A 288,358-nucleotide genomic window follows, 5' to 3' on the forward strand; every position below is an offset into this window, starting at 1 on the left:
TGCCAAAGAGCTCGATTTTGGTCTCGTCTGACCACAACACTTTCACCCAGTTCTCCTCTGAATCATTCAGATGTTCATTGGCAAATTTCAGACGGGCATGTATATGTGCTTTCTTGAGCAGGGGGACCTTGTGGGCGCTGCAGGATTTCAGTCCTTCACGGCGTATTGTGTTACCAATTGTTTTCTTGGTGACTATGATCCCAGCTGCCTTGAGATCATTGACAAGATCCTCCCGTGTAGTTCTGGGCTGATTCCTCACTGTTCTCATGATCATTGCAACTCCACGAGGTGAGATCTTGCATGGAGCCCCAGGCCGAGGGAGATTGACAGGTCTTGGCGATGGTCTTGTAGCCCATTCCAGCCTTGTGTAGGTCTACAATCTTGTCCCTGACATCCTTGGAGAGCTCTTTGGTCTTGGCCATAGTGGAGAGTTTGGAATCGGATTGATTGATTGCTTCTGTGGACAGGTGTCTTTTATACAGGTAACAAGCTGAGATCAGGAGCACTCCCTTTAAGAGTGTGCTCCTAATCTCAGCTCGTTACCTGTATAAAAGACACCTGGGAGCCATAAATCTTTCTGATTGAGAGGGGGTCAAATACTTATTTCCCTCATTAAAATGCAAATCAATTTATTACATTTTTGACATGCGTTTTTCTTAATTTTGTTGTTGTTATTCTGTCTCTCACTGTTCAAATAAACCTACCATTAAAATTATAGACTGATCATTTCTTTGTCAGTGGGCAAACGTACAAAATCAGCAGGGGATCAAATACTTTTTTCCCTCACTGTAAGTGTGTGAATTGGACCATTTTCCTGTCAAAATGTAACGAGTACTTTTGGATGTCAAAGTAAAAGTTGGCAAAATAGTTTAAATAGTAAAGTAAAGTACATATACCCCAAAAAACTACTTAAGTAGTACTATAAAGTATTTTTACTTAAGTACTTTACACCACTGACAGTACGGTTCGGACTGAATCGGGCATAAGATTTGGGCTCCAACACCTCTGAGAGTTAGCCTTAAATGAAACTATTTATTTCCCTTTGTTTTCTAAAGAACAGTACTTATCCAGCACCAACACGATAAAACACCAGGAATCCATAGGTTGATAAGCAGAGTTTCTCAAAGGCAGTAAGAGAAGCTGTAGCTAATATTGCGTTTTATCTTCCTTTCATGTGTCCAGACTTCAATTATGCAGTTTCCCCTTCCTTGGGACATTTAGCAAGATAACACTGTGTGAAGTTTATTATTTAAACTGATTGTTCTGATATGTCCCTTTATTGTAATCGATGGAATTTGGGTAGGTTACAACAAGGGTTGTGTGCTCATAATCGGCAAGAATACATTTTACCTTTTGAAAACAATGCCATTTGTAGATTAATGCACTTAAAATGGTACACAGCACAACAATATCCAGCCAAACAAAGTAAAACTACATTTTTGTTATTCCCTGTTTTTAAATCCACGTCAAAACAAATAGCTGTGTACCAAAAAGTGGCAATGAACTGCAATATTGAGTTTTACACTCATATCAGTGAATCTAAATGTTGGAAACAATTGCTCAGCAGATTATGTAGTAGAAAAGGCACATGTCAAATTCAAATAAAAAGTGAAAAGAACTTGGATGAGAAAAATATGTAAAAATATGTAAAACATGTAAGCACTACACATGTAAAAAAGTTCCAAACATTTGTATTCAAGGAGGTTTGAGAAATAAAACGTGGCAATCTTAATTAAATTATGTCAGAGTTGATTTAGAGAGGATTTTCCTATGACTGAAAATGCACTACTACCAAACTCTTGCAGTACACACAAGGAACCTGTAGTAAAACAAATGATGGCACTACAAAAGAGAAAGTTAAGTGCTGAAAGTTGAAGATGCACTTAAAACCCAAATGATTGCTAGGATATCCTGAGTATCTCCATCTTTACTAAACTAAAACATGTTGGTTTGGAGTCTTTTACTATTAACATTGACTTCCCAAGTAATAGTCCTAATTCAGAAAGCTTTGATATTGTACCTTTGAGGTATCAAAGTATGTCTGAGGTCACAAATAATATAAGACGTTTCCATCCCCAGTTTTTATGTGAGTAAAGTCATACCGCATAATAAATACGAAATCACGACATCTGTGATGGAAACAGGAAGTTTCGGTACAATTTTATAAATTGCCGAAAGATCATTTGTTCGTTCGACGTGGTGTGATCTTTCTGTGTTGGTAAAATAACAAATTATGCGAGGTAAATATTCATATAATAACCATCATATCGAAGTAAACCATGAGTCATGCGATGATATACAGTTTATTAGGCTACACATGAAATAGGCCTAATTTATGATGAACTTCACTGGGTGATGAAAGTGCACAGTGAGCTTGATGTTCCTTTCCAATAAATATTGAGGGTCTGATTCTGGTGACATGTTGATCGATGCTTGACTGCAATTTAAAATATATACATTTTCTCGCTCTTATCCATAATAATCTCATCATGTAGACTAGCCTACCCACACTGTATCTGCAAGCTGTTGGTTAGAGCGCACATGCCAATACCAGAGTAGGCAAATTTGGTAGAGTTGAAAATGCAATAGAAACACATTGAACTTTGATTTTTATTTGGTACATGAAAACTTAAGTGAAAAAGTACATTTTGTGTGCACTGTGTCAACACGCACTGATTTTTATCCGCAACAAATCCATTTGGTGGAAACACACCACTGGTGGGAAAATGCGCTTATTTCCTTTATGCAGATTTCAGAATATTTGCATGAAAATCTCTCACCAATTGGATGGAAACCTAGTCGTAGCATTACTTGTTTTGTTCTTTCCCCCGAGCACCCAAGCCCTTTTACTAAAACAGAGAGACAGTGACATGGATGATTAGACTTGCAGTTGGAGGATATGCACTGTACAGTTTACCATACTCAATTCTCTCAAGAAAGGGTCTGATAAAACAATGCATACAGTACATATAAAAAAAAAGTACAAACTACGAGATCTCAACTTCGACAAATCAAACACACAAAACAAATAGGAAAATATGTAGCACTGACTGAACATGCACACTTTACATGTTTATTATATGTTGCTTACATGACACATGTTAGAAACTTCCCTCATTATCCAGGATCTGATTTGGCAGGAATGCCGTAACAAGAGCAATCGGGTGCATTCCCTTGCATGTAATTCTAAATAGCCAGACGGTAGAGTAATAGGAGTGGGGCATGGCAATAGCAGATCAAGTCCTATTTGAAGGTCAATATACCAATCTACCATTCCATTAAACTGGATCACTCAACATCTTAACTCAGAAGCCAGAAAGAAATCTCTGTTAACGGTCCGTCACAAGAGACTACTCAAGATTAGCCTGGTCCCAGATCTGTTGTGCTCTTGCCTATTTCACATGATATGTATGTGACGCACGTGTAACATGTAACAATTTTAGCAGATTGTTAACTGTATTGTAAGCAAGCCAGTACGTTCTATAGAAACCACCTATTAGGAGGCCTACCTAGAGGCGTGCACTTCAAACCTCCACAACAGTAGCCTAACAACAGATTGCATTCCTGTAAAAGACTAGGAAGAGGTTATGGCACATGAACCAACCTGTGGTGCTAAAATGTAGCTTTATAGACTTGAAACACTAATGTGCAGTTGAAGTTAATTAATTATATGTTAAAGAGTTAGGGTCGAGTCCTAACTTAAACATTTTCACTTAGTCATGCATCGATGTCAATGGGAGACTATGACTTAAAACAGACTTAAGTGGGAGTTAGGATTCTGCCCTAATTTATATTACCAAGGTCTAGATGAGGGCTTAAGGCTGGTAAGACAGAGGTCCTTACTTTTAACCAGGGCCAGGAGAAAAGATACCACATCAGCAAGAGGGATTTCATTATTTCTTGATCACACTCCCGACCTTCTTAGTCATCCCACGGTTTCATCTGTTTCAGAATGACAACTTCCAGCCACCTCTCCACATGAGGCCGTGGACGGCAGTTATTACTGTAGTGTAGCGCACGAACACAAGCACACAGTCAGGCCTTCCGACTGATGTTCTAGATGTTGTTGTGGGTTTGTCTGAGAGCGTTGTGCGAGGCCTGTGCTTTTCTTAGACAATTTAAAGTGATTCACTGTGAAAAGACGACTCCATCTTGCTTCCCTTTGTAACCCATCATTCACTCTTCACTGTGGCATTCCTTATTGTGCTGATTCTTGTAAACTCCTTAACTACAGTAACAAAAACAATGTCATAGCTACACAGACCAAAGACAACTATAACAAACTGACAGAAACCAAGCTTTTGCCTTAAAATGTACATAAGGTTCACAGTTTTGTAGTATAGAAGTCTTTCCCAGTTTTCTTTTCCCTTTATGTTTCTTCCTCTTTCATTGTCCAGATCAGCTTGGTCTACACATTATTTTGTGCTAAAGGCACTTAATCAAAAAACATTACAAAAACAAAGGCAGGGAAAAAAAAGAAGAAAAAAACCACACCAAAAATAAAGACTAAAGATGTTAGTGAGAATCAAGTAGATCATGGGAGGCTATGGGTTTCTATAGCAACATAAGTTCATCTTCTTATTCACTCTTACTGTGATCCATACAGTGCCCACCAGAGACATCGGTTGTGTTCAGTGGGCATGAACCGGAAGAAAACAGACGTAGTATCTGAACTTGTTCAATAAGAAATGCTCATTTTCACTTCCAGTTGCAAGAAGTTTTACAAAAGGTGTGCCCTAATGAACATGACCCTGGAGAAGAATTGACAACAGAGGTGCCAGAAACTGGTTTCTTGCAGTCTGCCATTTTGGTGCTTCCTCCTGTATGCCTTCTCATCACATATGCTTGTTCCATAATAAGCTTAAACTGGCAGGAACGCAAGAAAGACCATACTTAAAGGGCTGAAGGCTAATGCAAAAAGCTATCGCAGACATAACAGTCTTAGAGTTTCGTTAGCTCGCCAATAATGTCATCATCGTCCTTCTCCACTTTCTCTTTTTTCACCTCCTTCCGTGACTCAGTTGCTGTGGCATTCTGAGGGGAGAGAGGCTGGAGGGAGGCAGGCGCCACAGGTTTTGGTTGTTGGAGGACGTTTGTTGGAGGAGCTCCAGCTAGACTAGTGACGGGCAGATTTGATTCTTGGACGTTGGTTGAAGGAGCTTCACCTTTATTAGTGATGGGAATAATTGGTTGTTGGACATTTGTCGATGTTTGAGGAGCACCTGCTAGACTAGTGATGGGCAGATTTGGTTGTTGGACTTTTGTGGAAGGAGATCCACCTAAACTAATGATGGGCAGAGTCGGTTGTTGGACTTTCAAAGTAGCTCCAGCTTGACTAGTGATAGGCAGGGAGGCTAGACCAACGTAGGACGAGGAGGAGGAGGAGCGTCTGGCTGTGATGGTCTCTGTAGTATTAGGGCTACAGTAGTATTGTTCCCGGCTGTCTGGCCTATCTCCAGCCTCCACCATCCCCCTCTCAGGCCGCAGCAGACCCGTGGACACCCTAGGGCTGAGCGAGGGACTGGTGGTACTGGGTACACCAGCCATGGAGCTAGGCACCATATTAGAGAGCTCATCCGTTGGCGAGCGCCCGATACTCCCGTCCACCTGCACCCGGATCTCTGGCGATACGGAGAGCAGGTACTGAGGCACGGGGGCACCGCTGTCCGCACTCTTGGGGAACAGAAAGGTCTTCATTTGACCTTTGCCCTTGACATTGACTGTGCCGCGGTAGTCGAAGTTGTAGTCCATGGCACTGAGCGCACAGTAGCTCTCCTCGCTCACCTGCACGCGGCACTCCACGCCCGTGGTGTCCATGCGACTGGCGATGTTCACTGTGTCGCCCCAGATGTCGTAGAGCAGCTTAGTGGTGCCGATCACCCCTGCGGTCAAAGGACCATGGTTGAACCCAATGCGCAACTTGAACTTGAAGCCCAGCATGTTCTTGTTGAAGTCGTCCACCACGCGCATCATCTCCAGTGCGAAGTCAAACAGCGCCCGCAGGTGGCCGTGCGGGTGCGGCGCCTCGGCGCACTGCTGCGCGTTCAGCCCGGCCGCCGCCATGTACGTGGCGCCGATGGTCTTGATCTTCTCAATGTTGTTGAAGGGCGGCTCGCGAAGCAGCTCATCAAAGTCACCGATGAGCTCATTGAGCACGCGGTAGCACTCCTTGCCGCCCTCGTAACTCTCCTCGTAGAACTCGCTAAAGTTCACGATACTGGCAAAAATCACGCCAACGTTACCATGGTTTTTTGAGTAACTCTGGGTCACTTTGAGCTGCTCTGCCACGTGGATGGGGATGATGTTCCTAAGCAACCAATCGGCTTGGTCCCTCATGTTCTGGATCTTGATGCGGTGTTGGTCGGCCTCCACGTTGCCGTGGTAATGGAGGCGGTAGCTGACCTCGAACTCGCGGTTGAGGAACCAGACGAGCAGCAGAAGCAGGAAGAAGGCCACTCCCACCTCGGGGCCCAGCAGGTCCTGGGGGCGGGGCAGGGGGTCAGTGGCGGGCTCAGGCTGACCATGCACAACACTGCTGTGGTTACTGTTGTTGGTGGCGTCACCAGACCTGGAGGAGAGAGAAAGGGAGGGAGAAACAAGGAAGGAGAGAAGAAAGGAGGGATGGAGAGATGGAAGGAGGGATGGTGAAAAAGAGAGGGAAGAAGTTAAGGAAGAGAGATATATTTAAAATCTGAGAATACAGCATGGCCATCCAATGATACATTGTGAATGCATCAATAGTTGTATAGATAACTTCATTCTACTCACCAAAATAACATACTCTTGGCAGAACTGGAAGACAGAGGAGACAAAAACATGGGACACGGTCGGATAAGATTAATTGAGTTCACAACAAATTAAATTACACAGTGTCAGCACAAAGGAAAAGTCATACTAAAGGATGACATTGTGGTAATATTGTATACAATATCCTATCGAACCTCAGTGAGTGCATTGGTAGTGGATTAAATGGGCAATATACAAATTTGAGGGTGGTTACATTTCTCCAGCCCCGTTCCTCAGTTGTTTACCAAAACAGTGACAGGGTGTCCGTGTTGTTATTGTTTGAACTGCAGATGCCCCTTTAAGGTCCTTTCTGACCAACAAAAAGGGCCATAAATGTGTTAAAAAAGATATCATTCATTATAATGTGTCTGACCTGCAGGGGGGGCTGAAGAGCAGGACGAGCAGCACCATTCCCACCACGGTAGCCATGGCCGAGCGCATCCAGCAGCTCAGCTGGCAGAAGTTACAGTACTGGATGATGGCAATGATCACTGCACAGCAGGTGAGCATGGTGAACTGGGAGACACAGATAGAGACACAGGAAGGAACAATCGTTAGCATTGTCATACTCTGGAGGAAATGACCGGGGAAAATTAACAGAATAGACACGCTCACCTGTATGGAGAGGTGCATGTCACAGGTGACGTGTGAGAAGACGGACACAGTGGGCAGGGACACCAGCACGGCCCCTATCAGGTGACGGGGGACCCAGCCAGAGATGGCCCTCAGCAGGGTCCTAGTGCAGCTCATCACGCTGTCCAGGTAGAAGGCCATCCTGGGAGAGGAGGAGAGGAGGTTAGCTCAGAGAGGGCTGATAGACAGTATGTGTACAGTAATCCAACCCCATTGAAAAACAGACTAATAGCCTCCCCTTTTCCCCCCCCATCTTCAAACCTCACCCCACTAAGTTCTCTCCCATTCAACATCCTCCCCCTCTTCCTCTCCTCCCCAGTTCCTCCCCACCTCTCATATCCCTCTCCCCACCCCCTTACCGTATAGACAGCACCAGCGCCAGGGCCTCCAGCAGGGCGGCCACGGCAACCAGGGCGAGGGCCGGGGCAGGCAGGGGGGCCTTAGGGAGGGAGAGCAGGGGCCGGAGGAGGCAGGCCAGGGAGAGGGCCAGGAACACAGAGCAGCACAGGACCATGTCCAGGAAAGAGCTGAAAGTAGGGCTGGCAAAGGTCTGCACCGCCGCTTGGGTCTCCACCTGGGGACGGGAGGGAATAGGAGAGAATAAATACTTTGTCATTTTTCAATGGAAATTGATTGATTTGCTGTCACAATAGCCAACCTCATACACACACAAAGACACACAAGGCTGGGAGCAGCACAGCGTTAGCCGCAGAGCACTGCCAGAGCAATTGTAGGAGTTAAGTGCCTTGCTAAAGGCACAATGGCAATGAATGGTACCTGGGTCCGGTTGCAGAGTAAAGAAATAAAGAGAGGGGAGGATTGGAAAGGGTAAAAGAGAGAGAGCAAAGGAAAGGAACAGATGATTTAAAAAATAACAAAGGTTGCGGGAGAGAATAGAGAAGCATGAGGAATGGAAGTCTTTAAAAAACTCTTGTTGTGATTAAGTCGTAAGTATGAAACTGAATTGGCCTTCTGTAGCTCAGTTGGTAGAGCATGGCGCTTGCAACGCCAGGGTTGTGGGTTCGATTCCCACGGGGGACCAGTATGAAAACTTTATGCACTCACTAACTGTAAGTCGCTCTGGATAAGAGCGTCTGCTAAATGACTAAAATGTAAATGTAAACTAAACATTATCCAGACGTGAAGTTGAACATGCAGTTCCCCCACTTTATCAGCAGAGGGCTTCACAAGCCAAGAGGACATTCCTATTGAGGTCCTGCAGTGATTTCCCTGCCTTTGCCGCAGTCCTGACAGGCCATACATAGTGCAGTGCTTACAGGTTACTCAGAGAACACACACACAGAGAGCTAGACAGACATGAAGAAAAGCAGGGTGAAACGGATAGGGAGTCAGAGGGACAGACAAGAAAAGACAAACCAGGTCTAGTCTAGTAGACAGAGAGAAGTAGTGAGACATTAGAAAGACAAATAAGAGGAACAGAGACAGACAGACAGGCAGAGTAATAGATAGGGGACAGACAGACCAAAGAGGGGGGGGGAATTGTTGACAGGGAGAGGCAGATAGCGAGAGAGACAGAAAAGAGGGATACACACCTCTTCCTGGTAGCTGGTCCTGTAGGCAGACTCCAGGGTTCTGTCCAGGAAGGTGTGGCTCAGCTTGTTGATGGGAGGCTTGAAGAAGTAGTCCTTCATCAGACTGGGAGATGGACAGATCAACAGACGTCAGTCAGTCAGTGTAGAGAAGACGGACTCGGGGGAGAGAGTTACACCAACCTATCATACCACCAGGGCCGTCCGTGTTCATTAGGCACCAAACGATTTGCAATGGAAAATGAAAATGAGCTTTTCTTATTGGACCAGATAGTCCGTCACCTGTATCATGTCTGTTTTCGTCCGTTTGGTGCTTAATGAACACGACCCAGGGGCTTATTCAGTGGGCAGAAGCGTAAGGATCACTTTAACAAAATAGCATGGAGCAGATCATACCGCAGTGTGTGTTCTATATAGGATTGCAAAATTCTGGTAACTTTGTCTAAATTCAATTTAAAAATATAAGCAGGAAATCCAGATCCTCCAACCACGATTTCTGGAAAATTGGGAATTTTAGGGAAAGCTACGGAATTTTTGGAACCTTAGTTCTATAGTGTACATTGTAAATAGACACACTGTACCAAAACAGACATTGATTCCACATTAAAGATACGTGTGGGTCTGCTTCTTACATAACAGTTCTACCTTCAGCGTTCAGAATCTTATCCTTGTATTTCCTGGTTTCAGATCTATTTGTGCAATCCTGCCAACTCCCCAAAAAGCTCCACCACATCCATCAAGCCCGGTTTCAGATCAGTTTGTGTGATCTGGGACCAGGCTAACATCCATCCACCCACCTGTCCTCCTTGATAACATCCACAAAGTGAGCGTCGCTCCTCTCTCTGAAGTTCTTGGAGCGCAGGGGGATGAGGGCAGAGTGGTCCATGCCCATCCCCATGGCCCCTCCACCCCACTTCTTCTCCTTCTCCTGTAGCATCTCACACAGGGACGTCTGGCTGTTGGTCAGGGGATCCTCCAGCCTGGGGCTCAGCAGACCGTTCAGGGCCTTGGGGCTGTGGCCAACGGGGCCTACGGGGGCCTGGGAGGGACATTTGAGAGATGAGGTGTCCTGGTGGAGTTGAGAGGAGAGAGGCTGGTGAGAAGCTGCGTGATGTTGATTGATTGTGTGTGTGTGTGCGTGCGTACGTATTGAAACGGAGAGAGGAGAGTGAGAAGTGTTAGACCTGAGGTCTTGGATAAGAGTGATTAATGACATAGTTAGTGAAGTCAAATTAATCAAAACATTTCCGTTTGGATAGGTTCTATAAAGTGATGTCAGGCTTGTTCTTGTCATTCCATTATGTACAGTATAGCGATATAAATATGACTTAAGAAATACAATGTGATAACACTAGCCTAGTTTGATAAACTGGGGTTAGATTTAAGTGAAGTCAGGTTGGGATTAGTAAAGGTCACGGCCAGGTTCAAAGGTCAAACGTTCACTAGAGTGAGGTAAGGTGAGGCAAACCTTGCTGCTATTGGTCGTGTGGTCGTCATGGCAACCGTTCTGCACCATGCCCTCCTCCAGAACCTGATCCTCCTCTGGTACTACAGCCACACTGCAGGAGAGACAGGGAGACTGGAGAGAAGGAGAGAGCGAAAGAGAGGGATTTGTCTATTTATATCATTTATATCGTTTTTCAATCCAAGTATTGACAAATTCTCATACTGTAGTTTACACACAGCCCATTCACTCTTGTGTTGTGTGTGGTTGGTGTGCTTAGCCTAAGTATTGATTGGGTGCATCAACCACACACACACACGCATCAAAAACACACAAAACCGTTTTATTTTTCTTAATTCACTAACATGCAAACATTATTTTTTTCACAGACGCCCACACACTCTTACACACTCTCTCTCTCTCTCTCACACACACACACACACTTGGATTTCTATATTTGCTTGTTAACCTCCACTCTACCCACATATATATATACACATTTATGATATGAGATCATTAACAATTCTTCCTGGAATATCCAGGGCTTGTACTCTTCTAGCTTAGGTCTTAAAACCACAAACCCAGATATTCTTAACAATACCAAAGTCTTGACATAATAATTATTCTAGAAACATGGTGTCATAGATACTCAATGTCCTCCAGGCTATAGGGAAATGTTACTTCCATCATTCAAACATAAAAACATAAAACAGAGCAGTAACTCGGGAGGATTGATCATATGGTATAAACGGGACCTTTCACTAAACCAGATCAAAAAGGGTAACACCCACATTTGGTTCAAACTCAACAAAAGCACAATCATTACTAAGAATTATATATACACACATATATATATATATACACATATATATATATATATATATATATATATATATATATATATACATACATACAGTGGGGGAAAAAAGTATTTAGTCAGCCACCAATTGTGCAAGTTCTCCCACTTAAAAAGATGAGAGAGGCCTGTAATTTTCATCATAGGTACACGTCAACTATGACAGACAAATTGAGAATTATTTTTCCAGAAAATCACATTGTAGGATTTTTTATGAATTTATTTGGTCACCTACAAACAAACAAGATTTCTGGCTCTCACAGACCTGTAACTTCTTCTTTAAGAGGCTCCTCTGTCCTCCACTCGTTACCTGTATTAATGGCACCTGTTTGAACTTGTTATCAGTATAAAAGACACCTGTCCACAACCTAAAACAGTCACACTCCAAACTCCACTATGGCCAAGACCAAAGAGCTGTCAAAGGACACCAGAAAAAAAATTGTAGACCAGCACCAGGCTGGGAAGACTGAATCTGCAATAGGTAAGCAGCTTGGTTTGAAGAAATCAACTGTGGGAGCAATTATTAGGAAATGGAAGACATACAAGACCACTGATAATCTCCCTCGATCTGGGGCTCCACGCAAGATCTCAACCGCGTGGGGTCAAAATGATCACTAGAACGGTGAGCAAAAATCCTAGAACCACACGGGGGGACCTAGTGAATGACCTGAAGAGAGCTGGGACCACAGTCTCAAAGAAAACCATTAGTAACACACTACGCCGTCATGGATTAAAATCCTGCAGCGCACGCAAGGTCCCCCTGCTCAAGCCAGCGCATGTCCAGGCACGTCTGAAGTTTGCCAATGACCATCTGGATGATCCAGAGGAGGAATGGGAGAAGGTCATGTGGTCTGATGAGACAAAAATAGAGCTTTTTGGTCTAAACTCCACTCGCCGTGTTTGGAGGAAGAAGAAGGATGAGTACAACCCCAAGAACACCATCCCAACCGTGAAGCATGGAGGTGGAAACATCATTCTTTGGGGATGCTTTTCTGCAAAGGGGACAAAACGACTGCACCGTATTGAGGGGAGGATGGATGGGGCCATGTATCGCGAGATCTTGGCCAAAAACCTCCTTCCCTCAGTAAGAGCATCGAAGATGGGTCATGGCTGGGTCTTCCAGCATGACAACGACCCGAAACACACAGCCAGGACAACTAAGGAGTGGCTCCGTAAGAAGCATTTCAAGGTCCTGGAGTGGCCTAGCCAGTCTCCAGACCTGAACCGAATAGAAGATCTTTGGAGGGAGCTGAAAGTCCGTATTGCCCAGCGACAGCCCCGAAACCTGAAGGATCTGAAGAAGGTCTGTATGGAGGAGTGGGCCAAAATCCCTGCTGCAGTGTGTGCAAACCTGGTCAAGACCTACAGGAAACGTATGATCTCTGTAATTTCAAACAAAGGTTTCTGTACCAAATATTAAGTTCTGCTTTTCTGATGTATCAAATACTTATGTCATGCAATAAAATGCAAATGAATTACTTAAAAATCATACAATGTGATTTTCTGGATTTTTGTTTTAGATTCTGTCTCTCACAGTTGAAGTGTACCTATGATAAAAATTACAGACCTCTACATGCTTTGTAAGTAGGAAAACCTGCAGAATCGGCAGTGTATCAAATACTTGTTCTCCCCACTGTATATATATACACAAATATATACATATATATATATATATATATATATATATATATATATATATATATATATATATATATATATATATATATATATATATATACACTACCAGTCAAAAGTTTGGACACACCAACTCATTCAAGGGGTTTTCATTATTTTTTAATATTTTCTATATTGTAGAATAATAGTGAAGACATCAAAACTATGAAATAACACATATGGAATCATGTAGTAACCAAAAAAAGTGTTAAACAAATCAAAATATACTTTATATTTGAGATTCTTCAAATAGTCACCCTTTGCCTTGATGACAGCTTTGCACACTCTTGGCATTCTCTCAACCAGCTTCATGAGGTAGTCACCTCGAACGCATTTCAATTAACAGGTGTGCCTTCTTAAAAGTTAATTTGTGGAATTTCTTTCCTTCTTAATGTGTTTGAGCCAATCAGTTATATAAAGCAAAGAGAAACGACAGTCCATCAGTACTTTAAGACATGAAGGTCAGTCAATACAGAACATTTCAAGAACTTTGAAAGTTTCGGAGAGTTTTGTTTCTTTGTGAGACGCAGTGTGGGTGAACGGATGATCTCTGCATGTGTAGTTCCCACTATAAAGCATGGAGGAGGAGGAGGTGTTATGGTGTGGGGATGCTTTGCTGGTGACACTGTCTGTGATTTATTTAGAATTCAAGGCACACTTAACCAGCATGGCTACCACAGCATTCTGCAGCGATACGCCATCCCATCTGGTTTGGGCTTAGTGGGACTATCATTTGTTTTTCAACAGGCTGTGTAAGGGCTATTTCACCAAGAAGGAGAGTGTTGGAGTGCTGCATCAGATGACCTGGCCTCCACAATCCCCCGACCTCAACCCAATTGAGGTGGTTTGGGATGAGTCGGACGGCACAGTGAAGGAAAAGCAGCCAACAAGTGCTCAGCATATGTGGGAACTCCTTCAAGACTTTTGGAAAAGCATTCCAGGTGAAGCTGGTTGAGAGAATGCCAAGAGTGTGCAAAGCTGTCATCAAGGCAAAGGGTGACTATTTGAAGAATCTCAAATATAAAATATATTTTGATTTGTTTAACACTTTTTTGGTTACTACATTCCAGATTCCTGATTCCATATGTGTTATTTCATAGTTGTGATGTCTTCACTATTCTTCTACAATGTAGAAAATAGTAAAAATAAAGAAAAACCTTTGAATGAGTAGGTGTGTGCAAACCTTGGACTGGTCCTGTATTATTATATCAAATAGCCACCCTTTGCCTTGATGACAGCTTTGCACACTCTTGGCATTCTCTCAACCAGCGTCACCTGAAATGCTTTTACAACAGTCTAATGTCCATTGCTCATGTTTCTTGGCCCAAGCAGGTCTCTTCTTCTTCTTATTGGTGTCCTTCAGTAGTGGTTTCTTTGCAGCAATTTGACCATGAAGGCCTGATTCACACAGTCCCCTCTGAACAGTTGATGTTGAGATGTGTCTGTGACTTGAACTCTGTGAAGCATTTATTTGGGCGGCAATTTCTGAGGCTGGTAATTCTAATGAACTTATCCTCTGCAGCAGAGGTAACTCTGGGTCTTCTATTCCTGTGGCGGTCCTCATGAGCGGCAGTTTCATCATAGCTCTTGATGGTTTTTGCGACTGCACTTGAAGAAACTTTCAAAGTTCTTGTCTTCTTGACATCATGTCTTAAAGTAATGATGGACTGTCATTTCTCTTTGCTTATTTGAGCTGTTCCACAAATTAACTTTTCAGAAGGCACCCCTGTTAATTGAAATGCATTCCAGGTGACTACCTCATGAAGCTGGTTGAGAGAATGCCAAGAGTGTGCAAAGCTGTCATGAAGGCTATTTGAAGAATCTCAAATATAAAATATATTTTGATTTGTTTAACTTTTTTTGGTTACTACATGATTCCATATGTGTTATTTCATAGTTTTGATGTCTTCACTATGTAAAAAAAAACAGTCAAAATAAAGAAAAACCCTTGAATGAGTAGGTGTGTCCAAACTTTGGACTGGTAGTGTATGTAATCTCACACTTGGACCCCTCCACCATTAGTGCTTTCACTGTCAGACCAGACACCATTGTCTGACCACTGCCAGATTCATGTATTTTTGAAAACACTTCCCCACCCAAAGACCACACAAACGGATTAATCGAAATACAAAGTACAGATGGGCACCTGGCAATGCAACACACTTCAACACAGTGTTGCACTCCCCAGAAATTACAACCTGTATCAATGATTTCCTTTCGAGTACATTTAGCCCAAACCTACCGGTTAAAATTTTGTAGTAAAAAAAAAGTGATCTATTATAAAGCATCAACAAAAGCAAATTTATGAAAAAGAAAAAAATAATTATAATTGGAAACCTCAAACAGAGAAATGGTTTCATGCCGAATGTAAACAAGGTTTTGTTTATATATATTTATCCAATAGAAAACATTACCAACCACAAGAAACAGACTTTCGGCAAGAATATTGTGACACATTGAAAGAGCACAAGCAAAACCTAAGATGTAAGAAATGGAAGCATTTTGAAAACACTCTGAAAGAGATTGAAGACTCCATTGATGGAAACCAGTTCTGGGATAAATGGAGAACAGAAGAATGATCTAGCCATTCAAAATGGCAACATTTGGAAAGATCATTTTGATAGTCTCTATACCATCAGAAGAACTTACTTTAACCCAAATAAATATCCAAGAAAAACTCAGCTCCCTAGAACACACAATTAAAAACAACCAGAACCCAACGGATTATCAAATTACACACGCTGAACATTCGAAGAAAATACAAAGCCTTAAATCTGGAAAGGCTTGTGGCACTGACAGGAATGAAATGCTTAAACACAGTACTCCTGAGCTACAGGATGCCTTTTTTTTCTTTTTTTACTATTCAACCTGGTTTTTGAGAGTGGCTGCTTCCCTGATACTTGGAATCAGGGGCTCATAACCACAAAATAGAAAAAAGTGATAAATTAGACCCTAATAATGATAGGGGAATGTGTTTGCTATTAACATGGGGGAACTGTTCTGCTGTATTCTAAATGACCAAACACAGACCTTACTTAAAAAACATAATGCTCTCAGCAAAAAACTAATTGTCTTTCTACCCAAATACAGAACAACAGACCACATACACACATTACACATGCTAATAAACCAGCATGTTCATCAGAAAAACAGAGGGAAGGTATTTGCATGTTTTGTTGATTTTAAGAATGCTTTTGATTCCATTTGGCATGATGGATTATATTAACAAACCCTCCAAAGTGGTGTTGGGGGTAAAGTATACAACGTCATTAAATCTATTTACGCGAATAACTAATGTAGTATTAAACAATACAATAAAATAAGAGTTTTTTGCACAAGAGAGGGGAGTGAGACAAGGAAGCAGTTTAAATCCAACCCTGTTCAATGTCTACTAGCGGTCTTCACGGATCCACCTGTACCCGAATACCCGAGACCCAGAATTCTAAATAATGTCACGGGTCTGGGTCGGATCTGATATGATTGTCACGGGTCTCGGGTATGTGTAATTTTAACTGTCTGGTCCGGAAGGGCCTGTACAGATCCGAACGCAAGAGAGAGAGAGCGAGAGAGACATTTGATAATTTATGCAACTGCTCTTGCTTTTCACGAGACTGGCGCATGGCGCATGTAGCTTGTTGTTGGCCAATCATAAGTCATCAATAGGCTACAGTCATTGAACCTCGCTATGTGTGTGGCAAAAGTTAGGAGATATCTAATCAAATTACGGAATTAAAAGTTAAAGGAGAAGGATAGGCTAAAACGACCAAGAGCCAACAGGTAGGCAGGCTGCTACTTAATATTCTGAATGGAGTTGTTGTTATTTGTAACTGTAGAATGAGAAAGTGCATGCACTGCAGCCTCAGTTAGCCTAGCTAGCTAACGTTTGCTAGCTTAACTAGCGTCTCCCGGTTTGATGCAGTCCAAGACAGGTACTACGTAATCATATTTGATGATAAATAACCTAGCTATGACAGCTGTTAGTCTACTATAGCGCGAGTCGGCTTGGTTGGTTGCAGTCTCTGATCTCTCCCTCCCTCCTCCCTGCTCCCCATGTTACTCGCTCACAGTACAGCCCCTACCCCACCTGCTAGAGCGGCACCTCTCTCCCTCTTTATAATTTCCTGTTAATAAAGTAGCTTAAAAATGAATTTTCTGCTGCTTCCCTTTGTTAGATCGGACCGGGTCTGGATCTGACTAGGTCTATACGAAATGGGTGTAGTTGTCCTCGGGTCCGTTTGGAACTGGTCTCTATATTTTGAAAATTAATGTATGCATATCGGGTCCGAGTGGGAAAGACTCAGGTCCATTTCGGAACGGGTCCAACTTGTTGAACCTGTGAAGACCTCTAACGTCTACATTGACAAACTCGCTGTGTTGTTGGACCGACCTGCAGCCCCTGGACTCACCCTCAAAGACGAGGAGGTCAGATTCCTGCTCTATGCAGATGACATATTCCTGCTGTCACCAACAGAGCAAGGTCTACAGGAGTAACTAGACATTCTATGGGAATACAGCACCAACTGGGCAATCAACCTTAACTTTCATAAAACCAAAGGTGTGATTTTCCAGAAAAAGGCCAGGAATCAGAGCCACACTCCTTAAAATTTGGAAAAAACATGGTTGAACATGGTACAACTACCTGGGACGAAAAATCTGTGCCTCTGTTGGATTTGGTCTGGCAGTGAATGCACTAAAAGAAAAAGGCTGCAATGGTTTTTACTCCATAAAAAGACAATTCTCCAAAATAAATATTCCAATCCAAATCTGGTACAAAATAATCAATAGTGTAATTTTACCATTACCCAATAGAACTTCTGCATACAGAATTCTGCAGAATTAACCTAAATATCCAAAAGAAACTACCAAATAATTAGTGTAGAGCGGAACTCGGAAGATTCCCTCTAATTGTTCATATAAAGAAACAGACACTTACATTTTGGCACCAATTCAAATTAAGCCCCAAAACATCCCTCCAATTCAAAGCACTGGAAACCCAAGAGCTGAACCCTATGTCAGCTGTTAAAAACACTAAGCAATCCTTTTATCCAAACACACACGGAAATAAATCAGTCAGATTGTTACAGAAATTAAAACATTCTATTTGAAAAATTGGGAAAATTAAACAAAAACACAGAATAAACTAAATTGCTATTTGGCCCTAAAAAGATGATAGAGATAGTCCGAATATCTCTTCGCTTTCAGAGATACAAAACAGAGGCAGATCCTGACTAAATACAGGCTCAGCCACCACCAATTGGCTATAGAAAAAGGGAGACAGGGCCAGGGCGATAGAGGTGGAGAGAGGGATGAGAGACAGGGCCAGGGCAATAGAGGAGGAGAGGTGGAGAGAGGGATGACATAGAAGAGGCAGGGGTAGGCTGAAGGAATGGACAGAGACAGATATACACTCATCTGATGATTAGGCGCTGGCCGTGAAAGGATTGTTCAAGGTACTCTGTAACATCGTGACGCAGACACATGCGTGTACGTGCGCACCCACACAACCTACAGAATTAAAACAGACAGCCAGACGATACTGTGAACACTGGCTCACTTTCAGGCGACACACACAGCCTGATACACATACAGATACACACTCAGCCAAGTCAGGCTCTGAGGACCAGTGAGTGTGTGAGAGGAGTGAGAAGCCCACAGAAAGGACACGGCTTCAGAGAGGCGTCATTAAACCTAGTGAAGTGTGTGTGAGTGAGTGAGTGAGAGAGAGAGAGAGAGAGCCAATGAAGTGAAGGTTTGTACCAGTGAAGTGTGTGCGCCCACGTGAAGGGCTTTCTAATGTCTCTCCACATGTGTTACCTCATTAATGCCCGGCAGTTTGCCCGCCAACCTCCTCTCCTCTCCCCTCTTCACTTCTCCTCTCATCCTTCTCATCCGCCTTCCCCTAACGAGACCCCCACGACCAGCACTGATAGATGTAGTGGTGGTACGGGACGCTTACAGTGGGGCTGTGGGGGGCTAATTGGTATCTATAAAGCAAGTGTGTGTGTACTGTATGACTGAGGAGAGTAGTGACTACTGGATATAGGAATAGCAGCAGAGTAAATATACAGTATCTTGTCTCTAAGGTCTTTGACCTATATGGCGCCTCATTACTCCATCATGACACTAGAACCAAATAGGATTTACACTAATGTCAACACATTCACCTGGGCCCGTATTCAGAGTAGGAGTGCTGATCTAGGATCAGGTTTGCCTTTTAGATCATAATGAATAAGACTCAGGGGGGACCTGATCCTAGGTCAGCACTCCTACACTTTATGAGTAACAGTAACAGAGTAGAGAATTGTCTCTGTTGGTGAATATTATATTATATGCGTTGTGGATAAGCAAGGGTCAGCCAGATGTAGATATCTTGTTAAGTTAGGGCGCTGTGTTTTGCACAATTATGTAACATGCCTGGATTTTAACCTTCATTTCAACTTTGATTAACTTTTTAGGTCAGATGGTCCAACACCATCCTCAGACAATTGCTTTCATTTTTGGTGTAATTCTCATTTCTGGATAAGGCTTAAAATACAGAATACAATCTCATGTCACATGACTGCTCAAAACACAGGGCCCTACAATTATGTTCTGAAGAGATGTCTACTGGGCTAAACATTTGATCCACTATGACCCGTCAAAGTACAGAATGTTAACAACCAAAGAATATGGCTATCCATCTTTCACAGTAGAAAACCACCAAAAAGGGGAATGAGCACACACCTGACCCTCATCTCCCCTTTACCCTGCAGGTATACCATGTCCTCACCTTGGCCCTGTCGGGAGCCCCTTCCTGGGGTAGGCCGCAGGCTGAGGGGGCTCTGGGGGGTCCATCTGGGGTGTGGGCACGGGGTGTGGGACAGCGGGTGTCCCCCCCAGGCTCCAGGCCAGCCAGGCCAAGCTGGGAACAGCTACAGTGGCACGGCTCCACCTTCCTCCCTGAGATCAGGTAGGTCTTCAATCCTGAAGGAGCCAGAACACAGAGATAGATGTCAGTGACAGAGACTCTTATCAACACACATACAGGCCGGCACGGGAGAGTTGAACAGAGGCAGCTGCTGTTAGTATGTGTTGCACTCTTTCTCCGAGTTGTACAAGCAAGTAGAGCAGAGACTGGCTACCAAAGGCGTTATGCACCCCAAACATCTGTGGGGACATAAAGTACGTGAGGATGGCTGGGGGGGTGGTTGGCGTAATTTTCATTTTTCAAACACCTGAAACAGCTTTTTCCTGCAATCTAGAGCCATAATCATTATTATTAAATTCTATGTCAAAACATGTTTATTTTTCTGCATATCTAAACATACCTCTTGAGCTGTCTGTTCTTTTTTTAAAGAAATGTAATATGCTTCTCTGCTAAAATCTGAGTAAAAGATTGAAAGGAATGTGAGTCTTATTCAGTACATTTAGTCATTGCTTGCTTTTCTAAAGTCTACCAACCTTACCAGCAGACATGCCAGCTAAGACAGTTAGACAAGCTAGCTACTCTAACTTGATTGGTAGCTAGTAATGAGGATGGGAGATTTGGAACCTACTGTATCTGGGCTAGCTAAAGCCAACTTCATAAAATTGTAGTATTACAGAGAAAAAATAAAACATTTAACCAAAAAATGTAATGTAGCCTCTGCTGGCTAGTCTTTAATTGACTGATGTAGCTGGCAAGGTAACTGCGGTTTGACTTAACAGAAGAAAAATAATTAAACTGGTGTTTATTCCCAGTGCTGAGCTAGTAGGATCATCTCTACAAGCAGACTATGACCAACTCTCCAACCCCATGTACACACAAACAGCATGGGCAGTTTGAACCCCACAGAAGGGTCACATCACATAAACCTGGTATACAGTTACGATCTGGTCGTTAGGTAGTTTTGCGACGGAAAACAAAAAATGAGCATTTCTTATTGGACAAGCTTAGGTAGTTCATGCCTGTTTCAGTCCGTTTTCTTCTGTTTGGTGCCTAATAAACAGAACCCAGTTGAACTCCCTTGGCCTCATGATTCTCTCTTGCTCTCCAAGCTTGGTTGAAACCAGCTGAGGCTGCCAAAATATTTGCTCATAACACTGCATGGTGATTGAGAGAGGAAACAACAGCGACCACAGTGTAGGGTATCCAATCAAAGCTCATCATTTGACCAATGGGTAAATAATATCTTAATTATGTAGATAATCCTCTAAGAAAACCAATGGTCCAAACCTCATGTCTCTATCATAATCCGTTCAAAATTTATTGGAGTTTTTACCTTTGTAGGACGGTCAAAATTAGGGCGACTAAATCAATGGAGGCCAGAGAAATAAAGTGGTCATAAATCAGGAAAATAGTGTCAGGTCAGCTAGGCTGGATGCTGTGCGAGTTTTAAGGCTACCGGACCGGCTTACCATTGAACTTGTCATCTTTCTTCTCAAATCCGGAGGACATAAAACAATATAGAGGTCAGATAGATATCGATTTTGAGACATAACATATACACTGAACAAAAATATAAACACAACATGTAAAGTGTTGGTCCCATGTTTCATGAGCTGAAATAAAAGATCTCAGACATTTTCCATACGCACAAAAAGCTTATTTCTCTCAAATTGGGCACAAATGTGTTTACATCCCTGTTAGTGAGCATTTCTCCTTTGCCAAGATAATCCACCTGACAGGTGTGGCATATCAAGATGCTGATCTTGTGCTGGTAACAATAAAAGGCCACTCTAAAATGTGCTGTCATCCGTCCAGAGTCTTGACCTGACTGCAGTTTGGCATCGTAACAGACTTCAGTGGGCAAATGTTCACCTTCGTTGGCCACTGGCATGCTGGAGAAGTGTGCTCTTCAGAGATTAATCCTGGTTTCAACTGTATCGGGTAGATGGCAGACAGCGTTTATGGTGTCTTGTGGGCGAGTGGTTTGCTGATGTAAATGTTGTGAACAGAGAGCCCCATGGTGGCGGTGGGGTTATGGTATGGGCAGGCATAAGCTACGGACAACAAACACAATTGCATTTTATCGATGGCAATTTGAATGCACAGAGATACCGTGACGAGATCCTGAGGCCCATTGTCGTGCCATTCATCCACCACCATCACCTCATGTTTCAGCATGATAATGCACGGCCCCATGTCGTAAGGATCTGTACACAATTCCTGGAAGCTGAAAATGTCCCAGTTCTTCCATGCATAGTCACCAGACACGTCACCCATTGAGCATGTTTGGGATGCTCTGGATCGACGTGTACGACAGCGTGTTCCAGTTCCCGCCAATATCCAGCAACTTCGCACAGCTATTGAAGAGGAGTGGAACAACATTCCACAGGCCACAATCAACAGCCTGCTCAACCTTATGTGAAGAAGATATGTCGTGCTGCATGAGGCAAATGGTGGTCACACCAGATACTGATTGGTTTTCTGATCCACGCCCCTACTTTTTTTTTAAGGTACCTGTGTCCAACAGATGCATATCTCTATTCCCAGTCATGGGAAATCCATAGATTAACGCCAAATTAATTTATTTCAATTGACTGATTTCCTTATATGAACTGTAACTCAGTAAAATCTTTGAAATTGTTGCGTTTATATTTGAGTTCAGTGTAGTATTTTAATATACGCTGTTCATATTACTGTGAAGTTCCTGTACTTTCTTGAAGACTTCTCACAAAAACAAGCGCATCTCTGTGAAATGTCAACGGAGCACTGTCGAATCCTTTTACATTTAATTCAACTCGTATCATGCTAATTTTGCTATTTACAACCAGCGGAAACAACTTGGAAGACGACCACAAAATGTAAAATCCTCAAAAGTTTAGGTGATAACGCTGCACCGCTCAGAGCGACAGAGCTCGGTGCTTATTATCAGATGTATTAGGTTACGAAATCTGACTTTTTGGATATAATGTTAATGATATGCTTGAGAAAGACCCCACTGAACGATTCAGAACATGAAGAGTCCCATTTGTCTTGGTAAAATGTATTTTATAACATAAGGAAGTGAAACGTCATCACCAAAGCGGGTTTCCACCCACTCTGGGCAGAGTAGGCTAACTGATATACAGAGATAACAAACAACGTATTAGTGAGGTGTGTGTGTGTGCGTGTGATCCAGCCAATGTCAGGCTATTTAAACACACCACCAATTTGAAAGGGAAATGAACAGCCTGTACCTCAAGGAAGTCTCCCCCCCCAACCACACCACATCCTCGTTTCTGCTCTCTCCATGTCTCCCTCTCCTCTCTGGCCTCAGGCCACCTCAGTAAGTGGTTTTGATGAGACACACAGGATATGAGTGCAGCGCCGAGCTTCATCCTAATAGCCTATCTATCCGCTCTAATGAGAAACACTATTTTTTCTCACCGGGCGGTAACTTTTCAATTTTAATTAAGTAGCACTCAAAATGGCTTTCATTTGTTTAAAGGGTGAAATTAAAAATGGTGAGCCTGTGTGTGTGTGTGTGTGTGTGTGTGTGTGTGTGTGTGTGTGTGTGTGTGTGTGTGTGTGTGTGTGTGTGTGTGTGTGTGTGTGTGTGTGTGAGCGAGCCTGTGTGTGTGTATGTGTGTGTGTGCACGCAAGTGTATGTGTGTTTTATAATTCCACAATGAAGCATAGAAACAGAGTGGATGGCAAATTGCATATCACAACATATCTGGGTAATTAGTGCATTTGCGTGTTGTGTTCAATAAAACTGATTTTACATGATGAAATGTACAGCCATTAATTTCACTATTTTTCATTGTCATGACAATTCTGAAATACAAAATCAACCTATACAAAGTTGGTAGAATGTTTGAAATTAGAATGTTTGGTTGATTAGAGCAACAGTGTTGATTTGAAACACATTCAATGTCTTTGCCATGGTGATCCTTCCATAAAAATAAAATTACTATTGAATATGATGTTATCAAAACTGAAAATTGCAACTTTAATAGAATTATAAATGTTAGAATGTTTGGTTGATAGGCACCAATGTTGATTTGGAACTCACTTTTGGTGGCAACAACCGCAAGACTAGACATGCAACTTGCTTCTGCTATCTAAAGTTGGCCAGTTTTAAACAATCAGCTTCTAAACCCAGCGATTTGATCAGTCTGGACCATTAATAGCACAGGGAGATCAGCATCTTCCTGCAAGACCATCAGATTCTATCGTCATCAATCTTAAGAGCCAAATACTGTGTTCTTACCAGGACTTGGTTCATTACTTATTTTTGTGTATTTCTCACATTCAATGTTTAGAATGCATTAAGGTACATCTAGAACTGGTTGTATGTCTGAATTTAGGTCAGGCCCAGTTTCTCAGAGATCTTGCATTGTGAGTGGTACTGGAAGTCCCGGTCCCTACACATGGCCAGCTTCCGCTGCCACCACCAGTGCCTGCCTGAACATGAGAAACACGGTCTGTTCCACCAGCACATGGAGTACAGGTGCAAGGTGGAATTGAGAGGAGGGCTGAGGAGGTCATTACATTTTGTCAGCCAGTGATTGTCAAGCAAATACAATGCCTTCGGAAAGTATTCAGACCCCTTGACTTTTTCCACATTTTGTTAGGTTACAACCTTATTCTAAAATGTATTAAGTTGTTTGTCTACACACATTACCCCATAATGACAAAGCAAAAACAGTTTTTTTGAAATGTATGCTAATTTATAAAAAACTGAAATATCACATTTACATAAGTATTCAGACCCTTTACTCAGTACTTTGTTGAAGCAGCTTTGGCAGCAATTACAGCCTCGATTCTTCTTGGGTATGACACTACAAGCTTGGCACACCTGTATTTGGGGGGTTTCTCCCATTCTTCTCTGCAGATCCTCTCAAGCTCTGTCAGGTTGGATGGGGAGCGTCGCTGCACAACTATTTTCAGGTCTCTCCAGAGATGTTCGATCGGGTTCAAGTCCGGGCTCTGGCTGGGCCACTCAAGGACATTCAGAGACTTGTCCCGAAGCCACTCCTGCATTGTCTTGGCTGTGTGCTTAGGGTCGTTGTTGTGTTGGAAGGTGAACCTTCGCCCCAGTCTGAGGTCCTGAGCGCTCTGGAGCAGGTTTTCATCAAGAATCTCTCTGTACTTTGCTCCGTTCATCTTTCCCTCAATCCTGACTAGTCTCCCAGTCCCTGCCACTGAAAAACATCCCCACAGCATGACGCTGCCACCACCATGCTTCACCTCCAGACGTGACGCTTGGCATTCAGGCCAAAGAGTTCAATAGGTTTCATCAGACCAGAGAATATTGTTTCTCATGTTCTGAGAGTCTTTGGGTGCCTTTTGGCAAACTCCAAGCGGGCTGTCATGTGCCTTTTACTGAGGAGTGGCTTCCGTCTGGCCACTCTACCATAAAGGCCTGATTGGTGGAGTGCTGCAGAGATGGTTGTCCTTCTGGAAGGTTCTCCCATCTCCACAGAGGAACTCTAGAGCTCTGTCAGAGTGACCATCAGGTTCTTGGTCACCTACCTGACCAAGGCCCTTCTCCCCCGATTGTTCAGTTTGGACAGGTGGCCAGCTCTAGGAATAGTCTTGGTGGTTCCAAACTTCTTCCATTTAAGAATAATGGAGGCCACTGTGTTCTTGGGGACCTTCAATGCTGCAGAAATGTTTTGGTACCCTTCCCCAGATCTTAGCCTCGACACAATCCTGTCTCGGATCTCTACGGACAATTCCTTCGACCTCATGGCTTGGTTTTTGCTCTGATATGCACTGTCAACTGTGAGACCTTATATAGACAGGTGTGTGCCTTTCCAAATCATGTCCAATCAATTGAATTTACCACAGGTGGACTCCAATCAAAGTTGTAAAAACATCTCAAGGATGATCAATGGAAACAGGATGCACCTGAGCGCAATTTCGAGTCTCATAGCAAAGGGTCTGAATACTTATGTAATTAAGGTATCTGTTTTTAATTTTTAATACATTTGCTAAAATTTCTAAAAACCTGTTTTCACTTTGTCATTATGGGGTATTGTGTGTAGATTGCTAAGGACCTTTTTTATTTAATCCATTTTAGAATAATGCTGTAACGTAACAAAATGTGGAAAAACTCAAGGGGTCTGAATACTTTCCGAAGGCACTGTAACTGCCGGTCTCACAAGTAATTGACCGTTAATTAACATAAAACACATTTAGCACCGCCACTGATGCAGACCTTTGGAACATCTACATTTGAAAAAGTCTAATAAATCCATGTAATATAGCCTACACCGTCACAATAAATCCATTATTTATTTTAGACGGGTCTAGAGAAACATGAATTAAGAAAATGTAGTCTATTTCAGAAGAACAGAATAGCATACTCTGAGTTGTCCTTTTGTTAGGCCCTGATCAGGATATACCATATGGCTGTGGGCTACACTAGTTCATTTAGCAGACAAGATTTGCTTAGAATTCCATGGCATTATTGTATATTATTTTATAGTATGAAGACTACAATTGAACATAGCTGAATAAAATAGAAAGGGTATTTTCTTAAGGCTGCATGATGCGACTCTAATGATGATTTGAAAAAAGTTGTATTTAAGGCATGAGCTCTTCTTTGTTATTTGCGCAGGCTGCACACACTTCATCAGTCTCTCATTAACAATTTGACAAGCACTTGATAATGCCTCGTATTTCCCGGCGGCATCCCCTTTATGTGGCCGTAATGCCCCCTAAAAAACGACATGCCTTTTGCGGCCAGTGGCCGTTGTGCCCTTGGGCTGTATATAATAATTATACTTCCCTTCTCCCGGCTGCGTGCTCCGAAGCACCTCTCACTCAAATGGCTCTCTCAGATAGCTCAATTCTTATTAGCCAATACCCGTCACGTGATCGGGTCTTTCTCACAGGCTACATGTGAAGACAGACACATCAGGGACGCAACTTATCCAATTCCGAGGCGCATATGGAAGATATTGGAATTACTGTCCACATGTACTTTTTGTCAGCCAACAAGATGAGTAGGCCTAACGAACAGCAAAAACACTAGCCTATGTCAATCTACTATCCCCCATAGTAAAAAAGTAGACCTGTTCTATTCTGTGCAAGAAATAAGTATTCCAAACATAGTCTGGGACAGTTGTGGGATGCGATAGATCCCAAATGAATACAACCACTAGCATCAAAAAACATTTCTTAAGCAATGACGCTGACGCAACAGATCATAAAGTTTAGCTTAAAATGTTGATAAACTATTAGGCTATTTCTTCACATTATAAGCGCAGCAATGCGCACATGGCAAAATGCAATCAATTAGCGGGAAAACACCATTCTCAAAAGTGACCGCAAATGCGATTATGCATGTAATGCTTTTATTATAAAGGTACATTTTTATGGTGAACATTTTCTTCCCCAAACTTGAAACTCACGCGCTGCTTATGTATGCCAGTTAGGCTCTACACCCTTGTAAAGCAGATTAATGTGCTTAATTTTAAGAAGTTATTTGGCCACTTTCGTTGTGATACAAACCTTATCAAAACATACAGGCCTATGGGCTAGGCTACATGAGGTGTGCGACTAAGATTTGAAAAAGTCGCAAAAAAAGGCATGCGTTGTTTCTTGCCTTACTGCACACAAGCTGGGCATCATTCACAAGTGATAATATATAATTCACAAGTGATAGGCTGATATTGTCACCCATCAGACTATTCTTGATTTAATCTTGTCTTTACATATACTAAATAATAAACTCAGCAAAAAAATAAATGTCCCTTTTTCAGGACTCTGTCTTTCAAAGATAATTTGTAAAAATCCAAATAACTTCACAGATCTTCATTGTAAAGGGTTTAAACACTGTTTCCCATGCTTGTTCAATGAACCATAAACAATTAATGAACATGCACGTGGAACGGTTGTTAAGACACTAACAGCTTACAGACGGTAGGCAATTAAGGTCACAGTTATGAAAACTTAGGACACTAAAGAGGCCTTTCTACTGACTCTGAAAAACACCAAAAGAAAGATGCCCAGGGTCCCTGCTCATCTGCGTGAACATGCCTTAGGCATGCTGCAAGGAGGCATGAGGACTGCAGATGTGGCCAGGGCAATAAATTGCAATGTCCATACTGTGAGACGCCTAAGACAGCACTACAGGGAGACAGGATGGACAGCTGATCGTCCTCGCAGTGGCAGACCACGTGTAACAACACCTGCACAGGATCGGTACATCCGAACATCACACCTGCGGGACAGGTACAGGATGGCAACAACAACTGCCCGAGTTACACCAGGAACGCACAATCCCTCCATCAGTGCTCAGACTGTCCGCAATAGGCTGAGAGAGGCTGGACTGAGGGCTTGTAGGCCTGTTGTAAGGCAGGTCCTCACCAGACATCACCGGCAACAATGTCGCCTATGGGCACAAACCCACCGTCGCTGGACCAGACAGGACTGTCAAAAAGTGCTCTTCACTGACGAGTTGCGGTTTTGTCTCACCAGGGGTGATGGTCGGATTCGCGTTTATCGTCGAAGGAATGAGCGTTACACCGAGGCCTGTACTCTGGAGCGGGATCAATTTGGAGGTGGAGGGTCCGTCATGGTCTGGGGCGGTGTGTCACAGCATCATCAGACTGAGCTTGTTGTCATTGCAGGCAATCTCAACGCTGTGCATTACAGGGAAGACATCCTCCTCCCTCATGTGGTACCCTTCCTGCAGGCTCATCCTGACATGACCCTCCAGCATGACTGCCACCAGCCAGTGGTGATTTCCTGCAAGACAGGAATGTCAGTGTTCTGCCATGGCCAGCGAAGAGCCCGGTTCTCAATCCCATTGAGCACATCTGGGACCTGTTGGATCGGAGGATGAGGGCTAGGGCCATTCCCCTAGAAATGTCCGGGAACTTGCAGGTGCCTTGGTGGAAGAGTGGGGTAACATCTCACAGCAAGAACTGGCAAATCTGGTGCAGTCCATGAGGAGGAGATGCACTGCAGTACTTAATGCAGCTGGTGGCCACACCAGATACTGACTGTTACTTTAGATTTGACCCCCCCTTTGTTCAGGGACACATTATTCCATTTATGTTAGTCACATGTCTGTGGAACTTGTTCAGTTTATGTCTCAGTTGTTGAATCTTGTTATGTTCATACAAATATTTACACATGTTAAGTTTGCTGAAAATAAACGCAGTTGACAGTGAGGACGTTTCTTTTTTTGCTGAGTTTATATGTGTGAAATTTGTTTTGATTTAGAATGGACCATTATCATGCACCTGTCTCGAAAATACATGTCATCTATACGCTTAAATAGCGAATGGAGGACGCTTTTCCCGTGGTTCATTTTCATGCCAGCCAGGTAGGCTATACTCCTGTTGTAAAGAGAAGCAATGTGCTTATATTAGGAAAGTTGAAAAGTAAATAGAATAGGCCTAGCCTATAGAAAGCTGATGGGATCCTCCTTTTTTTAATAGAGGCCATCACTCTGTTTTCTCACTCAATTGCATAGCCTATAGAAATGTTGCGCAACATGAGCTCATGGGCTCTCATGCGGTGTCTGATTAGATTTTCGATTACATTTGCATTGATGTCAGAGTGATTAGAGGGACAATAGAGTGCTGAGTACCAGGCAGTTAGCAAGTTTGGTAGGCTACCATCAGCAGCATCAGAGCTTGGAGAAGCCTAATTACCATGACTAAACGGTCACGTGGAATTTGACTGCCGTCATGACTCGTGACCGCCGCTGTGGAGGTAATACGGTCACCGTAACAGCCCAAGTTGAGAGTGAGGACGGAGTTATACCAGCAGCGTGTGAGCTCTGGCGACCAGTGGCTTTTTACTGATGAAGAAATGGAGAAGCTGGAAGCCATTCCGTGGGTGTTGGAGTTGGCTGCAGAGATGGGCTTCCTGTGAATCTCTGATTTATTTAGTAGAAGTCGTAGCAAGATAAGATAGGATAGCAAATTGGTAAGTATAGTAAGTTTGATAAGAGTATGTTGTCTATTTTATATAAATAAAAATAAATAAAAGTATACAAATTGTGCCGCGTCTTTTTTTTTTTTGTGCGTGTGTGTGTGTCTGCTTACAGTCATGTATACAGTGGGGGAAAAAAGTATTTAGTCAGCCACCAATTATGCAAGTTCTCCCACTTAAAAAGATGAGAGAGGCCTGTAATTTTCATCATAGGTACACGTCAAATATGACAGACAAATTGAGCATTTTTTTTCCAGAAAATCACATTGTAGGATTTTAAATGAATTTATTTGCAAATTATGGTGGAAAATAAGTATTTGGTCACCTACAAACAAGCAAGATTTCTGGCTCTCACAGACCTGTAACTTCTTCTAAGAGGCTCCTCTGTCCTCCACTCGTTACCTGTATTAATGGCACCTGTTTGAACTTGTTATCAGTATAAAAGACACCTGTCCACAACCTCAAACAGTCACACTCCAAACTCCACTATGGCCAAGACCAAAGAGCTGTCAAAGGACACCAGAAACAAAATTGTAGACCTGCACCAGGCTGGGAAGACTGAATCTGCAATAGGTAAGCAGCTTGGTTTGAAGAAATCAACTGTGGGAGCAATTATTAGGAAATGGAAGACATACAAGACCACTGATAATCTCCCTCGATCTGGGGCTCCACGCAAGATCTCACCCCGTGGGGTCAAAATTATCACAAGAACGGTGAGCAAAAATCCCAGAACCACACGGGGGGACCTAGTGAATGACCTGCAGAGAGCTGGGACCAAAGTAACAAAGCCTACCATCAGTAACACACTACGCCGCCAGGGACTCAAATCCTGCAGTGCCAGACGTGTCCCCCTGCTTAAGCCAGTACATGTCCAGGCCCGTCTGAAGTTTGCTAGAGTGCATTTGGATGATCCAGAAGAGGATTGGGAGAATGGCATATGGTCAGATGAAACCAAAATAGAACTTTTTGGTAAAAACTCAACTCGTCGTGTTTGGAGGACAAAGAATGCTGAGTTGCATCCAAATAACACCATACCTACTGTGAAGCATGGGGGTGGAAACATCATGCTTTGGGGCTGTTTTTCTGCAAAGGGATCAGGACGACTGATCCGTGTAAAGGAAAGAATGAATGGGGCCATGTATCGTGAGATTTTGAGTGAAAACCTCCTTCCATCAGCAAGGGCATTGAAGATGAAACGTGGCTGGGTCTTTCAGCATGACAATGATCCCAAACACCACCCGGGCAACGAAGGAGTGGCTTCGTAAGAAGCATTTCAAGGTCCTGGGGTGGCCTAGCCAGTCTCCAGATCTCAACCCCATAGAAAATCTTTGGAGGGAGTTGAAAGTCCGTGTTGCCCAGCGACAGCCCCAAAACATCACTGCTCTAGAGGAGATCTGCATGGAGGAATGGGCCAAAATACCAGCAACAGTGTGTGAAAACCTTGTGAAGACTTACAGAAAACGTTTGACCTGTGTCATTGCCAACAAAGGGTATATAACAAAGTATTGAGAAACTTTTGTTATTGACCAAATACTTATTTTCCACCATAATTTGCAAATAAATTCATTAAAAATCCAACAATGTGATTTTCTGGATTTTTTTTTCTCATTTTGTCTGTCATAGTTGACGTGTACCTATGATGAAAATTACAGGCCTCTCTCATCTTTTTAAGTGGGAGAACTTGCACAATTGGTGGCTGACTAAATACTTTTTTCCCCCACTGTATGTTCTGAGTTAAAAATCTATGTGAGCAGCCCTCAAGTCACTCGATGTCTCTTTCTCCAGTCACACAGAGATCTGACAACGACACAGTAAAAGGCTAGTGGTAATGTCAGTGGCTCAAGTAACTGCCGGTGGCCCTGTACTTAACCACATCATTCAGCTGTCAGTGAAACCCCAGCCTTGAGCCCCATCCATCCTGAGTGCTTCAGACAGTCCCTATGGGCCCTGGTGAAAAGTAGTGCACTACATACGGAATAGGGTGCCATTGTGTATGTGTGAGTGAGTGTGTGGGTGGGTGAGTGTGTGTGTGTGGGCATGTGTTTGTCAAGACAGGGGCTGTCATGGAGTACTATGGTGAGATAGATTGTAAGAGAGAAGGAACTTGGATCGATACAAAGGTTCATCAGGATACAAGGCTCAAAGATAAAGCTGCCAGCAGCAAGGTAACAGCCAGTAACAAATAAGTAATTCCCTGCACCACTGATGCAGAAGAAGCAGACAGGAGAGGAGGGGAGAGGAGGCAGGAGGAGAGAGGAGAGGAGGGGAGAGACGGGAGGAGGAAGAGACAGGAGAGAAGGGGAGAGGAGAGAAGGCAGGAGGAGAGAGGAGAGGAGGGGAGAGACGGGAGGAGGAAGAGACAGGAGAGAAGGGGAGAGGAGAGAAGGCAGGAGGAGAGAGGAGAGGAGGTGAGAGACAGGAGGAGAAGGAGAAGGAGAGGAGAGACAGCAGGAGGAAGAGACAGCAGAGAAGGGGAGAGGAGAGACGGCAGGAGGAGAGATGGCAGAAGAAGGACACAGGAGAGGGGAGAGGAGAGACGGCAGGAAGACAGGAGAGGAGAGGAGAGACGGCAGGAAGAGGAGACAGGAGGGGAGAGGAGAAACGGCAGGAGGAGGAGACAGGAGAGGAGGTGAATGAGGTGGGGGCAGGGTTGTGTGTGTGAGAGAGAGAGAGATACACTTTGAAACACGTAGCAATGTGGCTAATTTCATTACTATGCTAATCATATCGATCAGACACATTGACTCATCGACTTCCGCTTTGTCTCCTTGAGCTGTGAGATTGTTGGGTCAATAACTCCTCCGTTCTCTCCTCACTCTCTTGTTCACCAGTCAGACCCGGACAAGAGGAGGTGAAACATGATCTAATATGGATAACAAGACTATCAGACTGCTCTCATAACAAAGCACAACTACTATGGGAAACGCCTGCATGATGATGGGTTTAAACCAGGGCATGATGATGGGTTTAAACCAGGGCATGATGATGGGCTTGAACCAGGGCATGATGATGGGTTTAAACCAGGGCATGATGATGGGTTTAAACCAGGGCATGATGATGGGTTTAAACCAGGGCATAATGATGGGTTTAAACCAGGGCATGATGATGGGTTTAAACCAGGGCATGATGATGCGTTTAAACCAGAGTATGATGATGGGTTTAAACCAGGGCATGATGATGGGTTTAAACCAGGGCAGAATGATGGGTTTAAACCAGGGCATAATGATGAGTTTAAACCAGGGCAGAATGACATGACCCAGGACAGCTATATCCATCTGGAGAAAATCAATCTCTGCAAATCCTGCCTTTGAACTGTGGCAACAGACCAGTGAAATGGACCCAATGTTCTGCTATGTATTTAGAGACGTACTTCGAGGAGGCTGATGGGAACCAGACAGTGAGTCAGGATGGGATCCACTGATTCCAAACAAACAAAAACATCCGAACCAGGCAAACCAAATTAAGTGAAACCATCCAGTGGGCAAAACAAGGTACTTTCACACTAATTTATGGTAAATCATACAAGCGACTTCAATGGCTAATTTCTCTAAACAAGGGAGAAAAAAACATCACCAGATTCACAGGACATACATTACAAAGGATGAAGAAGCAATACTCCAAACCGCATCTTTATACTACTTGTCAAACATAGAGAACTGATACTGTATACTGGTTGGGTCAGTGGGTGGCTTTTGAAACTTTTATTGGATTCCTCATGTCTTACTCATTGTTAGGAAGAGTTATGTTCCAAATCGGATGTTAGGTACTATATTTATTGAAGATTACACAAATCCTATCAATTAAAATGGCCAATTTGGGTGCAATCAATTAGCTTAATTTCTCAGAGATCAAATTACATTTCAACAAAATAATGTTTCAGGAATGCTAATGTTATCCGTTTCTAACTACAGAAACGATTTCAGAACAATCTGCATTGGTGGGGGTCATGGCTTGCTGAAATGACATGAAATGACCCGAGAGAAAGTATACAAAAATATATATATATTTATTCAGGGGAGCCCAATTGAGACCAGGGTCTTATTAACAATGGTACCCTGAGAGCAAACAACTCACAACATGATAATTCAATAAATCAATACAACAGCAAAAATAAACTACAGGATACAGAAAATACAGACAACACATCTCAAAAACACTATTAACCCACCACAATCAACCACAACAATAATAACCCACCACAACACTAATATACAGACACCACATCTCAACAACACTAATAACCCACCACAATCAACCAAAACACTAATAACCCACCACAATCAACCACAACACTAATAACCCACCACAACACTAATAACCCACCACATCTCAACAACACTAATAACCCACCACAAAACCTCAGTGAATTCATCCCTCATCAGTGTTCTAAACTGTCCCAATTGGCACAATGGATTCAAGATTTAATTACGTTTTTAAATTATTCATAACATGGGGGGGCGTTAAAACTAAAGGCTGATTAGTTGGTAGAGACACAACCGACCTCAAGAGTTAACCAACCCTGTGAGCGGGGATTTGCCTAGCAGTGATTTATAGATGGCCTGGAGCCAGTGGGTTTGGCGACGAATATGTAGTGAGGACCAGCCAACAAGAGCGTACAGGTCACAGTGGTGGGTAGTATATGGGGCTTTGGTGACAAAACAGATGGCACTGTGATAGACTACATCCAATTTGCTGAGTAGAGTGTTGGAGGCTATTTTGTAAATGACTTCGCCGAAGTCAAGGATCGGTAGGATAGTCAGTTTTACGAGGGCATGTTTGGCAGCATAAGTGAAGGAGGCTTTGTTGCGAAATAAGAAGCTGATTCTAGATTTAACTTTGGATTGGAGATGCTTAATGTGAGTCTGGAAGGAGAGTTTACAGTCTAACCAGACACCTAGGTATTTGTAGTTGTCCACATACTCTAGGTTAGACCCGTCGAGAGTAGTGATTCTAGTCGGGTGGGCGGGTGCCAGCAGCGTTAGATTGAAGAGCATGCATTTAGTTTTACTTGTGTTTAAGAGCAGTTGGAGGCTATGCAAGGAGTGTTGTATGGCATTGAAGCTCATTTGGAGGTTTGTTAACACAGTGTCCAATGAAGGGCCAGATGTATACAAAATGGAGTCTATGAGTCTTCAGCCAAGATAGCTTTTTATTCATCTGCATTTCCTTTTCATACTGTCCTTCTAGCCCTCTCTCCACCCTCTTTTCAAAGGAAAAACTACCAACACTGGGGACATGGCATGACGACAACTTGATAAGACAGAAGACAGAGAGAAGAGCAACTGCAGTTAGCTAAACTGAGGCCAAAAACTACCTTTAGTTGGTCTTTCCCTTTTCAGACTGTCCTTCCTACTCTCTCAAAGAAAGACAGAGAGAGAGAGAGAGAGAGAGAGAGACAGAGAGAGACAGAGAGAGAGACATACAGAGAGAGAGAGACACACAGAGAGAGACACAGACAGAGAGAGAGACAGAGCGAGAGAGACAGAGCGAGAGAGGGGAGGAGAGAGAGAGACAGAGAGAGAGAGAGAGATACAGAGAGAGAGACACACAGAGAGAGAGACACAGAGAGAGAGCGACAGAGTGAGAGAGACGCAGAGACAGAGAGAGAGAGACACAGAGAGAGAGACACACACGGAGAGAGAGAGAGACACACAGAGAGAGAGAGACAGAGAGAGAGAGACACACACAGTGAGAGAGAGAGACACACACAGAGAGAGAGAGAGAGAGAGAGAGACACAGAGAGAGAGAGAGAGAGAGAGAGAGAGAGAGACACAGACAGAGAAATGGCAGGCATGAGGATGACAAGCAAGAGGACATTCAAAACACTACAATCTGTTGCCCAAACCTGCCCCTTTTCTGCAGCCTGCCTGTCTACCAGTCAGAAAAAGGGAAAACAAATGCATATCCCTGGCAACATAAAGGGACATCATTTGTCAGGCCTCTTAGTATCCGTGGCAGCCCATACTTTAATTTCAGTAAGAGTCCGCCCCATTGGACAGATTAACCACTAGCCCCAGGCTGTCATTCCTCTACTGAGCAGGGAGAAGACGGATGTCAGTGTGTCATTGTGTGTGTGTGTCGTGTGTGTGTGTGTCTGTGTGTGTCTGTGTGTGTGCATGTGTTGTTGGGAGGCGATACATCAATTGACATCTGTACAGTAACTTATTTATTTTTATTTATTTGTACCCATCCCCGTCTTTGGAGGACAAAAATAAATTTGTTTTTACAGCTTTTTTGTTACATATACTGTACATACATATTACGTACTACACTGAACAAAAATATAAACAAAACATGTAAAGTGTTGGTCTCATGTTTCATGAGCTAAAATAAAAGATCCCAGAAATGTTCCATACGCACAAAAAGCTTATTTCTCTCACACTTTGTCCACACATTTATTACCATCCCTGTAGTGAGCATTTCTCTTTTGACAAGACAATTCATCCATCTGACAGGTGTGGCATATCAAGAAGCTGATTAAACAGCATGATCATTACACATGTGCACCTTGTGCTGGGGACAATAAAAGGTCATTCTAAAATGTGCAGTTTTGTCACACAACACAATGCCACAGATGTCTCAAGTTGAGAGAGCGTGCAATTGGCCTGCTGACTGCAGGAATGTCCACCAGAACGTTTGCCAGATAATTTAATGTTAATTTCTCTACCATAAACCAATGTTGTTTTAGAGAATTTGGCAGTACGTCCAACTGGCCTCACAACCGCAGACCACGTGTAACCACGCCAGCCCAGGGCCTCCACATCCGGCTACTTCACCTGCGCGAAGCTGATCTGAGTGCTCGTCGTCCTCACCAGGGTCTTGACCTGACTGCAGTTCGGCATAGTTACCGACTTCACCTTCGATGACCACTGGCACGTTGGAGAAGTGTGCTCTTCACGGATGAATCCCGGTTTCATCTGTGCCGAGCAGATGTGGTCCTCTGTAGCTCAGCTGGTAGAGCACGGCGCTTGTAACGCTAAGGTAGTGGGTTCGATCCCCGGGACCACCCATACACAAAAAAAAAAATGTATGCACGCATGACTGTAAGTCGCTTTGGATAAAAGCGTCTGCTAAATGGCATATTAGATGGCAGACAGCATGTATGGCGTTGTGTGGGCGAGTGGTTTGTTGATGTCCCATGGTGGCGGTGGGGTTATGGTATGGGCAGGCATAAGCTACGGACAACGAACACAATTGCATTTTATCGTGACGAGATCCTAAGGGCCATTGTTGTGTCATTCATTCGCCCATAGCTGTGGGAAGTGCTGCATTACCCCCTGAAAAATCGGAATTAAAAACAAATATGAATTTAAAAACTTTTAAAATCTATACGTTGAAGTTAGGTTCAATTTAGGTTCTGAATGAAAGGTGAAAATACGTATTTTCCGGACATTGAAAATATGTTTTTCAGGACGTTGAAAATATGAATTTTCCAGACGTTGAAAATATGTATTTTCTGGACGTTGAAATCAGGTTAATTTTCGGTTCTGAATTAAAGTTGAAAATACGTAATTTATAGATGTCTATGTTTGCACCAAATCAAGGCCGGTCCGGACCACACCAATTCTGAACCAAACATAAACGTCTATGTTTGGGCCAAATCAAGACTGGTCCAGACCGGACCCAAAAACCAACATCTGTGAACGTGGAAATCAAGGCCGGTCTGGATGGCACCAGAAAAGACTGCTGGTCCAGGCAGGACCAAAAAAAGACGCCCAAAAGACGTCTGCGTAACCTACCATGTCGGCCTGCAATGGAATTCTATGAATGCCCATCCATGTGTTAGGCCCACCGTTTGTAAAACAGGCTGTTGCATTTGCTTTACTAGTCCTGATTCAAGTGACTAATCAATTAGGCTATTTAAGCTCTGAATATCAGCTACCTAACTTTATCAGGAGTTATCCTGAGCCCATTTGCAATGCGTTTACACAGTGGGAAATGCATAAGTATTTTCTTTTTTGCTATGATCAGCTCGTCAAAAATTGACTGATACAAACTTGAAACCTCTGATCATGACAATTTAGCTCACGTGGTTAAACTCCTGGACAGCAGTTGTGAGATATCCATATTGTCAATTTTACTTTGACTCACCTGTCCTGTTTTTAGGATATGTTGTTTGTTAACATGTCAGCACATCTTGTTTTTGATTGGGCACCATTTAGGTTAGCCTATTTGATCGGAGAAACCTGCATGATGTTAAAAGTCTGTCTCATTACATTGTCATACATTTTATATTCAGCCTGCCGGCTACATAAAAAGGCCACATACTCTTTCTATCATATACTATATCTGCTATATGATTTATGTTAGATGATTTTTGTGATGGAAAGCTGGTGGAGCTTGGCAGCGATGCATCTCTCCAACAGCAACCTGGAGAGGCGCGCTGGGAATGGACTTTGCAAAATGTTTTGACTAAGTGGGCACTGCTTATCAGGGTGGCATCAGCGCTCACCTACAGTGGCTTGCAAAAAGTATTCACCCCCCTTGGCATTTTTCCTATTTTGTTGACTTATAACCTGGAACTAAAATGGATATTTGGGGGGTTTGTATCATTTGATTTACACAACATGCCTACCACTTTGAAGATGCAAAATCTTTTTTATTGTGAAACAAACAAGAAATAAGACAAAAAAACAGAAAACTTAAGCATGCATAACTATTCACCCCCCCAAAGTCAATACTTTGTTGAGCCACTTTTTGCAGCAATTACAGCTGCAAGTCTCTTGGGGTATCTCTATAAGCTTGGCACATCTAGCCACTGGGATTTTTGTCATTTTCAAGGCAAAACTGCTCCAGCTTCTTCAAGTTGGATGGGTTCCGCTGGTGTACAGCAATCTTTAAGTCATACCACAGATTCTCAATTGGATTGAGGTCTGGGCTTTGACTAGGCCATTCCAAGACATTTAAATGTTTAAACCACTCAAGTGTTGCTTTAGCAGTATGCTTAGGATCATTGTACTGCTGGAAGGTGAACCTCTGTCCCAGTCTCAAATCTCTGGAAGACTGAAACAGGTTTCCCTCAAGAATTTCCCTGTATTTAGCGCCATCCATCATTCCTTCAATTCTGACCAGTTTCCCAGTCCCTGCCAATGAAAAACACCCCCACTACCATGCTTCACTGTGGGGATGGTGTTCCCGGCGTGATGAGAGGTGTTGGGTTTGCGCCAGACAAAGCGTTTTCCTTGATGGCCAAAAAGCTCAATTTTAGTCTCATCTGACCAGAGTACCTTCTTCCATACAGTGGGGAAAAAAAGTATTTAGTCAGCCACCAATTGTGCAAGTTCTCCCACTTAAAAAGATGAGAGAGGCCTGTAATTTTCATCATAGGTACACGTCAAATATGACAGACAAATTGAGGAAAAAAAATCCAGAAAATCACATTGTAGGATTTTAAATGAATTTATTTGCAAATTATGGTGGAAAATAAGTATTTGGTCACCTACAAACAAGCAAGATTTCTGGCTCTCACAGACCTGTAACTTCTTCTTTAAGAGGCTCCTCTGTCCTCCACTCGTTACCTGTATTAATGGCACCTGTTTGAACTTGTTATCAGTATAAAATACACCTGTCCACAACCTCAAACAGTCACACTCCAAACTCCACTATGGCCAAGACCAAAGAGCTGTCAAAGGACACCAGAAACAAAATTGTAGACCTGCACCAGGCTGGGAAGACTGAATCTGCAATAGGTAAGCAGCTTGGTTTGAAGAAATAAACTGTGGGAGCAATTATTAGGAAATAGAAGACATACAAGACCACTGATAATCTCCCTCGATCTGGGGCTCCACGCAAGATCTCACCCCATGGGGTCAAAATGATCACAAGAACGGTGAGCAAAAATCCCAGAACCACACGGGGGGACCTAGTGAATGACCTGCAGAGAGCTGGGACCAGAGTAACAAAGCCTACCATCAGTAACACACTATGCCGCCAGGGACTCAAATCCTGCAGTGCCAGACATGTCCCCCTGCTTAAGCCAGTACATGTCCAGGCCCGTCTGAAGTTTGCTAGAGTGCATTTGGATGATCCAGAAGAGGATTGGGAGAATGGCATATGGTCAGATGAAACCAAAATATAACTTTTTGGTAAAAACTCAACTCGTCATGTTTGGAGGACAAAGAATGCTGAGTTGCATCCAAAGAACACCATACCTACTGTGAAGCATGGGGGTGGAAACATCATGCTTTGGGGCTGTTTTTCTGCAAAGGGACCAGGACGACTGATCCGTGTAAAGGAAAGAATGAATGGGGCCATGTATCGTGAGATTTTGAGTGAAAACCTCCTTCCATCAGCAAGGGCATTGAAGATGAAACGTGGCTGGGTCTTTCAGCATGACAATGATCCCAAACACACCGCCCGGGCAACGAAGGAGTGGCTTCGTAAGAAGCATTTCAAGGTCCTGGAGTGGCCTAGCCAGTCTCCAGATCTCAACCCCATAGAAAATCTTTGGAGGGAGTTGAAAGTCCGTGTTGCCTAGCGACAGCCCCAAAACATCACTGCTCTAGAGGAGATCTGCATGGAGGAATGGGCCAAAATACCAGCAACAGTGTGTGAAAACCTTGTGAAGACTTACAGAAAACGTTTGACCTGTGTCATTGCCAACAAAGGGTATATAACAAAGTATTGAGAAACTTTTGTTATTGACCAAATACTTATTTTCCACCATAATTTGCAAATAAATTCATAAAAAATCCTACAATGTGATTTTCTGGAATTTCTTTTCTCATTTTGTCTGTCATATTTGACGTGTACCTATGATGAAAATTACAGGCCTCTCTCATATTTTTAAGTGGGAGAACTTGCACAATTGGTGGCTGACTAAATACTTTTTTCCCCCACTGTATGTTCTGAGTTAAAAATCTGGGGAGTCTCCCACATGACTTTTGGCGAACACCAAACGTGTTTGCTTATTTTTTTCTTTAAGCAAGGGCTTTTTCTGGCCACTTTTCCGTAAAGCCCAGCTCTGTGGAGTGTATGACTTAAAGTGGTCCTATGGACAGATACTCCAATCTCCGCTGTGGAGCTTTACAGCTCCTTCAGGGTCATCTTTGGTCTTTTTGTTGCCTCTCTGATTAATGCCCTCCTTGCCTGGTCCGTGAGTTTTGGTGGGCGGCCCTCTCTTGGCAGGTTTGTTGTGGTGCCATATTCTTTCAATTTTTTTTATAATGGATTTAAATGGTGCTCCGTGGGATGTTCAAAGTTTTTTTATAACCTAACCCTGATCTGTACTTCTCCACAACTCTGTCCCTGACCTGTTTGGAGAGCTCCTTGGTCTTCTTGTGCCGCTTGTTTGGTGGTGCCCCTTGCTTAGTGGTGTTGCAGACTCTGGGGCCTTTCAGAACAGGTATATAGATACTGAGATCATGTGACAGATCATGTGACATTTAGATTGCGCACAGGTGGACTTTATTTAACAAATTATGTGACTTCTGAAGGTAATTGGTTGCACCAGATCTTATTTAGGGGCTTCATAGCAAAGGGGGTGAATACATATGTCCGCACCACTCTTCCGTTATTTATTTTTTAGAATTTTCTTAAACAAGTTATTTTTTTCATTTCACTTCACCAATTTGGACTATTTTGTGTATGAAATCCAAATTAAATTACATTTAAATTACAGGTTGTAATGCAACAAAATAGGAAAAACGCCAAGAGGGATGAATACTTTTGCAAGGCACTGTAAAAAGCCGATATGCCACTTGTTGAGAGAAACTGTAATTGTTTTTGGGCAGATTTATGTGTGGTTATATGTGTTGTTGGAGGTGCATCTTGGTCAGTTTAGCTCAGAAAATGCCGCCCTCTTTAATCTGCCGCCATAGGCGACCGCCTAATCCTGCCTAATGAGCGGGCCGCCCCCCCGACAAAAAATGTAAACCCTGTCGGCAAAAAATTGCAGCACCCCCACCCCCAAACATCTTCTCGCAGCTATGCATCCGCTGGCATCACCTCATGTTTCAGCATGATAATGCCCTGTCCCATGTCGCAAGGATCTGTACACAATTCCTGGAAGCTGAAAGTGTCCCAGTTCTTCCATGGCCTGCATACTCACCAGACATGTCACCCATTGAGCATGTTTGGGATGCTCTGGATCAACGTGTACGACAGCGTGTTCCAGTTCCCACCAATATCCAGCAACTTCGTACAGCCATTGAAGAGGAGTGGGACAACATTCCACAGGCCACAATCAACTGCCTGATCAACCTTATACGAAGATGTGTCGCGCTGAATGAGGCAAATGGTGGTCACACCAGATACTGACAGATTTTCTGATCCACAACTTTTTTGTAAGGTATCTGTGACCAACAGTCATGTGAAATCCATAGATTATGGCCTAATGAATTTATTTCAATTGACTGATTTCCTTATATGAACTGTAACTCAGTAAAATCTTTGAAATTCTTGCGTTTATATTTTTGTTCAGTGTATACAACATTCTGTTGGTGGCAAGAATTCTGTATAATAATTTAAATTTGAAGTTTTGAATCAAGTGTTGTTTTTTGTATCAGTTTATACACCATGTGCCATGGAATCGGTAAATCAAAAATCTCTTCCCAGCTATTTTGCAACCTGTATGGTGCAGCTGTCAACATTTTTGTCCTCAAATTAAACTGGTATATTTTTCTATTCATGCCTTTTTATGCCTTTTTCAGACAATTTTTGTCTTATATGGCAGACAAACAAGTTTCCTACCTTCTCCCTTTTCCACTTGCCTCCTCCATTATTGCGGTAATGCTGCAATCAGTTGGTTGTACCATTTACATTACATTTTCGTCATTTAGACTTTGGATTGAGCAAACATTCCCATATATATTTGATAGCTGCATATGTGACATAACTCCAGCATTCCTATTCATAATATCATTAATAAATATAATACAAAAAATTGAATCCATTAATCATGTTGTTTTTTTATCAATCAGTATATTTGAGTTTAACCATATTTGTTTTAATATTTGTTCTGTCTTTTCTGGAGGATAAAATTGAAATTGTAACCAGCTTTGTATGGCTTGTTTAAGAAAGGGCGATACTTTGAACAAAGTTTAGTTTTCAATTAATCTGTATAGTAACTTAGTAGTTTACTATACGATACACAAAGTGATTTAACAAATCAATAGCATTCCAGTCACTGGTTTATGTCACCCCATTCTGACAGGGTCCTATTGGAAAACCCCTCTAGTGGTCTGACAGGGTCCTATTGGAAAACCCCTCTAGTGGTCTGACAGGGTCCTATTGGAAAACCCCTCTAGTGGTCTGACAGGGTCCTATTGGAAAACCCCTCTAGTGGTCTGACAGGGTCCTATTGGAAAACCCCTCTAGTGGTCTGACAGGGTCCTATTGGAAAACCCCTCTAGTGGTCTGACAGGGTCCTATTGGAAAACCCCTCTAGTGGTCTGACAGGGTCCTATAGAAAAACCCCTCTAGTGGTCTGACAGGGTCCTATAGAAAAAACACCCTCTAGTGGTCTGACATGGTCCTATTGGAAAACCCCTCTAGTGGTCTGACAGGGTCCTATTGGAAAACCCCTCTAGTGGTCTGACAGGGTCCTATTGGAAAACCCCTCTAGTGGTCTGACAGGGTCCTATTGGAAAACCCCTCTAGTGGTCTGACAGGGTCCTATTGGAAAACCCCTCTAGTGGTCTGACAGGGTCCTATTGGAAAACCCCTCTAGTGGTCTGACAGGGTCCTATAGAAAAACCCCTCTAGTGGTCTAACAGGGTCCTATAGAAAAAACACCCTCTAGTGGTCTGACATGGTCCTATAGGAAAACACTTCAGCATGGCAAAGCCCTGACAGCTATGTTAACAGTGCGATCAATCCTATCGACCAGGGACTTACACGGATGTCAGGTTGTGTGTGTGTATGTGTGTGTAAGTGTGTGTGTGTGTGTGTGTGTGTGTGTGTGTGTGTGTGTGTGTGTGTGTGTGTGTGTGTGTGTGTGTGTGTGTGTGTGTGTGTGTGTAGTGTGTGTGTTTTAAAGGGTCATTCCTGGACATCCCTCCTCTGTGCGTGAATGCATTTGTTTGTGTTTGTGTGTCCACAATGTTTCCTGGACATCCCCTGCCTTAACAGCCCAGCTCTTTTAGAACGTTATGATTGTGCTATTGGAGTAAGTAGTGGTGCTAGTGGTGTAAACTGTTCTCACTGCTAGGGATACATTGGCCAGTTCAACTGTTCTCACTGCTAGGGATACATTGGCCAGTTCAACTGTTCTCACTGCTAGGGATACATTGGCCAGTTCAACTGTTCTGACTGCTAGGGATACATTGGCCAGTTCAACTGTTCTGACTGCTAGGGATACATTGGCCAATTCAACTGTTCTCACTGCTAGGGATACATTGGCCAGTTCAACTGTTCTGACTGCTAGGGATACATTGGCCAGTTCAACTGTTCTGACTGCTAGGGATACATTGGCCAGTTCAACTGTTCTCACTGCTAGGGATACATTGGCCAGTTCAACTGTGCTGACTGCTAGGGATACATTGGCCAGTTCAACTGTTCTGACTGCTAGGGATACATTGGCCAGTTCAACTGTTCTGACTGCTAGGGATACATTGGCCAGTTCAACTGTTCTTACTGCTAATAAATACATTGACCAGTTCAACTGTTCTGACTGCTAGGGATACATCGGCCAGTTCAACTGTTCTGACTGCTAGGGATACATTTGCCAGTTCAACTGTTCTTACTACTAGGGATACATTGGCCAGTTTAACTGTTCTCACTGCTAGAGATACATTGGCCAGTTCAACTGTTCTTACTGCTAGGGATACATTGGCCAGTTCAACTGTTCTGACTGCTAGGGATACAATGGCCAGTTCAACTGTTCTGACTGCAAGGGATACATTGGCCAGTTCAACTGTTCTGACTGCTAGAGATAAATTGGCCAGTTCAACTGTTCTGACTGCTAGGGATACATTGGCCAGTTCAACTGTTCTGACTGCTAGGGATACATTGGCCAGATCAACTGTTCTCACTGCTAGGGATACATTGGCCAGTTCAACTGTTCTTACTGCTAGGGATACATTGGCCAGTTCAACTGTTCTGACTGCTAGGGATACAGTGGTCAGTTCAACAGGGCTGGTGGTTTAAACTGTTCTGACTGCTAGAGATAAATTGGCCAGTTCAACTCTTCTGACTGCTAGGGATACATTGGCCAGTTCAACTCTTCTGACTGCTAGGGATACATTGGCCAGTTCAACTCTTCTGACTGCTAGGGATACATTGGCCAGTTCAACTGTTCTGACTGCTAGGGATACATTGGCCAGTTTAACTTTTCTGACTGCTAGAGATAAATTGGCCAGTTCAACTGTTCTGACTGCTAGGGATACATTGGCCAGGTCAACTCTTCTGACTGCTAGGGATACATTGGCCAGTTCAACTCTTCTGACTGCTAGGGATACATTGGCCAGTTCAACTGTTCTGACTGCTAGGGATACATTGGCCAGTTTAACTTTTCTGACTGCTAGAGATAAATTGGCCAGTTCAACTGTTGTGACTGCTAGGGATACATTGGCCAATTCAACTGTTCTCACTGCTAGGGGTACATTGGCCAGTTCAACTGTTCTCACTGCTAGGGATACATTGGCCAGTTCAACTGTTCTCACTGCTAGGGATACATTGGCCAGTTCAACTGTTCTTACTGCTAATAAATACATTGACCAGTTCAACTGTTCTGACTGCTAGGGATACATCGGCCAGTTCAACTGTTCTGACTGCTAGGGATACATTTGCCAGTTCAACTGTTCTTACTACTAGGGATACATTGGCCAGTTTAACTGTTCTCACTGCTAGAGATACATTGGCCAGTTCAACTGTTCTTACTGCTAGGGATACATTGGCCAGTTCAACTGTTCTGACTGCTAGGGATACAATGGCCAGTTCAACTGTTCTGACTGCAAGGGATACATTGGCCAGTTTAACTGTTCTGACTGCTAGAGATAAATTGGCCAGTTCAACTGTTCTGACTGCTAGGGATACATTGGCCAGTTCAACTGTTCTGACTGCTAGGGATACATTGGCCAGATCAACTGTTCTCACTGCTAGGGATACATTGGCCAGTTCAACTGTTCTTACTGCTAGGGATACATTGGCCAGTTCAACTGTTCTGACTGCTAGGGATACAGTGGTCAGTTCAACAGGGCTGGTGGTTTAAACTGTTCTGACTGCTAGAGATAAATTGGCCAGTTCAACTCTTCTGACTGCTAGGGATACATTGGCCAGTTCAACTCTTCTGACTGCTAGGGATACATTGGCCAGTTCAACTCTTCTGACTGCTAGGGATACATTGGCCAGTTCAACTGTTCTGACTGCTAGGGATACATTGGCCAGTTTAACTTTTCTGACTGCTAGAGATAAATTGGCCAGTTCAACTGTTCTGACTGCTAGGGATACATTGGCCAGGTCAACTCTTCTGACTGCTAGGGATACATTGGCCAGTTCAACTCTTCTGACTGCTAGGGATACATTGGCCAGTTCAACTGTTCTGACTGCTAGGGATACATTGGCCAGTTTAACTTTTCTGACTGCTAGAGATAAATTGGCCAGTTCAACTGTTGTGACTGCTAGGGATACATTGGCCAATTCAACTGTTCTCACTGCTAGGGGTACATTGGCCAGTTCAACTGTTCTCACTGCTAGGGATACATTGGCCAGTTCAACTGTTCTGACTGCTAGGGATACAGTGGCCAGTTCAACTGTTCTGACTGCTAGGGATACAGTGGCCAGTTCAACAGGGCTGGTGGTTTAAACTGTTCTGACTGCTAGAGATAAATTGGCCAGTTCAACTCTTCTGACTGCTAGGGATACATTGGCCAGTTAAACTCTTCTGACTGCTAGGGATACATTGGCCAGTTCAACTCTTCTGACTGCTAGGGATACATTGGCCAGTTCAACTGTTCTGACTGCTAGGGATACATTGGCCAGTTTAACTTTTCTGACTGCTAGAGATAAATTGGCCAGTTCAACTGTTCTGACTGCTAGGGATACATTGGCCAGGTCAACTCTTCTGACTGCTAGGGATACATTGGCCAGTTCAACTCTTCTGACTGCTAGGGATACATTGGCCAGTTCAACTGTTCTGACTGCTAGGGATACATTGGCCAGTTCAACTGTTCTGACTGCTAGGGATACATTGGCCAGTTCAACTGTTCTGACTGCTAGGGATACATTGGCCAGTTCAACTGTTGTGACTGCTAGGGATACATTGGCCAATTCAACTGTTCTCACTGCTATGGGTACATTGGCCAGTTCAACTGTTCTGACTGCTAGGGATACATTGGCCAGTTCAACTGTTCTGACTGCTAGGGATACATTGGCCAGTTCAACTGTTCTCACTGCTAGGGATACATTGGCCAGTTCAACTGTGCTGACTGCTAGGGATACATTGGCCAGTTCAACTGTTCTTACTGCTAATAAATACATTGACCAGTTCAACTGTTCTGACTGCTAGGGATACATCGGCCAGTTCAACTGTTCTGACTGCTAGGGATACATTTGCCAGTTCAACTGTTCTTACTACTAGGGATACATTGGCCAGTTTAACTGTTCTCACTGCTAGAGATACATTGGCCAGTTCAACTGTTCTTACTGCTAGGGATACATTGGCCAGTTCAACTGTTCTGACTGCTAGGGATACATTGGCCAGTTTAACTTTTCTGACTGCTAGAGATAAATTGGCCAGTTCAACTGTTGTGACTGCTAGGGATACATTGGCCAATTCAACTGTTCTCACTGCTAGGGGTACATTGGCCAGTTCAACTGTTCTCACTGCTAGGGATACATTGGCCAGTTCAACTGTTCTGACTGCTAGGGATACAGTGGCCAGTTCAACTGTTCTGACTGCTAGGGATACAGTGGCCAGTTCAACAGGGCTGGTGGTTTAAACTGTTCTGACTGCTAGAGATAAATTGGCCAGTTCAACTCTTCTGACTGCTAGGGATACATTGGCCAGTTCAACTCTTCTGACTGCTAGGGATACATTGGCCAGTTCAACTCTTCTGACTGCTAGGGATACATTGGCCAGTTCAACTGTTCTGACTGCTAGGGATACATTGGCCAGTTTAACTTTTCTGACTGCTAGAGATAAATTGGCCAGTTCAACTGTTCTGACTGCTAGGGATACATTGGCCAGGTCAACTCTTCTGACTGCTAGGGATACATTGGCCAGTTCAACTCTTCTGACTGCTAGGGATACATTGGCCAGTTCAACTGTTCTGACTGCTAGGGATACATTGGCCAGTTCAACTGTTCTGACTGCTAGGGATACATTGGCCAGTTCAACTGTTCTGACTGCTAGGGATACATTGGCCAGTTCAACTGTTGTGACTGCTAGGGATACATTGGCCAATTCAACTGTTCTCACTGCTATGGGTACATTGGCCAGTTCAACTGTTCTGACTGCTAGGGATACATTGGCCAGTTCAACTGTTCTGACTGCTAGGGATACATTGGCCAGTTCAACTGTTCTCACTGCTAGGGATACATTGGCCAGTTCAACTGTGCTGACTGCTAGGGATACATTGGCCAGTTCAACTGTTCTTACTGCTAATAAATACATTGACCAGTTCAACTGTTCTGACTGCTAGGGATACATCGGCCAGTTCAACTGTTCTGACTGCTAGGGATACATTTGCCAGTTCAACTGTTCTTACTACTAGGGATACATTGGCCAGTTTAACTGTTCTCACTGCTAGAGATACATTGGCCAGTTCAACTGTTCTTACTGCTAGGGATACATTGGCCAGTTCAACTGTTCTGACTGCTAGGGATACAATGGCCAGTTCAACTGTTCTGACTGCAAGGGATACATTGGCCAGTTCAACTGTTCTGACTGCTAGAGATAAATTGGCCAGTTCAACTGTTCTGACTGCTAGGGATACATTGGCCAGATCAACTGTTCTCACTGCTAGGGATACATTGGCCAGTTCAACTGTTCTTACTGCTAGGGATACATTGGCCAGTTCAACTGTTCTGACTGCTAGGGATACAGTGGCCAGTTCAACTGTTCTGACTGCTAGGGATACAGTGGCCAGTTCAACAGGGCTGGTGGTTTAAACTGTTCTGACTGCTAGAGATAAATTGGCCAGTTCAACTCTTCTGACTGCTAGGGATACATTGGCCAGTTCAACTCTTCTGACTGCTAGGGATACATTGGCCAGTTCAACTCTTCTGACTGCTAGGGATACATTGGCCAGTTCAACTGTTCTGACTGCTAGGGATACATTGGCCAGTTTAACTTTTCTGACTGCTAGAGATAAATTGGCCAGTTCAACTGTTCTGACTGCTAGGGATACATTGGCCAGGTCAACTCTTCTGACTGCTAGGGATACATTGGCCAGTTCAACTCTTCTGACTGCTAGGGATACATTGGCCAGTTCAACTGTTCTGACTGCTAGGGATACATTGGCCAGTTCAACTGTTCTGACTGCTAGGGATACATTGGCCAGTTCAACTGTTCTGACTGCTAGGGATACATTGGCCAGTTCAACTGTTGTGACTGCTAGGGATACATTGGCCAATTCAACTGTTCTCACTGCTATGGGTACATTGGCCAGTTCAACTGTTCTGACTGCTAGGGATACATTGGCCAGTTCAACTGTTCTGACTGCTAGGGATACATTGGCCAGTTCAACTGTTCTCACTGCTAGGGATACATTGGCCAGTTCAACTGTGCTGACTGCTAGGGATACATTGGCCAGTTCAAATGTTCTTACTGCTAATAAATACATTGACCAGTTCAACTGTTCTGACTGCTAGGGATACATCGGCCAGTTCAACTGTTCTGACTGCTAGGGATACATTTGCCAGTTCAACTGTTCTTACTACTAGGGATACATTGGCCAGTTTAACTGTTCTCACTGCTAGAGATACATTGGCCAGTTCAACTGTTCTTACTGCTAGGGATACATTGGCCAGTTCAACTGTTCTGACTGCTAGGGATACAATGGCCAGTTCAACTGTTCTGACTGCAAGGGATACATTGGCCAGTTCAACTGTTCTGACTGCTAGAGATAAATTGGCCAGTTCAACTGTTCTGACTGCTAGGGATACATTGGCCAGATCAACTGTTCTCACTGCTAGGGATACATTGGCCAGTTCAACTGTTCTTACTGCTAGGGATACATTGGCCAGTTCAACTGTTCTGACTGCTAGGGATACAGTGGCCAGTTCAACAGGGCTGGTGGTTTAAACTGTTCTGACTGCTAGAGATAAATTGGCCAGTTCAACTCTTCTGACTGCTAGGGATACATTGGCCAGTTCAACTGTTCTGACTGCTAGGGATACATTGGCCAGGTCAACTCTTCTGACTGCTAGGGATACATTGGCCAGTTCAACTCTTCTGACTGCTAGGGATACATTGGCCAGTTCAACTGTTCTGACTGCTAGGGATACAATGGCCAGTTCAACTGTTCTGACTGCAAGGGATACATTGGCCAGTTCAACTGTTCTGACTGCTAGAGATAAATTGGCCAGTTCAACTGTTCTGACTGCTAGGGATACATTGGCCAGATCAACTGTTCTCACTGCTAGGGATACATTGGCCAGTTCAACTGTTCTTACTGCTAGGGATACATTGGCCAGTTCAACTGTTCTGACTGCTAGGGATACAGTGGCCAGTTCAACAGGGCTGGTGGTTTAAACTGTTCTGACTGCTAGAGATAAATTGGCCAGTTCAACTCTTCTGACTGCTAGGGATACATTGGCCAGTTCAACTCTTCTGACTGCTAGGGATACATTGGCCAGTTCAACTCTTCTGACTGCTAGGGATACATTGGCCAGTTCAACTGTTCTGACTGCTAGGGATACATTGGCCAGTTTAACTTTTCTGACTGCTAGAGATAAATTGGCCAGTTCAACTGTTCTGACTGCTAGGGATACATTGGCCAGGTCAACTCTTCTGACTGCTAGGGATACATTGGCCAGTTCAACTCTTCTGACTGCTAGGGATACATTGGCCAGTTCAACTGTTCTGACTGCTAGGGATACATTGGCCAGTTTAACTTTTCTGACTGCTAGAGATAAATTGGCCAGTTCAACTGTTCTGACTGCTAGGGATACATTGGCCAGGTCAACTGTTCTGACTGCTAGGGATACATTGGCCAGTTCAACTGTTCTCACTGCTAGGGATACATTGGCCAGTTCAACTGTTCTTACTGCTAGGGATTCATTGGCCAGTTCAACTGTTCTCACTGCTAGGGATACATTGGCCAGTTCAACAGGGCTGGTTGTGTAAACTGTTCTGACTGCTAGACATAAATTGGCCAGTTCAACAGGGCTGGTGGTGTAAACTGTTTTGACTGCTAGAGATAAATTGCCAGTTCAACAGGGCTGGTTGTGTAAACTGTTCTGACTGCTAGAGATAAATTGGCCAGTTCAACTGTTCTGACTGCTAGGGATACATTGGCCAGGTCAACTGTTCTGACTGCTAGGGATACATTGGCCAGTTCAACTGTTCTCACTGCTAGGGATACATTGGCCAGTTCAACTGTTCTTACTGCTAGGGATTCATTGGCCAGTTCAACTGTTCTCACTGCTAGGGATACATTGGCCAGTTCATGTAACACTCTGGCTCCGGGACTTTTGGATTTGAGCCAGGGTGTATTTGTTTTGTTGGGTATTTGTTGTGGGGTTGGTTGTAGGGTGTATTTGGTTGGTTGTGTTTTGGGTGTGTTAATTGTGGTGTCGTGTGACTCCCAATCGGAGGTAACGAGTGTCAGCTGTCGGCTCGTTATCTCTGATTGGGAGCCATATTTAATCTGAATGTTTTCCTGTGGGCATTGTGGGTTTTTGTTCCATGTTTCTGTCAGTGTTACAGAGGACTTCACTATCGTCATTTGTTGTTTTTCGTGGTTGCTTTATTAAATAAAGTCATCATGTTCACTCCACGCGCTGCGTATTGGTCCGCTTCTTCAGACGATCGTGACAGAAAAACCCACCATCAAAGGACCAAGCAGCGTGTCAAGCGGCAACAGGACCCAGCTCCAAAGGCTTCCTGGACATGGGAGGAGATTTTGGACGGAAAGGGGTCCTGGACTTGGGAGGAGATCCTGGATGGGATGGATCGCCGTCCATGGAGCGAAACGGTGGAGAGACGACGGCGAGAGGAGCAACGGCGTCAGCAGGGCCATCATCGTTGGAAGGACGAGAGGCAACCCCAAAACGTTTTTTGGGGGGGGCACATGGCTTGGACGACGGGGCTAACGGAGGCAGAGAAGGGGCGAATACAAGAGGCAACCAGGTTACGGGGGTCACTGGCCAAAGTAGGGAAAGGAGATGTAGAGGCACGGCGTGAGAGACTGAGGTGTGTATCCAGTCCGGTCCGGCCCGTTCCAGTTCCCGGGGTAGAGCCAGTGGTGTGTGCCTCCAGTACGGTCCGGCCTGTTACGACCCCTCGCACCAAGGATACGGTGCGCTTCGCCAGCCCGGCCCGGCCTGTTCCGGCCACTCGCACCAGGGATACGGTGCGCTTCGCCAGCCCGGCCCGGCCTGTTCCGGCCACTCGCACCAGGGATACGGTGCGCTTCGCCAGCCCAGCCCGGCCTGTTCCGGCCACTCGCACCAGGGATACGGTGCGCTTCGCCAGCCCAGCCCGGCCTGTTCCCGCCACTCGCACCAGGGATACGGTGCGCTTCGCCAGCCCAGCCCGGCCTGTTCCGGCCACTCGCACCAGGGATACGGTGCGCTTCGCCAGCCCGGCCCGGCCTGTTCCGGCCACTCGCACCAGGGATACGGTGCGCGTCGCCAGCCCTTTCCCACCAGTGCCTACACCACGCCCCAAGCCTCCTGTGTGTCTCCCGAGTCCTGTGCGTCCTGTTGCTGCTCTCCGCACTAGGCTTAATGTGAGTCCCCAGGGTCCAGCATGCCCTGTTCCGGCTCTCCGCACTAGCCCTTATGTGCGTTCCCAGGGTCCAGCATGCCCTGTTGCTTCTCCCCGCACTAGCCCTGAGATGCGTGTCCTCAGCCCGGTACCTCCAGTTCCGGCACCACGCATCAGGCCTACGGTGCGTCCCCAGGGCCAAGCATGCCCTGTTGCTGCTTCCCGCACTAGCCCTGAGATGCGTGTCCTCAGCCCGGTACCTCCAGTTCCGGCACCACGCATCAGGCCTACGGTGCGTCCCCAGGGTCCAGCATGCCCTGTTGCTTCTCCCCGCACTAGCCCTGAGATGCGTGTCCTCAGCCCGGTACCTCCTGTTCCGGCACCACGCACCAGGCCTACGATGCGCCTCAGACGGCCAGAGTCTGCCGTCTGCCCAACGGGGCCTGAACTGTCCGTCTGCCCAACGCCGTCTGAACTGCCCGTCTGCCCAACGGGGCCTGAACTGTCCGTCTGCCCAACGGGGCCTGAACTGTCCGTCTGCCCAACGCCGTCTGAACTGCCCGTCTGCCCAACGCCGTCTGAACTGTCCGTCTGCCAAGCGCCGCAGGAACTGCCCGTCTGTACTGAGCCTGCAAAGCCGCCCGTCTGCCATGAGCCTTCAGAGCCGTCCGCCAGACCGGAGCCGCTAGAGCTCTCCGCCAGACAGGAGCAGCCGGAGCCTTCCGCCAGACAGGATCAGCCAGAGCCTTCCGCCAGACAGGATCAGCCAGAGCCTTCCGCCAGACAGGATCAGCCAGAGCCTTCCGCCAGACAGGATCAGCCAGAGCCTTCCGCCAGACAGGATCAGCCAGAGCCTTCCGCCAGACAGGATCAGCCAGAGCCTTCCGCCAGACAGGATCAGCCAGAGCCTTCCGCCAGACAGGATCAGCCAGAGCCTTCCGCCAGACAGGATCAGCCAGAGCCTTCCGCCAGACAGGATCAGCCAGAGCCTTCCGCCAGACAGGATCAGCCAGAGCCTTCCGCCAGCCAGGATCCGCCAGAGCCGTCCAGCCAGGATCCGCCAGAGCCGTCCAGCCAGGATCCGCCAGAGCCAGCCAGCCAGGATCCGCCATTCAGTCCGGTGCTGCCCCTTAGTCAGGTACTGTCCCTTAGTCCGGTGCTGCCCCTTAGTCCGGTGCTGCCCGTTAGTCCGGTGCCGCCCCTTAATCCAGTGGGGTTTAGTTGGGGGGTGGTCATGTGGAGGAGGCTAGGGAAGCGGGTGGTGACTAAGGTGGGGTGGGGACCACGACCAGGGCCAGAACCGCCACCGTGGACAGACGCCCACCCAGACCCTCCCCGAGACTGTATGCTGGTGCGCCCGGAGTGCGCACCTTTAGGGGGGGGTACTGTAACACTCTGGCTCCGGGACTTTTGGATTTGAGCCAGGGTGTATTTGTTTTGTTGGGTATTTGTTGTGGGGTTGGTTGTAGGGTGTATTTGGTTGGTTGTGTTTTGGGTGTGTTAATTGTGGTGTCGTGTGACTCCCAATCGGAGGTAACGAGTGTCAGCTGTCGGCTCGTTATCTCTGATTGGGAGCCATATTTAATCTGAATGTTTTCCTGTGGGCATTGTGGGTTTTTGTTCCATGTTTCTGTCAGTGTTACAGAGGACTTCACTATCGTCATTTGTTGTTTTTCGTGGTTGCTTTATTAAATAAAGTCATCATGTTCACTCCACGCGCTGCGTATTGGTCCGCTTCTTCAGACGATCGTGACAGTTCAACAGGGCTGGTTGTGTAAACTGTTCTGACTGCTAGACATAAATTGGCCAGTTCAACAGGGCTGGTGGTGTAAACTGTTTTGACTGCTAGAGATAAATTGGCCAGTTCAACAGGGCTGGTTGTGTAAACTGTTCTGACTGCTAGAGATAAATTGGCCAGTTCAACAGGGCTGGTGGTGTAAACTGTTTTGACTGCTAGAGATAAATTGGCCAGTTCAACTGTTCTCACTGCTAGGGATACATTGGCCAGTTGAACGGGGCTGGTGGTGTAAACTGTTTTGACTGCTAGAGATAAATTGGCCAGTTCAACTGTTCTGACTGCTAGGGATACATTGGCCAGTTCAACTGTTCTGACTGCTAGGGATACAGTGGCCAGTTCAACAGGGCTGGTGGTTTAAACTGTTCTGACTGCTAGAGATAAATTGGCCAGTTCAACTCTTCTGACTGCTAGGGATACATTGGCCAGTTCAACTCTTCTGACTGCTAGGGATACATTGGCCAGTTCAACTCTTCTGACTGCTAGGGATACATTGGCCAGTTCAACTGTTCTGACTGCTAGGGATACATTGGCCAGTTTAACTTTTCTGACTGCTAGAGATAAATTGGCCAGTTCAACTGTTCTGACTAATAGGGATACATTGGCCAGGTCAACTCTTCTGACTGCTAGGGATACATTGGCCAGTTCAACTCTTCTGACTGCTAGGGATAAATTGGCCAGTTCAACTGTTCTTACTACTAGGGATACATTGGCCAGTTTAACTGTTCTCACTGCTAGGGATACATTGGCCAGTTCAACTGTTCTGACTGGTAGAGATAAATTGGCCAGTTCAACGGGGCTGGAGGTGTAAACTGTTTTGACTGCTAGAGATAAATTGGCCAGTTCAACAGGGCTGGTGGTGTAAACTGTTTTGACTGCTAGAGATAAATTGGCCAGTTCAACTGTTCTGACTGCTAGGGATACATTGGCCAGTTCAACTGTTCTCACTGCTAGGGATACATTGGCCAGTTCAACTGTTCTCACTGCTAGGGATACATTGGCCAGTTCAACTGTTCTCACTGCTAGGGATACAGTGGCCATTTCAACGGGGCTGGTGGTGTAAACTGTTCTGACTGCTAGAGATAAATTGGCCAGTTCAACAGGGCTGGTGGTGTAAACTGTTTTGACTGCTAGAGATAAATTGGCCAGTTCAACTGTTCTTACTGCTAGGGACACATTGGCCAGTTCAACTGTTCTCACTGCTAGGGATACATTGGCCAGTTCAACTGTTCTGACTGCTAGGGATACATTGGCCAGTTCAACTGTTCTGACTGCTAGAGATACATTGGCCAGTTCAACTGTTCTTACTGCTAGGGATACATTGGCCAGTTCAACTGTTCTCACTGCTAGGGATACATTGGCCAGTTCAACTGTTCTCACTGCTAGGGATACATTGGCCAGTTCAACAGGGCTGGTTGTGTAAACTGTTCTGACTGCTAGACATAAATTGGCCAGTTCAACAGGGCTGGTGGTGTAAACTGTTTTGACTGCTAGAGATAAATTGGCCAGTTCAACAGGGCTGGTTGTGTAAACTGTTCTGACTGCTAGAGATAAATTGGCCAGTTCAACAGGGCTGGTGGTGTAAACTGTTTTGACTGCTAGAGATAAATTGGCCAGTTCAACAGGGCTGGTGGTGTAAACTGTTTTGACTGCTAGAGATAAATTGGCCAGTTCAACTGTTCTCACTGCTAGGGATACATTGGCCAGTTGAACGGGGCTGGTGGTGTAAACTGTTTTGACTGCTAGAGATAAATTGTCCAGTTCAACAGGGCTGGTGGTGTAAACTGTTCTGACTGCTAGAGATAAATTGGCCAGTTCAACTGTTCTGACTGCTAGGGATACATTGGCCAGTTCAACTGTTCTCACTGCTAGGGATACATTGGCCAGTTCAACTGTTCTGACTGCTAGGGATACAGTGGCCAGTTCAACAGGGCTGGTGGTTTAAACTGTTCTGACTGCTAGAGATAAATTGGCCAGTTCAACTCTTCTGACTGCTAGGGATACATTGGCCAGTTCAACTCTTCTGACTGCTAGGGATACATTGGCCAGTTCAACTCTTCTGACTGCTAGGGATACATTGGCCAGTTCAACTGTTCTGACTGCTAGGGATACATTGGCCAGTTTAACTGTTCTGACTGCTAGGGATACATTGGCCAGTTTAACTGTTCTGACTGCTAGGGATACATTGGCCAGGTCAACTCTTCTGACTGCTAGGGATACATTGGCCAGTTCAACTCTTCTGACTGCTAGGGATACATTGGCCAGTTTAACTTTTCTGACTGCTAGAGATAAATTGGCCAGTTCAACTGTTCTGACTGCTAGGGATACATTGGCCAGGTCAACTGTTCTGACTGCTAGGGATACATTGGCCAGTTCAACTGTTCTCACTGCTAGGGATACATTGGCCAGTTCAACTGTTCTTACTGCTAGGGATTCATTGGCCAGTTCAACTGTTCTCACTGCTAGGGATACATTGGCCAGTTCAACAGGGCTGGTTGTGTAAACTGTTCTGACTGCTAGACATAAATTGGCCAGTTCAACAGGGCTGGTGGTGTAAACTGTTTTGACTGCTAGAGATAAATTGGCCAGTTCAACAAGGCTGGTTGTGTAAACTGTTCTGACTGCTAGAGATAAATTGGCCAGTTCAACAGGGCTGGTGGTGTAAACAGTTTTGACTGCTAGAGATAAATTGGCCAGTTCAACAGGGCTGGTGGTGTAAACTGTTTTGACTGCAAGAGATAAATTGGCCAGTTCAACTGTTCTCACTGCTAGGGATACATTGGCCAGTTGAACAGGGCTGGTGGTGTAAACTGTTCTGACTGCTAGAGATAAATTGGCCAGTTCAACTGTTCTGACTGCTAGGGATACATTGGCCTAGTTCAACTGTTCTCACTGCTAGGGATACATTGACCAGTTCAACTGTTCTGACTGCTAGGGATACAGTGGCCAGTTCAACAGGGCTGGTGGTGTAAACTGTTCTGACTGCTAGAGATAAATTGGCCAGTTCAACTCTTCTGACTGCTAGGGATACATTGGCCAGTTCAACTCTTCTGACTGCTAGGGATACATTGGCCAGTTCAACTCTTCTGACTGCTAGGGATACATTGGCCAGTTCAACTGTTCTGACTGCTAGGGATACATTGGCCAGTTTAACTTTTCTGACTGCTAGAGATAAATTGGCCAGTTCAACTGTTCTGACTGCTAGGGATACATTGGCCAGTTCAACTCTTCTGACTGCTAGGGATACATTGGCCAGTTCAACTGTTCTGACTGCTAGGGATACATTGGCCAGTTTAACTTTTCTGACTGCTAGAGATAAATTGGCCAGTTCAACTCTTCTGACTGCTAGGGATACATTGGCCAGTTCAACTCTTCTGACTGCTAGGGATACATTGGCCAGTTCAACTCTTCTGACTGCTAGGGATACATTGGCCAGTTCAACTGTTCTGACTGCTAGGGATACATTGGCCAGTTTAACTTTTCTGACTGCTAGAGATAAATTGGCCAGTTCAACTGTTCTGACTAATAGGGATACATTGGCCAGGTCAACTCTTCTGACTGCTAGGGATACATTGGCCAGTTCAACTCTTCTGACTGCTAGGGATAAATTGGCCAGTTCAACTGTTCTTACTACTAGGGATACATTGGCCAGTTTAACTGTTCTCACTGCTAGGGATACATTGGCCAGTTCAACTGTTCTGACTGGTAGAGATAAATTGGCCAGTTCAACGGGGCTGGAGGTGTAAACTGTTTTGACTGCTAGAGATAAATTGGCCAGTTCAACAGGGCTGGTGGTGTAAACTGTTTTGACTGCTAGAGATAAATTGGCCAGTTCAACTGTTCTGACTGCTAGGGATACATTGGCCAGTTCAACTGTTCTCACTGCTAGGGATACATTGGCCAGTTCAACTGTTCTCACTGCTAGGGATACATTGGCCAGTTCAACTGTTCTCACTGCTAGGGATACAGTGGCCATTTCAACGGGGCTGGTGGTGTAAACTGTTCTGACTGCTAGAGATAAATTGGCCAGTTCAACAGGGCTGGTGGTGTAAACTGTTTTGACTGCTAGAGATAAATTGGCCAGTTCAACTGTTCTTACTGCTAGGGACACATTGGCCAGTTCAACTGTTCTCACTGCTAGGGATACATTGGCCAGTTCAACTGTTCTGACTGCTAGGGATACATTGGCCAGTTCAACTGTTCTGACTGCTAGAGATACATTGGCCAGTTCAACTGTTCTTACTGCTAGGGATACATTGGCCAGTTCAACTGTTCTCACTGCTAGGGATACATTGGCCAGTTCAACTGTTCTCACTGCTAGGGATACATTGGCCAGTTCAACAGGGCTGGTTGTGTAAACTGTTCTGACTGCTAGACATAAATTGGCCAGTTCAACAGGGCTGGTGGTGTAAACTGTTTTGACTGCTAGAGATAAATTGGCCAGTTCAACAGGGCTGGTTGTGTAAACTGTTCTGACTGCTAGAGATAAATTGGCCAGTTCAACAGGGCTGGTGGTGTAAACTGTTTTGACTGCTAGAGATAAATTGGCCAGTTCAACAGGGCTGGTGGTGTAAACTGTTTTGACTGCTAGAGATAAATTGGCCAGTTCAACTGTTCTCACTGCTAGGGATACATTGGCCAGTTGAACGGGGCTGGTGGTGTAAACTGTTTTGACTGGTAGAGATAAATTGTCCAGTTCAACAGGGCTGGTGGTGTAAACTGTTCTGACTGCTAGAGATAAATTGGCCAGTTCAACTGTTCTGACTGCTAGGGATACATTGGCCAGTTCAACTGTTCTCACTGCTAGGGATACATTGGCCAGTTCAACTGTTCTGACTGCTAGGGATACAGTGGCCAGTTCAACAGGGCTGGTGGTTTAAACTGTTCTGACTGCTAGAGATAAATTGGCCAGTTCAACTCTTCTGACTGCTAGGGATACATTGGCCAGTTCAACTCTTCTGACTGCTAGGGATACATTGGCCAGTTCAACTCTTCTGACTGCTAGGGATACATTGGCCAGTTCAACTGTTCTGACTGCTAGGGATACATTGGCCAGTTTAACTGTTCTGACTGCTAGGGATACATTGGCCAGTTTAACTGTTCTGACTGCTAGGGATACATTGGCCAGGTCAACTCTTCTGACTGCTAGGGATACATTGGCCAGTTCAACTCTTCTGACTGCTAGGGATACATTGGCCAGTTTAACTTTTCTGACTGCTAGAGATAAATTGGCCAGTTCAACTGTTCTGACTGCTAGGGATACATTGGCCAGGTCAACTGTTCTGACTTCTAGGGATACATTGGCCAGTTCAACTGTTCTCACTGCTAGGGATACATTGGCCAGTTCAACTGTTCTTACTGCTAGGGATTCATTGGCCAGTTCAACTGTTCTCACTGCTAGGGATACATTGGCCAGTTCAACAGGGCTGGTTGTGTAAACTGTTCTGACTGCTAGACATAAATTGGCCAGTTCAACAGGGCTGGTGGTGTAAACTGTTTTGACTGCTAGAGATAAATTGGCCAGTTCAACAAGGCTGGTTGTGTAAACTGTTCTGACTGCTAGAGATAAATTGGCCAGTTCAACAGGGCTGGTGGTGTAAACAGTTTTGACTGCTAGAGATAAATTGGCCAGTTCAACAGGGCTGGTGGTGTAAACTGTTTTGACTGCAAGAGATAAATTGGCCAGTTCAACTGTTCTCACTGCTAGGGATACATTGGCCAGTTGAACAGGGCTGGTGGTGTAAACTGTTCTGACTGCTAGAGATAAATTGGCCAGTTCAACTGTTCTGACTGCTAGGGATACATTGGCCTAGTTCAACTGTTCTCACTGCTAGGGATACATTGACCAGTTCAACTGTTCTGACTGCTAGGGATACAGTGGCCAGTTCAACAGGGCTGGTGGTGTAAACTGTTCTGACTGCTAGAGATAAATTGGCCAGTTCAACTCTTCTGACTGCTAGGGATACATTGGCCAGTTCAACTCTTCTGACTGCTAGGGATACATTGGCCAGTTCAACTCTTCTGACTGCTAGGGATACATTGGCCAGTTCAACTGTTCTGACTGCTAGGGATACATTGGCCAGTTTAACTTTTCTGACTGCTAGAGATAAATTGGCCAGTTCAACTGTTCTGACTGCTAGGGATACATTGGCCAGTTCAACTCTTCTGACTGCTAGGGATACATTGGCCAGTTCAACTGTTCTGACTGCTAGGGATACATTGGCCAGTTTAACTTTTCTGACTGCTAGAGATAAATTGGCCAGTTCAACTGTTCTGACTGCTAGGGATACATTGGCCAGTTTAACTTTTCTGACTGCTAGAGATAAATTGGCCAGTTCAACTGTTCTGACTGCTAGGGATACATTGGCCAGGTCAACTCTTCTGACTGCTAGGGATACATTGGCCAGTTCAACTCTTCTGACTGCTAGGGATACATTGGCCAGTTCAACTGTTCTGACTGCTAGGGATACATTGGCCAGTTTAACTTTTCTGACTGCTAGAGATAAATTGGCCAGTTCAACTGTTCTGACTGCTAGGGATACATTGGCCAGGTCAACTGTTCTGACTGCTAGGGATACATTGGCCAGTTCAACTGTTCTCACTGCTAGGGATACATTGGCCAGTTCAACTGTTCTTACTGCTAGGGATTCATTGGCCAGTTCAACTGTTCTCACTGCTAGGGATACATTGGCCAGTTCAACAGGGCTGGTTGTGTAAACTGTTCTGACTGCTAGACATAAATTGGCCAGTTCAACAGGGCTGGTGGTGTAAACTGTTTTGACTGCTAAAAATAAATTGGCCAGTTCAACAAGGCTGGTTGTGTAAACTGTTCTGACTGCTAGAGATAAATTGGCCAGTTCAACAGGGCTGGTGGTGTAAACAGTTTTGACTGCTAGAGATAAATTGGCCAGTTCAACAGGGCTGGTGGTGTAAACTGTTTTGACTGCTAGAGATAAATTGGCCAGTTCAACTGTTCTCACTGCTAGGGATACATTGGCCAGTTGAACAGGGCTGGTGGTGTAAACTGTTCTGACTGCTAGAGATAAATTGGCCAGTTCAACTGTTCTGACTGCTAGGGATACATTGGCCTAGTTCAACTGTTCTCACTGCTAGGGATACATTGACCAGTTCAACTGTTCTGACTGCTAGGGATACAGTGGCCAGTTCAACAGGGCTGGTGGTGTAAACTGTTCTGACTGCTAGAGATAAATTGGCCAGTTCAACTCTTCTGACTGCTAGGGATACATTGGCCAGTTCAACTGTTCTGACTGCTAGGGATACATTGGCCAGTTTAACTGTTCTGACTGCTAGGGATACATTGGCCAGGTCAACTGTTCTGACTGCTAGGGATACATTGGCCAGTTCAACTGTTCTCACTGCTAGGGATACATTGGCCAGTTCAACTGTTCTTACTGCTAGGGATTCATTGGCCAGTTCAACTGTTCTCACTGCTAGGGATACATTGGCCAGTTCAACAGGGCTGGTTGTGTAAACTGTTCTGACTGCTAGACATAAATTGGCCAGTTCAACAGGGCTGGTGGTGTAAACTGTTTTGACTGCTAGAGATAAATTGGCCAGTTCAACAAGGCTGGTTGTGTAAACTGTTCTGACTGCTAGAGATAAATTGGCCAGTTCAACAGGGCTGGTGGTGTAAACAGTTTTGACTGCTAGAGATAAATTGGCCAGTTCAACAGGGCTGGTGGTGTAAACTGTTTTGACTGCAAGAGATAAATTGGCCAGTTCAACTGTTCTCACTGCTAGGGATACATTGGCCAGTTGAACAGGGCTGGTGGTGTAAACTGTTCTGACTGCTAGAGATAAATTGGCCAGTTCAACTGTTCTGACTGCTAGGGATACATTGGCCTAGTTCAACTGTTCTCACTGCTAGGGATACATTGACCAGTTCAACTGTTCTGACTGCTAGGGATACAGTGGCCAGTTCAACAGGGCTGGTGGTGTAAACTGTTCTGACTGCTAGAGATAAATTGGCCAGTTCAACTCTTCTGACTGCTAGGGATACATTGGCCAGTTCAACTCTTCTGACTGCTAGGGATACATTGGCCAGTTCAACTCTTCTGACTGCTAGGGATACATTGGCCAGTTCAACTGTTCTGACTGCTAGGGATACATTGGCCAGTTTAACTTTTCTGACTGCTAGAGATAAATTGGCCAGTTCAACTGTTCTGACTGCTAGGGATACATTGGCCAGTTCAACTCTTCTGACTGCTAGGGATACATTGGCCAGTTCAACTGTTCTGACTGCTAGGGATACATTGGCCAGTTTAACTTTTCTGACTGCTAGAGATAAATTGGCCAGTTCAACTCTTCTGACTGCTAGGGATACATTGGCCAGTTCAACTCTTCTGACTGCTAGGGATACATTGGCCAGTTCAACTCTTCTGACTGCTAGGGATACATTGGCCAGTTCAACTGTTCTGACTGCTAGGGATACATTGGCCAGTTTAACTTTTCTGACTGCTAGAGATAAATTGGCCAGTTCAACTGTTCTGACTGCTAGGGATACATTGGCCAGGTCAACTCTTCTGACTGCTAGGGATACATTGGCCAGTTCAACTCTTCTGACTGCTAGGGATACATTGGCCAGTTCAACTGTTCTGACTGCTAGGGATACATTGGCCAGTTTAACTTTTCTGACTGCTAGAGATAAATTGGCCAGTTCAACTGTTCTGACTGCTAGGGATACATTGGCCAGGTCAACTGTTCTGACTGCTAGGGATACATTGGCCAGTTCAACTGTTCTCACTGCTAGGGATACATTGGCCAGTTCAACTGTTCTTACTGCTAGGGATTCATTGGCCAGTTCAACTGTTCTCACTGCTAGGGATACATTGGCCAGTTCAACAGGGCTGGTTGTGTAAACTGTTCTGACTGCTAGACATAAATTGGCCAGTTCAACAGGGCTGGTGGTGTAAACTGTTTTGACTGCTAGAGATAAATTGGCCAGTTCAACAAGGCTGGTTGTGTAAACTGTTCTGACTGCTAGAGATAAATTGGCCAGTTCAACAGGGCTGGTGGTGTAAACAGTTTTGACTGCTAGAGATAAATTGGCCAGTTCAACAGGGCTGGTGGTGTAAACTGTTTTGACTGCTAGAGATAAATTGGCCAGTTCAACTGTTCTCACTGCTAGGGATACATTGGCCAGTTGAACAGGGCTGGTGGTGTAAACTGTTCTGACTGCTAGAGATAAATTGGCCAGTTCAACTGTTCTGACTGCTAGGGATACATTGGCCTAGTTCAACTGTTCTCACTGCTAGGGATACATTGACCAGTTCAACTGTTCTGACTGCTAGGGATACAGTGGCCAGTTCAACAGGGCTGGTGGTGTAAACTGTTCTGACTGCTAGAGATAAATTGGCCAGTTCAACTCTTCTGACTGCTAGGGATACATTGGCCAGTTCAACTCTTCTGACTGCTAGGGATACATTGGCCAGTTCAACTCTTCTGACTGCTAGGGATACATTGGCCAGTTCAACTGTTCTGACTGCTAGGGATACATTGGCCAGTTTAACTTTTCTGACTGCTAGAGATAAATTGGCCAGTTCAACTGTTCTGACTGCTAGGGATACATTGGCCAGTTCAACTCTTCTGACTGCTAGGGATACATTGGCCAGTTCAACTGTTCTGACTGCTAGGGATACATTGGCCAGTTTAACTTTTCTGACTGCTAGAGATAAATTGGCCAGTTCAACTCTTCTGACTGCTAGGGATACATTGGCCAGTTCAACTCTTCTGACTGCTAGGGATACATTGGCCAGTTCAACTCTTCTGACTGCTAGGGATACATTGGCCAGTTCAACTGTTCTGACTGCTAGGGATACATTGGCCAGTTTAACTTTTCTGACTGCTAGAGATAAATTGTCCAGTTCAACTGTTCTGACTGCTAGGGATACATTGGCCAGGTCAACTCTTCTGACTGCTAGGGATACATTGGCCAGTTCAACTCTTCTGACTGCTAGGGATACATTGGCCAGTTCAACTGTTCTGACTGCTAGGGATACATTGGCCAGTTTAACTTTTCTGACTGCTAGAGATAAATTGGCCAGTTCAACTGTTCTGACTGCTAGGGATACATTGGCCAGGTCAACTGTTTTGACTGCTAGAGATAAATTGGCCAGTTCAACAAGGCTGGTTGTGTAAACTGTTCTGACTGCTAGAGATAAATTGGCCAGTTCAACAGGGCTGGTGGTGTAAACAGTTTTGACTGCTAGAGATAAATTGGCCAGTTCAACAGGGCTGGTGGTGTAAACTGTTTTGACTGCTAGAGATAAATTGGCCAGTTCAACTGTTCTCACTGCTAGGGATACATTGGCCAGTTGAACAGGGCTGGTGGTGTAAACTGTTCTGACTGCTAGAGATAAATTGGCCAGTTCAACTGTTCTGACTGCTAGGGATACATTGGCCAGTTTAACTTTTCTGACTGCTAGAGATAAATTGGCCAGTTCAACTGTTCTGACTGCTAGGGATACATTGGCCAGGTCAACTGTTCTGACTGCTAGGGATACATTGGCCAGTTCAACTGTTCTCACTGCTAGGGATACATTGGCCAGTTCAACTCTTCTGACTGCTAGGGATACATTGGCCAGTTCAACTGTTCTGACTGCTAGGGATACATTGGCCAGTTTAACTTTTCTGACTGCTAGAGATAAATTGGCCAGTTCAACTGTTCTGACTGCTAGGGATACATTGGCCAGGTCAACTGTTCTGACTGCTAGGGATACATTGGCCAGTTCAACTGTTCTCACTGCTAGGGATACATTGGCCAGTTCAACTGTTCTTACTGCTAGGGATTCATTGGCCAGTTCAACTGTTCTCACTGCTAGGGATACATTGGCCAGTTCAACAGGGCTGGTTGTGTAAACTGTTCTGACTGCTAGACATAAATTGGCCAGTTCAACAGGGCTGGTGGTGTAAACTGTTTTGACTGCTAGAGATAAATTGGCCAGTTCAACAAGGCTGGTTGTGTAAACTGTTCTGACTGCTAGAGATAAATTGGCCAGTTCAACAGGGCTGGTGGTGTAAACAGTTTTGACTGCTAGAGATAAATTGGCCAGTTCAACAGGGCTGGTGGTGTAAACTGTTTTGACTGCTAGAGATAAATTGGCCAGTTCAACTGTTCTCACTGCTAGGGATACATTGGCCAGTTGAACAGGGCTGGTGGTGTAAACTGTTCTGACTGCTAGAGATAAATTGGCCAGTTCAACTGTTCTGACTGCTAGGGATACATTGGCCTAGTTCAACTGTTCTCACTGCTAGGGATACATTGACCAGTTCAACTGTTCTGACTGCTAGGGATACAGTGGCCAGTTCAACAGGGCTGGTGGTGTAAACTGTTCTGACTGCTAGAGATAAATTGGCCAGTTCAACTCTTCTGACTGCTAGGGATACATTGGCCAGTTCAACTCTTCTGACTGCTAGGGATACATTGGCCAGTTCAACTCTTCTGACTGCTAGGGATACATTGGCCAGTTCAACTGTTCTGACTGCTAGGGATACATTGGCCAGTTTAACTTTTCTGACTGCTAGAGATAAATTGGCCAGTTCAACTGTTCTGACTGCTAGGGATACATTGGCCAGTTCAACTCTTCTGACTGCTAGGGATACATTGGCCAGTTCAACTGTTCTGACTGCTAGGGATACATTGGCCAGTTTAACTTTTCTGACTGCTAGAGATAAATTGGCCAGTTCAACTCTTCTGACTGCTAGGGATACATTGGCCAGTTCAACTCTTCTGACTGCTAGGGATACATTGGCCAGTTCAACTCTTCTGACTGCTAGGGATACATTGGCCAGTTCAACTGTTCTGACTGCTAGGGATACATTGGCCAGTTTAACTTTTCTGACTGCTAGAGATAAATTGTCCAGTTCAACTGTTCTGACTGCTAGGGATACATTGGCCAGGTCAACTCTTCTGACTGCTAGGGATACATTGGCCAGTTCAACTCTTCTGACTGCTAGGGATACATTGGCCAGTTCAACTGTTCTGACTGCTAGGGATACATTGGCCAGTTTAACTTTTCTGACTGCTAGAGATAAATTGGCCAGTTCAACTGTTCTGACTGCTAGGGATACATTGGCCAGGTCAACTGTTTTGACTGCTAGAGATAAATTGGCCAGTTCAACAAGGCTGGTTGTGTAAACTGTTCTGACTGCTAGAGATAAATTGGCCAGTTCAACAGGGCTGGTGGTGTAAACAGTTTTGACTGCTAGAGATAAATTGGCCAGTTCAACAGGGCTGGTGGTGTAAACTGTTTTGACTGCTAGAGATAAATTGGCCAGTTCAACTGTTCTCACTGCTAGGGATACATTGGCCAGTTGAACAGGGCTGGTGGTGTAAACTGTTCTGACTGCTAGAGATAAATTGGCCAGTTCAACTGTTCTGACTGCTAGGGATACATTGGCCTAGTTCAACTGTTCTCACTGCTAGGGATACATTGACCAGTTCAACTGTTCTGACTGCTAGGGATACAGTGGCCAGTTCAACAGGGCTGGTGGTGTAAACTGTTCTGACTGCTAGAGATAAATTGGCCAGTTCAACTCTTCTGACTGCTAGGGATACATTGGCCAGTTCAACTCTTCTGACTGCTAGGGATACATTGGCCAGTTCAACTCTTCTGACTGCTAGGGATACATTGGCCAGTTCAACTGTTCTGACTGCTAGGGATACATTGGCCAGTTTAACTTTTCTGACTGCTAGAGATAAATTGGCCAGTTCAACTCTTCTGACTGCTAGGGATACATTGGCCAGTTCAACTCTTCTGACTGCTAGGGATACATTGGCCAGTTCAACTCTTCTGACTGCTAGGGATACATTGGCCAGTTCAACTGTTCTGACTGCTAGGGATACATTGGCCAGTTTAACTTTTCTGACTGCTAGAGATAAATTGGCCAGTTCAACTGTTCTGACTGCTAGGGATACATTGGCCAGGTCAACTCTTCTGACTGCTAGGGATACATTGGCCAGTTCAACTGTTCTCACTGCTAGGGATACATTGGCCAGTTCAACTGTTCTGACTGCTAGGGATACAGTGGCCAGTTCAACAGGGCTGGTGGTTTAAACTGTTCTGACTGCTAGAGATAAATTGGCCAGTTCAACTCTTCTGACTGCTAGGGATACATTGGCCAGTTCAACTGTTCTCACTGCTAGGGATACATTGGCCAGTTGAACAGGGCTGGTGGTGTAAACTGTTCTGACTGCTAGAGATAAATTGGCCAGTTCAACTGTTCTGACTGCTAGGGATACATTGGCCTAGTTCAACTGTTCTCACTGCTAGGGATACATTGACCAGTTCAACTGTTCTGACTGCTAGGGATACAGTGGCCAGTTCAACAGGGCTGGTGGTGTAAACTGTTCTGACTGCTAGAGATAAATTGGCCAGTTCAACTCTTCTGACTACTAGGGACACATTGGCCAGTTCAACTCTTCTGACTGCTAGGGATACATTGGCCAGTTCAACTCTTCTGACTGCTAGGGATACATTGGCCAGTTCAACTGTTCTGACTGCTAGGGATACATTGGCCAGTTTAACTTTTCTGACTGCTAGAGATAAATTGGCCAGTTCAACTGTTCTGACTGCTAGGGATACATTGGCCAGTTCAACTCTTCTGACTGCTAGGGATACATTGGCCAGTTCAACTGTTCTGACTGCTAGGGATACATTGGCCAGTTTAACTTTTCTGACTGCTAGAGATAAATTGGCCAGTTCAACTCTTCTGACTGCTAGGGATACATTGGCCAGTTCAACTCTTCTGACTGCTAGGGATACATTGGCCAGTTCAACTCTTCTGACTGCTAGGGATACATTGGCCAGTTCAACTGTTCTGACTGCTAGGGATACATTGGCCAGTTTAACTTTTCTGACTGCTAGAGATAAATTGTCCAGTTCAACTGTTCTGACTGCTAGGGATACATTGGCCAGGTCAACTCTTCTGACTGCTAGGGATACATTGGCCAGTTCAACTCTTCTGACTGCTAGGGATACATTGGCCAGTTCAACTGTTCTGACTGCTAGGGATACATTGGCCAGTTTAACTTTTCTGACTGCTAGAGATAAATTGGCCAGTTCAACTGTTCTGACTGCTAGGGATACATTGGCCAGGTCAACTGTTTTGACTGCTAGAGATAAATTGGCCAGTTCAACAAGGCTGGTTGTGTAAACTGTTCTGACTGCTAGAGATAAATTGGCCAGTTCAACAGGGCTGGTGGTGTAAACAGTTTTGACTGCTAGAGATAAATTGGCCAGTTCAACAGGGCTGGTGGTGTAAACTGTTTTGACTGCTAGAGATAAATTGGCCAGTTCAACTGTTCTCACTGCTAGGGATACATTGGCCAGTTGAACAGGGCTGGTGGTGTAAACTGTTCTGACTGCTAGAGATAAATTGGCCAGTTCAACTGTTCTGACTGCTAGGGATACATTGGCCTAGTTCAACTGTTCTCACTGCTAGGGATACATTGACCAGTTCAACTGTTCTGACTGCTAGGGATACAGTGGCCAGTTCAACAGGGCTGGTGGTGTAAACTGTTCTGACTGCTAGAGATAAATTGGCCAGTTCAACTCTTCTGACTGCTAGGGATACATTGGCCAGTTCAACTCTTCTGACTGCTAGGGATACATTGGCCAGTTCAACTCTTCTGACTGCTAGGGATACATTGGCCAGTTCAACTGTTCTGACTGCTAGGGATACATTGGCCAGTTTAACTTTTCTGACTGCTAGAGATAAATTGGCCAGTTCAACTGTTCTGACTGCTAGGGATACATTGGCCAGTTCAACTCTTCTGACTGCTAGGGATACATTGGCCAGTTCAACTCTTCTGACTGCTAGGGATACATTGGCCAGTTCAACTCTTCTGACTGCTAGGGATACATTGGCCAGTTCAACTGTTCTGACTGCTAGGGATACATTGGCCAGTTTAACTTTTCTGACTGCTAGAGATAAATTGGCCAGTTCAACTGTTCTGACTGCTAGGGATACATTGGCCAGTTCAACTCTTCTGACTGCTAGGGATACATTGGCCAGTTCAACTGTTCTGACTGCTAGGGATACATTGGCCAGTTTAACTTTTCTGACTGCTAGAGATAAATTGGCCAGTTCAACTCTTCTGACTGCTAGGGATACATTGGCCAGTTCAACTCTTCTGACTGCTAGGGATACATTGGCCAGTTCAACTCTTCTGACTGCTAGGGATACATTGGCCAGTTCAACTGTTCTGACTGCTAGGGATACATTGGCCAGTTTAACTTTTCTGACTGCTAGAGATAAATTGGCCAGTTCAACTGTTCTGACTGCTAGGGATACATTGGCCAGGTCAACTCTTCTGACTGCTAGGGATACATTGGCCAGTTCAACTGTTCTCACTGCTAGGGATACATTGGCCAGTTCAACTGTTCTGACTGCTAGGGATACAGTGGCCAGTTCAACAGGGCTGGTGGTTTAAACTGTTCTGACTGCTAGAGATAAATTGGCCAGTTCAACTCTTCTGACTGCTAGGGATACATTGGCCAGTTCAACTGTTCTCACTGCTAGGGATACATTGGCCAGTTGAACAGGGCTGGTGGTGTAAACTGTTCTGACTGCTAGAGATAAATTGGCCAGTTCAACTGTTCTGACTGCTAGGGATACATTGGCCTAGTTCAACTGTTCTCACTGCTAGGGATACATTGACCAGTTCAACTGTTCTGACTGCTAGGGATACAGTGGCCAGTTCAACAGGGCTGGTGGTGTAAACTGTTCTGACTGCTAGAGATAAATTGGCCAGTTCAACTCTTCTGACTGCTAGGGACACATTGGCCAGTTCAACTCTTCTGACTGCTAGGGATACATTGGCCAGTTCAACTCTTCTGACTGCTAGGGATACATTGGCCAGTTCAACTGTTCTGACTGCTAGGGATACATTGGCCAGTTTAACTTTTCTGACTGCTAGAGATAAATTGGCCAGTTCAACTGTTCTGACTGCTAGGGATACATTGGCCAGGTCAACTCTTCTGACTAATAGGGATACATTGGCCAGTTCAACTCTTCTGACTGCTAGGGATACATTGGCCTAGTTCAACTGTTCTCACTGCTAGGGATACATTGGCCAGTTTAACTTTTCTGACTGCTAGGGATACAGTGGCCAGTTCAACAGGGCTGGTGGTTTAAACTGTTCTGACTGCTAGAGATAAATTGGCCAGTTCAACTCTTCTGACTGCTAGGGATACATTGGCCAGTTGAACGGGGCTGGTGGTGTAAACTGTTTTGACTGCTAGAGATAAATTGGCCAGTTCAACTGTTCTGACTGCTAGGGATACATTGGCCAGTTCAACTCTTCTGACTGCTAGGGATACATTGGCCAGTTCAACTCTTCTGACTGCTAGGGATACATTGGCCAGGTCAACTCTTCTGACTGCTAGGGATACATTGGCCAGTTCAACTCTTCTGACTGCTAGGGATACATTGGCCAGTTCAACTCTTCTGACTGCTAGGGATACATTGGCCAGTTCAACTGTTCTGACTGCTAGGGATACATTGGCCAGTTCAACTGTTCTCACTGCTAGGGATACATTGACCAGTTCAACTGTTCTCACTGCTAGGGATACATTGGCCAGTTGAACGGGGCTGGTGGTGTAAACTGTTTTGACTGCTAGAGATAAATTGGCCAGTTCAACTGTTCTGACTGCTAGGGATACATTGGCCAGTTCAACTGTTCTCACTGCTAGGGATACATTGACCAGTTCAACTGTTCTCACTGCTAGGGATACATTGACCAGTTCAACTGTTCTGACTGCTAGGGATACAGTGGCCAGTTCAACTGTTCTGACTGCTAGGGATACATTGGCCAGGTCAACTGTTCTGACTGCTAGGGATACATTGGCCAGTTCAACTGTTCTCACTGCTAGGGATACATTGGCCAGTTCAACTGTTCTTACTGCTAGGGATTCATTGGCCAGTTCAACTGTTCTCACTGCTAGGGATACATTGGCCAGTTCAACAGGGCTGGTTGTGTAAACTGTTCTGACTGCTAGACATAAATTGGCCAGTTCAACAGGGCTGGTGGTGTAAACTGTTTTGACTGCTAGAGATAAATTGGCCAGTTCAACAGGGCTGGTTGTGTAAACTGTTCTGACTGCTAGAGATAAATTGGCCAGTTCAACAGGGCTGGTGGTGTAAACTGTTTTGACTGCTAGAGATAAATTGGCCAGTTCAACTGTTCTCACTGCTAGAGATACATTGGCCAGTTGAACGGGGCTGGTGGTGTAAACTGTTTTGACTGCTAGAGATAAATTGTCCAGTTCAACAGGGCTGGTGGTGTAAACTGTTCTGACTGCTAGGGATACATTGGCCAGTTCAACTGTTCTGACTGCTAGGGATACATTGGCCAGTTCAACTGTTCTCACTGCTAGGGATACATTGACCAGTTCAACTGTTCTCACTGCTAGGGATACATTGGCCAGTTGAACGGGGCTGGTGGTGTAAACTGTTTTGACTGCTAGAGATAAATTGGCCAGTTCAACTGTTCTGACTGCTAGGGATACATTGGCCAGTTCAACTGTTCTCACTGCTAGGGATACATTGACCAGTTCAACTGTTCTCACTGCTAGGGATACATTGACCAGTTCAACTGTTCTGACTGCTAGGGATACAGTGGCCAGTTCAACTGTTCTGACTGCTAGGGATACATTGGCCAGGTCAACTGTTCTGACTGCTAGGGATACATTGGCCAGTTCAACTGTTCTCACTGCTAGGGATACATTGGCCAGTTCAACTGTTCTTACTGCTAGGGATTCATTGGCCAGTTCAACTGTTCTCACTGCTAGGGATACATTGGCCAGTTCAACAGGGCTGGTTGTGTAAACTGTTCTGACTGCTAGACATAAATTGGCCAGTTCAACAGGGCTGGTGGTGTAAACTGTTTTGACTGCTAGAGATAAATTGGCCAGTTCAACAGGGCTGGTTGTGTAAACTGTTCTGACTGCTAGAGATAAATTGGCCAGTTCAACAGGGCTGGTGGTGTAAACTGTTTTCACTGCTAGAGATAAATTGGCCAGTTCAACTGTTCTCACTGCTAGAGATACATTGGCCAGTTGAACGGGGCTGGTGGTGTAAACTGTTTTGACTGCTAGAGATAAATTGTCCAGTTCAACAGGGCTGGTGGTGTAAACTGTTCTGACTGCTAGAGATAAATTGGCCAGTTCAACTGTTCTGACTGCTAGGGATACATTGGCCAGTTCAACTGTTCTCACTGCTAGGGATACATTGACCAGTTCAACTGTTCTGACTGCTAGGGATACAGTGGCCAGTTCAACAGGGCTGGTGGTGTAAACTGTTCTGACTGCTAGAGATAAATTGGCCAGTTCAACTATTCTGACTGCTAGGGATACATTGGCCAGTTCAACTCTTCTGACTGCTAGGGATACATTGGCCAGTTCAACTCTTCTGACTGCTAGGGATACATTGGCCAGTTCAACTGTTCTGACTGCTAGGGATACATTGGCCAGTTTAACTTTTCTGACTGCTAGAGATAAATTGGCCAGTTCAACTGTTCTGACTGCTAGGGATACATTGGCCAGGTCAACTCTTCTGACTGCAAGGGATACATTGGCCAGTTCAAATCTTCTGACTGCTAGGGATACATTGGCCAGTTCAACTGTTCTGACTGCTAGGGATACATTGGCCAGTTCAACTGTTCTCACTGCTAGGGATACATTGACCAGTTCAACTGTTCTCACTGCTAGGGATACATTGGCCAGTTGAACGGGGCTGGTGGTGTAAACTGTTTTGACTGCTAGAGATAAATTGGCCAGTTCAACTGTTCTGACTGCTAGGGATACATTGGCCAGTTCAACTGTTCTCACTGCTAGGGATACATTGACCAGTTCAACTGTTCTGACTGCTAGGGATACAGTGGCCAGTTCAACTGTTCTGACTGCTAGGGATACATTGGCCAGTTCAACTGTTCTGACTGCTAGGGATACATTGGCCAGTTTAACTTTTCTGACTGCTAGGGATACATTGGCCAGTTCAACTGTTCTGACTGCTAGGGATACATTGGCCAGTTTAACTTTTCTGACTGCTAGAGATAAATTGGCCAGTTCAACTGTTCTGACTGCTAGGGATACATTGACCAGTTCAACTGTTCTCACTGCTAGGGATACATTGGCCAGTTGAACGGGGCTGGTGGTGTAAACTGTTTTGACTGCTAGAGATAAATTGGCCAGTTCAACTGTTCTGACTGCTAGGGATACATTGGCCAGTTCAACTGTACTCACTGCTAGGGATACATTGACCAGTTCAACTGTTCTGACTGCTAGGGATACAGTGGCCAGTTCAACAGGGCTGGTGGTGTAAACTGTTCTGACTGCTAGAGATAAATTGGCCAGTTCAACTCTTCTGACTGCTAGGGATACATTGGCCAGGTCAACTCTTCTGACTGCTAGGGATACATTGGCCAGTTCAACTCTTCTGACTGCTAGGGATACATTGGCCAGTTCAACTGTTCTGACTGCTAGGGATACATTGGCCGGTTTAACTTTTCTGACTGCTAGGGATACATTGGTCAGTTCAACTGTTCTGACTGCTAGGGATACATTGGCCAGTTTAACTTTTCTGACTGCTAGAGATAAATTGGCCAGTTCAACTGTTCTGACTGCTAGGGATACATTGGCCAGGTCAACTGTTCTGACTGCTAGGGATACATTGGCCAGTTCAACTGTTCTCACTGCTAGGGATACATTGGCCAGTTCAACTGTTCTTACTGCTAGGGATTCATTGGCCAGTTCAACTGTTCTCACTGCTAGGGATACATTGGCCAGTTCAACAGGGCTGGTTGTGTAAACTGTTCTGACTGCTAGACATAAATTGGCCAGTTCAACAGGGCTGGTGGTGTAAACTGTTTTGACTGCTAGAGATAAATTGGCCAGTTCAACAGGGCTGGTTGTGTAAACTGTTCTGACTGCTAGAGATAAATTGGCCAGTTCAACAGGGCTGGTGGTGTAAACTGTTTTGACTGCTAGAGATAAATTGGCCAGTTCAACTGTTCTCACTGCTAGGGATACATTGGCCAGTTGAACGGGGCTGGTGGTGTAAACTGTTTTGACTGCTAGAGATAAATTGTCCAGTTCAACAGGGCTGGTGGTGTAAACTGTTCTGACTGCTAGAGATAAATTGGCCAGTTCAACTGTTCTGACTGCTAGGGATACATTGGCCAGTTCAACTGTTCTCACTGCTAGGGATACATTGACCAGTTCAACTGTTCTGACTGCTAGGGATACATTGGCCAGGTCAACTCTTCTGACTGCTAGGGATACATTGGCCAGTTCAACTCTTCTGACTGCTAGGGATACATTGGCCAGTTCAACTGTTCTGACTGCTAGGGATACATTGGCCAGTTTAATTTTTCTGACTGCTAGAGATAAATTGGCCAGTTCAACTGTTCTGACTGCGAGGGATACATTGGCCAGGTCAACTCTTCTGACTGCTAGGGATACATTGGCCAGTTCAACTCTTCTGACTGCTAGGGATACATTGGCCAGTTCAACTGTTCTGACTGCTAGGGATACATTGGCCAGTTCAACTGTTCTGACTGCTAGGGATACATTGGCCAGTTTAACTTTTCTGACTGCTAGAGATAAATTGGCCAGTTCAACTGTTCTGACTGCTAGGGATACATTGGCCAGGTCAACTGTTCTGACTGCTAGGGATACATTGGCCAGTTCAACTGTTCTCACTGCTAGGGATAAATTGGCCAGTTCAACTGTTCTGACTGCGAGGGATACATTGGCCAGGTCAACTCTTCTGACTGCTAGGGATACATTGGCCAGTTCAACTCTTCTGACTGCTAGGGATACATTGGCCAGTTCAACTGTTCTGACTGCTAGGGATACATTGGCCAGTTCAACTGTTCTGACTGCTAGGGATACATTGGCCAGTTTAACTTTTCTGACTGCTAGAGATAAATTGGCCAGTTCAACTGTTCTGACTGCTAGGGATACATTGGCCAGGTCAACTGTTCTGACTGCTAGGGATACATTGGCCAGTTCAACTGTTCTCACTGCTAGGGATACATTGGCCAGTTCAACTGTTCTTACTGCTAGGGATTCATTGGCCAGTTCAACTGTTCTCACTGCTAGGGATACATTGGCCAGTTCAACAGGGCTGGTTGTGTAAACTGTTCTGACTGCTAGACATAAATTGGCCAGTTCAACAGGGCTGGTGGTGTAAACTGTTTTGACTGCTAGAGATAAATTGGCCAGTTCAACAGGGCTGGTTGTGTAAACTGTTCTGACTGCTAGAGATAAATTGGCCAGTTCAACAGGGCTGGTGGTGTAAACTGTTTTGACTGCTAGAGATAAATTGGCCAGTTCAACAGGGCTGGTGGTGTAAACTGTTTTGACTGCTAGAGATAAATTGGCCAGTTCAACTGTTCTCACTGCTAGGCATACATTGGCCAGTTGAACGGGGCTGGTGGTGTAAACTGTTTTGACTGCTAGAGATAAATTGTCCAGTTCAACAGGGCTGGTGGTGTAAACTGTTCTGACTGCTAGAGATAAATTGGCCAGTTCAACTGTTCTGACTGCTAGGGATACATTGGCCAGTTCAACTGTTCTCACTGCTAGGGATACATTGGCCAGTTCAACAGGGCTGGTTGTGTAAACTGTTCTGACTGCTAGACATAAATTGGCCAGTTCAACAGGGCTGGTGGTGTAAACTGTTTTGACTGCTAGAGATAAATTGGCCAGTTCAACAGGGCTGGTTGTGTAAACTGTTCTGACTGCTAGAGATAAATTGGCCAGTTCAACAGGGCTGGTGGTGTAAACTGTTTTGACTGCTAGAGATAAATTGGCCAGTTCAACAGGGCTGGTGGTGTAAACTGTTTTGACTGCTAGAGATAAATTGGCCAGTTCAACTGTTCTCACTGCTAGGGATACATTGGCCAGGTCAACTGTTCTGACTGCTAGGGATACATTGGCCAGTTCAACTGTTCTCACTGCTAGGGATACATTGGCCAGTTCAACTGTTCTTACTGCTAGGGATTCATTGGCCAGTTCAACTGTTCTCACTGCTAGGGATACATTGGCCAGTTCAACAGGGCTGGTTGTGTAAACTGTTCTGACTGCTAGACATAAATTGGCCAGTTCAACAGGGCTGGTGGTGTAAACTGTTTTGACTGCTAGAGATAAATTGGCCAGTTCAACAGGGCTGGTTGTGTAAACTGTTCTGACTGCTAGAGATAAATTGGCCAGTTCAACAGGGCTGGTGGTGTAAACTGTTTTGACTGCTAGAGATAAATTGGCCAGTTCAACAGGGCTGGTGGTGTAAACTGTTTTGACTGCTAGAGATAAATTGGCCAGTTCAACTGTTCTCACTGCTAGGCATACATTGGCCAGTTGAACGGGGCTGGTGGTGTAAACTGTTTTGACTGCTAGAGATAAATTGTCCAGTTCAACAGGGCTGGTGGTGTAAACTGTTCTGACTGCTAGAGATAAATTGGCCAGTTCAACTGTTCTGACTGCTAGGGATACATTGGCCAGTTCAACTGTTCTCACTGCTAGGGATACATTGACCAGTTCAACTGTTCTGACTGCTAGGGATACATTGGCCAGTTGAACGGGGCTGGTGGTGTAAACTGTTTTGACTGCTAGAGATAAATTGGCCAGTTCAACTGTTCTGACTGCTAGGGATACATTGGCCAGTTCAACTGTTCTCACTGCTAGGGATACATTGACCAGTTCAACTGTTCTGACTGCTAGGGATACAGTGGCCAGTTCAACAGGGCTGGTGGTGTAAACTGTTCTGACTGCTAGAGATACATTGGCCAGTTCAACTCTTCTGACTGCTAGGGATACATTGGCCAGGTCAACTCTTCTGACTGCTAGGGATACATTGGCCAGTTCAACTCTTCTGACTGCTAGGGATACATTGGCCAGTTCAACTGTTCTGACTGCTAGGGATACATTGGCCAGTTTAACTTTTCTGACTGCTAGGGATACATTGGACAGTTCAACTGTTCTGACTGCTAGGGATACATTGGCCAGTTTAACTTTTCTGACTGCTAGAGATAAATTGGCCAGTTCAACTGTTCTTACTGCTAGGGATTCATTGGCCAGTTCAACTGTTCTCACTGCTAGGGATACATTGGCCAGTTCAACAGGGCTGGTTGTGTAAACTGTTCTGACTGCTAGACATAAATTGGCCAGTTCAACAGGGCTGGTGGTGTAAACTGTTTTGACTGCTAGAGATAAATTGGCCAGTTCAACAGGGCTGGTTGTGTAAACTGTTCTGACTGCTAGGGATACATTGGCCAGTTTAATTTTTCTGACTGCTAGAGATAAATTGGCCAGTTCAACTGTTCTGACTGCGAGGGATACATTGGCCAGGTCAACTCTTCTGACTGCTAGGGATACATTGGCCAGTTCAACTCTTCTGACTGCTAGGGATACATTGGCCAGTTCAACTGTTCTGACTGCTAGGGATACATTGGCCAGTTCAACTGTTCTGACTGCTAGGGATACATTGGCCAGTTTAACTTTTCTGACTGCTAGAGATAAATTGGCCAGTTCAACTGTTCTGACTGCTAGGGATACATTGGCCAGGTCAACTGTTCTGACTGCTAGGGATACATTGGCCAGTTCAACTGTTCTCACTGCTAGGGATAAATTGGCCAGTTCAACTGTTCTGACTGCGAGGGATACATTGGCCAGGTCAACTCTTCTGACTGCTAGGGATACATTGGCCAGTTCAACTCTTCTGACTGCTAGGGATACATTGGCCAGTTCAACTGTTCTGACTGCTAGGGATACATTGGCCAGTTCAACTGTTCTGACTGCTAGGGATACATTGGCCAGTTTAACTTTTCTGACTGCTAGAGATAAATTGGCCAGTTCAACTGTTCTGACTGCTAGGGATACATTGGCCAGGTCAACTGTTCTGACTGCTAGGGATACATTGGCCAGTTCAACTGTTCTCACTGCTAGGGATACATTGGCCAGTTCAACTGTTCTTACTGCTAGGGATTCATTGGCCAGTTCAACTGTTCTCACTGCTAGGGATACATTGGCCAGTTCAACAGGGCTGGTTGTGTAAACTGTTCTGACTGCTAGACATAAATTGGCCAGTTCAACAGGGCTGGTGGTGTAAACTGTTTTGACTGCTAGAGATAAATTGGCCAGTTCAACAGGGCTGGTTGTGTAAACTGTTCTGACTGCTAGAGATAAATTGGCCAGTTCAACAGGGCTGGTGGTGTAAACTGTTTTGACTGCTAGAGATAAATTGGCCAGTTCAACAGGGCTGGTGGTGTAAACTGTTTTGACTGCTAGAGATAAATTGGCCAGTTCAACTGTTCTCACTGCTAGGCATACATTGGCCAGTTGAACGGGGCTGGTGGTGTAAACTGTTTTGACTGCTAGAGATAAATTGTCCAGTTCAACAGGGCTGGTGGTGTAAACTGTTCTGACTGCTAGAGATAAATTGGCCAGTTCAACTGTTCTGACTGCTAGGGATACATTGGCCAGTTCAACTGTTCTCACTGCTAGGGATACATTGGCCAGTTCAACAGGGCTGGTTGTGTAAACTGTTCTGACTGCTAGACATAAATTGGCCAGTTCAACAGGGCTGGTGGTGTAAACTGTTTTGACTGCTAGAGATAAATTGGCCAGTTCAACAGGGCTGGTTGTGTAAACTGTTCTGACTGCTAGAGATAAATTGGCCAGTTCAACAGGGCTGGTGGTGTAAACTGTTTTGACTGCTAGAGATAAATTGGCCAGTTCAACAGGGCTGGTGGTGTAAACTGTTTTGACTGCTAGAGATAAATTGGCCAGTTCAACTGTTCTCACTGCTAGGGATACATTGGCCAGGTCAACTGTTCTGACTGCTAGGGATACATTGGCCAGTTCAACTGTTCTCACTGCTAGGGATACATTGGCCAGTTCAACTGTTCTTACTGCTAGGGATTCATTGGCCAGTTCAACTGTTCTCACTGCTAGGGATACATTGGCCAGTTCAACAGGGCTGGTTGTGTAAACTGTTCTGACTGCTAGACATAAATTGGCCAGTTCAACAGGGCTGGTGGTGTAAACTGTTTTGACTGCTAGAGATAAATTGGCCAGTTCAACAGGGCTGGTTGTGTAAACTGTTCTGACTGCTAGAGATAAATTGGCCAGTTCAACAGGGCTGGTGGTGTAAACTGTTTTGACTGCTAGAGATAAATTGGCCAGTTCAACAGGGCTGGTGGTGTAAACTGTTTTGACTGCTAGAGATAAATTGGCCAGTTCAACTGTTCTCACTGCTAGGCATACATTGGCCAGTTGAACGGGGCTGGTGGTGTAAACTGTTTTGACTGCTAGAGATAAATTGTCCAGTTCAACAGGGCTGGTGGTGTAAACTGTTCTGACTGCTAGAGATAAATTGGCCAGTTCAACTGTTCTGACTGCTAGGGATACATTGGCCAGTTCAACTGTTCTCACTGCTAGGGATACATTGACCAGTTCAACTGTTCTGACTGCTAGGGATACATTGGCCAGTTGAACGGGGCTGGTGGTGTAAACTGTTTTGACTGCTAGAGATAAATTGGCCAGTTCAACTGTTCTGACTGCTAGGGATACATTGGCCAGTTCAACTGTTCTCACTGCTAGGGATACATTGACCAGTTCAACTGTTCTGACTGCTAGGGATACAGTGGCCAGTTCAACAGGGCTGGTGGTGTAAACTGTTCTGACTGCTAGAGATACATTGGCCAGTTCAACTCTTCTGACTGCTAGGGATACATTGGCCAGGTCAACTCTTCTGACTGCTAGGGATACATTGGCCAGTTCAACTCTTCTGACTGCTAGGGATACATTGGCCAGTTCAACTGTTCTGACTGCTAGGGATACATTGGCCAGTTTAACTTTTCTGACTGCTAGGGATACATTGGACAGTTCAACTGTTCTGACTGCTAGGGATACATTGGCCAGTTTAACTTTTCTGACTGCTAGAGATAAATTGGCCAGTTCAACTGTTCTTACTGCTAGGGATTCATTGGCCAGTTCAACTGTTCTCACTGCTAGGGATACATTGGCCAGTTCAACAGGGCTGGTTGTGTAAACTGTTCTGACTGCTAGACATAAATTGGCCAGTTCAACAGGGCTGGTGGTGTAAACTGTTTTGACTGCTAGAGATAAATTGGCCAGTTCAACAGGGCTGGTTGTGTAAACTGTTCTGACTGCTAGAGATAAATTGGCCAGTTCAACAGGGCTGGTGGTGTAAACTGTTTTGACTGCTAGAGATAAATTGGCCAGTTCAACTGTTCTCACTGCTAGGGATACATTGGCCAGTTGAACGGGGCTGGTGGTGTAAACTGTTCTGACTGCTAGAGATAAATTGGCCAGTTCAACTGTTCTGACTGCTAGGGATACATTGGCCAGTTCAACTGTTCTCACTGCTAGGGATACATTGACCAGTTCAACTGTTCTGACTGCTAGGGATACATTGGCCAGGTCAACTCTTCTGACTGCTAGGGATACATTGGCCAGTTCAACTCTTCTGACTGCTAGGGATACATTGGCCAGTTCAACTGTTCTCACTGCTAGGGATACATTGACCAGTTCAACTGTTCTGACTGCTAGGGATACATTGGCCAGGTCAACTCTTCTGACTGCTAGGGATACATTGGCCAGTTCAACTCTTCTGACTGCTAGGGATACATTGGCCAGTTCAACTGTTCTGACTGCTAGGGATACATTGGCCAGTTTAATTTTTCTGACTGCTAGAGATAAATTGGCCAGTTCAACTGTTCTGACTGCGAGGGATACATTGGCCAGGTCAACTCTTCTGACTGCTAGGGATACATTGGCCAGTTCAACTCTTCTGACTGCTAGGGATACATTGGCCAGTTCAACTGTTCTGACTGCTAGGGATACATTGGCCAGTTCAACTGTTCTGACTGCTAGGGATACATTGGCCAGTTTAACTTTTCTGACTGCTAGAGATAAATTGGCCAGTTCAACTGTTCTGACTGCTAGGGATACATTGGCCAGGTCAACTGTTCTGACTGCTAGGGATACATTGGCCAGTTCAACTGTTCTCACTGCTAGGGATAAATTGGCCAGTTCAACTGTTCTGACTGCGAGGGATACATTGGCCAGGTCAACTCTTCTGACTGCTAGGGATACATTGGCCAGTTCAACTCTTCTGACTGCTAGGGATACATTGGCCAGTTCAACTGTTCTGACTGCTAGGGATACATTGGCCAGTTCAACTGTTCTGACTGCTAGGGATACATTGGCCAGTTTAACTTTTCTGACTGCTAGAGATAAATTGGCCAGTTCAACTGTTCTGACTGCTAGGGATACATTGGCCAGGTCAACTGTTCTGACTGCTAGGGATACATTGGCCAGTTCAACTGTTCTCACTGCTAGGGATACATTGGCCAGTTCAACTGTTCTTACTGCTAGGGATTCATTGGCCAGTTCAACTGTTCTCACTGCTAGGGATACATTGGCCAGTTCAACAGGGCTGGTTGTGTAAACTGTTCTGACTGCTAGACATAAATTGGCCAGTTCAACAGGGCTGGTGGTGTAAACTGTTTTGACTGCTAGAGATAAATTGGCCAGTTCAACAGGGCTGGTTGTGTAAACTGTTCTGACTGCTAGAGATAAATTGGCCAGTTCAACAGGGCTGGTGGTGTAAACTGTTTTGACTGCTAGAGATAAATTGGCCAGTTCAACAGGGCTGGTGGTGTAAACTGTTTTGACTGCTAGAGATAAATTGGCCAGTTCAACTGTTCTCACTGCTAGGCATACATTGGCCAGTTGAACGGGGCTGGTGGTGTAAACTGTTTTGACTGCTAGAGATAAATTGTCCAGTTCAACAGGGCTGGTGGTGTAAACTGTTCTGACTGCTAGAGATAAATTGGCCAGTTCAACTCTTCTGACTGCTAGGGATACATTGGCCAGTTCAACTGTTCTGACTGCTAGGGATACATTGGCCAGTTCAACTGTTCTCACTGCTAGGGATACATTGACCAGTTCAACTGTTCTGACTGCTAGGGATACATTGGCCAGTTGAACGGGGCTGGTGGTGTAAACTGTTTTGACTGCTAGAGATAAATTGGCCAGTTCAACTGTTCTGACTGCTAGGGATACATTGGCCAGTTCAACTGTTCTCACTGCTAGGGATACATTGACCAGTTCAACTGTTCTGACTGCTAGGGATACAGTGGCCAGTTCAACAGGGCTGGTGGTGTAAACTGTTCTGACTGCTAGAGATACATTGGCCAGTTCAACTCTTCTGACTGCTAGGGATACATTGGCCAGGTCAACTCTTCTGACTGCTAGGGATACATTGGCCAGTTCAACTCTTCTGACTGCTAGGGATACATTGGCCAGTTCAACTGTTCTGACTGCTAGGGATACATTGGCCAGTTTAACTTTTCTGACTGCTAGGGATACATTGGACAGTTCAACTGTTCTGACTGCTAGGGATACATTGGCCAGTTTAACTTTTCTGACTGCTAGAGATAAATTGGCCAGTTCAACTGTTCTTACTGCTAGGGATTCATTGGCCAGTTCAACTGTTCTCACTGCTAGGGATACATTGGCCAGTTCAACAGGGCTGGTTGTGTAAACTGTTCTGACTGCTAGACATAAATTGGCCAGTTCAACAGGGCTGGTGGTGTAAACTGTTTTGACTGCTAGAGATAAATTGGCCAGTTCAACAGGGCTGGTTGTGTAAACTGTTCTGACTGCTAGAGATAAATTGGCCAGTTCAACAGGGCTGGTGGTGTAAACTGTTTTGACTGCTAGAGATAAATTGGCCAGTTCAACTGTTCTCACTGCTAGGGATACATTGACCAGTTCAACTGTTCTGACTGCTAGGGATACAGTGGCCAGTTCAACAGGGCTGGTGGTGTAAACTGTTCTGACTGCTAGAGATAAATTGGCCAGTTCAACTCTTCTGACTGCTAGGGATACATTGGCCAGTTCAACTCTTCTGACTGCTAGGGATACATTGGCCAGTTCAACTCTTCTGACTGCTAGGGATACATTGGCCAGTTCAACTCTTCTGACTGCTAGGGATACATTGGCCAGTTCAACTGTTCTGACTGCTAGGGATACATTGGCCAGTTCAACTCTTCTGATTGCTAGGGATACATTGGCCAGTTCAACTGTTCTGACTGCTAGGGATACATTGGCCAGTTTAACTTTTCTGACTGCTAGAGATAAATTGGCCAGTTCAACTTTTCTGACTGCTAGGGATACATTGGCCAGGTCAACTCTTCTGACTGCTAGGGATACATTGGCCAGTTCAACTCTTCTGACTGCTAGGGATACATTGGCCAGTTCAACTGTTCTGACTGCTAGGGATACATTGGCCAGTTCAACTGTTCTGACTGCTAGGGATACATTGGCCAGTTTAACTTTTCTGACTGCTAGAGATAAATTGGACAGTTCAACTGTTCTGACTGCTAGGGATACATTGGCCAGGTCAACTGTTCTGACTGCTAGGGATACATTGGCCAGTTCAACTGTTCTCACTGCTAGGGATACATTGGCCAGTTCAACTGTTCTTACTGCTAGGGATTCATTGGCCAGTTCAACTGTTCTCACTGCTAGGGATACATTGGCCAGTTCAACAGGGCTGGTTGTGTAAACTGTTCTGACTGCTAGACATAAATTGGCCAGTTCAACAGGGCTGGTGGTGTAAACTGTTTTGACTGCTAGAGATAAATTGGCCAGTTCAACTGTTCTCACTGCTAGGCATACATTGGCCAGTTGAACGGGGCTGGTGGTGTAAACTGTTTTGACTGCTAGAGATAAATTGTCCAGTTCAACAGGGCTGGTGGTGTAAACTGTTCTGACTGCTAGAGATAAATTGGCCAGTTCAACTGTTCTGACTGCTAGGGATACATTGGCCAGTTCAACTGTTCTCACTGCTAGGGATACATTGACCAGTTCAACTGTTCTGACTGCTAGGGATACATTGGCCAGTTCAACAGGGCTGGTGGTGTAAACTGTTCTGACTGCTAGAGATAAATTGGCCAGTTCAACTCTTCTGACTGCTAGGGATACATTGGCCAGTTCAACTCTTCTGACTGCTAGGGATACATTGGCCAGTTCAACTGTTCTCACTGCTAGGGATACATTGGCCAGTTCAACTGTTCTTACTGCTAGGGATTCATTGGCCAGTTCAACTGTTCTCACTGCTAGGGATACATTGGCCAGTTCAACAGGGCTGGTTGTGTAAACTGTTCTGACTGCTAGACATAAATTGGCCAGTTCAACAGGGCTGGTGGTGTAAACTGTTTTGACTGCTAGAGATAAATTGGCCAGTTCAACAGGGCTGGTTGTGTAAACTGTTCTGACTGCTAGAGATAAATTGGCCAGTTCAACAGGGCTGGTGGTGTAAACTGTTTTGACTGCTAGAGATAAATTGGCCAGTTCAACTGTTCTCACTGCTAGGGATACATTGGCCAGTTGAACGGGGCTGGTGGTGTAAACTGTTTTGACTGCTAGAGATAAATTGTCCAGTTCAACAGGGCTGGTGGTGTAAACTGTTCTGACTGCTAGAGATAAATTGGCCAGTTCAACTGTTCTGACTGCTAGAGATACATTGGCCAGTTCAACTGTTCTCACTGCTAGGGATACATTGGCCAGTTCAACAGGGCTGGTGGTGTAAACTGTTCTGACTGCTAGGGATACATTGGCCAGGTCAACTGTTCTGACTGCTAGGGATACCTTGGCCAGTTCAACTCTTCTGACTGCTAGGGATACATTGGCCAGTTCAACTGTTCTCACTGCTAGGGATACATTGGCCAGTTCAACTGTTCTTACTGCTAGGGATTCATTGGCCAGTTCAACTGTTCTCACTGCTAGGGATACATTGGCCAGTTCAACAGGGCTGGTTGTGTAAACTGTTCTGACTGCTAGACATAAATTGGCCAGTTCAACAGGGCTGGTGGTGTAAACTGTTTTGACTGCTAGAGATAAATTGGCCAGTTCAACAGGGCTGGTTGTGTAAACTGTTCTGACTGCTAGAGATAAATTGGCCAGTTCAACAGGGCTGGTGGTGTAAACTGTTTTGACTGCTAGAGATAAATTGGCCAGTTCAACTGTTCTCACTGCTAGGGATACATTGGCCAGTTGAACGGGGCTGGTGGTGTAAACTGTTTTGACTGCTAGAGATAAATTGTCCAGTTCAACAGGGCTGGTGGTGTAAACTGTTCTGACTGCTAGAGATAAATTGGCCAGTTCAACTGTTCTGACTGCTAGAGATACATTGGCCAGTTCAACTGTTCTCACTGCTAGGGATACATTGGCCAGTTCAACAGGGCTGGTGGTGTAAACTGTTCTGACTGCTAGGGATACATTGGCCAGGTCAACTGTTCTGACTGCTAGGGATACCTTGGCCAGTTCAACTGTTCTCACTGCTAGGGATACATTGGCCAGTTCAACTGTTCTTACTGCTAGGGATTCATTGGCCAGTTCAACTGTTCTCACTGCTAGGGATACATTGGCCAGTTCAACAGGGCTGGTTGTGTAAACTGTTCTGACTGCTAGACATAAATTGGCCAGTTCAACAGGGCTGGTGGTGTAAACTGTTTTGACTGCTAGAGATAAATTGGCCAGTTCAACAGGGCTGGTTGTGTAAACTGTTCTGACTGCTAGAGATAAATTGGCCAGTTCAACAGGGCTGGTGGTGTAAACTGTTTTGACTGCTAGAGATAAATTGGCCAGTTCAACAGGGCTGGTGGTGTAAACTGTTTTGACTGCTAGAGATAAATTGGCCAGTTCAACTGTTCTCACTGCTAGGGATACATTGGCCAGTTGAACGGGGCTGGTGGTGTAAACTGTTTTGACTGCTAGAGATAAATTGGCCAGTTCAACTGTTCTCACTGCTAGGGATACATTGGCCAGTTCAACAGGGCTGGTGGTGTAAACTGTTCTGACTGCTAGGGATACATTGGCCAGGTCAACTGTTCTGACTGCTAGGGATACCTTGGCCAGTTCAACTCTTCTGACTGCTAGGGATACATTGGCCAGTTCAACTGTTCTCACTGCTAGGGATACATTGGCCAGTTCAACTGTTCTTACTGCTAGGGATTCATTGGCCAGTTCAACTGTTCTCACTGCTAGGGATACATTGGCCAGTTCAACAGGGCTGGTTGTGTAAACTGTTCTGACTGCTAGACATAAATTGGCCAGTTCAACAGGGCTGGTGGTGTAAACTGTTTTGACTGCTAGAGATAAATTGGCCAGTTCAACAGGGCTGGTTGTGTAAACTGTTCTGACTGCTAGAGATAAATTGGCCAGTTCAACAGGGCTGGTGGTGTAAACTGTTTTGACTGCTAGAGATAAATTGGCCAGTTCAACTGTTCTCACTGCTAGGGATACATTGGCCAGTTGAACGGGGCTGGTGGTGTAAACTGTTTTGACTGCTAGAGATAAATTGTCCAGTTCAACAGGGCTGGTGGTGTAAACTGTTCTGACTGCTAGAGATAAATTGGCCAGTTCAACTGTTCTGACTGCTAGAGATACATTGGCCAGTTCAACTGTTCTCACTGCTAGGGATACATTGGCCAGTTCAACAGGGCTGGTGGTGTAAACTGTTCTGACTGCTAGGGATACATTGGCCAGGTCAACTGTTCTGACTGCTAGGGATACCTTGGCCAGTTCAACTGTTCTCACTGCTAGGGATACATTGGCCAGTTCAACTGTTCTTACTGCTAGGGATTCATTGGCCAGTTCAACTGTTCTCACTGCTAGGGATACATTGGCCAGTTCAACAGGGCTGGTTGTGTAAACTGTTCTGACTGCTAGACATAAATTGGCCAGTTCAACAGGGCTGGTGGTGTAAACTGTTTTGACTGCTAGAGATAAATTGGCCAGTTCAACAGGGCTGGTTGTGTAAACTGTTCTGACTGCTAGAGATAAATTGGCCAGTTCAACAGGGCTGGTGGTGTAAACTGTTTTGACTGCTAGAGATAAATTGGCCAGTTCAACAGGGCTGGTGGTGTAAACTGTTTTGACTGCTAGAGATAAATTGGCCAGTTCAACTGTTCTCACTGCTAGGGATACATTGGCCAGTTGAACGGGGCTGGTGGTGTAAACTGTTTTGACTGCTAGAGATAAATTGGCCAGTTCAACTGTTCTGACTGCTAGGGATACATTGGCCAGTTCAACTGTTCTCACTGCTAGGGATACATTGACCAGTTCAACTGTTCTGACTGCTAGGGATACAGTGGCCAGTTCAACAGGGCTGGTGGTGTAAACTGTTCTGACTACTAGAGATAAATTGGCCAGGTCAACTCTTCTGACTGCTAGGGATACATTGGCCAGTTCAACTCTTCTGACTGCTAGGGATACATTGGCCAGTTCAACTCTTCTGACTGCTAGGGATACATTGGCCAGTTTAACTTTTCTGACTGCTAGGGATACATTGGCCAGTTCAACTGTTCTGACTGCTAGGGATACATTGGCCAGTTCAACTGTTCTCACTGCTAGGGATACATTGGCCAGTTCAACTGTTCTTACTGCTAGGGATTCATTGGCCAGTTCAACTGTTCTCACTGCTAGGGATACATTGGCCAGTTCAACAGGGCTGGTTGTGTAAACTGTTCTGACTGCTAGACATAAATTGGCCAGTTCAACTGTTCTGACTGCTAGGGATACATTGGCCAGTTCAACTGTTCTCACTGCTAGGGATACATTGACCAGTTCAACTGTTCTGACTGCTAGGGATACAGTGGCCAGTTCAACAGGGCTGGTGGTGTAAACTGTTCTGACTGCTAGAGATAAATTGGCCAGTTCAACTCTTCTGACTGCTAGGGATACATTGGCCAGTTCAACTCTTCTGACTGCTAGGGATACATTGGCCAGTTCAACTCTTCTGACTGCTAGGGATACATTGGCCAGTTCAACTCTTCTGACTGCTAGGGATACATTGGCCAGTTCAACTGTTCTGACTGCTAGGGATACATTGGCCAGTTTAACTTTTCTGACTGCTAGAGATAAATTGGCCAGTTCAACTGTTCTGACTGCTAGGGATACATTGGCCAGGTCAACTCTTCTGACTGCTAGGGATACATTGGCCAGTTCAACTCTTCTGACTGCTAGGGATACATTGGCCAGTTCAAATGTTCTGACTGCTAGGGATACATTGGCCAGTTCAACTGTTCTGACTGCTAGGGATACATTGGCCAGTTTAACTTTTCTGACTGCTAGAGATAAATTGGCCAGTTCAACTGTTCTGACTGCTAGGGATACATTGGCCAGGTCAACTCTTCTGACTGCTAGGGATACATTGGCCAGTTCAACTCTTCTGACTGCTAGGGATACATTGGCCAGTTCAACTGTTCTGACTGCTAGGGATACATTGGCCAGTTCAACTGTTCTGACTGCTAGGGATACATTGGCCAGTTTAACTTTTCTGATTGCTAGAGATAAATTGGACAGTTCAACTGTTCTGACTGCTAGGGATACATTGGCCAGGTCAACTGTTCTGACTGCTAGGGATACATTGGCCAGTTCAACTGTTCTCACTGCTAGGGATACATTGGCCAGTTCAACTGTTCTTACTGCTAGGGATTCATTGGCCAGTTCAACTGTTCTCACTGCTAGGGATACATTGGCCAGTTCAACAGGGCTGGTTGTGTAAACTGTTCTGACTGCTAGACATAAATTGGCCAGTTCAACAGGGCTGGTGGTGTAAACTGTTTTGACTGCTAGAGATAAATTGGCCAGTTCAACTGTTCTCACTGCTAGGCATACATTGGCCAGTTGAACGGGGCTGGTGGTGTAAACTGTTCTGACTGCTAGAGATAAATTGGCCAGTTCAACTCTTCTGACTGCTAGGGATACATTGGCCAGTTCAACTCTTCTGACTGCTAGGGATACATTGGCCAGTTCAACTCTTCTGACTGCTAGGGATACATTGGCCAGTTCAACTCTTCTGACTGCTAGGGATACATTGGCCAGTTCAACTGTTCTGACTGCTAGGGATACATTGGCCAGTTTAACTTTTCTGACTGCTAGAGATAAATTGGCCAGTTCAACTGTTCTGACTGCTAGGGATACAGTGGCCAGTTCAACAGGGCTGGTGGTGTAAACTGTTCTGACTGCTAGAGATAAATTGGCCAGTTCAACTGTTCTGACTGCTAGGGATACATTGGCCAGTTCAACTGTTCTCACTGCTAGGGATACATTGACCAGTTCAACTGTTCTGACTGCTAGGGATACATTGGCCAGTTCAACAGGGCTGGTGGTGTAAACTGTTCTGACTGCTAGAGATAAATTGGCCAGTTCAACTCTTCTGACTGCTAGGGATACATTGGCCAGTTCAACTCTTCTGACTGCTAGGGATACATTGGCCAGTTCAACTGTTCTCACTGCTAGGGATACATTGGCCAGTTCAACTGTTCTTACTGCTAGGGATTCATTGGCCAGTTCAACTGTTCTCACTGCTAGGGATACATTGGCCAGTTCAACAGGGCTGGTTGTGTAAACTGTTTCTTACTGCTAGACATAAATTGGCCAGTTCAACAGGGCTGGTGGTGTAAACTGTTTTGACTGCTAGAGATAAATTGGCCAGTTCAACAGGGCTGGTTGTGTAAACTGTTCTGACTGCTAGAGATAAATTGGCCAGTTCAACAGGGCTGGTGGTGTAAACTGTTTTGACTGCTAGAGATAAATTGGCCAGTTCAACTGTTCTCACTGCTAGGGATACATTGGCCAGTTGAACGGGGCTGGTGGTGTAAACTGTTTTGACTGCTAGAGATAAATTGTCCAGTTCAACAGGGCTGGTGGTGTAAACTGTTCTGACTGCTAGAGATAAATTGGCCAGTTCAACTGTTCTGACTGCTAGAGATACATTGGCCAGTTCAACTGTTCTCACTGCTAGGGATACATTGGCCAGTTCAACAGGGCTGGTGGTGTAAACTGTTCTGACTGCTAGGGATACATTGGCCAGGTCAACTGTTCTGACTGCTAGGGATACATTGGCCAGTTCAACTGTTCTCACTGCTAGGGATACATTGGCCAGTTCAACTGTTCTTACTGCTAGGGATTCATTGGCCAGTTCAACTGTTCTCACTGCTAGGGATACATTGGCCAGTTCAACTGTTCTCACTGCTAGGGATACATTGACCAGTTCAACTGTTCTGACTGCTAGGGATACAGTGGCCAGTTCAACAGGGCTGGTGGTGTAAACTGTTCTGACTGCTAGAGATAAATTGGCCAGTTCAACTCTTCTGACTGCTAGGGATACATTGGCCAGTTCAAACTCTTCTGACTGCTAGGGATACATTGGCCAGTTCAACTCTTCTGACTGCTAGGGATACATTGGCCAGTTCAACTCTTCTGACTGCTAGGGATACATTGGCCAGTTCAACTGTTCTGACTGCTAGGGATACATTGGCCAGTTTAACTTTTCTGACTGCTAGAGATAAATTGGCCAGTTCAACTGTTCTGACTGCTAGGGATACATTGGCCAGGTCAACTCTTCTGACTGCTAGGGATACATTGGCCAGTTCAACTGTTCTGACTGCTAGGGATACATTGGCCAGTTCAACTGTTCTGACTGCTAGGGATACATTGGCCAGTTCAACTGTTCTGACTGCTAGGGATACATTGGCCAGTTTAACTTTTCTGACTGCTAGAGATAAATTGGACAGTTCAACTGTTCTGACTGCTAGGGATACATTGGCCAGGTCAACTGTTCTGACTGCTAGGGATACATTGGCCAGTTCAACTGTTCTCACTGCTAGGGATACATTGGCCAGTTCAACTGTTCTTACTGCTAGGGATTCATTGGCCAGTTCAACTGTTCTCACTGCTAGGGATACATTGGCCAGTTCAACAGGGCTGGTTGTGTAAACTGTTCTGACTGCTAGACATAAATTGGCCAGTTCAACAGGGCTGGTGGTGTAAACTGTTTTGACTGCTAGAGATAAATTGGCCAGTTCAACTGTTCTGACTGCTAGAGATACATTGGCCAGTTCAACTGTTCTCACTGCTAGGGATACATTGGCCAGTTCAACAGGGCTGGTGGTGTAAACTGTTCTGACTGCTAGGGATACATTGGCCAGGTCAACTGTTCTGACTGCTAGGGATACATTGGCCAGTTCAACTGTTCTCACTGCTAGGGATACATTGGCCAGTTCAACTGTTCTTACTGCTAGGGATTCATTGGCCAGTTCAACTGTTCTCACTGCTAGGGATACATTGGCCAGTTCAACTGTTCTCACTGCTAGGGATACATTGACCAGTTCAACTGTTCTGACTGCTAGGCATACATTGGCCAGTTGAACGGGGCTGGTGGTGTAAACTGTTTTGACTGCTAGAGATAAATTGTCCAGTTCAACAGGGCTGGTGGTGTAAACTGTTCTCACTGCTAGGGATACATTGGCCAGTTCAACTGTTCTTACTGCTAGGGATTCATTGGCCAGTTCAACTGTTCTCACTGCTAGGGATACATTGGCCAGTTCAACAGGGCTGGTTGTGTAAACTGTTTCTTACTGCTAGACATAAATTGGCCAGTTCAACAGGGCTGGTGGTGTAAACTGTTTTGACTGCTAGAGATAAATTGGCCAGTTCAACAGGGCTGGTTGTGTAAACTGTTCTGACTGCTAGAGATAAATTGGCCAGTTCAACAGGGCTGGTGGTGTAAACTGTTTTGACTGCTAGAGATAAATTGGCCAGTTCAACTGTTCTCACTGCTAGGGATACATTGGCCAGTTGAACGGGGCTGGTGGTGTAAACTGTTTTGACTGCTAGAGATAAATTGTCCAGTTCAACAGGGCTGGTGGTGTAAACTGTTCTGACTGCTAGGGATACATTGGCCAGTTCAACTGTTCTCACTTCTAGGGATACATTGACCAGTTCAACTGTTCTCACTGCTAGGGATACATTGGCCAGTTCAACAGGGCTGGTGGTGTAAACTGTTCTGACTGCTAGGGATACATTGGCCAGGTCAACTGTTCTGACTGCTAGGGATACATTGGCCAGTTCAACTGTTCTCACTGCTAGGGATACATTGGCCAGTTCAACTGTTCTTACTGCTAGGGATTCATTGGCCAGTTCAACTGTTCTCACTGCTAGGGATACATTGGCCAGTTCAACAGGGCTGGTTGTGTAAACTGTTCTGACTGCTAGACATAAATTGGCCAGTTCAACAGGGCTGGTGGTGTAAACTGTTTTGACTGCTAGAGATTAATTGGCCAGTTCAACAGGGCTGGTTGTGTAAACTGTTCTGACTGCTAGAGATAAATTGGCCAGTTCAACAGTGCTGGTGGTGTAAACTGTTCTGACTGCTAGAGATAAATTGGCCAGTTCAACTGTTCTCACTGCTAGGGATACATTGACCAGTTCAACTGTTCTGACTGCTAGGGATACAGTGGCCAGTTCAACAGGGCTGGTGGTGTAAACTGTTCTGACCGCTAGAGATAAATTGGCCAGTTCAACTGTTCTGACTGCTAGGGATACATTGGCCAGGTCAACTCTTCTGACTGCTAGGGATACATTGGCCAGTTCAACTCTTCTGACTGCTAGGGATACATTGGCCAGTTCAACTGTTCTGACTGCTAGGGATACATTGGCCAGTTTAACTTTTCTGACTGCTAGAGATAAATTGGCCAGTTCAACTGTTCTTACTGCTAGGGATACATTGGCCAGGTCAACTGTTCTTACTGCTAGGGATACATTGGCCAGTTCAACTGTTCTGACTGCTAGGGATACAATGGCCAGGTCAACTGTTCTGACTGCTAGGGATACATTGGCCAAGTTAACTGTTCTCACTGCTAGGGATACATTGGCCAGTTCAACTGTTCTTACTGCTAGGGATACATTGGCCAGTTCAACTGTTCTGACTGCTAGGGATACATTGGCCAGGTCAACTCTTCTGACTGCTAGGGATACATTGGCCAGTTCAACTCTTCTGACTGCTAGGGATACATTGGCCAGTCAACTGTTCTGACTGCTAGGGATACATTGGCCAGTTTAACTTTTCTGACTGCTAGAGATAAATTGGCCAGTTCAACTGTTCTTACTGCTAGGGATACATTGGCCAGGTCAACTGTTCTGACTGCTAGGGATACATTGGCCAGTTCAACAGGGCTGGTGGTGTAAACTGTTCTGACTGCTAGGGATACATTGGCCAGTTCAACTCTTCTGACTGCTAGGGATACATTGGCCAGTTCAACTGTTCTCACTGCTAGGGATACATTGGCCAGTTCAACTGTTCTCACTGCTAGGGATACATTGGCCAGTTCAACTGTTCTTACTGCTAGGGATTCATTGGCCAGTTCAACTGTTCTCACTGCTAGGGATACATTGGCCAGTTCAACAGGGCTGGTTGTGTAAACTGTTTCTTACTGCTAGACATAAATTGGCCAGTTCAACAGGGCTGGTGGTGTAAACTGTTTTGACTGCTAGAGATAAATTGGCCAGTTCAACAGGGCTGGTTGTGTAAACTGTTCTGACTGCTAGAGATAAATTGGCCAGTTCAACAGGGCTGGTGGTGTAAACTGTTTTGACTGCTAGAGATAAATTGGCCAGTTCAACTGTTCTCACTGCTAGGGATACATTGGCCAGTTGAACGGGGCTGGTGGTGTAAACTGTTTTGACTGCTAGAGATAAATTGTCCAGTTCAACAGGGCTGGTGGTGTAAACTGTTCTGACTGCTAGAGATAAATTGGCCAGTTCAACTGTTCTGACTGCTAGAGATACATTGGCCAGTTCAACTGTTCTCACTGCTAGGGATACATTGGCCAGTTCAACAGGGCTGGTGGTGTAAACTGTTCTGACTGCTAGGGATACATTGGCCAGGTCAACTGTTCTGACTGCTAGGGATACATTGGCCAGTTCAACTGTTCTCACTGCTAGGGATACATTGGCCAGTTCAACTGTTCTTACTGCTAGGGATTCATTGGCCAGTTCAACTGTTCTCACTGCTAGGGATACATTGGCCAGTTCAACAGGGCTGGTTGTGTAAACTGTTCTGACTGCTAGACATAAATTGGCCAGTTCAACAGGGCTGGTGGTGTAAACTGTTTTGACTGCTAGAGATTAATTGGCCAGTTCAACAGGGCTGGTTGTGTAAACTGTTCTGACTGCTAGAGATAAATTGGCCAGTTCAACAGTGCTGGTGGTGTAAACTGTTCTGACTGCTAGAGATAAATTGGCCAGTTCAACTGTTCTCACTGCTAGGGATACATTGACCAGTTCAACTGTTCTGACTGCTAGGGATACAGTGGCCAGTTCAACAGGGCTGGTGGTGTAAACTGTTCTGACCGCTAGAGATAAATTGGCCAGTTCAACTGTTCTGACTGCTAGGGATACATTGGCCAGGTCAACTCTTCTGACTGCTAGGGATACATTGGCCAGTTCAACTCTTCTGACTGCTAGGGATACATTGGCCAGTTCAACTGTTCTGACTGCTAGGGATACATTGGCCAGTTTAACTTTTCTGACTGCTAGAGATAAATTGGCCAGTTCAACTGTTCTTACTGCTAGGGATACATTGGCCAGGTCAACTGTTCTTACTGCTAGGGATACATTGGCCAGTTCAACTGTTCTGACTGCTAGGGATACAATGGCCAGGTCAACTGTTCTGACTGCTAGGGATACATTGGCCAAGTTAACTGTTCTCACTGCTAGGGATACATTGGCCAGTTCAACTGTTCTTACTGCTAGGGATACATTGGCCAGTTCAACTGTTCTGACTGCTAGGGATACATTGGCCAGGTCAACTCTTCTGACTGCTAGGGATACATTGGCCAGTTCAACTCTTCTGACTGCTAGGGATACATTGGCCAGTCAACTGTTCTGACTGCTAGGGATACATTGGCCAGTTTAACTTTTCTGACTGCTAGAGATAAATTGGCCAGTTCAACTGTTCTTACTGCTAGGGATACATTGGCCAGGTCAACTGTTCTGACTGCTAGGGATACATTGGCCAGTTCAACAGGGCTGGTGGTGTAAACTGTTCTGACTGCTAGGGATACATTGGCCAGTTCAACTCTTCTGACTGCTAGGGATACATTGGCCAGTTCAACTGTTCTCACTGCTAGGGATACATTGGCCAGTTCAACTGTTCTGACTGCTAGGGATACAGTGGCCAGTTCAACAGGGCTGGTGGTGTAAACTGTTCTGACTGCTAGGGATACATTGGCCAGTTCAACTCTTCTGACTGCTAGGGATACATTGGCCAGTTCAACTCTTCTGACTGCTAGGGATACATTGGCCAGTTCAACTGTTCTGACTGCTAGGGATACATTGGCCAGTTTAACTTTTCTGACTGCTAGAGATAAATTGGCCAGTTCAACTGTTCTGACTGCTAGGGATACATTGGCCAGGTCAACTGTTCTTACTGCTAGGGATACATTGGCCAGTTCAACTGTTCTGACTGCTAGGGATACAATGGCCAATTCAACTGTTCTGACTGCTAGGGATACATTGGCCAAGTTAACTGTTCTCACTGCTAGGGATACATTGGCCAGTTCAACTGTTCTTACTGCTAGGGATACATTGGCCAGTTCAACTGTTCTTACTGCTAGGGATACATTGGCCAGTTCAACTCTTCTGACTGCTAGGGATACATTGGCCAGTTCAACTCTTCTGACTGCTAGGGATACATTGGCCAGTCAACTGTTCTGACTGCTAGGGATACAATGGCCAGTTTAACTTTTCTGACTGCTAGAGATAAATTGGCCAGTTCAACTGTTCTTACTGCTAGGGATACATTGGCCAGGTCAACTGTTCTGACTGCTAGGGATACATTGGCCAGTTCAACTGTTCTTACTACAAGGGATACATTGGCCAGTTTAACTGTTCTCACTGCTAGAGATACATTGGCCAGTTCAACTGTTCTTACTGCTAGGGATACATTGGCCAGTTCAACTGTTCTGACTGCTAGGGATACAATGGCCAGGTCAACTGTTCTGACTGCTAGGGATACATTGGCCAGTTCAACTGTTCTCACTGATAGGGATACATTGGCCAGTTCAACTGTTCTGACTGCTAGGGATACATTGGCCAGTTCAACTGTTCTCACTGCTAGGGATACATTGGCCAGTTCAACTGTTCTGACTGCTAGGGATACATTGGCCAGTTCAACAGGGCTGGTGGTGTAAACTGTTTTGACTGCTAGAGATAAATTGGCCAGTTCAACTGTTCTGACTGCTAGGGATACATTGGCCAGTTCAACTGTTCTCACTGCTAGGGATACATTGACCAGTTCAACTGTTCTCACTGCTAGGGATAAAGTGGCCAGTTCAACTGTTCTCACTGCTAGGGATTCATTGGCCAGTTCAACTGTTCTCACTGCTAGGGATACATTGGCCAGTTCAACAGGGCTGGTTGTGTAAACTGTTCTGACTGCTAGAGATAAATTGGCCAGTTCAACTGTTCTGACTGCTAGGGATACATTGGCCAAGTTAACTGTTCTCACTGCTAGGGATACATTGGCCAGTTCAAGTGTTCTTACTGCTAGGGATACATTGGCCAGTTCAACTGTTCTTACTGCTAGGGATACATTGGCCAGTTCAACTCTTCTGACTGCTAGGGATACATTGGCCAGTTCAACTCTTCTGACTGCTAGGGATACATTGGCCAGTCAACTGTTCTGACTGCTAGGGATACAATGGCCAGTTTAACTTTTCTGACTGCTAGAGATAAATTGGCCAGTTCAACTGTTCTTACTGCTAGGGATACATTGGCCAGGTCAACTGTTCTGACTGCTAGGGATACATTGGCCAGTTCAACTGTTCTTACTACAAGGGATACATTGGCCAGTTTAACTGTTCTCACTGCTAGAGATACATTGGCCAGTTCAACTGTTCTTACTGCTAGGGATACATTGGCCAGTTCAACTGTTCTGACTGCTAGGGATACAATGGCCAGGTCAACTGTTCTGACTGCTAGGGATACATTGGCCAGTTCAACTGTTCTCACTGATAGGGATAATGTGGCCAGTTCAACTGTTCTGACTGCTAGGGATACATTGGCCAGTTCAACTGTTCTCACTGCTAGGGATACATTGGCCAGTTCAACTGTTCTGACTGCTAGGGATACATTGGCCAGTTCAACAGGGCTGGTTGTGTAAACTGTTTTGACTGCTAGAGATAAATTGGCCAGTTCAACTGTTCTGACTGCTAGGGATACATTGGCCAGTTCAACTGTTCTCACTGCTAGGGATACATTGACCAGTTCAACTGTTCTCACTGCTAGGGATAAAGTGGCCAGTTCAACCGGGCTGGTGGTGTAAACTGTTCTGACTGCTAGAGATAAATTGGCCAGTTCAACTGTTCTTACTGCTAGGGACACATTGGCCAGTTCAACTGTTCTCACTGCTAGGGATACATTGACCAGTTCAACTGTTCTGACTGCTAGGGATACATTGGCCAGTTCAACTGTTCTCACTGCTAGGGATACATTAGCCAGTTCAACTGTTCTGACTGCTAGGGATACATTGGCCAGTTCAACTGTTCTTACTGCTAGGGACACATTGGCCAGTTCAACTGTTCTCACTGCTAGGGATACATTGACCAGTTCAACTGTTCTGACTGCTAGGGATACATTGGCCAGTTCAACTGTTCTCACTGCTATGGATACATTAGCCAGTTCAACTGTTCTGACTGCTAGGGATACATTGGCCAGTTCAACTGTTCTTACTGCTAGGGATACATTGGCCAGTTCAACTGTTCTCACTGCTAGGGATACATTGGCCAGTTCAACTGTTCTCACTGCTAGGGATACATTGGCCAGTTCAACTGTTCTCACTGCTAGGGATTCATTGGCCAGTTCAACTGTTCTCACTGCTAGGGATACATTGGCCAGTTCAACAGGGCTGGTTGTGTAAACTGTTCTGACTGCTAGACATAAATTGGCCAGTTCAACAGGGCTGGTGGTGTAAACTGTTTTGACTGCTAGAGATAAATTGGCCAGTTCAACAGGGCTGGTGGTGTAAACTGTTTTGACTGCTAGAGATAAATTGGCCAGTTCAACTGTTCTCACTGCTAGGGATACATTGGCCAGTTGAACGGGGCTGGTGGTGTAAACTGTTCTGACTGCTAGAGATAATTTGGCCAGTTCAACTGTTCTCACTGCTAGGGATACATTGGCCAGTTCAACTGTTCTGACTGCTAGGGATACATTGGCCAGTTCAACTGTTCTCACTGCTAGGGATACAGTGGCCAGTTCAACAGGGCTGGTGGTATAAACTGTTCTGACTGCTAGAGATAAATTGGCCAGTTCAACTCTTCTGACTGCTAGGGATACATTGGCCAGTTCAACTCTTCTGACTGCTAGGGATACATTGGCCAGTTCAACTCTTCTGACTGCTAGGGATACATTGGCCAGTTCAACTGTTCTGACTGCTAGGGATACATTGGCCAGTTCAACTGTTCTTACTACAAGGGATACATTGGCCAGTTTAACTGTTCTCACTGCTAGAGATACATTGGCCAGTTCAACTGTTCTTACTGCTAGGGATACATTGGCCAGTTCAACTGTTCTGACTGCTAGGGATACAATGGCCAGGTCAACTGTTCTGACTGCTAGGGATACATTGGCCAGTTCAACTGTTCTCACTGCTAGGGATACATTGGCCAGTTCAACTGTTCTCACTGCTAGGGATACATTGGCCAGTTCAACTGTTCTGACTGCTAGGGATACATTGGCCAGTTCAACTGTTCTCACTGCTAGGGATACATTGGCCAATTCAACTGTTCTGACTGCTAGGGATACATTGGCCAGTTCAACAAGGCTGGCGGTGTAAACTGTTCTGACTGCTAGGGATACATTGGCCAGTTCAACTGTTCTCACTGCTAGGGATACATTGGCCAGTTCAACTGTTCTCACTGCTAGGGATACATTGGCCAGTTCAACTGTTCTGACTGCTAGGGATACATTGGCCAGTTCAACTGTTCTTACTACAAGGGATACATTGGCCAGTTTAACTGTTCTCACTGCTAGAGATACATTGGCCAGTTCAACTGTTCTTACTGCTAGGGATACATTGGCCAGTTCAACTGTTCTGACTGCTAGGGATACATTGGCCAGTTCAACAAGGCTGGCGGTGTAAACTGTTCTGACTGCTAGAGATAAATTGGCCAGTTCAACTGTTCTGACTGCTAGGGATACATTGGCCAGTTCAACTGTTCTCACTGCTAGGGATACATTGGCCAGTTCAACTGTTCTCACTGCTAGGGATACATTGGCCAGTTCAACTGTTCTGACTGCTAGGGATACATTGGCCAGTTCAACTGTTCTTACTACAAGGGATACATTGGCCAGTTTAACTGTTCTCACTGCTAGAGATACATTGGCCAGTTCAACTGTTCTTACTGCTAGGGATACATTGGCCAGTTCAACTGTTCTGACTGCTAGGGATACAATGGCCAGGTCAACTGTTCTGACTGCTAGGGATACATTGGCCAGTTCAACTGTTCTCACTGCTAGGGATACATTGGCCAGTTCAACTGTTCTGACTGCTAGGGATACATTGGCCAGTTCAACTGTTCTCACTGCTAGGGATACATTGGCCAGTTCAACTGTTCTGACTGCTAGGGATACATTGGCCAGTTCAACTGTTCTCACTGCTAGGGATACATTGGCCAGTTCAACTGTTCTGACTGCTAGGGATACATTGGCCAGTTCAACTGTTCTGACTGCTAGGGATACATTGGCCAGTTCAACTGTTCTCACTGCTGGGGATACATTGACCAGTTCAACTGTTCTCACTGCTAGGGATAAAGTGGCCAGTTCAACCGGGCTGGTGGTGTAAACTGTTCTGACTGCTAGAGATAAATTGGCCAGTTCAACTGTTCTTACTGCTAGGGACACATTGGCCAGTTCAACTGTTCTCACTGCTAGGGATACATTGACCAGTTCAACTGTTCTGACTGCTAGGGATACATTGGCCAGTTCAACTGTTCTCACTGCTAGGGATACATTAGCCAGTTCAACTGTTCTGACTGCTAGGGATACATTGGCCAGTTCAACTGTTCTTACTGCTAGGGATACATTGGCCAGTTCAACTGTTCTCACTGCTAGGGATACATTGGCCAGTTCAACTGTTCTTACTGCTAGGGATACATTGGCCAGTTCAACTGTTCTCACTGCTAGGGATACATTGGCCAGTTCAACTGTTCTCACTGCTAGGGATTCATTGGCCAGTTCAACTGTTCTCACTGCTAGGGATACATTGGCCAGTTCAACAGGGCTGGTTGTGTAAACTGTTCTGACTGCTAGACATAAATTGGCCAGTTCAACAGGGCTGGTGGTGTAAACTGTTTTGACTGCTAGAGATAAATTGGCCAGTTCAACAGGGCTGGTGGTGTAAACTGTTTTGACTGCTAGAGATAAATTGGCCAGTTCAACTGTTCTCACTGCTAGGGATACATTGGCCAGTTGAACGGGGCTGGTGGTGTAAACTGTTCTGACTGCTAGAGATAAATTGGCCAGTTCAACTGTTCTCACTGCTAGGGATACATTGGCCAGTTCAACTGTTCTGACTGCTAGGGATACATTGGCCAGTTCAACTGTTCTCACTGCTAGGGATACAGTGGCCAGTTCAACAGGGCTGGTGGTATAAACTGTTCTGACTGCTAGAGATAAATTGGCCAGTTCAACTCTTCTGACTGCTAGGGATACATTGGCCAGTTCAACTCTTCTGACTGCTAGGGATACATTGGCCAGTTCAACTCTTCTGACTGCTAGGGATACATTGGCCAGTTCAACTGTTCTGACTGCTAGGGATACATTGGCCAGTTCAACTGTTCTTACTACAAGGGATACATTGGCCAGTTTAACTGTTCTCACTGCTAGAGATACATTGGCCAGTTCAACTGTTCTTACTGCTAGGGATACATTGGCCAGTTCAACTGTTCTGACTGCTAGGGATACAATGGCCAGGTCAACTGTTCTGACTGCTAGGGATACATTGGCCAGTTCAACTGTTCTCACTGCTAGGGATACATTGGCCAGTTCAACTGTTCTCACTGCTAGGGATACATTGGCCAGTTCAACTGTTCTGACTGCTAGGGATACATTGGCCAGTTCAACTGTTCTCACTGCTAGGGATACATTGGCCAATTCAACTGTTCTGACTGCTAGGGATACATTGGCCAGTTCAACAAGGCTGGCGGTGTAAACTGTTCTGACTGCTAGAGATACATTGGCCAGTTCAACTGTTCTCACTGCTAGGGATACATTGGCCAGTTCAACTGTTCTCACTGCTAGGGATACATTGGCCAGTTCAACTGTTCTGACTGCTAGGGATACATTGGCCAGTTCAACTGTTCTTACTACAAGGGATACATTGGCCAGTTTAACTGTTCTCACTGCTAGAGATACATTGGCCAGTTCAACTGTTCTTACTGCTAGGGATACATTGGCCAGTTCAACTGTTCTGACTGCTAGGGATACATTGGCCAGTTCAACAAGGCTGGCGGTGTAAACTGTTCTGACTGCTAGAGATAAATTGGCCAGTTCAACTGTTCTGACTGCTAGGGATACATTGGCCAGTTCAACTGTTCTCACTGCTAGGGATACATTGGCCAGTTCAACTGTTCTCACTGCTAGGGATACATTGGCCAGTTCAACTGTTCTGACTGCTAGGGATACATTGGCCAGTTCAACTGTTCTTACTACAAGGGATACATTGGCCAGTTTAACTGTTCTCACTGCTAGAGATACATTGGCCAGTTCAACTGTTCTTACTGCTAGGGATACATTGGCCAGTTCAACTGTTCTGACTGCTAGGGATACAATGGCCAGGTCAACTGTTCTGACTGCTAGGGATACATTGGCCAGTTCAACTGTTCTCACTGCTAGGGATACATTGGCCAGTTCAACTGTTCTGACTGCTAGGGATACATTGGCCAGTTCAACTGTTCTCACTGCTAGGGATACATTGGCCAGTTCAACTGTTCTGACTGCTAGGGATACATTGGCCAGTTCAACTGTTCTCACTGCTAGGGATACATTGGCCAGTTCAACAGGGCTGGTGGTGTAAACTGTTCTGACTGCTAGAGATAAATTGGCCAGTTCAACCGGGCTGGTGGTGTAAACTGTTTTGACTGCTAGAGATAAATTGGCCAGTTCAACAGGGCTGGTGGTGTAAACTGTTTTGACTGCTAGATATAAATTGGCCAGTTCAACTGTTCTTACTGCTAGGGACACATTGGCCAGTTCAACTGTTCTCACTGCTAGGGATACATTGGCCAGTTCAACTGTTCTGACTGCTAGGGATACATTGGCCAGTTCAACTGTTCTCACTGCTAGGGATACATTGGCCAGTTCAACTGTTCTGACTGCTAGGGATACATTGGCCAGTTCAACTGTTCTTACTGCTAGGGATACATTGGCCAGTTCAACTGTTCTCACTGCTAGGGATATATTGGCCAGTTCAACTGTTCTTACTGCTAGGGATACATTGGCCAGTTCAACTGTTCTCACTGCTAGGGATACATTGGCCAGTTCAACTGTTCTCACTGCTAGGGATTCATTGGCCAGTTCAACTGTTCTCACTGCTAGGGATACATTGGCCAGTTCAACAGGGCTGGTTGTGTAAACTGTTCTGACTGCTAGAGATAAATTGGCCAGTTCAACAGGGCTGGTGGTGTAAACTGTTTTGACTGCTAGAGATAAATTGGCCAGTTCAACAGGGCTGGTTGTGTAAACTGTTCTGACTGCTAGAGATAAATTGGCCAGTTCAACAGGGCTGGTGGTGTAAACTGTTTTGACTGCTAGAGATAAATTGGCCAGTTCAACAGGGCTGGTGGTGTAAACTGTTTTGACTGCTAGAGATAAATTGGCCAGTTCAACTGTTCTCACTGCTAGGCATACATTGGCCAGTTGAACGGGGCTGGTGGTGTAAACTGTTTTGACTGCTAGAGATAAATTGTCCAGTTCAACAGGGCTGGTGGTGTAAACTGTTCTGACTGCTAGAGATAAATTGGCCAGTTCAACTCTTCTGACTGCTAGGGATACATTGGCCAGTTCAACTGTTCTGACTGCTAGGGATACATTGGCCAGTTCAACTGTTCTCACTGCTAGGGATACATTGACCAGTTCAACTGTTCTGACTGCTAGGGATACATTGGCCAGTTGAATGGGGCTGGTGGTGTAAACTGTTTTGACTGCTAGAGATAAATTGGCCAGTTCAACTGTTCTGACTGCTAGGGATACATTGGCCAGTTCAACTGTTCTCACTGCTAGGGATACATTGACCAGTTCAACTGTTCTGACTGCTAGGGATACAGTGGCCAGTTCAACAGGGCTGGTGGTGTAAACTGTTCTGACTGCTAGAGATACATTGGCCAGTTCAACTCTTCTGACTGCTAGGGATACATTGGCCAGGTCAACTCTTCTGACTGCTAGGGATACATTGGCCATTTCAACTCTTCTGACTGCTAGGGATACATTGGCCAGTTCAACTGTTCTGACTGCTAGGGATACATTGGCCAGTTTAACTTTTCTGACTGCTAGGGATACATTGGCCAGTTCAACTCTTCTGATTGCTAGAGATAAATTGGCCAGTTCAACTGTTCTTACTGCTAGGGATTCATTGGCCAGTTCAACTGTTCTCACTGCTAGGGATACATTGGCCAGTTCAACAGGGCTGGTTGTGTAAACTGTTCTGACTGCTAGACATAAATTGGCCAGTTCAACAGGGCTGGTGGTGTAAACTGTTTTGACTGCTAGGGATACATTGGCCAGTTCAACTGTTCTGACTGCTAGGGATACATTGGCCAGTTCAACTCTTCTGATTGCTAGGGATACATTGGCCAGTTCAACTGTTCTGACTGCTAGGGATACATTGGCCAGTTTAACTTTTCTGACTGCTAGAGATAAATTGGCCAGTTCAACTGTTCTGACTGCTAGGGATACATTGGCCAGGTCAACTCTTCTGACTGCTAGGGATACATTGGCCAGTTCAACTCTTCTGACTGCTAGGGATACATTGGCCAGTTCAACTGTTCTGACTGCTAGGGATACATTGGCCAGTTCAACTGTTCTGACTGCTAGGGATACATTGGCCAGTTTAACTTTTCTGACTGCTAGAGATAAATTGGACAGTTCAACTGTTCTGACTGCTAGGGATACATTGGCCAGGTCAACTGTTCTGACTGCTAGGGATACATTGGCCAGTTCAACTGTTCTCACTGCTAGGGATACATTGGCCAGTTCAACTGTTCTTACTGCTAGGGATTCATTGGCCAGTTCAACTGTTCTCACTGCTAGGGATACATTGGCCAGTTCAACAGGGCTGGTTGTGTAAACTGTTCTGACTGCTAGACATAAATTGGCCAGTTCAACAGGGCTGGTGGTGTAAACTGTTTTGACTGCTAGAGATAAATTGGCCAGTTCAACTGTTCTCACTGCTAGGCATACATTGGCCAGTTGAACGGGGCTGGTGGTGTAAACTGTTTTGACTGCTAGAGATAAATTGTCCAGTTCAACAGGGCTGGTGGTGTAAACTGTTCTGACTGCTAGAGATAAATTGGCCAGTTCAACTGTTCTGACTGCTAGGGATACATTGGCCAGTTCAACTGTTCTCACTGCTAGGGATACATTGACCAGTTCAACTGTTCTGACTGCTAGGGATACATTGGCCAGTTCAACAGGGCTGGTGGTGTAAACTGTTCTGACTGCTAGAGATAAATTGGCCAGTTCAACTCTTCTGACTGCTAGGGATACATTGGCCAGTTCAACTCTTCTGACTGCTAGGGATACATTGGCCAGTTCAACTGTTCTCACTGCTAGGGATACATTGGCCAGTTCAACTGTTCTTACTGCTAGGGATTCATTGGCCAGTTCAACTGTTCTCACTGCTAGGGATACATTGGCCAGTTCAACAGGGCTGGTTGTGTAAACTGTTCTGACTGCTAGACATAAATTGGCCAGTTCAACAGGGCTGGTGGTGTAAACTGTTTTGACTGCTAGAGATAAATTGGCCAGTTCAACAGGGCTGGTTGTGTAAACTGTTCTGACTGCTAGAGATAAATTGGCCAGTTCAACAGGGCTGGTGGTGTAAACTGTTTTGACTGCTAGAGATAAATTGGCCAGTTCAACTGTTCTCACTGCTAGGGATACATTGGCCAGTTGAACGGGGCTGGTGGTGTAAACTGTTTTGACTGCTAGAGATAAATTGTCCAGTTCAACAGGGCTGGTGGTGTAAACTGTTCTGACTGCTAGAGATAAATTGGCCAGTTCAACTGTTCTGACTGCTAGAGATACATTGGCCAGTTCAACTGTTCTCACTGCTAGGGATACATTGGCCAGTTCAACAGGGCTGGTGGTGTAAACTGTTCTGACTGCTAGGGATACATTGGCCAGGTCAACTGTTCTGACTGCTAGGGATACCTTGGCCAGTTCAACTGTTCTCACTGCTAGGGATACATTGGCCAGTTCAACTGTTCTTACTGCTAGGGATTCATTGGCCAGTTCAACTGTTCTCACTGCTAGGGATACATTGGCCAGTTCAACAGGGCTGGTTGTGTAAACTGTTCTGACTGCTAGACATAAATTGGCCAGTTCAACAGGGCTGGTGGTGTAAACTGTTTTGACTGCTAGAGATAAATTGGCCAGTTCAACAGGGCTGGTTGTGTAAACTGTTCTGACTGCTAGAGATAAATTGGCCAGTTCAACAGGGCTGGTGGTGTAAACTGTTTTGACTGCTAGAGATAAATTGGCCAGTTCAACAGGGCTGGTGGTGTAAACTGTTTTGACTGCTAGAGATAAATTGGCCAGTTCAACTGTTCTCACTGCTAGGGATACATTGGCCAGTTGAACGGGGCTGGTGGTGTAAACTGTTTTGACTGCTAGAGATAAATTGGCCAGTTCAACTGTTCTGACTGCTAGGGATACATTGGCCAGTTCAACTGTTCTCACTGCTAGGGATACATTGACCAGTTCAACTGTTCTGACTGCTAGGGATACAGTGGCCAGTTCAACAGGGCTGGTGGTGTAAACTGTTCTGACTACTAGAGATAAATTGGCCAGGTCAACTCTTCTGACTGCTAGGGATACATTGGCCAGTTCAACTCTTCTGACTGCTAGGGATACATTGGCCAGTTCAACTCTTCTGACTGCTAGGGATACAGTGGCCAGTTTAACTTTTCTGACTGCTAGGGATACATTGGCCAGTTCAACTGTTCTGACTGCTAGGGATACATTGGCCAGTTCAACTGTTCTCACTGCTAGGGATACATTGGCCAGTTCAACTGTTCTTACTGCTAGGGATTCATTGGCCAGTTCAACTGTTCTCACTGCTAGGGATACATTGGCCAGTTCAACAGGGCTGGTTGTGTAAACTGTTCTGACTGCTAGACATAAATTGGCCAGTTCAACAGGGCTGGTGGTGTAAACTGTTTTGACTGCTAGAGATAAATTGGCCAGTTCAACTGTTCTGACTGCTAGGGATACATTGGCCAGTTCAACTGTTCTCACTGCTAGGGATACATTGACCAGTTCAACTGTTCTGACTGCTAGGGATACAGTGGCCAGTTCAACAGGGCTGGTGGTGTAAACTGTTCTGACTGCTAGAGATAAATTGGCCAGTTCAACTCTTCTGACTGCTAGGGATACATTGGCCAGTTCAACTCTTCTGACTGCTAGGGATACATTGGCCAGTTCAACTCTTCTGACTGCTAGGGATACATTGGCCAGTTCAACTCTTCTGACTGCTAGGGATACATTGGCCAGTTCAACTGTTCTGACTGCTAGGGATACATTGGCCAGTTTAACTTTTCTGACTGCTAGAGATAAATTGGCCAGTTCAACTGTTCTGACTGCTAGGGATACATTGGCCAGGTCAACTCTTCTGACTGCTAGGGATACATTGGCCAGTTCAACTCTTCCGACTGCTAGGGATACATTGGCCAGTTCAACTGTTCTGACTGCTAGGGATACATTGGCCAGTTCAACTGTTCTGACTGCTAGGGATACATTGGCCAGTTTAACTTTTCTGACTGCTAGAGATAAATTGGCCAGTTCAACTGTTCTGACTGCTAGGGATACATTGGCCAGGTCAACTCTTCTGACTGCTAGGGATACATTGGCCAGTTCAACTCTTCTGACTGCTAGGGATACATTGGCCAGTTCAACTGTTCTGACTGCTAGGGATACATTGGCCAGTTCAACTGTTCTGACTGCTAGGGATACATTGGCCAGTTTAACTTTTCTGATTGCTAGAGATAAATTGGACAGTTCAACTGTTCTGACTGCTAGGGATACATTGGCCAGGTCAACTGTTCTGACTGCTAGGGATACATTGGCCAGTTCAACTGTTCTCACTGCTAGGGATACATTGGCCAGTTCAACTGTTCTTACTGCTAGGGATTCATTGGCCAGTTCAACTGTTCTCACTGCTAGGGATACATTGGCCAGTTCAACAGGGCTGGTTGTGTAAACTGTTCTGACTGCTAGACATAAATTGGCCAGTTCAACAGGGCTGGTGGTGTAAACTGTTTTGACTGCTAGAGATAAATTGGCCAGTTCAACTGTTCTCACTGCTAGGCATACATTGGCCAGTTGAACGGGGCTGGTGGTGTAAACTGTTTTAACTGCTAGAGATAAATTGTCCAGTTCAACAGGGCTGGTGGTGTAAACTGTTCTGACTGCTAGAGATAAATTGGCCAGTTCAACTGTTCTGACTGCTAGGGATACATTGGCCAGTTCAACTGTTCTCACTGCTAGGGATACATTGACCAGTTCAACTGTTCTGACTGCTAGGGATACATTGGCCAGTTCAACAGGGCTGGTGGTGTAAACTGTTCTGACTGCTAGAGATAAATTGGCCAGTTCAACTCTTCTGACTGCTAGGGATACATTGGCCAGTTCAACTCTTCTGACTGCTAGGGATACATTGGCCAGTTCAACTGTTCTCACTGCTAGGGATACATTGGCCAGTTCAACTGTTCTTACTGCTAGGGATTCATTGGCCAGTTCAACTGTTCTCACTGCTAGGGATACATTGGCCAGTTCAACAGGGCTGGTTGTGTAAACTGTTTCTTACTGCTAGACATAAATTGGCCAGTTCAACAGGGCTGGTGGTGTAAACTGTTTTGACTGCTAGAGATAAATTGGCCAGTTCAACAGGGCTGGTTGTGTAAACTGTTCTGACTGCTAGAGATAAATTGGCCAGTTCAACAGGGCTGGTGGTGTAAACTGTTTTGACTGCTAGAGATAAATTGGCCAGTTCAACTGTTCTCACTGCTAGGGATACATTGGCCAGTTGAACGGGGCTGGTGGTGTAAACTGTTTTGACTGCTAGAGATAAATTGTCCAGTTCAACAGGGCTGGTGGTGTAAACTGTTCTGACTGCTAGAGATAAATTGGCCAGTTCAACTGTTCTGACTGCTAGAGATACATTGGCCAGTTCAACTGTTCTCACTGCTAGGGATACATTGGCCAGTTCAACAGGGCTGGTGGTGTAAACTGTTTTGACTGCTAGAGATAAATTGTCCAGTTCAACAGGGCTGGTGGTGTAAACTGTTCTGACTGCTAGAGATAAATTGGCCAGTTCAACTGTTCTGACTGCTAGAGATACATTGGCCAGGTCAACTCTTCTGACTGCTAGGGATACATTGGCCATTTCAACTCTTCTGACTGCTAGGGATACATTGGCCAGTTCAACTGTTCTGACTGCTAGGGATACATTGGCCAGTTTAACTTTTCTGACTGCTAGGGATACATTGGACAGTTCAACTGTTCTGACTGCTAGGGATACATTGGCCAGTTTAACTTTTCTGACTGCTAGAGATAAATTGGCCAGTTCAACTGTTCTTACTGCTAGGGATTCATTGGCCAGTTCAACTGTTCTCACTGCTAGGGATACATTGGCCAGTTCAACAGGGCTGGTTGTGTAAACTGTTCTGACTGCTAGACATAAATTGGCCAGTTCAACAGGGCTGGTGGTGTAAACTGTTTTGACTGCTAGGGATACATTGGCCAGTTCAACTGTTCTGACTGCTAGGGATACATTGGCCAGTTCAACTCTTCTGATTGCTAGGGATACATTGGCCAGTTCAACTGTTCTGACTGCTAGGGATACATTGGCCAGTTTAACTTTTCTGACTGCTAGAGATAAATTGGCCAGTTCAACTGTTCTGACTGCTAGGGATACATTGGCCAGGTCAACTCTTCTGACTGCTAGGGATACATTGGCCAGTTCAACTCTTCTGACTGCTAGGGATACATTGGCCAGTTCAACTGTTCTGACTGCTAGGGATACATTGGCCAGTTCAACTGTTCTGACTGCTAGGGATACATTGGCCAGTTTAACTTTTCTGACTGCTAGAGATAAATTGGACAGTTCAACTGTTCTGACTGCTAGGGATACATTGGCCAGGTCAACTGTTCTGACTGCTAGGGATACATTGGCCAGTTCAACTGTTCTCACTGCTAGGGATACATTGGCCAGTTCAACTGTTCTTACTGCTAGGGATTCATTGGCCAGTTCAACTGTTCTCACTGCTAGGGATACATTGGCCAGTTCAACAGGGCTGGTTGTGTAAACTGTTCTGACTGCTAGACATAAATTGGCCAGTTCAACAGGGCTGGTGGTGTAAACTGTTTTGACTGCTAGAGATAAATTGGCCAGTTCAACTGTTCTCACTGCTAGGCATACATTGGCCAGTTGAACGGGGCTGGTGGTGTAAACTGTTTTGACTGCTAGAGATAAATTGTCCAGTTCAACAGGGCTGGTGGTGTAAACTGTTCTGACTGCTAGAGATAAATTGGCCAGTTCAACTGTTCTGACTGCTAGGGATACATTGGCCAGTTCAACTGTTCTCACTGCTAGGGATACATTGACCAGTTCAACTGTTCTGACTGCTAGGGATACATTGGCCAGTTCAACAGGGCTGGTGGTGTAAACTGTTCTGACTGCTAGAGATAAATTGGCCAGTTCAACTCTTCTGACTGCTAGGGATACATTGGCCAGTTCAACTCTTCTGACTGCTAGGGATACATTGGCCAGTTCAACTGTTCTCACTGCTAGGGATACATTGGCCAGTTCAACTGTTCTTACTGCTAGGGATTCATTGGCCAGTTCAACTGTTCTCACTGCTAGGGATACATTGGCCAGTTCAACAGGGCTGGTTGTGTAAACTGTTCTGACTGCTAGACATAAATTGGCCAGTTCAACAGGGCTGGTGGTGTAAACTGTTTTGACTGCTAGAGATAAATTGGCCAGTTCAACAGGGCTGGTTGTGTAAACTGTTCTGACTGCTAGAGATAAATTGGCCAGTTCAACAGGGCTGGTGGTGTAAACTGTTTTGACTGCTAGAGATAAATTGGCCAGTTCAACTGTTCTCACTGCTAGGGATACATTGGCCAGTTGAACGGGGCTGGTGGTGTAAACTGTTTTGACTGCTAGAGATAAATTGTCCAGTTCAACAGGGCTGGTGGTGTAAACTGTTCTGACTGCTAGAGATAAATTGGCCAGTTCAACTGTTCTGACTGCTAGAGATACATTGGCCAGTTCAACTGTTCTCACTGCTAGGGATACATTGGCCAGTTCAACAGGGCTGGTGGTGTAAACTGTTCTGACTGCTAGGGATACATTGGCCAGGTCAACTGTTCTGACTGCTAGGGATACCTTGGCCAGTTCAACTGTTCTCACTGCTAGGGATACATTGGCCAGTTCAACTGTTCTTACTGCTAGGGATTCATTGGCCAGTTCAACTGTTCTCACTGCTAGGGATACATTGGCCAGTTCAACAGGGCTGGTTGTGTAAACTGTTCTGACTGCTAGACATAAATTGGCCAGTTCAACAGGGCTGGTGGTGTAAACTGTTTTGACTGCTAGAGATAAATTGGCCAGTTCAACAGGGCTGGTTGTGTAAACTGTTCTGACTGCTAGAGATAAATTGGCCAGTTCAACAGGGCTGGTGGTGTAAACTGTTTTGACTGCTAGAGATAAATTGGCCAGTTCAACAGGGCTGGTGGTGTAAACTGTTTTGACTGCTAGAGATAAATTGGCCAGTTCAACTGTTCTCACTGCTAGGGATACATTGGCCAGTTGAACGGGGCTGGTGGTGTAAACTGTTTTGACTGCTAGAGATAAATTGGCCAGTTCAACTGTTCTGACTGCTAGGGATACATTGGCCAGTTCAACTGTTCTCACTGCTAGGGATACATTGACCAGTTCAACTGTTCTGACTGCTAGGGATACAGTGGCCAGTTCAACAGGGCTGGTGGTGTAAACTGTTCTGACTACTAGAGATAAATTGGCCAGGTCAACTCTTCTGACTGCTAGGGATACATTGGCCAGTTCAACTCTTCTGACTGCTAGGGATACATTGGCCAGTTCAACTCTTCTGACTGCTAGGGATACAGTGGCCAGTTTAACTTTTCTGACTGCTAGGGATACATTGGCCAGTTCAACTGTTCTGACTGCTAGGGATACATTGGCCAGTTCAACTGTTCTCACTGCTAGGGATACATTGGCCAGTTCAACTGTTCTTACTGCTAGGGATTCATTGGCCAGTTCAACTGTTCTCACTGCTAGGGATACATTGGCCAGTTCAACAGGGCTGGTTGTGTAAACTGTTCTGACTGCTAGACATAAATTGGCCAGTTCAACAGGGCTGGTGGTGTAAACTGTTTTGACTGCTAGAGATAAATTGGCCAGTTCAACTGTTCTGACTGCTAGGGATACATTGGCCAGTTCAACTGTTCTCACTGCTAGGGATACATTGACCAGTTCAACTGTTCTGACTGCTAGGGATACAGTGGCCAGTTCAACAGGGCTGGTGGTGTAAACTGTTCTGACTGCTAGAGATAAATTGGCCAGTTCAACTCTTCTGACTGCTAGGGATACATTGGCCAGTTCAACTCTTCTGACTGCTAGGGATACATTGGCCAGTTCAACTCTTCTGACTGCTAGGGATACATTGGCCAGTTCAACTCTTCTGACTGCTAGGGATACATTGGCCAGTTCAACTGTTCTGACTGCTAGGGATACATTGGCCAGTTTAACTTTTCTGACTGCTAGAGATAAATTGGCCAGTTCAACTGTTCTGACTGCTAGGGATACATTGGCCAGTTCAACTCTTCTGACTGCTAGGGATACATTGGCCAGTTCAACTCTTCTGACTGCTAGGGATACAGTGGCCAGTTTAACTTTTCTGACTGCTAGGGATACATTGGCCAGTTCAACTGTTCTGACTGCTAGGGATACATTGGCCAGTTCAACTGTTCTCACTGCTAGGGATACATTGGCCAGTTCAACTGTTCTTACTGCTAGGGATTCATTGGCCAGTTCAACTGTTCTCACTGCTAGGGATACATTGGCCAGTTCAACAGGGCTGGTTGTGTAAACTGTTCTGACTGCTAGACATAAATTGGCCAGTTCAACAGGGCTGGTGGTGTAAACTGTTTTGACTGCTAGAGATAAATTGGCCAGTTCAACTGTTCTGACTGCTAGGGATACATTGGCCAGTTCAACTGTTCTCACTGCTAGGGATACATTGACCAGTTCAACTGTTCTGACTGCTAGGGATACAGTGGCCAGTTCAACAGGGCTGGTGGTGTAAACTGTTCTGACTGCTAGAGATAAATTGGCCAGTTCAACTCTTCTGACTGCTAGGGATACATTGGCCAGTTCAACTCTTCTGACTGCTAGGGATACATTGGCCAGTTCAACTCTTCTGACTGCTAGGGATACATTGGCCAGTTCAACTCTTCTGACTGCTAGGGATACATTGGCCAGTTCAACTGTTCTGACTGCTAGGGATACATTGGCCAGTTTAACTTTTCTGACTGCTAGAGATAAATTGGCCAGTTCAACTGTTCTGACTGCTAGGGATACATTGGCCAGGTCAACTCTTCTGACTGCTAGGGATACATTGGCCAGTTCAACTCTTCCGACTGCTAGGGATACATTGGCCAGTTCAACTGTTCTGACTGCTAGGGATACATTGGCCAGTTCAACTGTTCTGACTGCTAGGGATACATTGGCCAGTTTAACTTTTCTGACTGCTAGAGATAAATTGGCCAGTTCAACTGTTCTGACTGCTAGGGATACATTGGCCAGGTCAACTCTTCTGACTGCTAGGGATACATTGGCCAGTTCAACTCTTCTGACTGCTAGGGATACATTGGCCAGTTCAACTGTTCTGACTGCTAGGGATACATTGGCCAGTTCAACTGTTCTGACTGCTAGGGATACATTGGCCAGTTCAACTGTTCTGACTGCTAGGGATACATTGGCCAGTTTAACTTTTCTGATTGCTAGAGATAAATTGGACAGTTCAACTGTTCTGACTGCTAGGGATACATTGGCCAGGTCAACTGTTCTGACTGCTAGGGATACATTGGCCAGTTCAACTGTTCTCACTGCTAGGGATACATTGGCCAGTTCAACTGTTCTTACTGCTAGGGATTCATTGGCCAGTTCAACTGTTCTCACTGCTAGGGATACATTGGCCAGTTCAACAGGGCTGGTTGTGTAAACTGTTCTGACTGCTAGACATAAATTGGCCAGTTCAACAGGGCTGGTGGTGTAAACTGTTTTGACTGCTAGAGATAAATTGGCCAGTTCAACTGTTCTCACTGCTAGGCATACATTGGCCAGTTGAACGGGGCTGGTGGTGTAAACTGTTTTGACTGCTAGAGATAAATTGTCCAGTTCAACAGGGCTGGTGGTGTAAACTGTTCTGACTGCTAGAGATAAATTGGCCAGTTCAACTGTTCTGACTGCTAGGGATACATTGGCCAGTTCAACTGTTCTCACTGCTAGGGATACATTGACCAGTTCAACTGTTCTGACTGCTAGGGATACATTGGCCAGTTCAACAGGGCTGGTGGTGTAAACTGTTCTGACTGCTAGAGATAAATTGGCCAGTTCAACTCTTCTGACTGCTAGGGATACATTGGCCAGTTCAACTCTTCTGACTGCTAGGGATACATTGGCCAGTTCAACTGTTCTCACTGCTAGGGATACATTGGCCAGTTCAACTGTTCTTACTGCTAGGGATTCATTGGCCAGTTCAACTGTTCTCACTGCTAGGGATACATTGGCCAGTTCAACAGGGCTGGTTGTGTAAACTGTTTCTTACTGCTAGACATAAATTGGCCAGTTCAACAGGGCTGGTGGTGTAAACTGTTTTGACTGCTAGAGATAAATTGGCCAGTTCAACAGGGCTGGTTGTGTAAACTGTTCTGACTGCTAGAGATAAATTGGCCAGTTCAACAGGGCTGGTGGTGTAAACTGTTTTGACTGCTAGAGATAAATTGGCCAGTTCAACTGTTCTCACTGCTAGGGATACATTGGCCAGTTGAACGGGGCTGGTGGTGTAAACTGTTTTGACTGCTAGAGATAAATTGTCCAGTTCAACAGGGCTGGTGGTGTAAACTGTTCTGACTGCTAGAGATAAATTGGCCAGTTCAACTGTTCTGACTGCTAGAGATACATTGGCCAGTTCAACTGTTCTCACTGCTAGGGATACATTGGCCAGTTCAACAGGGCTGGTGGTGTAAACTGTTTTGACTGCTAGAGATAAATTGTCCAGTTCAACAGGGCTGGTGGTGTAAACTGTTCTGACTGCTAGAGATAAATTGGCCAGTTCAACTGTTCTGACTGCTAGAGATACATTGGCCAGTTCAACTGTTCTCACTGCTAGGGATACATTGGCCAGTTCAACAGGGCTGGTGGTGTAAACTGTTCTGACTGCTAGGGATACATTGGCCAGGTCAACTGTTCTGACTGCTAGGGATACCTTGGCCAGTTCAACTGTTCTCACTGCTAGGGATACATTGGCCAGTTCAACTGTTCTTACTGCTAGGGATTCATTGGCCAGTTCAACTGTTCTCACTGCTAGGGATACATTGGCCAGTTCAACAGGGCTGGTTGTGTAAACTGTTCTGACTGCTAGACATAAATTGGCCAGTTCAACAGGGCTGGTGGTGTAAACTGTTTTGACTGCTAGAGATAAATTGGCCAGTTCAACAGGGCTGGTTGTGTAAACTGTTCTGACTGCTAGAGATAAATTGGCCAGTTCAACAGGGCTGGTGGTGTAAACTGTTTTGACTGCTAGAGATAAATTGGCCAGTTCAACAGGGCTGGTGGTGTAAACTGTTTTGACTGCTAGAGATAAATTGGCCAGTTCAACTGTTCTCACTGCTAGGGATACATTGGCCAGTTGAACGGGGCTGGTGGTGTAAACTGTTTTGACTGCTAGAGATAAATTGGCCAGTTCAACTGTTCTGACTGCTAGGGATACATTGGCCAGTTCAACTGTTCTCACTGCTAGGGATACATTGACCAGTTCAACTGTTCTGACTGCTAGGGATACAGTGGCCAGTTCAACAGGGCTGGTGGTGTAAACTGTTCTGACTACTAGAGATAAATTGGCCAGGTCAACTCTTCTGACTGCTAGGGATACATTGGCCAGTTCAACTCTTCTGACTGCTAGGGATACATTGGCCAGTTCAACTCTTCTGACTGCTAGGGATACATTGGCCAGTTTAACTTTTCTGACTGCTAGGGATACATTGGCCAGTTCAACTGTTCTGACTGCTAGGGATACATTGGCCAGTTCAACTGTTCTCACTGCTAGGGATACATTGGCCAGTTCAACTGTTCTTACTGCTAGGGATTCATTGGCCAGTTCAACTGTTCTCACTGCTAGGGATACATTGGCCAGTTCAACAGGGCTGGTTGTGTAAACTGTTCTGACTGCTAGACATAAATTGGCCAGTTCAACAGGGCTGGTGGTGTAAACTGTTTTGACTGCTAGAGATAAATTGGCCAGTTCAACTGTTCTGACTGCTAGGGATACATTGGCCAGTTCAACTGTTCTCACTGCTAGGGATACATTGACCAGTTCAACTGTTCTGACTGCTAGGGATACAGTGGCCAGTTCAACAGGGCTGGTGGTGTAAACTGTTCTGACTGCTAGAGATAAATTGGCCAGTTCAACTCTTCTGACTGCTAGGGATACATTGGCCAGTTCAACTCTTCTGACTTCTAGGGATACATTGGCCAGTTCAACTCTTCTGACTGCTAGGGATACATTGGCCAGTTCAACTCTTCTGACTGCTAGGGATACATTGGCCAGTTCAACTGTTCTGACTGCTAGGGATACATTGGCCAGTTTAACTTTTCTGACTGCTAGAGATAAATTGGCCAGTTCAACTGTTCTGACTGCTAGGGATACATTGGCCAGGTCAACTCTTCTGACTGCTAGGGATACATTGGCCAGTTCAACTCTTCTGACTGCTAGGGATACATTGGCCAGTTCAACTGTTCTGACTGCTAGGGATACATTGGCCAGTTCAACTGTTCTGACTGCTAGGGATACATTGGCCAGTTTAACTTTTCTGACTGCTAGAGATAAATTGGCCAGTTCAACTGTTCTGACTGCTAGGGATACATTGGCCAGGTCAACTCTTCTGACTGCTAGGGATACATTGGCCAGTTCAACTCTTCTGACTGCTAGGGATACATTGGCCAGTTCAACTGTTCTGACTGCTAGGGATACATTGGCCAGTTCAACTGTTCTGACTGCTAGGGATACATTGGCCAGTTTAACTTTTCTGATTGCTAGAGATAAATTGGACAGTTCAACTGTTCTGACTGCTAGGGATACATTGGCCAGGTCAACTGTTCTGACTGCTAGGGATACATTGGCCAGTTCAACTGTTCTCACTGCTAGGGATACATTGGCCAGTTCAACTGTTCTTACTGCTAGGGATTCATTGGCCAGTTCAACTGTTCTCACTGCTAGGGATACATTGGCCAGTTCAACAGGGCTGGTTGTGTAAACTGTTCTGACTGCTAGACATAAATTGGCCAGTTCAACAGGGCTGGTGGTGTAAACTGTTTTGACTGCTAGAGATAAATTGGCCAGTTCAACTGTTCTCACTGCTAGGCATACATTGGCCAGTTGAACGGGGCTGGTGGTGTAAACTGTTTTGACTGCTAGAGATAAATTGTCCAGTTCAACAGGGCTGGTGGTGTAAACTTTTCTGACTGCTAGAGATAAATTGGCCAGTTCAACTGTTCTTACTGCTAGGGATACATTGACCAGTTCAACTGTTCTGACTGCTAGGGATACAGTGGCCAGTTCAACAGGGCTGGTGGTGTAAACTGTTCTGACTACTAGAGATAAATTGGCCAGGTCAACTCTTCTGACTGCTAGGGATACATTGGCCAGTTCAACTCTTCTGACTGCTAGGGATACATTGGCCAGTTCAACTCTTCTGACTGCTAGGGATACATTGGCCAGTTTAACTTTTCTGACTGCTAGGGATACATTGGCCAGTTCAACTGTTCTGACTGCTAGGGATACATTGGCCAGTTCAACTGTTCTCACTGCTAGGGATACATTGGCCAGTTCAACTGTTCTTACTGCTAGGGATTCATTGGCCAGTTCAACTGTTCTCACTGCTAGGGATACATTGGCCAGTTCAACAGGGCTGGTTGTGTAAACTGTTCTGACTGCTAGACATAAATTGGCCAGTTCAACAGGGCTGGTGGTGTAAACTGTTTTGACTGCTAGAGATAAATTGGCCAGTTCAACTGTTCTCACTGCTAGGCATACATTGGCCAGTTGAACGGGGCTGGTGGTGTAAACTGTTTTGACTGCTAGAGATAAATTGTCCAGTTCAACAGGGCTGGTGGTGTAAACTGTTCTGACTGCTAGAGATAAATTGGCCAGTTCAACTGTTCTGACTGCTAGGGATACATTGGCCAGTTCAACTGTTCTCACTGCTAGGGATACATTGACCAGTTCAACTGTTCTGACTGCTAGGGATACATTGGCCAGTTCAACAGGGCTGGTGGTGTAAACTGTTCTGACTGCTAGAGATAAATTGGCCAGTTCAACTCTTCTGACTGCTAGGGATACATTGGCCAGTTCAACTCTTCTGACTGCTAGGGATACATTGGCCAGTTCAACTGTTCTCACTGCTAGGGATACATTGGCCAGTTCAACTGTTCTTACTGCTAGGGATTCATTGGCCAGTTCAACTGTTCTCACTGCTAGGGATACATTGGCCAGTTCAACAGGGCTGGTTGTGTAAACTGTTTCTTACTGCTAGACATAAATTGGCCAGTTCAACAGGGCTGGTGGTGTAAACTGTTTTGACTGCTAGAGATAAATTGGCCAGTTCAACAGGGCTGGTTGTGTAAACTGTTCTGACTGCTAGAGATAAATTGGCCAGTTCAACAGGGCTGGTGGTGTAAACTGTTTTGACTGCTAGAGATAAATTGGCCAGTTCAACTGTTCTCACTGCTAGGGATACATTGGCCAGTTGAACGGGGCTGGTGGTGTAAACTGTTTTGACTGCTAGAGATAAATTGTCCAGTTCAACAGGGCTGGTGGTGTAAACTGTTCTGACTGCTAGAGATAAATTGGCCAGTTCAACTGTTCTGACTGCTAGAGATACATTGGCCAGTTCAACTGTTCTCACTGCTAGGGATACATTGGCCAGTTCAACAGGGCTGGTGGTGTAAACTGTTTTGACTGCTAGAGATAAATTGTCCAGTTCAACAGGGCTGGTGGTGTAAACTGTTCTGACTGCTAGAGATAAATTGGCCAGTTCAACTGTTCTGACTGCTAGAGATACATTGGCCAGTTCAACTGTTCTCACTGCTAGGGATACATTGGCCAGTTCAACAGGGCTGGTGGTGTAAACTGTTCTGACTGCTAGGGATACATTGGCCAGGTCAACTGTTCTGACTGCTAGGGATACCTTGGCCAGTTCAACTGTTCTCACTGCTAGGGATACATTGGCCAGTTCAACTGTTCTTACTGCTAGGGATTCATTGGCCAGTTCAACTGTTCTCACTGCTAGGGATACATTGGCCAGTTCAACAGGGCTGGTTGTGTAAACTGTTCTGACTGCTAGACATAAATTGGCCAGTTCAACAGGGCTGGTGGTGTAAACTGTTTTGACTGCTAGAGATAAATTGGCCAGTTCAACAGGGCTGGTTGTGTAAACTGTTCTGACTGCTAGAGATAAATTGGCCAGTTCAACAGGGCTGGTGGTGTAAACTGTTTTGACTGCTAGAGATAAATTGGCCAGTTCAACAGGGCTGGTGGTGTAAACTGTTTTGACTGCTAGAGATAAATTGGCCAGTTCAACTGTTCTCACTGCTAGGGATACATTGGCCAGTTGAACGGGGCTGGTGGTGTAAACTGTTTTGACTGCTAGAGATAAATTGGCCAGTTCAACTGTTCTGACTGCTAGGGATACATTGGCCAGTTCAACTGTTCTCACTGCTAGGGATACATTGACCAGTTCAACTGTTCTGACTGCTAGGGATACAGTGGCCAGTTCAACAGGGCTGGTGGTGTAAACTGTTCTGACTACTAGAGATAAATTGGCCAGGTCAACTCTTCTGACTGCTAGGGATACATTGGCCAGTTCAACTCTTCTGACTGCTAGGGATACATTGGCCAGTTCAACTCTTCTGACTGCTAGGGATACATTGGCCAGTTTAACTTTTCTGACTGCTAGGGATACATTGGCCAGTTCAACTGTTCTGACTGCTAGGGATACATTGGCCAGTTCAACTGTTCTCACTGCTAGGGATACATTGGCCAGTTCAACTGTTCTTACTGCTAGGGATTCATTGGCCAGTTCAACTGTTCTCACTGCTAGGGATACATTGGCCAGTTCAACTCTTCTGACTGCTAGGGATACATTGGCCAGTTCAACTCTTCTGACTGCTAGGGATACATTGGCCAGTTCAACTGTTCTGACTGCTAGGGATACATTGGCCAGTTTAACTTTTCTGACTGCTAGAGATAAATTGGCCAGTTCAACTGTTCTGACTGCTAGGGATACATTGGCCAGGTCAACTCTTCTGACTGCTAGGGATACATTGGCCAGTTCAACTCTTCTGACTGCTAGGGATACATTGGCCAGTTCAACTGTTCTGACTGCTAGGGATACATTGGCCAGTTCAACTGTTCTGACTGCTAGACATAAATTGGCCAGTTCAACAGGGCTGGTGGTGTAAACTGTTTTGACTGCTAGAGATAAATTGGCCAGTTCAACTGTTCTGACTGCTAGGGATACATTGGCCAGTTCAACTGTTCTCACTGCTAGGGATACATTGACCAGTTCAACTGTTCTGACTGCTAGGGATACAGTGGCCAGTTCAACAGGGCTGGTGGTGTAAACTGTTCTGACTGCTAGAGATAAATTGGCCAGTTCAACTCTTCTGACTGCTAGGGATACATTGGCCAGTTCAACTCTTCTGACTTCTAGGGATACATTGGCCAGTTCAACTCTTCTGACTGCTAGGGATACATTGGCCAGTTCAACTCTTCTGACTGCTAGGGATACATTGGCCAGTTCAACTGTTCTGACTGCTAGGGATACATTGGCCAGTTTAACTTTTCTGACTGCTAGAGATAAATTGGCCAGTTCAACTGTTCTGACTGCTAGGGATACATTGGCCAGGTCAACTCTTCTGACTGCTAGGGATACATTGGCCAGTTCAACTCTTCTGACTGCTAGGGATACATTGGCCAGTTCAACTGTTCTGACTGCTAGGGATACATTGGCCAGTTCAACTGTTCTGACTGCTAGGGATACATTGGCCAGTTTAACTTTTCTGACTGCTAGAGATAAATTGGCCAGTTCAACTGTTCTGACTGCTAGGGATACATTGGCCAGGTCAACTCTTCTGACTGCTAGGGATACATTGGCCAGTTCAACTCTTCTGACTGCTAGGGATACATTGGCCAGTTCAACTGTTCTGACTGCTAGGGATACATTGGCCAGTTCAACTGTTCTGACTGCTAGGGATACATTGGCCAGTTTAACTTTTCTGATTGCTAGAGATAAATTGGACAGTTCAACTGTTCTGACTGCTAGGGATACATTGGCCAGGTCAACTGTTCTGACTGCTAGGGATACATTGGCCAGTTCAACTGTTCTCACTGCTAGGGATACATTGGCCAGTTCAACTGTTCTTACTGCTAGGGATTCATTGGCCAGTTCAACTGTTCTCACTGCTAGGGATACATTGGCCAGTTCAACAGGGCTGGTTGTGTAAACTGTTCTGACTGCTAGACATAAATTGGCCAGTTCAACAGGGCTGGTGGTGTAAACTGTTTTGACTGCTAGAGATAAATTGGCCAGTTCAACTGTTCTCACTGCTAGGCATACATTGGCCAGTTGAACGGGGCTGGTGGTGTAAACTGTTTTGACTGCTAGAGATAAATTGTCCAGTTCAACAGGGCTGGTGGTGTAAACTTTTCTGACTGCTAGAGATAAATTGGCCAGTTCAACTGTTCTTACTGCTAGGGATACATTGACCAGTTCAACTGTTCTGACTGCTAGGGATACAGTGGCCAGTTCAACAGGGCTGGTGGTGTAAACTGTTCTGACTACTAGAGATAAATTGGCCAGGTCAACTCTTCTGACTGCTAGGGATACATTGGCCAGTTCAACTCTTCTGACTGCTAGGGATACATTGGCCAGTTCAACTCTTCTGACTGCTAGGGATACATTGGCCAGTTTAACTTTTCTGACTGCTAGGGATACATTGGCCAGTTCAACTGTTCTGACTGCTAGGGATACATTGGCCAGTTCAACTGTTCTCACTGCTAGGGATACATTGGCCAGTTCAACTGTTCTTACTGCTAGGGATTCATTGGCCAGTTCAACTGTTCTCACTGCTAGGGATACATTGGCCAGTTCAACAGGGCTGGTTGTGTAAACTGTTCTGACTGCTAGACATAAATTGGCCAGTTCAACAGGGCTGGTGGTGTAAACTGTTTTGACTGCTAGAGATTAATTGGCCAGTTCAACAGGGCTGGTTGTGTAAACTGTTCTGACTGCTAGAGATAAATTGGCCAGTTCAACTGTTCTCACTGCTAGGGATACATTGGCCAGTTGAACGGCGCTGGTGGTGTAAACTGTTTTGACTGCTAGAGATAAATTGTCCAGTTCAACAGGGCTGGTGGTGTAAACTGTTCTGACTGCTAGAGATAAATTGGCCAGTTCAACTGTTCTGACTGCTAGGGATACATTGGCCAGTTCAACTGTTCTCACTGCTAGGGATACATTGACCAGTTCAACTGTTCTGACTGCTAGGGATACATTGGCCAGGTCAACTCTTCTGACTGCTAGGGATACATTGGCCAGTTCAACTCTTCTGACTGCTAGGGATACATTGGCCAGTTCAACTGTTCTGACTGCTAGGGATACATTGGCCAGTTTAATTTTTCTGACTGCTAGAGATAAATTGGCCAGTTCAACTGTTCTGACTGCGAGGGATACATCGGCCAGGTCAACTCTTCTGACTGCTAGGGATACATTGGCCAGTTCAACTCTTCTGACTGCTAGGGATACATTGGCCAGTTCAACTGTTCTGACTACTAAGGATACATTGGCCAGTTCAACTGTTCTGACTGCTAGGGATACATTGGCCAGTTTAACTTTTCTGACTGCTAGAGATAAATTGGCCAGTTCAACTGTTCTGACTGCTAGGGATACATTGGCCAGGTCAACTGTTCTGACTGCTAGGGATACATTGGCCAGTTCAACTGTTCTCACTGCTAGGGATAAATTGGCCAGTTCAACTGTTCTGACTGCGAGGGATACATTGGCCAGGTCAACTCTTCTGACTGCTAGGGATACATCGGCCAGTTCAACTCTTCTGACTGCTAGGGATACATTGGCCAGTTCAACTGTTCTGACTGCTAGGGATACATTGGCCAGTTCAACTGTTCTGACTGCTAGGGATACATTGGCCAGTTTAACTTTTCTGACTGCTAGAGATAAATTGGCCAGTTCAACTGTTCTGACTGCTAGGGATACATTGGCCAGGTCAACTGTTCTGACTGCTAGGGATACATTGGCCAGTTCAACTGTTCTCACTGCTAGGGATACATTGGCCAGTTCAACTGTTCTTACTGCTAGGGATTCATTGGCCAGTTCAACTGTTCTCACTGCTAGGGATACATTGGCCAGTTCAACAGGGCTGGTTGTGTAAACTGTTCTGACTGCTAGACATAAATTGGCCAGTTCAACAGGGCTGGTGGTGTAAACTGTTTTGACTGCTAGAGATAAATTGGCCAGTTCAACAGGGCTGGTTGTGTAAACTGTTCTGACTGCTAGAGATAAATTGGCCAGTTCAACAGGGCTGGTGGTGTAAACTGTTTTGACTGCTAGAGATAAATTGGCCAGTTCAACAGGGCTGGTGGTGTAAACTGTTTTGACTGCTAGAGATAAATTGGCCAGTTCAACTGTTCTCACTGCTAGGCATACATTGGCCAGTTGAACGGGGCTGGTGGTGTAAACTGTTTTGACTGCTAGAGATAAATTGTCCAGTTCAACAGGGCTGGTGGTGTAAACTGTTCTGACTGCTAGAGATAAATTGGCCAGTTCAACTCTTCTGACTGCTAGGGATACATTGGCCAGTTCAACTGTTCTGACTGCTAGGGATACATTGACCAGTTCAACTGTTCTGACTGCTAGGGATACATTGGCCAGTTGAACGGGGCTGGTGGTGTAAACTGTTTTGACTGCTAGAGATAAATTGGCCAGTTCAACTGTTCTGACTGCTAGGGATACATTGGCCAGTTCAACTGTTCTCACTGCTAGGGATACATTGACCAGTTCAACTGTTCTGACTGCTAGGGATACAGTGGCCAGTTCAACAGGGCTGGTGGTGTAAACTGTTCTGACTGCTAGAGATACATTGGCCAGTTCAACTCTTCTGACTGCTAGGGATACATTGGCCAGGTCAACTCTTCTGACTGCTAGGGATACATTGGCCAGTTCAACTCTTCTGACTGCTAGGGATACATTGGCCAGTTCAACTGTTCTGACTGCTAGGGATACATTGGCCAGTTTAACTTTTCTGACTGCTAGGGATACATTGGACAGTTCAACTGTTCTGACTGCTAGGGATACATTGGCCAGTTTAACTTTTCTGACTGCTAGAGATAAATTGGCCAGTTCAACTGTTCTTACTGCTAGGGATTCATTGGCCAGTTCAACTGTTCTCACTGCTAGGGATACATTGGCCAGTTCAACAGGGCTGGTTGTGTAAACTGTTCTGACTGCTAGACATAAATTGGCCAGTTCAACAGGGCTGGTGGTGTAAACTGTTTTGACTGCTAGAGATAAATTGGCCAGTTCAACAGGGCTGGTTGTGTAAACTGTTCTGACTGCTAGAGATAAATTGGCCAGTTCAACAGGGCTGGTGGTGTAAACTGTTTTGACTGCTAGAGATAAATTGGCCAGTTCAACTGTTCTCACTGCTAGGGATACATTGGCCAGTTGAACGGGGCTGGTGGTGTAAACTGTTCTGACTGCTAGAGATAAATTGGCCAGTTCAACTGTTCTGACTGCTAGGGATACATTGGCCAGTTCAACTGTTCTCACTGCTAGGGATACATTGACCAGTTCAACTGTTCTGACTGCTAGGGATACATTGGCCAGGTCAACTCTTCTGACTGCTAGGGATACATTGGCCAGTTCAACTCTTCTGACTGCTAGGGATACATTGGCCAGTTCAACTGTTCTGACTGCTAGGGATACATTGGCCAGTTTAATTTTTCTGACTGCTAGAGATAAATTGGCCAGTTCAACTGTTCTGACTGCGAGGGATACATTGGCCAGGTCAACTCTTCTGACTGCTAGGGATACATTGGCCAGTTCAACTCTTCTGACTGCTAGGGATACATTGGCCAGTTCAACTGTTCTGACTGCTAGGGATACATTGGCCAGTTCAACTGTTCTGACTGCTAGGGATACATTGGCCAGTTTAACTTTTCTGACTGCTAGAGATAAATTGGCCAGTTCAACTGTTCTGACTGCTAGGGATACATTGGCCAGGTCAACTGTTCTGACTGCTAGGGATACATTGGCCAGTTCAACTGTTCTCACTGCTAGGGATAAATTGGCCAGTTCAACTGTTCGGACTGCGAGGGATACATTGGCCAGGTCAACTCTTCTGACTGCTAGGGATACATTGGCCAGTTCAACTCTTCTGACTGCAAGGGATACATTGGCCAGTTCAACTGTTCTGACTGCTAGGGATACATTGGCCAGTTCAACTGTTCTGACTGCTAGGGATACATTGGCCAGTTTAACTTTTCTGACTGCTAGAGATAAATTGGCCAGTTCAACTGTTCTGACTGCTAGGGATACATTGGCCAGGTCAACTGTTCTGACTGCTAGGGATACATTGGCCAGTTCAACTGTTCTCACTGCTAGGGATACATTGGCCAGTTCAACTGTTCTTACTGCTAGGGATTCATTGGCCAGTTCAACTGTTCTCACTGCTAGGGATACATTGGCCAGTTCAACAGGGCTGGTTGTGTAAACTGTTCTGACTGCTAGACATAAATTGGCCAGTTCAACAGGGCTGGTGGTGTAAACTGTTTTGACTGCTAGAGATAAATTGGCCAGTTCAACAGGGCTGGTTGTGTAAACTGTTCTGACTGCTAGAGATAAATTGGCCAGTTCAACAGGGCTGGTGGTGTAAACTGTTTTGACTGCTAGAGATAAATTGGCCAGTTCAACAGGGCTGGTGGTGTAAACTGTTTTGACTGCTAGAGATAAATTGGCCAGTTCAACTGTTCTCACTGCTAGGCATACATTGGCCAGTTGAACGGGGCTGGTGGTGTAAACTGTTTTGACTGCTAGAGATAAATTGTCCAGTTCAACAGGGCTGGTGGTGTAAACTGTTCTGACTGCTAGAGATAAATTGGCCAGTTCAACTCTTCTGACTGCTAGGGATACATTGGCCAGTTCAACTGTTCTGACTGCTAGGGATACATTGGCCAGTTCAACTGTTCTCACTGCTAGGGATACATTGACCAGTTCAACTGTTCTGACTGCTAGGGATACATTGGCCAGTTGAACGGGGCTGGTGGTGTAAACTGTTTTGACTGCTAGAGATAAATTGGCCAGTTCAACTGTTCTGACTGCTAGGGATACATTGGCCAGTTCAACTGTTCTCACTGCTAGGGATACATTGACCAGTTCAACTGTTCTGACTGCTAGGGATACAGTGGCCAGTTCAACAGGGCTGGTGGTGTAAACTGTTCTGACTGCTAGAGATACATTGGCCAGTTCAACTCTTCTGACTGCTAGGGATACATTGGCCAGGTCAACTCTTCTGACTGCTAGGGATACATTGGCCATTTCAACTCTTCTGACTGCTAGGGATACATTGGCCAGTTCAACTGTTCTGACTGCTAGGGATACATTGGCCAGTTTAACTTTTCTGACTGCTAGGGATACATTGGACAGTTCAACTGTTCTGACTGCTAGGGATACATTGGCCAGTTTAACTTTTCTGACTGCTAGAGATAAATTGGCCAGTTCAACTGTTCTTACTGCTAGGGATTCATTGGCCAGTTCAACTGTTCTCACTGCTAGGGATACATTGGCCAGTTCAACAGGGCTGGTTGTGTAAACTGTTCTGACTGCTAGACATAAATTGGCCAGTTCAACAGGGCTGGTGGTGTAAACTGTTTTGACTGCTAGGGATACATTGGCCAGTTCAACTGTTCTGACTGCTAGGGATACATTGGCCAGTTCAACTCTTCTGATTGCTAGGGATACATTGGCCAGTTCAACTGTTCTGACTGCTAGGGATACATTGGCCAGTTTAACTTTTCTGACTGCTAGAGATAAATTGGCCAGTTCAACTGTTCTGACTGCTAGGGATACATTGGCCAGGTCAACTCTTCTGACTGCTAGGGATACATTGGCCAGTTCAACTCTTCTGACTGCTAGGGATACATTGGCCAGTTCAACTGTTCTGACTGCTAGGGATACATTGGCCAGTTCAACTGTTCTGACTGCTAGGGATACATTGGCCAGTTTAACTTTTCTGACTGCTAGAGATAAATTGGACAGTTCAACTGTTCTGACTGCTAGGGATACATTGGCCAGGTCAACTGTTCTGACTGCTAGGGATACATTGGCCAGTTCAACTGTTCTCACTGCTAGGGATACATTGGCCAGTTCAACTGTTCTTACTGCTAGGGATTCATTGGCCAGTTCAACTGTTCTCACTGCTAGGGATACATTGGCCAGTTCAACAGGGCTGGTTGTGTAAACTGTTCTGACTGCTAGACATAAATTGGCCAGTTCAACAGGGCTGGTGGTGTAAACTGTTTTGACTGCTAGAGATAAATTGGCCAGTTCAACTGTTCTCACTGCTAGGCATACATTGGCCAGTTGAACGGGGCTGGTGGTGTAAACTGTTTTGACTGCTAGAGATAAATTGTCCAGTTCAACAGGGCTGGTGGTGTAAACTGTTCTGACTGCTAGAGATAAATTGGCCAGTTCAACTGTTCTGACTGCTAGGAATACATTGGCCAGTTCAACTGTTCTCACTGCTAGGGATACATTGACCAGTTCAACTGTTCTGACTGCTAGGGATACATTGGCCAGTTCAACAGGGCTGGTGGTGTAAACTGTTCTGACTGCTAGAGATAAATGGGCCAGTTCAACTCTTCTGACTGCTAGGGATACATTGGCCAGTTCAACTCTTCTGACTGCTAGGGATACATTGGCCAGTTCAACTGTTCTCACTGCTAGGGATACATTGGCCAGTTCAACTGTTCTTACTGCTAGGGATTCATTGGCCAGTTCAACTGTTCTCACTGCTAGGGATACATTGGCCAGTTCAACAGGGCTGGTTGTGTAAACTGTTCTGACTGCTAGACATAAATTGGCCAGTTCAACAGGGCTGGTGGTGTAAACTGTTTTGACTGCTAGAGATAAATTGGCCAGTTCAACAGGGCTGGTTGTGTAAACTGTTCTGACTGCTAGAGATAAATTGGCCAGTTCAACAGGGCTGGTGGTGTAAACTGTTTTGACTGCTAGAGATAAATTGGCCAGTTCAACTGTTCTCACTGCTAGGGATACATTGGCCAGTTGAACGGGGCTGGTGGTGTAAACTGTTTTGACTGCTAGAGATAAATTGTCCAGTTCAACAGGGCTGGTGGTGTAAACTGTTCTGACTGCTAGAGATAAATTGGCCAGTTCAACTGTTCTGACTGCTAGAGATACATTGGCCAGTTCAACTGTTCTCACTGCTAGGGATACATTGGCCAGTTCAACAGGGCTGGTGGTGTAAACTGTTCTGACTGCTAGGGATACATTGGCCAGGTCAACTCTTCTGACTGCTAGGGATACCTTGGCCAGTTCAACTGTTCTCACTGCTAGGGATACATTGGCCAGTTCAACTGTTCTTACTGCTAGGGATTCATTGGCCAGTTCAACTGTTCTCACTGCTAGGGATACATTGGCCAGTTCAACAGGGCTGGTTGTGTAAACTGTTCTGACTGCTAGACATAAATTGGCCAGTTCAACAGGGCTGGTGGTGTAAACTGTTTTGACTGCTAGAGATAAATTGGCCAGTTCAACAGGGCTGGTTGTGTAAACTGTTCTGACTGCTAGAGATAAATTGGCCAGTTCAACAGGGCTGGTGGTGTAAACTGTTTTGACTGCTAGAGATAAATTGGCCAGTTCAACAGGGCTGGTGGTGTAAACTGTTTTGACTGCTAGAGATAAATTGGCCAGTTCAACTGTTCTCACTGCTAGGGATACATTGGCCAGTTGAACGGGGCTGGTGGTGTAAACTGTTTTGACTGCTAGAGATAAATTGGCCAGTTCAACTGTTCTGACTGCTAGGGATACATTGGCCAGTTCAACTGTTCTCACTGCTAGGGATACATTGACCAGTTCAACTGTTCTGACTGCTAGGGATACAGTGGCCAGTTCAACAGGGCTGGTGGTGTAAACTGTTCTGACTACTAGAGATAAATTGGCCAGGTCAACTCTTCTGACTGCTAGGGATACATTGGCCAGTTCAACTCTTCTGACTGCTAGGGATACATTGGCCAGTTCAACTCTTCTGACTGCTAGGGATACATTGGCCAGTTTAACTTTTCTGACTGCTAGGGATACATTGGCCAGTTCAACTGTTCTGACTGCTAGGGATACATTGGCCAGTTCAACTGTTCTCACTGCTAGGGATACATTGGCCAGTTCAACTGTTCTTACTGCTAGGGATTCATTGGCCAGTTCAACTGTTCTCACTGCTAGGGATACATTGGCCAGTTCAACAGGGCTGGTTGTGTAAACTGTTCTGACTGCTAGACATAAATTGGCCAGTTCAACAGGGCTGGTGGTGTAAACTGTTTTGACTGCTAGAGATAAATTGGCCAGTTCAACTGTTCTGACTGCTAGGGATACATTGGCCAGTTCAACTGTTCTCACTGCTAGGGATACATTGACCAGTTCAACTGTTCTGACTGCTAGGGATACAGTGGCCAGTTCAACAGGGCTGGTGGTGTAAACTGTTCTGACTGCTAGAGATAAATTGGCCAGTTCAACTCTTCTGACTGCTAGGGATACATTGGCCAGTTCAACTCTTCTGACTGCTAGGGATACATTGGCCAGTTCAACTCTTCTGACTGCTAGGGATACATTGGCCAGTTCAACTCTTCTGACTGCTAGGGATACATTGGCCAGTTCAACTGTTCTGACTGCTAGGGATACATTGGACAGTTTAACTTTTCTGACTGCTAGAGATAAATTGGCCAGTTCAACTGTTCTGACTGCTAGGGATACATTGGCCAGGTCAACTCTTCTGACTGCTAGGGATACATTGGCCAGTTCAACTCTTCTGACTGCTAGGGATACATTGGCCAGTTCAACTGTTCTGACTGCTAGGGATACATTGGCCAGTTCAACTGTTCTGACTGCTAGGGATACATTGGCCAGTTTAACTTTTCTGACTGCTAGAGATAAATTGGCCAGTTCAACTGTTCTGACTGCTAGGGATACATTGGCCAGGTCAACTCTTCTGACTGCTAGGGATACATTGGCCAGTTCAACTCTTCTGACTGCTAGGGATACATTGGCCAGTTCAACTGTTCTGACTGCTAGGGATACATTGGCCAGTTCAACTGTTCTGACTGCTAGGGATACATTGGCCAGTTTAACTTTTCTGATTGCTAGAGATAAATTGGACAGTTCAACTGTTCTGACTGCTAGGGATACATTGGCCAGGTCAACTGTTCTGACTGCTAGGGATACATTGGCCAGTTCAACTGTTCTCACTGCTAGGGATACATTGGCCAGTTCAACTGTTCTTACTGCTAAGGATTCATTGGCCAGTTCAACTGTTCTCACTGCTAGGGATACATTGGCCAGTTCAACAGGGCTGGTTGTGTAAACTGTTCTGACTGCTAGACATAAATTGGCCAGTTCAACAGGGCTGGTGGTGTAAACTGTTTTGACTGCTAGAGATAAATTGGCCAGTTCAACTGTTCTCACTGCTAGGCATACATTGGCCAGTTGAACGGGGCTGGTGGTGTAAACTGTTTTGACTGCTAGAGATAAATTGTCCAGTTCAACAGGGCTGGTGGTGTAAACTGTTCTGACTGCTAGAGATAAATTGGCCAGTTCAACTGTTCTGACTGCTAGGGATACATTGGCCAGTTCAACTGTTCTCACTGCTAGGGATACATTGACCAGTTCAACTGTTCTGACTGCTAGGGATACATTGGCCAGTTCAACAGGGCTGGTGGTGTAAACTGTTCTGACTGCTAGAGATAAATTGGCCAGTTCAACTCTTCTGACTGCTAGGGATACATTGGCCAGTTCAACTCTTCTGACTGCTAGGGATACATTGGCCAGTTCAACTGTTCTGACTGCTAGGGATACATTGGCCAGTTCAACTGTTCTGACTGCTAGGGATACATTGGCCAGTTTAACTTTTCTGACTGCTAGAGATAAATTGGCCAGTTCAACTGTTCTGACTGCTAGGGATACATTGGCCAGGTCAACTCTTCTGACTGCTAGGGATACATTGGCCAGTTCAACTCTTCTGACTGCTAGGGATACATTGGCCAGTTCAACTGTTCTGACTGCTAGGGATACATTGGCCAGTTCAACTGTTCTGACTGCTAGGGATACATTGGCCAGTTTAACTTTTCTGATTGCTAGAGATAAATTGGACAGTTCAACTGTTCTGACTGCTAGGGATACATTGGCCAGGTCAACTGTTCTGACTGCTAGGGATACATTGGCCAGTTCAACTGTTCTCACTGCTAGGGATACATTGGCCAGTTCAACTGTTCTTACTGCTAAGGATTCATTGGCCAGTTCAACTGTTCTCACTGCTAGGGATACATTGGCCAGTTCAACAGGGCTGGTTGTGTAAACTGTTCTGACTGCTAGACATAAATTGGCCAGTTCAACAGGGCTGGTGGTGTAAACTGTTTTGACTGCTAGAGATAAATTGGCCAGTTCAACTGTTCTCACTGCAAGGCATACATTGGCCAGTTGAACGGGGCTGGTGGTGTAAACTGTTTTGACTGCTAGAGATAAATTGTCCAGTTCAACAGGGCTGGTGGTGTAAACTGTTCTGACTGCTAGAGATAAATTGGCCAGTTCAACTGTTCTGACTGCTAGGGATACATTGGCCAGTTCAACTGTTCTCACTGCTAGGGATACATTGACCAGTTCAACTGTTCTGACTGCTAGGGATACATTGGCCAGTTCAACAGGGCTGGTGGTGTAAACTGTTCTGACTGCTAGAGATAAATTGGCCAGTTCAACTCTTCTGACTGCTAGGGATACATTGGCCAGTTCAACTCTTCTGACTGCTAGGGATACATTGGCCAGTTCAACTGTTCTCACTGCTAGGGATACATTGGCCAGTTCAACTGTTCTTACTGCTAGGGATTCATTGGCCAGTTCAACTGTTCTCACTGCTAGGGATACATTGGCCAGTTCAACAGGGCTGGTTGTGTAAACTGTTTCTTACTGCTAGACATAAATTGGCCAGTTCAACAGGGCTGGTGGTGTAAACTGTTTTGACTGCTAGAGATAAATTGGCCAGTTCAACAGGGCTGGTTGTGTAAACTGTTCTGACTGCTAGAGATAAATTGGCCAGTTCAACAGGGCTGGTGGTGTAAACTGTTTTGACTGCTAGAGATAAATTGGCCAGTTCAACTGTTCTCACTGCTAGGGATACATTGGCCAGTTTAACTTTTCTGACTGCTAGGGATACATTGGACAGTTCAACTGTTCTGACTGCTAGGGATACATTGGCCAGTTTAACTTTTCTGACTGCTAGAGATAAATTGGCCAGTTCAACTGTTCTTACTGCTAGGGATTCATTGGCCAGTTCAACTGTTCTCACTGCTAGGGATACATTGGCCAGTTCAACAGGGCTGGTTGTGTAAACTGTTCTGACTGCTAGACATAAATTGGCCAGTTCAACAGGGCTGGTGGTGTAAACTGTTTTGACTGCTAGAGATAAATTGGCCAGTTCAACAGGGCTGGTTGTGTAAACTGTTCTGACTGCTAGAGATAAATTGGCCAGTTCAACAGGGCTGGTGGTGTAAACTGTTTTGACTGCTAGAGATAAATTGGCCAGTTCAACTGTTCTCACTGCTAGGGATACATTGGCCAGTTGAACGGGGCTGGTGGTGTAAACTGTTCTGACTGCTAGAGATAAATTGGCCAGTTCAACTGTTCTGACTGCTAGGGATACATTGGCCAGTTCAACTGTTCTCACTGCTAGGGATACATTGACCAGTTCAACTGTTCTGACTGCTAGGGATACATTGGCCAGGTCAACTCTTCTGACTGCTAGGGATACATTGGCCAGTTCAACTCTTCTGACTGCTAGGGATACATTGGCCAGTTCAACTGTTCTGACTGCTAGGGATACATTGGCCAGTTTAATTTTTCTGACTGCTAGAGATAAATTGGCCAGTTCAACTGTTCTGACTGCGAGGGATACATTGGCCAGGTCAACTCTTCTGACTGCTAGGGATACATTGGCCAGTTCAACTCTTCTGACTGCTAGGGATACATTGGCCAGTTCAACTGTTCTGACTGCTAGGGATACATTGGCCAGTTCAACTGTTCTGACTGCTAGGGATACATTGGCCAGTTTAACTTTTCTGACTGCTAGAGATAAATTGGCCAGTTCAACTGTTCTGACTGCTAGGGATACATTGGCCAGGTCAACTGTTCTGACTGCTAGGGATACATTGGCCAGTTCAACTGTTCTCACTGCTAGGGATAAATTGGCCAGTTCAACTGTTCGGACTGCGAGGGATACATTGGCCAGGTCAACTCTTCTGACTGCTAGGGATACATTGGCCAGTTCAACTCTTCTGACTGCAAGGGATACATTGGCCAGTTCAACTGTTCTGACTGCTAGGGATACATTGGCCAGTTCAACTGTTCTGACTGCTAGGGATACATTGGCCAGTTTAACTTTTCTGACTGCTAGAGATAAATTGGCCAGTTCAACTGTTCTGACTGCTAGGGATACATTGGCCAGTTCAACTGTTCTGACTGCTAGGGATACATTGGCCAGTTCAACTGTTCTGACTGCTAGGGATACATTGGCCAGGTCAACTGTTCTGACTGCTAGGGATACATTGGCCAGTTCAACTGTTCTCACTGCTAGGGATAAATTGGCCAGGTCAACTCTTCTGACTGCTAGGGATACATTGGCCAGTTCAACTCTTCTGACTGCTAGGGATACATTGGCCAGTTCAACTGTTCTGACTGCTAGGGATACATTGGCCAGTTTAACTTTTCTGATTGCTAGAGATAAATTGGACAGTTCAACTGTTCTGACTGCTAGGGATACATTGGCCAGGTCAACTGTTCTGACTGCTAGGGATACATTGGCCAGTTTAACTTTTCTGATTGCTAGAGATAAATTGGACAGTTCAACTGTTCTGACTGCTAGGGATACATTGGCCAGGTCAACTGTTCTGACTGCTAGGGATACATTGGCCAGTTCAACTCTTCTGACTGCTAGGGATACATTGGCCAGTTCAACTGTTCTGACTGCTAGGGATACATTGGCCAGTTCAACTGTTCTGACTGCTAGGGATACATTGGCCAGTTTAACTTTTCTGATTGCTAGAGATAAATTGGACAGTTCAACTGTTCTGACTGCTAGGGATACATTGGCCAGGTCAACTGTTCTGACTGCTAGGGATACATTGGCCAGTTCAACTGTTCTCACTGCTAGGGATACATTGGCCAGTTCAACTGTTCTTACTGCTAAGGATTCATTGGCCAGTTCAACTGTTCTCACTGCTAGGGATACATTGGCCAGTTCAACAGGGCTGGTTGTGTAAACTGTTCTGACTGCTAGACATAAATTGGCCAGTTCAACAGGGCTGGTGGTGTAAACTGTTTTGACTGCTAGAGATAAATTGGCCAGTTCAACTGTTCTCACTGCTAGGCATACATTGGCCAGTTGAACGGGGCTGGTGGTGTAAACTGTTTTGACTGCTAGAGATAAATTGTCCAGTTCAACAGGGCTGGTGGTGTAAACTGTTCTGACTGCTAGAGATAAATTGGCCAGTTCAACTGTTCTGACTGCTAGGGATACATTGGCCAGTTCAACTGTTCTCACTGCTAGGGATACATTGACCAGTTCAACTGTTCTGACTGCTAGGGATACATTGGCCAGTTCAACAGGGCTGGTGGTGTAAACTGTTCTGACTGCTAGAGATAAATTGGCCAGTTCAACTCTTCTGACTGCTAGGGATACATTGGCCAGTTCAACTCTTCTGACTGCTAGGGATACATTGGCCAGTTCAACTGTTCTCACTGCTAGGGATACATTGGCCAGTTCAACTGTTCTTACTGCTAGGGATTCATTGGCCAGTTCAACTGTTCTCACTGCTAGGGATACATTGGCCAGTTCAACAGGGCTGGTTGTGTAAACTGTTTCTTACTGCTAGACATAAATTGGCCAGTTCAACAGGGCTGGTGGTGTAAACTGTTTTGACTGCTAGAGATAAATTGGCCAGTTCAACAGGGCTGGTTGTGTAAACTGTTCTGACTGCTAGAGATAAATTGGCCAGTTCAACAGGGCTGGTGGTGTAAACTGTTTTGACTGCTAGAGATAAATTGGCCAGTTCAACTGTTCTCACTGCTAGGGATACATTGGCCAGTTGAACGGGGCTGGTGGTGTAAACTGTTTTGACTGCTAGAGATAAATTGTCCAGTTCAACAGGGCTGGTGGTGTAAACTGTTCTGACTGCTAGAGATAAATTGGCCAGTTCAACTGTTCTGACTGCTAGAGATACATTGGCCAGTTCAACTGTTCTCACTGCTAGGGATACATTGGCCAGTTCAACAGGGCTGGTGGTGTAAACTGTTCTGACTGCTAGGGATACATTGGCCAGGTCAACTGTTCTGACTGCTAGGGATACATTGGCCAGTTCAACTGTTCTCACTGCTAGGGATACATTGGCCAGTTCAACTGTTCTTACTGCTAGGGATTCATTGGCCAGTTCAACTGTTCTCACTGCTAGGGATACATTGGCCAGTTCAACAGGGCTGGTTGTGTAAACTGTTCTGACTGCTAGACATAAATTGGCCAGTTCAACAGGGCTGGTGGTGTAAACTGTTTTGACTGCTAGAGATAAATTGGCCAGTTCAACAGGACTGGTTGTGTAAACTGTTCTGACTGCTAGACATAAATTGGCCAGTTCAACAGGGCTGGTGGTGTAAACTGTTTTGACTGCTAGAGATAAATTGGCCAGTTCAACAGGGCTGGTGGTGTAAACTGTTTTGACTGCTAGAGATAAATTGGCCAGTTCAACTGTTCTCACTGCTAGGGATACATTGGCCAGTTGAACGGGGCTGGTGGTGTAAACTGTTTTGACTGCTAGAGATAAATTGGCCAGTTCAACTGTTCTGACTGCTAGGGATACATTGGCCAGTTCAACTGTTCTGACTGCTAGGGATACATTGGCCAGTTTAACTTTTCTGACTGCTAGAGATAAATTGGCCAGTTCAACTGTTCTTACTGCTAGGGATACATTGACCAGTTCAACTGTTCTGACTGCTAGGGATACAGTGGCCAGTTCAACAGGGCTGGTGGTGTAAACTGTTCTGACTACTAGAGATAAATTGGCCAGGTCAACTCTTCTGACTGCTAGGGATACATTGGCCAGTTCAACTCTTCTGACTGCTAGGGATACATTGGCCAGTTCAACTCTTCTGACTGCTAGGGATACATTGGCCAGTTTAACTTTTCTGACTGCTAGGGATACATTGGCCAGTTCAACTGTTCTGACTGCTAGGGATACATTGGCCAGTTCAACTGTTCTCACTGCTAGGGATACATTGGCCAGTTCAACTGTTCTTACTGCTAGGGATTCATTGGCCAGTTCAACTGTTCTCACTGCTAGGGATACATTGGCCAGTTCAACAGGGCTGGTTGTGTAAACTGTTCTGACTGCTAGACATAAATTGGCCAGTTCAACAGGGCTGGTGGTGTAAACTGTTTTGACTGCTAGAGATTAATTGGCCAGTTCAACAGGGCTGGTTGTGTAAACTGTTCTGACTGGTAGAGATAAATTGGCCAGTTCAACTGTTCTCACTGCTAGGGATACATTGGCCAGTTGAACGGGGCTGGTGGTGTAAACTGTTTTGACTGCTAGAGATAAATTGTCCAGTTCAACAGGGCTGGTGGTGTAAACTGTTCTGACTGCTAGAGATAAATTGGCCAGTTCAACTGTTCTGACTGCTAGGGATACATTGGCCAGTTCAACTGTTCTCACTGCTAGGGATACATTGACCAGTTCAACTGTTCTGACTGCTAGGGATACATTGGCCAGGTCAACTCTTCTGACTGCTAGGGATACATTGGCCAGTTCAACTCTTCTGACTGCTAGGGATACATTGGCCAGTTCAACTGTTCTGACTGCTAGGGATACATTGGCCAGTTTAATTTTTCTGACTGCTAGAGATAAATTGGCCAGTTCAACTGTTCTGACTGCGAGGGATACATTGGCCAGGTCAACTCTTCTGACTGCTAGGGATACATTGGCCAGTTCAACTCTTCTGACTGCTAGGGATACATTGGCCAGTTCAACTGTTCTGACTGCTAGGGATACATTGGCCAGTTCAACTGTTCTGACTGCTAGGGATACATTGGCCAGTTTAACTTTTCTGACTGCTAGAGATAAATTGGCCAGTTCAACTGTTCTGACTGCTAGGGATACATTGGCCAGGTCAACTGTTCTGACTGCTAGGGATACATTGGCCAGTTCAACTGTTCTCACTGCTAGGGATAAATTGGCCAGTTCAACTGTTCTGACTGCGAGGGATACATTGGCCAGGTCAACTCTTCTGACTGCTAGGGATACATTGGCCAGTTCAACTCTTCTGACTGCTAGGGATACATTGGCCAGTTCAACTGTTCTGACTGCTAGGGATACATTGGCCAGTTCAACTGTTCTGACTGCTAGGGATACATTGGCCAGTTTAACTTTTCTGACTGCTAGAGATAAATTGGCCAGTTCAACTGTTCTGACTGCTAGGGATACATTGGCCAGGTCAACTGTTCTGACTGCTAGGGATACATTGGCCAGTTCAACTGTTCTCACTGCTAGGGATACATTGGCCAGTTCAACTGTTCTTACTGCTAGGGATTCATTGGCCAGTTCAACTGTTCTCACTGCTAGGGATACATTGGCCAGTTCAACAGGGCTGGTTGTGTAAACTGTTCTGACTGCTAGACATAAATTGGCCAGTTCAACAGGGCTGGTGGTGTAAACTGTTTTGACTGCTAGAGATAAATTGGCCAGTTCAACAGGGCTGGTTGTGTAAACTGTTCTGACTGCTAGAGATAAATTGGCCAGTTCAACAGGGCTGGTGGTGTAAACTGTTTTGACTGCTAGAGATAAATTGGCCAGTTCAACAGGGCTGGTGGTGTAAACTGTTTTGACTGCTAGAGATAAATTGGCCAGTTCAACTGTTCTCACTGCTAGGCATACATTGGCCAGTTGAACGGGGCTGGTGGTGTAAACTGTTTTGACTGCTAGAGATAAATTGTCCAGTTCAACAGGGCTGGTGGTGTAAACTGTTCTGACTGCTAGAGATAAATTGGCCAGTTCAACTCTTCTGACTGCTAGGGATACATTGGCCAGTTCAACTGTTCTGACTGCTAGGGATACATTGGCCAGTTCAACTGTTCTCACTGCTAGGGATACATTGACCAGTTCAACTGTTCTGACTGCTAGGGATACATTGGCCAGTTGAACGGGGCTGGTGGTGTAAACTGTTCTGACTGCTAGAGATAAATTGGCCAGTTCAACTGTTCTGACTGCTAGAGATACATTGGCCAGTTCAACTGTTCTCACTGCTAGGGATACATTGGCCAGTTCAACAGGGCTGGTGGTGTAAACTGTTCTGACTGCTAGGGATACATTGGCCAGGTCAACTGTTCTGACTGCTAGGGATACATTGGCCAGTTCAACTGTTCTCACTGCTAGGGATACATTGGCCAGTTCAACTGTTCTTACTGCTAGGGATTCATTGGCCAGTTCAACTGTTCTCACTGCTAGGGATACATTGGCCAGTTCAACAGGGCTGGTTGTGTAAACTGTTCTGACTGCTAGACATAAATTGGCCAGTTCAACAGGGCTGGTGGTGTAAACTGTTTTGACTGCTAGAGATAAATTGGCCAGTTCAACAGGACTGGTTGTGTAAACTGTTCTGACTGCTAGACATAAATTGGCCAGTTCAACAGGGCTGGTGGTGTAAACTGTTTTGACTGCTAGAGATAAATTGGCCAGTTCAACAGGGCTGGTGGTGTAAACTGTTTTGACTGCTAGAGATAAATTGGCCAGTTCAACTGTTCTCACTGCTAGGGATACATTGGCCAGTTGAACGGGGCTGGTGGTGTAAACTGTTTTGACTGCTAGAGATAAATTGGCCAGTTCAACTGTTCTGACTGCTAGGGATACATTGGCCAGTTCAACTGTTCTGACTGCTAGGGATACATTGGCCAGTTTAACTTTTCTGACTGCTAGAGATAAATTGGCCAGTTCAACTGTTCTTACTGCTAGGGATACATTGACCAGTTCAACTGTTCTGACTGCTAGGGATACAGTGGCCAGTTCAACAGGGCTGGTGGTGTAAACTGTTCTGACTACTAGAGATAAATTGGCCAGGTCAACTCTTCTGACTGCTAGGGATACATTGGCCAGTTCAACTCTTCTGACTGCTAGGGATACATTGGCCAGTTCAACTCTTCTGACTGCTAGGGATACATTGGCCAGTTTAACTTTTCTGACTGCTAGGGATACATTGGCCAGTTCAACTGTTCTGACTGCTAGGGATACATTGGCCAGTTCAACTGTTCTCACTGCTAGGGATACATTGGCCAGTTCAACTGTTCTTACTGCTAGGGATTCATTGGCCAGTTCAACTGTTCTCACTGCTAGGGATACATTGGCCAGTTCAACAGGGCTGGTTGTGTAAACTGTTCTGACTGCTAGACATAAATTGGCCAGTTCAACAGGGCTGGTGGTGTAAACTGTTTTGACTGCTAGAGATTAATTGGCCAGTTCAACAGGGCTGGTTGTGTAAACTGTTCTGACTGGTAGAGATAAATTGGCCAGTTCAACTGTTCTCACTGCTAGGGATACATTGGCCAGTTGAACGGGGCTGGTGGTGTAAACTGTTTTGACTGCTAGAGATAAATTGTCCAGTTCAACAGGGCTGGTGGTGTAAACTGTTCTGACTGCTAGAGATAAATTGGCCAGTTCAACTGTTCTGACTGCTAGGGATACATTGGCCAGTTCAACTGTTCTCACTGCTAGGGATACATTGACCAGTTCAACTGTTCTGACTGCTAGGGATACATTGGCCAGGTCAACTCTTCTGACTGCTAGGGATACATTGGCCAGTTCAACTCTTCTGACTGCTAGGGATACATTGGCCAGTTCAACTGTTCTGACTGCTAGGGATACATTGGCCAGTTTAATTTTTCTGACTGCTAGAGATAAATTGGCCAGTTCAACTGTTCTGACTGCGAGGGATACATTGGCCAGGTCAACTCTTCTGACTGCTAGGGATACATTGGCCAGTTCAACTCTTCTGACTGCTAGGGATACATTGGCCAGTTCAACTGTTCTGACTGCTAGGGATACATTGGCCAGTTCAACTGTTCTGACTGCTAGGGATACATTGGCCAGTTTAACTTTTCTGACTGCTAGAGATAAATTGGCCAGTTCAACTGTTCTGACTGCTAGGGATACATTGGCCAGGTCAACTGTTCTGACTGCTAGGGATACATTGGCCAGTTCAACTGTTCTCACTGCTAGGGATAAATTGGCCAGTTCAACTGTTCTGACTGCGAGGGATACATTGGCCAGGTCAACTCTTCTGACTGCTAGGGATACATTGGCCAGTTCAACTCTTCTGACTGCTAGGGATACATTGGCCAGTTCAACTGTTCTGACTGCTAGGGATACATTGGCCAGTTCAACTGTTCTGACTGCTAGGGATACATTGGCCAGTTTAACTTTTCTGACTGCTAGAGATAAATTGGCCAGTTCAACTGTTCTGACTGCTAGGGATACATTGGCCAGGTCAACTGTTCTGACTGCTAGGGATACATTGGCCAGTTCAACTGTTCTCACTGCTAGGGATACATTGGCCAGTTCAACTGTTCTTACTGCTAGGGATTCATTGGCCAGTTCAACTGTTCTCACTGCTAGGGATACATTGGCCAGTTCAACAGGGCTGGTTGTGTAAACTGTTCTGACTGCTAGACATAAATTGGCCAGTTCAACAGGGCTGGTGGTGTAAACTGTTTTGACTGCTAGAGATAAATTGGCCAGTTCAACAGGGCTGGTTGTGTAAACTGTTCTGACTGCTAGAGATAAATTGGCCAGTTCAACAGGGCTGGTGGTGTAAACTGTTTTGACTGCTAGAGATAAATTGGCCAGTTCAACAGGGCTGGTGGTGTAAACTGTTTTGACTGCTAGAGATAAATTGGCCAGTTCAACTGTTCTCACTGCTAGGCATACATTGGCCAGTTGAACGGGGATGGTGGTGTAAACTGTTTTGACTGCTAGAGATAAATTGTCCAGTTCAACAGGGCTGGTGGTGTAAACTGTTCTGACTGCTAGAGATAAATTGGCCAGTTCAACTCTTCTGACTGCTAGGGATACATTGGCCAGTTCAACTGTTCTGACTGCTAGGGATACATTGGCCAGTTCAACTGTTCTCACTGCTAGGGATACATTGACCAGTTCAACTGTTCTGACTGCTAGGGATACATTGGCCAGTTGAACGGGGCTGGTGGTGTAAACTGTTTTGACTGCTAGAGATAAATTGGCCAGTTCAACTGTTCTGACTGCTAGGGATACATTGGCCAGTTCAACTGTTCTCACTGCTAGGGATACATTGACCAGTTCAACTGTTCTGACTGCTAGGGATACAGTGGCCAGTTCAACAGGGCTGGTGGTGTAAACTGTTCTGACTGCTAGAGATACATTGGCCAGTTCAACTCTTCTGACTGCTAGGGATACATTGGCCAGGTCAACTCTTCTGACTGCTAGGGATACATTGGCCAGTTCAACTCTTCTGACTGCTAGGGATACATTGGCCAGTTCAACTGTTCTGACTGCTAGGGATACATTGGCCAGTTTAACTTTTCTGACTGCTAGGGATACATTGGACAGTTCAACTGTTCTGACTGCTAGGGATACATTGGCCAGTTTAACTTTTCTGACTGCTAGAGATAAATTGGCCAGTTCAACTGTTCTTACTGCTAGGGATTCATTGGCCAGTTCAACTGTTCTCACTGCTAGGGATACATTGGCCAGTTCAACAGGGCTGGTTGTGTAAACTGTTCTGACTGCTAGACATAAATTGGCCAGTTCAACAGGGCTGGTGGTGTAAACTGTTTTGACTGCTAGAGATAAATTGGCCAGTTCAACAGGGCTGGTTGTGTAAACTGTTCTGACTGCTAGAGATAAATTGGCCAGTTCAACAGGGCTGGTGGTGTAAACTGTTTTGACTGCTAGAGATAAATTGGCCAGTTCAACTGTTCTCACTGCTAGGGATACATTGGCCAGTTGAACGGGGCTGGTGGTGTAAACTGTTCTGACTGCTAGACATAAATTGGCCAGTTCAACAGGGCTGGTGGTGTAAACTGTTTTGACTGCTAGAGATAAATTGGCCAGTTCAACAGGGCTGGTTGTGTAAACTGTTCTGACTGCTAGAGATAAATTGGCCAGTTCAACAGGGCTGGTGGTGTAAACTGTTTTGACTGCTAGAGATAAATTGGCCAGTTCAACTGTTCTGACTGCTAGGGATACATTGGCCAGTTCAACTGTTCTCACTGCTAGGGATACATTGACCAGTTCAACTGTTCTGACTGCTAGGGATACATTGGCCAGGTCAACTCTTCTGACTGCTAGGGATACATTGGCCAGTTCAACTCTTCTGACTGCTAGGGATACATTGGCCAGTTCAACTGTTCTGACTGCTAGGGATACATTGGCCAGTTTAATTTTTCTGACTGCTAGAGATAAATTGGCCAGTTCAACTGTTCTGACTGCGAGGGATACATTGGCCAGGTCAACTCTTCTGACTGCTAGGGATACATTGGCCAGTTCAACTCTTCTGACTGCTAGGGATACATTGGCCAGTTCAACTGTTCTGACTGCTAGGGATACATTGGCCAGTTCAACTGTTCTGACTGCTAGGGATACATTGGCCAGTTTAACTTTTCTGACTGCTAGAGATAAATTGGCCAGTTCAACTGTTCTGACTGCTAGGGATACATTGGCCAGGTCAACTGTTCTGACTGCTAGGGATACATTGGCCAGTTCAACTGTTCTCACTGCTAGGGATAAATTGGCCATTTCAACTGTTCTGACTGCGAGGGATACATTGGCCAGGTCAACTCTTCTGACTGCTAGGGATACATTGGCCAGTTCAACTCTTCTGACTGCTAGGGATACATTGGCCAGTTCAACTGTTCTGACTGCTAGGGATACATTGGCCAGTTCAACTGTTCTGACTGCTAGGGATACATTGGCCAGTTTAACTTTTCTGACTGCTAGAGATAAATTGGCCAGTTCAACTGTTCTGACTGCTAGGGATACATTGGCCAGGTCAACTGTTCTGACTGCTAGGGATACATTGGCCAGTTCAACTGTTCTCACTGCTAGGGATACATTGGCCAGTTCAACTGTTCTTACTGCTAGGGATTCATTGGCCAGTTCAACTGTTCTCACTGCTAGGGATACATTGGCCAGTTCAACAGGGCTGGTTGTGTAAACTGTTCTGACTGCTAGACATAAATTGGCCAGTTCAACAGGGCTGGTGGTGTAAACTGTTTTGACTGCTAGAGATAAATTGGCCAGTTCAACAGGGCTGGTTGTGTAAACTGTTCTGACTGCTAGAGATAAATTGGCCAGTTCAACAGGGCTGGTGGTGTAAACTGTTTTGACTGCTAGAGATAAATTGGCCAGTTCAACAGGGCTGGTGGTGTAAACTGTTTTGACTGCTAGAGATAAATTGGCCAGTTCAACTGTTCTCACTGCTAGGCATACATTGGCCAGTTGAACGGGGCTGGTGGTGTAAACTGTTTTGACTGCTAGAGATAAATTGTCCAGTTCAACAGGGCTGGTGGTGTAAACTGTTCTGACTGCTAGAGATAAATTGGCCAGTTCAACTCTTCTGACTGCTAGGGATACATTGGCCAGTTCAACTGTTCTGACTGCTAGGGATACATTGGCCAGTTCAACTGTTCTCACTGCTAGGGATACATTGACCAGTTCAACTGTTCTGACTGCTAGGGATACATTGGCCAGTTGAACGGGGCTGGTGGTGTAAACTGTTTTGACTGCTAGAGATAAATTGGCCAGTTCAACTGTTCTGACTGCTAGGGATACATTGGCCAGTTCAACTGTTCTCACTGCTAGGGATACATTGACCAGTTCAACTGTTCTGACTGCTAGGGATACAGTGGCCAGTTCAACAGGGCTGGTGGTGTAAACTGTTCTGACTGCTAGAGATACATTGGCCAGTTCAACTCTTCTGACTGCTAGGGATACATTGGCCAGGTCAACTCTTCTGACTGCTAGGGATACATTGGCCAGTTCAACTCTTCTGACTGCTAGGGATACATTGGCCAGTTCAACTGTTCTGACTGCTAGGGATACATTGGCCAGTTTAACTTTTCTGACTGCTAGGGATACATTGGACAGTTCAACTGTTCTGACTGCTAGGGATACATTGGCCAGTTTAACTTTTCTGACTGCTAGAGATAAATTGGCCAGTTCAACTGTTCTTACTGCTAGGGATTCATTGGCCAGTTCAACTGTTCTCACTGCTAGGGATACATTGGCCAGTTCAACAGGGCTGGTTGTGTAAACTGTTCTGACTGCTAGACATAAATTGGCCAGTTCAACAGGGCTGGTGGTGTAAACTGTTTTGACTGCTAGAGATAAATTGGCCAGTTCAACAGGGCTGGTTGTGTAAACTGTTCTGACTGCTAGAGATAAATTGGCCAGTTCAACAGGGCTGGTGGTGTAAACTGTTTTGACTGCTAGAGATAAATTGGCCAGTTCAACTGTTCTCACTGCTAGGGATACATTGGCCAGTTGAACGGGGCTGGTGGTGTAAACTGTTCTGACTGCTAGAGATAAATTGGCCAGTTCAACTGTTCTGACTGCTAGGGATACATTGACCAGTTCAACTGTTCTGACTGCTAGGGATACATTGGCCAGGTCAACTCTTCTGACTGCTAGGGATACATTGGCCAGTTCAACTCTTCTGACTGCTAGGGATACATTGGCCAGTTCAACTGTTCTGACTGCTAGGGATACATTGGCCAGTTTAATTTTTCTGACTGCTAGAGATAAATTGGCCAGTTCAACTGTTCTGACTGCGAGGGATACATTGGCCAGGTCAACTCTTCTGACTGCTAGGGATACATTGGCCAGTTCAACTCTTCTGACTGCTAGGGATACATTGGCCAGTTCAACTGTTCTGACTGCTAGGGATACATTGGCCAGTTCAACTGTTCTGACTGCTAGGGATACATTGGCCAGTTTAACTTTTCTGACTGCTAGAGATAAATTGGCCAGTTCAACTGTTCTGACTGCTAGGGATACATTGGCCAGGTCAACTGTTCTGACTGCTAGGGATACATTGGCCAGTTCAACTGTTCTCACTGCTAGGGATAAATTGGCCAGTTCAACTGTTCTGACTGCGAGGGATACATTGGCCAGGTCAACTCTTCTGACTGCTAGGGATACATTGGCCAGTTCAACTCTTCTGACTGCAAGGGATACATTGGCCAGTTCAACTGTTCTGACTGCTAGGGATACATTGGCCAGTTCAACTGTTCTGACTGCTAGGGATACATTGGCCAGTTTAACTTTTCTGACTGCTAGAGATAAATTGGCCAGTTCAACTGTTCTGACTGCTAGGGATACATTGGCCAGGTCAACTGTTCTGACTGCTAGGGATACATTGGCCAGTTCAACTGTTCTCACTGCTAGGGATACATTGGCCAGTTCAACTGTTCTTACTGCTAGGGATTCATTGGCCAGTTCAACTGTTCTCACTGCTAGGGATACATTGGCCAGTTCAACAGGGCTGGTTGTGTAAACTGTTCTGACTGCTAGACATAAATTGGCCAGTTCAACAGGGCTGGTGGTGTAAACTGTTTTGACTGCTAGAGATAAATTGGCCAGTTCAACAGGGCTGGTTGTGTAAACTGTTCTCACTGCTAGGCATACATTGGCCAGTTGAACGGGGCTGGTGGTGTAAACTGTTTTGACTGCTAGAGATAAATTGTCCAGTTCAACAGGGCTGGTGGTGTAAACTGTTCTGACTGCTAGAGATAAATTGGCCAGTTCAACTCTTCTGACTGCTAGGGATACATTGGCCAGTTCAACTGTTCTGACTGCTAGGGATACATTGGCCAGTTCAACTGTTCTCACTGCTAGGGATACATTGACCAGTTCAACTGTTCTGACTGCTAGGGATACATTGGCCAGTTGAACGGGGCTGGTGGTGTAAACTGTTTTGACTGCTAGAGATAAATTGGCCAGTTCAACTGTTCTGACTGCTAGGGATACATTGGCCAGTTCAACTGTTCTCACTGCTAGGGATACATTGACCAGTTCAACTGTTCTGACTGCTAGGGATACAGTGGCCAGTTCAACAGGGCTGGTGGTGTAAACTGTTCTGACTGCTAGAGATACATTGGCCAGTTCAACTCTTCTGACTGCTAGGGATACATTGGCCAGGTCAACTCTTCTGACTGCTAGGGATACATTGGCCATTTCAACTCTTCTGACTGCTAGGGATACATTGGCCAGTTCAACTGTTCTGACTGCTAGGGATACATTGGCCAGTTTAACTTTTCTGACTGCTAGGGATACATTGGACAGTTCAACTGTTCTGACTGCTAGGGATACATTGGCCAGTTTAACTTTTCTGACTGCTAGAGATAAATTGGCCAGTTCAACTGTTCTTACTGCTAGGGATTCATTGGCCAGTTCAACTGTTCTCACTGCTAGGGATACATTGGCCAGTTCAACAGGGCTGGTTGTGTAAACTGTTCTGACTGCTAGACATAAATTGGCCAGTTCAACAGGGCTGGTGGTGTAAACTGTTTTGACTGCTAGGGATACATTGGCCAGTTCAACTGTTCTGACTGCTAGGGATACATTGGCCAGTTCAACTCTTCTGATTGCTAGGGATACATTGGCCAGTTCAACTGTTCTGACTGCTAGGGATACATTGGCCAGTTTAACTTTTCTGACTGCTAGAGATAAATTGGCCAGTTCAACTGTTCTGACTGCTAGGGATACATTGGCCAGGTCAACTGTTCTGACTGCTAGGGATACATTGGCCAGTTCAACTGTTCTCACTGCTAGGGATACATTGGCCAGTTCAACTGTTCTTACTGCTAGGGATTCATTGGCCAGTTCAACTGTTCTCACTGCTAGGGATACATTGGCCAGTTCAACAGGGCTGGTTGTGTAAACTGTTCTGACTGCTAGACATAAATTGGCCAGTTCAACAGGGCTGGTGGTGTAAACTGTTTTGACTGCTAGAGATAAATTGGCCAGTTCAACTGTTCTCACTGCTAGGCATACATTGGCCAGTTGAACGGGGCTGGTGGTGTAAACTGTTTTGACTGCTAGAGATAAATTGTCCAGTTCAACAGGGCTGGTGGTGTAAACTGTTCTGACTGCTAGAGATAAATTGGCCAGTTCAACTGTTCTGACTGCTAGGGATACATTGGCCAGTTCAACTGTTCTCACTGCTAGGGATACATTGACCAGTTCAACTGTTCTGACTGCTAGGGATACATTGGCCAGTTCAACAGGGCTGGTGGTGTAAACTGTTCTGACTGCTAGAGATAAATTGGCCAGTTCAACTCTTCTGACTGCTAGGGATACATTGGCCAGTTCAACTCTTCTGACTGCTAGGGATACATTGGCCAGTTCAACTGTTCTGACTGCTAGGGATACATTGGCCAGTTCAACTGTTCTTACTGCTAGGGATTCATTGGCCAGTTCAACTGTTCTCACTGCTAGGGATACATTGGCCAGTTCAACAGGGCTGGTTGTGTAAACTGTTCTGACTGCTAGACATAAATTGGCCAGTTCAACAGGGCTGGTGGTGTAAACTGTTTTGACTGCTAGAGATAAATTGGCCAGTTCAACAGGGCTGGTTGTGTAAACTGTTCTGACTGCTAGAGATAAATTGGCCAGTTCAACAGGGCTGGTGGTGTAAACTGTTTTGACTGCTAGAGATAAATTGGCCAGTTCAACTGTTCTCACTGCTAGGGATACATTGGCCAGTTGAACGGGGCTGGTGGTGTAAACTGTTTTGACTGCTAGAGATAAATTGTCCAGTTCAACAGGGCTGGTGGTGTAAACTGTTCTGACTGCTAGAGATAAATTGGCCAGTTCAACTGTTCTGACTGCTAGAGATACATTGGCCAGTTCAACTGTTCTCACTGCTAGGGATACATTGGCCAGTTCAACAGGGCTGGTGGTGTAAACTGTTCTGACTGCTAGGGATACATTGGCCAGGTCAACTGTTCTGACTGCTAGGGATACCTTGGCCAGTTCAACTGTTCTCACTGCTAGGGATACATTGGCCAGTTCAACTGTTCTTACTGCTAGGGATTCATTGGCCAGTTCAACTGTTCTCACTGCTAGGGATACATTGGCCAGTTCAACAGGGCTGGTTGTGTAAACTGTTCTGACTGCTAGACATAAATTGGCCAGTTCAACAGGGCTGGTGGTGTAAACTGTTTTGACTGCTAGAGATAAATTGGCCAGTTCAACAGGGCTGGTTGTGTAAACTGTTCTGACTGCTAGAGATAAATTGGCCAGTTCAACAGGGCTGGTGGTGTAAACTGTTCTGACTGCTAGAGATAAATTGGCCAGTTCAACTGTTCTGACTGCTAGGGATACATTGGCCAGTTCAACTGTTCTCACTGCTAGGGATACATTGGCCATTTCAACTCTTCTGACTGCTAGGGATACATTGGCCAGTTCAACTGTTCTGACTGCTAGGGATACATTGGCCAGTTTAACTTTTCTGACTGCTAGAGATAAATTGGCCAGTTCAACTGTTCTGACTGCTAGGGATACATTGGCCAGGTCAACTGTTCTGACTGCTAGGGATACATTGGCCAGTTCAACTGTTCTCACTGCTAGGGATACATTGGCCAGTTCAACTGTTCTTACTGCTAGGGATTCATTGGCCAGTTCAACTGTTCTCACTGCTAGGGATACATTGGCCAGTTCAACAGGGCTGGTTGTGTAAACTGTTCTGACTGCTAGACATAAATTGGCCAGTTCAACAGGGCTGGTGGTGTAAACTGTTCTGACTGCTAGACATAAATTGGCCAGTTCAACAGGGCTGGTGGTGTAAACTGTTTTGACTGCTAGAGATAAATTGGCCAGTTCAACAGGGCTGGTTGTGTAAACTGTTCTGACTGCTAGAGATAAATTGGCCAGTTCAACAGGGCTGGTGGTGTAAACTGTTTTGACTGCTAGAGATAAATTGGCCAGTTCAACAGGGCTGGTGGTGTAAACTGTTTTGACTGCTAGAGATAAATTGGCCAGTTCAACTGTTCTCACTGCTAGGCATACATTGGCCAGTTGAACGGGGCTGGTGGTGTAAACTGTTTTGACTGCTAGAGATAAATTGTCCAGTTCAACAGGGCTGGTGGTGTAAACTGTTCTGACTGCTAGAGATAAATTGGCCAGTTCAACTCTTCTGACTGCTAGGGATACATTGGCCAGTTCAACTGTTCTGACTGCTAGGGATACATTGGCCAGTTCAACTGTTCTCACTGCTAGGGATACATTGACCAGTTCAACTGTTCTGACTGCTAGGGATACATTGGCCAGTTGAACGGGGCTGGTGGTGTAAACTGTTTTGACTGCTAGAGATAAATTGGCCAGTTCAACTGTTCTGACTGCTAGGGATACATTGGCCAGTTCAACTGTTCTCACTGCTAGGGATACATTGACCAGTTCAACTGTTCTGACTGCTAGGGATACAGTGGCCAGTTCAACAGGGCTGGTGGTGTAAACTGTTCTGACTGCTAGAGATACATTGGCCAGTTCAACTCTTCTGACTGCTAGGGATACATTGGCCAGGTCAACTCTTCTGACTGCTAGGGATACATTGGCCAGTTCAACTCTTCTGACTGCTAGGGATACATTGGCCAGTTCAACTGTTCTGACTGCTAGGGATACATTGGCCAGTTTAACTTTTCTGACTGCTAGGGATACATTGGACAGTTCAACTGTTCTGACTGCTAGGGATACATTGGCCAGTTTAACTTTTCTGACTGCTAGAGATAAATTGGCCAGTTCAACTGTTCTTACTGCTAGGGATTCATTGGCCAGTTCAACTGTTCTCACTGCTAGGGATACATTGGCCAGTTCAACAGGGCTGGTTGTGTAAACTGTTCTGACTGCTAGACATAAATTGGCCAGTTCAACAGGGCTGGTGGTGTAAACTGTTTTGACTGCTAGAGATAAATTGGCCAGTTCAACAGGGCTGGTTGTGTAAACTGTTCTGACTGCTAGAGATAAATTGGCCAGTTCAACAGGGCTGGTGGTGTAAACTGTTTTGACTGCTAGAGATAAATTGGCCAGTTCAACTGTTCTCACTGCTAGGGATACATTGGCCAGTTGAACGGGGCTGGTGGTGTAAACTGTTCTGACTGCTAGAGATAAATTGGCCAGTTCAACTGTTCTGACTGCTAGGGATACATTGACCAGTTCAACTGTTCTGACTGCTAGGGATACATTGGCCAGGTCAACTCTTCTGACTGCTAGGGATACATTGGCCAGTTCAACTCTTCTGACTGCTAGGGATACATTGGCCAGTTCAACTGTTCTGACTGCTAGGGATACATTGGCCAGTTTAATTTTTCTGACTGCTAGAGATAAATTGGCCAGTTCAACTGTTCTGACTGCGAGGGATACATTGGCCAGGTCAACTCTTCTGACTGCTAGGGATACATTGGCCAGTTCAACTCTTCTGACTGCTAGGGATACATTGGCCAGTTCAACTGTTCTGACTGCTAGGGATACATTGGCCAGTTCAACTGTTCTGACTGCTAGGGATACATTGGCCAGTTTAACTTTTCTGACTGCTAGAGATAAATTGGCCAGTTCAACTGTTCTGACTGCTAGGGATACATTGGCCAGGTCAACTGTTCTGACTGCTAGGGATACATTGGCCAGTTCAACTGTTCTCACTGCTAGGGATAAATTGGCCAGTTCAACTGTTCTGACTGCGAGGGATACATTGGCCAGGTCAACTCTTCTGACTGCTAGGGATACATTGGCCAGTTCAACTCTTCTGACTGCAAGGGATACATTGGCCAGTTCAACTGTTCTGACTGCTAGGGATACATTGGCCAGTTCAACTGTTCTGACTGCTAGGGATACATTGGCCAGTTTAACTTTTCTGACTGCTAGAGATAAATTGGCCAGTTCAACTGTTCTGACTGCTAGGGATACATTGGCCAGGTCAACTGTTCTGACTGCTAGGGATACATTGGCCAGTTCAACTGTTCTCACTGCTAGGGATACATTGGCCAGTTCAACTGTTCTTACTGCTAGGGATTCATTGGCCAGTTCAACTGTTCTCACTGCTAGGGATACATTGGCCAGTTCAACAGGGCTGGTTGTGTAAACTGTTCTGACTGCTAGACATAAATTGGCCAGTTCAACAGGGCTGGTGGTGTAAACTGTTTTGACTGCTAGAGATAAATTGGCCAGTTCAACAGGGCTGGTTGTGTAAACTGTTCTGACTGCTAGAGATAAATTGGCCAGTTCAACAGGGCTGGTGGTGTAAACTGTTTTGACTGCTAGAGATAAATTGGCCAGTTCAACAGGGCTGGTGGTGTAAACTGTTTTGACTGCTAGAGATAAATTGGCCAGTTCAACTGTTCTCACTGCTAGGCATACATTGGCCAGTTGAACGGGGCTGGTGGTGTAAACTGTTTTGACTGCTAGAGATAAATTGTCCAGTTCAACAGGGCTGGTGGTGTAAACTGTTCTGACTGCTAGAGATAAATTGGCCAGTTCAACTCTTCTGACTGCTAGGGATACATTGGCCAGTTCAACTGTTCTGACTGCTAGGGATACATTGGCCAGTTCAACTGTTCTCACTGCTAGGGATACATTGACCAGTTCAACTGTTCTGACTGCTAGGGATACATTGGCCAGTTGAACGGGGCTGGTGGTGTAAACTGTTTTGACTGCTAGAGATAAATTGGCCAGTTCAACTGTTCTGACTGCTAGGGATACATTGGCCAGTTCAACTGTTCTCACTGCTAGGGATACATTGACCAGTTCAACTGTTCTGACTGCTAGGGATACAGTGGCCAGTTCAACAGGGCTGGTGGTGTAAACTGTTCTGACTGCTAGAGATACATTGGCCAGTTCAACTCTTCTGACTGCTAGGGATACATTGGCCAGGTCAACTCTTCTGACTGCTAGGGATACATTGGCCATTTCAACTCTTCTGACTGCTAGGGATACATTGGCCAGTTCAACTGTTCTGACTGCTAGGGATACATTGGCCAGTTTAACTTTTCTGACTGCTAGGGATACATTGGACAGTTCAACTGTTCTGACTGCTAGGGATACATTGGCCAGTTTAACTTTTCTGACTGCTAGAGATAAATTGGCCAGTTCAACTGTTCTTACTGCTAGGGATTCATTGGCCAGTTCAACTGTTCTCACTGCTAGGGATACATTGGCCAGTTCAACAGGGCTGGTTGTGTAAACTGTTCTGACTGCTAGACATAAATTGGCCAGTTCAACAGGGCTGGTGGTGTAAACTGTTTTGACTGCTAGGGATACATTGGCCAGTTCAACTGTTCTGACTGCTAGGGATACATTGGCCAGTTCAACTCTTCTGATTGCTAGGGATACATTGGCCAGTTCAACTGTTCTGACTGCTAGGGATACATTGGCCAGTTTAACTTTTCTGACTGCTAGAGATAAATTGGCCAGTTCAACTGTTCTGACTGCTAGGGATACATTGGCCAGGTCAACTGTTCTGACTGCTAGGGATACATTGGCCAGTTCAACTGTTCTCACTGCTAGGGATACATTGGCCAGTTCAACTGTTCTTACTGCTAGGGATTCATTGGCCAGTTCAACTGTTCTCACTGCTAGGGATACATTGGCCAGTTCAACAGGGCTGGTTGTGTAAACTGTTCTGACTGCTAGACATAAATTGGCCAGTTCAACAGGGCTGGTGGTGTAAACTGTTTTGACTGCTAGAGATAAATTGGCCAGTTCAACTGTTCTCACTGCTAGGCATACATTGGCCAGTTGAACGGGGCTGGTGGTGTAAACTGTTTTGACTGCTAGAGATAAATTGTCCAGTTCAACAGGGCTGGTGGTGTAAACTGTTCTGACTGCTAGAGATAAATTGGCCAGTTCAACTGTTCTGACTGCTAGGGATACATTGGCCAGTTCAACTGTTCTCACTGCTAGGGATACATTGACCAGTTCAACTGTTCTGACTGCTAGGGATACATTGGCCAGTTCAACAGGGCTGGTGGTGTAAACTGTTCTGACTGCTAGAGATAAATTGGCCAGTTCAACTCTTCTGACTGCTAGGGATACATTGGCCAGTTCAACTCTTCTGACTGCTAGGGATACATTGGCCAGTTCAACTGTTCTGACTGCTAGGGATACATTGGCCAGTTCAACTGTTCTTACTGCTAGGGATTCATTGGCCAGTTCAACTGTTCTCACTGCTAGGGATACATTGGCCAGTTCAACAGGGCTGGTTGTGTAAACTGTTCTGACTGCTAGACATAAATTGGCCAGTTCAACAGGGCTGGTGGTGTAAACTGTTTTGACTGCTAGAGATAAATTGGCCAGTTCAACAGGGCTGGTTGTGTAAACTGTTCTGACTGCTAGAGATAAATTGGCCAGTTCAACAGGGCTGGTGGTGTAAACTGTTTTGACTGCTAGAGATAAATTGGCCAGTTCAACTGTTCTCACTGCTAGGGATACATTGGCCAGTTGAACGGGGCTGGTGGTGTAAACTGTTTTGACTGCTAGAGATAAATTGTCCAGTTCAACAGGGCTGGTGGTGTAAACTGTTCTGACTGCTAGAGATAAATTGGCCAGTTCAACTGTTCTGACTGCTAGAGATACATTGGCCAGTTCAACTGTTCTCACTGCTAGGGATACATTGGCCAGTTCAACAGGGCTGGTGGTGTAAACTGTTCTGACTGCTAGGGATACATTGGCCAGGTCAACTGTTCTGACTGCTAGGGATACCTTGGCCAGTTCAACTGTTCTCACTGCTAGGGATACATTGGCCAGTTCAACTGTTCTTACTGCTAGGGATTCATTGGCCAGTTCAACTGTTCTCACTGCTAGGGATACATTGGCCAGTTCAACAGGGCTGGTTGTGTAAACTGTTCTGACTGCTAGACATAAATTGGCCAGTTCAACAGGGCTGGTGGTGTAAACTGTTTTGACTGCTAGAGATAAATTGGCCAGTTCAACAGGGCTGGTTGTGTAAACTGTTCTGACTGCTAGAGATAAATTGGCCAGTTCAACAGGGCTGGTGGTGTAAACTGTTCTGACTGCTAGAGATAAATTGGCCAGTTCAACTGTTCTGACTGCTAGGGATACATTGGCCAGTTCAACTGTTCTCACTGCTAGGGATACATTGGCCATTTCAACTCTTCTGACTGCTAGGGATACATTGGCCAGTTCAACTGTTCTGACTGCTAGGGATACATTGGCCAGTTTAACTTTTCTGACTGCTAGAGATAAATTGGCCAGTTCAACTGTTCTGACTGCTAGGGATACATTGGCCAGGTCAACTGTTCTGACTGCTAGGGATACATTGGCCAGTTCAACTGTTCTCACTGCTAGGGATACATTGGCCAGTTCAACTGTTCTTACTGCTAGGGATTCATTGGCCAGTTCAACTGTTCTCACTGCTAGGGATACATTGGCCAGTTCAACAGGGCTGGTTGTGTAAACTGTTCTGACTGCTAGACATAAATTGGCCAGTTCAACAGGGCTGGTGGTGTAAACTGTTTTGACTGCTAGAGATAAATTGGCCAGTTCAACAGGGCTGGTTGTGTAAACTGTTCTGACTGCTAGAGATAAATTGGCCAGTTCAACAGGGCTGGTGGTGTAAACTGTTTTGACTGCTAGAGATAAATTGGCCAGTTCAACAGGGCTGGTGGTGTAAACTGTTTTGACTGCTAGAGATAAATTGGCCAGTTCAACTGTTCTCACTGCTAGGCATACATTGGCCAGTTGAACGGGGCTGGTGGTGTAAACTGTTTTGACTGCTAGAGATAAATTGTCCAGTTCAACAGGGCTGGTGGTGTAAACTGTTCTGACTGCTAGAGATAAATTGGCCAGTTCAACTCTTCTGACTGCTAGGGATACATTGGCCAGTTCAACTGTTCTGACTGCTAGGGATACATTGGCCAGTTCAACTGTTCTCACTGCTAGGGATACATTGACCAGTTCAACTGTTCTGACTGCTAGGGATACATTGGCCAGTTGAACGGGGCTGGTGGTGTAAACTGTTTTGACTGCTAGAGATAAATTGGCCAGTTCAACTGTTCTGACTGCTAGGGATACATTGGCCAGTTCAACTGTTCTCACTGCTAGGGATACATTGACCAGTTCAACTGTTCTGACTGCTAGGGATACAGTGGCCAGTTCAACAGGGCTGGTGGTGTAAACTGTTCTGACTGCTAGAGATACATTGGCCAGTTCAACTCTTCTGACTGCTAGGGATACATTGGCCAGGTCAACTCTTCTGACTGCTAGGGATACATTGGCCATTTCAACTCTTCTGACTGCTAGGGATACATTGGCCAGTTCAACTGTTCTGACTGCTAGGGATACATTGGCCAGTTTAACTTTTCTGACTGCTAGGGATACATTGGACAGTTCAACTGTTCTGACTGCTAGGGATACATTGGCCAGTTTAACTTTTCTGACTGCTAGAGATAAATTGGCCAGTTCAACTGTTCTTACTGCTAGGGATTCATTGGCCAGTTCAACTGTTCTCACTGCTAGGGATACATTGGCCAGTTCAACAGGGCTGGTTGTGTAAACTGTTCTGACTGCTAGACATAAATTGGCCAGTTCAACAGGGCTGGTGGTGTAAACTGTTTTGACTGCTAGGGATACATTGGCCAGTTCAACTGTTCTGACTGCTAGGGATACATTGGCCAGTTCAACTCTTCTGATTGCTAGGGATACATTGGCCAGTTCAACTGTTCTGACTGCTAGGGATACATTGGCCAGTTTAACTTTTCTGACTGCTAGAGATAAATTGGCCAGTTCAACTGTTCTGACTGCTAGGGATACATTGGCCAGGTCAACTCTTCTGACTGCTAGGGATACATTGGCCAGTTCAACTCTTCTGACTGCTAGGGATACATTGGCCAGTTCAACTGTTCTGACTGCTAGGGATACATTGGCCAGTTCAACTGTTCTGACTGCTAGGGATACATTGGCCAGTTTAACTTTTCTGACTGCTAGAGATAAATTGGACAGTTCAACTGTTCTGACTGCTAGGGATACATTGGCCAGGTCAACTGTTCTGACTGCTAGGGATACATTGGCCAGTTCAACTGTTCTCACTGCTAGGGATACATTGGCCAGTTCAACTGTTCTTACTGCTAGGGATTCATTGGCCAGTTCAACTGTTCTCACTGCTAGGGATACATTGGCCAGTTCAACAGGGCTGGTTGTGTAAACTGTTCTGACTGCTAGACATAAATTGGCCAGTTCAACAGGGCTGGTGGTGTAAACTGTTTTGACTGCTAGAGATAAATTGGCCAGTTCAACTGTTCTCACTGCTAGGCATACATTGGCCAGTTGAACGGGGCTGGTGGTGTAAACTGTTTTGACTGCTAGAGATAAATTGTCCAGTTCAACAGGGCTGGTGGTGTAAACTGTTCTGACTGCTAGAGATAAATTGGCCAGTTCAACTGTTCTGACTGCTAGGGATACATTGGCCAGTTCAACTGTTCTCACTGCTAGGGATACATTGACCAGTTCAACTGTTCTGACTGCTAGGGATACATTGGCCAGTTCAACAGGGCTGGTGGTGTAAACTGTTCTGACTGCTAGAGATAAATTGGCCAGTTCAACTCTTCTGACTGCTAGGGATACATTGGCCAGTTCAACTCTTCTGACTGCTAGGGATACATTGGCCAGTTCAACTGTTCTGACTGCTAGGGATACATTGGCCAGTTCAACTGTTCTTACTGCTAGGGATTCATTGGCCAGTTCAACTGTTCTCACTGCTAGGGATACATTGGCCAGTTCAACAGGGCTGGTTGTGTAAACTGTTCTGACTGCTAGACATAAATTGGCCAGTTCAACAGGGCTGGTGGTGTAAACTGTTTTGACTGCTAGAGATAAATTGGCCAGTTCAACAGGGCTGGTTGTGTAAACTGTTCTGACTGCTAGAGATAAATTGGCCAGTTCAACAGGGCTGGTGGTGTAAACTGTTTTGACTGCTAGAGATAAATTGGCCAGTTCAACTGTTCTCACTGCTAGGGATACATTGGCCAGTTGAACGGGGCTGGTGGTGTAAACTGTTTTGACTGCTAGAGATAAATTGTCCAGTTCAACAGGGCTGGTGGTGTAAACTGTTCTGACTGCTAGAGATAAATTGGCCAGTTCAACTGTTCTGACTGCTAGAGATACATTGGCCAGTTCAACTGTTCTCACTGCTAGGGATACATTGGCCAGTTCAACAGGGCTGGTGGTGTAAACTGTTCTGACTGCTAGGGATACATTGGCCAGGTCAACTGTTCTGACTGCTAGGGATACCTTGGCCAGTTCAACTGTTCTCACTGCTAGGGATACATTGGCCAGTTCAACTGTTCTTACTGCTAGGGATTCATTGGCCAGTTCAACTGTTCTCACTGCTAGGGATACATTGGCCAGTTCAACAGGGCTGGTTGTGTAAACTGTTCTGACTGCTAGACATAAATTGGCCAGTTCAACAGGGCTGGTGGTGTAAACTGTTTTGACTGCTAGAGATAAATTGGCCAGTTCAACAGGGCTGGTTGTGTAAACTGTTCTGACTGCTAGAGATAAATTGGCCAGTTCAACAGGGCTGGTGGTGTAAACTGTTTTGACTGCTAGAGATAAATTGGCCAGTTCAACTGTTCTCACTGCTAGGGATACATTGGCCAGTTGAACGGGGCTGGTGGTGTAAACTGTTTTGACTGCTAGAGATAAATTGGCCAGTTCAACTGTTCTGACTGCTAGGGATACATTGGCCAGTTCAACTGTTCTCACTGCTAGGGATACATTGACCAGTTCAACTGTTCTGACTGCTAGGGATACAGTGGCCAGTTCAACAGGGCTGGTGGTGTAAACTGTTCTGACTACTAGAGATAAATTGGCCAGGTCAACTCTTCTGACTGCTAGGGATACATTGGCCAGTTCAACTCTTCTGACTGCTAGGGATACATTGGCCAGTTCAACTCTTCTGACTGCTAGGGATACATTGGCCAGTTTAACTTTTCTGACTGCTAGGGATACATTGGCCAGTTCAACTGTTCTGACTGCTAGGGATACATTGGCCAGTTCAACTGTTCTCACTGCTAGGGATACATTGGCCAGTTCAACTGTTCTTACTGCTAGGGATTCATTGGCCAGTTCAACTGTTCTCACTGCTAGGGATACATTGGCCAGTTCAACAGGGCTGGTTGTGTAAACTGTTCTGACTGCTAGACATAAATTGGCCAGTTCAACAGGGCTGGTGGTGTAAACTGTTTTGACTGCTAGAGATAAATTGGCCAGTTCAACTGTTCTGACTGCTAGGGATACATTGGCCAGTTCAACTGTTCTCACTGCTAGGGATACATTGACCAGTTCAACTGTTCTGACTGCTAGGGATACAGTGGCCAGTTCAACAGGGCTGGTGGTGTAAACTGTTCTGACTGCTAGAGATAAATTGGCCAGTTCAACTCTTCTGACTGCTAGGGATACATTGGCCAGTTCAACTCTTCTGACTGCTAGGGATACATTGGCCAGTTCAACTCTTCTGACTGCTAGGGATACATTGGCCAGTTCAACTCTTCTGACTGCTAGGGATACATTGGCCAGTTCAACTGTTCTGACTGCTAGGGATACATTGGCCAGTTTAACTTTTCTGACTGCTAGAGATAAATTGGCCAGTTCAACTGTTCTGACTGCTAGGGATACATTGGCCAGGTCAACTCTTCTGACTGCTAGGGATACATTGGCCAGTTCAACTCTTCTGACTGCTAGGGATACATTGGCCAGTTCAACTGTTCTGACTGCTAGGGATACATTGGCCAGTTCAACTGTTCTGACTGCTAGGGATACATTGGCCAGTTTAACTTTTCTGACTGCTAGAGATAAATTGGCCAGTTCAACTGTTCTGACTGCTAGGGATACATTGGCCAGGTCAACTCTTCTGACTGCTAGGGATACATTGGCCAGTTCAACTCTTCTGACTGCTAGGGATACATTGGCCAGTTCAACTGTTCTGACTGCTAGGGATACATTGGCCAGTTCAACTGTTCTGACTGCTAGGGATACATTGGCCAGTTTAACTTTTCTGATTGCTAGAGATAAATTGGACAGTTCAACTGTTCTGACTGCTAGGGATACATTGGCCAGGTCAACTGTTCTGACTGCTAGGGATACATTGGCCAGTTCAACTGTTCTCACTGCTAGGGATACATTGGCCAGTTCAACTGTTCTTACTGCTAGGGATTCATTGGCCAGTTCAACTGTTCTCACTGCTAGGGATACATTGGCCAGTTCAACAGGGCTGGTTGTGTAAACTGTTCTGACTGCTAGACATAAATTGGCCAGTTCAACAGGGCTGGTGGTGTAAACTGTTTTGACTGCTAGAGATAAATTGGCCAGTTCAACTGTTCTCACTGCTAGGCATACATTGGCCAGTTGAACGGGGCTGGTGGTGTAAACTGTTTTGACTGCTAGAGATAAATTGTCCAGTTCAACAGGGCTGGTGGTGTAAACTGTTCTGACTGCTAGAGATAAATTGGCCAGTTCAACTGTTCTGACTGCTAGGGATACATTGGCCAGTTCAACTGTTCTCACTGCTAGGGATACATTGACCAGTTCAACTGTTCTGACTGCTAGGGATACATTGGCCAGTTCAACAGGGCTGGTGGTGTAAACTGTTCTGACTGCTAGAGATAAATTGGCCAGTTCAACTCTTCTGACTGCTAGGAATACATTGGCCAGTTCAACTCTTCTGACTGCTAGGGATACATTGGCCAGTTCAACTGTTCTCACTGCTAGGGATACATTGGCCAGTTCAACTGTTCTTACTGCTAGGGATTCATTGGCCAGTTCAACTGTTCTCACTGCTAGGGATACATTGGCCAGTTCAACAGGGCTGGTTGTGTAAACTGTTTCTTACTGCTAGACATAAATTGGCCAGTTCAACAGGGCTGGTGGTGTAAACTGTTTTGACTGCTAGAGATAAATTGGCCAGTTCAACAGGGCTGGTTGTGTAAACTGTTCTGACTGCTAGAGATAAATTGGCCAGTTCAACAGGGCTGGTGGTGTAAACTGTTTTGACTGCTAGAGATAAATTGGCCAGTTCAACTGTTCTCACTGCTAGGGATACATTGGCCAGTTGAACGGGGCTGGTGGTGTAAACTGTTTTGACTGCTAGAGATAAATTGTCCAGTTCAACAGGGCTGGTGGTGTAAACTGTTCTGACTGCTAGAGATAAATTGGCCAGTTCAACTGTTCTGACTGCTAGAGATACATTGGCCAGTTCAACTGTTCTCACTGCTAGGGATACATTGGCCAGTTCAACAGGGCTGGTGGTGTAAACTGTTCTGACTGCTAGGGATACATTGGCCAGGTCAACTGTTCTGACTGCTAGGGATACATTGGCCAGTTCAACTGTTCTCACTGCTAGGGATACATTGGCCAGTTCAACTGTTCTTACTGCTAGGGATTCATTGGCCAGTTCAACTGTTCTGACTGCTAGGGATACATTGGCCAGTTCAACTGTTCTCACTGCTAGGGATACATTGGCCAGTTCAACTGTTCTTACTGCTAGGGATTCATTGGCCAGTTCAACTGTTCTCACTGCTAGGGATACATTGGCCAGTTCAACAGGGCTGGTTGTGTAAACTGTTTCTTACTGCTAGACATAAATTGGCCAGTTCAACAGGGCTGGTGGTGTAAACTGTTTTGACTGCTAGAGATAAATTGGCCAGTTCAACAGGGCTGGTTGTGTAAACTGTTCTGACTGCTAGAGATAAATTGGCCAGTTCAACAGGGCTGGTGGTGTAAACTGTTTTGACTGCTAGAGATAAATTGGCCAGTTCAACTGTTCTCACTGCTAGGGATACATTGGCCAGTTGAACGGGGCTGGTGGTGTAAACTGTTTTGACTGCTAGAGATAAATTGTCCAGTTCAACAGGGCTGGTGGTGTAAACTGTTCTGACTGCTAGAGATAAATTGGCCAGTTCAACTGTTCTGACTGCTAGAGATACATTGGCCAGTTCAACTGTTCTCACTGCTAGGGATACATTGGCCAGTTCAACAGGGCTGGTGGTGTAAACTGTTCTGACTGCTAGGGATACATTGGCCAGGTCAACTGTTCTGACTGCTAGGGATACATTGGCCAGTTCAACTGTTCTCACTGCTAGGGATACATTGGCCAGTTCAACTGTTCTTACTGCTAGGGATTCATTGGCCAGTTCAACTGTTCTCACTGCTAGGGATACATTGGCCAGTTCAACAGGGCTGGTTGTGTAAACTGTTCTGACTGCTAGACATAAATTGGCCAGTTCAACAGGGCTGGTGGTGTAAACTGTTTTGACTGCTAGAGATAAATTGGCCAGTTCAACAGGACTGGTTGTGTAAACTGTTCTGACTGCTAGAGATAAATTGGCCAGTTCAACAGGGCTGGTGGTGTAAACTGTTTTGACTGCTAGAGATAAATTGGCCAGTTCAACAGGGCTGGTGGTGTAAACTGTTTTGACTGCTAGAGATAAATTGGCCAGTTCAACTGTTCTCACTGCTAGGGATACATTGGCCAGTTGAACGGGGCTGGTGGTGTAAACTGTTTTGACTGCTAGAGATAAATTGGCCAGTTCAACTGTTCTGACTGCTAGGGATACATTGGCCAGTTCAACTGTTCTGACTGCTAGGGATACATTGGCCAGTTTAACTTTTCTGACTGCTAGAGATAAATTGGCCAGTTCAACTGTTCCTACTGCTAGGGATACATTGACCAGTTCAACTGTTCTGACTGCTAGGGATACAGTGGCCAGTTCAACAGGGCTGGTGGTGTAAACTGTTCTGACTACTAGAGATAAATTGGCCAGGTCAACTCTTCTGACTGCTAGGGATACATTGGCCAGTTCAACTCTTCTGACTGCTAGGGATACATTGGCCAGTTCAACTCTTCTGACTGCTAGGGATACATTGGCCAGTTTAACTTTTCTGACTGCTAGGGATACATTGGCCAGTTCAACTGTTCTGACTGCTAGGGATACATTGGCCAGTTCAACTGTTCTCACTGCTAGGGATACATTGGCCAGTTCAACTGTTCTTACTGCTAGGGATTCATTGGCCAGTTCAACTGTTCTCACTGCTAGGGATACATTGGCCAGTTCAACAGGGCTGGTTGTGTAAACTGTTCTGACTGCTAGAGATAAATTGGCCAGTTCAACTGTTCTGACTGCTAGGGATACATTGGCCAGGTCAACTCTTCTGACTGCTAGGGATACATTGGCCAGTTCAACTCTTCTGACTGCTAGGGATACATTGGCCAGTTCAACTGTTCTGACTGCTAGGGATACATTGGCCAGTTTAACTTTTCTGACTGCTAGAGATAAATTGGCCAGTTCAACTGTTCTTACTGCTAGGGATACATTGGCCAGGTCAACTGTTCTTACTGCTAGGGATACATTGGCCAGTTCAACTGTTCTGACTGCTAGGGATACAATGGCCAGGTCAACTGTTCTGACTGCTAGGGATACATTGGCCAAGTTAACTGTTCTCACTGCTAGGGATACATTGGCCAGTTCAACTGTTCTTACTGCTAGGGATACATTGGCCAGTTCAACTGTTCTGACTGCTAGGGATACATTGGCCAGGTCAACTCTTCTGACTGCTAGGGATACATTGGCCAGTTCAACTCTTCTGACTGCTAGGGATACATTGGCCAGTCAACTGTTCTGACTGCTAGGGATACATTGGCCAGTTTAACTTTTCTGACTGCTAGAGATAAATTGGCCAGTTCAACTGTTCTTACTGCTAGGGATACATTGGCCAGGTCAACTGTTCTGACTGCTAGGGATACATTGGCCAGTTCAACAGGGCTGGTGGTGTAAACTGTTCTGACTGCTAGGGATACATTGGCCAGTTCAACTCTTCTGACTGCTAGGGATACATTGGCCAGTTCAACTGTTCTCACTGCTAGGGATACATTGGCCAGTTCAACTGTTCTGACTGCTAGGGATACAGTGGCCAGTTCAACAGGGCTGGTGGTGTAAACTGTTCTGACTGCTAGGGATACATTGGCCAGTTCAACTCTTCTGACTGCTAGGGATACATTGGCCAGTTCAACTCTTCTGACTGCTAGGGATACATTGGCCAGTTCAACTGTTCTGACTGCTAGGGATACATTGGCCAGTTTAACTTTTCTGACTGCTAGAGATAAATTGGCCAGTTCAACTGTTCTGACTGCTAGGGATACATTGGCCAGGTCAACTGTTCTTACTGCTAGGGATACATTGGCCAGTTCAACTGTTCTGACTGCTAGGGATACAATGGCCAATTCAACTGTTCTGACTGCTAGGGATACATTGGCCAAGTTAACTGTTCTCACTGCTAGGGATACATTGGCCAGTTCAACTGTTCTTACTGCTAGGGATACATTGGCCAGTTCAACTGTTCTTACTGCTAGGGATACATTGGCCAGTTCAACTCTTCTGACTGCTAGGGATACATTGGCCAGTTCAACTCTTCTGACTGCTATGGATACATTGGCCAGTTCAACTGTTCTGACTGCTAGGGATACAATGGCCAGTTTAACTTTTCTGACTGCTAGAGATAAATTGGCCAGTTCAACTGTTCTTACTGCTAGGGATACATTGGCCAGGTCAACTGTTCTGACTGCTAGGGATACATTGGCCAGTTCAACTGTTCTTACTACAAGGGATACATTGGCCAGTTTAACTGTTCTGACTGCTAGGGATACATTGGCCAAGTTAACTGTTCTCACTGCTAGGGATACATTGGCCAGTTCAACTGTTCTTACTGCTAGGGATACATTGGCCAGTTCAACTGTTCTGACTGCTAGGGATACATTGGCCAGGTCAACTCTTCTGACTGCTAGGGATACATTGGCCAGTTCAACTCTTCTGACTGCTAGGGATACATTGGCCAGTCAACTGTTCTGACTGCTAGGGATACATTGGCCAGTTTAACTTTTCTGACTGCTAGAGATAAATTGGCCAGTTCAACTGTTCTTACTGCTAGGGATACATTGGCCAGGTCAACTGTTCTGACTGCTAGGGATACATTGGCCAGTTCAACAGGGCTGGTGGTGTAAACTGTTCTGACTGCTAGGGATACATTGGCCAGTTCAACTCTTCTGACTGCTAGGGATACATTGGCCAGTTCAACTGTTCTCACTGCTAGGGATACATTGGCCAGTTCAACTGTTCTGACTGCTAGGGATACAGTGGCCAGTTCAACAGGGCTGGTGGTGTAAACTGTTCTGACTGCTAGGGATACATTGGCCAGTTCAACTCTTCTGACTGCTAGGGATACATTGGCCAGTTCAACTCTTCTGACTGCTAGGGATACATTGGCCAGTTCAACTGTTCTGACTGCTAGGGATACATTGGCCAGTTTAACTTTTCTGACTGCTAGAGATAAATTGGCCAGTTCAACTGTTCTGACTGCTAGGGATACATTGGCCAGGTCAACTGTTCTTACTGCTAGGGATACATTGGCCAGTTCAACTGTTCTGACTGCTAGGGATACAATGGCCAATTCAACTGTTCTGACTGCTAGGGATACATTGGCCAAGTTAACTGTTCTCACTGCTAGGGATACATTGGCCAGTTCAACTGTTCTTACTGCTAGGGATACATTGGCCAGTTCAACTGTTCTTACTGCTAGGGATACATTGGCCAGTTCAACTCTTCTGACTGCTAGGGATACATTGGCCAGTTCAACTCTTCTGACTGCTAGGGATACATTGGCCAGTTCAACTGTTCTGACTGCTAGGGATACAATGGCCAGTTTAACTTTTCTGACTGCTAGAGATAAATTGGCCAGTTCAACTGTTCTTACTGCTAGGGATACATTGGCCAGGTCAACTGTTCTGACTGCTAGGGATACATTGGCCAGTTCAACTGTTCTTACTACAAGGGATACATTGGCCAGTTTAACTGTTCTCACTGCTAGAGATACATTGGCCAGTTCAACTGTTCTTACTGCTAGGGATACATTGGCCAGTTCAACTGTTCTGACTGCTAGGGATACAATGGCCAGGTCAACTGTTCTGACTGCTAGGGATACATTGGCCAGTTCAACTGTTCTCACTGATAGGGATACATTGGCCAGTTCAACTGTTCTGACTGCTAGGGATACATTGGCCAGTTCAACTGTTCTCACTGCTAGGGATACATTGGCCAGTTCAACTGTTCTGACTGCTAGGGATACATTGGCCAGTTCAACAGGGCTGGTGGTGTAAACTGTTTTGACTGCTAGAGATAAATTGGCCAGTTCAACTGTTCTGACTGCTAGGGATACATTGGCCAGTTCAACTGTTCTCACTGCTAGGGATACATTGACCAGTTCAACTGTTCTCACTGCTAGGGATAAAGTGGCCAGTTCAACTGTTCTCACTGCTAGGGATTCATTGGCCAGTTCAACTGTTCTCACTGCTAGGGATACATTGGCCAGTTCAACAGGGCTGGTTGTGTAAACTGTTCTGACTGCTAGAGATAAATTGGCCAGTTCAACTGTTCTGACTGCTAGGGATACATTGGCCAAGTTAACTGTTCTCACTGCTAGGGATACATTGGCCAGTTCAACTGTTCTGACTGCTAGGGATACATTGGCCAGTTTAACTTTTCTGACTGCTAGAGATAAATTGGCCAGTTCAACTGTTCTTACTGCTAGGGATACATTGGCCAGGTCAACTGTTCTTACTGCTAGGGATACATTGGCCAGTTCAACTGTTCTGACTGCTAGGGATACAATGGCCAGGTCAACTGTTCTGACTGCTAGGGATACATTGGCCAAGTTAACTGTTCTCACTGCTAGGGATACATTGGCCAGTTCAACTGTTCTTACTGCTAGGGATACATTGGCCAGTTCAACTGTTCTGACTGCTAGGGATACATTGGCCAGGTCAACTCTTCTGACTGCTAGGGATACATTGGCCAGTTCAACTCTTCTGACTGCTAGGGATACATTGGCCAGTCAACTGTTCTGACTGCTAGGGATACATTGGCCAGTTTAACTTTTCTGACTGCTAGAGATAAATTGGCCAGTTCAACTGTTCTTACTGCTAGGGATACATTGGCCAGGTCAACTGTTCTGACTGCTAGGGATACATTGGCCAGTTCAACAGGGCTGGTGGTGTAAACTGTTCTGACTGCTAGGGATACATTGGCCAGTTCAACTCTTCTGACTGCTAGGGATACATTGGCCAGTTCAACTGTTCTCAATGCTAGGGATACATTGGCCAGTTCAACTGTTCTGACTGCTAGGGATACAGTGGCCAGTTCAACTGTTCTGACTGCTAGGGATACAATGGCCAATTCAACTGTTCTGACTGCTAGGGATACATTGGCCAAGTTAACTGTTCTCACTGCTAGGGATACATTGGCCAGTTCAACTGTTCTTACTGCTAGGGATACATTGGCCAGTTCAACTGTTCTTACTGCTAGGGATACATTGGCCAGTTCAACTCTTCTGACTGCTAGGGATACATTGGCCAGTTCAACTCTTCTGACTGCTAGGGATACATTGGCCAGTTCAACTGTTCTGACTGCTAGGGATACAATGGCCAGTTTAACTTTTCTGACTGCTAGAGATAAATTGGCCAGTTCAACTGTTCTTACTGCTAGGGATACATTGGCCAGGTCAACTGTTCTGACTGCTAGGGATACATTGGCCAGTTCAACTGTTCTTACTACAAGGGATACATTGGCCAGTTTAACTGTTCTCACTGCTAGAGATACATTGGCCAGTTCAACTGTTCTTACTGCTAGGGATACATTGGCCAGTTCAACTGTTCTGACTGCTAGGGATACAATGGCCAGGTCAACTGTTCTGACTGCTAGGGATACATTGGCCAGTTCAACTGTTCTCACTGATAGGGATACATTGGCCAGTTCAACTGTTCTGACTGCTAGGGATACATTGGCCAGTTCAACTGTTCTCACTGCTAGGGATACATTGGCCAGTTCAACTGTTCTGACTGCTAGGGATACATTGGCCAGTTCAACAGGGCTGGTGGTGTAAACTGTTTTGACTGCTAGAGATAAATTGGCCAGTTCAACTGTTCTGACTGCTAGGGATACATTGGCCAGTTCAACTGTTCTCACTGCTAGGGATACATTGACCAGTTCAACTGTTCTCACTGCTAGGGATAAAGTGGCCAGTTCAACTGTTCTCACTGCTAGGGATTCATTGGCCAGTTCAACTGTTCTCACTGCTAGGGATACATTGGCCAGTTCAACAGGGCTGGTTGTGTAAACTGTTCTGACTGCTAGAGATAAATTGGCCAGTTCAACTGTTCTGACTGCTAGGGATACATTGGCCAAGTTAACTGTTCTCACTGCTAGGGATACATTGGCCAGTTCAACTGTTCTGACTGCTAGGGATACATTGGCCAGTTTAACTTTTCTGACTGCTAGAGATAAATTGGCCAGTTCAACTGTTCTTACTGCTAGGGATACATTGGCCAGGTCAACTGTTCTTACTGCTAGGGATACATTGGCCAGTTCAACTGTTCTGACTGCTAGGGATACAATGGCCAGGTCAACTGTTCTGACTGCTAGGGATACATTGGCCAAGTTAACTGTTCTCACTGCTAGGGATACATTGGCCAGTTCAACTGTTCTTACTGCTAGGGATACATTGGCCAGTTCAACTGTTCTGACTGCTAGGGATACATTGGCCAGGTCAACTCTTCTGACTGCTAGGGATACATTGGCCAGTTCAACTCTTCTGACTGCTAGGGATACATTGGCCAGTCAACTGTTCTGACTGCTAGGGATACATTGGCCAGTTTAACTTTTCTGACTGCTAGAGATAAATTGGCCAGTTCAACTGTTCTTACTGCTAGGGATACATTGGCCAGGTCAACTGTTCTGACTGCTAGGGATACATTGGCCAGTTCAACAGGGCTGGTGGTGTAAACTGTTCTGACTGCTAGGGATACATTGGCCAGTTCAACTCTTCTGACTGCTAGGGATACATTGGCCAGTTCAACTGTTCTCAATGCTAGGGATACATTGGCCAGTTCAACTGTTCTGACTGCTAGGGATACAGTGGCCAGTTCAACAGGGCTGGTGGTGTAAACTGTTCTGACTGCTAGGGATACATTGGCCAGTTCAACTGTTCTGACTGCTAGGGATACATTGGCCAGTTTAACTTTTCTGACTGCTAGAGATAAATTGGCCAGTTCAACTGTTCTGACTGCTAGGGATACAATGGCCAATTCAACTGTTCTGACTGCTAGGGATACATTGGCCAAGTTAACTGTTCTCACTGCTAGGGATACATTGGCCAGTTCAACTGTTCTTACTGCTAGGGATACATTGGCCAGTTCAACTGTTCTTACTGCTAGGGATACATTGGCCAGTTCAACTCTTCTGACTGCTAGGGATACATTGGCCAGTTCAACTCTTCTGACTGCTAGGGATACATTGGCCAGTTCAACTGTTCTGACTGCTAGGGATACAATGGCCAGTTTAACTTTTCTGACTGCTAGAGATAAATTGGCCAGTTCAACTGTTCTTACTGCTAGGGATACATTGGCCAGGTCAACTGTTCTGACTGCTAGGGATACATTGGCCAGTTCAACTGTTCTTACTACAAGGGATACATTGGCCAGTTTAACTGTTCTCACTGCTAGAGATACATTGGCCAGTTCAACTGTTCTTACTGCTAGGGATACATTGGCCAGTTCAACTGTTCTGACTGCTAGGGATACAATGGCCAGGTCAACTGTTCTGACTGCTAGGGATACATTGGCCAGTTCAACTGTTCTCACTGATAGGGATACATTGGCCAGTTCAACTGTTCTGACTGCTAGGGATACATTGGCCAGTTCAACTGTTCTCACTGCTAGGGATACATTGGCCAGTTCAACTGTTCTGACTGCTAGGGATACATTGGCCAGTTCAACAGGGCTGGTGGTGTAAACTGTTTTGACTGCTAGAGATCAATTGGCCAGTTCAACTGTTCTGACTGCTAGGGATACATTGGCCAGTTCAACTGTTCTCACTGCTAGGGATACATTGACCAGTTCAACTGTTCTCACTGCTAGGGATAAAGTGGCCAGTTCAACTGTTCTCACTGCTAGGGATTCATTGGCCAGTTCAACTGTTCTCACTGCTAGGGATACATTGGCCAGTTCAACAGGGCTGGTTGTGTAAACTCGCTAGAGATAAATTGGCCAGTTCAACTGTTCTGACTGCTAGGGATACATTGGCCAAGTTAACTGTTCTCACTGCTAGGGATACATTGGCCAGTTCAACTGTTCTTACTGCTAGGGATACATTGGCCAGTTCAACTGTTCTTACTGCTAGGGATACATTGGCCAGTTCAACTCTTCTGACTGCTAGGGATACATTGGCCAGTTCAACTCTTCTGACTGCTAGGGATACATTGGCCAGTCAACTGTTCTGACTGCTAGGGATACAATGGCCAGTTTAACTTTTCTGACTGCTAGAGATAAATTGGCCAGTTCAACTGTTCTTACTGCTAGGGATACATTGGCCAGGTCAACTGTTCTGACTGCTAGGGATACATTGGCCAGTTCAACTGTTCTTACTACAAGGGATACATTGGCCAGTTTAACTGTTCTCACTGCTAGAGATACATTGGCCAGTTCAACTGTTCTTACTGCTAGGGATACATTGGCCAGTTCAACTGTTCTGACTGCTAGGGATACAATGGCCAGGTCAACTGTTCTGACTGCTAGGGATACATTGGCCAGTTCAACTGTTCTCACTGATAGGGATAATGTGGCCAGTTCAACTGTTCTGACTGCTAGGGATACATTGGCCAGTTCAACTGTTCTCACTGCTAGGGATACATTGGCCAGTTCAACTGTTCTGACTGCTAGGGATACATTGGCCAGTTCAACAGGGCTGGTGGTGTAAACTGTTTTGACTGCTAGAGATAAATTGGCCAGTTCAACTGTTCTGACTGCTAGGGATACATTGGCCAGTTCAACTGTTCTCACTGCTAGGGATACATTGACCAGTTCAACTGTTCTCACTGCTAGGGATAAAGTGGCCAGTTCAACCGGGCTGGTGGTGTAAACTGTTCTGACTGCTAGAGATAAATTGGCCAGTTCAACTGTTCTTACTGCTAGGGACACATTGGCCAGTTCAACTGTTCTCACTGCTAGGGATACATTGACCAGTTCAACTGTTCTGACTGCTAGGGATACATTGGCCAGTTCAACTGTTCTCACTGCTAGGGATACATTAGCCAGTTCAACTGTTCTGACTGCTAGGGATACATTGGCCAGTTCAACTGTTCTTACTGCTAGGGATACATTGGCCAGTTCAACTGTTCTCACTGCTAGGGATACATTGGCCAGTTCAACTGTTCTTACTGCTAGGGATACATTGGCCAGTTCAACTGTTCTCACTGCTAGGGATACATTGGCCAGTTCAACTGTTCTCACTGCTAGGGATTCATTGGCCAGTTCAACTGTTCTCACTGCTAGGGATACATTGGCCAGTTCAACAGGGCTGGTTGTGTAAACTGTTCTGACTGCTAGACATAAATTGGCCAGTTCAACAGGGCTGGTGGTGTAAACTGTTTTGACTGCTAGAGATAAATTGGCCAGTTCAACAGGGCTGGTGGTGTAAACTGTTTTGACTGCTAGAGATAAATTGGCCAGTTCAACTGTTCTCACTGCTAGGGATACATTGGCCAGTTGAACGGGGCTGGTGGTGTAAACTGTTCTGACTGCTAGAGATAAATTGGCCAGTTCAACTGTTCTCACTGCTAGGGATACATTGGCCAGTTCAACTGTTCTGACTGCTAGGGATACATTGGCCAGTTCAACTGTTCTCACTGCTAGGGATACAGTGGCCAGTTCAACAGGGCTGGTGGTATAAACTGTTCTGACTGCTAGAGATAAATTGGCCAGTTCAACTCTTCTGACTGCTAGGGATACATTGGCCAGTTCAACTCTTCTGACTGCTAGGGATACATTGGCCAGTTCAACTCTTCTGACTGCTAGGGATACATTGGCCAGTTCAACTGTTCTGACTGCTAGGGATACATTGGCCAGTTCAACTGTTCTTACTACAAGGGATACATTGGCCAGTTTAACTGTTCTCACTGCTAGAGATACATTGGCCAGTTCAACTGTTCTTACTGCTAGGGATACATTGGCCAGTTCAACTGTTCTGACTGCTAGGGATACAATGGCCAGGTCAACTGTTCTGACTGCTAGGGATACATTGGCCAGTTCAACTGTTCTCACTGCTAGGGATACATTGGCCAGTTCAACTGTTCTCACTGCTAGGGATACATTGGCCAGTTCAACTGTTCTGACTGCTAGGGATACATTGGCCAGTTCAACTGTTCTCACTGCTAGGGATACATTGGCCAATTCAACTGTTCTGACTGCTAGGGATACATTGGCCAGTTCAACAAGGCTGGCGGTGTAAACTGTTCTGACTGCTAGGGATACATTGGCCAGTTCAACTGTTCTCACTGCTAGGGATACATTGGCCAGTTCAACTGTTCTCACTGCTAGGGATACATTGGCCAGTTCAACTGTTCTGACTGCTAGGGATACATTGGCCAGTTCAACTGTTCTTACTACAAGGGATACATTGGCCAGTTTAACTGTTCTCACTGCTAGAGATACATTGGCCAGTTCAACTGTTCTTACTGCTAGGGATACATTGGCCAGTTCAACTGTTCTGACTGCTAGGGATACATTGGCCAGTTCAACAAGGCTGGCGGTGTAAACTGTTCTGACTGCTAGAGATAAATTGGCCAGTTCAACTGTTCTGACTGCTAGGGATACATTGGCCAGTTCAACTGTTCTCACTGCTAGGGATACATTGGCCAGTTCAACTGTTCTCACTGCTAGGGATACATTGGCCAGTTCAACTGTTCTGACTGCTAGGGATACATTGGCCAGTTCAACTGTTCTTACTACAAGGGATACATTGGCCAGTTTAACTGTTCTCACTGCTAGAGATACATTGGCCAGTTCAACTGTTCTTACTGCTAGGGATACATTGGCCAGTTCAACTGTTCTGACTGCTAGGGATACAATGGCCAGGTCAACTGTTCTGACTGCTAGGGATACATTGGCCAGTTCAACTGTTCTCACTGCTAGGGATACATTGGCCAGTTCAACTGTTCTGACTGCTAGGGATACATTGGCCAGTTCAACTGTTCTCACTGCTAGGGATACATTGGCCAGTTCAACTTTTCTGACTGCTAGGGATACATTGGCCAGTTCAACTGTTCTCACTGCTAGGGATACATTGGCCAGTTCAACAGGGCTGGTGGTGTAAACTGTTCTGACTGCTAGAGATAAATTGGCCAGTTCAACAGGGCTGGTGGTGTAAACTGTTTTGACTGCTAGAGATAAATTGGCCAGTTCAACAGGGCTGGTGGTGTAAACTGTTTTGACTGCTAGAGATAAATTGGCCAGTTCAACTGTTCTTACTGCTAGGGACACATTGGCCAGTTCAACTGTTCTGACTGCTAGGGATACATTGGCCAGTTCAACTGTTCTTACTGCTAGGGATACATTGGCCAGTTCAACTGTTCTCACTGCTAGGGATACATTGGCCAGTTCAACTGTTCTTACTGCTAGGGATACATTGGCCAGTTCAACTGTTCTCACTGCTAGGGATACATTGGCCAGTTCAACTGTTCTCACTGCTAGGGATTCATTGGCCAGTTCAACTGTTCTCACTGCTAGGGATACATTGGCCAGTTCAACAGGGCTGGTTGTGTAAACTGTTCTGACTGCTAGAGATAAATTGGCCAGTTCAACAGGGCTGGTGGTGTAAACTGTTTTGACTGCTAGAGATAAATTGGCCAGTTCAACAGGGCTGGTTGTGTAAACTGTTCTGACTGCTAGAGATAAATTGGCCAGTTCAACAGGGCTGGTGGTGTAAACTGTTTTGACTGCTAGAGATAAATTGGCCAGTTCAACTGTTCTCACTGCTAGGGATACATTGGCCAGTTGAACGGGGCTGGTGGTGTAAACTGTTTTGACTGCTAGAGATAAATTGGCCAGTTCAACAGGGCAATTTGGAGAGGAAGCAGCTGTACAGTCAAACCATGTTGTCTACTGTACTACACCACAGCGGACAACATTATGAGAACTCTATGTGGCTACTTGTCACAATCCATACTGGTTGTGTGTACAGTGAGGGAAAAAAGTATTTGATCCCCTGCTGATTTTGTACGTTTGCCCACTGACAAAGAAATGATCAATCTACAATTTTAATGGTAGGTTTATTTGAACAGTGAGAGACAGAATAACAAAACAAAAATCCAGAAAAACGCATGTCAAAAATGTTATAAATTAATTTGCATTTTAATGAGGGAAATAAGTATTTGACCCCTCTGCAAAACATGACTTAGTACTTGGTGGCAAAACCCTTGTTGGCAATCACAGAGGTCAGACGTTTCTTGTAGTTGGCCACCAGGTTTGCACACATCTCAGGAGGGATTTTGTCCCACTCCTCTTTACAGATCTTCTCCAAGTCATTAAAGTTTCGAGGCTGACGTTTGGCAACTCGAATCTTCAGCTCCCTCCACAGATTTTCTATGGGATTAAGGTCTGGAGACTGGCTAGGCCACTCCAGGACCTTAATGTGCTTCTTCTTGAGCCACTCCTTTGTTGCCTTGGTCGTGTGTTTTGGGTCATTGTCGTGCTGGATAACCCATCCACGACACATTTTCAATGCCCTGGCTGAGGGAAGGAGGTTCTCACCCAAGATTTGACGGTACATGGCCCCGTCCATCGTCCCTTTGATGCGGTGAAGTTGTCCTGTCCCCTTAGCAGAAAAACACCCCCAAAGCATAATGTTTCCACCTCCATATTTGACGGTGGGGATGGTGTTCTTGGGGTCATAGGCAGCATTCCTCCTCCTCCAAACACGGCGAGTTGAGTTGATGCCAAAGAGCTCCATTTTGGTCTCATCTGACCACAACACTTTCACCCAGTTCTCCTATGAATCATTCAGATGTTCATTGGCAAATTTCAGACAGGCATTTATATGTGCTTTCTTGAGCAGGGGGACCTTGTGGGCGCTGCAGGATTTCAGTCCTTCACGGCGTAGTGTGTTACCAATTGTTTTCTTGGTGACTATGATCCCAGCTGCCTTGAGATCATTGACAAGATCCTCCCGTGTAGTTTTGGGCTGATTCCTCACTGTTCTCATGATCATTGCAACTCCACGAGGTGAGATCTTGCATGGAGCCCCAGGCCGAGGGAGATTGACAGGTCTTTTGTGTTTCTTCCATTTGAGAATAATCGCACCAACTGTTGTCACCTTCTCACCAAGCTGCTTGGCGATGGTCTTGCAGCCCATTCCAGCCTTGTGTAGGTCTACAATCTTGTCCCTGACATCCTTGGAGAGCTCTTTGGTCTTGGCCATGGTGGAGAGTTTGGAATCTGATTGATTGCTTCTGTGGACAGGTGTCTTTTATACAGGTAACAAGCTGAGATTGGGAGCACTCCCTTTAAGAGTGTGCTCCTAATCTCAGCTCGTTACCTGTATAAAAGACACCTGGGAGCCAGAAATATTTCTGATTGAGAGGGGGTCAAATACTTATTTCCCTCATTAAAATGCAAATCAATTTATAACATTTTTTAAATGCATTTTTCTGGATTTTGTTGTTGTTATTCTGTCTCACTGTTCAAATACACCTACCATTACAATTCTAGACTGATCATTTATTTGTCAGTGGGCAAATACTTTTTTCCCTCACTGTATGTGTGTGTGTGTGTGTCTCTCTCTCTCTGTCCGTCGCTGTCTTTAAGTGACCTATAATATTGTGAGATGTCTAATCCAAAATCAATCCAAATCTATAGCACTCTCCTTGTCTATCAGTGTCTGTCCGTCTGTCTAGCTATCCATTTCGTCCATCCATCTGTTTTCACAAAGAGTCTCAGTGCTTATATAGAATCAGTTTGGCATTTTAGATCACAAATGAATGAGATTGCAAGTACAGAGGGAACCTGATCCTAGATCAGCCCTACTCTGAGAGGCTTTTGGAATACGGGCCCAAGGGTTTCCTGCCTGGCAGTATCTGATAGCTAGATCCACTACTAGATAACCTTTCCCTCTGAGAGCTCAGCTGAGTGACACATCAACTCCCTCTCCAACCCTCCAACCCTTTTGTCCTGAACCGAGCTGAGAGCAGTCATGAGAGCAGCACTTTACACAAACAACACCCTCATCCGTCCTTTTTCCCTCCCTCTCTCCCTCCTCTATCATCTCATCTCCTCTCATCCCATCTCTGACACTTAAGGGACAATGGTGGTCCCTGACCCTGGCAATGGGTCCAGGCGATGGAGAGAGATCAGAGCAGAGAGTTTCTCCATGTCCACCCAGCAGCTCTCCACCACCATACAGATACAATGTACTGTGTTCAATTTAATTATGTGTCCACCACAGCCCTCTGGATACACCAACACAAAGGGACAAACACACACCCCACTGGACAGTGACACACACACACACACACACACACACACACACACACACACACAGGTCTCGTCGTGACTAGAACACAAGCCCTCTCTGAACACTACCACACTCCAGAGAAAATGAGAACTTCCCCGTAACAAAGACTGGACACTATCACTTGAAAACCCTACGCTTAGATAGATCACTCTTCTAAACAAAGAGAAAGAAAAGTAGGAATAATCATTTAGAATTGTTCAAAAACTGTCTATCATTATGCCTAATTATATTCTAAAACATTCCAGAGGTTGTTATTCTGACTGTTGTAAATCACACATTTCAATTTACTGCACTAACATGCCTAGGATATTACATTCAAATTACAACACAGTAGGGGAGAGTGGGGTAAGTTGAGCCAAAGGGGTAAGTTGAGCCAAAGGGGTAAGTTGAGCCACCTTTGTTTCTCAGAAACCATACACACAATTAATCATTTGACCAAATATTTAGGAAGAGGTCATCATTTCATTGAGTCTGTGAAGGAAGGAACCACATGGGAAAATGGTAAACAAGTTAGGATTTTCACCAATTAAAATGAATGTATTTCATGATGCTTGTATCTAAACCAAAGTATATACTTTAAAGATTGTTCTATACATCAATTGGTGTCTCTATGAACTTCAATATGAGGTCCTAAACCTAGCATTAAAGTGCAGCCTTGTAGCTGTGTGGGATAATATAGTCAAAATGTTTGCTTGGGGTAAGTTGAGCCAATGGTTGAGCCAATGGCAAGTTGAGCAAATTGAAGTGTTTTCTTCCCAGGCGTAATACAAGGCATAATCGCTGGGATACGAGGTAACAACAGGGTCTGGCCTATTTTAAATATGTTTTAAAAAGTGTTTATTAGGTGTTAAACCTGTGTTAAAAGACGCTTAAAGTTATTAAAAGACAAAAAAGCAATTGTGATTGTGTTGAATTGTGTTTGGGAAATAAAGACAGACATGGTTATAAAAAGGTAGTGGTAATATTTCATTCAGTACAGAAATGTGTAGGCGGCTTAACTTACCCTGTCCCGTGGCTCAACATACCCCATACCTGGGATAACCTGTGCCAAGAGACCACTTTTTTTTGGATAAGCTATGTTTTCAAAACTGTAATGTTTACATGAAGTCTGATTATTAACAGGGATACACAACATCCTGAAATATATGTAGATATCTTTGTTAAAAAGAATACTACACTGAACAAAAATATAAATGCAACATGTAAAGTGTTGGTCCCATGTTTCATGAGCTGAAAAAAAATATCCCAGAAATTTTCCATAAGCACAAAAAGCTTATTTCTCTCAAGTGTTTTGCACAAATTTGTTTACATCCCTGTTAATGAGCATTTCTCATTTGCCAAGATAATCCATCCACCTGACAGGTGTGGAATATCAAGAAGCTGATTAAACAGCATGATCATTACAGGTGCACTTTGTGCTGGGGACAATAAAAGGCCACTCTAAAATTTGCAGTTTTGTCACACAACAAAATGCCACAGATGTCTCAAGTTTTGAGGGAGCGTGCAATTGGCATGTTGACTGCAAGAATTTCTACCAGAGCTGTTGCCAGAGAATTGAATGTTAATTTCTCTACCATAAGCTGCCTCCAACGTTGTTTTCGAGAATTTGTCAGTACGTCCAACCGGCCTCACAACTGCAGACAACGTTTAACCAAGCCAGCCCAGGACCTCCACATCCGACTTCTTCACCTGCGGGATCGTCTGAGAGGGAAATATACAGTATACTGTATATTTCCCTTGACAAGAGTGATGGTGAATGTAAAAAAAACTCTAAAAACGTACCCCACTCTCCCTTACATGGGATCATAACAGGCATAATTAATACAGGCACATATCATGGCATCATAATTAATACACAAATATCATGATATTATCATAAGGTGCCACCTCCCGAGTGGCGCAGTGGTCTAAGGCACTGCATCGCAGTGCTAGCTGTGCCACTAGAGATCCTGGTTCGAATCCAGGCTCTGTCGTAGCCGGCCACAACCGGGAAACCCATGGGGCGGCACACAATTGGCCCAGCGTCGTCCAGGGTAGGGGAGGGAATGGCCGGCAGGGATGTAGCTCAGTTGGTAGAGCATGGTGTTTGCAACGCCAGGGTTGTGGGTTCGATTCCCACGGGGGGCTAGTATAAATAATAAATAAATAAATAATAATAATAATAATAATAATAATGTATGCACTCACTAACTGTAAGTCGCTCTGGATAAGAGTGTCTGCTAAATGACGTAAATGTAAACCAACAATTTTTCTGCATTTCTAAGCATACCTCTTGAGCCATCTGTATCATCCTGACTGGTGTTTGTTTTTTTAAGAAACAAAATATGCTTCTCTGCATCTATGCTAAATTCAGTACATTTAGTCATTGCTTGCTTTTCTAAAGTCTAGCAACCTTGCCAGCAGGCATGCCAGCTAAGATAGTTAGACAAGACAAGCTACTCTAGCCTTGGTTTCTCAAATGACTGCCTCGCCTGGTTCACCAACTACTTCTCAGATAGAGTTCAGTGTGTCAAATCGGAGGGCCTGTTGTCTGGACCTATGGCAGTCTCTATTGGGGTGCCACAGGGTTCAATTCTTGGGCCGACACTTTTCTCCGTGTATATCAATGATGTCGCTCTTGCTGCTGGTGACTCTCAGATCCACCTCTATGCAGACGACACCATTTTGTATACATCTGGCCCTTCATTGGACACTGTGTTAACAAACCTCCAAACGAGCTTCAATGCCATACAACACTCCTTCAGTAGCCTCCAACTGCTCTTAAACACTAGTAAAACTAAATGCATGCTTTTCAATCGAACGCTGCTGGCACCCGCCCACCCGACTAGAATCACCACTCTTGACGGGTCTGACCTAGAGTATGTGGACAACTACAAATACCTAGGTGTCTGGTTAGACTGTAAACTCTCCTTCAAGACTCACATAAAGAATCTCCAATCCAAAGTTAAATCTAGAATCGGCTTCCTATTTCGCAACAAAGCCTCCTTCACTCATGCTGCCAAACATGCCCTCGTAAAACTGACTATCCTACCGATCCTTGACTTCGGCGATGTCATTTACAAAATAGCCTCCAACACTCTACTCAGCAAATTGGATGTAGTCTATCACAGTGCCATCCGTTTTGTCTCCAAAGCCCCATACGCTACCCACCACTGTGACCTGTACGCTCTTGTTGGCTGGTCCTCACTACATGTTCGTCGTCAAACCCACTGGCTCCAGGCCATCTATAAATCACTGCTAGGCAAATCCCCGCCTTATCTTAGCTCATTGGTCACCATAGCAGCACCCACCCGTAGTCTGCGCTCCAGCAGGTATATCTCACTGGTCATTCCCAAAGCCAACACCTCCTTTGGCCGCCATTCCTTCCAGTTCTCTGCTGCCAATGACTGGAACGAATTGCAAAAATCTCTGAAGCTGGAGACTCTTATCTCCCTCACTAACTTTAAGCATCAGTTGTTAGAGCACCTTACCGATCACTGCACCTGTACACAGCCCATCTGAAATTAGCCCACCCAACTACCTCATCCCTATATTGTTATTTATTTTGCTCTTTTGCACCCCAGTATCTCTATTTGCACATAATCTCTTGCACATCTAGCATTCCAGTGTTAATACTATTGTAATTATTTTGCACTATAGCCTATTTATTGCCTTACCTCCATAACTTGCTACATTTGCACACACTGTATATATATTTTCTGTTGTATTTTTGACTATGTTTTTTACCCCATATGTAACTCTGTGTTGTTTTTATCGCACTGCTTTGCTTTATCTTGGCCAGGTCGCAGTTGTAAATGAGAACTTGTTCTCAACTGGCTTACCTGGTTAAATAAAGGTGAAATAAAAAAATAAAAAATAAAAAAATACTCTAACTTGATTGGGAACCTAAGCCAACTTAATAAAATTGCTAGGTGGCTAGTATTACAGAGAAACAAAACATTTTTGTTTCATTTATTAATCAAGAAGGAATCAATAGCAGTGGAGGCTCCTCAGAGGAGGCCCATCCTCCCCAGTGAATTTCATTGAAAAATAAAATTGTAAAACATAAAAGAAGTTATCCTTTTTAGATAAAACTATAGTAAATATATTCACGTCACCAAATAATTGATTAAAACACACTGTTTTGCAATGAAGGTCCACAGTAGCCTCAACAACAATCTGTAGGGTAGCACCATGGTGTAGCCGGAAGACAGCTAGCTTCCGTCCTCCTCTTGGTATACTGACTTCAATACAAAACCTAGGAGGCTCTTGGTCTTCACCCCCTTCCATAGACTTACACAGTAATTATGACAACTTCCGGAGGACATCCTCCACCCTATCTGAGCTCTTGCAGCATGCATTGACATGTTGTCCACCCAATCAAAGGATCAGAGAATTAATCTAGTACTGAAAGCATAAGCTACAGCTACAGTGCCTTGCAAAAGTATTCATCCCCCTTGGCGTTTCTCCTATTTTGTTGCATTACAACCTGTCATTTAAATAGATTTTTATTTGGATTTCATGTAATGGACATACACAAAATAGTCAAAATTGGTGAAATGAAAAGAAAAAAATAACTTGTTTCAAAAAATGCGGAAAAGTGGTGCGTGCATATGTATTCATCCCCTTTGCTATGAAGCCCATAAATAAGATCTGGTGCAACCAATTACCTTCAGAAGTCACATAATTACTCAAATAAAGTCCACCTGTGTGCAATCTAAGTGTCACATGATCTGTCACATGATCTCAGTATATATATACCTGTTCTGAAAGGCCCCAGAGTCTGCAACACCACTAAGCAAGGGGCACCACCAAGCAAGTGGCACCATGAAGACCAAGGAGTTCTCCAAACAGGTCAGGGACAAAGTTGTGGAGAAGTACAGATCAGGGTTGGGGTTATAAAAAAATATCAGAAACTTTGAACATCCCACGGAGCACCATTAAATCCATTATAAAAAAATTGAAAGAATATGGCACCACAACAAACCTGCCAAGAGAGGGCCGCCCACCAAAACTCACAGACCAGGCAAGGAGGGCATTAATCAGAGAGGCAACAAAGAGACCAAAGATAACCCTGAAGGAGCTGCAAAGCTCCACAGCGGAGATTGGAGTATCTGTCCATAGGACCACTTTAAACCGTACACTCCACAGAGCTGGGCTTTACGGAAGAGTGGCCAGAAAATAGCCCTTGCTTAAAGAAAAAAATAAGCAAACACGTTTGGTGTTCACCAAAAGGCATGTGGGAGACTCTCCAAACATATGGAAGAAGGTACTCTGGTCAGATGAGACTAAAATTTCGCTTTTTGGCCATCAAGGAAAACACTATGTCTGGCGCAAACCCAACTCCTCTCATCACCCAGAGAACACCATCCCCACAGTGAAGCATGGTGGTGGCAGCATCATGCTGTGGGGATGTTTTTCATCGGCAGGGACTGGGAAACTGGTAAGAATTGAAGGAATGATGGATGGCGCTAAATACAGGGACATTTTTTAGGGAAACCTGTTTCAGTCTTCCAGAGATTTGAGACTGGGACGGAGGTTCACCTTCCAGCAGGACAATGACCCTAAGCATACTGCTAAAGCAACACTCGAGTGGTTTAAGGGGAAACATTTAAATGTCTTGGAATGGCCTAGTCAAAGCCCAGACCTCAATCCAATTGAGAATCTGTGGTATGACTTAAAGATTGCTGTACACCAGCGGAACCCATCCAACTTGAAGGAGCTGGAGCAGTTTTGCCTTGAAGAATGGGCAAAAATCCCAGTAGATGTGCCAAGCTTATAGAGACATACCCCAAGAGACTTGCAGCTGTAATTGCTGCAAAAAGTGGCTCTACAAAGTATTGACTTTGGGGGGGGGGTGAATAGTTATGCACGCTCATGTTCTGTTTTTTTGTCTTATTTCTTGTTTGTTTCACAATAAAAATATTTTGCATCTTCAAAGTGGTAGGCATGTTGTGTAAATCAAATGATACAAACCCCCAAAAAATCAAATTTAATTCCAGGTTGTTAGGCAACAACATAGGAAAAATGCCAAGGGGGGTGAATACCTTCGCAAGCCACTGTAGCTAGCACTGCAGTGCATAAAATGTGGTGAGTAGTTGACTCAAAGAGAGAGAAAGACAATAGTTGAACAGTTTTTAACAAATTAATTTCTTCAAAAATGAAGGAGAAACAAGTGTGTCACTTACTTAGTTAGCAAATGCAGCTAGCTAGTTTAGCCTACTCAAAACACCCGGCTCAAACAGAGGGATGCTATGTTAGCTAGCTGGCTATGACTATCCAACACAACACAGGAACTCTTCCAAGTCAAGGTAAGCTTTTGGTTTTATTCATTTATTTCCACCGGGGACTGCCGGTGTAAACACAAAACTGCTTAGTGACTGTAAGTATACTGCATGATTGTAGCGGGTTTACTAACACATTAGTTCTATTAGCTATGTTGACTAGGACGTTACTTTAGCTAATATGGTGACAACGATGTAGGCTGTGTGTAGCGGTTAAGATATGGTTTGAAAAGGTTTTTTCGCCTGGTCACATACAGCTTATGTGTTGTGCATTGAAGTCCACAAACAAAGGGAAAGGGTGAGAGAAGGAGAGCGGCGCGCATAGATGTGAGAAGGAATACAACGTCGCTGCTATGAAAGTGAACTGTGTTTACGCGTGATCAGGGGTGTATTCATTCCGTCGATTCTGTTGAAAAACGTTTCTTAAACGGAAGCGAACGAAACAGGGATAAACATACCTGAATTTGTCCAATAGAAACTCTTGTTTGCAACTGTTGGACTAATGATTACACCCTAGATCAGCTAGATGCAGGCACGAGTGTGCAAGGCGGTATTGAATGTGTGACACCTCAACATTTTCTCTCGACCTGTGTGCAGCTACGTTGTAAACTTTCATTCATAGGCTAGGTTGTAACACCCTCATGATGGGTATAGGGAAAATTTTAGTATCATGTAGTAGCCTAAACCTATTGATGTTACATTGAACTGGGTGAATGGAATATGAATGACAGTCATCCAATATGCTGTAATAGAAAAAATTGGCCTATCTCATCATAAACGCCACTGACCGCCACTGATCAATAGGCTACATAACTAAAACCAAATCAAACGCTGTGTGTCACTCCACTGACAATAGGCTACTGCACGTGCAAGGAGAAGGGGGGGCTCTTTGCCTGGTCCAGTCAGTGTGCCAGCTGACAGATCTTTTTATAAATAATTCTGATAAAACGTGGGCTTCAAAATGAAGTTGAGTAATTAATTTAACATTGGATTTGTTTTTTAAACAGGACAAATCTGAGGGAGGAACGTGCCCTTGTGCCCCTATAGCTATAGGCATGACGCCTCTGGTTACATGCCAGGTTCAGACAGGACAGGTAGAGGAGCACAGAGAAGGCAGGCAGATGAACAGGTGGTACCACTAGCTGTCAACCCTAAGTGTTTGGAAGCCAGTTGGCAGTGCCAACGCTTCGCAAGTAGCAACCAACGATGACTCTCACTACCCCCCTGCACATTGACCCCCTCCGTTCCCAGGAAGCACATCCTGTGTGTGTCAGAACAGGAGGCAGCATGAGGGTCAGGGACAGGAGGCAACCTATCTGGGTGACCGGCTCATTAAGTGTTGCAAGACTTCTAGAGAAGGGGGCGGGGGGGATAGAGAGAGAGAGAGAGAGAGGGGGGGGGGGGGGGCGAGGGAGGGAAAGAGAGAGAGAGGTGGTAGAGCGAGAGAGAGGGGGAGAGGGGAGGAGAGAGAGGTTGAGAGAGGGGAGGAAAGAGAGGTAGAGAGAGAGAGGGAGGTAGAGAGATAGAGGGAAAGAGGCAAGGGAGGGAGAGAGAGAGAGAGAAAGAGGAGGGGAAATAAAAAGAGGGAGAGGGGGAGAGAGAGAGGAGGTAGAGGGGGAGAGAGAAAGAGGCGAGTGAGAGAGGGGAGGAAAGATAGAGGGGGAGGGAGGGAGGGAGGGATGGGAGAGGGAGGAAATTCAGCAGGAATGGAAAGGAGAGAGAGAGAGAGCGAGAGAAAGAGAGAGAGAATGAGAGGCAGAGGGGGAGAAGAGGGAGAGGAGAGACTAAGGGAAAGGGGTGTAGGCTATGAAGGGTCGGCAGGTAGCTTAGCAGTTAAGAGCATTGCTGGTTCGAATCCCCGAGCTGACTACATAAAAAATCTATGTGCCCTTGAGCAAGGCACTTAACCCTAATTGCTACTGTAAGTCACTCTGGACAAGAGCGTCTGCTAAAATGACAAAAAAATATATATATATAAAACTTCCCCATATAATGTACTTTAGGCTCTCTATTATTTAGATATTAAGACATTTCCTTTGTTTTGTCAATCTGACGGCCAAGAGGAGTTAAAAGAGGTTTACAAATATACATTTTTCATGGGAGCACCAGCAGAGTTATACAGTATCCTTTTCTGGTAGTAAATGTCAGATGGTGTTGTCAAGTGTGTGTGTGTGTGTGTGTGTGTGTGTGTGTGTATATATGTGTGTATGTGTATGTGTGTGAGTAAACCAAGAACAAAAGCGACGACCTTCCCATCCACAGCTGAACCATTTCCGCTGAGCCACGGATATTTCTCAGGCATCCTGAAAGGAAGAATTCTTCCAAAATGTCTCAAACCACGACAGAATGAACTGCCAACCTTTTCTACAACAGCTCCCCACTGTCAGAATGTCAGACAATGTTTAAAAAGCAGTGAACACAGAACAGTGTGTTGCAAGGTGTTTTTACACACACACTGTTTTCACACACAGCAGATTGCTCTCTGAATAATGTATGGTTAGTGGATGGAGTCTGCCATTTACCATGGGGGGGAAGGGGTAGTGTGAGCCTATGAGTTCATATGAACTACGTGGGTGTTAACAAAGCGTGTTTCTTTCTATCTATAGGGGGTTAAAGGTGTGTGTGGGGGAGGGTATCCCCTACTGTAGGTAAGTGTACTATATACGTGCATTGTATTCAGTATGTGTATGGACATATTTTAGCGTGTGTGTGTGTGGATCCGTGAGTGTGTGTCCTCCCTCCACGTAGATTGGAGAAATGCCCACTCTGTAATGTGATTAAACAGAGATTTGTGGCTGAGCCTAAGCAATGTCACTGTAGTGGCAGGGGAAATGCTCAACACAAGAGATCTCAGCCAGGGAAGACTAGGTAGATCTCAGCCAGGGAAGATGAGGTACAGTAGATCTCAGCCAGGGACACACTATGGCTCAATCTCAAATCGTCTTTCCTGATTCTTTGCATTCTCTGTCCTCACCTCCTTTCCAACCATATGTGAGGAGAATGTCCATGGTGACTCACCTCAGGCCTTCTTCAAGAAATTGGGTTCCTCTCTCTGTCTCCACCTCTACGTCATCGCACGCACACACACACACACACACACACACAAACGACAGATCTGACAGCGAGTCCATCTTTCAGTGTTTATCTGTGAACCTCAATGACTCCAAGTGGCTGGAACCACATCCACATTATGAGGCTGCTATGCTCCTCCTGATGTAACTAGCCTCCTGATGTAACTAGCCTCCTGATGTAACTAGCCTCCTGATGTAACTAGCCTCCTGATGTAACTAGCCTCCTGATGTAACTAGCCTCCTGATGTAACTAGCCTCCTGATGTAACTAGCCTCCTGATGTAACTAGCCTCCTGATGTAACTAGCCTCCTGATGTAACTAGCCTCCTGATGTTTCCACTCAGTGAAGTTACAGAACACCAAACCACCACCTGGGTCTTGTCAGTGTATTTGTTTAATAAACACTACAGAGAGACTGGGGATGCTCGAGCTCTCTAGCGTAAACTAGGACAGCTCTGTTTAAAAACTACATCACAAACACGGGCTGTGGTCACAGACAAACAACAGGCTGTGGACTTCACTGAGCTTATCTTCCTTCTGATCTCCTTCTCTCTCTCCCTGACTGTCGCTCCTGCGCTCCTTCTCTCCATCCAGTACACAGGGCTCTTTCCCAATACGTCTTCCCTTGATCCTCGCTGCCTCTCTCTCTCTGGCCTCCTTGTCAAAATGCATTGGAGAAGAGGATCCGAGGGAAGGACCTTGGACCTCCTACAATGTGGTTTTTGGCGAGGAACTGAGGAAAGTCAAATTTATGAGCCATGGTCAGAATTGTAGCAAACACAGCTATATTTGGACAGTGCATTGAAGTTGCAGGCCAGTCCTGCCAGCTACGGTCTCTGTTCTGACCAAGTTGCTGGCATCGCTCCCTAGCCATCATCGCTCTTCCAAACAACAATGGCCCTAGTTGACATCATTCCAAAATCTTTAACTCTCCCTCTCCTCTCTTTGTCCTATCCCTCTTTCTCCTTTCTGCCTCTCTCCACCTCTCGCTCTCTGTCTGATTCCTTCTCTGATATCCCTCTCTCTAGTGATTATGGAAACAATGGCCTCTCCTTCCTGCAATATCTTTCCCTCTACTCTCTATCAAGCTCTCTCGCTCTCAATTTCTCTCCACCTCTTCCCGTGTCCTATTCCATCGCTCTATCCCACTCTCCTTCATCTGTCATGGGCCTTTCAATAAACAACATCCTCAGTTGACATCATTCCAAAATATTTACCTCTCCTTCCTCTCTTCACCCCATCATTCTTTCTCCTCTAAGTCAATCTCTCTCCACCTCTTCCTGTCCATACCTCTCTCTCTCTCCCTCTCTCCCTTGCTCCCTCCCTCTCCCTCCCTGCCCCTATCTCTCTGTGTCCTATTCCATCTCTCCTTCTCTTTCTCAGTTGACATTACTCCAAAATTCCTTCCTACATCCCATCTTTCTTTTTCCTCACGGTCAATCTCTGTGTGTGTGCGTGTGTGGACGTGTTAGTGTGTGTGTGTGCGGTCACTATGATCTAAAAGGAAAAACCTTTGTCAGGCCTTACTAAGAGTTTGGACTACACATCAAATTCAGCCCCACTCAACCCAAGTCAGGAAATCAATCAAGATTCCATTAATAAAACATAAAACTTAACCAACATTTTCTAAAGGGGATTTTATAAGCCATTAAATTATGGTTTGATTCGTTCCAGAGGAAATTGAGATGGAAAGGACCCAAAACCTCTAGGCGCAATCCAGCGCTCGTAGGGGAGGAGAATGTTGTTGATGGGATGTATCGCTGTTTACCGGCAACAGCTAAATAAAAGGCTGATTCAGTAGAATTGATAAATAGAGCCCAAAGACACACTGTGTGTCCCAAATGGTACCCTATTCCCTTTATGGTGCCCTACCTTTGACCAGAACCCTATGGGCCCTGGTCAATGGTTAGTGCACACATAGTGAATAGGGTGCCATTTGGGACACACAGTGTGTCTTTGGGCTCTATTTATCAATTCTACTGAATCAGCCTTTTATTTAGCTGTTGCCGGTAAACAGTGATACATCCCATCAACAACATTCTCCTCCCCTACGAGTGCTGGATTGTGCCTCTGCTTGCTCAGCGTTTTGTGGCCACAGCCCGCCCTCCCTCCCGTCCCTCCTACTTTCCTATCTCATCCCGAGAAGCATCTTCATGTGGGTCGATTATTAAAATGTATGTACGTCAATGCGTTGCTTGTTGCTCCCCTGGCACTGTTTAGTTCTGCCTGATTAGCTGAAGCGGTCATAACAGGGATGCTAATATACAGCTCTTATTCAACACTATACGGTGTCAACTCTACTTGGCTTGGTGAGAGTGTGTGTGATCTAACGCTCTCTCTCTCTACACGGTGCTGTAAGCTCCTCTCACCTCATCCGTGTCCCCAAAATGAACCCTTTTGAAAGCCCTTAGACTGCAAAGCACTCAGAGATGAGAATGTAGAAGAGTGTGTGTGAGTGCATAATGTGTGTCCACTGTCCATACTTGCATACATACAGTGAGAGAGAAATACAATTTGATTTGATTGTGTGTGTGTGTGTTTAACTGCACACGTGTGCATGCCTGTTTCCATGGCAAAGACACAAACCTCAGTCACATTGAGTCACTGGCAGAGGACGGTTGAGACACTCAACTTACATTTCCCGTCAGAGTGATAGGGGGTCCTTAAGATCTCTTCACGGTCGTATTGACCGTCCCTTTAAAAACCAGCGGATATGATTGAATAATTCAATCTGGCGATGGTGGATAGGCAAGCACGCCGGAAACAAACGTTACAATGGCCAGATAAGATGCTTTACAGCAAAATGAAATCAAAGAAGAAGTGCTTGGCATTTTCAAAGAGATTTGCGGGAATAGAGAGCAGAGAGATGCGCGCGCGCACACACACACACACACACACACGTCCTGGGAGCACTGGGACTGTGGGAACTCCTAGGGCCATAAAACATGAGGTAACAGCAGTAGTGGCCAGTTATTAGTTATTAGAGAGCCTTTATTTTGCTCATTTGCACCCCAGTATCTCTATTTGCACATCATCTTCTGCACATCTATCACTCCAGTGTTAATACTAAATTGTAATTATTTGCACTATGGCCTATTTAATGCCTTACCTCCATAACGTACTACATTTGCACACACTGTATATAGATTTTCTATTGTGTTATTGACTGTATGTTTTGTTTATTCCATATGTAACTCTGTTGTTGTTGTTTTTATCGTACTGCTTTGCTTTATCTTGGCCAGGTCGCAGTTGTAAATGAGAACTTGTTCTCAACTGGCTTACCTGGTTAAATAAAGGTGAAATTAAAAATTTAAAAATGACATACTGCCTTCATAACTTCATGGCCTGCCAGAATAGGTAATAAAGTATTAATACTCCACTTCCTTCTGCTGTACAGATGTTGTTTAATATTAACATCAATAATGTTATGACAATAGAGTAACGGACTAAGTGATATTTACAGTATTGGAATAGTAGACCGGTAATAATATGGATGGAAACATAGGATGGTTGTATAAAAGGCTATAAAAGACAGGACCTGGAGGGCTATGGGATATAAAGACAGGACCTGGAGGGGCTATGGGATATAAAGACAGGACCTGGAGGGGCTATGGGATATAAAGACAGGACCTGGAGGGGCTATGGGATATAAAGACAGGACCTGGAGGGGTTATGGGATATAAAGACAGGACCTGGAGGGGCTATGGGATATAAAGACAGGACCTGGAGGGGCTATGGGATATAAAGAAAGGACCTGGAGGGGCTATGGGATATAAAGACAGGACCTGGAGGGGTTATGGGATATAAAGACAGGACCTGGAGGGCTATGGGATATAAAGACAGGACCTGGAGGGGCTATGGGATATAAAGACAGGACCTGGAGGGCTATGGGATATAAAGACAGGACCTGGAGGGGCTATGGGATATAAAGACAGGACCTGGAGGGCTATAGGATATAAAGACAGGACCTGGAGGGGCTATGGGATATAAAGACAGGACCTGGAGGGGCTATGGGATATAAAGACAGGACCTGGAGGGGTTATGGGATATAAAGACAGGACCTGGAGGGGTTATGGGATATAAAGACAGGACCTGGAGGGGTTATGGGATATAAAGACAGGACCTGGAGGGGCTATGGGATATAAAGACAGGACCTGGAGGGGTTATGGGATATAAAGACAGGACCTGGAGGGGTTATGGGATATAAAGACAGGACCTGCAGGGGTTATGGGATATAAAGACAGGACCTGGAGGGGTTATAGGATATAAAGACAGGACCTGGAGGGGCTATGGGATAGAAAGACAGGACCTGGAGGGGTTATGGGATATAAAGACAGGACCTGGAGGGGTTATGGGATATAAAGACAGGACCTGGAGGGGCTTTGGGATAGAAAGACAGGACCTGGAGGGGTTATGGGATATAAAGACAGGACCTGGAGGGGTTATGGGATATAAAGACAGGACCTGGAGGGGTTATGGGATATAAAGACAGGACCTGGAGGGGTTATGGGATATAAAGACAGGACCTGGAGGGGTTATGGGATATAAAGACAGGACCTGGAGGGGTTATGGGATATAAAGACAGGACCTGGAGGGGTTATGGGATATAAAGACAGGACCTGGAGGGGCTATGGGATATAAAGACAGGACCTGGAGGGGTTATGGGATATAAAGACAGGACCTGCAGGGGTTATGGGATATAAAGACAGGACCTGCAGGGGTTATGGGATATAAAGACAGGACCTGGAGAGGTTATGGGATATAAAGACAGGACCTGGAGGGGCTATGGGATAGAAAGACAGGACCTGGAGGGGTTATGGGATATAAAGACAGGACCTGGAGGGGCTATGGGATATAAAGACAGGACCTGGAGGGCTATGGAATATAAAGACAGGACCTGGAGGGGCTATGGGATATAAAGACAGGACCTGGAGGGGCTATGGGATATAAAGACAGGACCTGGAGGGGTTATGGGATATAAAGACAGGACCTGGAGGGGTTATGGGATATAAAGACAGGACCTGGAGGGGCTATGGGATATAAAGAAAGGACCTGGAGGGGTTATGGGATATAAAGACAGGACCTGGAGGGGCTATGGGATATAAAGACAGGACCTGGAGGGGTTATGGGATATAAAGACAGGACCTGGAGGGGTTATGGGATATAAAGACAGGACCTGCAGGGGTTATGGGATATAAAGACAGGACCTGGAGGGGTTATGGGATATAAAGACAGGACCTGGAGGGGCTATGGGATAGAAAGACAGGACCTGGAGGGGTTATGGGATATAAAGACAGGACCTGGAGGGGTTATGGGATATAAAGACAGGACCTGGAGGGGCTATGGGATAGAAAGACAGGACCTGGAGGGGCTATGGGATATAAAGACAGGACCTGCAGGGGTTATGGGATATAAAGACAGGACCTGGAGGGGTTATGGGATATAAAGACAGGACCTGGAAGGGTTATGGGATATAAAGACAGGACCTGGAGGGGTTATGGGATATAAAGACAGGACCTGGAGGGGTTAAGGGATATAAAGACCTGCAGGGGTTATGGGATATAAAGACAGGACCTGGAGGGGTTATGGGATATAAAGACAGGACCTGCAGGGGCTATGGGATATAAAGACAGGACCTGGAGGGGTTATGGGATATAAAGACAGGACCTGGAGGGGTTATGGGATATAAAGACAGGACCTGGAGGGGTTATGGGATATAAAGACAGGACCTGGAGGGGCTATGGGATAGAAAGACAGGACCTGGAGGGGTTATGGGATATAAAGACAGGACCTGGAGGGGCTATGGGATAGAAAGACAGGACCTGGAGGGGTTATGGGATATAAAGACAGGACCTGCAGGGGTTATGGGATATAAAGAAAGGACCTGGAGGGGCTATGGGATATAAAGACAGGACCTGGAGGGGTTATGGGATATAAAGACAGGACCTGGAGGGGCTATGGGATATAAAGACAGGACCTGCAGGGGTTATGGGATATAAAGACAGGACCTGGAGGGGTTATGGGATATAAAGACAGGACCTGGAAGGGTTATGGGATATAAAGACAGGACCTGGAGGGGTTATGGGATATAAAGACAGGACCTGGAGGGGTTATGGGATATAAAGACAGGACCTGGAGGGGTTATGGGATATAAAGACAGGACCTGCAGGGGCTATGGGATATAAAGACAGGACCTGGAGGGGTTATGGGATATAAAGACAGGACCTGGAGGGGTTATGGGATATAAAGACAGGACCTGGAGGGGTTATGGGATATAAAGACAGGACCTGGAGGGGCTATGGGATAGAAAGACAGGACCTGGAGGGGTTATGGGATATAAAGACAGGACCTGGAGGGGCTATGGGATAGAAAGACAGGACCTGGAGGGGTTATGGGATATAAAGACAGGACCTGCAGGGGTTATGGGATATAAAGAAAGGACCTGGAGGGGCTATGGGATATAAAGACAGGACCTGGAGGGGTTATGGGATATAAAGACAGGACCTGGAGGGGCTATGGGATATAAAGACAGGACCTGGAGGGGCTATGGGATATAAAGACAGGACCTGGAGGGGCTATGGGATATAAAGAAAGGACCTGGAGGGGCTATGGGATATAAACAACTACAGACCAGTATCCCTTCTTTCTTTTCTTTCCAAAACTATTGAGCGTGCCGTCTTTAGCCAACTCTCTTGCTATCTCTCTCAGAATGACCTTCTTGATCCAAACCAGTCAGGTTTCAGGACTGGTCATTCAACTGAGACTGCTCTTCTCTGTGTCACGGAGGCTCTCCGCACTGCTAAAGCTAACTCTCTCTCCTCTGCTCTTGTCCTTCTAGACCTGTCTGCTGCCTTTGATACAGTGAACCATCAGATCCTCCTCTCCACCCTCTCCGAGCTGGGCATCTCCGGCGCGGCTCACTCCTGGATTGCGTCCTACCTGACCGGTCACTCCTACCAAGTGGCGTGGCGAGAAGCTGTCTCCGCACCACGTGCTCTCACCACTGGTGTCCCCCAGGGCTCAGTTCTAGGCCCTCTCCTTTTCTCCCTATACACCAAGTCACTTGGCTCTGTCATATCCTCACATGGCCTCTCCTATCATTGCTACGCTGACGATACACAACTAATCTTCTCCTTTCCCCCTTCTGATAACCAGGTGGCGAATCGCATCTCTGCATGTCTGGCCGACATATCAGTATGGATGACGGATCACCACCTCAAGCTGAACCCTGGCAAGACGGAGCTGCTCTTCCTCCCGGGGAAGGACTGCCCGTTCCATGATCTCGCCATCACGGTTGACAACTCCGTTGTGTCCTCCTCCCAGAGTGCGAAGAGCCTTGGCGTGACCCTGGACAACACCCTGTCGTTCTCCGCCAACATCAAGGCGGTGACCCGATCCTGCAGGTTCATGCTCTACAACATTCGGAGAGTACGACCCTGCCTTACACAGGAAGCGGCACAGGTCCTAATCCAGGCACTTGTCATCTCCCGTCTGGATTACTGCAACTCGCTGTTGGCAGGGCTCCCTGCCTGTGCCATTAAACCCCTACAACTCATCCAGAATGCCGCAGCCCGTCTGGTGTTCAACCTTCCCAAGTTCTCTCACGTCACCCCCCTCCTCCGCACACTCCACTGGCTTCCAGTTGAAGCTCGCATCCGTTACAAGACCATGGTGCTTGCCTATGGAGCAGTGAGGGGAACGGCACCTCCGTACCTTCAGGCTCTGATCAGTCCCTACACCCAGGCGAGGGCATTGCGTTCATCCACCTCTGGCCTGCTGGCTCCCCTTCCTCTGCGGAAGCATAGTTCCCGCTCAGCCCAGTCAAAGCTGTTCGCTGCTCTGGCACCCCAATGGTGGAACAAGCTCCCTCACGACGCCAGGACAGCGGAGTCACTCACCACCTTCCGGAGACATTTGAAACCCCACCTCTTTAAGGAACACCTGGGATAGGATAAAGTAATCCTTCTACCCCCCCCCCCCCCCCCCCCCCCCCCCCAAAAAAAAAAAATTATAATTGTAAAGTGGTTATCCCACTGGCTATAGGGTGAATGCACCAATTTGTAGTCGCTCTGGATAAGAGCGTCTGCTAAATGACGTAAATGTGCCCTTGAGCAAGGCACTTAACCCTAATTGCTCCTGTAAGTCGCTCTGGATAAGAGCGTCTGCTAAATGACTAAAATGTCAAATGTAAAATGTATAAAGACAGGACCTGGAGGGGTTATGGGATATAAAGACAGGACCTGGAGGGCTATGGGATATAAAGACAGGACCTGGAGGGGCTATGGGATAGAAAGACAGGACCTGGAGGGGTTATGGTATATAAAGACAGGACCTGGAGGGGCTATGGGATATAAAGACAGGACCTGCAGGGGTTATGGGATATAAAGACAGGACCTGCAGGGGTTATGGGATATAAAGACAGGACCTGGAGGGGCTATGGGATATAAAGACAGGACCTGGAGGGGCTATGGGATATAAAGACAGGACCTGGAGGGGCTATGGAATATAAAGACAGGACCTGGAGGGGCTATGGGATATAAAGACAGGACCTGGAGGGGCTATGGAATATAAACCAGTCAACTAGTTGATGAGACACTACAGTATATGAGCTTCAATTATTTTGAAGCAGGAAAGAGTTTCAGGGTAAAACAACAGAGAGAGGATTATGGTTTATGTAGCTGACAATACTGGAATCACACACAAACGGCCCTACACACACACACACACACACACACACACGCACACACACGCACACGCACACGCACACTCGGCCCTACACACACACACAGACACTGAGGGAGATGGGAATCTGTGCTGGCACTGATGGTTCTTTTAGCAGGTTTCAGGTTGGTGGGTGGACTGGCTGGCTCCTCTTCATGATCTGATCTCATTCATAATTCACACATTCATTTATCACACACGCTCCCCGTAGAGCACACTAATGAGCTGAGAGAGAGAGAGGAGAGAGTATGTGTGTGTGTGTGTGTGTACGTGTGACCTGTACGTGTGACCTGTATGTGTGACCTGTACGTTTGTGAGAGAGAATAGGAAGAGAAAGAAAGCGTCAGAGAAGGAAAGGGAGAGAGAGTGAGCGTGCATATTTGTGCACGTCTTCTGAGCTACAGATACCAGTTCTATTTGCCAATGTCAGCTGTTATGACTACCATGTATATCACCCCACAGTCCTACACACACACTACACTGCCTAACCAGAAACACTCCAGACACACAGACTCCAGCTGACCCCCGTCAGCTAGCTACTGGTTGTTGTTGCCATGGCGATTATTACCTTCGCTGGGACCTCCGGGCAGAAGGATGGTTTGCGTTGCCGTGGCACTGCCATGGGGATTGCCCTCCTCCCCAATGTGTTCTGTTCTGCTGAGGCTGGCATTTTGACGGGCATCTCTGACTCTCTGCCAGCTGAGTCAACACAGCGGACATCTCTGACTCGCTCTCAAAAGGAAGTGATAAGGGCTTCACAGAAAGTAATGAGCAGAGATCGTTTGAAGGTCACATTCTATGTGTTCAATGAGGGGTTGGGTTGCTGTGCTAACTGCTAACAGGGTGATAGAAGGACGTGCAAATCTCTGGCTAATGACTTTCAGTTGCTGAACATGTCCCTTTTTGGCAGCTATGAACTGTTATAATATTGCTACAATGTCCAATTGCATATAGAGAAAGCACCTGAAAGTCAGTAGGCAGAGCTTTGGAAGTAACAACACCCTCTGTCCTTCTCCTTTTCAACAACAATGGGGATCTGTGTGTCAACCTTTCTCACTGTAGAGAGGATGGAGAGAAGAACCCTAGTGAGATCATCACTAAGGGACACTACCATCCTATCTCCACTGTTCCAACCCTGACATCATCAATAAGGGACACTACCGTCCTATCTCCACTGTTCCAACCCTGACATCATCACTAAGGGACACTACCATCATATCTCCACTGTTCCAACCCTGACATCATCACTAAGGGACACTACCATCCTATCTCCACTGTTCCAACCCTGACATCATCACTAAGGGACACTACCATCCTATCTCCACTGTTCCAACCCTGACATCATCACTAAGGGACACTACCATCCTATCTCCACAGTTTCAACCATGACATCATCACTAAGGGTACCATCCTATTTCCACTGTTCCAACCCTGACATCATCACTTAGGGACAATAAAGATCCTATGGATCATATACCTCCACTGTTCCAACCCTAAGGTCACTTCTAATGTAACAACCCTGCTCAGTCAGCCCACTGATTTATAGCCTAATTACAGTTAACCTAAATCTCTCCCTCATACCCACGACAACAGGGCACTGCATGGCTGCATTGCATTAGTGCCGCCCTCCAGTTGAATGTAAACTAATGGAGCAGATGAAACGTGTAGAGCCAGAGCCACATTACACCCCCATACTGCTCACTGCGGTAGAGTACGTCTTTGGGCATTCGATATGTTGAGCATAGACATTAGGTTGGTTTCCTGGACCCAGATTAAGCTTTTTACTCCTGGACTAAAAAGCAGCTCACTAAATACTCAATGGAGAATATTAATTAGAAGAGGTTTTTAGAAACAGGAATAGGCTTACTATGAGTCCAAGAAACTGGTCCATTAATGTTAAGGGATACAACATGCCTATATCCTGGTTAAGATCTCATTCAGCAGTCGCCACTGCTGATGGAGGACCAACAGAGCCTACAAGTTACTGATGATACGCAGATCAAGAGGAGCCAATCCATGAAGGAACAGCAAGGGAGGGATGAGAAATGCATTAAAGACACTCAGACACATTCTGGTCCCTACTGCATCTCCTCTTCTAAACAACGTAAAAAAATGTGAACACAAGGGAACACAGGGGTACTTTTCCAGCGATGGTGACCTTGCTGAAGAGAGAGGGCTGGGCTGGCAGTGTGATCTGTAAGCAGCAGCGAAAGCAGCAGAGCAGCTGACCCCAGGCTAGTGCCCGTTTACCCCCTCTCCCCGCCTGTAGCCTTCCTGCCCACTCCAACTCACGTCCAGGACGCTTGACCACTGGCACTGACCTTGCTATTAACTGACCAGGCAGACAGCCAGACAAGGTCAGAGACATCCATTAACACGCCGCTAATTGTCCAATAACTCTAAATGGTCAGTTGTCTCTCACTAAGCGAACTGCAAAGAGCTGGCCTGGTTACACAGTAGTTGACGGAATCAATGCTGGAAAAGAGAATGTGAAAAGCAGAGTTCCAGTGTTTACACTCTAACCAAGGTTACTGACTAAAACCTAGTATTATTCTATATTGATTTGGAGGATTATTCGTCCAGTTTATGCTGTTATACAAGACTTTGCATTTGCAGCTTACTATCATCAGGTGTCCACATAGCCTTAATGTTGATGACTTCTGACAAGGACAACAACAGGCTACATTGCCAATATAACTCTAAAAGACAGCCATGTTCATTGCAGACATTGCTGGTAAACCGTGGGTCCCTGGATATGAAGTGTTTCTGTTCCTTTAACAGACAGAAAGCAGTGCTCTGATTCTCTCTCTCTCTCCTTGACCCTCCCTCAGGGCTCCCTCTGTCAATGAGACAGGACACTCCACTGGAGAGACAGCTATCCTCTACTGTTGATTCAGTTAGGGTTTCTAACACACACACACACACACGCAGGCATGCACACACACATACACCCGTGAACATATGCCAGCCTTGTTAGAGCAACCACACTGCATGGAATGGGTAATAGGCCTGGTCTGATATTGCTGAGCAATGGCATTGTACTGTAGCCTATGATACAGCATAATTGATTGACTGGCACTATAAAACTCTAAGCTTATTACCATATCATAATTCTACAATAATCTTGCTGTAAGTAACGGTTGCCAAATTCACCCAGCATGACACAGATAATTTTGCTGAGTTCTGGGTCCTGTTCAGCAAGGAACACTGTAGCAAAACATAAATATCTGTGTTGTAATGAGACAAGTTCAGGTAGAACCTTACCAGTTTCACTCGGCTTCAAAACATTTTATGCCCACTGAACAGGGCCCAGCAGAATAAGCTAATGGTGTCCTGCCTCTGTCTGTCTTCACTCTACACAGTACAGTCCCCTGTCCTGTCCCCTCCTGCCTCTGTCTGTCTTCACTTTACACTGTACATTCACGTTGTCCCCAGTCTCACCAGGCCTTAGATGAAAGCACACCCGTCTCCCACCACCACTCGCAGTATGCAGCGTAATGGTAATCCCCAGGATCTATTTACCCTTAGTCTAACAAACCATCCCTGCAGCTGCCTCCACAGCTTAACCACCCTCACTGACCATCTCTCCATGTCTGTCTCTGTCTGACAGCCCTCTTCACTTTACTCTGCAGTCTACATCCCCCATCTAGTATAGACATGGAAACTGCTCTCACGTTTAGAGCTGAGTGACTATGTAGCGATTTGAGCTCTGAGGCTCGACTAGAATGACTTCAGGACAGAAACAGTCCTATTAAAGCTCTGAACGAAGTTGCAAAGAGGGCCAGTATAGGAATACATGCATGAATATACATGTGCGCACGCACGCACACACACACACACACACACACAGAGACAGACAGACACAGACAGACACACACACTCAAGCGTCTGTAACAGGGTTACAGTTTAACTGGACCTTACCATGAAACACTGTTAGAGTACTTCAGGCAGATCATTGCTGTGGTTCTGCTATATTCTGCCCGGCGACCCAGAGGACTCAGCTAGCACAGCCTCATAGCAGCCTGCAGCAATACTGCTAATAGACCATGCTCCCATTCTCCCTCCATCTTGTTCTCCCTCCTTCCCTCCCTCCTTCCATTTCGCCCTCTGGGCTCTCTGAGAACGACCTCCGAGCTAGCGTCATTTCTCCTTGTCAAGGTCACAGGTAGCTGCATTAGTAACCTTCACGGTGTAAAGAGGATTCTTTGAATCACAAGCAGGCAGAGAAGAGAACTATGGAGTGTGGATCCCTATAGACTACTGTAGCATTGTGTTTGGGCAGTGTTTATGTGTGTGTGCGTGCGTGCGTGCGTGCGTGTGGCTTTACCAATAACAGGTACCTGTTCTAGGGCTGAATTTAATAACAAGCCAGTTTGGTATGCAGGGATGCATGAACATTCATCATCTTGACTATTTGCATTTACCAGGGTCCAGTGGCGGCTCCTGAAAAAATTCTCAGGAGGGGCAATTTTTCTGATGATTTAGGTGACCTACACACATTTAAAAAAAGATATGTCCAGCAACAACATGAAGACAGGGGCAGCATATAAGTCAATACCAGAAGCATTTATTGACTGATCTGGGGAGATGGATTCCAGTTTCTGTGACAGATTATAAATAATCTCTGATGCCTTTGTTATATTAGCTTTTGGTTGAATGTACTGTCGTAGTAAATATATAATGTTATAGCTTGGTCTGACTAAAATCTTGTGCATGACCCATTTTGTGTTGGGCGTTTGTTTTCAATCAATGCTGTTCCTATCCTATAACAATGGACAAAAGAGTCCTATCTTGTCAGCCTTGTCAGCAGGTGGCCAAGGACAACACCCACGCCATAGGTCTCTCAGTTCTTCCAACTCACGAGTTCTTGCTCTGAGGACACACACACACACACACACACACACACACATCATCACTGTTAAACACACACACACACACACACAAAAATCCCCTCTCTTTAGGCTGAACATTTGAAGACAGAGAACCAGCCAATGCAACAGTGGAGGGGACCTCGCCCAACTCATCAGGACCAATCAGAAGATCAGAACTACTAGATTCAACCTACATCATTTATTGTATAAAATGTCTGCACACAATGTTTTCGGGGCTCTCTTCAGATAGCTCCCTAAGAGTTTGACGAACGGGTCCGTGCACGCGATTCCAGATATCTTTACCTCTGAATAAACTGCCTTTATTATACCATATCCACCCTGTCCAAAGTCTCTACTTGGTCTCAGTTCTCCAGTAAACTTGTGATTATCAACAGTACACAACGGTAACAAACAATTGGGGGAACTCACGGGGCAGATAGTAAGGTCGCAGTGACACAGAAAGCAGTTCAATGTCGGGGGTACAGAGTCGCTCTCTTACCAGGATCGCGGTCCGCTCTGACCAGGGTGAAGCCGGCCGGCTCCACTTCTCTGTCCGGGACTCTGTCATCCAGCCAAGTCTCCCAGCTGTATTGGATTCCGCTGCCAGCAGCGTTTTCATTATTTAGTCCGTTCGTAGCGGGTATGTACACGATCAACAAGATCAGTCCAAAACCCACCACTGGAAATCCATGGTTGGCAGAATGTTTGTAAACTAAGTCTACAAATTAAAAACATAAAATAACGCCACACTGCAGGTCGCAACAGAGACGCTGCTAGCCGCTATTTTCTTAGTTACGTTCATGGTTACGTCACGTATGACGAAAGCGCGTAAGTGCAAGCCCACAGACACCCATAGAGAATGTATTGAAAGCTTTGAAATTTGAAAAAAATAGATTTTACATGACAGGCTATGAGAGACTTCTGGGCGATTTTCAACCTGACTGAAATCGCCCCAAAAACGGGCGGGGCCATTTGAAGCACGACTTTAGCCTGATTTGACATTTAGTGGCAGTCAGATCAGATTAGAACACTGATAACTACTGTTGCCGTGATATAATTGATTAGAAAAAAATCCCTTCCTTTTCCCGTTTGGCAGTGCGTCGCCCATATCGCCCTATTGAACAGGCCGTCCCTGCCAGGGTCCCACTCTTTCCAACCAAATAAATTCCAATGGCGCTAATCAATTACCCCATCGCAAAGCAGCGAAAGGTGTGTGTGTGCCTGAGTGTAGAGAGAGAAAGATACAGACCAGAATACAAATTGAGTGTCTTAAGCCTCCGTCTTCTAGTCGATTCTCTGTGATATCTAATACCCAAAGCCCCTTTTCCCTCTCAGAATACATCAACGCTTCATAAATTACACCAGCATGACAGCCCTATTCTAGAGAATCAATAATATGTCTAATGATAAAAATGTATTGACAAAGACCTGATGTGTTTTGGGTTATTAGTGAGAAATACGTGTTGAATGCCAGACCTGCGTCCCAAATGGCACCGGATTCCTTATATAGTGCTCTACTTTTGACCAAAGCCCTATGGGCCCTGGTCAAAAGCAGTGCACTATATAGGGAATAGGGTGCCAGACCCAACCCAGGCCTGTGTGGAAGATATAACAAGTAAGAATTACTAGTATTAAATCACTTTGGAGAAGATGAGATTACCCAGTCCTGTTTAATTATACATGTCCCTAGAGAGGAGGAGAGAGGAGGTTCAGGAGATGTGATCCAACGCTCCCCCAGCAGATCTGGGTTCAAATACTATTTGAAATAATTTGTGCTGTGATTGAGCTTGCCTGGCAAAATGGAACCAATAGAATACTTCCAAAACCGCAAACTCCACCCATTTGACACTCCAGGCAGGCTAAAGCAAACGCTCAAAGTATCTGAAAGATTTTGAATAGTATTTGAACCCAGGTCTACTCCCCAGCTCTCTAGCAGAAGCAGTACACCACTGAGCTCAGCAGTACAGTTGGAGAAGGTCAGGGTTCTACATTCAACAAGAATATGATATAATAATAATATGATCCATTCCACTTCAAAGAAGCCTAACCAGCTCTCGTCAGAGCGCTGTAATTGTCATCTGAGTTCTGTCATCTAAACAGACTAAAGAGAGCCATACAAACTGTAGAAATATAATTACTAGTCCACCCATCATGGCCTCATTGACTTGACTGGAGATGCCCATTCTAGTAACACTATTTCTATGATGCTGACATTCAGCTCCAACTATAGCGTGATGATCTGCAGGTGCCATCGCTCCGAATTAGTCACCAAGACAGGATGGACACAGCCAGGTAATTTCCAGGGTGAGAGCCCAAAATAGCTCCCATTTCCACTTAGATAAACACACACTACAACAAGGGGCTGGGCAAACATTGCAGACAGGCAGGCGGGCAGACAGACAGACAGACCGACAGACACTCGACTAGACAGATATACCGACCGATGGGACCACACAGAGAGAAGGGGAGAGAGGTACGAGGATTGAAAAGCTGCATGAGGACGAGGAGATTCAAAAGCCAATTCTGAAGAGGTGCTCACTGACTGCGCTTGTCAGGGATTTAAGGGGAAAGGGGATACCTAGTCAGTTGTACAACTGAATGCATTCAACTGAAACGTGTCTTCCGCATTTAACCCAACCCCTCTGAATCAGAGAGGTGAAGGGGGGGGGGCTGCCTTAATTCACGTCATCGGCGCCCAGGGAGCAGTTGATGCTGGGGGTTAACTGTCTTGCTCAAGGGCAGAACGGCAGTTTTTCCACCTTGCCGGCTCTGGGATTCTTAACCGCTAGGCTACCTGCCCTCCCTTTTAAGTCTAATCACAGACGATACCGCGCTCCTTCAGAACGCTGCACTCCACTTCCCCAACGATTCAGTCAGATCTGTCAATTTGACTGTTTAAGCCTAGGCTTCCTCTGCTAGGACTGTATTTACATCTCAACTAACTCACAAGACATACTGCATACTGTCAGCAATTTTAGTGAAGGAAATGGAAGATTAAAAACAATGTCACCATGGCTTATTAGCACCGTGTAGACAGACACAAACAGATCCAGAATGGCTATTATTAGAGGGTCACTTAGGGGCTGGCTAGCTCATCCTTAACAGGATGCACCTGTGACATATAACTCTTTGGCCACCAGCCAGACGCTATAACCACAACAATACATTGTAAACAGTTAGGTCAGACACAAGTGTGTTTAAGCATGTGTGTAATGAAATGCCTGATTCACCTTTAGACTGTAGAGCCGTCCTGAACTGGGTGGCTTGGATATTTTCTTTTCACATTGTGCTTTCCAGCACAGTTCCAGCAACTATGATGGATGTAACCAGTACAGCCCAGTAGGCCTACAGCTTGGCCTGGCTTAGCAGTGCGAAAGGGTAAAAGATCTAGTATAGATATTTTTTTAAAGGCTTGAATACAATCTTGGCCTGTGACCAATCTTGGCCCACCAAGAGTGAGACATTAACTTACTCAAAAGAACATCAAGACCACGGCGGGAGGGCAGCGGCACAACGATTAGTGTCTGGGTCAAAGCCATTTACTCCCACGGCCGGGCTAGCGAAGAGCTCCGACACTGCCAGAATCCACACCCTCCCGCAACTTTACATTTACATTTTAGTCATTTAGCAGACGCTCTTATCCAGAGCGACTTACAGTTAGTGGGTGCATACATTTTCATACTGGCCCCCCGTGGGAAACGAACCCACAACCCTGGCGTTGCAAGCGCCATGCTCTTTACTGTAGCCTAGGTACGCAAGCCAGAGCTAGCGAGACAGTGGGGAAGAGTTTTCACAGCGAACAAGCACAACTCTCTCCTCCTGACAGCTAGCTCTCTCAGCGGGCCAAGGAAATCTACGAGAACAGGATACATCTTGGGAGGTAAACTGAATACATCATGGCGGGAAGGGAGGAGAGGAGAGGGGGAGAGTCAGAGGAGTGGGAATAGCACATTTATCCTGAGGGAGGGAAAAAAGGGAGAGCAACGAGTGCAGACGCGTACGCCCTCGTGAATCTAAAGAATGAGGGAGAAATGTTGGGCCGCAAATCACTTCTTTCTCTGACCGTTAAGCAAAGGGCACTTTCGGTAGCCTAATGGTGAGGGCGTTGGGCCACTAACAGAAAGGTTGCTATTTCGAATTCACGAGCCGACTAGGTGAAAAATCTGACGATGTGCCCTTGAGCAAGGCACTTAACCCTAATTGCTCCTGCCTGACAAACGGGAGCGGTCGTGTCTCTGACAGAGAGGAATCTTCCTTCCTTCCCGCCATCATCCATCATTTCCAGCTGACCGGCTGCAACTACTGAGGCATCGGCCTCCACCGCCACCCCCGCCGCCAGCCAGCCGCTGCCACGCTGTTATAATGCCATGACAACGCTCAGATTGACTTCATGCTCTGGAATCACACACAGGCATTTACCCTGGTTGGCACCACTGTGATCCAACATAGACCTAGAGACACAAAAAGGCATGTACAAGTCCTTCCTTATACCGAAACGTTGTCACTATTAAAGGTGGAATAAGGACCTCAGTATTTCTTTCTGCAGTGTCTCGCCCAGAAGCTCAGAATCATGTGATGTAGTGCATGACATTGTTCATTTCTTTCCCACACAGGTCAGCCAAACCAGCTTCCACCTACTAGCTAGGAAAGGCCTTTCCCCTACCTGTATATAGTGTGCAGGCCTCAATGTTCCTTTCTGCAGAGTTCCTCGGCCAGCGTCTAAAGAATTATGAGATGTGACACACAGGTCAGCCAGCTCAGCATCCACCTACTAGCTGGGAAGGGGCTTTTCCCCCTGCAGCCAGCCCAGCATCCACCTACTAGCTGGGAAGGGGCTTTTCCCCCTGCAACCAGCCCAGCATCCACCTACTAGCTGGGAAGGGGCTTTTCCCCCTGCAGCCAGCCCAGCATCCACCTACTAGCTGGGAAGGGGCTTTTCCCCCTGCAGCCAGCCCAGCATCCACCTACTAGCTGGGAAGGGGCCTTTCCCCCTGCAGCCAGCCCAGCATCCACCTACTAGCTGGGAAGGGGCTTTTCCCCCTGCAGCCAGCCCAGCATCCACCTACTAGCTGGGAAGGGGCTTTTCCCCCTGCAGCCAGCCCAGCATCCACCTACTAGCTGGGAAGGGGCTTTTCCCCCTGCAGCCAGCCCAGCATCCACCTACTAGCTGGGAAGGGGCCTTTCCCCCTGCATCTGGGACGCAGGTTCGTGGGAACGAGCCAGGTGACTCAAGTCATTTGACCTGAAAACCCTGATTACACACTGCAGGAGCAGAGTATACTTGTAGTGCTGCATGTTCATTAGATACACGACTCCACAACAACAAACCCACTGAATCGAAGCATGGTAGGTCTATCATTGCCCACAATGACAGACGTGTAGCGTTAGCCTCTGCTACTGCTAGGGCTGGAGAGAGAGACCAGTCGAGACCAGAATAAAGGAGATTTACATTTCTGCACATTTGAGTGGCGGTTCAATCCCTCAGCCTTTCAAACACACCTACGTTTGACAGCATAACTTTATTACTGCTAGGTGATAATGTACTGATTCTCCAAATGATGAAAAGAGACATTAAGCCCGAGGTTCAGTTCCATCAGAGGTATTTGCATAAATGCATCAAATAAAAGCGAATTACTGGTCTCTCTGGAGTTGTGCGATTTAGCAGGGAGAGAGGGCGAGTGAGAGAGCGAGCGAAAAGGAAACGGAGAGAGAGAGAAGGGCGACCGAGAGAGAGAAAGAGAGGAGTCAGGCTGAAAAGGATGAGGTGCAGATGCACTGTAAACTGCTGACATCTCCATTTATAAAGAAAAGCCTTTGCATAAATAGTGCCATTAAGGTAAGACAATCCCCTGGAGGTTCAGAGCCAGGGTAAGAGAACAGGGTCACATTGAGGACGACGTCTGGGTGGCAGGCAGGCAGGCAGGCAGTGTAACTGAACAGGGAACAGAAAAAAGGGGGGAGGAGGGGTACAACCGTCTGTTTGTGGTTCAGTGTCACATAAAACCAACACCCAGTCGGCCACAAAGGGCACCTCCCGACAAACTGAACCCCCACCCCCCCCAAATCCATCTGTCCCTGATGTCCCCAATGTATGACATACGACGCTATGAAGCAGGTGCTGACCTTGACCAGTGCCAGGCCCCACTTTTCTCCCTCTCACGGACAACAAAGAGGGAACCACCAATCACCTTTGATGTAGTGGCCCTACATAAAGCTCTCACTCAGAACAGAAATGTGTGCACTGTACTGCAGCACATAAACAACGCAGCATAAAGGTGTCAGGGTTTTCATAAAAACCACATAGGTTTACTAAGTGAAAATGAACAGCCGTAACGTCCTTATTACTGCTGCCTGTGTTGTGAAACTGCCGTTAGGTGACCTTGCTGCATCAGTGGAGCACCGATAGAGAGGCCGTCAGTAATGCAGAACAAGTCCCAGCGTATGTTAAAATGTTCCACTGCATAGAAAGATCAATACTGCTTCTGCATCTGACTCTCTCCATGCTATGCTAAAGCAAATACACAAGATTGCTAAATGTAACATCATATTCAATCACAAAAACAACAGAATAACTCCTGGCAGCCAGGCAATACTGGAAAGCAAAGTGATGTAAAGTACTTAAGTAAAAATACTTTCAAGTACTACTTAAGTCACAGCCAGGCAATACTTAAGTGAAAATGCCAGAGAAGCCAGTGTTTGGAGGATATATTGGCATGGGTGTTGTTAGGCCCAAGACGAAGTCGGCCTAACAACCTTATGTAGGCTTCAACTGTAGTCAATGAGTGAACTTTACAGTTGAATAGTGCAGTGGTGTACAGTACTTAAGTAAAAATACTTTGAAGTACTACTTATGTAGTTTTCTGGGGTATCTGTACTTTACTTTACTATTTTTGACAACTTTTAAATTTTGTACTTTTTACTCCATACATTTTCACTGACACCCAAAAAGTACTCGTTACATTTTGAATGCTTAGCAGGACAGGGAAATGGTCCAATTCACACACTTATCAAGAGAACATCCCTGGTCATCCCTGCTGCCTCTGATCTGGCGGACTCACTAAACACACATGCGTCATTTGTAAATGTCTGAGTGTTGGTGTGTTCCCCTGGCTAGCCGTAAATTTAAAAAAATAAGAAAACGGTGCCGTCTGGTTTGCTTAATATAAAGAATGTGAAATTATTTATACTTTTACTTTTGATACTTTTAAGTATATTTTAGCAATTACACATACTTATCATACTTAAGTATATTTAAAACCAAATATTTTTAGACTTTTACTCAAGTAGTATTTTACTGGGTGACATTCACTTTTACTTGAGTCATTTTCTATTAAGGTATCTTTACTTTTACTCAAGTATGACAATTGGGTACTTTTTCCACCACTGAAAGCAATCACATAAATCACCACCCATTCCCACAGATGTGCAAGCCCCGCTTTGCAACCAGCTGGTTACGTACCTTTCAGCTGATCCGCCACCACGCTCTGTCCAACCCTCTCAGTGACCTGTCCATTCTCCCGCTGGTACCGGTCGTCCAGGAAGTTGGCGGTGGCCTCTGATAGGTGCACCTTCCCGGCCACGCCCAGTTGCTCCATCAAGTTGGCCAGGTTCACATCGTTGGACCACACGTCGAACTTAAACCGCTTCATCCCTAGGATACCGCACAGGACAGTGCCCGTGTGTACGCCCACCCTCATGTTAACCATCTCGCTCTTCTCCTGGCAGAACTGTTCGATGGCTTGGATCATGCCCAGACCCATCTCTACGCAGCAGTAGGCATGGTCAGGCCTAGGTTCAGGGCAGCCTGCCACGCAGTAGTAGCAGTCGCCGAGGGTGCTTATCTTCTCACAGCACGTCAGCTCGCATAGCCGGTCAAAACGTCCAAAGAGGTCGTTGAGGAGCCCCACCAAGGCGTGGGCCGACTTGTTGGCAGACATCTTGGTGAAGCCTACGATATCCGCGAAGAGGATGCTGACGGGCTCCATGCGCTTCATGTTGAAGGGTCTGAAGATGATCTGGCCTCTCGGGATTGAGGTCTTATTCCTCTTGTTGTTCTTGGGGCTGGAGATGACAGCAGCCGCACCACTGCTGGAGTAGCGTTTGGCCGAGCTCCCGCCCGCCAAGCCTTCCTCATCGCCCTGCTTCATCAGATCGTCGGCCACCCTCCGAGGCATCACGGAGTGGATCATGCGTTCTTTCAGCGCCTTCTCCACCTCCAGGTCTTTGCCGTGCATGATGGCCTGACCCACCTTGAGGAAGGTGCTTCGCGATCGCACCTCAGACATGATGAAAAGGTGGATGCCGATGGCGTGGGCGCACAAGTGGAGCAAAGCTTTGGCTGGCCCCAGCCAGCGTAGAGTGTCCCAGTCCGAGTCTGCCCCCTCCGAGGCCTGGCTCCAACCGTCCCCAGCAGCCTGGGTGAGGTGGAGCCATCCCAGAGCCTCGAAGAGCACCGAGTAGAAAAGTCCCAGTAGCACAGAGGCATAGAGTCGGACGTGGAGGACGCTGTAGAGTAGTAGCAGTACTTCCATGCCCAGGGAGAAGGTCCCTACTGGAGATAGGCAGGGGGCCCAGGCGCTGCCCGTGGGTAAGTCCCGGTTGAAGGTCACATTCCTGGGCTCCATGCCACTGAAGTCCCCCACGTCCTCCACCACATCCTCCGGAGGGAGGGTCTCCAGGTCCCTGAAGCCGGCTGTCTGGATCTGGGGTGACAGGGTGAGGGCAAAGGTCACCACGATGAGCAGCAGCGACGCCTGGTTGTAGCAGCGGGCGTAGATCCTTGTGAACGTCAACAGGAAGAGAAGGAGGCAGAAGAAGAGGAAGCAGGCGGTGGGGACAAGGAAGGCAGTCCGGTCACAACGGTCGGGGTTAGCGCTGAAGTACACCCCCCAGAGGAGGCTGGCGGCGAACAGGTAGAAGAGGACGTAGCGGAACCTCCGCTGGGTCTGGGGAAAGCACCTCTCCCTGCATGCCTCCTCCAGGATGGGAGAGTCGAACTTGGGGTCCCAGAAGTGCCCAGCGGACCTCTCGAACAGCTGGGGCATCTTCCTCTGGGTTCGCAGCCCCTTGACCACGGGCCTGAGAACCCCGGACTCTCCCGAGCTGCAGCTAGAGGAGATGCTGTACTTGCAGTGTTTGGACCCACCCCCCATGAAGCCTCCTCCCATGCCACCCAGCGCCCCAGCTCCTCCTCCGTGCTTGTGTTTGACGCTACTGCTGATCCTCACTGAGACGCCGCCCTCGCCGCTCGAGTCACAGCTCACCTCTGTGAGCAGCTGCTGATGTTGGGGGGATGCCATGTTGCTTTTTAATCTAACAGAAATTAGACGACAATAGAGCTAATTGCAATGTAGGCTATGAATGTATCCACAGTGTTATACCCTCTAGTCTAGAATGAGTGTAAAATAAAAGAAAATGTTTTGGGGAAATGAATTATGCACAAACAGAAAACTTCTCCAGGGAAAAAGTCTGCCAAGTTAGCTGTGTACTGTTCCAGGATTTTGAGCAGTTAATTATTGCCCCTCATGACGTCAATACTCACATTCTTATACCTTCCCCTCTGTTTTGACGCACTTGTGTCGGCATGGTGCATTCAGTACCCATTCTGTTGCAGTCCAAGTACAGACAATTGTTTTTGACTCATTGAAAAAGATTTGGGGAGAAGTCAAAATCTTACATAATATAACTATGTTGACTGTAGAAACTTAGTTGAGTAATACTACTTCAGTAACATTTCCAAGGCTCTCCCCTGACTAAACAGCAGACTGTAGCCTACTGGTATATTGGGACAAATTCTGCAGATAATGGCATAACTGAAACCTGGATCAAATTCCCTCATGCTCTCACTACTTGGCTGCCTGCATAGCCATTCTTTGTAAATGCACTGTCAAAATAATCCTCTATTGATTTTAGATCCCGTCTGCATTTCTATTCGTAAATGTAAATGTAAATGTATTCATGTCTACAGAACTCCTGCCTGTCCTCTCTTATATGTTATATATTACATGTTAATGCTTTTAAGCAAGTTGACTATAATGCATGCAGAAATTGCTTCCAATTTACAGTGATCTATGAGGAAAATAATCCTTTCAAACTTCACGCGTAAGCACTTTGCTGACAGTGTGAGTAGAACTTCATCCTGTATTCCCAAAATAAACCCCTCCGCCGGCGTTGTATTGGCATCGCAAAAAAGCCACAGTTACGGAACTATTGTTTGACATATGCCGGGTTATTTAAGGCGGAAATGTCCTCACATAAACAAGAAAGAGAAAACAAACACTGACGTCTAATGCCCATTATCCGTCTTTACCAACATGCTCTTGCTGTGACTAGGAAAAGGCCTATTCGTAAGTATTTCCATGGATGGAGCCCCGTCCTTTCCTGAGTTCCCTCTCCGGAATTTCCAAAGCTGCGCCTCCAATTCCTGGGGATACACGCTGATAGAACAGGGCAATTGGAAGAGGACAAGGTGGCAGAATAGTGCAAAGAGCTGCACAAATTTAGTAGTCCTTCAATTTAATTGGAGATCAAGTGTTCACGCACCTACTTTATTGGATCCAGACCATGCTCAGTCGGTGTTGAGTAAATCATTGTTTTGATAATACAATCAAACAATACATGTCAAGTCAACATAAAATTTATTTTAATTTCCTGATAACTGGCACTGGTTTCTCCCATAATTCCACGAGTGACCGGCAATTTAATTGTCAGTAAACTTCAGTCTGCCATCCATACAGGGCCACCGCTGAAGCCAGTCTTGGTTGTATGTAGCCCCTTTCCGTCCTCCTTTCCTCGTGTGGTGGAAACTTTTCCCACGCCACTATTCTCCCCATTGAGTCGCAGACGACTATCAAGTGGACAACCCGGGCTAATTACAAGCTTTCTCCCCTCCTCGTATCCCACGAATACCGAGTCCTCACTGAACAGACAAGAGGCTCCTTGATCCCCCCCACTTTAATTCAATTGCATGAAGAAGCAAGCTCTTTTTCCTCTGTCCAACTAATTATATTTTATTCAAGGCAGATTTGCGGGTTTAGCTATTTAAGCGCACTCCCCGTCCGATCATCTCTATGCCAGTCTCTTCATCCCTTGTATATTTTCTTCTATTCCCCGTTGTCTGGCCAGTCTTTCTTTCCAGAAGAGGCACAATGGATACCGCTGTAAAGCGTTGTGTGAGCTATCCAAGCACAGTTAAAATAACGGCGCTTTCAGAATCCGCCGTCCACCCGCATGTGTGTAGATGTGTGCGACTGACTGTGAACGGGAGTAGTGACACTGGGGACGGAAGTGTTTAGGTGCGTGCACGCAAAAGCGAGAAAGGGAAAGACTGGACTGTGGCGAGCACGTATTCCGGGGTAGGTGGGGTGTCCTTTTATTTTTTTACCCGCAGTGACCGCGTCCAAGCACGCCCACATCTCGCCAGCCAAATTCTCGACTAGATGTGGGCTCATCACTCACCACCACCGCTGTTACCGAGACCACCGGTGTTTTTATCCGTAGTGTGGGGGGTATTCGTATTCGTGGAACCATGACAAAGACTGAGTATGGAGGTGTGCTAGGGCGGGGTGCAGCCTTGATCAAAGACAGCAGCAATCCCCAGAGAGAACAGCTCCCTTATGATATTAACGGTGCCATGTCCCCAGGCTTCAATATTGGGAACAAATTATTACAATCAAATGTCATGGGAAATGCTAGCCCAATAAATCTATTCATATCACCTGTCATTTATAATGCTCTATTTATTATGCACTCCTCACCATGCATTCGTTATAGACCTAGAACGTGTATGTAGGCTTCAACTGTAGTCAATGAGTGAACTTTACAGTTGAATATTGCAGTGGTGTAAAGTACTTAAGTAAAAGTACTTTAAATAACTACTTAAGTGGTTTTTTGGGTTATCTGTACTTTACTTGACTATTTATATTTTTGACTACTTTTGCTTTTATTTCACTACATTCCTAAAGAAAATAATGTACTTTTTACATTTTCCCTGACACCCAAAAGTACTCATTACATTTTGAATGCTTAGCAGGAAGGAAAATGGTCCAATTCACGCACTTATCAAGATAACATCCCTGGTCATCCCTACTGCTTCTGATCTGGCGGATTCACTAAACACTAATGCTTTGTTTGTAAATGATGTCTAAGTGTTGGAGTGTGCCTCTGGCTCAGTGGCGACCCGTCATTCAGGGCAGGTTGGGCAGAGCCTATAGTCTGTTTTAGAGAAATGTCATCATCAAATATTGTAAGAGCTTTCATTGTCTGCTTATATGCCCCCTGTATTTATCCTACGGTTCTGACTTGGTGTACAGGGAGAATACTGTAAGAACGGCCCATGTTCTGAATTCTGTCGCTGTACATTTCAAAAGTGCTGAACAAATAGTTATATTGACTACATCTGTCCTAGCTCGCTCATTAATGTCTTAATCGAAATTACGGATTGCCTCTTATCCGCTCATCATTCCCTTATGCCATAGTTTGTACATTTCAATTGTCAGCAGAAACCACATTTGTTTAAGCAAGTCAGCCATATCAGCTATGTTTTTTAAAAAGGCAGTAAATTAGGCTGAATGAACTGTTTCGCTGCCAGTCAAGGCTCCGCTGATAGCCAGGTGTAGCGGTGGTAAGGATTCACTCCATGGTGCTGAAAAGAAAGCTCTGCTGTTGGGACAGCTTTATGTAGGCCCTAAAAGCTTGTAGGCACAATTTGTCACCGTTATAGTGCAATTCATGAATTGTTTAGTGTTGTGTAGTGGCTTTGCTGGCATGCATCTAAAAAAATATTTTTTGGAGTTTGCCCCACCAAGATGTACATGCTAAAATCGCCACTACCCTGGCTATCCATAAAATAAAATAAATAAACAATTGTAGGGTCTGGTTTAATTAATATAAGTGATTTGAAATTATTTATACTTTTACTTTCGATACTTAAGTATATTTTAGCAATTACATTTAATTTTGATACTTAAGTATATGTAAAACCAAATACTTTTAGACTTTTACTCAAGTAGTATTTTACTGGGTGACTTTCACTTTTACTTGAGTCATTTTCTATTAAGGTGTCTTTACTTTGACAATTTATAACTTTTTCCATCAATGGAATATTGAGACCATCCGCTTGACATGCAAAGGGAAGTACAGTCTTGAGTAACTTCCTGCTCTGTCCGTTTGGGATTCGTGGGAACGACAAATAACCTGCCCTGCACTTTGTTGTCAAGCACTGTATCCCAAACATAGAGACAGAAGAGAAAGGTGTCAGGTTTTCAGCCACGGCTATATAAAGAATCTCTAGGCAAACTAACACAGCAAACAACGGAGGGAAATTTCACAGCCAGGGATAGGCCGTTGCTGCTACCAGCTCTCACAGTCTCACGTCACAACATGGGGTGCTTTTCTTTTTATTATTAAGAAGATAACTCCAGTCTGCAAACACTTGACTAGTGAATATGCCATGGGCGCAACTTTCACTGGGGACGGGGGAATGTTTTATCATTGGAATGTGATACAAAACTAGGCAACAGTGTGCTTTAGGACCATGCGGACGCCTCCGAGGGGTCGGGTAGCAGGTTTAGAGTGTTTATCCCACTGGATAACAAAAAAAAGTTATTTCCCCCCCAATTCTAAAACCAAAGTTGCGCCCCTGGAATATGCTATGACCAACATGAAACATATGCCCCAAATGGCACCCTATTCCCTATATAGTGCACTGAGTAAGTCGTGAGTAAGACATTTAAGCATGTCAACCCCACGCAAGGCTGCTGGCCCAGACGTGTCCTCAGAGCATGCGCAGACCAGCTGGCTGGTGTGTTTATGGACATATTCAATCTCTCCCTTTCCCAGTCTGCTGTTCCCACATGCTTCAAGATGGCCACCATTATTCCTGTACCCAAGAAAGCAAAGGTAACTGAACTAAATTACTATTGCCCCGTAGCACTCACCTCTGCCATCATGAAGTGCTTTGAGAGACTAGTCAAGGATCATATCACCTCTACCTTACCTGTCACCCTAGACCCACTTCAATTTGCTTACCGCCCCAATAGATCCATAGACGATGCAATCGCCATCACACTGCACACTGCCCTATCCCACCTGGACAAGAGGAATACCTATGTAAGAATGCTCTTCATTGACTATAGCTCAGCATTCAACACCATAATACCCTCCAAGCTCATCATTAAGCTCAAGGCCCTGGGTCTGAACCCCGCCCTGTGCAACTGGGTCCTGGACTTCCTGACGGGCCGCCCCCAGGTGGTGAAGGTAGGAAACAACATCTCCACTTCGCTGATCCTCAACACTGGGGCCCCACAAGGGTGCGTGCTCAGCCCCCTCCTGTACTCCCTGTTCACCCATGACTGCGTGGCCAAGCACGCCTCCAACTCAATCATCAAGTTTGCAGATGACACAACAGTAGTAGGCTTGATTACCAGCAATGACGAGACCACCTACAGGGAGGAGGTGAGGGCTCTGGGAGTGTGGTGCCAGGAAAATAACCTCTCACTCAATGTCAACAAAACAAAGGAGATGATCGTGGACTTCAGGAAACAGCAGAGGGTGCACCCCCCTATCCACATTGATGAGACCGCAGTGGAGAAGGTGGAAAGCTTCAAATTCCTTGGCGTACACATCACTGACAAACTGAAATGGTCCACCTACACAGACAGTGTGGTGAAGAAGGCACAACAGAGCCTCTTCAACCTCAGGAGGCTGAAGAAATGTGGCTTGGCACCTAAAAACCTCACAAACTTGTACAGATGCACAATTGAGAGCATCCTGTCGGGCTGTATCACCGCCTGGTACGGCAACTGCACCGCCCGCAACCGCAGGGCTCTCCAGAGGGTGGTGCGGTCTGCCAAACGCATTACCGGGGGCAAACTACCCGCCCTCCAAGACACCTACAGCACCCGATGTCACAGGAAGGCCAAAAAGATCATCAAGGACATCAACCACCAGAGCCACTGCCTGTTCACCCCGCTATCATCCAGAAGGCGAGGTCAGTACAGGTGCATCAAAGCTGGGACCAAGAGAATGAAAAACAGTTTCTATCTTAAGGCCATCAGACTGTTAAATAGCCATCACTAGCACATTAGAGGCTGCTGCTGCCTATTGAAATCACTGGCCACTTTAAGAAATGGAACACTAGTCACTTTAATCATGTTTACATATCTTGCACTACTCATCTCATATGCATATACTGTATTCTATTCTATAATATTCTACTGTATCTTAGTCCATGCCGCTCTGTCATTGCTTTTCCATATATGTATATATTCTTTGTGTGTATTGGGTATATGTTGTGAAATTGTTAGATATTACTTGTTAGATATTACTGCACTGTCGGAGCTAGAAGCACAAGCATTTCGCTACACCCGCAATAACATCTGCTAAACACGGGCACGTGACAAATACAATTTGATTTTATTTTATTTTATTTACTTTTAACCAGAGCCATATGGGCCCTGGCCAAAAATAGTGTACTATAATGAGAATAGGGTGCCATTTTGGATGTGGTCGATATGACTGTATTATGCCCTGGTTTATTAACAACCACTTCTCCTGCATTATCTTCCATCTCAGGAGTTTTATTATAAATATCCCCACTAACGTACACCCACCCTAAAGTTAGGGCTCTATTAAATCTGTAAAGCTCATGCGTTACAGATTTCGCAATAGAAATGTAAAGGGAATTTCCGATTGTGGGACATACGCAGCGTTTATCGTGAATGCAGTTTGCGCTAAAGCTGGAACATTTTCAATTTCAATCACGCTGTAAAGCTGAACTTCAGCGATGAGGATTAAAAAGAGCCCTTAATGATTGAAGTTACAGTATGTGACACACACACTCACCTCAAACTCCAGTAAAACCCCTGCTGAGTCAGCCCTTCACTGCAGACTGAGGACTCCAATTGTGTGCGTGCGAGTGTGTATGTGTGTTTGCAAGTGTGTGCGTTAATTCGTTTGTATGTGTGTGTGGGTGTGTGTGGGTGTGTGTCAGGTTGAGAGATCAGGCCAGCAGTGTCCCATGTGTGGTCTTTCCTGTCTGTAGCCCTGGAGGGTTGAGGATATGAGAGAGGGAGAACGTTGATTATATTAAACAGAATGGAGGACACCTCTAGGGCTCACCTGAACCTGGTCAGGCTTTACTGTGGAAATGGATGAGGATTAGAGAGAGTGCTGACAGACACACGTGGCTAGTGTATAATATGATGTAAAGGTGGTAGAGCGATCACACGTGGCTAGTGTATAATATGATGTAAAGGTGGTAGAGCGATCACACGTGGCTAGTGTATAATATGATGTAAAGGTGGTAGAGAGATCACACGTGGCTAGTGTATAATATGATGTAAAGGTGGTAGAGCGATCACACGTGGCTAGTGTATAATATGATGTAAAGGTGGTAGAGAGATCACACGTGGCTAGTGTATAATATGATGTAAAGGTGGTAGAGAGATCACACGTGGCTAGTGTATAATATGATGTAAAGGTGGTAGAGAGATCACACGTGGCTAGTGTATAATATGATGTAAAGGTGGTAGAGAGATCACACGTGGCTAGTGTATAATATGATGTAAAGGTGGTAGAGAGATCACACGTGGCTAGTGTATAATATGATGTAAAGGTGGTAGAGAGATCACACGTGGCTAGTGTATAATATGATGTAAAGGTGGTAGAGAGATCACACGTGGCTAGTGTATAATATGATGTAAAGGTGGTAGAGAGATCACACGTGGCTAGTGTATAATATGATGTAAAGGTGGTAGAGAGATCACACGTGGCTAGTGTATAATATGATGTAAAGGTGGTAGAGAGATCACACGTGGCTAGTGTATAATATGATGTAAAGGTGGTAGAGAGATCACACGTGGCTAGTGTATAATATGATGTAAAGGTGGTAGAGCGATCACACGTGGCTAGTGTATAATATGATGTAAAGGTGGTAGAGAGATCACACGTGGCTAGTGTATAATATGATGTAAAGGTGGTAGAGCGATCACACATGGCTAGTGTATAATATGATGTAAAGGTGGTAGAGAGATCACACGTGGATGCAGGTATGAGTGTGCACACAAACACATACACACAGTCAGGTAGACAGACACACACACAAACAGACAGACAGGCATGCAGACACACATACACCTCCCTATAATGTTTGAGTCACGACGACAGACTGTTGGTGCAGTGTAGCCCCTCCTAACAGAGTGAGAGGAAAAACCTCAGCCTATACATTTTAGTCATTTAGCAGACGCTCTTATCTAGAGCGACTTACAGTTAGTGAGTGCATACATTTATTTTTTCATACTGCCCCCCCCCCCCCCCGTGGGAATCGAACCCAAAACCCTGGCGTTGCAAACGCCATGCTCTAGCAACTGAGCTACATCGCTGACGGCCATTCCCTCCCCTACCCTGGGCCAATTGTGCGCCACCCCATGGGTCTCCCGGTCGCAACCAGCTACGACAGAGCCTGGATTCGAACCAGGATCTCTAGTGGCACAGGTAGCACTGCGATGCAGTGCCTTAGACCACTGCGCCACTCAGCATGTTCACACCAGTAAGCTACTGTACTGAATCATGTGTACTGTAGGCTATTCTACTGAATCATATGTACTGTAAGCTTTGTACTGAATCATGTGTACTGTAGGCTACTGTACTGAATAATGTGTACTGTAGGCTATTCTACTGAATCATATGTACTGTAAGCTTTGTACTGAATCATGTGTACTGTAGGCTACTGTACTGAATAATGTAGTCTACATTGTATACTGTAGGCTATTGTACCATTGTGTCTGACTGTATAGCTATTTACATATCTCTCTCTGCTGGACATGCCCTGTAACTACAGTGTTAACTACTAGGTCTACAAACGCCAAACCAAATATGTTGAGCACAGTGCATAGAAAGCAGAGCTGACAGAGAGGCACTCGCAGTATTGTACACTTGCTTTCTTTAGGTGCATCCATTTTTTATTACTGCAGTAAAATTGTCACAGATTTTTTTATTAATTTTTTCCCTTGAATACATTACATCATTACCCTTGAATGAAACATTGTAATGGCCTGGTTGATCAACAATGATTAGTGAGGGGTAGGAAGAGAGGGTGAGGATGAGTGACTAGTTTGTTAACAGAAGGGATTGGACATCTAATGTTGTTAGTAAATAATAAAATTATATTAGTCAGACAAAGGCTGTCGCCGAAACGCCTCCTTTTGCTCTGACCTCTGCTGCTAAATAATACATTAGAACTTAAAGAATATTTCAGTGAGTGCAGGTTTTTCCTTTTGTCCAGTGTATGCCTTTTGAACCTGGCACCCAAAATACTTTTTGCTACTACAAACTTTAGAGTTGAGCATGCTAATTACTCATTCTAATGTTGTTAGTGAGCCATGCACCTCCCATGCAGCGCCAGAGGCCTGTTCAAGAGGATGTAATGTTACAGAACATTCAGATAGAAATGTTTTGAGTACAACAAATCAGATAGAAATGTTTTGAGTAGAACAAATCAGATAGAAATGTTTTGAGTAGAACATATCTGATTGTCTGTCAGATAGAACAGGGAATCATGTCAGCTCTATTCATCTATTTTGATCAACAACATTCAGAAGGTTTCACATCACTGAATAGACCTCAGTTGATCCCCACCTGGCTGTAACAGGAGAGGAGAGACCTCAGGTCTGGAGTTCAGCTCAGCAGCCTCAGCTTAGAGTAGGATGAAGTTGCACCCAGATGCTGATCTTAGGTCAGTGTTGTGTTCTTCCCCCTGATGGTTAAGGTTAGGGTTTGGTGAGGGTAAGCTGATCCTAGATCTGAGCCTTTGGGTGACTTCTACCCACAGCCCTCAACTCTCACAGAGGTCAGGAGTCAAAGGGCTGCCGATAGTCATGAATCCGTTCACTCCTCCCTTCTACTTCTCTTCTTTACCTCTCCCTAAAGAGCAGAGGAAGTCACACTGTTCTAGAGTGCATGAATGCAATAAATTAAACTTGAACTAAAGGATGCAGCATCCTCTGAGAGGGAGTTACTCAACAAATCTTTCTCAGAAAATCCAATACAACCTCTTGGCACTAGTTTCTGTGTGTTGCAATGTGCCATTATCCTGTGTAATAAATATGTAACTGTGTGTAACATACTATGTTTTGTAATGATTGGCTACTCATGTAATCAATTACCTATGTTGAACTATGTACAGTGGGGCTGAAATAAATATTATTATTACAAGATCTGTAAATGGCTCGCTAACCTGCAGAAGAAATATATAAAGACATACATGTCACACTCAAACACACATCATTTGGTTTATTTACTGTCACACCATGAGAAAGTTCTCCATCATTCATGTAACATGTTTCACTTTTATATCCTGTTGGTCATTCAGCTAAAAAGCTGGCAAGCTTATCATTTAAAAGGAGAAAGAAAACGTTGAAATACAATATTGAATTCCTATCAGACAATGGAAGATTCATAGCCGGGTTGCCAGACCTGTTTGTACTTTGTCATGTGATATGACAGAAGGGTTGGGCTAAAGCACAAACAGACCAGGCAACTAAGCCGGCAAATGTATACTCAAACAACAACAGCAAAGTAAGCATAGTTAAGAAGTGAATCAGAGAGTACACCCCAAACCCCACCCCTCCCTACCACCAATAGGACGTGAAGGTCATGACCCCTGACCTCTGCATTCAACACAGTGCTCATATCAAAGATGGTGGATAAATGAAGATGTCCCACTCAGGCCATTTACCATTGAAAAAAATTATCACAGTTCCGGTCTGCTTAAGGGGTGGTTCTCCCATAGACACCAATGCAATAGCAGCTGGGTCTGGTCTTCTAGTTCATTGACTGCATATGAACCAGAAAAAATAAGGGAGTAGGATGTCTCGCTTCCTCTTCCATCTCTGCTCATAACACAGGCTGTCAACAACCTGAGAGCGAGAAGAAGCATATAAAACAAAGATGGCCGACAGTGGCCCATCTTACAGCACCATACATAGGGTTTGTTGGTTCTGCACCATAAAGTTTGTCAGTTGTTTAAGGGAACATTATTGAAAGTTCAAAGTGAGAAAGGTAAATACATGCACCTATAATATCATCTGTTAATAAATAAATACCATCTGTCATCTAACATGCAGTGTTTAAAGGTATCTCGACAGTGTTATTACACCTAAAGGCTGAGCTTATAATGCCTTCATAGGAGAGAAAAAACATCAAGCTCTAATGTATATAATATAATATAATATAATATATATAATATATAATATAATATAATAATATATATATATATAATGTCTGTGGAAAGGACTGAACCCAGACAGCAGATACCTCAAAAAGAAAGACAAAGAACGTCGCACAGAATTGAGACCTGCTGAAATGCATTTTTCAAATAAGATCTTATAAAACAAATTGGCAACTCCTGTTTCCAATTTCCCATTTTATTCACATACAAGGGAGCTGGTGGTCAACTGTTTCAGTCTCACAATTTTTCATTTTTATACAATGTTATATATTTTTTCAGTTTTGTTTATTTTTCTCCACATGTATCCCCCCCTCCCCCATCACAGACAGTTCATTGCGGTTGTGCAAGGGAGAGAGGAAGGAGATTCATTTTTCTGTAATCTTCTCATCTCTCCAAGCAACTACTATTCTCAGCTGCCAAATCATACACACAAACCAACCCTCCCTCCCTCCCTTCCCTTCCTCTCCCCAAACCCTCAACACACCACCACCTCTTGTTCTCCTGAGAAACAATCCTCTAAATGAACCCCCTCCCTTCTCCTCTGTCTCCTCAAACAACAACATTACAGGCTTCTGACATGACCGGGGGTCTGACAAATGTCGCCGTTCCCCTTTTTCACCTATCACTCCTTCACACCTCCTCCTTCTCTTCCCTCCCTCTCTCTCTCGTATTCTATCAGTTTTTCCGATAGCGGTTCTTTGGCTTGTCTCCGCATCCAGTGGCCTCGCAGGAGGACAGGCCGGGGGGGGCCTTGCCTGGGTTGATGCTGCTTAGAAGACCGGGCAGCTCGCTGGTGATGGCCTTCTCGATCTTGTCCAGCAGGCAGCCACCTGAGTAGGAGCACTGGGCGGACAGGGACTTGAAACTGTTGATCGGGTTCACACCGAAGAAGTCCTGGTAGGCTTCACGGTTGGGCAGGTCGAACTTGCTCACGTTGGTCTTGGCCAGGATGGACTTGAAGATGAAGAACTTGTCCGGATCGTCCACGATCTCCTTGAACACCAGGTCGGGGTCGCTGAAGTAGCTCATCTTGTCTTTGAAGGTCTGGACGTAGCGGTCCACCAGAAGAGCATGGATGCGTACCCGGATGGCATGCTGGCGGATGAAGGCGATCTTGTTCTCCATGCGGTTCTCGATCACCTGGTTTAGGTCTTCCAATAGGGAGATCTCCTCGCGCTTGAAGAGCTCGCGGCTAGTGTCGGGGGCGTAGTCGTAAGGCCAGAAAGAGCTGACGTAGACCCTTGGGGGCTCTGTGACGTTGATGAGGGGCGCCAGGGACCAGAAGAGGGCGCCATAGACGCGCATCAAGTCCTGGGTGGCCAGGTTGTCGGCCTTGTTGAGGATGATGCGGATCTGGGACTCACGGCCCTTCAGCTGGCGGAAGAGCATCTCCAGCTCCAGGCCCACGTCCAGCTTGGTGGGGTCAAAGGTCACGAAGATGAGGTCGGCGCGATCGATGAACCACTGGCACACATCGTTGAAGGGATAGCCTGGAGGGAGGAGGTAGAAACAGGGTCATTTAACATCAATGTCTTGGACAGTCAGGAGTCATGGTTGAATTCCATTTAACACAATTGAGGCTAGATTGATTCCTAAATGTACATTTTTCAATTTTCCATTTTGGGCATTTATCAGACACTCTTATCCAGTGCGACTTACATCTTAAAATGAATGTAGATTATTATTACATAACACTGATTATTATTTATTGATGTGGATAATTGTATAGGTCTAACTGTGTAACGTAAATCCTACAGGTTTTCAGGGGTCACCACAGTCTTAAAGTTCCTCAGTCTATTTGAGATAAGAGGTGATCATGTTTAATATTTCATGTTCATGTGAATTTGAACTGAAGATATTGTAGCGACGTAACTTAGGATAACAGCCAGGGCAAAGCTGTTGGACTGACAGTCGCAATGACCCGTGTTTGAGCCCCGGTCGTGCTACCGCCTGAATTTGCTACAAGATCTTCAGCGCTCCTGCTCTCCGTGTGCCTTACCTCTCTCCTGCTGCTTGCGGTTCTCAATGATTCCAGGCGTGTCCACGAAGGTGACGCGCTCCAGCAGCTTGTGGGGCATCTCAATGCCAATCAGCTTCTCAAGAAAGCTCTGTCCAAACTTCTCCAGGGGCGAGAAGGAGCGCGAGCTGTCGGCCGCCATGACGATACCCTCTATGGAGCGGGTCTTCTCACCGTGCATGATCACAGTGAACTCAGAGGTAGTGGGCTCAGCACCTGGCGGAGAGAGGGGGATGGAAAGATGTGAGAGAGGGGGATGGAAAGACAGGAGAGGGATGAGACGGGAAGAGAAAGGTGAGAGAGGGGGATAGAAAAGGGGGAACAGGAAAGAGGAGAAGATGCAGAGGGGTTGATGAAGGAGGGAACGGCAGGGGGAACAGAAGAATGAGAGAAGATTATAGAGCAGAAGAAGATGAGTAAGTAGGTAGAGTGAAGAGTTAAGTACATCAGAAACCAGTTGAAAAACCAGGTACATCAGAAACCAGGTGAAAAAACTCAATTACCTCGACTAACCTGTACCCCTGCACATTGACTCGGTACCGGTACCCCCTGTACATAGCCTCGTTATTGATATTTTATTGTGTTACTTTTTTAAAAACTTTATTTTATTAAGTAAATATTTTCTTAACTCTATTATCTTAAAACTGCATTGTTGGTTAAGGGCTTGTAAGTAAGCATTTCACAGTAAGGTCTACACCTGTTGTATTCGGCGCATGTGACAAATATATTGATTTGATTTCAAAACCAGGTACATCAGAAACCAGGTGAAAATCCAGGTACATCAGAAACCAGGTGAAAAAACCGCTATATCAGAAACCAGGTATGTCAGAAACCAGGTGAGGTTTGAAGGGGCTTACCTGTGTACAGCTGGTAGGGGCTGTCCTTCAGGCCAAGCAGGTAGTTGATCATGGAGGACTTGCCTACACTCCAGGGCCCAAGGAACAGCACCATGGGCTTGGAGGTGATCTCCCCATCTGTCAGGTAGAGAGAGGAGGAGGAGGAGGTGGTGATGCTGGTTAGAGCCATAGAGGTTCACTGCACTCATGATGACATGGAAGGCCAGAGACATAGAACCGCTCAAGTCCGTCTAAAACATAATCCGATAAATCACAAAAGCCTATACACCGGGAGTGTATTCAAAATGAAAGAATTGCTGTTATATTGTTACCTACAATCACACTCAAATAAAGAGAATGAGACACTTCCCTGAAAGTAAATCGATGTTCTTAAGATGGTCAACGAAAACTTGAGTTGTTCTATGCTGGCCAGCAGACAACGTAGAAATTCCAGCATGTATTGCAAAGGTTCCAGACCTTTCTGTGTTTGAGAACATGCTTCTCAACTGTAGGGGTCAGGAACCAGTGCAATGGCCAATGGGATGCAGGCTTGATGCTTCCTCAACCACAGGCTGCATGGTGCACATGCTTGTAGGTGACAGACAATAAAGATATGACAGCAAAGCTGGACCATGTGCAACTATAGAAATTGTAGTTCTTCGCCGGAATTTCTTTCATTAGTTTGATGATGATGCTGTCAAGTAATGATCCTTTGGTGAACAAAAAAACCCCACATGAAACCATGATGAACAGCTTGCTGTTAAAACATTGGTGAATAAATCATTCCATCGGAGCTACTAGAGTATGCAGCTTTTCCTTTTTTTTTTCCCACCAACAATTTCTATACAGTATGTTACACATGTCCTGCATTGTGGCATTCCCATTTCTATGTCTGGCACAGAGCGCAGACATACACTGAGTGTACAAAACATTATGAAGACCTCATCTTTCCATGACATATACTGACCAGGTGAATCCAAATAAGGATTTTTAAGCCTTGAGACACTTCAGACATTGTGTGCCATTCAGAGGGTGAGTGGGCAAGACAAAACATTTAAGTGCCTTTGAACGGGGTATGGTAGTAGGTACCAGACACACCGATTTGAGTGTGTCAAGAACTGCAACTGCTGGGTTTTTCACGCTCAACAGTTTCCCGTGTGTATCAAGAATGGTCCACCACCCAAAGGACATCCAGCCAACTTCACACAACTGTGGGAAGCATTGGAGTCAACATGGGCCAGCATTGCTGTGGAACACTTTTGACACCTTGTAGAGTCCATGCCCCGACGAATTAAGGCTGTTCTGAGGGCAAAAGGGAGAGGGATGCCCCACAAGCTGCTGGAGCGCGTCACTCAATATTAGGAAGGTGTTCTTAATGTTTTGTACACTCAGTGTATTGTACTTTGTCTACCGTACTGTACTTCTCTAGTCTGCTGAGAGAAGACACCTAGCTGGGCAATCAGCTGGCAAGTAGCAACATACAGTGGTTCAGAACATCTGTTCATGGAGTGAGGTGAATGTTTGCATCTGTCTTTCTCTGAAATGGCTCCCTATTGCCTAATAGCGCATAGAGCTCACATGGCTCTGGTCAAAAGTAATGCACTATATAGGGTGTAGGGCGCCATTTGGGATGCGTCCCAAGTTATGACAGACAGAACAGGACCTTGGCAGACAGAACAGGGACATGGCAGACAGAACAGGACCATGACAGACAGAACAGGACCATGACAGACAGAACAGGACCATGACAGACAGAACAGGAATATGACAGACAGAACAGGAATATGACAGACAGAACAGGACCATGACAGACAGAACAGGACCATGACAGACAGAACAGGAATATGACAGACAGAACAGGAACATGACAGACAGAACAGGACCATGACAGACAGAACAGGAACATGACAGACAGAACAGGAACATGACAGACAGAACAGGAACATGACAGACAGAACAGGACCATGACAGACAGAACAGGACCATGACAGACAGAACAGGCATATGACAGACAGAACAGGAACATGACAGACAGAACAGGACCATGACAGACAGAACAGGACCATGACAGACAGAACAGGACCATGACAGACAGAACAGGACCATGACAGACAGAACAGGACCATGACAGACAGAACAGGAACATGACAGAGAATGGGAACATGAAAGCAAAGGCTTCCATAGCAAGCTGAAGGGTGAGTGTGAGTGGACATGGTGTTTGTTGGGCTGGTCAGGGTCACTATGTACTGTCTGTGTAGATATATTTGTAATTCAGTCATAGGCAAAAAGCCTAAAAAAGTAGGGGGGATTAATTTTTTTAAAGTAAACAATAAAAATAAAACAAAAGGTAAAAGGTAAAAGGCGAGACGTTAGGGACAAAAAGATGGAGAAAAAAGCCAGACAAAGTTTTGTTGAAAAATGAACCCACTGCCTGTCGAATGTGTTGCGAAACTATCATCTCCCTCACAGTGGATGGAATGGATTTCTCACAAACATGGGAGTGTTCCTGAATCTCCTCTACCTCAGTTTGCTCCTCAATTCATGCACCTTGGTTGGAAAGCGAGGTAGAGGCAGTGATCCCTCCCCAAAACATGGGAAATAAGTAAAGAAATGGCCAATTTTTATTGAAGGAGAGGTACTATAAGATTATCCAGTGATGAACCAATTATACCAATGACGCCATCCAATTACAGTTTTTCTAAACTTCTTGAAAGCATTTCTTGGAATAATATTGTCCGATTGTCAAAACGGTGAACACAAGATACAGAACTGCATTTTAAATGCATTTTCAAAAATGAGTTTCCTTTACAAAACATGAATTACATTCAGAAAAACTATACGAAACACTCAAAACTGCAAATACATTCATAAAAAAAACATAATGCCTGATAAAAGATGAGCACAACCTTAATATATCTTGCACCATGCTGACAAAACTGAACGTTAGTCTGTCTTCTAAAAGATTCCATAAAATCTACATATTTCTTTGCAGTCACTTTGATAATATTGAGGCCTGATTCATTCATTGACAAGTGTATCATCGCAATCCAATTCCCTGTATTCTACCTGAGGCTGTTCTGCTGCCATAGACTGGAGAAAGTATTTTCATCTCAAAGCAGAAAAACAAGCCCCAATAGTAAAAAGGAAAGGTGAATACAGTGGAGGATATGTGGCCTATGATATGAATAGATAGGCCTTCAACCAAACCAAAGCAAGCTCTGTAATGGAAGGTTGTCGGAGATGGCGACTTGGGAGTGACCCAAAGTGACTTAGAAGCGACCAGACGTTGTTGTCTGCATCTCTGCATGTCAGAATTACAGAGGAAATCGGAAGGATCATCAGATCATATTCCTGTTCTGTCTAACTAGCCGGTGCCCCCGCACATTGACTATGCAACGGTACCCCCCTGTATATATAGCCTCCCTACTGTCACTTTATTTTACTGTATATATAGCCTCCCTACTGTCACTTTATTTTACTTCTGCTCTTTTTTTCTCAACACTTTTTTGTTGTTGTTTTATTCTTACTTTTTTGTTTAAAATAAATGCACTGTTGGTTAAGGGCTGTAAGTAAGCATTTCACTGTAATGTCTGCACCTGTTGTATTCGGCGCATGTGACCAATAAAATTTGATTTGATTTGATTTGATTTGATCTTTAGTATAGAACTTTCCCTAGATTGTATATTCCTTACTTAGATTTGTGTGTATTGGGTATATGTTGTGAAATTGTTAGATATTACTTGTTAACTATTGCTGCACTGTCGGAGCTAGAAGCACAAGCATTTCGCTACACCCGCAATGACATCTGCTAAACACGTGTATGTGACCAATAAAATTAGATTAGATTTGATTTGATATGATTTAATACTGATGGAGCTTTTTAGAACTTTGTGCCCTTTGTTCATTGTCAAAAGCAGTGAACACGTTTGATTTTTTTCTCTTCTGATGGAAACAGTATTTTCATGTTCTGTGAACAAAACACTTGACGGTGAGTCTTGTATCCACTGATGATATTTGTATTTAAAGTTTATTAAAATAGTGTCTAAGATATGCAATCCACGTACAAAGGCAAGAAAAGTATCTTCTTTTTTTATGTCCCTCTCTCCCACCCTTACCTATGCTTACTTTGCTTAAGCCAGTGCTGCACATGCACCCCCCAGTTGCAACAACTGCAGCCCCACCCTCCCCATACATGTACATACCGGTAGTTTACACTAAAGGCATGTTTGAATGCTGTAGGACTCTGTACATCTTTGATTCCAAAGGGGGTAGTGCCTTTAAGCATCCCAATTCTAATGGAGGACAACTCAGGGAATCCTTTCTCAATAGGAATTCATATGTAACTGCAGATTGATGATCTCCCCTTTTTATTGATTAGTATAGAATGAAGGGACTGAGTTAGAATGATATATTTACTTAGTATCAAGGGGAAATAAATCACTCAATTGTTTTGTGAACGTTTAGTCATATAATCAGATTCATAAAATGACCTCTGAAATGAGTTTAATTTTACATTACAGTCAATCATGTAAATGCAAATAATTTCTGCTCAAATTCACCGCAGTTCAAAGTGATGTGAATGAAAATGACTATGCCACAACTGATGACAATTGTGACATACAGGATAATTTGGGTGCTCCAAACAACCAAACTGGTTGCCAGTGCCATGCTTCAGGCAAAGGTCCCCCTATTATACCAACCTGTGTTCCCATCCCCCAGTGTTCGTCCAGCTGTTAGGTGAAGGGGTGGTGAGGTGGGGATGAGGAAGGGGCAGACAGTAAAAAGGGCAGAGGGAGAGTGAGAGGGAAGGAGAGATGTCGGGGCATAATCACATGTTTAACTGTCAAACATGCAGATCTATGATGGATGAAGTTGAAGGTTACTTGACCACAGTGTAGTCCTGTGCACTACACTCCATACAGTTCAATTCATTATGTGACAGTTAGTCAAATTACAGTAAAGTGGGAGACATAGCAACATCTTAGAGGAATTTCTCAGTCAAGGGAATGAACCATTGCTTCAATGACACCTGACTCACTCTAAACCTTTTTAACACAGCATCTGAATATTCTGGGCCACTCTATGGCTTAGAGCTTCATATAAAACCTTTTATTCTGACTATATAAGGATAAAGTATTTTTGTCATTATTGGGATGAGTGTGTAGGTTAACGGTCATGCCAGGCCACAAGAGGGCGAGCTTTGCTTCAAGATAGGGAAGTGCAGTTGGGTCTGCACAGGTTGACCAAGGGGGGAGTGAAAGCCATCCCCCATAACATTAACACCTCCTATGAATACCCTCTTTATAATGCACTATAACACATTTTTAACATTTACGTCATTTAGTAGACGCTCTTATCCAGAGCGACTTACAGTTAGTGAGTGCATACATTATTTTTTATTATTTTTTCATACTGGCCCCCCGTGGGAATCGAACCCACAACCCTGGCGTTGCAAACGCCATGCTCTACCAACTGAGCTACATCCCTGCCGGCCATTCCCTCCCCTACCCTGGATGACGCTGGGCCAATTGTGCGACGGCCCATGGGTCTCCCGGTCGCGGCCGGCTACGACAGAGCCTGGATTCGAACCAGGATCTCTAGTGGCCTTCGACCACTGCGCCACTCGGGAGGATAACACCTTTTCTAACGGCTTATGGGCTATGCACAATGCATTATATTGCACAACATGGGTGATAATAACTGTTTATAAACATCCATAACAATACTGCAGTAAGAGTTCTATTAAAGTACTTAAAACTTAATGGTTTAGAAATATTTTAAACATTCTTTAAAAATCTTTAAAAAAAAAAAAGTTGAACATGGTGATCGTGTACTTGAAGAAGAAAACTTACAAAAAAAGGGGGGGGGGGGGGAGAAATATCTAAATGGTAGCCTGCTGTACCTTTTCTCCAGGATCAAAGAACAGAATGCCATACATGGGTGATACACGGCACGTCTCACAGTGTTGCATTATGGGGGACTTATGAGTAGTTGAATATGTGCAAGTGTGTTTATATTCATATGGAAGAACCACTTGTTCAGTTTTTTCAAAGGAACAATAAAAAGTATATTAGATTAAGTAATACATAATAATTGATTGTATTTATCTGGTGCTATTCCAGTAATACATAATAATTGATTGTATTTATATGGCGCTATTCCAGTAATACATAATAATTTATTGTATTTATATGGCGTTATTCCAGATGCTCAACATGGGCTTTACATAGCACATTACATACACATTTATATGACTGGATATGTGATACTGATGAGCGCTTGAGACACTCATTGTATTTAAAAAATATATAGCTGTGGGTTCTTTCATATGGATATAAAGCCTATATACAGTATATCTCTTTACCAGAGTAATGCCAGCCTAGGAGACCGATTGCGCAGATGATTCTGTACTCTATCCTATGAGGGAGGAGTGTGTTGTACGAAAACATATCAGTCAGCAGTCAGTCAGGTCCAAATGCTAACTTGATGTCCATGTACGCAACTCAAGTTTCATGCAAATCTCCCATTGACATCAATGCAGGATTTATGCAAAAGTTCAAGTTAGGTGCACAGACCACTAGCTAGGATTCAAACCCTCAGTCACCATGTCAACCCAAACAGGGAACCCAGTCCACACACACACACACACACACACACACACACACACACACACACACACACACACTTAGCATGATCCCAGATCTGTTTGTGCTATCATGTCAACTAATAAATTACAAGGTGACATGGTAGCGCAAACAGATTGAGATCAGGCCAACACACACTAACAACCTGAAGTGGTAGCAGGGTGCCAAGCAAAGCCCTCACTGTACCTGAGATCTCGTGTGCTCTGAGCTCGTTGTACTTATAAGCCTGTTCCATGGGCTTGATGGCTGAGTGGTAGATCTTACGTAACTTCTGAAGAGCAGCTGTACAGGGAGAGAAAGAGAGAGAATGAGAGGAGGATGGTAAGAACAGGGTTCAAAATACAGCAGGGGATAGGAGAGGCTGGGCATCCCCCATTACAATTAGGGCCACCATATGAATTTAAATATCAATGTAAGCCCCCCCATAATTGTCAAAAATATAAATGTCGGGCACCCCCAAGTGGCTTCGGGCACCCCCAAGAGTCTATATATTTTAAGTGTGGTATTGGGCACCCCCAAGAGTCGAAGAATTTGAACCCTGGTACCCATGGTAAGAAGGAATGTAGATGGAATGAGAGAGAGGGAGGGAGGTAGAGTTGGTTCATGTAAGATGAGAGGTAGAACGGTAAGAGAAGGTAAGACAAGGGTAAGACAAGGGTAAGACAAGGAAACATAATAAGATGATAAGGAGTGTAGATGAAAGAAAGGAGAAGAGAGGTAGTACAGGAGTTTCAGTTAAACAGGAGAGGCAGAAAGGTAGGAGGAGGTTAGATTAAATGACAAACAAGTCATTATGGAATGAGAATGTTGGGAGGTTCAGAGAGATAGAGCGAAAGAGAGAGAGAAAGAGAGGGGGGAGAGAGAGAGAGAGAGAGATGGGGGATAAAAGGAAAACAGATTAAAAACAGAAGATTTGGGACTCGTTAACACTAACGATGTTACCCATTAGCGCTAATGGAGAAGAGGTCCATTAAGGCTCTGGCACCACGTGTTTCTTTCTCTAACTAAAGCTATAGACTGCGTGCCAAAAGGCACCCTATTCGTTATATAGTCCACTACTTTGACCAGAGACCTATGAGCCTGGTGAAAAGTAGTGAACTATATACAGAATAAGGGTGTAATTTGGAACGCAGCCATACACAGGCAAGTACACATAGACCCATAGAGGATCACCCATCATTACTTTCTATGATGTGCTCCATTAACCCATAGATTAGCAAAATGACACATCAGAGCAATACTGGGAATATATTGAGTACATTTCTCCAAACATAAATATGACTTTTTCTATGTAATAACACTACTGGCATTTGACAGATAATTAATAGTCATAACGCAACAAATTCAGAATCAATCCAGCATCCCAAATGGCACCCTATTCCCTATTTAGTGGACTACATTTGACCAGAGCCAAATGGGCCCTGTTCAAAGGAAGTGCACTACACAGGGAATAGGGTGCTATTTGGTACATATCCCATGTCACACCAGGTGCAAACATGTCAAGTGAATATCTGCAAAACGCTCTACTGCATGTCATCTTGTATCTCATAACATCTTTGTGACAATGCTAATGCTCAACAATGAAATTTGATAACGTCAACAATGTCAAAAGTTCTACAGCCTATTAAGATGTGATCACACTTGACCATACTTGTGATCATACTTGACCTGACCAGGAACAACTCTGGGCCTCAGTAATATAATTAACGTATTATTTACCATGATAGTTTTCTGCTGCGTTCTCCTCAGAGGCCAGCCTCAGCGTCTCGTCGATGTGTGATCTGTCTCTCAGGATGTTGCTCAGGACATCCTCCACCTCCTCCTCTGTGGAGAGAAACAACAGATGTCAGTCTCTGCTAGTGAATCTTTGCACATTGGACCGGTTTAACTGGTATAGGGTATATGACCGGTTTAACTGGTATAGGGTATATGACAGTGGAGGCTGGTGGGGGGGAAACGGGAAAGGTTTGTTTGTGCTAATTTGATTTGCAATCGCAGGCCAAAAGTGCCAGAATTTACTGGTATAACCCCCCTCTAAAATCTATGGCAGCTGCGTCCCAAATGGTCCCGTATTCCCTACATAGTGCACTACTTCCTGAGATTGTAAATCATGTTTTAGTACAAAACTTGTGTGTGTGTGTGTGTGTGTGTGTGACTGTTTATTGTCTATTTCACTTGCTTTGGCAATGTAAACATATGTTTCCCATGCCAATAAAGCCCTTTCAATTTAATTGACAGAGAGAGAGGTGCTGACTGTTGCGTGTCGTAACTGTTCCATTAGAGGCTTTACAGTGGCCAATTACCACCATGCTACATCAAGGGTCACATCAATCAGTAAAACTGCTGTTTCAACCTCTCTCTCTATTGCTGGGGTCTACAGGGATGGGTGTCAATATATAAATAAAATGACTAATGTATTCTAAAGCATAAGAAAATGACTAAAGCATAAGAAACAACAACTATGAAATGAACAACTATCAGTGGCACCATCCAGTATCTGAATAACAAAGCCAGGGGTGAGTATAAGTGATATGTTCTGTTGTATTAACTGAGGAAAACAACCCTTTGTGATTTCAATTGTACTGCAAGCGCCTTTCCTCAAACTCAGCCACAGGTTGGGTAGCTACCATACAAGTTCTCTCACAGAAGCTGCAGGGAGGATATTCATGGAGATTCCTGTCTATCTGTCTCCCAGTCCCAGAGACATACTGTAAATGGAGAGAGGAGGGGATGTTGAATGAGAGACATTTATATCCAGCTACATGGCTGTGGGATGAACAATTCCTCCAGGGAGGTACATTTAGCAGTGTCCCCATTCATTAGCATTCTAGCATTCTATGTGTGTGTGTATGTCTCTGGGCCTGGGAGATAGATAGACAGGAACATCTATGAATATCCTGCCTTCAGCTTCTGTGAGAGCTTCTCTGTGTGTGTGTGTGCGCGTGTGCGTGCGCGTGTGCGTGCGTGCGCGTGTGTCTATGCATGTGTGTGTGTCATCTCCTAATTTGAATGCATTTACATTTGACATTTTAGTCATTTAGCAGACGCTCTTATCCAGAGCGACTTACAGTTAGTGAGTGCATACATTTTCATAACAAACTGGGATAGGAGTGTGCTCTTTCTCTCTCAAGCATGCATGCAGGCACGCACACACACACACAAACACATGCACACTCTCTCTCTCTCTCTCTCTCTCTCTCTCTCTCTCTCTCTCTCTCTCTCTCTCTCTCTCTCTCTCTCTCTCTCTCTCTCTCTCTCTCTCTCTCTCTCTCTCTCTCTCTCTCTCTCTCTCTCTCTCTCTCTCTCTCTCTCTCTCTCTCTCTCTCTCTCTCTCTCTCTCTCTCTCTCTCTCCCACTCCCACTCCCACTCCCACTCCCACTCCCACTCCCACTCCCACTCCCACTCCCACTCCCACTCCCACTCCCTAACAACCCCATTGTCATAACGAGGGGAGAATACGTAAGACTTTCTCTACCATTTACATTTACGTCATTTAGCAGACGCTCTTATCCAGAGCAACTTACAAATTGGTGCATTCACCTTACCCCACCTTATTTTTCTTTGGGGTGGGGTAAGGGGGGGTAGAAGGATTACTTTATCCTATCCCAGGTATTCCTTAAAGAGGTGGGGTTTCAAGTGTCTCCGGAAGGTGGTGAGTGACTCCGCTGTCCTGGCGTCGTGAGGGAGATTTTTCCACCATTGGGGTGCCAGAGCAGCGAACAGTTTTGACTGGGCTGAGCGGGAACTGTGCTTCCGCAGAGGTAGGGGGGCCAGCAGGCCAGAGGTGGATGAACGCAATGCCCTCGTTTGGGTGTAGGGACTGATCAGAGCCTGAAGGTACGGAGGTGCCGTTCCCCTCACAGCTCTGTAGGCAAGCACCATGGTCTTGTAGCAGATGCGAGCTTCAACTGGAAGCCAGTGGAGTGTGTGGAGGAGCGGGGTGACGTGAGAGAACTTGGGAAGGTTGAACACCAGACGGGCCATGGCATTCTGGATGAGTTGTAGGGGTTTAATGGCACAGGCAGGGAGCCCAGCCAACAGCGAGTTGCAGTAATCCAGACGGGAGATGACAAGTACCCTTCGGCTTCACCTCCTCTACTCACTGTCTAAATTTAACCCTCTGTTGTAGACTTATCAGCCTGTTAGGACTGTCCTTGTGTGCCCACTACCCAGGAAAAGGTATCATTTTATGGCCCCTGACTGTACCATACAGAGGCCACTAGGGGCCCACAACCAGATCAGGTTACACAGCAGCACTACAGCCATAGAAATAGAACTACCAGAACAGGTATTCCCATTCAAGTCAATATTCTTTGATGGGTGGACCAGCGGCCATATTGACTGTACCCACAGGAGTAATACCATGTCAGCCATATTGAGTGTACCCATTCTGAGGTGGTCTGAGGGGCTTTGACTGTTCTAGTAATTCTAGTTCTATGACTACAGCTACAGAGCAGAGCTATATTTAGCGGCAGCTGGGATATCACCCTGATTCATACTGCTACACCCAGGGCGTCGTGGAACTCGGGTGCTGCCTCCGTGTCGGTCCTGTCACGGGAGATCGGTATGTGACTCTTAGTCGAGGTACTTCCACTTATAAAGTCAATCACAAGTTTCAGAAGTCGGAAGACACCCAGGTGATAGATGGTCATGCTGGAGTACTTATACACACATCTAGGTGGCATAGTCGAGTACCTATCCTCCCTTGGCTGCTTGACACATAGGCCTCCAGTAAAACGGTGGATATAATTGTTATGTTCTGAATTGCTCAGAGTGTCTAAGACAAAGTGTAAAGCTAATTTATACTGCAAACTACACCCTAAACTATATGGATAGAACAAACTACACCCTAAACTACAGTGGGCTCCAAAATTACTGGCACCTCTGACTGGCAATGCACAAACAATACTTTAAAAAATATAAACAAAATAATCATAGAGATAAACACAAAATACCAACATGTGAGAAATACTGTACTATATTAATGTTCCAATGGAACCCACCAAAATCATTTATTGATTTAATTAAAAATCAATGTCCTCCAAATCAAGATTTCACAATTAATGGCACCCTTAAAGATTATTGTAAATAACATTTACCAAAATTAAACCAGGAATTAAATTCCACTTATTTAAGTTGATCTATGTCTTAAGGAACTATATTGAGCCATTACATCACTTCCTGTTTCACTAGGGCATAAAGATGAGGTAACACGCATGCAATATCCCTTTGTCATCCAACACCATGAAGAAAACAAAAGAACTGGCAGTTCAAAAGAGACAGATGGTTGTAGACCTTCAGAAATCTGGCAATGGCTACAAGAAGATCCACAAACTATTGAATATACCACTGAGCACTGTCAGGGCAATTATTTTTTTAAACAGTTGAAAACCTCACGGGTAGAGGACGCAAATGCATTTTGCCCCCCAGGATAAGGAGGAGGATGGTGAGAGAAGCAACAAAATCCCCAAGAATCACTGTGAAAGAATTGCAGGCCTTGGTGGCGTCTTGGGGTCACCAGGTCTCAAAAAGCACCATCAGACGCCACCTCCACAACCACAGGCTCTTTGGAAGGGTTGCCAGAAGAAAGCTCTTTCTGACCCCAAGACACAGACGCAAGCGATTGGAGTTTGCCAAACGTCATTTAAATTATGACTGGAAGAAGGTGCTCTGGTCAGATGAGACCAAAATTGAACGTTGGTCAGATACAGCATCGGCATGTTTGCCGTCGAAACAGAGATGCATACAAGGAGAGGCACCTCATTCCCACGGTGGAATATGGTGGTGGGTCAGTGATGTTTTGGGGCTGTTTTAATTCCAGAGGTCCAGGGGCACTGGTTAAGATTGATGGCATAATGAATTCCACCAAGTATCAGGCAATTTTGGCTGACAAACTGGTTGCCTCTGCCAGAAGGCTGGGACTTGGCCGTAGGTGGACTTTCCAACAAGACAATGACCCAAAACATACCTCAAGATCCACACAGAAATGGTTCTGTGACAACAAAATCAATGTTCTGCCATGGCCATCTCAGTCGCCGGACCTCAATCCAATCGAAAATCTGTGGGCTGAGTTGAAGAGGGCAGTTGATAAGCGCAAACCCAAGAATGTGAAGGATCGTGAAAGGATCTGCATAGAGGAATGGTCCAAAATCCCTCCAAATGTGTTCCTTAACCTTGTCAAACATTACAGGAAAAGGCTCCATGCTGTTATCCTTGCCATAGGTGGTTGCACTAAGTACTAAATGAGGAGTGCCAATAATGATGAAACCTTGATTTTGGTGACATTTATTTTGTATTAAATAATTGTATGATTTTGGTTGGTTCCATTGAAACATTAATAAAGTACAGTATTTCTCACATGTTGGTATTTTGAGTTTATCTCTATAATTATATTGTTAATATTTTTTTAAGTATTGTTTGTGCATTGCCAGTTAGGGGTGCCAGTAATTTTGGAGCCCACTGTATATGGATAGAACAAACTACACCCTAAACTATATGGATAGAACAATGGATGCAAATTCTCTACTGCATTGTTTCTCCTTCACAACTGAACAAATTGACAAACCACTTACCTAGACAGTCAACAGAGAATATATGTGTTATTGAATCATACATTATTGTATTTATAACTGAATCATCTAAATGACATCCTCTCAGCAAATTCTGCTCATTTTCACCCATCAATCTGTCATGTTTACCAAAACTGTACCTTCTAAATATGTTCTCTGAATGAACGTGAGAAAGCCAGACATCGAGATCCCTTCCCTTCAAACATGATCAGACCTCATGTATTCCTCTGTACTTCCCCCTCAGTCCAGTCCAGACACCACCAAATGTTCGCCCACAAACGTAGAGAAGAAAATGTTCCAAAGCTCTGGCCCTGGGAGGTATAATGCTGGAGATGTCTGTCCAGACAGATCAAGCTATGCTGAACAAAGGATAAAAAGGAATAAAATGCAAAAAAAACACTACTAAGGACACCAATAAGAAGAAGAGACCTGCTTGGGCCAAGAAACACGAGCAATGGACATTAGACCGGCGGAAATTTGTCCTTTGGTCTGGAGTCCAAATTAGAGATTTTTGGTTCAAACCGCCATGTCTTTGTGAGACGCGTGTGGGTGAACGGATGATCTCCGCATGTGTAGTTCCCACCGTAAAGCATGGAGAAGGAGGTGTTATGGTGTGGGGGTGCTTTGCTGGTGACGCTGTCTGTGATTTATTTAGAATTCAAGGCACACTTATCCAGCATGGCTACCACAGCATTCTGCAGCGATACGCCATCCCATCTGGTTTGGGCTTAGTGGGACTATCATTTGTTTTTCAACAGGACAATGACCCAACACACCTCCAGGCTGTGTAAGGGCTATTCTACCAAGAAGGAGAGTGATGGAGTGCTGCATCAGATGACCTGGCCTCCACAAACCCCCGACCTCAACCCAATTGAGATGGTTTGGGATGAGTCGGACCGCAAAGTGAAGGAAAAGCAGCCAACAAGTGCTCAGCATATGTGGGAAGTCTTGAAGGAGTTCCCACATATACTGAGCACTTGTTGGCTGCTTTTCCTTCACTCTGCGGTCCGACTCATCCCAAACCATGTCAATGGAAAAGCATTCCAGGTGAAGCTGGTTGAAAGAATGCCAAGAGGGTGCAAAGCTGTCATCAAGGCAAAGGATGCCTATTTGAAGAATCTGAAATATAAAATATATCTTGATTTGTTTTGGTTACTACATGATTCCATATGTGTTATTTCATAGTTTTGATGTCTTCACTTTTATTCTACAATGTAAAAAATAGTAAAAATAAAGAAAAACCCGTGAATGAGTAGGTGTGTCCAAACTTCTGACTGGTACTGTATGTTCACCAATCCACCAGAATAATGGATCATATGGACATCATCTAATACCAGAAAACATACTATCACATTCGTGTCTTCATGTCTATGATTGAAACCATTCAATCACAAATTAGTATTTCTAACATCTAACATTTTTCTAACGCATATCACAACTCTTGAATGACAACAGATTTAAGCTATCAAGTGACTTCCACAGTCCAGTGATCTTTAACACAGAAATACTTGGAGTGAAAGTAGAACATCTAAGCCATGTACGATCCCCAGTGTCAGTCGGCCAGCTGGATCTCAGGTTTAAAGTTCTAGAAGGAACCAGCGCGGATGAGGATACGTGACCTCCTAACCTCCCCTCTCCACTTAGCTGGGGAAAATCCATCTCACCCCTATCATTCAACACTGCCCCAGGTGCTAAAGAGATCCTCTGGCTAACTGGACTATTCCTTGGCTACACCAGGGTCATGTGGCCCCATGTAGCTCAGTTAGTAGAGCATGGCGCTTGCAATGCCAGGGTTGTGGGTTCGTTTCCCACGGGGGGCCAGTATGAAAAAATTTATGCACTCACGCTCTGGATAAGAGCGTCTGCTAAATGACTAAAATGTAAATGTAATGTTCATTAGGGCATGCAGCGTTATACGCTTCAAAACGTTCTGCAACACAAAACGAAAATGAGCATTTCTTATTGCACAAGGAAGTCAATTTTCTGTCCACTTTCTTCTGTTTGGTGCCTAATGAACACATCCCCGAGTCATGACACCAACCACGGGAGAACTTAGCCTTGCCAGTGGGCCGTGATGTTGAGACCAAAGGCCTGGACCTCTGACTTTAGCTGCAAGGCTTGGACTCAATCCACAAGCTACTGCTTACTTTGTCACTTCCTTGGCCTCATTTGCATTGGCCAAGTCTCAAAAGAATGCTGCATCAAATGACCCAGAAAAATTACGTAGTGGCCACTGACCACCAGACTTATTTGTTTACTAGCTTCTGCAGTTAGCATATTTTATTGACATGAACTGTTGATGATTTTCATTTTTAAATAAAAATTAACACACTCAACAGCATCAGCTCTGATTTGGAGTCTTAGAGTACATCTGCTGTTAGACGATATGGATATGCAACTTTGTTTACACTGAGCAGACATTAAAAACCTTTTAGTGCAGTGGGCTAAATCAGGGTCACACAGAGTGTTTCTTGGCAGTCTTAAACAAATCTACTTTGAAACAAAAGTTTACACATCACACGCATGGTTATGGGCTTTAAAAAAATAAGACACCTGTACCATGTTAGATATAGAGTTGGAATGCATTCCATTTTGAGCTTGCATCCCAATATTACACTTTATATACATCACAGAAGACTGAAATATAACAAAACCGTTTGACATAGAAACACTGGATTTTCTAAGTATATATAAAAAAATACAATTGATTAATTATGAAATGATGAGGCCACTAGGTCATTTCACTTCAGGAAAGAGCTACTACCACATTATACCACATAAAACCAGAGGAACAGGACCATACGTCCCATGTTAAACATACAAACACACTCATCCTATAGACACAGGCCTTCTGCTGGTTTCACTCTGCCTGCTTACATTATTCACCAATGTTAACTGATGGATGGTAAAGACATACACTGTAGCATTGTGTCAACGCTAACTAAGGGAAGTGATTACGGGGGGCCTTGAAACTGTCTTGAGCCAGAGTAAGAAGGGAGAGAATAGTGATCATTACAACACACCAGAGCAAATAATTAACATGAGCATATTCTACTGCTCAGGCTTCAAATGAATGCTAGACAGATGCTCCTTTCAGCGCCAGGAGGCTGCGGGCGGCAGCGGCATGATAGCGATGACATACGCTGCCTGGTTAAGGCATACTTGTGCACTGCCGATGATAGTGGAGTCAACCTGCTAAAAATAAAGACTGCGCAATGTTGCTCTCAGCACGGCCCAAGAACAACCAACAACCAAAGGTTAGCAGGGTGGATAAAAGGCCAGATAGGACAAGATATTGCCTTTCAACAGCTTCAACAACAACAGTGTATTGTATAAGCATGTGATAAAGATCAACTTTGATAGCTTGATACCTGATACCTTCTGGAACCTGAATGAGGCAAGCAAAGGGTGTGCAATGTCTTAACTAAAGTACTGTGGTCTGTTAAAGTGATCTGGTACAGTGGTCTGTTAAAGTGGTCTGGTACAGAGGCCAGTTAAAGTGGTCTGGTACAGAGGCCTGTTAAAGTGGTCTGGTACAGAGGCCTGTTAAAGTGGTCTGGTACAGTGGCCTGTTAAAGTGGTCTGGTACAGAGGTCTGTTAAAGTGGTCTGGTACAGAGGCCAGTTAGAGTGAATTAAGATCAGTGAGGCCCGGGGATGTCTGTGAGTCTCCAGACCAGCTAACACTCTAGGTCTTAAAATAGAGTGGAGAATTCTCTGCCCCCCTCCTCCTTCTATCCCCTGACCCATTGTAGGGCTATTTCTGGCCACAGGGGGTACCAGCTCCAAACGCTATAGCACCTGTTGCTACCCCCCAGCAACCAGCCATGTCCTGCACAAGCCTCTGTGTGCAGCCATGCTCCCCTGACCCCTGGATGTGTCGATGTCAGCTACATGTCAGCCATTTTTGCTTTAAGCCCAGGAATTGACCACAGAAACTCTACATCAAATAAATGTTCTTCTTCTGTTTTTCCTTCTCTTCTTGGAACATGAGTCAGGCCTAACTTGATACTTTTACAGTCTATAATGATCATCCACAGAATGACTTGTCTCTTATCACATGTTATCGATGACACTAGATCAGTGTCGCATGGGTTGGACAGTCATGTGGTAAGTGTGGATCAGAGTACTCCATCCATGGAGACTAATAGTGTGGTTAATAATCAGGTGGATCTCTTGGTGATGAGACACCATTGTAGATAATGATGCTGCTCCTCTCTGATGGAAATCCCCTGGCCCGGTGTAAAGGTCGCCTGAAACTCCCCGTGGCCCAGGGTAAATCCACAGGGTTCAGAGGACGCTAAAGACCTAGCGGGCTAATCCTGTTAACGCTAATTTAATTTACCTCCACTCCCTGGTGGTGCAGCAAGCACAGCAGAACTTCATCTGGAGGTTTTACACTGATATTAGATGTGTATGAGAGCACACACACACACACACTTGCGCACACACACACACCTGCTCACATGGACAAGACACAGCAATCGAAGCAGGACATTTATGTGCAACCTTTACACACCTGAGAGTACTAGAGAATACACTGTAATGTATTGCATACTGTTGTTACACTATACAAATGTACTGTAATGTATTGCATACTGTTCTTACACTATACAAATATACTGTAATGTATGTTGCATACACTATTCAAATGACTGCCAGTGCTTTGAAGGCTAGATTCTCTTTATTCTCCGTTATCTGACTCCCAGTGACCCCTGGACCAACTAAGTTTATGAACTTCATGAACCTCCTCTACAGTACTTGTTAATGAATAAACTAGTTAGTCCTGATATGGCCCCCATAATAATGGAGCATGCAGCCATACCAGGGCATAATAAGACTAAGAACAGGTAAGTTCACAGTATTGATTGAGAGAGAGATAATCTTCCACCAGTATTAGGATGATTGTAACATTTCCTTCCGTTGGGGTGCATCAGTGAGATAATGAACTGCTATAGTTGAGGCGTGACACAGAACTTCCCCCAGCCCTGGCCGCTAAAGCCTGGAGAACATCAGGGCATGTCTCACCCGTCCCCAAAAGCCCAGAGCCTACGAGCCTATACCATCATCGGCAGCTCTACCCGCAGCATTCTTTCTGGATGTGCTGCCTGTTGCCGGTCAGAATGTTTCTCCAAACTGAACTACGGTTGCCTGGCAACAGGCTCAACTCGGATAGACACATGGTCCGGGTGATCATATCAGAAGGTTTGCCTGGCGCCTTCGGGGGTTAATTTAGAGAGTGCAGGAGGTTCGGGGGCTGATGCAAACTACAGTATTGACATCAGACAAGATGTCCTCTCTCTCTGATCTATATTATCCAGCTCTATGCTGGATGTAGGCTAGAGGGTGTGGATGATTAGAAAGGGAGGTGTTAAGCTCTATATTCTGGGTAGGCTAGAGAGTCCGATCTATTTTCTACAGCTCTATATTATGCTGGGCTATACACTAAGTGTACAAAACATTAGGAACACCTGCTCTTTCCATGACATAGACCAGGGGTGTCGAACCCTGTTCCTGGAGAGCTACCTTCCTGTATGTTTTCGCTCCAACTCCAGTTGTAAGTAATCTGGTTCATTTTATCAACCAGCTAATTCTTAGAATCAGGTGTGCTAGATTAGGGTTGGAGTGAAAACCTACAGGATGGTAGCTCTCCAGGAACAGGGTTGGAGAGCCCACAGACATACACTGACCAGGTGAATCCAGGTGAAAGGTATGATCCCTCATTGAGGTCACATGTTAAATCCACGTCAATCAAATCAAATAATTGTTTTTATTGTCACATGCTTCGTAAACAACAGGTGTAGACTAACAGTGAAACGCTTACAATCAGTATAGATGAAGGGAGGAGACAGGTTAAAGAAGGATTTTTAAGTGTTGAGACAATTGAGACATGGATTGTGTATATGTGCCATTCAGAGGGTGAATATGCAAGATAAAAGATTTAAGTGCCTTTTACAGGAGGTTGGTGGCACCTTAATTGGGGAGAACGGGCTCGTGGTAATGGCTGGAGTGGAATAGGTGGAATGGTATCAAATACATCAAACACATGGTTTCCACTCATTGTTATGAGCTGTCCTCCCCTCAGCAGCCTCCACTGGTGCCTTTGAACAGGGTATGGTAGTAGGTGCCAGGCGCACCGGTTTGAGTGTGTCAAGAACTCCAACGCTGCTGGGTTTTTCACACTTAACAGTTTCCTGTGTGTATCAAGAATAATCCACCAGCCAAAGGACATCCAGCCAACTTGACACAACTGTGGGAAGCATTGCAGTTAACATGGGCCAGCATCCCTGTGGAATACTTTCTACACCTTGTAGAGACAATGCCCGGATGAAATTAGGCTATTCTGAGGGCAAAAGGGGGTGCAACTCAATATTAGGAAGGTGTTCCTAATGTTTCTTACACTCAGTGTATGTAGGCTTGAGGGTGAGGATCTATGTTCTACAGCTCTATATTATGCTGGGCTATATGTAGGCTAGAGGGTGAGGATCTATTTTCTACAGCTCTATATTATAATAGGCTATATGTAGGCTAGAGGGTGAGGACGAGTAGGGAGGTGTTAACAAGTCTGAAGCAGCTTCTCAAGAGGCCGCTGACAAACCACATGACACTCAATGATGCATCCAAATAAGGAAGGGAAAGGGGATACCTAGTCAGCTGCACAACTGAAAGCATTAGGGATTCAACATTTAGGAGTTCTTGTCAAATAGAAAGGTGAGAATTAGCCCTGCTCTTTACTTTGCATTTCTATGAGCAACATTCTGAACATGGAGCGTAACCCCCTTCTAATTGTTGCAACAGAATGTAATGGTCCTTGGGGATTGTTGGTTGTAATGGTGATTTGGTGGCTGTAAAGAAGAAGACAAGTCCCATATCCTATCAGTAGCTGTAAGTGTGGTAGCCAAGCAACAAGCCAGTATCAGGTATAATTGCTCTGTTGTGAATAACCTACTCCGGTAGTTTTCACTGTGTTAGGCACATTTAAACTCCAATACACTGGGCACACAAGCTCTATCCATATGTACAAACCCATACATAGACTCCAGACTAAAGGACAAACCAATTGTCAGCTTGTGTCCAAAATGGAGACAGAGTTCATGCCATTTTACAGTTAAAGAACTTTCAAAGGACTACTGGACCGCGGCTGTTTTTAGGGTTAAATCTTAGAGGGATTTTGTGGCTTAAAGGCTCGCTGGCCAATGTCACAGGCCACAGCGTAAGCACTCTTGGTGACGTGGTTCAGGAGGCTGGCACGGGAAGGAGGGCGAGGGCCGTGAGGATCAGTCTGAGGACACAGTGGAGTGGCACGGGATCGAGGGGAAGGAGGGCGAGGACCATGAGGATCAGTCTGAGGACACAGTGGAGTGGCACGGGATGGGAGGGAAGGGGGGCGAGGAGAGGGTTGCAAGGGCGCTTTACGCTGGGGTGTTGATCTGACACTACTCTCCCGGCACTCCTGTCACTGATCCACAGAGACTCACCAAGTGACCGACCTTGAGGGAACTGAGGGGCTTGTCCTAGAGGGGGAGCAGGGGGTTGGGTGTCCCCACTGCCAGCACTGTAGGGATGCCCCAGGCCCCCAGGCATACTGCTTGCCATCAATGGGGGACACAGAGGGAAAGAGAGTGCCTGTGTCACCCCATATCTCCTCACACTTCAGGTTGGGCTAAAGGCATTCTGTTTAGTGTTACTTCTCTGATTAGTATTATGGCTTCTAGTGTAAACACGCAGGAACACAGGACAAAACAGCAATCAAATGTTAACACTTATTTCCCACTGACTTCATTGCGTAAATCATCCAAAATCAGGATTCTGCTTTTAGTAAGAGAAGAGAAAATGCTCCAGTTAGCACAACAGGGAGACAAGACTAACCCTGGTCTGAATGAGCAGTCCACTGTCTGAGCACCACTCCTGGTTAAACAGGTGGCCTGTAGAAATAGCCATTAACAGTCAGGATAACAAGTATCCTGTCATTTATAACCATTGCAGTAATATAATTTGATGATGACATACAATAGCCTAACTGAACATGACAGTGCTTAATTTCCATCTGGATGCTCCAATCTCTTAACCAGTGTATCACTCCAACACTTCGGCTACTTCGTTGCCAATACTGTTCCCATGGGCTTTGAAGGACCTCATGCTTACAAAGAAAACAAAATTTTCTGGCAACAATTGTGTCAAATATGGACAACATCCCCACATTTCAGTTTTACAGTGTAATCTAGGCGATGCTAAAATAAGCCTAAAGTAGGCTAATGCTAACCTGGTTAGCCCAGAGGAACTTCCTGGCAGTCCTTCTCCACTCATATGAACAAGCCATCCACAGGAACAACATCATCACCCTACAGTAGCGCTCCATGGAATCAGTGTTACACACTAACAAAGTTAGCTATAGGACAGGCTCATTGTAATGGCTGGAATGGAATAAATGGAACGGTATCAAACACAAACATTCCCATTCCAGCCATTACAATGAGCCCCTCCTCCTATAGCTCCTCCCACCAGCCTACTCTGATAGCATTAGCCACCTGGCTTTGCTATTCAATGCTACATAGCTAGCCACCCATGCTGCTGGACCAGGCTAGGCCCAAGCTAAGATAGCAGGGGTTGTGACTAGAGGGAGTACAGCTACGACCGGAAATAACTTTTCGTAGCAGATTAGGAGAGCATTTTAACTAACCCTAACCCTTTTCCTAACCTTAACCTAAGTCTCCTAACCTGCTGCGTAAATTCTCCTAACCTACTCCGGTAGTTTTCACTGTGTTAGGCACATTTAAACTCCAATACACTGGGCACACAAGCTCTATCCATATGTACAAACCCATACATAGACTCCAGACTAAAGGACAAACCAATTGTCAGCTTGTGTCCAAAATGGAGACAGAGTTCATGCCATTTTACAGTTAAAGAACTTTCAAAGGACTACTGGACCGCGGCTGTTTTTAGGGTTAAATCTTAGAGGGATTTTGTGGCTTAAAGGCTCGCTGGCCAATGTCACAGGCCACAGCGTAAGCACTCTTGGTGACGTGGTTCAGGAGGCTGGCACGGGAAGGAGGGCGAGGGCCGTGAGGATCAGTCTGAGGACACAGTGGAGTGGCACGGGATCGAGGGAAAGGAGGGCGAGGACCATGAGGATCAGTCTGAGGACACAGTGGAGTGGCACGGGAAGGAGGGCGAGGACCATGAGGATCAGTCTGAGGACACAGTGGAGTGGCACGGGATGGAGGGGAAGGAGGGCGAGGTCCATGAGGAGAGGGTTAACCTGTTAGGAAAAGGTTACTTCCGGCTGTAGCTTTAGTCCCTCTAGTCAGAACCGCTAGCAGGGCCTGTGTGCTCCCGCTCCGGCTTCCTCCGGCCCCGCCTGACTCAATAATGCATGTCCCTATAATGCCAGCTGCTGGGAATAAATTGTGATTGTGACAGTGCAGGGTGACAGCAGCTGTGGAGGCAATGTGGCTAAAGGGTAGTGCTGGGTCTGGGGAGGGGTGGAAGGAGGGTTGGCGGGGGGGGGAGGGGGGAGGGGAAGAGGGATCTATAGTGGACGGTGTCCGGTTACGGGACGCCTGCCTTTCAATCCTAGACACCTGACAGTAGGCTGGGACTGGGATAGGAAGGCCTGTTGCCCTGGGACTGAGCGGAGCCCAAGGACGGACAAGGGTAACAGGAAGAAACTGTTTTACTTTAGAGAGATCCCTCCGCCGCATTTCTGGAGAGAGGGTGATCTTGATGTAATCAAGGAGTAATCTGGGCATTTTATTTCAACACTTGTGTCATGGGCACCTATCCTACACAATCAAAGGCAGATAAAGCTATGGACAATTCATGTAATCGCTTGAAAATAAAAGTATGTAATATATATGTAATATATATGAATGAATCCAGTAAAATGTCAAGCTAATCAGTCAATAGATACAAGTATCAAAAATGTCCCTATGACATCTATGTCAGCAAGGACAGAGAGAGAGGGAGGGAGAGAAAATCAAAGAAAGGGAAAGAAAAAGGGGGAGAGAGAGAAACTGAAGAAAGGGAAATTGAAAGACAGAGAGAGAGAGAGAGAGAGAGAGAGAGGGAGAGGAATCAAAGAAAGCGAGACAGAGACAGAGGAGAGAGAGTGATACACTGAGGGTATGCAGGCTCTTCTCTCTAGTACAATCTGAGATGTTCCATCAGCTGGCGGTGACACACCGTCACCACGCCAAAAGTTTCTGGTGTATAAAAGTCACACCCACTGTGTGTGTGTGTCTAATAAACATCTCGATGAGACTTAATAAAGGAATATATGCACACACATTAAAAATAACGAGAGACTGCAAAATGTGCCAAGTTTGCACCATTTTTAAAAGGACGGAGGCCTTAAAATATTCTGTCCTGATTGAACCCAGCGTTCTACCACATTTCATTTTAAACCCTTCGATTTTGAATAGCGCTGCAGGATAGCAGAGAGAGAGGGACACGGGTGTCTATGCTCATGCCTGTGTCCGGGTGGCCACCACTGTTTGAAGGACCCCTGCAAGTCCTGGCTTAAAACTACAACACTTAAAAACGACAAAAACTCCATATCTACAGTCCCTTCTATGTCCCTATAAACCCACACAACTGACTGACAGAAGAATCCATCTGCATAGTTGCTAAAAGCCCAAAGAGTAAGACAGTTTAGTCCACTGAAAACAATGGCTGGACGTATCAGTGTAGAGATCTCAGACTTTTCCAGTCTGAATGAAAAATACAGTTTGTTGGATAAGTAAAATCGATCCAGTATATTTGTCTGTCTACAAGCCACCAAATTGACTGGACAATGAAAGCATGCTAAGACATCCAACCAACCCAACCATGCCACGTCTCATACATTTGATACATGAGCTGTACCCCAGGACATGTACAGTTCAGTACTGTAGTCTTCCAACGACCAATAGCACTAACAAGCCTATAAACACACATCCATACAAAAATCTATGTATATCGACATCCACATAAACATATAAAATGGTAGATAAAGTGTGAGGGCCCTTACCTGCTGAGGCCAGGACCAGCAGGCTGATAAAGCAGCCGATTGACACTATACCCTTCATGATGGCTGCCAGGAGAACACTGAGAGCCTCACTGACTATATATACCAAGGCAGGAAAGTCAAAGGGTATGAGATAGAAAAGGGGGTGGGTCAGAGAGAGAGAGGGCCGTTTGGTGGAGGTTATGTGGTGTGTGTGTGTGTGTGTGTGTGTGTGTGTGTGTGTGTGTGTGTGTGTGTGTGTGTGTGTGTGTGTGTGTGGCAGGCATCACAGGCGTCAGAGATGACACACAGGGCCTTGCGCGTAGTGGCAGCTGACTGTCTCTCTTTTAGATAGACAGGCAGTTTGGGCACTGACGTCAACACATGGGGACAGAGGTTTAGCCTTTCCTTGTTAAATCATTCCTCAATTTATATTATATTATACAATGGTATATGGATTAAAATAGCATGTAATATTAGATTCTGTACAAACTGGGACCGCTGATACATTCATATGGTTGAATGGTAAAATCAATTCATTTACATTTTACACACACTGAGCAAATTATGATATTTTAGGATTTTAGGGATTATTAAAATAACAATAATAATTACGATAAACCATATTCACAAATTACACCCATTATCTAATTAACATGAAAACGCCTTGTCAACAACAGAATGCAAGTAGCAAGTACTGTAGCCGTGACAGTTATCACTTTTACTACACAAACCGTTCACAATAAATCATGTTAATTTAACAAGGTTGATTCTGGCGTTGAAATGAGCTGTCGAACTTGCTCTAGGCCTGTTAAAAATAAAGAATTATGTTCATTTGGATGCCATGTTTGGGGGTTATCAATCATAATTGTGACAGAGCTTGACTGTGTGTGTGTGCCCATAGGCGTGTGTGTATGGGTGTGAGTGCGTCTTTGTTAATGCCTATGTGTGTGTGTTGGCTGGCACAGCACGACCACAGTCACCCTGGCTCCCCAAAACAGTGTGATGGGGGCTTAGTACTTTATCACAGTGAACCAGACACTGTGGTGAAAATAATCTCACAACTACTCAGTCAGAATTAATGTCTCACTGCAAATGAATCCTCAGAAAAAACTGGACAAAATAGACATCTAAATAAAAGGCAGAAAATGGGGCTGGATCGGCCACTAAGGACATCCAACTTCACCAGACCCTGGTCCCTGACAGGGAAACCATAGGACAAAAGAAACTGTGGAAGACCAAGGAACACCTAGATGGAAGAACAGAAGTATTTATGAAGAACTCAAGAAACGGGCCCAAGTAAACCGGTGGAGGTGGATGACCTATGCTCACCATGTGTAAAAGGGTTTTGTCAAGTCTGTCACAAGAGAGGAGCTCCAACTTAACTCTGTCTGGTACTATCATGTTTATTTAGGTGGTGTTCCCCTGCTCAGACGTTGCATGCATCAACCAATGGTTGCGTGCCACGTCAGACTGTGCCGCCGGCACTAGATTGCTAGAACATACAGTATGTGGTTAGCTGATACGTAAAATACCTACCCAGGCGTTGTAAGATCTGGCATGCTTCAGCAACGTCTGAGCAGAAAAACACAACCTTAGTCATTGTGAATATTATCCACCTCCTGCTGTGTTAACTTGACACAACTGTCCAATCACTGCCCCCACCAGGAGTTTCCCTGACCATGTGACCTAGCAGACCAAGTACCAGTCAGACCAGGTATATGTTGGGGTCCAGTCAGACCAGGTATATGTTGGGGTCCAGTCAGACCAGGTATATGTTGGGGTCCAGTCAGACCAGGTATATGTTGGGGTCCAGTCAGACCAGGTATATGTTGGGGTCCAGTCAGACCAGGTGCATGTTGGGGTCCAGTCAGACCAGGTATATGTTGGGGTCCAGTCAGACCAGGTATATGTTGGGGTCCAGTCAGACCAGGTATATGTTGGGGTCCAGTCAGACCAGGTGCATGTTGGGGTCCAGTCAGACCAGGTATATGTTGGGGTCCAGTCAGACCAGGTGCATGTTGGGGTCCAGTCAGACCAGGTATATGTTGGGGTCCAGTCAGACCAGGTGCATGTTGGGGTCCAGTCAGACCAGGTATATGTTGGGGTCCAGTCAGACCAGGTATATGTTGGGGTCCAGTCAGACCAGGTATATGTTGGGGTCCAGTCAGACCAGGTGCATGTTGGGGTCCAGTCAGACCAGGTATATGTTGGGGTCCAGTCAGACCAGGTATATGTTGGGGTCCAGTCAGACCAGGTATATGTTGGGGTCCAGTCAGACCAGGTGCATGTTGGGGTCCAGTCAGACCAGGTATATGTTGGGGTCCAGTCAGACCAGGTGCATGTTGGGGTCCAGTCAGACCAGGTATATGTTGGGGTCCAGTCAGACCAGGTGCATGTTGGGGTCCAGTCAGACCAGGTATATGTTGGGGTCCAGTCAGACCAGGTGCATGTTGGGGTCCAGTCAGACCAGGTACATGTTGGGGTCCAGTCAGACCAGGTATATGTTGGGGTCCAGTCAGACCAGGTGCATGTTGGGGTCCAGTCAGACCAGGTATATGTTGGGGTCCAGTCAGACCAGGTATATGTTGGGGTCCAGTCAGACCAGGTATATGTTGGGGTCCAGTCAGACCAGGTGCATGTTGGGGTCCAGTCAGACCAGGTGCATGTTGGGGTCCAGTCAGACCAGGTGCATGTTGGGGTCCAGTCAGACCAGGTGCATGTTGGGGTCCAGTCAGACCAGGTGCATGTTGGGGTCCAGTCAGACCAGGTGCATGTTGGGGTCCAGTCAGACCAGGTGCATGTTGGGGTCCAGTCAGACCAGGTGCATGTTGGGGTCCAGTCAGGTCAAGTGATCAGAAGAACTCCTGTCCCTACGTAGAAGAGCTCTGAATAACAGAACACCAGGGTTGGGATCAATTCCATTTTAATTCCAGTAAATTCAAAACGTAAACTCAATTCCAATTCCATATTTTCCTAATTGAAAAGCATTGAGAATTGGAACTGGAACTTCAGTGTACTTCCTGAATTGACTGGAATTGAAATGGAATTGACCCCAACCCTGCAGAGCACTGAAGTCAAAAGGTGTCCCTTGGTTTGATAACTTCTAGTTTCAGATTCAGAAACTTCTAGATTCAGAAACGTCTAGAGCTTCAATTATAACTTGAGCAAATGAGAGGAAACAATGGAGTCATTGAGAATCCTTTCTTTTGACGACCAAATCTGCCATTTGTCAGCTGCTAAATTCCACCCAGACAACATGGATAGTGCCTGTCATAACATGGTGAGTGTCACTATCCCTGCAGTACCATCATGGGGGCATGATTCAGAGTGGGTCTGGGCACCAGAACAGTTATTACACAATTCCAATGGGACATTTTTGAATGACAATTACGTCTAGTGTGAACCTGTGAGCTAGACAGGCCGAGATAGTATGAGAGAGAGGAAGAGCGGGAGAGAGAGAGATTGAAAATGAACACTGCATAGACACCCTAGTACTAGAGGACAGTGACATGCCACCTACTGGAGTCACCAGTGCTGCAAGCTGTCACAGACTCCGATGGTGACGGTGGGCCATCTTTATTTAGCACCGGACCAGCCTGACTGGGGATCGGCCCAGGCGGCGGGGGGCTTCTGGCACGACAACCAATCACAAAGGGACACTTGTACATAAACCAGAGAGCTGGAGAGTGAACCAACAGGAGGGAAGGAAGGAGAGCGAGAACCTGGGCCATGTTCAATAAAACCTGTTTTATGACTACAGAACACAACCCTTTTTTAACCCTTTGCTATAACATCACCGGTATCATAGAAATTGCACTGCCTTAAACATTTCATAAGTTAAAAACAGATATTCATCTGACATAGTTAAATTGCTCTTAAATGCTAACGTGCTAGCTACACAGTGATCGTGATAACAAACAGAAACGAGACCAACTTGTAAAAAATGGAGTACAAACTTTATTATTCTGTCTTTACAAAAGGCACAAGCCTCTTCTTTATCCGCCCACAAGTTTCTTCTTCTTAAAAAAAACTCAAAATATAATAGCTTCTCAACGACCGTGTGGACTGACTGTCCAACAAAACATAATTAAGACAACAGATAAAGAGGAGCTGGGGAGGAGAGGAGGGCGAGGGAAGACAGGATGAGAGTCTTGTGTTGACTACAGACAGACAAAGAGATGAGGGACAGACAGACAGGGGTTGTATTCACTAGGGCACACCGTAGCAATGGAAAACGAAAACAACTGTTTCTTATTGGGCAAGGTCAGGTAGTACCTCCCTGTTTCAGTCCATTTTCTTCCGTTTGGTGCCTAATGAATACACCCAGGGTACATGACCGGGTCAGACACAGGAAAAGGGGGAAATACACAGCTGTGTGGTTTTAGTCTCACAACATATCAAGAGCTTCAGCCAAGGAGAGGCCCCCTTTAAGAAAAATAAGAGGAACCCTCTCCCATATATAGTACAGTAAGTGCTTTAGAATCGTAACCCCCCCATTCAATGACCCCCGCCCTCCTCACAGACAATCTGTTATTTATCTTACAGAGATATCGGATAGTCTAGAAGATACACCAAAAAAATCAATGGGACAGTGCTTGGCATCAGCAGAGGAAATGTTTGAACACAGGTACTGAAAAGGGGTACGAAAAGGTTTCTACGGACAAAATAACATTTTGTTCAGCAATCAATATTGAGGACTGCCCCCTCCAATCCAGATTATAAGGTTTATAGAGGGCACACCCCAAGAATCACTGACCATTTCCAAATAATGGAACTCAACATGGCTAAGGGAAAGTAATGGAACTCAACATGGCTAAGGGAAAGTAATGGAACTCAACATGGCTAAGGGAAAGTAATGGAACTCAACATGGCTAAGGGAAAGTAATGGAACTCAACATGGCTAAGGGAAAGTAATGGAACTCAACATGGCTAAGGGAAAGTAATGGAACTCAACATGGCTAAGGGAAAGTAATGGAACTCAACATGGCTAAGGGAAAGTAATGGAACTCAACATGGCTAAGGGAAAGTAATGGAACTCAACATGGCTAAGGGAAAGTAATGGAACTCAACATGGCTAAGGGAAAGTAATGGAACTCAACATGGCTAAGGGAAAGTAATGGAACTCAACATGGCTAAGGGAAAGTAATGGAACTCAACATGGCTAAGGGAAAGTACTGTATATGTATCGCAGTAACCATTCAGCTTGTTTTCTGCCTGGGTGAACACAGTGGTCGCGTTCCAGGTGGACTATATTGCAGTCTCACTGCACGCAGCAACCTATGGTTGCGTGCCACGTCATTGACTTTCCAGTCGGGCATCAGTTGGCTGTATCATTTTGTGGTAAGCTGATACAAAAACCCCTATCCAGGCGTTGTGAGGTCTGGCAGGCGGCTGCAATGAAGTGGCCTTGAATGTGGCCAGCGTGAATCCACTGTAAATACCAAGAAGGAAGGATAAGAGGGAGATGCGTCTCATCTGTCCAGCAGTAAAGGACTCCCTCTACACTCAAAGGGAAGACATAAGGGACAATCAACATATCAATCCAATTTGCCATCAAATTATTTTGCATCAAAATCGATCCCTTTGTTTTTGGCCGTATTGTGGCCAAAAATCACCTCTGGGACAAAACAGTTGCTTTTGCTCTTGAAAAGTGCCAGTTAAAGATGCTAAATGTAATGGTAGAATCTTCTGGAATGTCTAAAAACAATGCATCCACAGCACACTAAAGCCATGTGTGTATTTATATTGAGAGGTTCTCGACAAAAAGGTTTACAGTATCAATCCTTTTGAACAGTGTTCAGGCTTTCCCTATAGGTGTAGCCAGCCTCTCTCTCTTTCTCGCTCTGACTCCAGGGCTGAGTTAAGGCTGGCCTCACAGTGCCTACCATGCACATTAGAAGCTGTGTTATGGCAAGCCACTGCCCCTCTCTCTCTCCGCACACCCCAGGCAGTGTGTTATACTGGATGCAATCCAGATGGGCATATTCTGCACAATTTCTGCAGGTATTGCAAAGATCTGACAATCTGCATAGAATCTGGGTCTCTCGAACACACCCTTACTGTTCATCAGTCTGTCTGCACTCACCCCTCACTCCAGGGGATAGGAGAACCTCCAATAGATCATGGTTCAATTCAATCAGGTCAGCCTGGGCAAACTCTGGGACCTCCCAAAAAATGCTTTGAAAAAGTGTCTGTGGTTCCTGTAAAACCACTGCCGTATTTGAGGCACAACAAAACAATCATATTAAGACAGACTTTACAGAGAGAATGATACACGCTCAAAAGCACAATATTAAAAACCGACAACAGCCAGGGATGCTAACTGGTGAGGGCCCAAAAAGGTGACAAAAAATTTTCGCACAGAAACACGCTAAAAATATGTGGAAATTACAAGAAAATGTGCCTATTTTCAGTGGAGTTGTCACAATATCAACATTTGACTAATTATGTAATACCAAGCCAAGTATCACGATGCCGAGTAGTATCGTGATACCAGTGTTTGCCCTGACCCCGCTCAGGACGCCTGTTCCTATTAGTGAATACATAGAGTGAAATGCTCAGTCAATCGATATCATTGGCCGTTCAGGATCTAAACTCACAAACATCAGAGAGATGTTTCCAAAACTCAGGGACAAATAGTGGGAGGAGCTTTATCAGATGATGGGAGGAGCTTTATAAGATGCGGGACCATTAATTGCACAGGAGGGTGTGTGTGTTCTCCTACAATATCAAACAGAGGCCTGTCCAAAATACAGGGCTTTCCTCACCCCGATCACAACCCACCTAATGACAGTGTGGAGCTGGATACACCAGCCTACCCTATGTGTATAAGAGCAAAAACACACAGAAAAGGTTTTAAAAACTCAGACGTACCCATCGATTAGCTTATTCAACAAGCTAGATGCCAAAATGTCCGAAGCAACAGACAAAAGGGTGAATCAGTGATACAGGTTCTGTGCTGTACTACTGAGGGAACGAACATACTTTTTTGTAGTTAGGGGAGAGCGTGGCCTACATAAATGTGTACTGGGAACCCAGCCCAGTAAAAAGAGAAAGAGGGAAGCGTAAGTGCACTTCTCCTCTTTCCATAGCAAGCTTAGCTTTAGCTTGGTCTCCTAACAGCACCACTGAAATGAACAGAGACTAGATAGCGACCTCTAGCTGTGTCAATATGGGGCCTTTTCTGTGTTGTCACGTTTCAGTACAATCCCTGTGATTTATCCACCAGAGAACACAAGATCAAAAGGAAAACCTCTAACGCAAACTCTTACAAATTCTTTGTGAAGTCAAACAGAAAATCGACAACATTTTCTCTTACTAAGGTGTGTTGGATCTGATTCAGAATGTGTCTTTGAATGCTCACAGTGTCTCATCGCTCAGGGGAGATCCCCTCTGGGCAGAGATATGGTGAAGGGATACAGGAAGTAGAAGATTTCTTGGAGAGATTATCTCTAGTATGGGGGGTATGGGGTCGCCTGGGATGGCTGTGCTGCTGGTTGGGGTACACCTTTCCTGTCCAGGCGCGCTCTCCTGCTCGCTGGGCATAAGTTGCTTGGTTGGTTTTGGAGAAGGTGAGAAAGAGTCTCCATTGGACGACTGAGCCAGGGGACCAGGCTGGACCTGGGTGTGAGACCTCCATACTCATGCATCCCTCTAGAGCAGCAGGTCCCAGAGAGGGAGTGGGTTGGATGGGTGCGTCGTGACCGATGGGAAGGCTGCTGGCTGCTTGAGCTATGTGGAACTGTCAGGTCAACCCATCACCTTTCTACTGACTGTTTTTGGTCCGGTTTGAGAAGAAGCAAGAAAGCAAAAAAGAGAGAAAGAGAGAGACAGAAAGAAGTGTGTATGTGTAAGTATCCGGTTACAGTAGACTATCCTAGTTCAGTGTGTGTGTGAGTCTGATCCGTCTAGCCAACCTAATAAATGTCCATATAACCAGAGTATTGTGGGTGTTGTACAGGGCCCCCTCTCGTGGCCCCTGTGTGTGATGGGAGGCCTCAGGGCAGTGAGCAGTCCTCTGGCCCCTCGCTGTCGGACGCCGTGTCGGACCCCGCTGTGTCTGTGAGGGCGCGTCCCTGGGTGACGATCACTGCCCGCCGCTGCTCCTCCTCCCCCACCTTCTCCTGGATGCTCTCAATGTGCTGGATGGCCTGGAGGTGGAGGGAAAGAGAGAGATATGGAGGGAAGCAGAAAGTGAGTGACAAACAGCAGTGGCAGACGCAGTGAATACAGCACCATCTGGTGTTCACACGTGGTAATGCACTGACAATTGCCACCTTTTAATGGACACATTCCATAGCACGACCAAATGTTTTACAAAACGACCTGACTGAAGAAAAATCTATCTGCAGCATCCCAAAGATAACAGTTGCTAAATTCCCCATAAATTCAGAGAGCGAACAGTTTTTTCCCTGCATTTGATAGAACTACAATTTCTCCCCAGGTGATGAGGTCTTCCGTGTCTCACCTGCACAATGGTGTCCAGGTTCTGGCGAGACGTGGATGCTGTGTTGATGACCGAGGCAGGGCCCATGGTTACCACGGTGACGTGATGGGGAGGCGGGGCCGGGACGATGACCGTTGCGTGGTGGGTGGGGGCGGGTGGTGACCTGGGGGCCAGCACCTGGAGGGACAGGAGGATGAAGAGGTCACAGAGATATACGTTGTGCATGTTAGAGAGTGACTACATTAGAGTCGGACTGCACAGAATCACAGATCTACAAATCACCTTCCATCCTAAATAACTACATATTCATGGGATCAAGATGAGTGATTCTGCACCTCTCCTTGCCCAAACTGATACCCTAAAACACGCTGTCTGACACTTTCACTCAGTGAAAAGCAGATATTTAGAAAGAGCAAGCCATTTGGTTCAGTCATCCTAAAACGCCACATGATGACCTACAACAGATTATATCCAAGCTTTATTATTTAGGTAATGACAAGAAAATACACTGCTCAAAAAAATAAAGGGAACACTTAAACAACACAATGTAACTAACTCCAAGTCAATCACACTTCTGTGAAATCAAACTGTCCACTTAGGAAGCAACACTGATTGACAATAAATTTCACATGCTGTTGTGCAAATGGAATAGACAACAGGTGGAAATTATAGGCAATTAGCAAGACACCCCCAATAAAGAAGTGGTTCTGCAGGTGGTGACCACAGACCACTTCTCAGTTCCTATGCTTCCTGGCTGATGTTTTGGTCACTTTTGAATGCTGGCGGTGCTTTCACTCTAGTGGTAGCATGAGACGGAGTCTACAACCCACACAAGTGGCTCAGGTAGTGCAGCTCATCCAGGATGGCACATCAATGCGAGCTGTGGCAAGAAGGTTTGCTGTGTCTGTCAGCGTAGTGTCCAGAGCATGGAGGCGCTACCAGGAGACAGGTCAGTACATCAGGAGACGTGGAGGAGGCCGTAGGAGGGCAACAACCCAGCAGCAGGACCGCTACCTCTGCCTTTGTGCAAGGAGGAGCAGGCGGAGCACTGCCAGAGCCCTGCAAAATGACCTCCAGCAGGCCACAAATGTGTATGTGTCTGCTCAAACGGTCAGAAACAGGGTGGTATGAGGGCCCGACGTCCACAGGTGGGGGTTGTGCTTACAGCCCAACACCGTGCAGGACGTTTGGCATTTGCCAGAGAACACCAAGATTGGCAAATTCGCCACTGGCGCCCTGTGCTCTTCACAGATGAAAGCAGGTTCACACTGAGCACATGTGACAGACGTGACAGAGTCTGGAGACGCCGTGGAGAACGTGCTGCTGCCTGCAACATCCTCCAGCATGACCGGTTTGGCGGTGGGTCAGTCATGGTGTGGGGTGGCATTTCTTTGGGGGGGGCGCACAGCCCTCCATGTGCTCGCCAGAGGTAGCCTGACTGCCATTAGCTACCGAGATGAGATCCTCAGACCCCTTGTGAGACCATATGCTGGTGCGGTTGGCCCTGGGTTCCTCCTAATGCAAGACAATGCTAGACCTCATGTGGCTGGAGTGTGTCAGCAGTTCCTGCAAGAGGAAGGCATTGATGCTATGGACCGCCCGTTCCCCAGACCTGAATCCAATTGAGCACATCTGATACACCATGTCTCACTCCATCCACCAACGCCACGTTGCACCACAGACTGTCCAGGAGTTGGCGGATGCTTTAGTCCAGGTCTGGGAGGAGATCCCTCAGGAGACCATCCGCCACCTCATCAGGTGCATGCCCAGGCGTTGTAGGGAGGTCATACAGGCACATGGAGGCCACACACACTACTGAGCCTCATTTTGTTTTAAGGACATTACATCAAAGTTGGATCAGCCTGTAGTGTGGTTTTCCACTTGAATTTTGAGGGTGACTCCAAATCCAGACCTCCATGGGTTGATACATTTGATTTCCATTGATAATTTTTGTGTGATTTTGTTGTCAGCACATTCAACTATGTAAAGAAAAAAGTATTTAATAAGATTATTTCATTCATTCAGATCTAGGATGTGTTATTTTAGTGTTCCCTTTATTTTTTTGAGCAGTGTATATCAGCACACTCATCTTCCCAACACCTCTTTCCTAGGAGCTTCTGGTGCCCTCTGGTGAACAACAATAACACTAACCATAGACCTTACTATGTTCCTCTCACTACATGTTCTGCAGCCTGTGTCCAAGTGACACTGTTTGTCATCATGTTGTTCCCTATTCAATCTGAGATGCCACTGGGAGGGAGGGAGAGGGGGAGAGAGACAGTCACCGCAGAGACTGGGATTTCTAGGGCCCTATAAAATCTGCATTGAGGAGAACGCTAACGGAATCACGGAATCCAGACATTAAAACAAAATTCTAAAATGTATTGAACTTAGCTGGAAATCAATTACATTTATTAGAAAATACATTCAGTTGCCCAAGATTATCCTGATGAACAAAATGCATCAGTGATTCATATTTTCCTTCAACTTTCTGAAGAGGCAAGGGCACAGGAATGCCCATGTCTGTGTGTGCACGTTTGTCTACCATTTCGTGTAGCCGCTAGCTAGCTAATGACAACTGTCTTCTGGTAGACGGAAAGGTTTTCCCCAAAACCTTTAAAATTACACGGTAACTAAAAATGTAGCCTACCTGGCAGAATGATATCATGATTATTTGCATCAATCGAGTGGCCATTTGTTTGGCAAACTCTGCAATCAAATGAGCGCTACAGAAACATTGCTACCCAAACAACAGTCTCTGGCTGGTGTGCAGTTCAATTTAAGGGTAACTACACACCAAAATCAACCTTTCTTTTTTCCAGACCTCAAAAGTTGTCTCATGGTGTGGTCTAAGCAATGTTGTGGACTTAGAACATCCAATTGTATTGTTTTTCTATAAAAAAAAAAGTGTGATTTTGAGAGCGAAAACCTGGAAAAACAGAAACCTGGAAAAACAAGGAATTAACAGAATCAGGCAAAAACAAAACAATATGGGGCTCTAGAATGATTCATGGGCTCTCAAGGATGTGATCGAAACGTAAAGTGATCTGTGCACCGGTAATGGAGAGTCGACTGTAAATGTGTCAGAGCTGTTGACCACGGTAAACCTTGAGCTCAGCTATAGGTCATTCTCAGACGGGTTGTGTTGATGTGTTTCCACTGTGGCGATTTAGAGTCTTCCTGACACCAATAATGTATGTCACATCAGAACATATGTCTGTCATATCATTAATGTGTGTGTGTGTTGATATGTGAGTGTGATTGTCTGTCTCTCAGTCTCTTTCTCTCACCTGTGGGCTGTGAGCTGTGGTGCTGGCTCTCTCCTGCTGCTTGGAGTGAGTTCCTACCACATGTTCAGGCTGAGTACCACCGACCACAACACAGCAGACCTGAGTGGTTAACAGAGGTAAGACTCAGACTGGAGACAATAACACGGCCATTATTGAATATGCACAGTCATATCTATTATTGCATCTCTGTGCAACATTGCTAATGAGTATGGTCATTAAAGCCTAGGATTGGACACAATAGGGTCTTTATATACTGAACATAAATATAAACGCAATATGCAACAATTTGAAAGACTTTACTGAGTATCAGGAATCAGTCAATTGAGATAAATTAATTAGGCCCTAATCTATGGATTTCACATGACTGGGAATACAGATATGCATCTTTTGATCACAAATACCTTTAGAAAAAGGTAGGGGCGTGGATTGGAAAACCAGTCAGTATCTGGTGTGACCACCATTTGCGTCATGCAGCGCGACACATCTCCTTTTCATAGAGTTGATCAGGCTGTTGATTGTGGCCTGTGGAATGATGTCCTTCAATGGCTGTACTCCCGAGTGGCGCAGTGGTCTAAGGCACTGCATCGCAGTGCTAGCTGTGCCACTAGAGATCCTGGTTTCGAGTCCAGGCTCTGTCGCAGCCGGCCGCGACCGGGAGACCCATGGGCGCCGCACAATTGGTCCAGCGTCGTCCAAGGTAGGGGAGGGCCAGTGGGTTCGTTTCCCACGGGGGGCCAGTATGAAGAATAAAAAAAAACATGTATGTATTCACTAACTGTAAGTCGCTCTGGATGAGAGAGTCTGCTAAATGACTAAAATGTAAAATGTGCTGTCATGACTTCCTCCGAAGCTGCCTCCTCTCCTTGTTCGGGCAGGCCTCTGCGTTCGTTGTCACCGGTCTTCTAGCCACTGCCGCTCCTCATCTCATCATTCCATTTGTTCTGTCTTGTTTATTACACACACCTGGTTTCAGTACCTGTATAAGTGTTCCCTCTGCCCCCTTGTCTTTGTGTGTGATTGTTTATTGTGGAGGGTGGAGGTTAGTTTAGCTCGGTGGAGCTCTTGTATTTTGTATCGCTGGGATATTCACCCATGTGCCTTGTTGTTTCCAGTGCGCTGTATTTTCTACACTGGAGTGTTTGACGCATTGCTGCGTACCGCTGTGTCAACGGAATAAACCTGTTATTCTGTGATTTACCCTCCTGCGCCTGAATCACATCACCACATGTGCGAAGTTGCTGGATATTGGCGGGAACTGGAACACGCTGTCGTACACGTCAATCCAGAGCATCCCAAACACGCTCAACGGGTGACACAGTCGTCTGGTGAGTATGCAGGCCATGGAAGAACTGGCACATTTTCAGCTTCCAGGAATTGTGTACAGATCCTTACGACATGGGGCCGTGCATGATCATGCTGAAACATGAGGTGATGGCAGAGGATGAATGGCACGACAATGGGCCTCAGGATCTCGTCACGATATCTCTGTGCATTCAAATTGCCATAGATAAAATGCAATTGTGTTCGTTGTCCGTAGCTTATGCCTGCCCATAGCATAACCCCACCGCCATCATGGGGCACTCTGTTCACAACGTTGACATCAGCAAACCACTCGCCCACACAACGCCATACACGTGGTCTGCGGTTGTTTGGCCAGTTGGACGTACTGCCAAATTCTCTAAAACGACGTTGGAGGTGGCTTATGGTAGGAAAATGTACATTCTATTCTCTGGCAACATCTCTGGTGGACATTTCTGCAGTCAGCATGCCAATTGCATGCTCCCTCAAACCTTGAGACATCTGTGGCATTGTGTTGTGTGACAAAACTGCACATTTTAGAGTGGCCTTTTATTGTCCACAGCACATGGTGCACCTGTGTAATGATCATGCTGTTTAATCAGCTTCTTGATATTCCACACCTGTCAGGTGGATGGATTATCTTGGCAAAGGAGAAATGCTCACTAACAGGGATTTAAACTAATTTGTGCACAACATTTGAGAGAAATAAGCTTTTTGTGCTTATGGACAATTTCTGGGATATTTTATTTCAGCGCATTAAACATGGGACCAACACTATATTTTTGTTCAGTGTAGTTAATCAGATACACAGGGTTCGTACTTACATTGGCAAGTCAAATTCAAGGACTCTTTCAAGCACATAGTACCCCTTTCCTGAAGTCAAATGATCAAATTGTCCTCTAGCGGCCTCATGGGTGGAATGTTATTTTTCCCCAGTAATATATATATATAACATTAAAACAGCCAAAATCCAGTGTTTCTATGTCAAACGGCTTTGTTATATTTCAGTCTTCTCTGATGTACACTACCAGTCAACATTTTGGACACACCTACTCATTCAAGGGTTTTCTTAATTTTAACTTTAAAAAATGTTTGCATTGTAGAATAATAGTGAAGACATCAAAACTATGAAATAACACCTATGGAATCATGTAGTAACCAAAAAAGTGTTAAATAAATCAAAATATATTTTGAGATTCTTCAAATAGCCACCCTTTGCCTTGATGACAGCTTTGCACACTCTTGGCATTCTCTCAACCAGCTTCATGAGGTAGTCACCTGGAATGCATTTCAATTAACAGGTGTGTCTTGTTAAAAGTTAATTTGTGGAATTTCTTTCCCCCTTAATGCGTTTGAGCCAATCAGTTGTGTTGTGACAAGGTAGGGGTGGTATACAGACGATAGCCCTATTTGGTAAAAGACCATGTCCATATTATGGCAAGAACAGCTCAAATAAGCAAAGAGAAACAACAGTCCATCATTACTTTAAGACATGAAGGTCAGTCAATACGGAACATTTCAAGAACTTTGAAAGTTTCTTCAATATTAAGGGAAAAACACAGTTAAAACGTGAATAAACGTGAACAGTGCTCAGGTAGCGCTTGCAGTCCTTTTCAGTTTAGACTGAGTATTCATTTGATTTAGCTGTCCAGTGTGCTAGCAGTAAAATTGCCATGAGAAAAAGGTTTGTGGAAAAAGCAACTCCATCACGAGCCTCTCATCATTGAAGGGATAGTTTGCCAAAATTAGAATTCTTTTTTTCACTTGGCTATTATTAGGCTCATGTAGAAAGTTAGGAGTGTATAAATAATCCACATGATTGTCTCAGCAAGTTACAGTGAGGGAAAAAAGTATTTGATCCCCTGCTGATTTTGTACGTTTGCCCACTGAGAAAGAAATGATCCGTCTATAATTTTAATGGTAGGTTTATTTGAACAGTGAGAAACAGAATAACAACAAAAAAATCCAGAAAAACGTATGTCAAAAATGTTATAAATTGATTTGCATTTTAATGAGGGAAATAAGTATTTGACCCCCTCTCAATCAGAAAGATTTCTGGCTCCCAGGTGTCTTTTATACAGGTAACGAGCTGAGATTAGGAGCACACTCTTAAATGGAGTGCTCCTAATCTCAGTTTGTTACCTGTATAAAAGACACCTGTCCACAGAAGCAATCAATCAATAAGATTCCAAACTCTCCACCATGGCCAAGACCAAAGATCTCTCCAAGGATGTCAGGGACAAGATTGTAGACCTACACAAGGCTGGAATGGGCTACAAGACCATCGCCAAACAGCTTGGTGAGAAGGTGACAACAGTTGGTGCGATTATTCGCAAATGGAAGAAACACAAAATAACTGTAAATCTCCCTCGGCCTGGGGCTCCATGCAAGATCTCACCTCGTGGAGTTGCTATGATCACGAGAACAGTGAGGAATCAGCCCAGAACTACACGGGAGGATCTTGTCAATGATCTCAAGGCAGCTGCGACCATAGTCACCAAGAAAACAATTGGTAACACACTACGCCGTGAAGGACTGAAATCCTGCAGCGCCCGCAAGGTCCCCCTGCTCAAGAAAGCACATATACATGCCCGTCTGAAGTTTGCCAATGAACATCTGAATGATTCAGAGGAGAACTGGGTGAAAGTGTTGTGGTCAGATGAGACCAAAATGGAGCTCTTTGGCATCAACTCAACTCGCCGTGTTTGGAGGAGGAGGAATGCTGCCTATGACCCCAAGAACACCATCCCCACCGTCAAACATGGAGGTGGAAACATTATGCTTTGGGGGTGTTTTTCTGCTAAGGGGACAGGACAACTTCACCGCATCAAAGGGACGATGGACGGGGCCATGTACCGTCAAATCTTGGGTGAGAACCTCCTTCCCTCAGCCAGGGCATTGAAAATGGGTAGTGGATGGGGTATTCCAGCATGACAATGACCCAAAACACACAGCCAAGGCAACAAAGGAGTGACTCAAGAAGAAGCACATTAAGGTCCTGGAGTGGCCTAGCCAGTCTCCAGACCTTAATCCCATGGAAAATCTGTGGAGGGAGCTGAAGGTTCGAGTTGCCAAACATCAGCCTCAAAACCTTAATGACTTGGAGAAGATCTGCAAAGAGGAGTGGGACAAAATCCCTCCTGAGATGTGTGCAAACCTGGTGACCAACTACAAGAAACGTCTGACCTCTGTGATTGCCAACAAGGGTTTTGCCACCAAGTACTAAGTCATGTTTTGCAGAGGGGTCAAATACTTATTTCCCTCATTAAAATGCGAATTAATTTATAACATTTTTGACATGCGTTTTTCTGGATTTTGTTGTTGTTATTCTGTCTCTCACTGTTCAAATAAACCTACCATTAAAATTATAGACGGATCATGTTTTTGTCAGTGGGCAAACGTACAAAATCAGCAGGGGATCAAATACTTTTTTCCCTCACTGTAAATAGATATAACAAAGCATGTCTGAGTTTTCTGTGATGCAAACTTTAGTTTTTTGGTCTATATCTACCGGTAGAGACTGATAAAACCTGTCCATGTAGGCTAGCAGTAGCATTAATCTCACCCTGTCCGTGTAGGCTAGCAGTAGCATTAATCTCACCCTGTCCATGTAGGCTAGCAGTAGCATTAATCTCACCCTGTCCATGTAGGCTAGCAGTAGCATTAATCTCACCCTGTCCGTGTAGGCTAGCAGTAACATTAATCTCACCCTGTCTGTGTAGGCTAGCAGTAGCATTAATCTCACCCTGTCCATGTAGGCTAGCAGTAGCATTAATCTCACCCTGTCCATGTAGGCTAGCAGTAGCATTAATCTCACCCTGTCCATGTAGGCTAGCAGTAGCATTAATCTCACCCTGTCCGTGTAGGCTAGCAGTAGCATTAATCTCACCCTGTCCATGTAGGCTAGCAGTAGCATTAATCTCACCCTGTCCTTGTAGGCTAGCAGTAGCATTAATCTCACCCTGTCCGTGTAGGCTAGCAGTAGCATTAATCTCACCCTGTCCGTGTAGGCTAGCAGTAGCATTAATCTCACCCTGTCCGTGTAGGCTAGCAGTAGCATTAATCTCACCCTGTCCGTGTAGGCTAGCAGTAGCATTAATCTCACCCTGTCCGTGTAGGCTAGCAGTAGCATTAATCTCACCCTGTCCATGTAGGCTAGCAGTAGCATTAATCTCACCCTGTCCATGTAGGCTAGCAGTAGCATTAATCTCACCCTGTCCGTGTAGGCTAGCAGTAGCATTAATCTCACCCTGTCCATGTAGGCTAGCAGTAGCATTAATCTCACCCTGTCCATGTAGGCTAGCAGTAACATTAATCTCACCCTGTCCATGTAGGCTAGCAGTAGCATTAATCTCACCCTGTCCATGTAGGCTAGCAGTAGCATTAATCTCACCCTGTCCATGTAGGCTAGCAGTAACATTAATCTCACCCTGTCCATGTAGGCTAGCAGTAGCATTAATCTCACCCTGTCCATGTAGGCTAGCAGTAGCATTAATCTCACCCTGTCCATGTAGGCTAGCAGTAGCATTAATCTCACCCTGTCCATGTAGGCTAGCAGTAACATTAATCTCACCCTGTCCGTGTAGGCTAGCAGTAGCATTAATCTCACCCTGTCCATGTAGGCTAGCAGTAGCATTAATCTCACCCTGTCCTTGTAGGCTAGCAGTAGCATTAATCTCACCCTGTCCATGTAGGCTAGCAGTAACATTAATCTCACCCTGTCCATGTAGGCTAGCAGTAGCATTAATCTCACCCTGTCCATGTAGGCTAGCAGTAACATTAATCTCACCCTGTCCATGTAGGCTAGCAGTAGCATTAATCTCACCCTGTCCATGTAGGCTAGCAGTAGCATTAATCTCACCCTGTTCATGTAGGCTAGCAGTAGCATTAATCTCACCCTCGCCATTTGAGATGTTGAAGGGTTTGTATGATGTGTTTCAAATGAGAAAGCAACCCCAAAAATCAGTTTCCTTTGTAATGGAACACTTTGTATGGAAAGCCAAGTTGTCATCCTCATAAAATGGTTTTACTGCAACAAACTAACCCAACACCTATCAATTGAAATGGTGGGAAACAAACGAAAGTGTCTAAATCTCTCACAAAAACTGAATAGAAATAAAATCAATGGATAATTATATCGGAGCAGGAGAGCTTACAATAATTTCAAGGCTTTTTCAAGGACCAAATTGAGGAAATATCTGAGTTTCAACTCAAGGTTTTCCAGTACTTGATTTTCTGAGCTCCAAATTCAAGTACTTCAATCACTCTGTGCAAACACTGAATATGGTGTGTCCTGACAATTCCTTGTTGTGGTTGTGCATCTCTGTTCCTACCTCCTCCTGTCTCAAATGCTCCTCCAGCATCATGCGGACAGAGCGCTCCTTGTCCAGCTGCTGTCTCAGCTCCATCATCTCCCTCCGCAGGTCCTCCGTCTTCTCCTCCTCCAGAATGTCTGGGGAACCGATCCCTTCATCCTTCTCCTCCGCCCCGCGCCTCCTCTTTGGGGAGGAGCCGCTGAACTCCTGTTGGAGCAAGAGAGGGAGCGAAACGAGGGAGGGAGAGTCAGAAAGTCAGTCATGGAGGACTAAGATAGGGTTGATTTGGACTACGGCGGGTGATTCCTTCCATTAACAGTGTGTTTGATGAACAGTCTATGAACTAAGGAATGGACACAGAAATGTAAGCTGAATTTTAAGCGCTGAGAAGAGTAGAACATTTCTCATCTACTGAGGCCAGATTACTATTGTTAAAAAAACTATGTAATGATTCTGAGCACAGTAGTGTGTCTAGAGATCCACGTGCTGGTAGGAACTACTGGTGACACCAAATGATGACTGGGTCTCACCTGAATGAAGCGTTTGAGCTGGCTGTTCTGCTGCAGTAGCCGTGTCTTCTCCTGCTCCAGAGCAAAGATGTACTCTGCTGTCTGCTGCAAGATGGCCGCCTGTAGAGGAGTAAACACTGATTCAACTACGACAAAATTATACATAGCAGCAACAAGAGCCTGTACAACTTCAAAGGGAAGACTTGCTAGCAACTTATCAGTACGTGTTACATATCTAGAATCATATGTACTGGGAGTTGAACAGGCATGGCAATCTGTCCTTAAAGCTTCAAGTTTAATCTACTAACCCAATCTCCCCGTCTGTCTGACCTCTCTAGACTTTAATCTACTAACCCAATCTCCCTGTCTGTCTGACTGATCTCTTTAGACTTTAACCTACTACCCCTGTCTGTCTGATCTCTCTAGACCAGTACTGCCCAACCCTGTTCCTGGAGAGCTACCGTCCTGTGGGTTTTTGCTCCAACCCTAATCTAGCACACCTGATTCTAATAATTAGCAGGTTGATAAGATGAATCAGGTTAGTAACACCTGGGGTTGGAGTGAAAACCTACAGGAGGGTAGCTCTCCAGGAACAGGATTGGGCAGTCCTGCTCTAGACTAACCTACTAACCCAATCTCCCCGTCTGTCTGACCCTCTAGACTTTAACCTACTATCTCACTTTCACTGTCTGACCTCTCTAGACTAACCTACTATCCCACTTTCCCTGTCTGTCTGACCTCTCTAGACTTTAACCTACTATCTCACTTTCACTGTCTGACCTCTCTAGACTAACCTACTATCCCAATCTCCCTGTCTGTCTGACCTCTCTAGACTAACCTACTAACCCAATCTCCCTGTCTGTCTGACCCTCTAGACTTTAACCTACTATCCCAATCTCCCTGTCTGTCTGACCCTCTAGACTTTAACCTACTATCCCACTTTCCCTGTCTGATCTCTCCAACTCCTTCCTATCTGACCTTGCTAAATGTTCTCTTTCCATTTCCTTCTCTCCTGGACCACAATGTGTGGCAGACTTTTCTGCCTTTATTGTGTCCTCTTATGATTTCATTAATGCACGTTGTCTTTTGCTATGCGTTTTTCATTTGTTATTGTCTAATAAACAAGTCAAATCAAAGTCTGACCTACCTTGCTGAGTTTCTCTCCCTTCCTTTCCTCCCTCGGACCCACCTTGCTGAGTTTCTCTCCGTCGCTGTGGGGGATGAGCGTCTTGAGCGATTGGAAGCCGGAGTTGATGCTCTGCATGCGCCGCCGCTCGTTGCTGTTGGCGATCTCCCGACGGATCCGCCGCTCCTGGTCGCGCGCAGTCTCAGGGGTCAGGGGAATGTTCGCCAGGCTGGGGGAGGGGTCGAAGGTCTAGATATCAAGCAAGCTCTTCAAGTTGACCTCAGGTCACAAGTTGACCTTTTTGGGCCAGTTTTGAATGGAGTATATATTCAAAACATGAATGAACCTACTGTGAGCAACAGTGTAGCTAAGTATGAACTATCAAAACAGGCCAGAAAACAAAGCATTGTTGAGCTTTCAAAACAGATCCACTGTGATGGTAAATTTAAATGCTAGAAATACGGTAACAACCATGTCATGTGCCATGCTTCGTATGTACCAAGCTGACTATGCCCTGAGAAAACAGCATGAAAGTGCAGAACAGGCTTTGATGCGGTTTTCTTATAAAACCCTGGCATGGCCCACTGCACAACACAATGCTGACTTTCCTGCTAGATCCCCGGGCCAAACCCCATTGTTTCAGAACTCTGAACCCACAGAACACAGCCTCTGAGAATTCCAACCATAAAAGCATTCGTCATCCTGATTCGTTCAGCATGGCTCCCACACATATTCCATTGGGGACGGGAAATGTCTAATTGAACTTCCACTAACATCCTCTGTATCTAATGGCAGTATCACTTGGACGCTTTCTAGTAGCAAGGCTCTTATCAGTACTGACTCAGCTGCCTCAGAGCAAACACAGGGAACAATTGTGCAGACACAGATGGGGAGAGAGACCATGTCTGCTGCTTCCTTACATCCCAGAAACCAGCCAGCAAACACAGCCTCTGCCAAATCACGACTGGGTGGTAGCGACTAGCGAGCCCATTCACAAATACAACCACCATAGCTTGACAGACTAGGAACAGTATATTAGATGAGTTGCTTTCAACAGGGTCCTCAATGAAAATAAATACAATTCAAATTATTGCAACAGTAACATAATAAACATTAATGTATTGTCATAAATATATATTTGTAAGTGAGAAATTATGTTTTAGAATGTATTATGGCCATAAAGACTAGAATTGAGTGTTGCTTGCACAATTGTATACAAAATCCTACATTCAGAATTGTACACAATTCGAAAATAGAACTACATTTCCCAGACCACGTGCGCAGACCACACTTTATCCCTCATCTCCGCCTCCCCTGTCTAGAAAAGGTTGCAAATGCATCGACTGGCCATCCACACCCCCTTATTAAAAAGAACACTATTACATTTCTCAATCGGTTGCGGAATGACTAGCGGGAACACAATCCATTTCAAACGTACCAATCTGTTTTAGAATGTATCGCGCCCACACACTACCGCGTTCAAAAACACACTAATCGAGCCCTCCGCCATTACAACAATGCGACTGCTTCCTCTGTCCATGCCGCAGCATGGCTGAGCTGCGGGATAAAAGACGCAGTGCATATGGCACTACTAGAGTGCACCAAAATGTGTCCAAGAATACCAGCGAAACTGTGATTTCGTTGCATAACTGCGATTACTTAAACTTTCGCCGTGAATTTCCATAAACTATCAGGAAATGTGAAGTTACTGGAAAGAAGACTACGCAAGATCCCCCAACACTTTAGCACAAGCATGGCCGCACTGCCCACAATAACTTCAGCGCGCTCCCCAACGAACTGAGCAAACAGTACCCCCTAGGACTTACGTGTGAGCTAAACTCTGGTGCGACACCTTTGTTATGCATGTGCAACCTCTCCTGCTCCTATGTAAATTAGTAAACTTATCGAAAACATAACGTAACCGTTGGGAAAATATCAAAATAGCCAGGAATTTCTCGTAGCAGCGTGGTGTGCATGTAACCACGTGGGGTATGTTTGTTAGCTACTAAAAGTCTCGATTTCGCTAAAGTAATCGTAAAATTACGTTACACAGGAATACAATGAATCGTCTTCTACCTAATATGAGTACTTAATCGATTTTCAATAAAGATCATATTTGTCTCGCTCCCTGACAGTGGGTCGTGTTCAGTACACAATAACATACAGATCATATCAAGCATGTTGCCACGCCACAGTCGCTAAGTGCGCCCCACAAGCAGAGATAAACAAATTGTTATCATATACAATAAGGCGAAATAGTAAAAGTGCATACACACCTGCAAAGACCCCCAATCACTTCTTTATCCGTTTTCCTAAAATGTTGCAAGGAGGGCACCTTCTGTGCTGGTACCATGAAATACTCCATGCTTTCCTCTCCAGTTGTGTGTCCCCCAATTCCCGGTTAAAATGAATTAGCCAACTAAATCTGTTCCAGTTTCAGGTGCAAATTCCCTTGCTCATAAATCTAGAATAATTTCATAATTCGGAAAATTCCTTATGTAGTAGCAGAGCGCTCGGAGTTGTAATGTTACTCTACTTCCAGCTGATAGGATTCCCTCGTTGTGTGGCGCTCTCAATCTCTCTCTCTTTCCTTCTGCATGTACGTGTGTAGTTGCAGCTGATCGGATGTCTTTCAAGGCGGGAAACAGCTGGTAGGAATCACACTGCACTATCAAAAGCCTCCTTCCGCGGACAGAGGGACTGCATGATGTAAACAAAGGATTATTTAAATATACATTGGAGGGGGCGAGGCACGAGTCTGGTGGATTAAATGATAGCCACAAATGTATAATATCCGCATTAAGTGATTATAACGATCATTGATGCCATATCTCGAATACTAGTAGCCTAATCTACATTTCTGATGACAATATCTTTTTTATGAGGATTTTCCATGTAAATTACCATAAAAAAATAATGTTTGCATGCATCACTTTGTTATTTTAAATCTACGATGTTTTTCGAAATGTGAACGATAGAGCGGTGGAAACCAGTCTGTTGTAGGGGCGTGCACTGGTCTCCTCTCACCACTATGAAGCGAACAAGCGGGATCAGCTGACGAGTTGGCAGGGCTCACAAAAACAGCAACAAACTGTTGGGGGGGGGGGGGGGGCGAAGGGAAAAAGCGCCGAGAGAAAGAGGCTGACATTGAACAGCTGAACGTGTTCACCATTTTGGTTGTAGGAGAGGAGGAGGAGGAGAGTTACCTAATCGCCACTCCTGCCTTGTTGGTGCGTGCTGTGCGAGCAGAACAGAGCTCCAGCCACAAAATGGGAGCCGTACCCTTGCACCCGGAAATGTGTGTAGCATAAGCGTGTGTAACAGTGTTACAATGTTGGTAAATTTGAATGCTGATCGTTCGCTGCTGCAACAATTGTTACACTTGCTGCTGCTGCTGTGTACAATGTTGCATGACAGGCTATTACGGCGTTATAGTATAGCGCCATCTTTCTCCCAAAACTGCAGGCACTGCACATTTAGCACAGGATCATTTAGCTACTTATTGACACGCCCAAGCTATTGCTTTTCCTATGCTATTAGCGTTTAATAGTATTTATATGACATCATGACAGCGTTCTGTGACAAAGTCTGAATAGATAGGCTGGACCTAGATTCATTGATAAAAAAAATGAAAGCCTACAGTCAGCTGATTTTGCTTCTAGGCTAAAGGAGCTCACTGGGTGGTCAGGCTAGATCCTGCTATGGAAAAGGAAGACCTGGCGCATGTCCTACAGCATGATGCAACAGTATTGCAGATGACATTGACAAGACACAACTATTTTCAGCTACTAAAGAGACATTATCTAGGAAGGCTATTCCATATTCCTGTGTAACTTTAATATTGTGCCCATTGGCTACTGAATAACATACCTGTAATAAATGGAGGGCAGGAATTATTAGAGCACTTTGCATTATTTCAGAGAACATTGTTAGTGTCATAGCCTACACACATAATTATATGCAATGTAGCCTATTACATAACTAATATGATTAACTATTAAGAGCCTAAACGCATGACTCCAGTCTCATTTCTGATCCTACCCTACACACCTGAATCTGAGCATTCCCAACAGTATTTATTCAGTAGTCTACCTAGTCATAAAGCATATGAACAACTGGATACGTTTTACAGGAAAGAAAACCTCTGCAACAAATCTAACATACATTGGTAAAGGTGGTAATTAATCTGTTATTACATATTTTGCACCAGTCATCATTGTTCATAGGCCTACACTGCTCCTCCAGTTCACTGGTAACACACACACAGGCCCTGGGGGACAGCAAGGGACAGGGACGCTGGCATAATACCACAAAAGGACGAAGGCAACACAGTTGAACAGGAATATAATTCATTAGTTGTGTTTATATCATGTTTATATCCTTCAGTCTAACATTAACATAATATGTGTGTGAACATGTTGCTTGGGGGGCTATTGTTATATGTTATAATGTTATCTGTTTCAAGTATTTTGCATATATTTACTTTAAAGTTTCTAATATAACAGGTTCACACAAGCTGCTTTATGCACATAGGCCTACACTTAAAGGCTATACAGTCAAGTAATGTTGTCAACCTGCCATTATGTTTAGAGTAATGTGATAACTGCCTGTCTGGAGGCTGTGGCGATACACACCGCTTACCGTTCACCTTAAGTAACCTGTTTGCATGGCTGTTTTCATCAATAATAATTATTTACACATTTATATAGGCTATGTTAAGTTGTGTACTTTAGTGTGAGGGTAATTGTTTATGAATTTAACCTTTTTGGATGTACCACTAGGTACCAGCCACTAGGTCCAAAGATGTCTGTGCAACATGAGCGTTACATAACTTCATTGTTACTTAACGTTTGCCCCCATACATATTTACCCATATTTGCCCCGAGACAGACATATTCAGCCATTTACATGATCAATTATGAAGTTATGTTGCACTTGATCATCAATCCTAGTCTTGCGAGAGCTAGACCTATGTGCAACCCAGCACTAAAACACCGGACACAACTGGGCGGCAGGTTGCCTAGCGGTTAGAGTGTTGGGCCAGTTACCGAAAGGTCGCTGGTTTGAATACCCGATCTGACAAGGTGAAAAATCTGAAATCTGTCAATATGCCCTTGAGCAAGGCAGTTAAACCTAATTTGCTCCAGGGGCGCTGTACCACTATGTCTGACCCTGTAAAACAACCCATTTCACTGCATGTGACAATAAAACATTTATTTTTTTATTTTTTTATTATTATTATTATTATTAACTACTTATCAAGATAATATGGCTTATTAATGCTGGGCTGGAACAAAAACCTGCTCACTTTGTAGCTCAGGACCAGATTGGAGATTAACTGTTACTGACACGCCCTCTGGTGGTTGGATGAGGTAAAATAATAATAATATAATAATATGCCATTTAGCAGACGCTTTTATCCAAAGCGACTTACAGTCATGCGTGCATAAATTTTTTTTGTGTATGGGTAGTCCCTGGGATCGAACCCACTACCTTGGCGTTAGAAGCGCCGTGCTCTACCAGCTGAGCTACAGAGGACTATAATGTTGCTGGTAAACACTTACCTGAAACACCATAATTGCTCTGGGGTTTTTGGTACCCGGAGGCAGTGTATCGGAGTTCTCCCTAAGCAACACAAGTGGGCTATGCCTAATGGTGCACTGCAAGAATTTTACCTCATTATTAGGGCTATGGGCCTAGGTATGTGCCGCCTATTGTATTAGGGATTCATAGACTTGCTAGGTAGCCTAAGCACATTGTTTGGTCCCTGTAATTTCCTAAATTAATGTAGTAATTGAATAACAATAACATGACATTAGACAAAAAGATAGGCCTTTATATAGGTATATTTATAATAGTAGTATTTTCTCCCATCCTCTCTAATAAACTAAACGCTATTGAATAGAAAATAAGCAAATGTCACTTAAAAGACACCAAAACAATTAAGAAACACGTTTGTTGAATATAAAGAAGTTAAGGGGTTAAATATGAGCACCAAATATGTGGCAAGGAGTTTTTTTTAAAGAAGCTCAGCAATTTCCTGTTTAAACTTGGGAAAACAGAGACGTGTCCACTAACACAGATGCATAAAAACATGCAAACCAATTGTCTCCTAACACATAAATAGCCCTTATGATTGTCTGTATGGTTCATTGTAAGAGTTAAAGAGGGTTAAAGATAAAGGTATGTCCAGGGGGGAGGGAGAGAGCCTTGTTTTGAGAGGAGCTGTGGACTGACTGCCCATGGTCGATGGGCGGAGCAGCAAGCATGCGCTGAGCTGGCAGAGCCGGGGCTAGTCCGCTGCGCGCAAGGAGAGGGAGATCACGGGCTGGCTCGGGTCCTCTCAGACGGACACGGGGAGACCACCTTACCAATCACGTCTCCTTGAGGGCTGAATAGGCGAGAACAGAAAAGAGCAAGAGAGAGAGTGAGAGGCAGGGAGAAATAGAAGAATATAAAGCTATAAGGACAACACCTCCGTTTGTAACCACAGGGAGTCGGCATCTGGAAACATAACGAGCGAAGAAGACCCCCCCTCGCGACATCTCTCGGCTCTGTATCTCCCAGCGCACCCCTCCTATAAGCCTACTCCCTGGAGAACGACCACCCATTGAACAGCCTAATTGACCAGCGTTGCCATTAAGCAATGCACTTTGAATCCAAGACGAAACCGAACGCGTAATTTTGATGCACATTTTACAACCAGTGATCTTCATTTTCCAAAACCGAACAGTTTAGACTATGGATACAGTTTTGGGTGTTTAGCCTAAATTTGACGGGTTTCTGGTGACGTGAAATTATCTCATCCCCGGTAACTGACATCAACACTATACTATTATCTCTTATTGTTTGTGGAGGAGTCTTATCATCTTCGTTTTATTCCATTTTCCATTTTCTTTTTCAAACCAATGGTCTGGGAACGGACCGCCTCACTCGACACATAATATTTTATTTAGACGTGTCAGCTTCGTTTAGTGTTTCGAACAAGGACAACATTACAGAATTGCAAGGGACAGGCTTTTGCACAAAAATACTGAGTGGAAAGTTTGTTGCCGGAGAGGGAATAAATCGGAGACATTTCGGCCATATCCACGGGATTTTTCCCTAAGGTAAGCCCGTTGCCTTTAGCCTACAACACCCCTATATCCTTCCCTCTATCCTTCTCTGTGTGTCGGGTTATTGTTACACTGGATGACATATAGGCGTTACATCATTTGCTCTGGCAGTTCGTTCCCGTCTGGTATATTTGTAAATGTGGTCTTGTGTGTCGGAGATACTCGGTGAAATGTGAAATGGGCAGAGTTTAAGGAGGACAGCGCGGACTGACCTAATTTCTAAATCCACAGCGGTGGCCAGCCCTGCGGCGTTGTCCAGAGCCGCCGCCGCTCCGCCTGGACTGCCTGTCATATCTTTATACGCTGGCCATGGCGTAGGCCTACGTGCACCGCCAGCGTCTGTAGAATTTACGCAGACACCGTGTCATCCCTCATATTCATAGGGACACGACATGTCTGCTTGACAGTCAAACCCTTCAAAAAGTAGAATTCCCCCCAGAAACACATATTTTCAGAGCGCGCAAGGCAAGCGAGGCCTGCTCTCCTTGTGGGGTTGCGTCGCCCCAAATAGTGAAGCCATATGTGCGGGGCATGTCAAGGATTTCAGTTCTACGAGATTATGGAATGGAATCAGATCCAGAACCCTATCGGTATTCTTTCTACCATCACATCAATTTACTGTGATATATTATCAATATTCAAAGCCCCAAACAGAATTGTGCTATTGCAAACCCTAAAGACACAATGTTCTCTCATAACATCAGGTGAACAAACAACACTGGGATCCAATAACGGCACTGTCATGAAATATCACCATTGTTATGTTGCCAGTTCCCAATTTAACGAAACTTAATTCAACGTTGCTCTCAAGAGCCAAGCCCCCAAACCAATAGCAGACCAGGACGGCTCCACAGTACTGAGCAAACTGGGCAGCAGATGATCTGTGTGGGCAGAAGCCTGGATAAAGAGGCTATTTTCCTCCAATTAAGCAATTGCTCTGTCCCTGCGCCTAATTGTGTGCACATTGGGAGCGAGGCGAGCGGGTTTGGGACTGAGCCTCTCCCGATTGGCTGCCTCCCGTGGGCCCTATTGTCCCAGACGACGCCAGGGAAAAAGGGCTGAGGCCTGCCAAGGCAGAATACAGTTAACAAACCCATGAGGAGGCCTGATCATTAAAAAACATGACATTATGAACCAAGGCACACTCTTATTTTCTGAGGGGGGTTGGATTGGAGGGGGTTGGTTGGGGGCTGGATGAAAGTTTGAATGTTTTCAAGGGGTTGGGGTTTTCGAACATGTTTCTTAAGTGTGTGTGTGTGTAGCCTACTGTGTGTCAAACAGACAGTGAGCATATTATATCTTTATATATATATGAGACTCACTGGAGGGAGGTCTGGCTGGGGGGCCACTGGAGGTTTTGGGGAAGAGGAACAGGAAGAGAAGGGGACTTTGACTCTTCTAGAGAGTTGCCTCCCACCCAGTCCCCCTGGCCACCATTTCATCCATAATCCTGCTGTGAACTATGAGACTATATGTGAGGGCCGTATTCCAGGTGTTCTCCACATCTACATAGACACACGCACACACATGTCTACACACACACATGTCTACACACACACATGTCTACACACACACATGCAGTCACAGAAAAACATGCACGCACACCCACGCGCGCGCGCACACAAGCACACACACACACACACACACACACGCACACACACACACACACACAACTCTGTTTATCAAATTAGCTGATGAGTGACAGACTGAGAGATGACTGAGATCAGTTATCCTGAGGGTCAGCTGTTTTCAACTGACAGCAGCATGGTTAGGGTGAGACACTCTCTATCATGATCAGTAGAGAGGTCATTTAGGTAATGATTTTCCCACTCACTACAGTATTCACTGCTGCTCTCTGTCAGGCAGTCAGGCAGTCAGTCAGTCAGTCAGGCCAGATGTCCACTGCTGTCCAGCTGTGTATCTCTGTGGTGGTGTTCCTATTCCAAGGTCTCACACCTCAATAGTGTGTGTGTGTGTGCTCTTGTTAGTGAATATGTGCGCGTACACATTTGTCTGTGTGCTTTTGTAGGTGTGAGTGTACACACAGCATTCTGCCTAGCGCTGTGCATGGTTTTGTCCTGCCAGCATGCTTGGCCAGATGTGGATAGCTTGGACAGCTGTGTGAGGCAATTGGTGCTGTACAGCTCTTCCTGGTTTGGAACCACAGGTTTGACACTGGTATGGAACCACAGGTTTGACACTGGTACTTTAACGGTCTAGCCTTTCACTGAACTGCAGTCTTTCTCTGGTCCAGTCATCATTCGGGGGGGGGGGGGGTCTCAATAAGGCTCAGTCTCAATATCTACACTAACATTTTACATATAATGAGGAGTCTATTGGGAACTTTAAGTAGTATGCTTAGCTAGTACAGTATGCTAGTTGGACCATAGCCTTTATGAAGCATGCCTTGCCTGTGTCAATGAAGGTTTAGTTTGCAAGTATACACTGTACTGTACACGCTCTCTGTGGCCAGTTTATTAGGTACACCTAGTACTAGGTCAGACCCCTTTTTTTGCTTCCAGAATAGCCTGAATTCTTCAGGGCATGGTAACGTTGCTCAATTGGTATTAAGGGACCTAACATGTGCCAGGAAAACATTCCCTACACCATTACACCACCGCCACCAGCCTGTACCATTGACACCAGGCATGATGGGGCCATGGACTCATGCTGCTTATGCCAAATCCTGACTCTGCCAACCGGGATTCGTCTGACCAGGTCAAGTTTTTCCACTTCTCAATTGTCCAGTGTTGGTAATCGCGTGCCCATTGGAGCCGCTTCTTCTTGTGTTTAGCTGATAGGAGTGGAACCTGGTGTGGTCGTATGCTGCAATAGCCCATCCGTGACAAGGACTGATGAGTTGTGCGTTCCGAGGTGCCGTTCTGCACACCACTGTTGTACTGTGCTGCCCGCATGTTAGCTTGCAAGATTCTTGCCATTCTCATTCGACCTCTCATCAACAAGCTGTTTTCGCCCACAGGACTGCCACTGACTGGATGTTTTTTGTTTGTCACACCATTCTCGGTAAACCCTAGACACTGTCGTGCGTGAAAAGCCCAGGAGGCCGGCCGTTCCTGAGATGCTGGAACCGGCGGGCATGACACCGACGATCATACCACGCTCAAAGTCTCTTAGGTCACTAGTTTTGCCCATTCTAACATTCAATCGAACAGTAACTGAATGCCTCGATGCCTGTCTGCCTGCTTGATATAGCAAGCCACGGCCACTGACTCACTGTCTGTAGGAGCGAACCATTTTCGTGAACGGGGTGGTGTACCTAATAAACTGGCCACTGAGTGTATGTAACCCACTGAGTGTATGTAACCATTCTACCATTTTACTAGCTTCCAAAAGTACTCAAAACAAGTCAGTGAACAAAATATGGCGATGGAAATGGAGGGGAGTTCCAGCTGGGCCAAGGCCTGTAGTGAGTACTCCATCTGGGCATGGTGTTGTGCAATATGTGGTACCCCTCCACATCCAGAGTTTCATGCCATATGAACCCACCCTGCACAACCACCGCAGCTCTGAAGTCATGCCCCTAGGGCACCCTTCGCCCTCTGAGGGCAGACAGCTGCACTATGGGAAAAGAAGGCGGGTCCTGATGGGTGGATCATCATGCCCCTGGCCCGTATCATAGACAGCCAACCAAGAGACATATTGCTGGGTATAACCACATAGAACTATAAGGCTTTCTTTCTTTGGGCCAAGCTAAGAAATGCACACAAAAAATGAATGTAAGAGCTATATTTCCCCAAGATGATGTATGTTGGTAGGATGTAAAGCATATAAACTCCTACTAAACTGAATGGAAGAGCCATGTTTCCCCAAGATGACAGGCAAGAGGTAAAGAATATCAGGCTCATCATTCAACAATAGCCTACAGACACCAAAATATCAAAATCAATAGAAACCACATTTCTGTTGTTGAGAGTACCAACAGACGCTAGAACCTTGAGAATGGTTTAGCAAGAAAAACGTCCAAAAGTACGAATTCGAGGTAGAAAAAGGAGTTGGAGCACTCAACAAAAAAAGTCAGAGATTGATTTCTTCTTGTTCACGTTAATCCACTAGAACCTGCACCACTGAAATAAAACCAAGCAAGACAACCAAAGATAACTGTTAGCCCAGCGCTTTTAAGGCTTGCACACATCGCACCGAATGTGGATCTAGCGTTTATCTGCAGATCGTTCAGCCCGCTGTGTTTTAGGGACCACCCGCTGTAGACGTCGGACTGCCGACATTTTTCACGCGATACTACGTGTTAAATCAGTGCGCACTCGGTTCGCAAATTACATTCAGAGGTGCTAAGTACTCTGTGCCAGCAGATGCTATTGGTGTGTCTGAGCCCAGACTCTGTGGATTGTGTTTAAACTTTAAGTGTCACAGCCACTGCTTGGAGAATGGAGAGCCCAGTTAGAGACTCTGCGACTGTGTGTGTCTGATTTAATATCTCAGTGGGATGCCAATAGCTGCCAGTGGATTACCGTCGGGCTGAAAGGCAATGGAGCAGCAGGGGGTCCTGGATTACAGCGGCCAGTGAATGGCGAGGCACACAGCAGAGACAAGTGGGGACAAGCCGAGACAACTCCCTCACACTCACACACTTATTAGCACCATGAGGGACTCCAGGAGAAGCCCCCCCCCCCCCCCCCCCACTTATCTGGAGCTATGGATCCTCATGGCGGGAGTGTCATCCGCTCAATCACAGGGTTCAGTCAAGAGGCTGGGTTTCCCAAAGCCTTCCTAGCTAAAGTAGTAGTTTAGTTCTCTTGAAGACTAAGGCTGGGATTTAAACAAACCGCAATGTGCAGACGTTATACTGCACTTGACATTTAAAGGCAATTTCCCTGTAATTTTCCCATGTTTCTTCTCACTTACATAAGGGTTTAACACACCGGTTCTTGGTTTAAAGCAGTGGTATTCAAACCTTTTTGTCGGGAACCCCATTCTTTTCACCAGAATTTATGATAACCCCACCTCACCCCAAACCAAATCTAATGACACAACTTAAAATCTGTAAATTCTTATTTTCACATCAACAAATAACCTTAAATTCTTTACATTTTCATGTATTGTACACTCAGTGTGCATCTATAGGTCTATCTATCTATACTTGTCAGAAAGGCAAAGTGTCTGGTGCTACTGTGACGTCTCTGATGGTGAGCTGCAGGGATTGTCCCCTCCATGGAGTAGGGAAATGGGATTGAGGGTATAAAATGATGTGTCCCTGATGGGATTTTCAGGACTCAATTAAATCCTGTTAAATTGCAGTTTATTTGTGTACGTGTCTGTTTGTTTGTGTGTCGGAGAGAGAGAGAGAGAGAGAGAGAGAGAGAGAACCTACTGAACTCTCAGTCAACTATGCCTGTTATGTTTGTTGGAACAACTCGGCTGCCACCTGTTTTGGAGGGAAACAGAATCACAATATCAGAGATGAGCAGCTTAATAAAACACAGCTGTTTCTACCAACTGCTGTGAGGAGTTGGAATGGAATGTTACTGCTTCAAACTGATCACAGCGGTAGAATTCTTACTAACTTTGGAATCATCTACAGGTGGAAATGATTAAGTGTTGCTGTCACAGTCTCAAAGGCACCATATGCAGGCACACACACACACACACACACACACACACACACACACACACACACACACACACACACACACACACACACACACACACACACACACACACACACACACACACACACACACACACACACACACACACACACACACACACACACACACACACACACAATATGGTGGCTGGTCTCTCTGTGCCCAGCCACAGACTCATGGTGCAGACTGAGACTCCCTGTAGGGAGATGCAGACAGTTCACATGCATCTGAAGGAAGGGGGAATCCCAGGGCATACATGAACAGAGAGAGAGCAACCCACATAACCACACCTCATAGACAGAAGTCAGGATACAGTAAAGATGATTAAGTAGGCTACGTATAGATTCCTTTGTTGTAGCATTACAGTGATGACAAAAAGGAGGGCCTAGAAGCCTAGCACGTGAGACTACCTGTATAACTCATAGGGTTGGTTTCCCAGACACAGATTACGCCTAGTCCTGGACTAAAAAGCATTCTCAATGGAGAATCTCAATTAAATGTGCTTCTTTGTCCAGGCATAGGCTTAATCTGTGTCTGGGAAACTGGCCCATACTCTCTGCTGCTATGAGACTGGGAGCAGGTGACACACACATATTCTGGATAGTTTCAGCATGAGGTATCTCTGTGTGGGGTGGTGATGGCCAGCCAGACTCCTGGACCCACACAGAGAGTGAAGACAGAACTACTATAAAGACCTTAGCGAAACCTGTCTTACTTGAGCTGAGAGGCCAGGGCCCCTATTCAGTGTCTCAGAGTATAGGGGCTCTGTTTTGGGCTGGCAAACGCAATTTCGTCTTGTAAAAACTGGCGCACTGGCATTTTCCAACCCTTACGACAGCTTCGGCAATTTACCTGTCTAACATCAACTGGCTTGCGCTGAGGTGGGAGGGGTGGAAATATTTGAGGTGTGTCCTTAAAAACGTGCGCCAATATGCCAATTTCAGCGAGCGCAACTAGGGATATTTAAGACTGACCAAAAGCTGATCTTAGTGGTAACGCAATTGGTTATCTCCCGAGTGGCGCAGTGGTCTAAGGCATTGCATCGCAGTGCTAGCTGTACCACTAGAGATCCTGGTTCGAATCCAGGCTCTGCTGTAGCCGGCCGCAACCGGGAGACCAATGGGGCGGCGCACAATTGGCCCAGCGTCGTCCAGGGTAGGGTAGGGGAGGGAATGGCCGGCAGGGAGGTAGCTCAGTTGGTAGAGCATGGCGTTTGCAACGCCAGGGTTGTGGGTTCGATTCCCATGGGGGGCCAGTATGAAAATAAAAAAGAATAATGTATGCAGTAACTGTAAGTCGCTCTGGATAAGAGCGTCTGCTAAATGACGTAAATGTAAAATGTAAATGGTTATGGTATTGATTTTGCCAGCGGAGGTGCATACAGTAGCCTGATGTACATCACCAACGTTTTATTAAAATATCACAAGCAGCAAAACAGTCAACAGACATTCCCCTTTTTTATTTACAGTACCAGTCAAAAGTTTGGACACACCTACTCATTCTAGAGTTTTTCTTTATTTTTACTATTTTCTACATTGTAGAATAAAAGTGAAGACATCAAAACTATGAAATAACACATATGGAATCATGTAGTAACCAAAAAAGTGTTAAACAAATATATATTATATTTGAGATTCTTCAAAGTAGCCACCCTTTGCCTTGATGACAGCTTTGCACACTCTTGGCATTCTCTAAACCAGCTTCATGAGTTAGTCACCTGGAATGCATTTCAATTAACAGGTGTGACTTGTTAAAAGTTAATTTGTGGAATTTCTTTCCTTCTTAATGCGTTTGAGCCAATCAGTTGTGTTGTGACAAGGTAGGGGTGGAATACAGAAGATAGCCCTATTTGGTAAAAGACCAAATCCATATTATGGCAAGAACCGCTCAAATAAGCGACAGTCCATCATTACTTTAAGACATGAAGGTCAGTCAATACGGAACATTTCAAGAACTTTGAAAGTTTCTTCAAGTGCAGTCGCAAAAACCATCAAGCGCTATGATGAAACTGGCTCTCATGAGGACCGCCACAGGAATGGAAGACCCAGATTTACCTCTGCTGCAGAGGATAAGTTCATTAGAGTTACCAGCCTCAGAAATTGCAGCGCAAATAAATGCTTCACAGAGTTCAAGTAACAGACACATCTCAACATCAACTGTTCAGAGGAGACTGCGTGAAGCAGGCCTTCATGGTTGAATTGCTGCAAAGAAACCACTACTAAAGGACACCAATAAGAAGAGACTTGCTTGGGCCAAGAAACACGAGCAGTGGACATTAGACAGGTGGAAATCTGTCCTTTGGTCTGATGAGTCCAAATTTGAGATTTTTGGTTGCAACCGCATGGATCTCTGCATGTGTGGTTCCCACCGTGAAGCATGGAGGAGGAGGTGTGATGGTGTGGGGGTGCTTTGCTGGTGACACTGTCTGTGATTTATTTAGAATTCAAGGCACACTTAACCAGCATGGCTACCACAGCATTCTGCAGCGATACACCATCCCATCTGATTTGCGCTTAGTGGGACTATCATTTATTTTGCAACAGGACAATGACCCAACACACCTCCAGGCTGTGTAAGGGCTATTTGACCAAGAAGGAGAGAGATGGAGTGCTGCATCAGATGACCTGGCCTCCATAATCACCCGACCTCAACCCAATTGAGATGGTTTGGGATGAGTTGGACCGCAGAGTGAAGGAAAAGCAGCCAACAAGTGCTCAGCATATGTGGGAACTCCTTCAAGACTGTTGGAAAAGCATTCCAGGTGAAGCTGGTTGAGAGAATGCCAAGAGTGTGCAAAGCTGTCATCAAGGCAAAAGGTGGCTACTTTGAAGAATCTCAAATATAAAACACGTTTTTGGTTACTACATGATTCCATATGTGTTATTTCATAGTTTTGATGTCTTCACTATTATTCTACAATGTAGAAATAGTAAAAATAAAGAAAAACCCTTGAATGAGTAGGTGTGTCCAAACTTTTGACTGCTACTGCATACTGGACATTATTTTTGTCCAGCTTCTGTGAAACGTTTGGACTCATTATGTGCGATGCCAATTGCATGAGTGTCAGTAACTGTACGAAGCCTGTTTAGGAACATCAAGTTATTTAAAAAGACTGCTTATTGTTTTTCATTTATAATTTTGTCAAAAAATGCGTCTTCCACTTTCCTCTGTTGGACCTAACTGTGAAATTGCCGGAATTACGATTGCTGTCCGTGGTGCTGAATCCGCTTGTAGGCTATATTTAAGCAATACGGCCCGAGGGGGTGTGGTAAAGTTTATATTTGCTTGTTTGTTTGTCACTACTGGCCATATCAATGGCGATGGTAGGCTATAGCTATATATATTTGGGAGCAGTAACAGTGAGTGGACATTCCCCCTTGCTCTTCACTCATGTGAAAAGTTTGGATGTGCGTAAAACCCTCTAGAGTGTACATTGTCCTAGGCCTAATATTATATGCCCACGGGGAGCAATTATGGTGCCTCTAACTATATTTAGACATAGCTTATCTAAAACAAGTTGTTTCATTTTATTAGATTTTGATTATAATTATTCACTGTCTTTTTAGGTCTTATCAATAGTGAATTTAATCTTGTTTATTGACAATGTTTGGCATGTCCATTGCTCAGACATAATGCATTTTACAGTAGGCCTATATTAGTGTGAATGCTATGTTAACAATATATTTCCATATTGAAGCCATTCAATTACCGTTCAAAACATATTCAACGTATTTAGCAAATATGGGAAAGGCCTACATTTTATTTTGTTTCTGTAGGCTATAACGGACTAACATTCTAATCGGAGTTGATGACAAAGCAATACATAAATGACCGTAAATACACAACTTGAAGAAACCACATATTTAGCCATCGAGCACATTATGATTGGCCAGTGAGGGGTCAAGCCTCAACATACCTTCAACTTTTCATCAAAACCCAGCCCTTTCACTCCACCGCCAGCTACTGCACCCTTAATTCTGGTTGTGAAAATAACAAAAATATTTCTGACACACCCCAAACCTATAGCGCTACCGCCAGTGGACTCTTCTTCAGACTATAGCAGTGCTGATCTAGGACAAGTTTTGCCATTTAGATTATAATGAATAATATTACTTGGACAAGGGGGGTGGGATCTGATCCTAGATCAGCACTTCTACTCTGAGTTATGAATTTGGATCCAGGCCAGCAAAACCACCCATCTCTGGCTGGGCCCTGGCCCCGACCCTCCCAGCCCACAGACCATGCATACCTCTCCAGTTAAACTGTAACCACTAATCACAACGAGGCCTCACCGTTTCCTCCTTGGAACAGACCATTCATGTACTCTGGGGGTTGTTTCATCAAACTGTATTTACTGTAGTCCCCCCCAGTCCTGATCACCTGAGTGAGATGGGACGTCCCAGAAGAGAACAGTTGAAGTCAGGAACTAAGGTAGGATATGCCATGGTGAACATGAAGGCTCCCCTGTGTTATGGGTTCAGTTTACTTGCTGTTTGTCTGCAGGACTGCATTTCCATAATAAACACAGACAATTCTATGTCTCACCCCCGGGCACCACCCAGCCCTACAGTACCTCTCTCTCCCTCCCTCCTCTACCTCCAGCTGCCCTGTGTTTCTGGAGTGAGAGAACTTCCGCTCTGAGACATCTTAAAAACAATAGACAGACCAGACAACTTGATGGGGGAAAAGTCTGAGTGTGAACACAGAAGACAGGAGGAAAGCCAAAGTTCGTTTTATGAAGTTCTTTCAAGGTTTTTTCTATAGTTTGTTGGTTGACAATAACAGTAATAACAGACAATAACAGCAATGACTAGGTAATATAGGTCATACTGAACATTAAGCTCCCAAATGAGAGCTCTGCATCTAGAGCTTGCAGGAGCTCTAAAACTATCTGAGAGCTCTACTATATGAGCTCTGAGCATTAGAAAAAGTTAGTTGTATTCAATCCTTTCTAGGTTTTAATTCCTAGGTCATACTTAACATTTAGCTCCCATATGAGAGCTCTGCATCTAGAGTTTGCAGGAGCTAAAACTGCCTAAGAGCTCTACTATATGAGCTTGTATGAGCTCTGATGAGTAACATTAACATTTTTTACAAAACTATACTATGCCTACTCTACTGTAGAGCTTGCAAACACTCTAAAGCCATATGAGAGCTCTAATATATGATCTCTAGCAGTAACATTAACATTTAGTTACCAAATGAGAGCTCTACATTTAGAGCATGCAGAAGCTTTAAAGCTGTCTGAGAGCTCTACTATAGGAGCTTTGGTCAGTAACATTAGTTACCAAATGAGAGCTCTACTATATGAGCTCTGGTCAGTAACATTAGTTACCAAAAGAGAGCTCTACTATATGAGCTCTGGTCAGTAACATTAGTTACCAAATGAGAGCTCTACAATAGGAGCTCTGGTCAGTAAATTAGTTACCAAATGAGAGCTCTGGTCAGTAACATTAGTTACCAAATGAGAGCTCTACTATATGAGCTCAGGTCAGCAACATTAGTTACCAAATGAGAGTGCTATTATATGAGCTCTGGTCAGCAACATTAGTTACCTAATGAGAGCTCTACAATATGAGCTCTGGTCAGTAACATTAGTTACCTAATGAGAGCTCTACAATATGAGCTCTGGTCAGTAACATTAGTTACCAAATGAGAGCTCTACAATATGAGCTCTGGTCAGTAACATTAGTTACCTAATGAGAGCTCTACAATATGAGCTCTGGTCAGTAACATTAGTTACCAAATGAGAGCTCTACAATATGAGCTCTGGTCAGTAACATTAGTTACCTAATTAGAGTGCTACTATATGAGCTCTGGTCAGTAACATTAGTTACCTAATGAGAGCTCTACAATATGAGCTCTGGTCAGTAACATTAGTTACCTAATGAGAGCTCTACAATATGAGCTCTGGTCAGTAACATTAGTTACCAAATGAGACTACATAGAGCTTGCAGAAGCTCTAAAGCTGTCGGAAAGCTCTAAGCGGTAGGGTACAGTCATATGCTAGCCTTGCAGCAGCAGTTTAACTGGGACCACAGCTGGTTTGAATTATTATTTACTTGCGTGGCCAACACACTCACTGGATTCTCCAGTATACAGACCCACAATATTATAAAACTAGTATAGTGCTGCAGCAATGCAATATGTAAATATAAGGAAGGCATGTGAATATGTACAGGTGTAGGATCTTAATTTGATCACCCTGTTGTTGCAGGAAATGCAAACATCTAATGTATTCGATGCTAAAAAGGCTTTTAAAGTTTGTAATTTCCACTCTAAAATGTCAGACTTGCTCTAACTAAAAATGTATCAACCCCTACAAAAAGTCCATGAATTACAATCCACACAATAATTCCCATTTCCTGTTGCTGCAGGATAATTGTTCTGCAGTGAGAAAATGGTCGAATTAAGATTCTACATATGTAAACGTGTGTTTGTTCTAGGGGAGAGAGAGTGGAGTGAGACAGAGGGAGAGATTCAATAAGTGGATGAGGAGAAAGAGAAAGATAGATTGAAAGAGGGAGTGATTCTGTAAGTGGATGAGAAAGGAGGGAGGGAGGGAGAACGAAAGAGTAAAGAAAAAGTGTGTGAGGCATTTGTGAGAGAGAAACAAGGCCCTCTCAAGTCTGGGCCTGGGCTTGGCTCTGTGTCTGCCTGTGCCTGGGTAAATCCCATTCCTGTCAGCAGAGAGCTCCCTCTGAGGCTCTGCCCTTGCCCCTGTACCCCGCCTCTTCACTCCTCCACCCACCTCCCACCCCTGACTCCCTTTGACTCCTTCTGTCTCTCTTTTTTTAACTCCCTCCCTTCTCTTTCACTTTCTCCTTCCCTTCATTCTTTCCCTCCCTCCTTCCCCTCCTCCCCTCCTCCCGCCCTCTGACTTCAGCTCTCTCTCTCCATCCCTCTAATTCACTCCCTCCATTTCTACCTCCTCTTTCTGTCTCCCCCACTTTCCATGAGTTCCCAGCTCTATAACTATATAACTCCTGCATTACATAAGACATTATTCATCTTATAGATGTATGCAGACGGAAAACATAGTTTGGTCTGTAACTATTTACCCTCAGTATGGCGTTAAGGGGAGGTTGCCAGCACAAATTGTATTCATATGTGTGCCAATGAGGGAACTTATATCATGTTGGAAAGAAAAATTCAGCCTCTCTTGGGCGACAATAGAAGTTGAAAAAATAAAAATAATCGTATGTTTCGGAAAAATAGCATTAATCAGAATATGCCGTGGAGATGTTGCCATAGAAATAGAATGACTAGTCCCTTTCAAGTCAATGTTCGGTGATGGGTGGACACCTACTCATCCCACTAACCAGCTGATGCTGAGCTAGTGAGGACGCTAGATACTGGATCCTGGATGCTGGCTCTATAAAGGAAGTGACAGTTCACTTCTGTCCTCCTCCCACTCATTAACACTCTCAGCTGACTCACACGCACGCTCATAACGTTGGAGATCCAAAGCTCTGTCCAGCACCCGGCCACCATGCAGTAGAAAATACTGCTATTTTTTTCAAACACATCAATATGTCAGAGCCGGCATCTTCACGTTCTCTCTAGGGCTCCATACTGTTCCCCTTTCTTTCTTCAGTGTTTCCTTCCTGAAGCCACACACATGAAGTGTGTAAGTATTGGGCGTATAGAGCAGAGTAGAGAATGGGAGTGTTAACTTATTTTTCTATGGTGCTGGATATATCCAAAGTATGTTTAATGCAACCCAATGGAGCAGAGCAGAGATGGAAAGCAAGATTATAGCTTTTTTAATGCCCATGTTTGCAGAGATCTTTCTAGATTATCGCACAAACACACATACGGACGCACGCACACACGCACGCACACATATGCATGCACACACACACACCCCTCCCCTGCAGGCTCTCCCCTGCCTGGTTGGATTTGCAGAGGCAGACCTCCCCTGGAGGCAGCACAGCAGAAATGAGCACAAGGTCAGAGAAGGAATGTAGAGGAATGGCACCTGCCCAACCCATTAAAACACCAGGACAAACACACAGGCATGCACGCACGCACACACACACACACACACACACAAAGGCATGAACACACACATACACACACGGGGACAGGGTAGTTGCTCTGGATGGATTCAGGGTTCACAGGTGGTGTTATTTAAGGCTTTAGTCACACAGTTGAAGTCAAACAGTTATCAGGTGACCCTGGCCGTGACCCCACTCTCCAAGGGTGTCTCAGGGGGAGTTGGGATATGCAACAAAAACAAAATCTAATTCACACATGCGTATTAATACATACTTGTACATGAAATAGGACAAATATAAGCACCCACCAAATGATTATATTATTAGGTGTGGTGGTGTGGGATAGATAGTATTATGTGGGGTTACCATTCAGGTTGGAGGACCTATGGCTGAACAGTAGAGGATATGACCTTCTAGCTAGGCATGTGTAGGCTAAGCTTTGGGTGAATGCTGTTGGAACTATAATAATCTATGGTTCGAGGAGATATAGGAGATAGCTATAGCATGTGAAGGGTACAGGCTTCGGGTGTGCAAATGGCCAATGACTGTGGCTGAACTCTCCATGAGATCTGTTCGTAATGTTCCCTCCCTCCCTCCCTCTGTGGTGAAATCCAGAGAGCCAGCCAGCTGTAAGCCACTGCGTAATGTTCCAAAAGTCTGCTCTCTCTCCCACACAGTTAACAGCCCACTGGCCTGGGGATGAATAGGGGTGACTAGCGTATGGAAAAAGTGGAAACTGTTCACGATAAGTAACGACACCCTCTTCCATATTTCAGCACCAGTTTGGAGGGGGACCAGGGGCGAGAAGGTCGGACCCTCGCAGTGACAGGATGAGGAATGGGGGACTGGTGGGCCAAGGCGAAGTAGAGCAGCTTTAAGGCATCCGCATGCTTCCCAGACGAAATAGTTCGGAAGAGTTTGTGCATACATTAGGACGACATTTTGTGATGTTTTTGTTCGTTTTGGACTTTGTTTTTTTTCGGCTCTTCGTACACACAATACTTTTTCTCGAGGCAAGCCGAAGTCCATAGCCGAAGTCTACGCCCCTTCGTCTGTGATTGGTCAACAGTAGAGATTCTTCATAAAGTCTTGGTTGTCATTCAATGAGAGACGACTCATTTCCATGCACATTTTTTAATTGAGAAATACTGCAAACAACTTAGATGTAAAATTATGCGACTAAGATCTCCTTGGTAAAAACGTCAAAATTAATGACAGATTTCTTGAGTTATCTTAGATTAATTCTGACTATTTTCAGGAAGTTTATACTGGCTACAGCATCTCAAAATGGACAAACAGTACTATTGCCACTTTTTTCTTGTTTTTCAAGCGAATGTCTTTTAAGGGAGTATTCAAGCACACTCGTTCGGTTCATGCTGACACCTTAAATGTGTTTTCAAGGGGGGTTTTGTATTATGGGTTAGATTAAACATATGCGTATGTACACACACACAGACAAACATACGCACACATACGTGTGCACACGTAGCATGCTTGCACACGCACACTTGCATATGAGTTGTATGTACACACGCACACACACACGCACACACACACACACACAGCTCTGTGGGTATAGAGTATGCCAGCTTTTGGGAGGGGTGCGGCCCCCATATTATAGCACCACACGCCTGGGAGGGGTGCGGCCCCCATATTATAGCACCACACGCCTGGGAGGGGTGCGGCCCCCATATTATAGCACCACACGCCTGGGAGGGGTGCGGCCCCCATAT

At 45.2% G+C, this 288,358-nt stretch overlaps 3 protein-coding genes and 1 pseudogene across 5 annotated transcripts in view; 1 reads left to right on the forward strand and 3 right to left on the reverse strand.

Moving 5' to 3' along the window:
* Positions 1-4,762: 4,762 nt before the first annotated feature.
* LOC311104501 (adenylate cyclase type 9-like) lies at positions 4,763-207,917 on the reverse strand (the record flags this gene model as incomplete). Its single annotated transcript, XM_084146355.1, has 10 exons — positions 4,763-6,568; positions 6,769-6,792; positions 7,160-7,302; positions 7,402-7,561; positions 7,779-7,993; positions 8,973-9,075; positions 9,767-10,038; positions 10,438-10,548; positions 19,713-19,906; positions 206,078-207,917. 10 exons carry the CDS (start codon positions 207,915-207,917, stop codon positions 4,942-4,944), a joined length of 4,689 nt encoding a protein of 1,562 aa, XP_084002481.1. The 3' UTR covers positions 4,763-4,941.
* Positions 207,918-219,520: 11,603 nt separating this feature from the next.
* LOC311103627 (sarcalumenin-like) lies at positions 219,521-245,980 on the reverse strand (annotated as a pseudogene). Its single transcript has 6 exons — positions 245,923-245,980; positions 230,062-230,166; positions 228,529-228,624; positions 221,720-221,874; positions 220,845-221,078; positions 219,521-220,335 (listed from the first exon to the last, which is right to left on the reverse strand). The product of its transcript is annotated as a sarcalumenin-like (transcript).
* Positions 245,981-249,844: 3,864 nt separating this feature from the next.
* On the reverse strand, positions 249,845-268,462 carry LOC311103722 (transcription factor AP-4-like). The gene is made up of 7 exons (XM_084145341.1): positions 268,163-268,462; positions 265,908-266,115; positions 264,782-264,880; positions 264,270-264,458; positions 257,638-257,736; positions 254,369-254,524; positions 249,845-254,051 (listed from the first exon to the last, which is right to left on the reverse strand). Exons 1-7 carry the CDS (start codon positions 268,249-268,251, stop codon positions 253,899-253,901), a joined length of 993 nt encoding a protein of 330 aa, XP_084001467.1. The 5' UTR covers positions 268,252-268,462; the 3' UTR covers positions 249,845-253,898.
* Positions 268,463-272,202: 3,740 nt separating this feature from the next.
* The window catches only part of LOC311103657 (zinc finger protein GLIS2-like), a 60,187-nt gene continuing 44,031 nt past the window's right edge, over positions 272,203-288,358 (forward strand). The window contains exon 1 of one of the 2 annotated variants that reach the window (XM_084145269.1): positions 272,203-272,995. The gene's annotated coding sequence lies outside the window, so the exon portion shown is untranslated. The remainder of the gene's footprint in view (positions 272,996-288,358) is intronic. The other variant, XM_084145270.1, reaches the window with a different exon arrangement.

The sequence above is a fragment of the Coregonus lavaretus genome (assembly GCF_964263955.1).
Source record: "Coregonus lavaretus genome assembly, chromosome: 28".
In the NCBI taxonomy this organism is placed as follows: Eukaryota; Metazoa; Chordata; class Actinopteri; order Salmoniformes; family Salmonidae; genus Coregonus; species Coregonus lavaretus.

Bases quoted from the DNA above. Each gene is read 5' to 3' on its own strand.
- LOC311103722 (XM_084145341.1), bottom strand. From the start codon at position 268,251: ATGGAGTATTTCATGGTACCAGCACAGAAGGTGCCCTCCTTGCAACAT. The intron at 264,881-265,907 runs GTAGGTCAGACT...ACTCCTCTACAG, and splicing joins AGGGAGAGAAACTCAGCAAG to GCGGCCATCTTGCAGCAGAC. The intron at 254,052-254,368 runs GTGAGACACGGA...CTCCACCTCCAG, and splicing joins ACCTGGACACCATTGTGCAG to GCCATCCAGCACATTGAGAG.